The sequence below is a fragment of the Uloborus diversus genome, chromosome 6 (genome assembly GCF_026930045.1).
Source record: "Uloborus diversus isolate 005 chromosome 6, Udiv.v.3.1, whole genome shotgun sequence".
Taxonomy (NCBI): Eukaryota; Metazoa; Arthropoda; class Arachnida; order Araneae; family Uloboridae; genus Uloborus; species Uloborus diversus.
This window is the reverse complement of record NC_072736.1, coordinates 88,771,511-89,059,868: the sequence shown is the minus strand read 5'-3', so window position 1 is coordinate 89,059,868 and position 288,358 is coordinate 88,771,511. Positions and strand designations below refer to the sequence as shown.

Sequence of the window (288,358 nt, the reverse complement as noted above, 5' to 3'; positions counted from 1 at the left end):
GGGAGTGTCACTGAACACATGACAGTAATCAAAAGTACCATTTCAAAAACCAGTTGCCATTTTGTCAGTTTGGGATCGGCGCAAAAGCTGGGTGTCACACACTGCGTCGCGCGCTACCTGCGTGCGACAAATGCAGGTAGTTTTCGCTGCCTGAATTTTTTGTTTACAGTCTACTAATTAGGGTCTCAGTGGCCGAGTGGTCTAAGCGATTGCTTCTCCCACTTGAGGCGGTGGGTCAAGACACCTTTGCTCCGGATGTACTTTCCCCTCTTTCTGATGTGAATTCTTTCATGTGCTCTTTATATGTATTCTGTACTGCAATAAAAAATACATCATGCGTAACGAAGGCAAGACACCCAGATTGCAGTCCTCATCAAAATAAACCCATGCAATAAGCACGAAAAGAAAGAAAGTCTACTAATTCGATTTTCATCGCCCTAACATGTTGCATTTGTTTTTGCCTTGATTCAAGGGACTGAATTTCGCGACGTGTACTTTCTTGAGAGGCTTTTTTAGTTTTGAGAGAAACATTTGACTGACGGACGTTTCCGATTTCGCGTCATCATGAGTTATACAGGCTGTTTATATAGCTGTGCTGTGTTGACTTAAGTTCACTTATTTTTGCCGAAGGTCGCGCACATGTAGCTTTAAGCCGAGTTACGTCCCTAGAGGGACTAATGATCAGTAGTTTAGACCACCGCAAGTTATTTAATAAACCTGCGAAATGTACCGTCTTATAACCATAATAACAAAGTCTATGAAAATTAACTGAAAAGTGTAAAATAAAAAATTATTAAATAAAAACAAAAAACCCTACTGCGTAAAAACCAAAAAAACTAAGAGGAAAAATATATAATCCCAGTAGTTTAGAATGTATTAAGTACTACTGAATAACTACACCGTTGAAATAGTTTTATAACCGTACACAGATAAGACAAATCATATATTCAAAAGCAGAATAGAAGGATCAACAGTCGGGGCCCATTCCTTTCTAACTCGAGAAACCCCGTAAAACTTGAATGGGCCCCGACTGTTGATCCTTCTATTCTGCTTTTGAATTTATGAATTGTCTTACCTGTGTGCGGTTATAAAACTATTTCAAAGGAGTATTTATTCAGTAGTACTTAATACATTCTAAACTACTGGGCTTATACATTTTCCTTTTTAGTTTTTTTGGTTTTTACGCAGTCGGGTTTTTTGTTTTTATTGTAGAACTTTAATTACCGGAGATATTAATTAAAAAACCGATTTAAAACGTTTTTTACAATTATAGTATTGAAAATTTACCCGTGAGTTAACAATGTTGGCCCTAATTGAAAGAACGATGTTTTCCGCGTTTGATATTTATTTGAAACTTCCAACTTATATACAGTAGGAGCTATAATCTTGTTAAGTAAATTTTAAATGCAATTCTAAGCCTCTATACGAGTGATTGGTAGCGATTTCATAGTCGGAAGATAAGGAGAAAAGCTCAATGATTTAAAATTTTTACCTGCTGTCAGTTCATATTTGTTAACAAATGCGTGTTCTGACCCACGAAATTCATCTTAATATGAGGTCGACTCTCTGTGACATGTTTTGTTTCTTTAATTTTTAATTTAATACTAGCAAAAATACCCAGCGTTGCCTGAGTTAGCAATAATTATCAGAAAAAATCGTTACTTGCATTTGTTTTCTGTTTTAAGTGAAAGAACTTAAAACACACCTTTTTGACCTGACTTAAAATCTAGCTTCTTCCTTACTCATAAAACTAAAGTAGCAGTAAGTAAAAAGAGCAAAATAGTATTCATTTAGAAACGAAAACACGAAATTTAAGCGTATACAAATTGGAAGAATTTCCGAAATATGAAATTAAACTTCACATGTTTAAAAAGATTTATCAGTTAATACTTATTTATTTATTTTTTTTTTTTTTACATTGAGTCTTACCTTCTCTGTATGTCTATTGAAGACGAACTGTTTAAAAAAATGTAGCCGCGCGCCCGTGATCCCCTTAAACTTGCTTTAGTTATTTTGGAAAATCTCAATTATTGTGGGTTCTAGGTGCAATTTAAAATATTACCGTATTTGCGGGAATCGTTTTGGGTTACCTTGGATAATGCTCCCCCTCCTTACTTTGTAAAAGAGGTATGTTACTAATTTTTGTTGAAGAGATAGTGTCGCCATATGCTAAGATACTTTTGGTCACCATACAATTGCGCTAAACAATTTTATCCGTAATGTTTCCAAAATAAGTAGTAAACTTTGGCGATGGTTTGAACTTGTGCACAAAGTCACATTAATGGAAGTTTTTGTGCTGTTTATGGATTTGCCTAATTTAGTTGCTGGATTATTTTACAGTAAAAAACATTTTTAAAGATTCTTTGATTGACGATATTTTGTTTACATGGTGAAAGCTGACAAACATTATTACGTAGTCTTTGATTTCAAAAACCGTGACAGTTGAAAAAAATTGCCAAATGCATCCGCTACTGCAGTGTTTTTCAACCTGTGGGTCGCGACCCCCCAGGGGGTCGCGAAGCCTTTGTAGGGGGGTCGCGAGAACTCAGTAAAAAATCAATAAATTTTAAAAAGGTAGATATATTAAGAAAAAAGTCGCGAGAACTCAGTAAAAAATCAATAAATTTTAAAAAGGTAGATATATTAAGAAAAAAGTTTACAAAATGATACTCGTTATGTTATTTATACACATTACACATTAACATACTACACATATCACACATTACCAAAAAATAAAATCTTCGAGTACTCGTTCATTTTAATGTGAAGGTTGCGCTTGATTTTGTTCAATCAATTTCTCCCATCGTGGATCCGTTTTTGCAACATTAAGTATTAAATCGTTTTCCAAATTTAAGCGATTCCTTAGTTTACTTTTTATTTGGGCCATTGATGAAAATGTCAACTCGCACAAGTACGAGGTAGCAAATGGAATCAAACACTTCAAAGCCTCGTTTGTTAATTCTGGGTATTCTGTTTTTCTTTTTAACCAAAAGGTATCCAAATTTTCAGACTTGAATTCCAATTGTAACATCCCATCGGCAGATAATTCTAGCAGATTCTCTTTGAGCTTAGTTGCTAAATTCGCCTCATTTATAGCTGCATTTAAAAACGGATTTAAGATCCATCTTTGCCCAGTGCTATCCGATATCTCTTGCACTGAGAAGTAATGACATAATTCTTTCTTCAAATTATCTAACACCATTTTCATACCAGATATATATGAATTGATGTTTATCTCGCTTCCGACTTCTTCAATGAAAGACTGTGTCGACGAAAATGAATCAAAGTTGTTTTGATTTATAGATGATGACCAGAATTCAATTTTTTTGATAAAGGCATGGAGTTTGTCTTTTGCTGTAATGACATTTTCATCCCGCCCTTGAAGACTTTTATTCAAGTTATTTAAATGCTCAAATAAGTCCGAAAGAAAAGCCAGTTTCAAAAGGAATTCCGGGTCAGAAATGAATTCAGAGTAATGTGACTTGGCTTGCTGTAAATATACTAATAGTTCAGCGCGAAGTTCCATAACTCTGGTCAGTACTTTGCCTTTCGATAACCACCTAACCTCTGTATGGTAAAGCAAATTTCGGTGGAGAGCCCCCATATCATCACAAATGAGTCGAAACAATCGAGTCTGCAACGCTTTTCCTTTAATAGAATTTACAATACTAATAATAATATGTAGAACTTGACTGTATTCTTGTGGCAAGGTTTTGGCTGCAAGAGCTTGGCGATGGAGAAAGCAGTGCATCCAACAAGCGTTTGGCATCTGTTCTTTCAGTCTAGCAATAAATCCACTCTTCGCACCAGTCATGGCTTTTGCTCCGTCACTACAAATAGCAATGCATTTTTGTGCCCAATCGATATTCATATCTTGCGTAGCTTCAATGAATATGTCATGCAAGCATTGACCTGTAGTATTTGTGGGAAGTGTCTTGCAAAATAGTATTTCTTCAATTAATTTTTCATTGGATTCAAAACGCACAAAAGCTACAAACTGCGCACAACCCGCAATATCCGTTGATTCATCAAATTGCAAGGACACAAAAGAACTTTTCTTTATTTTTTCTATGACTTGATCACGAACATCAGTCGCCATATTGCTTATCCGGCGTTGAATAGTATTGTCAGAGAGAGGTATACTTTTGAGCTTTTCGATCTCTTGCTTGCCAAACATAATCTCTGCTATATCTAAAGCCGCTGGTAAAATCAAATTTTCGGCGATAGTGTGAGGTTTTCCTGCTTTAGCCACACGAAAAGCTACTCGATAACTAGCAAGCAACGCTTTCTCATTTAGGTTGGACATTTGTCCTATAGCAGTTTTTTGATGTTCAAGAGCTTTTAATTTTCGCTCAAAAAATTCCACGGGTTTATTTTTTTCATTAGGATGTTTTGTGTTTAGGTGGCGTACCAACTTCGATGGCTTCATGCTTTCTCTTGACAAAATTTCAAAGCAAATTACGCACTGCGGTTTATTGTCAATCACAGTAAACCCAAATTTCAAATAATTCTCGTCATAAAGACGTTTTTTCTTTATTCCACTACTCCCGCTAGACGTTGATAGTTCTGATGATCTTTTCAGAAATTTATCCATTTTCAATGAAAACAAACAACACAAATAAATACGTAAAACAAGTGTTTGATATCTTACACACAGTCCGTATAACACCGTAGTTTCACTTCCGAATCGTTTTCACGTATCGCGGTCTTGCTTCCGATTTCACTTGCTTTGCGCTCATGCACTCAACTGCAACTGAGACAAGACAAGACAAGACATTGAATTTTCACAGGCCTGGGTGAATACCCATTTACCTGAAATCGATTAGGGTCAGTGGAGTAGACAAAAATTGTGCGAAGCACTCAATGTATGAAACATAAAAAAGGGGGGGGGAGATGGCAAGGAGGGGGGGGGAAGGGGAAAGAGCGAAAATAATTAAAAAAGGACGTCGTCAGGGCCACACTTGTGAAAAAAAAGAAAAATAAATGAATTGAAAAAAAAATTGAAAATTTTGAAAAATTTAATTCAATTTTGGAAAACTTGAGAAAAGTTCATGGAAAAGGTTGACTGTTTTTTGTCAGTTTATGAGAAGATATTTTTCTATGTTTTTTGTCATTTTGTAAAATTATATAATTTTTTTTTTTTTTTTTTTTTTTTTTTTTTTTTTTTCCCCTAGGGAAACATTAGAAGAATAAACAGCACCAAAAGCAAAAGGCCCACTTAAGGGGGAAAGAGATCATCATAATCAGCTTGTGGGTTTGGGAGAGGGTTGTTTTTTGTGCTTAAGGAGTCGTAATCAAGGAGCCTGCAGTGGGCGGGGTACCTGTGCTTAGGATTTCTAATTTCGTTGAAAATGGCTTGCTCTCTGATGAGCGGATTTGGGTGAGAGTGGAGACTTCCATAGAAATTTCTGGCCTCCCGGATGATTTGATGTGAAATGGATTTAATATTGGCATCTCTGTGAATGTCCCTGCCTTTAATAAACCAGGGAGAATTGCTGATAGTTCTGAGGATATTGTTTTGAGTGGTTTGTAATTTTTTGACAATTTTCTTTGCAGTGAAACCCCAGATGAAGATGGCGTACATAAGGACTGGCCGTAAGACAGTTATGTAAAGGAGTCTCTTACTAGTAAAGGGAAGGTGACTGTACTTGTTGAGAAGGGCCCTCATTTGGTGTTTTCTAAAATTAGTTTTATCAGTTTGGATTTTTTTATGCTTCGCAAAAGTAGCCGACCGCCCCTTTTATAGGCCTGCGCATTCTAGCGAGAATCATCTCGAAGCGTAACGAAACGTCTCGAAACCTGTGGACCTTTCGCGCGGGGGACTACCAGTGCCATCTGTCGGTAGCACTCGGAACCTGTACTGTTTTACGTACTTAATTATATATTTATATTCGAATCCTAATAACGCAAACGCCTAAAACTTTTGTATGGATTAAATATTTTTAACATACATAAAATAAAAAAGGTCGGGGGGGGGTCGCGAAATATTTTTTGATACTAGGGGGGTCGTGTCATGAAAAAGGTTGAAAAACACTGCGCTACTGAAATCTTTCTGCATAAATTTTGGCGAGGTTTCTGCTGTTAGGTTGGATAATGATTAAAAAATCCAATCAGCACAAATAATTAAAAAAAAACCATTAATGACACTAAAGTTCCGTTTAAATAGAGAACAATCAACCAAATCTATAGTTATTATTAGCCAATCTTGGGAAAAAAACGTTACTTTAAGATTTGACTTAAGAAAAGCCTCAAACAGTCAGACGAAACACAAAAACATTCAACAATTCTAACTATGAACTGGGAGTTGAGATGATACACTAAATAATGAATTGGGTTGAGCAAAGCCTTCGAACATGGAACAAAAAAAGCCCATAACTCGTTTTTCATACAGCTTAGAACTTTCTAACAGATGCCATCTTCAACAGAAAAATAAGCGCTTTCGATGGACACATAATTTTAATATGTGCACGTATTTTTTAACTGTCATATTGGGGCATTTATGCGAAAATTTGGACAAATTAGAATAAAAAAGGAACTATCAATCGGATTTTTATCGAACTGGTCTACAAACCTTCCCAGTACCAAAAAGGACAAACGGTGAAAGTTTCAGTCAAATCTGCCGGGTAGTTTCTGAGCAGTGTTGCCAGATTGGGGGAAATTTCCCCATTTGGGGGAAATCTGGTGCTCTCTGGGGAAGCTTTGGGGAAATGGATTTTGAGGGGAATTCTTTGGGGAAAAATTTTTTTCTTGGGGAAAACCTGAGGGGAAAAAAATCATGATTAAATTTGTGTCTTGACATCTAGTAGTTACATTCAAACAGCGTTGGTTTAGCTTTGCTCAACTTTATGGAATTCGCATTTCGTATTATGTGGAATATTATGCTACGGAATTTGCATTAATAGTCTTGCGTGAGTTACTAGTTGATACGTGAAACAGGCACAAAATAAGTATACGAAGAATGTTCTTGGATAAATATATACAAAAATCATAGTTTAAAATTCACATACAGAAGTAGAGTAGTAAATGCGAGTAGAAAAAAAAAATGGCTATTTCTTATCTCTCGGACAGGCGCTTGTATTTGACTAGTGGCACCCGCACGGCTTTGCCCGTAATAGAAAAGTAAAAGGTATTTTGGTTCCCCTGTATATTTACAAATAATGCATGATGAATTTCTCGCCAATTAGCTAGCTCACGTTACGGTTCCACATTATGATAACTTGGTAGTTTAGTCGTCCATCTTATGATAATTTTGCTCGAGAAAATGTTCTTAAAATTGGAATAGAAAAAGAACAAAATCGAATTTTTGAAAAATCGCTTAAAGGTGCATACCTCCATGCTACAAACTGATTCTTTGCCAAATTTCATGAAAATCAGTCGAACTGTCTAGGTGCTATGCGCGTCACAGAGATCCTGACAGAGAGAGACTTTCAGCTTTATTATTAGTAAAGAAGGTAAAAAAAGATAAAGTCAAAAAAAAAACGAAAATGGGAAGAAAAAAAAGTTGGGAAATTTTATAAGAAAATTTGGCTATTTGGGGGGGAAAAAATTTTTAAGAGACAAAAATATCAGAGAAAGTCGATTCATTTTATAAAAATATTAGTGGAAAAATAATTTTTGTCTTTGGGGGAATTTTGATAGAAAACATCGCTTTTTGTGGAAAAGTTGGGAGGGAATTGGGGAAATCTGGATTTGACCATCTGGCAACACTGTTTCTGAGATCTTAGGGAACAAATTTACCAAAGTCCATTTTTATATATATAGATTACTTTTTGTTATTGATTTGGGGTTTCTGTTATTCTTCATTTTTGTTTTTCTCGGCATCCTTTAAAAAAAGTGAGACTAAATTCTCTATTTACTGTTTGTAAAGGTGTTTCCTGCTCTGTATTTCGTCGATCGGAGAAGTTCGTTGGAATGGGTCAGCGCTGCATTTATGCTGAAATAAAATGGGAAAAATCATTTCTAGTCTGCCCAGTAGCAGCTTTACACTTTTGCTCCTGTATCCTACATCTACCGAGTAGGCTAAAAATAATTTTTCACATTCCATCTAAGCATTAGTGCAGCGCTGACTCATTCCTTCCAACTCTCCGTCAATTTAAACGGAGATTTTTAGAATAAATCATAGTCTTGATTATATTTCTGCCGCAGTTGACATTTTTTGAAGAAACTGCCATTATTCTGACGGGAATACCTTCCGTAACAAATTCTACACTTGGATAGTTGAATTGGGTAAAAAAAATTTCGATCCGTATCCGCGGATCTTGACACTAATGATCCGGATCCGTATCTGCGGATCAACTTTTTCAACGATCCGGCACATCACTAATCACTAGTACAAAATATAAAATATTAACTTCTACGGCTCTACTGAAGTTTCACCTTGAAGAAAGTAAAAAGAACTCTAGATGAAAAATACCTCACGCAATAAGTAGTAATTTCAACACTCTTGATGCAATGAACTATTCTTCTTCTTTTGTTTCTTTTCTTTTCATTTCCTTGAGCGAATATGAACGTTAGATATATTCAAATGACTTTGATTCAACTATTTCTTTCTACTATTTAGGACGTAAATATTATTCTGGCTCGGGCTATCTATGCCGCACTGTGCACTGTAACAAATTTCGGAAACGTTTCTGGATATATCGGAAACGTTTCCGAAATAGTAGGAATCCTTCATCCAATAGCGAACTCCTCAATATTCAGAAAGCTTTTTGTTATTTCAAGATATCTAGAAGCGGAAATGATGACGCAACGCTTCGAAACCTATTTCATCCTTCCAACACAGGCGCCAATGAGTCGGAAGTAACGAGAACTTCTTTTTTTCTTATCTATGGTTGCTGCAGTCAGCAGCTGTTTAGCATTGGATTGCTTGTTATTTCATGTCTAGAGAGTAGTAAAATGTGTCGAAACTAATTTTACGCCTTTGCATTTTGGACTGCCCTTGATTTTTTAGACGGTGTACGCAGCTATTAAGTTAGTTAATAACCATTTGCTTCTTTACAATTTCCAATGCGACCATAATTAGATATATATTGTGTGTTCAAGCGTGAATAGTTTCAACACCCGCGTTTATACGTGATGAAACGAAATCCTTTGGATTACTTATTCAGTTGTAATGGAGGTACTTAGATTTTCTTCCGCTCATGTTCACTTGTAAGTATTAATGAATATTTTAAAACATGTTGTTATATACATTTATATTTTTGTTGATTTGCATTTGATGAGGCTCCAATTGTAACTGTTTTTGGGTTTATCGAATTAATTTAAAGTTATCCTACATATACCTATGTGCGCGGTGTACTATTTGTTGTAACCAACTGAAACTGATTAATTACGCAAAAGAAGTAAGATTTATATTTGAGAAGCAATCACAGAAAAGTTATTTCGAAATACTTGGATGTACATACATTTTGGTTCAAAAAGAAAAAAAAATCAATTGTTTAATTCATTAGAAATATGGTAATGCAAATATTTTCTAGTATTGTAATATGCTTCACAAAAAATGTGCCGGTATAATTTATCTTTTTTTATTATAATTCATTCATTCATTTAAAAATATTTATACCATTAGAAAATGACCATGTTATCTATTAGTAAGAACATAGTTATGAAATTAATTCATCTGCTTATTCATTTTGTTAAATGTGGTTAACAATAAAAAAATTTCTTGACATTAGTTCCGAAAATAACATTTCCTTCGTGGATATACTAGTTTAATGTAGGACAGTCAGGAGGAATGAGTCAGTGGCAAAAATGGAACAGCTGCATTTACATGCTGAAATAAAAAGTAATATTATTTCATGTCATCGTTTTAAAAGTGATCAGTTTTTAAATACTATGTTATTAATATGCAATGCACATATGGTGAGAGACTGTGCCATTGACATTTTCAAGGGGTTGCTTTTTTTAAGGTGGGGGGTGCTTTATATCATTTTATGGGTGCACCATCACTCTTATGGTCTGGGGGGGAGGGGACTCTCGTATATATGAAATGGAATAATCATGTAATAGAGTTCAATGTTTTAATAAATAAAATATATAATGCATTTTGCGCACACTCTAAAAATAAAATCAGTAACCTATTTTTATTAAGTATCTATATTTGTGATAAACTGGAAAAGGGCAAGAACAGAAGAATAAACCCGAATGGTTCCAGCAGGGGGACTTTGGTGTCATATTTAAATTCATCAATTTCTCTGTTGGTACTTTTCGATACACTTTGTTCGTCAAAGAAATTGACTTGACGTGAACGAATTTCGGAACGCAAAGTGTAGGTAAGTTCTGTCAAATTTTATCCGAAAATAAAAGCTATCAAGTTTGATACAAGATATGTTTTTAAGTTCTGTATTAAAAATACAATATGTTGATAATTTTGTCTTGAAAATATTGAGAGAAAAACTGAAGTTTAATATTGTTTAACAAACAATCCCACTTTTGAGAAAGTACTCCCCTTCCCTCCCCCGACGATTTTGTGATTATGAATGAAACTACTATATTATTTTATAAATTTTCAAAAATTTATAACTGTGCATATGTTATGCTGTTAACCATGCTATTTGTCATTAGAAATTCAGAAAAAAAAAAAAAATCCACGAATGATTCTAAAATTGCTTGTTTCATTGCTCTTAGATATGAAAGAATTGAAACTGATATGGCACGCAATACTATAGTAAAGAATTATTTTTTAGAAAAAATCACGGAAAAAGGATTCCGAAATTCTCAGAAACGTTTTGAAAATTGTTTGGAGAATTCCAAAATACTCGGAAACGTTTTCGAAACTTTCATGAACCACAGCTGCACAGAATACTCAGAAACATTTCTGGAAATTACGGAAAGAGGATTCCGAAATACTCAGAAACGTTTCTGAAAATTACAGAAAGAGGATTCCAAAATACTCAGAAACATTTCTGGAAATTATAGAAAGAGGATTCCGAAATACTCAGACACGTTTCTGGACATTACAGAAAGAGGATTCCGAAATACTCAGACACGTTTCCGGACATTACAGAAAGAGAATTCCGAAATACTCAGAAACGTTTTTGAAAATTTCATGAACCGCAGCTGCACGATATACTCAGAAACGTTTCCGAATTTTTTTTTACAGTGTGGAATATGGTAAAATGTCTGTAATAATGTTTACAAAAAATTAAGAAAACTTATGTTATATTTCAACTAATCGCAGAAGCAACTCATTTACGAATATGGTTTTCAGTAAATTTCCTAAAAAAATATGGATAATGATGCAACAAATCTTGAAAAGAAGTGATGCATAAACGGGTTATCAGCTGTTTAAGAATGAAAAGCAAAGAAATGCTTTCTTTTCCAGACAATGAAATAAAAGTAAAAAGATATTCACTCATTTTAAATTGAAGTACGCTTATTTTCTAACGACTTCTTCTTTCAAAGAATAAAATAATCTCGAATGAATAAAAGAAGCTTAAAACCGTTTGGTAAATCACAAAATGAAAACCAGACCCCAAAGTAAGATAAAACTAAATTTCTGGCGTTTAAGCTATTTGTTTTCTCATCACAGCAGAAAATAAGGCAATGAAATTATACCCGAAATCGCACACTGAGACGCAAAATGATTAAATTGAAAAAACCATTATGTAAATGTCTTATTGGTTGTAAGGAAAAGGTACTATTTTATTATGGTAATTTGTAAAGCTCGAGACTAAGTTTTAACACTTTTCGGATAACTAACCCTGAATAAGATAAATAAATACATTTGTGCTGAACAGTAAAGTAAGAAATAACAACGTCAAAAAAGCACAAATTGCGGATTACTGCAGACACGTGTTTCGGCGCTATAGCGAACGCCTTTTTCAATGCAAAAAGTAATGAGTTCATGAATGAAAAGACATCCGACAAAAGCTCATCCATAAGCTCTTTACTTTTTGCATTGAAAAAGGTGTTCCCGGTAATTCCGAAACACGTGTCTGCAGTAATCTGCAATTTGTGCTTTTTTGACGTTTTTATTTTTTACTTTAACCCTGAATAATTTATTGTTTAATTTTGTCAAGTATGGAAAAAAAGATGGTCCGTTGAATTTATTGCCACATTCATTTCATCTCTGTTCGCTTTTTATTTGTACAATTCAATATTCAAAGAGCAAGTCCTAAGGGACCATTCATTAATCACGTAAGGATCCCCAGAGAGAGGGGGCGGGAAAATTTCCTTTGGGAGGGGAGAAGGTCAAACCCATTCGTGCGTAATATTTTCCAAGTCGATTATTTTATATTAAAAATCTCGCGATTACGTGGTTTGGAATGGATCATATTCCATTTGCGTCTAGAAAGTCAAAACCGTATTAGGATGAGCTGTTTTTTACTTTTTTTTACAAAAAATGAATAGTGTAAAATACACTCTGTCGCAAAAACATATATTCACCCAGAAGAAATTGAGCTGCAATCACGAAACTTGGCAGGCATGTGGTGTATAAGGAGATAAGAAGATGATTAAAAATTCAGAATAAAAGATAATTTTATTAAGCAGTTACAGCATGCAAAAGGTTACAAATCAGTAAGTAGTAAAGTCACCTCTGGCAGCTATACAAGCTGAAACACGAAGCACAGTGGTTCAAAACGACAAAAAAGCGGAAAAAATTCAATAACTTTGAATGTTCTCAAAAAATGCTTTGGAAAACTGTTAAAATTGTTCCATGGTAATATTTATCTTCATGCTTGCTGATCGTATTCACTGCGAAACCCCGATTTTACATCCCTCCACTCTACGTTTTCCTAACATTTTACGTTTTTTATCATCAGGTCCCAGTTTTTCCGTACACTAATAATATTAATTTAACCCGGATGAAAAGTTTGTTATTTATGAATTTCCCGCATTTTACGTTTTCCCTTGGCGTGAGAGAAAAAATGTTTGAAAATTAAGAAAAGTGTTTCCTCTGTGCATTTTTAAACATAATCCACTCAGTTGAAAGTTAATCCATGAAAACAGAAACGCTTCTGCTCCATCCGTAGCTGACCTTATGGACTTTCCCGCCGCCAATGAAGATGAACAAGAAGAAGAAGAAACACAACTCGTCTCTTCTTTCAATACTGCATTTAAGAGCTTAATAATAGTGAAAGACTATTTTCTTTATCATAAAGACCAGGAAAAATCTTTGCAAAGTGTTCCAATCCTGGATGATGCTGTATTTACTTTGGATTCAATAACTCATTATTATAGTACAGTAAAATTAGCCCATAAAATGGCCAAACCCAAACATCCAAAAAAAAAGTTGAAACCAGCTGCGAATTCTGGTACTTCTTACCCTTCTGGAAAGAAGGGGTAAAAAGTCCCAGCACTTTGCGCGTCGGGTTTTGGGGGAAAGGGAGGGAGCGAAAAAATCCTCTTCTTAAATAAAAATTATTTTTTCTACTTAAAAAAAAACACTCAAAAGTCTCGGAAATCACACTCAATAAAAGTAAAATAATAAACTGTAATAGAAAAAAAAATCTAATTAACGGGGGTGCACAGGCAGGGGGGGGGTCCATGGCGCAGATTGCGTCATTGGAATTTTTAAGGCAGTTTTTCAAGGGGTATTACTTTCTTTTTAGAGGTTTTTCATTCTGGAAGGGAACTCCGTCACGCTCGAAGGGTGCGCCATCATTTGGGGGGGAGGGGGGAACCTGAATTTGCAATTTAGGGGTTGAGCTATAGAACGTTTTTTGTCGTCAATTGTGACTGCCGTATCTTAAGAAATAATGAACGAAATCAAACAAAAATTTGTCGACAGGTAGTTCTTAGAGGTTATAAAAGCTGATTCTAATTTAGCGTCAACAGCTGAAAAGGGGGTGGCGCAATCGAACGTTCTTTTTTTTTTTTCATTGTGAGTGCCATATCTCAAGAAGTAGTGCTACATTCTGGATGAAATATGAAATAAATATGAATCCATATATAAAGAGACTTTGGTTCAATTTTGGCACCAATCGCTCCATAAGGGTTTTTTTTTTTTTTTTTTGAGCAATCACATTGCTTATTGTTCTCATTTGACTGTCTTGAATTCCTATGATTTTATTTTTTATTTTCCTCCCGCCTCCCTTTGGAGCAGCACCGTCGACCGGCCCCTCCCGATGCTGCTCCTCTAGCGAAAACTGTCTCCAGGTTGGGTCCATATCCTACACACACACGCATACATACACACTCCTACACACACTCACACAGCTACACACACATACACATATACCCACACACTCATGCCTGCGCAGAGACACAAACACACATGCCTACTCAAGTGAAAGACACACACGTGATTACAAAAAACATAATTTGAATTCAAGGTGTCAAAATTCATTTTTTTTCTTTCTTTTTTTGCTTTTTTATGAATGAAAATAGTTTTACAACTGCAACAATAAGAAAGAAAAATTGTAATAGACTGTCGTCTGCGTATTTCGCGTGATTTTAATGGGGTCGTTTCCAAAATTTTAAAAGTATTTTTTTCTGAAAGAGCATGCTTAAAAACATGGGATCTGACCATTTTTTAAATAGTTTATTTAAGTTTAATATTTTTAAAAAAATGACTTAAATTAGTGCGCTTTCATTGTTTACACTTCTGTCGTGTGACATCACAAATGATGAAAGGCCATTCAATGTTGCCATTCACAGAACAAAATATTTAATTCGCATCTTTACTCACGTGTATTGGCAACGATAGGGTTGATAGTAAGCGTAGAGCGCAATTTTAATTCGCTGCTTGATTACCATAACGTGGAAACGTGGTAGAAAGATGCGCCAAATTCCATCATTTGTGACGTCATAAAGACCACGCCTTGTTTGAAAAATCGGACATTTTAAAAAATTAATGGAAAGAAAACTGTTAGGAAAATAAAAGTATTTTCTGGGTCCATGTAGTTGGGTTTTTTTTGAGCAATCACGATTGCTTATTGTTCTCATTTGATTGTTTTGACGTCCTTTGATTTTATTTTCCCACCGCCATCCTCTGCAGCATCACCGTCGACCGGGTCCTCACGATGCTGCTCCTATAGCGAAGGCCGTCTCCAGGTTACATCCATGTACTACACACACGCGCATACATACACAACTACACACACACACACAAACACACGCACACACACACACACAACTCCCACACATTCATGCCTGCACACAGACACGAACACATATGCCTACACACACATACACATACCCCCCCCCCCACACACACACACATTTATATACACAACTACCCACATACTTATGCCAGCACGCAGACACAAACACACATGCCTACACACACATTCACATACCCCCTACACACAAACACATACCCCCCACACACAAACATACACGCCTACATACACACACTCGTGATTGTGAAAAACATAATTTGAATTAAAGATGTCAAAATTCAAATTATTATTTTATTTTTTTTGCTCATTCTATCCATTTTAATGACTAAAAGTAGTACTTTTGACTGAAGGAAATCCCCCTCCCCTCCCCATTGCTGCAAAATGGCCAGAAAATAGCGATAATTTAAACTTTTTAACTGTTGACATCTTGTGTTTGTTAACAAATAAATGTTTGTAATTATTTTCAGCAAGGCGTTAAAAATAATTTTCAATGGGGTCGTTTCCAAAATTTTGAAAGTACTTTTTTCTGAAAAAGTGCTTAAAAACATAGAATCTGACTAATTTTTAAATAATTTGTTGAAGTTTAATATTTTTTAAAAATTACTTAAATCGGTGCGTTTTCATTCTTTACACTTCTGCCGATGACATCGCAAATGATGAGATTCCATTCACTGTTGCCATTCACAGAGCAAAATATTTAATTCGAATCTCTACTCAAGTGTATTGGCAACGATATGGTTGATAGCAAGCGTAGAACGCAGCAGGGTAGTTTCCAGAAATTAAAAAGTATTTTTTTTCTGAAAGAGCATGTTTAAAAACGTAGGATCTGACCATTTTCAAATTATTTGCTTAAGTTTAATATTTAAAAAAAAATACTTAAATCGGTGTGCTTTCATTGTTTACATTTCTGCCGATGACATCACAAATGATGAAATGCCATTCAGTGTGGCCATTCACAGAGCAAAATATTTAATTCGCATCTTTACTCACGTGTATTGGTAACGATATGGTTCGTAGCAAGCGTAGAGCGCAATGTTTAATTCGCTTCTTGATTATCATAACGTAGAAACTCTGTAGAAAGATGTGCCAAAATGCATCATTTGTGACGTCATCAAGACCACGTCTTGTTTGAAAAATCGAACATTTTTAAAAATCAATTGAAAAATAACTGTTGGGAAAATGAAAGTATTTTCTGGGCCCATGTTATTATTTTTGCTTATTCTATCAATCTCAGTGACTAAAAGTACTACTTTTGACTGAAAGACAACCCCATTGTCATTCTTTGCTTTGCTTTTGAAGACAAATCGGGAATAGGGATGGTCGTGAAGCTTTGGCGTGTGTAATTTTGTTTTTGTTGGGAATATTGCTTCCTCGTCAAGCATGGGGAGGGATCAAAATTATAAGAAAGATATAGAAGAAACTTTCGTGATAGCCACAACATACTAGTTACTTCTCCTTTGAGACCATTTACATATTTAAATCTGTTTTTGAAGCTCAAGATTTTTCATTCGTCCGTACATTTATTTCTGTAAAAAAGTAAGTTTAAGTAACACATATTTAGTTTGTTTTGTTCAATTTATCTTCAGACTAAAGAGAATAAAAAAGAAAAGTTCGTTGCGTAGAACATAAACCATATCCACCAAACAGAAGTTCCTACTCAGAATTCGAATAGAAAAGGAAATAAAACGCAACGGCTAATTTCACAAAACTTATATTTTATTCTTTTCACTGCTATCAACATTCTTAAGATGTCTCCGGTGATTGCAAATATCCTATTAAGAACATAAAGGCTCGATTTTTATTGTTTCTTAGGAAAGAGCTCTCTTCTAAACGACCTAACATTACCGGTTCTAAAAGAAAAATGACTTTTCTCTCAATGCTTGCATCTATTATTTTTGCTTCTTTGATTATATTGTGAGAAATAACAGTTTTCATGTTATCAATAAATGTAACACCTCCAATTGAATATCGGAAAGAATTCGTTTCTAAATTTATCTGGCAATCGAGATTTCAGAATGAAACGTTTTTTCCCGCTACTTTTGAAATGCCTTTTTAAGAGCAAACAAAATTCAATATGTACCAAATAAATTGGCAAAAAAAAGTTAAAGTTAATATAACTGTTTTATATTAAACTTAGTAAATTATTGTTTTAATATCGTGCGTGCGTCAAATAGGGCCATGTAGACCAAAAAGGCAAACCCTCCATTTTTTGATGTAGGATAGCAAAAATTCGCTAGATCATGATTTTATCTTCACAAGAAAGTCTAAATAGCGTTATCAACAAGCAAATTGATATCAACAAGCAAAAGTATAGCAAGTTATTACGAGAGTCTTGTCAAAATTGCCTGATCTTTTTTTTTTTTTTTTTCAGTAAATTTTGTTTCTTCGAGGTTCTCTGTAGTTTAACCTTATAAAAAATATTGTTAATTGTTCTAGAAAGCCTCGTTTATGTAGTTGACGAATTCAGAAAGAAAAATGTCGTTGTGTATTGTAATTTTTTTCTTGTTATTTAATAACCCTAGAAAAGTATATTTTACCCAATAAGTCCATGATTGGCTTTACTAGGACTCCATATTAAAACATCGAGTGAGCGATATGATCCTGTGCGCAACATGTGCTGCAAATATCGTTGCCTCAGAGCAACATTAGGATATCTTATTTCTGGGATTAGATGTCGAAGTGTTGCTCTGAGGCGACGATATATGCAGGAACTGCGTGCAGGAATGACAAAAAAAAAAAAAAAAAAAATTGCTACTTATCAGTGCTTCAGATGTAACGATTGATCTTTTTCCTTTCCATTCAAATAAATATGGGAATTTTTGGAAATGTTTTAGAGTTTATAAAATGTGATTTAACATGTTTTTTGTATTGGCCATAAAGAGCTTTTCATTTTTTTTTTTTTTACTTTGATTGTACTTTTTCGTGGTTTTTTTTTCCCTGGGTTAGCCTTACTGGCGACCAGTATTTCTAAAGAGGCCAAATTGCCTTCCGTTGTTGAAATTGCTGTAAACATAACTGAAACTTAAATTTCAAGATGAGGTTTTTTTATCGAATTTATGAATTATGTGGTGAATGTGCAAAATTTGGAGCCAATTCGATCATAAATGAGCGAGGTACTAGGCCATGAACCTTAGAGTGACCTTATTAGGCGCACTTAGCATATTAAAACTATAATTTCCTATATACGATATCTTTCGCTCTTTTAAACTTTTTAAAATTTATTTAATCACGATAATTTCAACTTCTTGTATTTAAAACAAACCTTTTAATCTTTGACAAAAACGAAAATTAAATGCAGGAACAATAAAGTTACTTGTTCAAGTTAACGAATTAATTTCAATGCTAAACTGATTCATAAGTCTATGTATAATAGACTTATGAAACTTTACAACCTTCGAAAATAATCCAGCTATCAAGTTTTAAGAAAAATTCTGCTCTCACTCGCTGTAACATGTCACGATTAAGAATCGTGACATTATTAAGAATCGTGACATGTCACGACTAATAATCATTCCTTTTCCAACAAGATGGGGCATCCGCCCTTTTCTGACAGACGTTCCCCATTTTCTCAATAACAAGACTCCTTATTGTTGAATTTAACGAGGTTCTGATGACGACAATCACCATCTTCTGTGCCCACCGTGCTCTCCGGACCTAACTCCAAGCAATTTTCTTTTCCCACCAAGCGATTTTAGTATTACATCAAAAATCATGAGCTCGAGTCACATGGGCCACGAGATTTGCAAGATTTATGGCAAGAAATCGCAACCACATTTTCTTAGATTGATCGTTTCATGTTACAGCGAGTGAAACAAGAATTACACTTTAGGTTGGATATCTGCAGCAATACGAAAGGTCCATAAATCGAACATTTCTGAAACAAAACTTTTACAGTTTCATTCTCAAGTAGAGTCAGAACTGTTGCGGTATTGGTAATATATTTGTTTCAATAAGACTTTCAAACCCGGAAGGAATTTTGATATGCGCATATGTTTATAATAGAGATAGACTAGGGTCGCGTGAAAAAAATTTAGTTCTTTAAAGGGTGCCAGGGGCGGCAAATGGGGGAGGGGTCAAAAGGGGCGGTCGCACCCCCAAATTTTTTGAGAGGAATGATAAAAAATGAGCAAATTCAATTTACGTAAATCGCCAAACAATGTTCATGAAAAAAGAATCTTGCTGGTTCTCCGTAATGATTGAGAAACTTGATACATTTCCAAACATGAGCGAGTGTTTTCCGTTTTTTGAATGATTTATTAGAAATTCATCAATTTATTTCATACCGTCCTTTTCAGAACAGAGAAAACTGATGAAAAATCATGGTTAATTTTAACTAAAGACGTAATTTCCTCCTATTGGCTAAATATTTCATTCTTGTGTGCTCTGTGTTACTATTTTTATGAGGCCTGTGCACCACGCAGTGATGTGGCTGCATGATTTTCACAAGAAAACGCCTTGGAATTTTACATTCATTGTTACGCTCACATTTTAAGTGTGTCTAATTAATGAATGTTCACCAATATTTTCTTTTTCCAGAAACACATTTCAGCTACTCAATGAATAGTATGATTTCATGCATACTTGTTAAAAATACATTCTTTTTTTTTGAAAAAATATCTCGCATCAACAACTATTTTTCCTGGGGGGTTCATTAGCTATGCACTCTCGAAGTGACACAAGAAGGTCTTCAAGAGACAACACAAGATGGTCTTTTAAACCATAAAGATCCTTCTCGATAATTCCAAAACAGTGATTTTGGAAAACAACTCTTTCAATAATGAAGAAACTAATAACATGTCTTCGTTTGAATGCTTATTCGGTTTGTTTGTATTGTGGAGAATTTTTGAACAATGCTTTACTCTGTCAAAACATCTTCAGTTAACCTCATTTTTTGGACTCTTCAAGCTTCAGTTCAAGCTACAGTTGAAACTATTAATCAATTTCACGTAGATGTATATTTCAACCAAGCGTGGATCATTTCAAAAAAATTCTTACTCCAAGATAATTTTAAAAAAAGCGCAAAAAATATTCATATGACTTTAGAAGAGGTGACCAAAATGCACATGATGATGTAAAGTCAAACATTGATTTAACGTATTGTATAAATAATACACTCTATAACAAACAAAAAATCGACGCACCAAGAAGCAATCATCCGATTGCTTTGAAATTTCGTATGAATGAGTGTTTTGACCAGATATGCAAATGATTAAAATTTAGTGTCCAATGAATGAATAGTTTGATCTCCAGCGCATTGGAACTGCGCATCCAACAGCAGATGTATATAAGGAGCAGTTCTTCAACAGTTGTTAAAACTTTCGGTTTGATTGCGATTCAGATTACCTTTCAACAACTTAAAAATGCCTCACCGCATGGTTCGTGCTCATTAGGAGCAACTTTCAGAGTTTGAGAGAGGTCGTATCATTGGATTGAAAGAGGCTGGTTGGACAATTGGAAAATCGCTTGTCATTTGAGTAGAGGCAATGCGGCTCTTCGAAGATGCAGTCAAGGATGGGTGGAAAATGGCAGAATTCAGGATCGTAGCGGCTGACGTAGGGTCACAACAGATCGTGAGGACAGTGATTGTCCGATCAGCTGTCACAGCGCCTTCTTCATCTTTATCAACCATCAGACGGTCAACCCAAACACCAGTGTCGATCATGACCATTTACAGATGGTTGAGACAGAGAAGAATACGCTCGCACAGGCCGTTACATCACCTGCCATTGACACCTGCACACTGCCGAGCCAGATCACAGTTGTGCATGGCTCGATCAGGTTGGAATGATGCCGACTGGGGACGTATACTGCCGTGTGCAGGTAAAGGGCAGTAACTGCAAATTTTTCTTTTTTTGCCATCTATTGTACGGTATCTTTATTGTACAAGCTCACTTATTTGGTTTCCGCTGAAAAAAAAAGCGCGAAAAAAACGTTTTAATTCCAACATTTCCCTAATCTACCACACATTTCTTCAAATATCTTGAAAACTCATTTCTGCAGATACTGCCGTTTACCTGCACAAGGCAGTATAGTCTTTAGCGACGAATCCTGTTTCCAAATGTGTCCTGACGGTCATCGAAGACGCTTTTGGAGACACCCAGGGAAGAGGGGGAATTCTGCTTCCCCATTTGCATGCCTCGCCGGCCCTCAACAAGGCTCTATGATCTGGGATGCCATTTCCTTTGATAGCTGGACCCCCTTTGGTCGTAAGTAGAGGTACACTTACTGCACAGCGGTATGTCGACGACATCCTAAGACCTGTTTTGCTACCGTTCCTTTTGCAGTACCCTCATCTGGTTTTTCAGCAAGACAATGCCAGACCACATAAGGCACGTGTTGCAATGAACTGTCTACAAGCTTGTCAAACACTTCCTTGGCCAGTCAGATGGCCAGATCTCTCTCTCATCGAGCATGTCTGGGATATGATGGAAAGGCCAAGTGCATCAACATTCCGTGCATCTGGCACGGAATGTTGATAACCTCGTTCGACAATTGGAGCGAATTAGGCAGGAAATACCGCAGGACACCATCCGGGAACTTTGTCGGTCTATGCCAGGCCGTGCTTCATCTTGTTACCAGGCTAGAGGCGGGTCAACACATGGGCGGATTTATGGGGGGGAAGAGGGGGGCAATGCCCCCCCCCCCAGTTTTTTGAGGACTTTATGTAATAACAACACATCTTCCAAAAATTAAAATATATATATATTATTTTTTCTTTTTTGAATAGTTCAGAAGGGCATGGGTGGATTTATAGGGGGGATAGGGGGCAATGCCCCCCATTTTTTGGAGGGCTTTATATAGTAACAACACATCTTCCAAAATCTTGAAACAAAAAAATCATGACTTTTTCTTTTTTGAATAGTTTAATGAAAATGAAGAGAAAAGCGAATGTCCTTTTCTGATGGGAGAAAATGGGGGGGGGAAACGAACATTAAATACAAATAGTACAGTTGTCACTGGGGTGCTGAAAATGTGTCTAAATTCATTATTTCGGACTGAAAACCATTTGGGCAAGTATATGAATGAAAATATTGGCTAAATGAGCTATACATTAAGCTGCAACACTTATAATAATTGACGATTATTTTAACAAATTAGAACCTAAAGCAAAGGGGAAAAACTCCCCGCTCCCCCATTCGCGCTAACAGAACAATCTACTCGTTATGATTTGTGTCCATATTTCAAGTATATTCGTGCATATTATTTATGTTCTTAGTAGATTAATTGGCCTTTTGAGAAATTCTAAAAAACAGTTTTTTTTTTCCTTCTCTCTCTCTCTTTTTAAGAGAGAAAGAGAGAATAGATACTATCGCAAACTGAATAAATTTCAGTTATCTGAGTTTTCCGATTAAATGAATCTTTTTACTTAGAGGGAGAGTACAATTTTACTTACTTTATAAATACTGTTTAAAAAGTAAGGTAAGACATAATCATCTAAGTCTAAGTGAGTTAGTCCTTGTCATTATTGAAAACTAAACAATTGAGTCATCAAAAATTTTGGAAAAATTTGCTGAAATTTTATAAAAATCTATAAAAACCTAACAAAGATTTGTAAAATCGTAAAAATCCTTTAATTGTAAAAACTGACGAATTTTCGTAAAAATTACAAAAAATCAAGAAAAATTCTGCAGGTAAAAGTGAATCACAAACAGGGCCGAATTTTCCTATAAGATAAACAAACTATTGCTTAGGGCCCTTTCTTTGAAATGGGTCCCTAACTCCCAAAAAAAATTCATGATTCGTTCCTTAAAAAATGGAAATTGCTTGAAAAAACTAATTTCATTTTTAAGTGCTTGAAAACCTTCGATATTTGGAAACGTGTGGCTACAAACCTTAAATTTTAAATTTTCTAACAAATGGTAGAGGGGGAGGAATGCCAAAATATGTCAAATTCAGCTCTTTGCCACATCCTGTATTAAAAATGTAAAAATCATGGTTCTCACGTTTGTAACATATTATTTGAAATAAATTTTTGTGACTCACATGTTTCATATTTTGCTATTTATTCGATCCCGAATGTAGTATTTTGGAAAATTTTTTGTATTGGTTGCTTTAATCTTACTTCTTCTGCATATTGCCTATCTGTTTAGCACGGAAAAAAATACACACTACTTCTATTTCTTTTAGTTTTTTGCCCCACTTGCAACTGAAGAAAAGTTGTTGTCATGAGAAATCTATGGTTTCTTTTTTCTTTTAAATTTAAAATAGCTATTTCTTTCAAAGTTAGAACAGGACTGTAAAAATTTACATTCAAGTACTAAAATATCAGACTGGAAAGTACAAATGAAGTGCGTTAAATAATTTTATTTATTCTAGAATCCTTGAAAATAAAAGCAAAGTTGGCTCCAATTTACATCTACACCATATTGTTAATCCGTTTAGCCAGGAAAAAAAATTATACACTACCTCTATTCCTTTTCATTTTCTGCACTGCTTATAATTAAAAAAAGGTTGTTGTAATGAGAAATCTATAGTTTACTTTTTCTTTCAAACTTAAAATGACTGTTTCTTACCAAGTTTGAACAATACTGTACAACTGTATAATCTTGTTATTAATTTCTATGTCTATCCAATTAACCTCTATAAGGCTTCAAAATGCAGAATTTTGTATCCATTTTACAAAATTTCCTTCGGGGGAGAAACCCTCGGCCCCCTAAAATTGGAGATATTCTATTTCCCACTTAAAAGGGAGCCCTGTGTCACTCTCGATACCAGCTCCCTCTCTTAAGGTCAATTCAAAAAGGACAGAATGAAAACACACATTAATAAAAACGACACACAAAAAAGTAAAGCATGGATTTATGCATCACAGGAAACAGACAAAAACGTGGGAGTAGGGGGGGCAATAAAAATGTTGCTAAAAAAATCCTGCCCCCCCCCCCCCCCCAGGAACTCAGTCCTAAATCCGCCTATGGGTCAACATCCTATTGAACTTGCTACTGTAACTCGGACATAAATTATTCAGTTGTTCTGAGAATTTAATCATTTACTATCCTGTACATTGTCTTCTTACGCAACAATTTTCGTCTCAATCGGACCACTCCTTCTCGGTGTGTCGATTTTTTTGTTATAGAGTGTAGAATCAGTATCTAATGAAATTAGCACACGATTTGATGATAAATATTTTCCTGTATTGTTGGCTCTCTATTATCTGGATTGGATATTGAAAACAAAAATTTAAATGTTTCAATTATGAGCAAAATTTATAGCATGAGGCAAGAAGAATTGTTTAGACACTAGACTAGACTAGACTGTTCAATGATCAAAAATGAAGACCATAACAATTTTTAAAGTTACCAGGGTGATTTTGACGACCAAGATGTGGAAAAGGTGTTTTCATACGTAACTTTGTTACTTCAATTATTTTTCAACTATTCCAATCAGTTCAGCTAGTAGAGAAAAATCATTTTTGTGTCTCAGGAAAATAGCGAATTACTTTCGAAGCACAATGGGGACAAAAAAAAAAAAAAAAAAAAAAAAACCTTACTGAGAAAGGAGCATGACACTGGGAATTGCTGGATTAGTAACCAGATTTCCTGTTCTTCCGCATTTTAAAGATCAAGCATCAAAACTTTATTAAAATATGAAAATTGTAGTATCAAGATACTTTGTATGATAACATATTATAAAATAATTACAAATTTTGTCATAAAAATGTAAATTGTTTTTGAACACTATTTTTTATTAATTCTAAATCCATATCATGATTACTTGCTGTTAGCCAATGTGTGTTTTGTTCCATACTGAGTTAATTCATATCTAAGAAACTCGATCCCCCAAATGAAATGCCGCCCCTGAAGGGTGCCGTAAGTCGGAAAAGTTTTAGAACCCCTGATATAGGCAGAAGCATAGCAAAAAATGCACCACACACTGATTCTTTCTCACCAGATGCAATGATGAAAGGCTCCTTTCCGAAATCCCATAAAAACAACATCCTCAGATTCTCTAAATAGTCTTTCAGGAGTCACCCCTGGGAAGCTAAACGTCCGTCGAATACATTAAGCTTGAGATTCATGGTGGCCATTTCCGTGGATTTCGCCTGACTATGAAAGAGCGGTTCCTGTTTTGGTTGTGATTTTATGTGACCTTACATTACTTCGTTTCCGTTTTTATTCCCAGTTGTTTAGCTTTGGGAACATTTATAAGTCATGTGGCAAAGCTAGGGGAAAGGATTTTTGCATCAAGCGAGGAATCGGTAGTAAATCTAACAGTAAATCTAAACTAATTCCTTAGGGTGGTTCAAAAAAATTGCTTTTCAACTAGAGTCCAGGGCACTCTCTTAGCATTACGCTGTGAAAGTTTTAGCTTCTTACTCAATTTTTAAGACGGTGCTCACTGACCCCTTAATTTAACATTAGCCGTAGCATAGAAAATGCCACAAATTTAGAAACATTTAATTTCCACAGCTGTTTTTTTTTTTTTTTTTTGTAAATAATTATTTTATTGCAATGTATATGGATATTACTAGTGTATATTATAATATGTAGCATTGTTTGTTTCAGTTCGGTGTATTTTCAACCCCCCTCTCCATACTTATCAAGTTTGGGGGACGGTGTTGAGCTCTCTCTTTCAGTCGGAATAGGAAGCTAATATTCTTCCAGTATATTACTATCCACAAGTCTAAAAATATTGAGGGGTGTCCTGTGATCTAAGAGAAACTTTTTTTTTTCTCGAATGTAAATTTCTTTTATTTTAACAAAGCTTGAGGTAAGCAGACGCTGTTCGAGGTTGTTTGTGTCTGTTGTGTGCATGGACTTATATACTGCCTGTTTTTCATAGCTGAAACCTCTCGTGAATTTGCTCATGCGTCAGGTCTGCTCTTATTTTATCAAAATAGTTGTTGAAATCCGAAAGTAAAAGGATGCAAATTGGAAATGCGAAATAACGTTTACTTATCGTCCCTTTTTAAAAATGGCAATCCATAGTGCTACCTTTAGTTTTAAGAACTATGCACACGTATGTACGAATGTGTGCATAGACTTAGTCACAGCTCAGTTTCAAGCTAAATAAATAAATTACGCTTTTGTAGTGTGCTTTGTGTTTTATGTCAAACTAAAAGTTGAATATTCTGAACTGCAGAATGACTTCATAAGTGTTAAAATTACTACCATTCTACTTTTTATGCATGCAGTTTTTTTTTTTTTTAATTAAAAAACGATTTTTCGCTTTTAATGTTGTCGTTCATAAAAATTAATGTTACGCAGCCATCGTAAGGATCGGAGAGATTCTAAGTACAAAATAATCTTTGAAAATTCTGTTACCATTTTAAAGCTACGAGGGATTCTAAACAAACGAGTTCATTGAGAGTTTATAAAAATTACTTAAGCAATTGACTCATTGGAAAATTAAAAACCATTTAAGAACTTTTAGAGAAGCCAAAATGAAAAATAATTAGTTATAAGATATGGTAGACTTAACGATCGGAAATTTTATAACTATTTCAAAGTGAAATAACGCATTAGAATTTATGTTACCATCATGAAGTATACTAGGAATCAAAGTATACTTTATTAGAAGTTTTATAACTATCGTAAGGTTATAATAGGGTCAAAGCAAAATAAATAAGTATAAAGCTTGGTAACAACTGCTTACAAACAATTCTTCAGGAATCTCTTTTTTTTATCCATAAAGTCTTCGCGTTGCTTTTATTATACTGTAATAAAATATTAATAACGTTTCAAACCTTGATCTAATAAGTTATAAAAGCGAAAGCAGGACAGAAAAATATCCCATTTCTCTCATCGAAATTGGCAACCTAAAATCGTTAGCTAAATAATTTTCCGGAAAATATTAAAGTCATATTCTATCTCCTAAATAAGATTTTCATCTCCCCTCGCGCAGCAAAATATTCCTTATTCAACCCAATTTTATTAAAAGCAATATTCATGTAAGTAAACGTAATTTTTCTACCACATAGAACCTATATAAGAACGTATTTGTGTGTTTTATACAAAAAATTTCTTGTTTTATGAATCTTATTTTCTTAAATGATAAAAGTATTGTATATACATAAATGCTTTATGTTATGTTACTGATATTTTATAAGAATACCACAAATGAATTCTTCGTTTCATACGATTAAAAGATGCTGAAGAAATAAAATACAGCAGGGAAAAGTCAGGACGAATGGGACAGGGCTGCATTTATGCCGAAATGAATTATGCCAGTATAGAAAATTATTTCTAGCGTGTACAGTAGATGTAGTAGCAAGAGGGATTAAACTATTATAGTCACCGGACGTAGGGGTGCTCACAGGGGGCGCAAGTTGTGCCATCAAAATTTTTTGATGGGATTTTTAAAATTTATTAATTCGTTTAAATTTATTTATTGAGCAATCACGATTGCTTATTGTTCTCACTTGACTGTTTTTGGCGTCTTTTGATTTTTCCCACCGCCACCCTCCGCACCATCACCGTCGTCGGGTTCCTCACGATGCTGCTCCTCTAGGGAAAGTCGTCTCCAGGTTGCATCTATGTCCTACACACACGCGCATACATACACAACTACACACACATACACCTACACACACATACACAAATACATACACACACGCATATATACAGACACCTACACATACACACAAAAAACATACACACACACACAACTACCCACACATTCATGCCTGCACACAGGCACAAACACATATGCCTACACACACATACACATACCCCACACACACACATTCATACACACAACTATCCACACACTTATGCCAGCACACAGACACAAACACACATGCCTACATACACATACCCCCTACACACAAACACACATACCCCCCCCACACACACAAACACACACGCCTACATACACACACTCGTGATTGCGAAAAACATAATTTGAATTCAAAACGTCAAAATTCAAATTAATTTTTTTATTTTTAATTTAAATTATTTTATTTTATTTTCTTAATGTTTTATTTCATTTATTTATTTAGGGTGTGTGTGTGTGTGTGCGTCATTGGCATAGCACAGAACATTTCTGATAAAATAGTAATAATAATTAAAATAAGTAAATAAATAAAAAATATTTTTAAAAATAAATAAAATAAAACTGAGAAATAGAAAATTAAAAAAGGGGAAAGAAGGTTGAGAAACATTTGGGGAGGGGCATAGGCCCACCTGACAGGACAAGCTAGAAATAATTTTCCACCTTTTATTCCGGCATAAAGGCAGTGAGTGCTCTCTCATTTCTGAAATTAAAAATAATGCACCCAAAGTAACAGGAGTTTCCTGTTACTTTGGATGTATTATATCTTTAATTTCAAAAAATGTCTTCTTGGTTTGTTAACTTTGATGTAGAGTACAACGTATTATAAGAAACTATGAGAAGAATACCAGTGCAGTTTTCCAACTGATTACGAACTGTGCAATGTACTGTGTGTGAGTAGAACTACAGGCATTGTTCCCAGTGTCGCAGCCAGAAAATTTTTCTGGGAGGGGTTTTCAAAATCGAAAATTGTTGCTTTCCTTCCTATTCATTTACAATGTGTGATTATTCAATATCAAAGAATTTCTATAGATTAATGATTATTCATTAAAAGTACTTGCTTAAAAACAATTAATATTTCATGCAGATATCACTATGAAACGAAGAAGTGGGAAAAAACACAGAATATTAATTATTAGTTTTACTTTAGTCTTATCTTCATTGTTTGTGTTTTTTTCGAGATCATTTAAAACCTCCTCCTCAAAAACATTCAGGTCTTTACGAATGTCAAATGCTAGCCAATGACGATTTCCATCTTTCGATGATAATTGGTAAAGAGCCTCAGAAAATCTGGTGCGGTAGGGTAGTGCGCGGGTAGTGTCTCTCTCTCTCTCTCTCTCTGTATGCTTCCTCTCTCTAGATTTCCCTAAAAAGGATTTGTGCAGTGATGGAAGTGCTGAGAGACCATGATACCCTGAAGAGCTTTATTGACACCATTTTAGCTATCTTATACCAGGGGGGACGTGGGTTGCTCATCATGAAATACAACTTTTATATTTAAGAGTTGAAAAGTAATTTCTGACTGCTTCCCGATCATTCAAAGCAATAAGATATTTTGTTGAAACCTATTCCTCTTGGAAAAGCTCCAATACTCTGCTTTTCTCCCTTGGTTTTAACATAGGAAAGGAATGTGCTTATGTTCTGGGAGGGGTTTTAACCCCAAAACCCCTCCCGTGGCTGCGCCCTGAGTACCTCAGTAACATTTTGTCAGTTAATGAAGTTCGATGTTAGATTCTTTAAATGGAAATTATCCTCTTGTGTTTAAAAGATATTTTTGATCATCTAATCAATTTTTTGTCCGTCACTGTGTATGCAAAGTTAAAATCAAATTCTGACTGCTTCTATTTCATTTTCAAGATCAGAATTTGCTATTTTTAGCCTAGACACACTTTGAGAAATTTCTTGATAATACGCCTCTACTGCGTCTTGAGCATCAGTCGGAAAAGACTGCCACACACAACTATTTTTTCTCCTAAGTATAATGTACAGTTTATCTGCTCTCGGGATACTTTCACATTCTGCTTCATAGTTCAATTTTCAGTATAAGATCGAAATTTCAGAATTGATTGAAGTGCTAGCGTCAGGGTGACGTCGCTGAAAATTGACGTTTTAATTTATATCTCCACTAATTTAAGTTGTAGGAGAACGAAACATACACAAACATGATGCCAGAAAAATTACGAATCTATCGATACCTGGTTTGATCGTCAATTCTCTGGCTTTCGGAAGAAGTTAGAGGACATACATAGATACACTCGCTTTTTAATATGTAAGATACCTGAGCTGTGTTGCCAACTTATTTTGCAAATATTTAAAAAAAAAATTCTTAAAAAACCAGAAAACTAATATTATAACCTTGTCAGCAGTGTGGTGCAGCATTGGCTCTTCTACATTTTCTTTTGAAGTCAAATATACTGTTGAAAAACATGAAGTGGAGCAAAATCAACCCACGTGGTGCAAAGTCAATTTGTGCTTTTTGACGTTGTTACTTCTTGCTTTACTTTTCAGCACAAAAGTATTTATTTACCTTATTACTGTATTAGAAATGCAGTCTAAATAAAATTAAAGCAACAAAACATAAATTTGTAAAAAAACAAAATATTTAAAACATACCATCGATTTCATAGAATAGAACCAGATAGATTAAAGAGCAAAACACAAAAAAAAATGCAGTTATACGAGCTATATATTTGAAAGGAAGAATCACAGTTCTGTTTTGAAAATCCAACGCCGTCTGGGAAACTGCCTCATGAATCTTGTTCTTAATGCTTTCTATCGACATTTAAAATCCCAGGGTGGATCTGCTATTCCAAACGGCTCGTTCGAGGGATTTGGAACCCGTGGTTTTATGGTTCGATACAGACAACAACCTTTCGTCACTGAATCAAATAAAAGAGAGCACAAAACTATGTTTTATTTTTTGCAGACAATGATTCTTGTCATAGACGAAAAAAGAAACATATTTTACGATGGTAGTAAACAGAGGATGTATAAAATGTTTTTCTCAAAGCAATAACTTTTTGACATTTTTGCAGTGAGCTTGGTACTAATATTTTGAAATTGTTTAAAAAACTAGTATGTTGGAACTATCTCAGAACTTGTATCTATATATTTTATATAAACATTTCCCATTTTGAAGTCTCTCTAAAATAACCAAAGAACGTGTCTTACTCCTTTTGGGGCAATGGGGTTGTTTCCTTTAGTCAAAAGTAGTACTTTTAGTCACTGAAATTGATAAAATAAGCAAAAGAAATAATATGGACCCAGAAAATTCTTTCATTTTCCCAAAAGTTTTTTAAATTAATTTTTTTAAATGTCCGATTTTTCAAACAAGGCGTGGTCTAGATGACGTCACAAATGATGCTTTTTGGTCGCATCTTTGTACCGCGTTTCCACGTTATGATAATCAAGAAGCGAAATAAAATTACGCTCTACGTTTGCTATCAACCATTTCGTTGCCAATGCAAGTGAGTAAAGATGCAAATTAAATATTTTGCTCTGTGAATGGCAACACAGAATGGCATTTCATCATTTGTGATGTCATCGGCAAGAAATGTAAGCAATTAAAAATCACCGATTCAAGTAATTTTCAAAAAATATTAAACTTAAATAAATTATTTAAAAAATGGTTAGATCCTATGTTTTTAAGCATGTTCTTTCAGAAAAAAATACTTTTAAAATATTGGAAACTACCCCATTGGCTATTTAAATCACCATTAGTCCTTTCCCGAGAGCCATCTGGACGCCAACTTTCATTTGAATCTTTCATTACTTGTTCAAGCCTACAAATTGCATTAAAATTCGAAAACACGTTCGGTGCATGCCGTTAGGAATTTTTTTTTTTTAAATCAATCCTTTTTTTTTAAAGTACGTCAGAAACAAAATTCAACGCTCCGCTCACTTTATTTTTAAAAAGGAATTAAATTTTCGATCAAATAACCTTTGGTGCACGAATTTATTTTTGTTTCTTTTCCAAATTAGCAGATTGTCGAACGATTTACAGATAAAAATATTTTGGACCGCGCTGGTTTTTAGCCTACTTTCCCTGTAAAAGTCAGAGAAAGAAGAAAAAAGCGTGAAAAAAGGCTTAATGCATCTTTAAAATTTCGCGAAAAACAAAAAAAAAGTCAAAAATAAATAAAATAGTTAAATAAATATCGACAAATTAAAAATAGGAAAGGTAGGGTATTGAGATGAGGAAAAATGTCTGTCGGTCTGTCTGTCGGTCAGTCTGTCTGCCCCCCCCCCCCCCCCAAACGCTTTTGAGTGAATAGTCCGATTCGAACAATTTTTTTTTTTTTTTTTCGAAAGATCTCGGCAAGGACACCTCCAGCTTATATTGCACTATTTGATGAAAGCAATTTTTCGTTCAATTTTGAACAGTTCAAACAAACTTAACATTAGCGCCTACAGGGAAATTCAAGGCAATCCCGAACTTAGAGGCAAATTGCTCCAAAACACTTTGAGAGAAAATGCTTTTGACGAAGAACGTGAATAGAAAATATCTTTTTGATTTGAATAATTTCCCGTTCAGTTTTGAACTGTTCAAATCCCTTAACATTAGTGCATACGGGAAAACTGGAAGTCAATATAGATTCCGAACTTAAAAGCGGATTTACTTCAAACAACTTTGTTGGAAATAGCTCTTGACGAACAACTCCCGACTCCGAGTGTTTTATGTCATTTGACTCCGACTCCAGTGCCCGAAAGTTAGGCGGGAACCGATTCCCCAACTTCGACTCTTACTTCGTAGCTTTGGCAAAAATTTATACACAGAGGAAAAAATACTGACTCCAATTCTTGGAAATTCGACTCCTACTCCTTTATCCAAAAATAAGTTCGACTCCGACTCCCGAAACATTGGCAGTCGGAATTGCGGACTTTAAAGGAAAATGACCGATGCCAACTCCGATCAAGGGCGGATACAAGGGAGGGGCGATGGCGGCGATCGCCCCCTCCTTAAGCCGAAAAACTAGTACTTTCTTCAAGTATATTTTCGATATTAAAATTTCAAAAACGCAATTTTACATAATCTTCGATGGTGTTAGAAGAAAGGGAGCTATTCCCCGGAATTCTTCCGGAATCGAAGTTTTGGAAACGCAATCGTAGCCCATCTCTTATTAATCTGGGGATAGGGACTAGAACTTTCAATAGGATTTTTTTTGAAATTGAAGCTATAAAATCTCCATTTTAGACGATCTTAGATGGTAACTATATTAGGTATAGGTTCAAAGGCTCACCCTGGACATGTTTTGAAAGAAACACAACTATAGGATGCCTTTGTTTACATAAGGGTAAGCGATGGGGTTCAGTACACTCTTTCGAAAGTTTAAAGAGATTAAAGTTCCAAAAAGTGAACAGTAAAAAAAAATCGCCCCCTCCTTGAACATTTTCTGGATCCGCCCTTGACTCCGATTCTTTGAATTAAAAACCTTTGGCTCCCGAATCTTTTGACTCTTTTGTCCCAAAATGAGATCGACTCCGACTCCGCAGCCATGGTTTTTACTGGAAAACAACTGTCCCTTATATGATTTGTCTTTCACCTCAATATTACGCCATATTAAATCAAAAATGTGACTTGACTAGGATACTAACTATGATAATGTTGATGTTACACGTGTGATTTTACGATGCCGTGAAGTAGAAACATGGATTGAGCTGGCTTAATTACTCGTCGCATCAATTACAGAATAACTCAGAACAGCGTTTCTCTCTTTTTTTTTTCTTTTGCAAAAAAAAAAAAAAAAAAAACCATCTTGAATCGAGGAACGTTAAACACTCATGAAAAACATTTATGAAGGATGGAGGTTCCCCCCCCCCCACCCATTTTTACAAAACATAATAATAATAATAAATGAATTAATAGAACTTAACTTGATGTTAAATAACTGTTACAAAAAATATTTAAACGGAAAAAATAAGACAAGTAATTATTGTAACAACTATACAGAAGTAATAAACATTTCTGAAGCTTTTTATTTTTATTTATTTATTTATTTATTTATTTTTTAATGAAGGAACACTTTTTAAGGCGGAAGAGCAAAAATCTCTAGGGAGGGGTCAAATTTTTCTGCGGACCGGTGCCGGACCACCGGTTGAGAATCGCTAGCTATAAGGACGAATGTTTCTGCGGCTTCATGTATTCCGTTCTTCCTTCGCATATCGCTGGTGCCATAACGTGAAAAAACGAACAAATTACCTTTTCAGATCCTACATTTAAATACATTTTTTGTACAAAAATATTCCAACCAGTTCAAAATTGTATTTAAAAAATATATATATCTAAATTAACCAAGAAATCACTTAGGAACTCTATTTCCTCACTTGACTAGAGACAGGGGTGTGCAAATCCCCCGGGGGAGCAAGGGCTCCTCTTCCCCCCCCCCCCAAATACCACAAATATCCCCCTTAAATTGGGAGCCACTCCCCTCGCCCCAAATAGAGAAAAGACCCCGCAGTCTGCGCCATGACCACGGAGTAGACCTTCTGCCTGACCCATTCTAAAGCCCTGGATTCGTCTCTTAAGTGGCGACACACTTTGATCCATGCACTGCGCGCCGCTTTCGACTGCGATTGGAGGCGGGCAGTCACGTGGGTTCAGTCCGCCATTTTGTGTCGTTGCCTGTGTGATTTCACTGTGCGGAATACTAGATATTTTCTCTTTGCTATTCGTATTTTTCATCAAACGCTATCTTTAATGTGAAGATGCCTTGGTGTAGTGCATCAAGATGTTCTAACAGTTCAAAATTATTATAGTGAAGTACATTAAAAGATTATTTATGTATTTTAAATGTTTTCATCAATACTACTGCGCAATTTCAGATACTTTATGAAACTCTTGTTGAAATTGTAATATTTTTTACTTTTCATGAAACTGTCTGATGGTTTGTTAATTTTCATGGGATAATAAGGACATTCACTAAAATCATCATAAATAGTTCCTTCAAATATTGCAAAGCTCAACTATGTAACGGCACCTAATAAATTGCTAGCAGTAGTAAAATATTTGCCCTGTTTTCAAAACTGATTTTTCTGAGTTTAAGATAACAAAACCGTCAAAATTTAAATATACTAATTATTTTATTTATTTTTAATGTAAATTTTCTATTATTTAGTTAGTTTCAAAATGTCTCAATAACTGTAGCAAAATTACTTTAAGAACACGTCGTTTTGCTTTTAATTGTGTCATAGCCATGAGTTTCAGTGTGTTGCCAAGTTAATTATTTATCTATTTTGCGCATAAAAATTAAGATATTAAAAGTATGAAATTATTCATTAAAAAAAAATAAGCTTCTTTGAGATTATAGTAACACGTAACTCAAGCCAAGTTATATAATTACGTGAAGATTTTTTTTTTTTTTTTTTTTGCCCGGAAAAATCTGTTTTCGTTTAATTTTTTTTTTGATAAAAAACATGGAAGAGTCCTGCTGAAAATAAAACCTTATTAGTTAAAACAAAAAGAAATTTTGCAATTTTTTAGAAGTGAATAATTTTTCATAAGAAAACTACACACATTAGTAATATAAATGATACTGCTTGCCATGAATAAGTTCAAACTGTTTCCCACAAATAATTTATTACATAATTAATTTAGCTCACTATTGTTCTACTCAGTAGTGGATTTAAGGGGGGGGGCAGGAGGCCCGTGCCCCCCCCCCAAAGGATGAATTTATTTAACTATTTTATTCAGTATTTTTTAATTGACTGCTCCATAGCATTTTTTTTATATAGTTAATTAAACAGAACGCAAAACACACATAGAGCATATTTTGAATAATAGCATTTTTATTTGCTAAAGAAGTCATATTGAAGTCCTAGAGTGGCAGAATACATTTATACATATAACTCGGTGGTTTTGAATTCGAGGGAACGTAGTATCGCGATTCGTCCATTAATTTTTCTTTGATGGAATCAATATCTAACATTCTTTAAAAAATGTGCAGGCGTGCCTAAAAGAATTATTTTTATCCAGGAAGCTACTTGCGAAATAATAGCTTTTTCTTTTCCAGCTTATAAAAAATGCATAATGAAAGAAATCATATCGTAGTTTCTTGAGAAAACATGATATTAATGGAGGCGGTATGTAATATGAATATGTTATCTCAACTGTATCATGGCTTTAAGAACAATCAGCAACTGTTTCGAAATCCACACAGAAATTGTCCTGAATTTTTCAGAAAAACTTATATGTTTAATAACTATGATTTTCTTAATTAAATAATATTTTATAGGTAAAATACTATAAAATAATATTAAAACCTCAAATGAGGTATGAGTATATTTTTTTATTGAATAACCTCGCCCTCATGTTATAATCATTACGACATTGTTCCTAAAATTAAAACCGCTAATTGTATAGCATTTCGGTAACATTATTATGGTTTAGTATTTAATTGGCTTGAAACGTTAAAAATGTTTTACGTCCACATTCAAAGTATATTGGTACATAATATATATGTTCTTAGAAGTGGATATTAGCTTAAGGGATCCTAAAAAAATTTAAAAAAAGACATTTTAAAATAAAGTAATGAAAACTTTGTTATGAAACACCGTATGTGGCAGGGGTTAGGAGGAATTCAATTTCTCGGGTCCCCTCCGAGAGATTTTTCTGTATCCGCCCCTGGTTCTACTACACCAAATTTCTAATAATAAGACGCATATTTAAAACACTTCAAGTAGTTTTTAACTCAGAAGGTCAATGGGGGAAAAAAGAAATTACTCTTAAACATAGTCGAAAATTTCTTCAAAACACCTTTTTACTAATTTTCGGTTTAATAATAAAAAAATATTTTACTAAGGTATAATTCAACATTTTTGTATGTATATTATCAGTTACATAAGTTACGATTAAAAATCTTTAAACATTCGTTGATAAAAAGATACTTTTCAATGAGCGAAACTCTGCATTTTTCAACTGTTGAGATAGGGAGAAAGTTGCCGAACGACACAAAATGGCGGACGCTGGAGTGTGTCGCCACTTAAGAGACGGATCGAGGGCTTTAACCCATTCTACCTCCCTGGCCATGACCCTTCCTAGGAGGGCACCCCTGCTAGAGAGCCTTCACAAACATTAACTACATAACATAACAAAGAGCTGTTTAGGCGTATTTTCAATGTTGAAACTTTATGTTTGAACTAGAAACACCAATGATCTAAACAGGGGCGGATCTAGAGGGAGGGCCATGGGGGCCATGGCCCCTCCCAAAGCCTTGTGATTGTAGGAATATTTTTAAGGAAAAAAAAGAAAAAAAATATTATGAGAAGATAACAAAATTTAACACATGTATTTTACTGAAAAAGAAATATACGCCTTAATTGGGAGATAAATTATATCCCTATCCTCAAAACAAAACTTTTATTTCCAAAAATTTTCTCCATCTTTTACATCATTTCTTGATTCCAACTACAGACACTTGGACGATCTCTAAATGTTGCGGTTCTCAGAATATACCTATTGTTCACAAGACCAAAGAGAGCCTAAACTTTCGTTTTTATGGCTTTAATTTCGAAATTAGGATGAAAACCCCCTTTTCCCATACCCTTTCACAAATGCCTTAATATGTAGCAAAAAATTACATTTTAAGTCCTTTATTTCGAAAAAATGTCAACGGAAACTTGATTATCCAGCCCTTATTACTTAACTTGCTTAAAATCAACTTAAATGAAAATTTTTGGGACTTCAATTACAAACGAGTTTTGATAGGACCCCCTTCCTCCCCAGTTCATATCGTGATTATAACTTTAAAAGGAGGTTTTTTGGAGGAGCTCACGAATCTTCCATCCCTTTCTAAAATATGCATAAATATAGTTAAAAATCGAATTTTTAGAGCCTCAAAGGCAAAATATTTCCAGGAAGGAAGGATTCTAAGCACCTTCACACTTCCTTTAATGTAAGCAAACATTACCAAAAGGTGCATTTCTAGGCTGGACAGCTGAAGAGCTAGAAGAGCACCCCTCCTCTTCTAACTTCTCAATATATATTGACAGAATATTTTGGTTTCTAAGCTTTATTTCCAAAAAGTATTTTGGGGCCAGTGCCCGAAACCTGACCTTTCTCCGTATCTCATCAAAAATAGACAAAATGCGTTTTTAGTTTCCTAATTTTCAAAAATTACTCGGAAATTTAAATTTTGAAACATTTTCGAGGGAGATTCCTAAATCCACCCCCTCACCTAATGTCTCGATACCCCGAAAATTGAGTTTTTAAAACTTCATTTTAATAAAATTTCTGGGGAGTTATCAGGGCCCAATTTCCCAGTAGGCAGAGTAGGCAGCTGTCTAAGGCGGCAAACTTTTCAGGGGCGGCAAATTTGCTATTATAATACACATTTTCTGAATTAAATTGTTATTCATGAAAATAAAATATTAGCATTCTTTCATTTTCCATAGACAACCTTGTCTTACTACTATTATATATGCGGAAGTTTGTCTGTATGGATATATGGATGTTTGTTACTCTTTCACGCAAAAACTACTGAATGGATATTGATGAAACTTTACAATAATATAGTTTATGCATTAGAATAACACATAGGGTAGTTTTCATCCCGTTATGGGGGGCAAAAACCCTCTAGGGGGCGATAAAACCCAATTTTCGTATAAATTCTCTAATATGAGGATGAAAAAATGCTTGCACATATTAACATTATATGTCCATCGAAAGCTCTGATTTTTCTGCTGACGATGGCACCTGTTCCAAATTTCGAAGTAGAATAAAAAACGAGTTATGAGCTTTTTAGTTCCATGTTCGAAGGCTTTCCTCAACACAATATGGTATTTAGGGTATCATCTCAACTCCCTGTCGAAAGCGACAATTGTTGTATTGTTGACTATTTTTTCCTTTTCGTCTGACTGATCAAGGCTTTTCTCGAGTTAAATTTTAAAGTAAGATTTTTTGCACAAGATGGGCAAATAATACATGGATTTGGCTGATTATTTTCCAGTTTTACGTAACTTTGAGGCAATTAATGGGGCTTTTTTAAAATTTATTTGTATTGACTGGGTGCTTGATCGACCAGCAGGAATCTCGCCAAACTTTTTTTGCGGAATCATTTCAATAGCTAAGGCAAGTGGCAATTTTTTCAATTGTCGCTTTTTTTTTGAAGCTAAAACTATGCGAATACTGTTTCTCGGTTTTCCCCACGTAACCAAAATATCAACATTTCTTTAATGTTTCTTTCTTTATATCATTTGTTAACATGTAAAATGATCCGTCAACTAAATTAATCAAATCCATAAACAGCGCAAGTTTGCGCACAATTTCAAACACAATTGCCAAACTTTACTACTTATTTTGGAAACATTTCGGATAGCATTATTTCATGGTCACCAGAAGTATCTCAGTATTTGGCGATACTATCTCTTTGATAAAATTAGTAACACACAGTTTTACAAAGTAGGGAGGGGGGACTTATCCAAGGTATCCCAAAACGATTACTGCAACTTTCGTAACATTTTAAATCGCAGTAAAAGGGATTCCGTGTGGCTACATTTTTTAAAAGTTTGTACTTCATTAGCAATATAGAGACGATTTTAGAATATGTTCAAAAAAAAAGGTAAATCGTTTTAAACAAGCAAATTATTTCTCCCGGTAAGGAGCTATACAATAACTTAGATAGCAGGTGTAGCGCTGAACACCATTTGACGGGGATGGGGATTATAAGGGAAATGGTTGACTTTATTTAAGAATTGTTGACCTCACTCGAATTGGAATTTTTGAGAATTACTCAAAATAACTTCTTTACAATTCCTGAAAGTTTTCCTGATTTATGTTGTGTGATTTTTTGAGTGTCTTCCCAGTTTCGCAGACATTTCATTCCGCCCCCCCCCCTCCGTTGATTTTCAGTGTGCATCATATCTTTTGATATATTAAAGGGGGGGAAGCCATTTTAAATGTCGGCGAAACTGGGGAGAAACCATTTTTTGGTAACTATTTGACCTCTCCCTGTGTTGACCATTAACTTGAATCGATTGAAAAAAAAACTACATCAACGTGAGCGAAGCCGCGGGTAAAAGCTAGTAATTTAATAATGATTACTTTCACACAATTTATGAAAGTCAAATGTTTTTCAATCATGGTATTTGCCGAATCGTCAGCAAAATTTGTCGAATAAAAAAAATTTGGGGAGATCACTGTGATCATTTCATCGGGGCGCTTCAGAATGTAAAACGCCATCATTTCTTCATAAGTTTGACAGCTTGAATCTGGGGAACACTTTTTTTTTTTTTTTGAGTCAATGATATTTTGCTTCTTTAAGGGGGGAGGGGGCGGCATGGAACTAAATTCGGCCCTGGGGAGTTTGTTCAACAATTTCGGATGGCCCCTCCCAAAACAATCGGCTGGATCTGCCACTGGATTTAAAAACCACAACACACAAACAGTCTCGAACAAAATTCGCTCTTCGACTTCCAAAAAGCGGAATGTGAGTTCAAATGCATTTCATGTCTTCGTAAAATACAGCACTACCTTGCTTTCCACGTTAATTGAACGAAACTATCACAAATCACTGCCATTGCTTCATACTTTGTATGTAGGCTTGTTTTTATGACTCTCCAAGGCATTAATAAAGAGCTTTGTGAATCATCGTGGAATGTAATAAAAATATATCTTTGTTGACTTTAATACAAGGGGAAATAATTTTTCCCAGGCGGGCAAGAATTTTGGGAAATTACGCCGGTTGTATAAAACTTTCTTTACTAGTTCTAATATGTGAACAAATTTGCCGTTATTTTCTGAAAACTGAGCGAAACTATTAGCATCCGTAAAAATCAATCACCAGATAAAGATTCGATATCAAAAAAATACAGAACGAGGTTGTTTCCTTCAGTCAAAAGTAGTACTTTTAGTCACTGAAATTGATAGAAGAAGCAAAAAAAAAAATAACATGGACCCAAAAAATTCTTTCATTTTCACAACAGTTATTTTTTAATTATTTTTTTTAAATGTCCGATTTTTCAAACAAGGCGTAGTCTAGATGACGGCATAAATGATGCTTTCTGGCGCATCTTTGTACCGCGTTTCCACGTTATGATAATCAAGAAGCGAATTAAACACTGCACTCTACGCTTGCTATCAACCATATTGTTGCCAGTACACGTGAGTAAAGATGTGAATTAAATATTTTGCTATGAGAATGGCAACACAGAATGGCATTTCATCATTTGTGATGTCATAGGCAAGAAATGTGAACAATGAAAGATCACCGATTTAAGTAATTTTTTTTAAATATTAAACTTAAAACAAATTATTTAAAAAATGGTTAGATCCTATGTTTTTAAGCATGTTCTTTCAGAAAAAAAAATACTTTTAAAATATTGGAAACGACCCCATTGGTGACAGGGCCGATCCTATGGAAGGCGGCCGCTCGCGTTCAAAGACGTAATGTGCCGCTCCTCTGGAGAATAATTCATACTTTGACTAATACCTAACGTTGATTTTATAAACTTATTGTATAAGAGTAAAAAGTAAAACAAATAAAATTTGAAGAGCAAAACTCCACCAGTTAATCGTTATATATATGAAGAGGTTTTTCGCCCCTTCTTCTTTGTCATATTTTTCATGTATCACTTTTAGAAGGGAGAGAATTGAAGAGACTACGTTCATTCACAACACACAAACTAATTTATTTTCTATATACGGAAACATTATACATGATGGGCAGCCAATTTGCCCTTTATCCCGAATAGCGGTCAAGAGATATCCATAAATTTATCCCGCTATTCGGTCAGGAGATTTTTCTTTGCAGTTATGCCTTCATAGCTGCCTATAGCCATATGAACTCAGGCGCTCTCATGCATCTGCGCAGAAGTCAATCGCGTAAAGCCCCATTGCGCAATTATGGAGATCCCGAGTTATTAATCTTGGGATCCCTGTCAAGTTTTACGCAATGTTACCACGTGGAGCATATAATTTCTTACACACTCCCCCCGGATGAACAATGGTTCATCATTATTTTCTTGAGAGCACATGAGTTCATAGTCAAGAATCTTATTTTTTTTTTTTTTTTTACAAATTCAGAGATAAATTTAAATACCATACATTTTCATAAATCATATTCATAAATTCTATCCACGTTCCAAACATTATAATTTGTATGAAATACAGAATAACATTTTCATTCATCATGTTTCAAAACCAGTAAATATTTTTTCAATAGCTAAAGAATGGACCATAAAGATAATTATCAAATTGCCATAAAAATTGTCAGATGCAGAATTTCTCCTACCTGAACTCCAAGATTTTTTTTTTTCCATTCTTTAATTTTTCTGAATACAATTCAGCCATGATTTTAATTAAACCATATTTTATGTAACTAATTACTTACCATATTCATAAATTTTCATAATCATAGATTTTTCACATTCATAAGTTATTCATTTTCCTTATTCATAAATTGAGCAAATTTTAATTAACATTAAATTTGAACTAGAAAAGAAAAAATATGTATCAATAATCTATACAAAAATCTAACAGTTTGAAGAATAAGATAAATATACAATATTTACAAATACAATAACGAAAACATAACTTTAACAAATACTTCTTATTTACAATATATACATGATTGAAATTTGAACCAAAATAAAAAACAGTTAATATTTAAACCAATAATTTAGAACACTTTTACGCAAATATAATAAATTTTAACTGTACAACAAATACTTTTTAAAAATACGTTGAAAAATATCTAGTAATAATCTTGCAGTTCCATATTATACAGTAATTGCACTGGTCTTTTAAGAATTGTCGTGCCTGTTTTTACTTCACAACTTCTTATTTTCCCGTCCCTACCAGGGAAGGTTGCAATAATTCTTCCTAGCTTCCAAAAATTTCTTGGTAAAAAATCATCTCGAATCAAAACTATATCATCTACCTTAAATTCCTTTACTTTTCCCTTGTTTAGAGAAAAATGTGCTGAATTTAAATCTAACAAATATTCCTTTAACCATCTTTTCCAAAATGATTCCATAAGTTTCTCTCGATAGTTAAATTGTTTAATTAGCAACCTCCTAGTAGAGAATTGGGACTTGCAAAGTAATTTTACTGATGGTAAACTTAGAAGTCTCTTTCCTACTAATAAATGAGCTGGTGTTAACGGGTATGGTTCATTCTGTTCGTTGTACAAATAAGTCAACGGTCTGGAGTTGATAACACTTTCTATTTCTACAATTGTCGTTTCAAGTTGATCCGTAGTGAGGGAGGATTTACCTAAAAATTTTCCGTAGAGAAGTTTTTACGTTTCTCACTAGTCTCTCATAAAAACCTCCCCACCAAGGGGCCTTCTCCACATTAAATACCCATTTAATGTTCTTCCCAGCAAAGTAACGTTCAACTTCTGGGTGTTTTATTAGTGAAAAAATTGTCTTCAAGTCCAAATTTGATCGTTTGAAAGTTTTGGCATTGTCTGAATAAATTACAGAAGGTATTCCTCTTCGAGACACAAACTTTCTAAATGCCAACAAAAAGGTCTCTGCAGTTAAATCATTCACGAGTTCCAAGTGCACTGCACGTGTGGTGGCACAGGTTATAAGCAAAATGTAATGTTTGTCCTCCTTATCCATGACGTAAAGGGGGCCAGCGTAATCAATGCCTATAACATGAAAAGGACATGACTGTTCAATCCTCGATAATGGAAGTGGCGCGACTACCTGTTTTCCAGGTAGAGCATTAAATCTTTTGCAGACAATACACCTGCTCAAAGCGGACTTGATGGCCTGGCGACCCTTGATTATCCAAAACTTTTCTCGTACTTGCACTAGAGTGTCCGACACTCCCGAATGGAACACGTTTTCATGAGCATCATAAATGATCATCTGCACAAGGATATGATTGGATGGTAACACAATTGGATGCTTGAGAGTTGAAGAGAAATTTGCGTTTTGCAGTCTTCCACCTAGTAGAAGCAGTTCACTTTCCGAAAGAAACGGATTCAACTTCAGTAATTTTGACTGAGCAAAAAGCTTGTTATTTGCTCTGAGAGCGTGGATTTCTTCCGGATAACATTCTTCTTGAACGTACTTAATCCAATAAATTTCTGCTTCTTCCATCTCTTCTGCTTTCAGTTCTCCTAAATCGCGATCTTCCTTCCCTTTTCTGATATTTCTGCAAAATCTCTGGATCCATGCCGTTAATCGCTTTAATTTCTTCCAGGAGTTATAATTTTCAAGTTTTAACAAAGGTTCCTTTTGGCTCTCATCCTTTCTGATTGCACAATGTAAGGAAAATTCAATTTTCGTTCTTCTTTCATTTTTAATTTCTTCAAACTTCGAAGATGGCATTTTCCCTACTGGCCAATTTTCTTCAGGTAACTTAAGGAACGCAGGACCATGAACCCATTTTTCTGAATGCAGTAGACTTCAGCATGGCTTCCTTTTGTAATTATATCTGAAGGATTTAATTTGCTCTCACAATGTTTCCAGTCCAGCGGATCAGTATGGCTCTGAATTTCTGTTACTCGATTCGCTACAAAAGGCTTCCAGTTTCGAGCTGATCCTTTAATCAAATGCAGAACAATGGTAGAGTCAGACCAAAGGAAAACTGTTTTGATCTTCGGGAAAAGTTGTTTAATGTAATTCGCTAGTCTTGATGCAATAAGAGCTGCCATTAGTTCTAACCGAGGGAGAGTCAATGGTTTCAAAGGTGCGACTCTAGATTTGGACATAATAAATGAGGTGTTTGGTTCTTGTGCGTTACTCTGGAACCTAAAATAGGCTACAGCTCCATAGCAAGCCTGGTTTGCATCTCCAAACACATGAAGTTGAACACATTCCAAATCTAGTTCCTTGTTTGAAAAGTAATGCCTAGGGATCTTAAAATCAGATAATATTGGAATTTCTTTGCACCACTGCAACCATTTTTGCTGCACTTCATTTGGTAGTTCTTCATCCCATCCAACCCCTTTAATCCATAGTTGTTGCAAAAGGCACTTAATGCGTATAACAAAGGGTGAAATAAATCCAATGGGATCAAAAACTTGAGCTGCTGTCTTAAGAACTGATCGTTTAGTACAAGGAGGATTCCCGTCTATGTAGGAAAGTAATGATTTTAATTCAATTCCGAAATTGTCCTCAACATTGAACCATTTTAGTCCAAGAACCTTTAACGCAGCAGCGGGGTATGCATTCTCCCCGAAAATGTCTTTATTGGTTTCCCAATTTTCTTTAAGTTCGAGGGAATTCGTTTCAAATTTCCTTAAATTTAACCCGCCTTCTTTCATAATTGTTACAGCCTCTGCTGTTAGTTCATATGCTTCAGAGACAGAGTCAGATCCATAAAATAAGTCATCAACATAGAATGACGTATTCAACATCTCAAATGTCGAGGGATTTGTCTCGCTATATTTGGCTACATGATGCTTTATTACAAAATTTAAAATAAATGGCGAACATGTTAGACCGAAGGCCAGACAATTTATTTGGTAGGAAATCACATTCTTTTCAAAATCACAATCTTTATAATACAAGAACCTCAGATAATCTCTGTCACATTCATGAATTTTTATCTGTAAAAATGCTTTTTCACAGTCCGCGGAGAAGGCAATTTTATGTCTACAAAACTTAAGGATTAAATCTGTGATGGAAGGTAATAGTGACGGTCCTTGACATAAGCACTCATTGAGCGAAAGACAGTTTTTTCCCTTCAAAGAAGCATTGTAAACAATCCGAACTTTAGTCTTTACATTGTCCTCTTTTATTACCGGTCTGTGCGGTATGTAATATGAATTTTCTAAAATAGACTGATCCTGGCACTCTTCTATAACCTTATCACGCAATTGTTCCCGCAAAATTTGATTATAACTTTCAAGTAAAAATTTATCGTTCATTAATTGTTTTGACAGACGATTGAAACTTTTCTTAGCGACTTCATAATTGTTACTCAGTTGAGTTTTCGGTAACTTCCACAATAATTTTGTTTCATATCTGCCATTATCAAACGTTAAGTTATTTTCAAATTCTTTAAGAAACTCTAAATCATGTACGGATTCTTTTTCTGTATCACATCCGATCGCTTCTATTTCCCATAATGCTTTTAATTGCTGATTCAAATCATCTTCAACGGAAACGCTAAAGCAAGCCGATGAGTTATTGAAGGTTGTTGGTATCTTACCCGAAATAATATCTCCAAATACACTCTTCTGAGCGAATAGATGTTCAGATAATTTTATGGGGGCTCCCTTTACAATGTCGAAAATGTAATCCATTCCTATTAGTAGCTGGATTTTCCCTCGTGAGCATTCCGCGAGGTCAAGGTTATGTAATTTCACGATTTCTTTTATTTTAAGGGATGGAATATTTTTATTTTCTAAACTTGCCCCTGAAATGTGATTAGTAACTAAAGCTTCTATCTGGAAGGTCATATCTGGGTTTCGTAAGCTTTTAACATTCAATTTAACGAGATCAAACTCTGAAGGTTCGGAAATTCTTTTTCCAAATGAATAAATTAGTAATTTTTCTCTTCTTAATGGCTTCAAATCAAGTGCTTCAGCTACTTCTCGTAGCAAAAAACTTCTTTGTGATGCTGTGTCAAAAAGAATATTTATGTCTACTATTTTATCTTCAGACGAAGCTTGAGCGCTACAAGTTTGTAATAAAACTGATGTATGTTCTGAGTGAGACGTACTTACAACAGTTTCAATTTCAGTTGGATCCGCCCTTGATTCGGTTTCTTTTTCTTTCTTGCAAAATAATCGGATATGTGACTGACTATTACAAATATCGCATTTAAGTTTAATCTTACAGTCTTTTGATAAATGACGCCTGAAACATTTATAGCATCTGCCTTCTTTCTTCAACTTAGCGCGTTTATTATCATCCGATAAATTCTTACATTGCGATTCGTAATGTTGATTACTGCGGCAGAATATACAGAATTTATTTGACGCGGAACTTATGTTTAAAGCAGCAGCGGACGGAGTGTTATACCTCTTAGGATTGAATTTATCGTTTGAGCTGCTCTGTTTCCTGTCAACGGACACCTCTCTCAGGCCTCTTCCAAACACATTCAATGCGCTTTCTCTGCACTCAACTTCTCTCTTTATGAATGCTATTAACTCAGATACATCACCTTTAGAAGGATCTTTCTTTCTGTGAAATTCAAGAACTAAATCTGACGGTAATAGTTTAAGCAAGATCGGAATTAAAAGGTGACCATAAGAACCCGAAGTTACTCCTAATGAATTTAAATTTCTTATACTAATTTCACAAGAATCATACAATTTTCTTAGAGCTTTCACATTTGTAGAATATTTTACAGCTTCAATATTTAACAGTTTATTCATATGACATGCAATTACAGTTTCTTCTTTGCCATAACGATCCTTTAATAAATTCAAACATTCATCATAATTCTTCTCAGATAAAGAAAAACCGGATACAATATTATATGCTTTCCCTGACAACAAAGATTTCAAATATATAAATTTCTCAATTTTTGACATAGCTTCATTTTCGTGAATTGCGCTATTGAAACTGTTAAAAAACTCATAAAAGAGACTAGAAGCACCATAAAAAGGTTTAATTGACAGTTTGGGAAGTTTCAAACTGAACGTTGGTATAGGTTTGATTTCTTGATTTACATTATGTTGAGAATTGCCGGAAATAGTAGATGCACATTCATCATTATTTACTTTTTCAAACCGACGTTTTAATTTCACTTTAATGCTTGTTATTTTATCAGAATATTCTTCGCTTACATTTATTTCATTTTCAAAGAGTTTTGGATCGGTTATAGCATCTTCGATTTTGGAATTCAGGATGTTTAGTTCTGACTCTTTTTTATTTATTTGTTCTAGTAGTTCAGTTAACTCGTCAGAGTTAGTATCTTCAACTTTAGATTCTAATATTCATTCAGATTTTTTAATTAACTTTGTAATACTTCCTCTCAACGAGGTTCTTTTAACTTTAGCTTTTTCCGTAGCATCCATTTTGATTCCGAAATCGATTGAATAAATTCATGCAAAAAAGGGTTCAAATCTTTACCTTTGTTTCCATGAGTAGAAATTTAATCCGAAGTCTCTCCTTCTATTCCAAGGCTCCCTCCCGGGTTTCTGGGCACCAAAATATATGAAGAGGTTTTTCGCCCCTTCTTCTTTGTCATATTTTTCATGTATCACTTTTAGAAGGGAGAGAATTGAAGAGACTACGTTCATTCACAACACACAAACTAATTTATTTTCTATATACGGAAACATTATACATGATGGGCAGCCAATTTGCCCTTTATCCCGAATAGCGGTCAAGAGATATCCATAAATTTATCCCGCTATTCGGTCAGGAGATTTTTCTTTGCAGTTATGCCTTCATAGCTGCCTATAGCCATATGAACTCAGGCGCTCTCATGCATCTGCGCAGAAGTCAATCGCGTAAAGCCCCATTGCGCAATTATGGAGATCCCGAGTTATTAATCTTGGGATCCCTGTCAAGTTTTACGCAATGTTACCACGTGGAGCATATAATTTCTTACAATATATAACAGCTAATTATCGAGTAACCCGCGAGTTTCAACAATGAAACTCGCGCCACGGCATGATAACTTGATAATATGTTTTGGTAATGTTTGACATGCAGGGAAATGCTTTATTGTGACAAGGCTGAACTCGATCCGGTAACTTAACTGTTTAGCTGGTAAGACTATGTCATTTCAGGGAAATGAAGAAACGAAAAAATGGTCAACAAATAACGCTACCTACTGGAGTGTAGGATTCATCCACTGGAGTTAGGGTTACAATTTCAACTATCAAAATATCACCAAATAGGCAATTTTCACCCATCATACCTTGACGGGCGATTTTCTAATAGATTAGAAGAGCGACAAAATGCTTTTAAAAATAATAAAGAAAAAATATTACAATTGAATTAAAAATAAACATTTTATTATAAGAAATGCAAAGCAACAGAATTTACTCAGAAAATATAATTTAATGGGAAAAAAGAACTAAAGCGTGTATATATATCTCATGAAACTAAATATATATATAAATCAGTCCTTCTACAAGACCACCAAATAGATAAATAACTTTCCTGGCTTTCTGGGAATGAAATTTGTCAATAATTTCGAAGAAATCAATTTTTTAAATTTATTTATTCATATATTTTTATTTATTTATTTATTCTTTCATTTTAGAGATTTTGGATTCAATAAAGATGATCCAAATCTGACAGAGGCTTTATTGTGTCAGATAATTTCTCAAGCGATTTTTAAGAATTTTTAATTCACTGAAACTCCTTTAACCTGAAGCAACATAAACAGGTAAGGTAATTTAGCATGATTTTTAATAAGAGATTGTAAACAAATTTTATAGCTGGAAAATCGCTTGTCAAGGTACGAAGGGTGAGAATTGCTTCTACATTTGAACGAAGCCTTTGCCTGTTTGGTGATAGTTTGATAGCTGAAATTTTAACCATAACCCCAGTGGATTAACCTTAAACTCCAGTAGGTAGCGTTCATTGGTGACCATTTTTTCGTTTCTTCATTCCCCTGAAATGAAAGTCTAAGCAGTAAAACAGTTAAGTTATCGGATCCAGTTCAGCCTTGTCACGATAAAGCCCTTCCCTGCATGTTGAACATTATCAAAACATATAATCAAATTATCATGCTGTGGCGCGAGTTTCATTGTTGAAACACGCGCGTTACTCGATCATCGGCTATTATATATATGAGGATTTCGTAAAACAACTTCCGCAAAAATCATTTCTGAAATGTCTTTGTTACATATAAAACATATTTCACGGCCACTAAAATTAACCATAGTGCACCGCCAGTGCCGCTGATGAGCAAAAAAATAAAATAAAATAATACCTTTTCTATTGCGGTATTATTGCCTGCTCTGCCACAAATTTTGCTCTCAAATGCAGAAACCACAACTGAGCTAGGACTTGCCTAATGTGTCAGTAGAGAAGAAAAAAAACCTCAGCTTTTGAGACCTCCCAGAAAGCTAATGAAATTCGCGGCTGAATGCTTTTCTTAAACTTCTCAAACTGAAAGAGAAAAGAAATAATAGTAATGCATTTTCGGTTCAAAAAACTAGTTCTTCCGAAGATTTCTAATGTGAAAGAGAAAATTTGATTAAATGTTAAAACAGTAGTGTATTCATTTTAACCTTGAAGCAAACTGGTTCACATGTAGTTTTCTGCTGTAGACAGTATCTTGCCTAAGGGGCCATTCATTAATTACGTAAGCATGATTTTGGCAATTTTCGACCCCCATTTAAGGAAACGTAAGATTTTTTAAACACCTCCCCCTATTATTTTTTTTTCCGTGCTATTATCTATTTATTTCGTTTTCCAAAACAATAAAATAACGTATATTACATCACTGGAATCGTTTACGAAATTCACTATTATTTAATTATTTTTAAATACTTTTTTGTGTAAAGAAATATTTGCTAAAAAGTTTGAATCCAAACTAGACGTGTTTTTTTTGAGCAATCACGATTGCTTATTGCTTTCATTTGACTGTTTTGGCGTGCTATCATTTTATTTTCCCACCGCCACCCTCCGCACCAACACCGTCGACCGGCTCCTCACGATGCTGCTCCTATAGCGAAAGCTGTCTCCAGGTTGCATCCATGTCCTACACACACGTGCATACATACACAACTACACGCACACATACACAAACACACACATACACAAACACACACATACACAAACACACACACATACATACAGACACCTACAGATACACACACAAAAACATACACACAATTACCCACACATTCATGCCGGCACACAGACACAAACACATATGCCTACACACACATACACACCCCCCCCCCTCCCACACACTTATGCCAGCACACAGACATAAACACACATGCCTACACACACATATACATACCCCCTACACACAAACACATACCCCCCCACACAAACACACACGCCTACATCTACATACACACACTCGTGATTGCGAAAAACATAATTTGAATTCAAGATGTCAAAATTCAAATTAATTTTTTATCTTTTTTTTTTTAAATATGATGCGCGATTTCTAATATAATATATCGACTTGGAAAATATTACGTAAGATTATGTGTGACTCCCCCCCCCCTCCCGAAAGTAAGGGCATATAGAGATTTTTCCATCCCCCCCCCCTCGAAACCCTTACGTAATTATCTATATTTTTATTTATTTTTCTCAAAATGGAACATTTGCCAATTTTTGACATCCGCACCTTGTGTATTAAAAAAACGAAGCTTTTTTTTTGCATAGTTTACGACCGACAAAAGCAGAAATGAACACTAGAATATCAATCCTTGTTGACTTAATACCTTGTTAACTTGTTGACTGAACATAAATCCTTGCAGCTTTCCTGATACCTCAGCCTTGTTCACTTTTTCCAGCTGATCCTGCAACTGAACTCCTTGTAGTAATAAAAAGAGCTAGAGAGTAGTAAAATAGCGAAAAAACTGAGGCGTTGACAATGAAAAGGAGTCCAGTGACCACAACACAATTTTGCAGGAGAAAGACAAAACAATAAGGATTTATTACAACAATTGCTAAAGCAACAGTAATGAATCATTTAATCTTCAAAACGGGCTTTTTACTAGTTGCAACGGGGTTCATTAAAATGGTTTTATTGCAGCTTATTAAATCATTTTCGTCGGTTATTTTTTTCGTTTCGATTATAACACGCGCCGACATTGAAAAATATCGGTTTGAGCCTTTATTAAAAACTAGCAGTACCCGCACAGCGATGCCTGTGCTGAAAATTTTAAAAAATCGGTTGAATTAAAGAAAAACAAATTACATCAAAATTACATTTACAATAGCTTTCAAATGTAAAAAACTCCATAATTCATCACCAAATTCGCCAAGCGTCCTTCTAATTAAAAAGAAAATCAATTAACATACGCACAATGAATTTAAAATAAAGTAATAACAGTAAAATATTCATAAGCAACAAAGGCAACTTCCTCAAAAATGTTTAAAAGGAAAGTAATTGAAAAATTGTCTGGAAAATGTACCTAGTGTTACAGTTGAATATTGTCTGGAAAGTGAATTAGTGTTATAGCAATTTCTCGAAAGAAAAGCCTTGAAAATTGGCTCAATTAGAATCGCTTATATCTCCTGTTCTAATTAATTGAGTAAAATGGAGCAAACATCATCTTGTTTGGAAAAGAAAACCCTTTCCAACGATATTTAATGTTTGGGGGTGGGGGGATTTCCCTCCCTAATTATCCAAAATTTAGCTTAATTAGTTAATCAGAGAAAAACTAATTCGAAATTTAGAATTTCGGCTTCGAGGTGCACGGCCCGGGGTACGTTCGAAGTTTTGTGCCAAGTTTTAGGGCTGTAGGTGCTATGGGGTCCTATGACCATCAGGTACAAACAAAGAAACGCCGTCACCTTTATATTAAAAATAAAGTTATTAAATATAAAGTAACCGCTAACTTAAAAGCGCTTCTAAATTGTTTTCCAGTTCAATCATGTTCCTCGAGCTTCGTCACAACAGTCAAACGTCTACTGAGGTATTTTTCACGGGACTTTCAAAAGACGCCTAGTTAAAAACGATAATTCCTTTGTGAAGAAAGAGCAATTTTGAGCCTTATTTAATTTAAAACTGAAATTTAAAAAAAGAATCAGTTCGAATTAATAGGAAAACACTTCGAGGTGCATCAAAATCTGATCCAAGGTACCTCTAACTACAATTTCTTGGTTCTTCCACTGAATACCTTTTTCTTATTAGACAGAAAAAAAAATCTTCATAGTTATTATCAAAAGTCTTTATTTTAAAAAAATGTATAAAAAAAATCGTGAATTTTTCGAAAATACCAAATAAAAAACAATTTTAAAATTTTATAAGTCTGACTTTTTATTTATTTTTATTTAAATCGAATTGCTTAGAAAGTCATAAGAAACTTCAGTTTTTACTAATTTATATTTATAAATGTAATTAAACTTAAAATCGATACTTTAACAAATTATAAAACTTCAGCATTACTTCAACTTAAGGAATCAAACATTCGTTTGTAATTTGTTTAGCAATAAAATGTTCACCATTACCCTTTTCAATTATTATTTTTAATGAAATATATGAGGCGTCAGGTGCGGGACAAAATTACCGTTTTCCGTCGAATGGCCCTACATTACATTTCAGAGCTATAGTGCAGTCAGAATTTACTTTTGGGGGGAGTGGGGGGGCACTTTTTACATATTTTACACTTTCGTAACTAGATGCTAAAAAATTTGACAAAGAAAAAATACTTGAAATCATTTTGAATTCCTTACGTAACTGGAATTTCTTAAGATCGCATTTCCGCACATTTCTTGGCATTTTCTTTCTTATAAACAAGTTAACAGAATTTCCCAGAAAGTTTAAAGTTTCTTCATCTTCATGGGATACGTAAACAATTTTATGAAGCATAATAGTTTCCTGTTTATGTTTAAGGTCACTTACCTCAAATAGTTCATCCAACAAAATGACGCACAATGTGCCGTATTGACAGGGTACATTGTCTTCATTTGAACTTCAGAGTTATTATTCCCAGGAGAAAAGTTCATGTTGATTGATTGCCTACACTCATTAAAAAAAAGCAATGACCTGAGACTCGGTGTAAACGAATTTCTCTGAAATGGATTGGTTTCTAAACTTTTCGTAAGCTTTACATATAAGTAGGGGAGATTGGGGATACTTGATCCCTGGGGATACATGATCGCACAGCCAAAAATGTACCAAAATCATTAAGTAGGGATTTGAAACCTGACAATTATGTTAAAGTTATACTTGTACATAAAAACGGGCAACACTTTGCTTTTTTCAGCCATTTTGTTTTAGTTCAAGAAATGATTGTCTGAATGTGTCAAGGGAAACTTATTTTTAGGAAAGCATTCTGAAGTTTACATTATCCATTATATACAACTAAAAAAAAAATATCGAAATGTACTGTTAAAGTATATACAGTCTTCAATAATTGTGACATTTTTAGTAAATTGCCACTGATTGTTAATAATAGAACAAGTATGTTTGTAAAAAATCGCATATTTGGGATACTTGATCCCTTCGTTTAGAGAGATAAATCCCAGATTTCAAGTATCCATACGACGATATAAACACAATGAAAGCAATATAACTGTTGTTTACTTATTTGACATTAACTCTAAACATCCAAAGCCATGTTCTTATGATAAAATTTATCATAGTATGAGTGTTAGATTTAAACAATCACTGCAGTAAATATGCTAAACAATTAAAATATCATTTCGCACTTGAAACCCACATAACACAACAAACACCTAAACATTTTTCTTCCCTCTTTTTTAAAATGAATTCAAATGATAAAACTTGTAATTTCATTATTGCAAGACAAGAAGCATATGGGTCTGTGGGTCTGTCCACGGTGAATGACGTCACAATTTGACCCTTTTTTTAACTTATAAATTCAGCACTGTCTTAAAATTAAATTTTGTTTCTCCTGAAATTGATTTAAAATATCATGATATGGACATCACTGCACCCCCCCCCCACGCTTATTTTTAGACTCGAGGAAATTGTTTTTGTGTAAAATTAAGGAGAATAAAAAAAACATGACTGATGGTACGCAGAAGAGACATTGAGAAAAGTGACTTATATACAATTTGAAATTCTCTCCAAAGTAATAACTTAAAATATAAACAGATTTCTTCTCCTTAAAATAGAGATTTTAGACTTGATGAAAACAATTTGTTCCATTGAAAAAACTTAAAAACTGAAAGTATAAAAATTATTTTACACCCCTGACTGATGATACAAAGATTTTGTGACTGATGTTACATTTGCAATAAATTGCGGCAATTATAAATTATTTTTCCTTGAAAACAAAATCAGCTTATGTTTTATTTTAAACTGTAAAATTGTATTAACATTACAAGAAAAGTACATTTATAAAGTTTCAAAAGTTATATTTTTGATGTACTTCATAAAATAAAAAGTTCTCTTGCATTTACTACATCTAGTGCCCTATACATTTTATTCCTTTCTAATGAGAATAATAAATTTATATATATATATATATTCATATATCGTTAAGAACCCGTTCTCCAGTTGCAGCCAACAATTTTGGAACATGTACTGCTGGTAGTTATTCCCTTCTTTACTGTAAAAAAAAGTTTTTTTGCTAAACACCTGCTGCAGCTTCTGAATTTAAAAAAAAAAAAAAAAAAAGTATTACTCAAATATAATTCTTTATCACAAGACTGCAAGTGGGATGGTGATAGCTCTGAAATTTGCATGAAGCTGTGACATTTAGAAATACTTCTGTATCGATGACGTAGCACTTTTATTCAAGTGTTATACATGAAAAACTAGGAGTATCTGTTAGTCAAATTTAATGTTGGAAATTTTTTTTTTACCACAGTTTTATTTTGTGAAGATATAACAAAGAGCGCTTTGAATGTCTAATAGATTTTACCAAGATTTCATTACTTTAAAGAGGGGTAATGCAGCTGCTAATTTAAATCTGGGGTTTCAATCATTTAGATTTGTTCTACTCTTATTCTACTTCTTCTCCTACTTTCTCTTTTTAGTTTTATTCAGAACTAACTTTGGCAATTATGCTATGTTTTTTAAATTATTTTATTTACTTTTTATCATTCGCTCTTTCTTTCTATTTTGTTTTACTTTTTGTTATTTTCATGTTTTCTTTTATTTTTTAATTTATCTAGCCTCTTTTATTGCTTTCCTGCAGCAGTCAATGTCATTTGTGCAATTTGTTTGAGGTTTATTCACGAAAAGAGAAATGTGACTCACGTTACATGGGCGCCCATATGCAAAACTGTAACGGGGGCTCAGAAGTTTCAACCATGGTTTAGCAGGATATTTTCCCCATGGAGGCAGATTTCAGGACAGATTAGTCATTAAAATTTGACATTATTAATTATTTATTCATTAATGGCTGGGGAAGAAATATTTTTACATTTTTGCAAAGAAAAAAGTACTAAAAGCAAGAAAGTTCTAATTTCCAAGGGGGGGGGGGCTCGAGCAACCCCTCTTGCCCCCCTATTTGGCGCCCTTGATGTTACATATTTTAAATAAGTTTTAAATAACTAAATTCAACTATTTCTAAATATTTAAGGCATTAATATGAAAGATATTATCATAAATGAAGAGGATATGACTTTTTATGAACTTGGGTTTGTTTTTGTTAAGCAATACAAACTTTTATACAATTTTGTGACTGATGTTACATTAGAGAGAGAGAGAGAGAGTATGAGACCTAGTTTTTTAAAAAAATGTTACGAGACAATTATAACAGTTTCAAGTTTCTTTGTTGGTCAAATCTCTTCCCATGTAAACTAAATTTCAATTAAAAAAAAAAAATAAGATTGCAGACTTAACACTTAATTTCCTACGTGAAAAAAAAAGATTAACTTTCAGAACCGCTTAAACGACACATCGTCACCTCTGAGCAACAGTAAGATATCTTACTGTTGCTCTGAGGCGACAACATGGGCACTGAATAGTTTTGTCAAAATTGACGTATAAAACTTACGAAAAATTTGGTTATAACTTTTTTCGCATAGTTTTATGAAAATACTGTTTTTTTTAACCCCATATGAAAAAAAAAATTACTGATACAATGAAGTTTTTTTTTTTTTTTTTAACTGTGATGTCCCTAGTTTCATGGACTTGCCCATATAAGTTGGTTTTTGTGCTTGTCATCCTATTTTTTTTTTTTTAATTTGTTGTAATTTTAGCCTCATTATGCTACTTTAAAAAAAAATGTTAGTTTTATTTATAAAATACACTGTTCACAACTGTACTGGGGAATAAGTAACCCGATCAAAAGCATCATAAGTTCATAAAAGTTGTGTACATTTTTTTTACAAATGTCCTAGTGGAATTTAAAACAATGTTATTTTGTGTTCACGTTTTCATAATCTAATAAAAAAAGCTAGAAGAAAAGCAAATTACTTTATTTCTCGAGAGTGTTATCTTTATAAAACATTCTGTAATTTCTTTTCGACAAATAAATAACCTAACAAAACTTGATTAATCTATCTGAAATAATCAGTAATAAGTCGAAATTGTACAAATATTTATTTATTAAGAAATTTTAAGTATTTACAACTTTTTCTCATAGGTGTTACTATGTTTTCTAAAAAAAGGGTGAAATTTACAATAAAAATATATTAAACATTAAAAGTTTTCATTGCAATTACAGGGTGGCGACAGGAACTGTGAAAAAAAGTTCCCTGACTTTTCCCTGATTTCCCTGATTAAGTTCACCAAATTTCCCTGATTTACGTTACCAATGATAATGGTTTTCTTTCTTTGCTCTACTTGAAATTCATTGTATATTTGTATGAAATGCAGTATTTTTAACGTTTTAAGTTGTGTAAAGTTGTTGAACTAAAGATATATTTTCAAAAACTGTTACTTTTTTAATAAAATGGTTAAAAAAATGTATCAAGTCAATTTGGGGGGGGGGGGACCTACAAAACAGTGTATTAAATTCTTCTAAAATGGAAAGATTATAGAAAATTTAAAAAAAAAATTGCTTCACTTATAGAAACTACTTAGCAAAAGAATTTTAAGAAACTATTAAAATTACTCTTAAAAACATATGTGTATTTAAGAACTAAAAAGTAATTAAAATTATTTTGAACTAAGTTTTCAAACAGTATAATAATTGTTGTAAGAATCACAAGTAATAGTGAAACAATAGAAGTAATGTAGTTATTCTTATATAACTGATTGACATATTTATGCAAAACAGATGAAACCATTTGACATCCATTCATAGGGAGCTTTTCTCTAATCAGGAACATCGGTTTTAATGAATGAATACAGCATTTTAACAAAAAAAAAAAATATTTACTTAAGTACACAAGTTAACTCTATTTAAAATTATTTCAGTATGTAATGAAAAAAAATCTTAGATTGCTTTTGTAACAAACAACTTTGAAATGCAAGAAAAAAAAAGCAATTAGTTAATTTCAAAACATATAAAAGAATACAACTTGGTTATAAAATTAAAGAATCACTTAAGTCTGAAGAAAAGAAAACCTTTATATTCTGCGGTGACAACAAATAGTATGATGGCAAAAAACAAAGTTTTTTTAATTCAAAGTTCAATTTTAGCAATTAAATTGAAAATGCAAAGAAGTGATAACTTTTAAGCTTTTATAGTATTAATTGAAAAACCAAAGATTTCTTCTTGAGATCGTGATTACAGTACGCAATATGAAAGTCAATAAACAGGATTTAAAAAAACTAAAACTTTCCCAGAAATTTCTAGAAAGCTGGTGAAAACATCTTTAAGTCGAGCAAAAATCCAAATTAAATAAAACATAAAAACAACTGAAATTAAGAAAATATTTAAAATGTAAAAATGAATGTACAAAAGTTCAAAAATAAAACAGCAAATTGCAACAATGTCAAATTTGCAAAAAATACGGAAAGACAGTTAAACAGATTTCATAGAATGTGGAAGACTTCCAGAAAATCGAGATCTGAAGATTAGAACTACAGTAGACCCTCGTTTTACGCTGGGGTTACTTCCACGGAAATGCCGCGTAAATTGAGACACAATACTAGTGCTAAAATAGGGGTTTGGTTCCGCAGTTAAAAAAATACTTCATTCTAATGATGTCTAATTGCATAATAAGTTTAATGTGTACTGCTTGTATCGACTTTTATGCACAACATGCATTTAAAAAACATAAATTAATTTCGTGTTATGTTTATAAAGAAGAGCTGGCTATGATAGTCTTTTGGCAGTCATCAAGAATTCTTCTTTGTAATTCTTGGCACAGCATTAATGCATCCATGATCACTTGTGTCATTACCATGATAGCATCTTCCTTCACCAACAAATCACAAAGATCATTTCTACTGTCTAGAAATGGCTCAAAATTTTCAATGTGAGCATTTTTGGTTGTGCGTCACCAACGTCAGTATCCTCGTTGGTTTTGGTCTCCTTTGTCACTCTTAAAAGCTCTTCTTCCAGTGAGTTCTGAACTGTGAGAGTATAAAAACTTTACTTCTGGAAACAGCTCTGGAACCAATCCCATAAAATGTCTCTGCAGTGGCCCAAACTCAATTATTAGCACGCCAAAATTCAGTTTATTACGTGTAATCTGCAATCTTTGGGAGTTTGGATTTTGAGAGAGGGGAAAATTTTATCTGTTTGCATTGCCGCATCCGCGTAAGACCGAAATTCATCCGCATAAAATAAAATAAAGGTGTCAAATCTTAAACCACGTATAATCGAAACCGACGTAAAACGAGGGTCTACTGCATTCAGGTTTGAGGTCAAATCTAATATTGCACGATTTTTTTTTTTTAATTTCAGAGTTTGCATTGAATCTTTGAAAAAACTCCACTTTTTAGCGCCCTCTAACAAAGCCAAGTCACAGCTATGAACCTATGCTCACTAGTACAGTTTTTTAAAGCCATGTGAAAGTTGGACACTTATCTTACTAAAAGAATATTAAAAGTGATGATAATAATTAAATGGTCCACGTTTTATAAACTCATGAGAGATAGACTAATGAAATAATTCATTGCACGTGAAAGTACTGGTAAATGGTGAAGAACAAGAAAGGCAAGATTGTTGATTTATTTCCCATCTAAAAATTCTGATTATGCGATTTTCACATCATTCATTCTCAGCAAAATCTACTATTCATTTCATTAATTCTTCTGCTACTTGTCAATTTATTGATTTACTTATTTATTTTAGGGTAGGAGTGACTGATATCTTCTGCTAGTCTGTCAGAAAGTTAAGCATCACAATAACAGCAAATTTCACAAAGAATAGGTTTGTTATGGAAAAACTATAGATTTGTAAACCTAAATAAGCTCAGGTTAGAAATACAATTTCAAAAGTTATTACTGTCATAGGTAACTCATAACTCAGTTTCCAAGTTCGGATCAAAAATTAGTTTGACTTGAACTCAAATGGAGGTTTTTCCAACTAGGTAAAATGACTGCAAGGTTCAACTTAATCTCGTAAGAAAACTTGCATGCAATGAAAAAGATAGCTGCCAGAAATTACTACCTTGGAAAAAATATTGAGACTGAATTCCTAGATTATAGCCAATCAAGTAAAATCTCAAATATCAGTTTTTTTTTTAAATTAAAATAATTTTACTGCACAGCATGATAGTTCAGCGTATCTTGAAGTATTGAACAAAGGAATGATTTCAAATATGAATACAAAATGGCCCCAAATAAATATTTTAGATAATTTATTTGTTAATAAAAAATTTTACATTACAAGGCACAACGTTTAAGGCACTAGAGCTGCAATAAGTAATTTTACAAACACTGTTGATCACAAAGACTCATACAACAAAAAACAGTATTTTAAAGGACATTCACAAAACCAGTTACAATTACCTACATAAACCATAACTCATATACCATATAACACCAACATAAAATTCATAATGCAAAACGTACAATTAACTACCATAACGATGTAAAATCACAAGCATAGTTATATATTTCAGAAGAAAATTTTATTCATAATTATTTATGGCTGAAGAAAATACGAATGAAATTCTATCAAAAATGTATGTTGAAGAATCAGATTTAAAGAATAAGCAAATAAATGGGATACATCTTAAGGTTGTCATCTTACGAGAGAGCCGAACAATTGGGTAAAAATGAAAAAAAAAATAAATGTGTAGCAATTAAAAGATCATAGTGAAGAATTTATTTATTTATTGACGTATAAATATAGTGCCTAGAAAGAGGAGTGTGCCGATCGACGAGGAATAAGTGAGGTCAGATCTGAGGAAAACCCAGATGGCGCTGCGCTCGAGGAGTACGTTATGCTCCTCAATCAGACTCGTTTTAAATCAGCGATTGCATGCTGATTTTGTAAGTTTAAAAGCCCCGTTTTTCGGATTGAACTTATTTCTGCGCAAAAGACAAATTCTGTAATAAGTGCTAATTGTTACATGGGTGTTCGTTTATTTTTTGAAGCATATAAAATTACCTTATGCTAATTTATCTTCAATGAAAATAGTAGGCTATAAGGGGCCATTCATTAAATACATAAGGGGGGAGGGGGGTTGGAAAAGCCTCTACGTATCCTTACTTGGGGGGGGGGGGGTCAAACTCATTCTTACGTAATATTTTCCAAGTCGGTATTTCACATTAGAAATTGCGCAGTCAAGTGATTTGGCGGAGATTATGTTCCATTTGCGTCTGGAAGGTAAGAAACGTGTTAGGATAAGATGTTTTTTTATTTGTTTCACAAAGAATTTATAGTGTAAAATATAATAAGAATCGCATTGTGTTTGGCATGTTTTATTTGTAATTAATATTACATAAAAAAAGAATGTCGAAAAACATTCAGTCTAGATTCTAACTTTTCAGTAACTATTTCTTTACGCAAAAGGTTTAATTTAATAATGTGAATTTAATAACAATTCCAGTGATGTAACGATTCCAAGATTTATTTTATCATTTTGAAAAACGAAATGGAATCTTACGTAAGAATAGGGGAGGGGGTTGAAAAATCTTACGTACCCTTACATGGGGCGAGGGGGATCAAAAATTGCCAAAATCATCCTAACGTAATTAATGAATGGCCCATAAGTGTTCAATAACTGCGCGTCTTATTTCTCTACTAATAATAAAGCTGAAAGTCTCTCTGTCTGGATCTCTGTGACGCAGACAGCACCTAGACCGTTCGGTCGATTTTCATGAAATTTGATAAAGTTAGTTTGTAGCACGGGGGTTGCACCTCGAAGCGATTTTTCTAAAATTTGATTTTTTTTCTTTTATTTCAATTTTAAGAACAGTTTCCGGAGCAAAATTATCATAAGATGGACGAGTTAATTACGAAATTATCATGACGTGGAACCGTAACATGGGAAGAGCGAATGAACATAGCCAATTGGCGAGAAATTCATCATCCATTATTTGTAAATATACAAGCAAATCATTTCTCCTCCAGGCAAAGTCCTGCGGGTACCGCTAGTTTCAAAATAAAACTGCTTCTAAATTCTTAAGCTAATTAAAATTATCAGGTTTTCTCAGTCTGAGTCGAAGAGTCGGAGTCGCTTGAAAAACCTACCGACTCCGACCTGTTTTTTTTTTTTTAATTTTCAAGGACTTTCCTTACATTAAAAAAAAGGGCCACTTGCTCCGATCACATATATAACTACATACTAATTTGCAAATAACTGCAATTGGCAAACAGCTGGCTTGATTATTTGTTGAATTTTCGGTAATACTTATCAACGTCAAACTGCTAGTTTGCTTATTTTTATAACGTTCTTTAGAACCTGTCAGCAAACGGTTTCGTTGTCGATAATTATCGAAATAGAAGTGTTTTTGAATCTGACGTTATCATTGTCAAAAAAAAAGTATTTATGTATTTTTATCTTTTATCTCATATGTAAAATAGCGAAAGAAATGCATCTTTAAAAATTAAAAACAAATGGAGAATCTCCTAGTCCCTCTCGTTTGTCTAAAATTGCTTATGATAGCTTTAAAATGTTCTTTTAAAAGGAAGCGCAGCTTCTGAATCTCCCTACCCTTAATCAGGAAACAACATGACAGTTACAATTAAAAAATCTAAATAAGTAGCGATCAAAAGAACATTGCGATACATGTCTTTGGACGCAAAAAATATTTTCCCCTTGTCTTTATTTCTTCCAATGTTCAACTTTGATGCCCCCTTAAAAGCTGTTTCATGAAATATTCACGAAATAAAGGTAAAAAAGAGAAACGCGGAACTAAATTGTAACAAGATACCGCGTCTAGGAATGTAAACACCGCGAAATTGAACGTGCACCTCGACTGCACTGCCATCTAGCGGTTTCATACAATTCGTCTTCAAGAATCGCAGGGAAAAAAGCGCCGGTCGGCACACTACTCTTTCTAGGCACTATAGTATAAGCTATTTGCTCTTATCTCCTTTTCATCAATAGATCCTAAAGTCTGCTGAAATTTTTAAGAATAACCAAACTTAAAGAAATAAAAGGTATCATGCAACTTCATCCATTGAATGTGGCAAAGATCCATCTGCAAACTTGTTAAAGATATTTACCATTTCTCACCAAACTTTTTTTTAATTTGGCGACTTTTCTTAAAATTTTGGCCGACTGTAAGACCTTATATTTTGATAACGGGGACGCAGGGCAAACAATTTATGCATCCAAAACCATGTTTTATTATAATCTTTCAATTGTTATTTCTTAGATTTTTTCATTATCACAATATTGTACGGTTTTCTGGTTGGTACTAAAAGGTAAAAACTATAATAGGGATGAGACTGTTCAAAAGAACTGAAACAACTGAGAAGGGAAAAACAACTGAAAATCTCACACATGAAACATTTTAAGTAAAATTGAAATGTTCAAAATAGTTAGCAAAAAGAATTTGACTTCTACAGGCTATTACTTTTTGTAAGCTGAAATTTTCTTTTTAGTTCTTTCAACATACTGATGATTGTAGATTAAATAATTTAGGTTGGCTTGTTTCTCAACAACTGACAAAACATACTTTAAAAAAAGGAAACACAGAACTGCTCCATGTATAATACGAGGCGTATCCGGAAAGTAAGTATCGTTTCGTTCTAATGCCGCTGCAGCGCTGCTGTCGGCGCTCAGTGCATGCGTACTTGTTTCCTCTGTTCATCGGCTACAAACTCGCGCCATTACGGTTGATTTGTCTTGTGTTTTGCGTTTACTGTGGCCATATATAATGTTTAAAAAAAATCGATGATTCCGCCGACTGTGAAATTCGTTCTGTGATCCGGTTTTTGAATGCAAGGAACGTTAAGCCATCCGAAATCCATCGTCAGATTACAGAGATTTACGGTGAAAGTGCAATGACTGATGGAATGGTGCAGAAGTGGGTAAGACAATTCAATGAAGGACGGACAAATGTCCACGACGCAACACGAAGTGGGCGGCCTTCGCTTGCGACTAATGATTTGGTTAACAGAGTGGATGAGAAAATTAAAGCGAACAGACGAGTCACAATGACAATGCTTGCAGATGAATCCCCCGTACAGCCCAGACTTGGCACCGTCTGATTTCCACTTGTTCCTGCACATGAAACGAGAACTTGGAGGTAGGCGCTTTGCTTGTGATGACAACGCAAAAAACGCTGTAAATTTATGGCTCTCTTCATTGGCGGCAAGTTTCTTTGAGGTAGGTACAAATAAGCTAGTGAGCCGCTACGACAAGTGCCTCAACAATGGTGGAAACTATGTTGAAAAATAATTTAAGGTATGATCTTTCATGTAAACATTAAATAATCTTAAAAAAATAAAATTTATAGCTTTTTTTCCAAAATGGTACTTATTTTCCGGATACGCCTCGTACTTTTCCCTGTGTGCTGAAGAATAAGTGATATAAATACTTTTTTCTTCCCATAATAAGAAGCATTTTTCTAAAGGCACAACACGGATAGATTAAATGTAATATATTTTAGAAAATCACCAAAAGAATCAAGTTTTCACTCCTGGACTTGAGGATTCCACATTGGTAGCAAAAGCTTCAAGAACACTTTATAAAAATAATTTGGCTGGGCTTGCAGGATTCTATGAGGAAAATCTTTGCTATCTGTGTTAGGACTGGAACTACTGATGCAGAATTCCCATGTACAGTATCAACAGAGCATCAGGAAGATTTTGATAGAGCATTTTTAGTCAGTGTTTTGTCAAGAAGGTCACCACAATACAATAGGACACAGGACATGTTTCAGTGCCTTTTAGTATTTTTATACTTTTACATAACATATGAGACAGTGAGAAGCAAAGGGATGTAAGTGGCAAAATTAGGAGATAACCAGTACAAATAGTCAAGGAACCTCTCCTCTGTCTTAGGGCAAGAGATAATACTGTAGGTATAGTAGGTGCTGCTGTACAGCATGATTTAGAAAAAAAAATCAATGAAAGTCTACCTAGGATGTTATCTTTAAACGCATTTTACTCGAAACTTGAAAATGTCCATTTACATTCCTTTACTTCTCACTGCCTCATTTATGTTTACCATACATATTTGTCTAAATATTCAAATATATAAGATGTGATTAACTGAGCATAATTGTTTGATCTTTTAATCTGATGAAAATAATGTTTTTAGATGAATTAGAGATACAACAAAAATCTTACCCAAATCCTAAACTTGACAAATTAAACAGCATAATGATAAAACTAACACTTCAAATAATATTTAAATTTTAGAATACTTTATGAAAGACATATACATAATGAATTCAGTATCATTTATTCATGCAAGCAAAACGTATATAAGCACTAGGGTGGTCCTTATTTTTGAAGTTGCAGATATTTTACGCGACGCCCCCTCAATTTGTTCCATTGTATAAATAAATGATCCTTGCAAAATTTAAAGTCCATCCATGAGTATTAACACGTGCCCCTAGGGCCCCTTCTTTGAGTTTCGAAGAAAAAATTGCGGATTTTCTCATTTTTATGTAAAGATATTCGAACGTTTTATATTTAAAGTAATTTGAACCTTAATAGGTGCTGCTACTTGCAGACCAACCATTCTCTCACTTTCATTCTGTAAAATTTAACATGTTACAGAGAATAAAATGTACACCAATGGCCTTGGGCAAGTGTACCGCTCTTCTGCGCTTGTTCCAACCAAGCGGCAGGGGAATGTTTCTTCCCATCAAGATGGACACAAGGGATTCTATTGGCCATTAATGAATGGCCTAGGCAATTAATGAATGACCTTTGACAACAACAAATTGCCTCTTCCAAGCTTTGGGGGTGTTGATTTACAAAATTCCCTGTGTATGTAATAGGTGTGTCAAATAGAGTCGCAGGGTGTCAATGCTATAAATATAAGTAATTGCAATTATATTTTAATTCGCTTCTTTAGTTATAAGCATACCTAAATGCTTATGTAATTTTTAATTTTTAAAATGTAAATTTCGAAAAATCCTTGATTACTCCTAACATAAAAATACACTGTATTTTCCGTAACTAAAATATAAATTTAAAAAAAATATCCAGATTGGAACGATGTAGAAATTTATACTTTAAATTAATTTTCTTCTATTTCAACACATAGTCCTTTATTATCATCAAATTCTTGCGATTCAAAAGATTTAGAAACCGAAATGGGTATCTATCCGAACCTGTTGAACTTTTGTTTTCTACAGCTGGTCTACCACAATGCAAAAAAGCTTGACAACTATTGATATCTGCTCGCCTTTCATCACTGTTAGACAAATGCCATATTAGAGATAAAGATGTTGTTCATTTATTTACAGTCTATGTAGATGCAGTAAATTTAAATCCAAATGATCTAGTGATCAATCGTACATTCCTTAAGAGAGCAAAAAAAATCTTCGAGAAATAAAATTAAATTTCATGAATTTAAATTTAATTTTGTAGTTATTCACTGGGATACAAAGCTACATCTAGATGTAACTGGAAAAAGGACGCCGACAGGATTACCGTGATAGCTTCAGGTCCTAATATTGAACAGCTACTCGGAATTCCCTAGATATTTCTTCAGTTGTATATGATATCTTAGATGATAGCTCTTTATTGCTAACTGTTCTAGCTGTAATACTTAATACAACGATTTGCAATACCAACCGTATAAATTGTGCATGCAGTTTTTTAGAGCAAAAACTGAACGGTGATATATTACATTTGGATTGCCATCACCATGCACTTAAAATCGTACTGCAGAGTGTGTCCTTAAAGAAGTTCTTGCCTTTCTTAGTTCTAGATCAGATATTCAATAATTTAAGTGCTTCAAAATTTTGTAGAAAGATCTCCACCATTCAGAACTTATAACATTTCAATCAAGTACACATACCACTTAAATTCTAAAAGACGAAGTTGATGACATATTATTGTTCGTAAAAAGCGGAATTGAGAAAGATTACTGAGAATTCTCATAACTTGTAATAATATTTCTTGGTGAATTTCCTCCTACAGGGATATGTTTTCGACAACCTGGAGCTTACCCATGAGCCACATAGGTGGCAAAAGGAATTTCTGTTTGAAAATTTTTATATTTAGGAAACAATTTAAACTGACCTTCTTACATGAAAAGAAAGACCTTCAATGCTGTTTTACAAAGCTGTTTTACAATTAAATGCTGTATGAAGGTATGGTTTTTCGCAGCAACCCAATCGAGGCTCCTTTGAATAATATAATATGTCTGAAAAACTAGCAGCGTACAAAATGACGACAAACATGCAGCAGAAGCACCGATTGGAAAATTCATAAATCACTTATGGTATTTAGGGGATAAACTAGTTGCTTTGTTCGTTTTAGATAAAGAAATTAACTTTGCAAGATAGGAAAGGACTAGTTCAAAAAATGCTTGTGGTAAGAAAGACGTGTTTGACGAATGTTTAACAAATTTCAGATAACAGTAGATGATTTGGAATAATTTCTTAGTAAAAATCTTCCTCCTTATAGAATCAATTACGAGTCAATAAAACTGTTTGATAAGTTACAAATACTAAAAGATTTTTCCTATTTGATCCTGATTCACGGCAAAATGAAGGAAGCTATTTAAAGGGAAGAGAGATCGTTAAAATACTGAAAATTGTGCATGATACAACTGAAAGAGGAGCACAATTAATCGAAGAATTTCACAACTAATTTACAAAACATGAGGCACAAAGCAATTTATTTTACAGATCGTCCAAGACTATTGGAAAAAAATACACTATTGAGATACATTGATGTTCTGGGTCTGAAGTAAAAACTGGAATATTTGTGGGAAAATTATCAAAAGTGTTAAAGTTCAACGGCCTAGGGGCACGTGTTATTATTGATCGATCGAGTTCAAATTTTGCATACGTTACTTTTTATTATAGTGTCACAAAACTAGGGGGCATCACTTGTTGAATTCCAAAAGAAAAATTTCCCATATAAATAAGGGCCACCCTAACAAGAACTAGATTGTACATTATAACACAGTTTTTTTTTTTCGTAAAATACCGTCTGACCACGGATTGTATGGAAAGACAAACATCCGTTTTACAGCCGGAAATGGACGAATCTATTATTTTTTACTGATGTCAGCTTTTGCAGAAGCAGAGTCTCATTCAAATAAGCAGAATATGCCCATCAAATTTTTTATTTTTCCCCCTTATTCACATACATTTGTCTTATCTGGACATTTGAAAATTACATGCAATCCATGGTTGGACAGTACTCTGACTTATTACTCTAAACGTAAGTTTGAATCTTCTGCTTCCATACATAGACAGTTATTTTTCATCAATTGTATCAATTTGTAAGATTTGCTGCTCTCATAATTTAATATACAGTAAACTCCCGATTATCCACGGAAAAGGGTGGCATGGTAACCGCGGATGATTCACAAATTAGATAAAACCAATCCTAGTATATGCAAATAGAGCTTTAAAAGATCAATAACAATTGCATGTATTTTAATTATAGCTAAAACAATAGCAGTATATTGTCACCTCAGAGCAACAGTAAGATATCTAATCCCAGAAATAACACTAAGATATCTTACTGTTGCTCTAAGGCGACGATATGCTAAAGCTAGAAAATGATAACTCATTATTGCAAACGGATTACACACATACTCGAACAAATCGCGAAAGCAGATTAACTGCAAGAGATTAATCTAGGTAACCCCAAACATGCAAAGGGAGGGCAGAGGAATTTTTCCAGACTGGTCTGATTACTCGTTAAAATATGTAAGTAATGTAAATCCAAAAATCAGTAAGTAGGGAAGGTTTAAAAATCAGTAAGTAGTGAAGATGTAAAGCAGGAGGTTGTGTCAATGTGTGTAAGTTGTGTCAATCTAAAAATAAGGGTTAACCTTGTCAGGTTTCAGTGACGTTAAAAGGTTTAATGTTATTGGAAGGGAGAGGGGAGAATACAATAGGAACGTTTAAAAATAGATTTTGCACTTGTTTAAGTTAAAAATGTGTGCATTTATCTATATTGAGTTAATTGTTATCAAATTTTATTTTGTTTATGTATTTATTTTTAATTTTGAAAGCGTGAAAGGCCACTGATAATCCACCCGTGGATAATTGGGTGTTTTCTGTAATTTCTTAAAAATGATTTTAAGCACAAAAATCTAGTCAAAGCAACAGTGACATTAAAAAATTCAAGTTTTTGAAAATAAGTGTTCATTTAACAAACAAAAGTTCAATACTTAATCATATTTTTAAAAAGTGACAAATAATTGAAATACATGCCAAAATGTTTGAATTTAAAGTTTTGTATACTGTCTATCCTATTTCCAGGTTTTGATGTTGACAGCTGGTCCTACACAACAAGCTCATTAAGCAACAACCATTGTGCATAAATTTTATAAAATGATATGTACTTTACATTACAGCTTTACATATGAACTAAGGAAGGTTTCCTTGTGGAAAAAAACTACTATTCTTGTTTAACAATCAATATTATAAATGAAATAACTCATCAAACACAGACAACAAGTAGATAACAACTATTGGCTAGTACTTCACGATCAAAACAAAGTAAAACAAGTTGATTGGAAAAACAAGAGAGAAATAAAAGACACATTAATAGTAAAATACATAACTCAATTTGCATCAAATTGAAAATAACTGCACGTGTAAGTATAAAAATACACAATTAGTTCATCACAGTTCATTAATTTACAATATTAATCAATTCTCAATAATGTTATGTTTCAAGAAAGAAATTCTTAAGTCATCAACTATAAACAACACGGACGTCAACAAAAAATATGGTAAAAATAAATTTAAAAAAAAATTAAAAGGGAATAACAATACATACCACGATTGTTTAAGAAACTATGTAAAAAGCTACTTATATTTTTAAAAATAATGAAATTTTCAAAAACAATAGCAAAAGAATTAAGTTTTGTTCCAAAGTAGGAGATGACCTTTTTATTATTGCAGTATTTCAGAGTGTAATGATGCAAAATAAAAAGTATTGATGAAAAAAGAAAAATGAAAAAGATACAGTAGAGTACCAATTATCCGGGAAGTTCGGGACCATAGCTATCCCGGATATCTGAATTTCCCGGTTTTCTGGATTGCTAAAAAGAGCTTTGGGCCGATTGTTTATAAAACTTAAATTACTATAATAAATAGTAATATGTACCAAAATAAGAAGAAAACAGTTCAGAAATGCTTATCAATATCGAAACATTAAAAACTACTAGTGAGAGAATAATGTTTAATAAGACCTGAGACCCTCACACTCATTTTGAAAAGGAGAGAAAAACACCAATTTTCGATGTTTTAAAATGAAAGAGAATGAAGGGAAGAGCAAGAAACTAGTTTTTGAACTTAAATGTGCGATTCTTCTACGCTAGTGTATGAGAGAATTTGTTTTCATGAAAGCGTTTTTTTTTTTTTTTTCACTTTATTGTAAAGGTTTGGCGTCAGCGATTATTGATAACTATTGCTTTTGCATTAAGTTAATACCAATTGAAATTTAATTTGTGAGTTCCTGCAGTCTTTTTACAGTCTTGCGTTTAACGATTTCTAGATTCCACCATCAACTATCTGGAAAATTCCAGAATCGCGGCGTTTCACGCGCTTTTGCGACGTCACTTCCGCTCTAAACAGTTTTAATTAAAGGCCACTCAATAAAATATTGCATTATAATGTGACAATATTCATTTCTTTAGTTTTCAGTTGGAATAAAACACAAAAATTTCAGACTTACGTGTGTACTTTTTAGTTCAAGAAAATATTCCGGAAATTTTCCCCTGCGTTAAAGACAACCCTTTGAAGTTCATTTTTGTAAACATTTTCCCGAGTTATAGATGTGTCATATGGTATTTATTAAAAAACTGCTCATTTTCTTTTAGATATTTCGAAAAAAAATGCTTAGTTTTTCAAAAATTGCCGAAAATGCGTTTTTTTTTTAAATGGTGCGAAAATCGGCAAAAGGTTGCCGGTTTTCTGGTTTCCCGGTTTTTTGGTTCCCGGATAAAAGGTTCTGTACTGTACTATCAAAAAAATTAAATGTTTATTGGTTTTCATAAAGCATAAAGAAAATCATATTTCTTTTAAAATGAAGCTCTATTTTGTTTATCAGTTTTGTCACACTAAACGAGCCAATGAAAGACCTGGAACAATCCAAAATCGGTTAAATAAAATTTTATTTCTGAAAACAATTAGCTTCCTTGTTTTTACATGATACTTTTACTTCATTTGATATAAAAATAGTATAAAGTTTGATTCCATTTAAAAATAACTTGTTTGACAAAAACAAAAAATTATTTAAATCTTTTTATTGCTGGATATGCATTCTGTGTTCTTAAATTAGGATTGCAGGGTTTTAAAAACATTTCATTCCCTAATACAAAATAAAAGACTCCTAAATAGAGTGCGTGTCCAAGAAATGTCTTAATAATGTTAATGTGATTTTCCCGAGTAGAAAAATACTTCCTCATCAGAGGAGTGAATAAAGCAAAATCCTTACGATGCAACATGACAGATAAAATTGTAATTCCCTTTTTTTTAACCTTTTCTTTGGCAGTTTTCCATATGCATATCTTTCTACTGCAGCACAAACACCAGTAACAATATTTGGTACCACATGCAAACAGTAGAGCTAGTAGTTTCAATAGTTAAATACCATTTGTACTTTCTACACTGTACAACGGAAAACAGCTTTAGCCAATATCCTGACCTAATGTACCATTCTCCAACCTATGATGTCCACTACTCCTTAGTTTTTTTGTCAAGGGAAATAATGCAATCAAATTGAAGTTTTAATCAGAAAGAATTATGGAAACATCAGACAGATAAAACTAATAAAAATATTAATGCACCATAATAATACATGAGCATTTTGAAGGTACAAGAACTATAGAGACATTAGAATGTGATGCATTGTTTGCAAGGCATTAAAAAATGTATAGAAAACAACTGTTGGGGAAATTTAACTGTCATAAGGAAAGAAATTGTGATACAATTTGCTATGAAAAAAATGAGGCAGAAACACACAGAACAGTTGGAAAACATCAACATAATGAATATACAGTTGGCTCTCTGTTTAACGACGCTCTATTTAACGACTTTCTCTATTTAACGACGGCTTTTCATGGCCCCTGATGGTCCACTATAGTGTTAAAAGCATTCTATTTAAGGACGCTTTCTGCTTAAGGACGATTTTTTGTGGTCCCTTGAAAGTCGTTAAACAGAGAGTCAACTGTATATTTTTACCATTTTCATTTGTGCCCTCTCATAAAAAATACCAAGAAATTAGACAGTTATTTGGATGCTTCACTTGCCAAATCGATTAACTCCGTAAAAAAAAACGTCGAGAAAAGTGATGAAGAAGACGGTGTTATCCATAGGAGTGAATGGGCCCTCGTCTTACATTTTCTGCCATCTCAGAATCAGAAATGTACTGAACCAAAACTTTAATATCCATTCACGTACTAAGCATTGATAAAGCACTATTAAAGCAGAAATGAGGATTTTTTTAAAAGTGGAGTTAATCGATTTGGCAACTGATGCATACATTTAATATCAGAAAACTACTAGGTAAAAATAAATAACTACAAATCACGCACCAACACTGAGCTGAATTCATGAAGTTTCAGCAATTTTCACACCAAAGTGCAGGAACTACAAACTGATCGTGAAGAAATGGAGCAAAACAAAAGGATAAAATATAGATTGAAGTCATGCTATTCCTCCCTTTGTTTTCAATAACTTTTGTTTCTTAAAAGGACTTTTCTCATGATTTGCACAAAAACATCTATTGATAGATTTGTGCAAAGTATACTTGCCAGAAGTTGTTCAAGACAAGAGAGAAACTAACCTGGACCCAACGTCCTGAAAAATGCTACATGCACAGAGTGAGAGACAGAACAGATGAATGCTCAAAAGAGGTCTTAAAAAACTGTTGCTTCAGACCCCTTTTTATTTGTTATTCATATGCTGCAACTTAAAGAGGAAAAAACACTTTTCCTGAAAAATAAGCACAACTGGTAGGGAATACTTAATAATAATTCATTTTTTGCCCATTATTGAAAATATTAACCTATATCTTTAGCAAAAGCCATCTTATTCCATTAACAAACTATTGAAAATTATTTAAAACTTTATATCAGAAATATTTTTTTTCTTTTGTTAATCAGTGCCCTCTTGCTCACAATTTTTTGTTTTTTCAAACATGAGCTTGTTTACTTTCGCTTCGCGAAACTCGCCATTTTTACTTGCTGACTTTGAAATCACCTGTTCACTGTGAAGTAAACAGATTTTGCTTATTACTCATAAAAAAAAAATTGTTATTGCAATTATTGAGTTTTATTCATTTGACTCAACATGCATATCTTTATTCACTTCAAAACTTTAGAATTTTGGATCTTCAGCTAAAAAACACGCATTCATAGTTGGCCCTGGAAAAGTTTTCTCCCTGCTATGTACAACTCCGGAAATATTAGTTAATGTGCAACACAAAAGACAAATAAAAAGGACTATTCTGATTCCCTAACAGGAGCAGATCAAGAATGTTTCTACTAGACTTATTCACAACACAAACAAAGAGGTCTAAATAATAAAGTTTCCCATGGATCATAATGGTTTTTAAAATATTGATTTGCATGAGATCCCTACTCAAACTACTGTTTTCATTGACAATGTACAAAGGGAAAAAGCTTTGTGGAGATTGATGAGAAAAATATGAGAAATAAGCTAGCTTAAAGCCTTCATTTAATTTTATTCCAAATATGAAGATCAATGAATGTAACACGGAGTCTGTCACATTAAAATTCACAAAGCAAGGAATTTAAAATCAAATTTCTGTCATTGCCACGATGATAAATCTCTTTTAAACATAGCAAAAAGACGAGTCAAACAAATCTTACACCAAAGTTATTTAAGCGCAAATGCAATGGATTTTAGTGTCAGTTTCAGATCAAATATTTCATGAGATATTTACAGAAAAGTCATTTTTAGGCACCGTTTTCAGAAAATTTGTACTTTACTTGAGAGACTACCCAGTAGCACAAACTTTCTAGCCAGTCTGCGACACTATTTTGGGCAGTTGAAAATAATCCGCAGCATTATTATCAGTTTTATTTTGAGTTTTCATAAAATACACAAGTAAAGGTCAAGACTCGGAAAATTTCCAACTGGCTAGTGGCCGTTAGTCCTGAAAAACTTAGTGGTCACTTACTGTTGCCGAAAATATAAAAAAAGGAGGGATGGGCAGTTTTCACTACTTTCATAAAAATAAATAGAACTCTGCGCACTATGAAAAGCAAGTATTCAATACATATTTATTTAAGTATGTATTGAACAATTGCTTTTGGAAAATTTAAGATGAAATAGGTTTTTGAAATTTTTTTCAAAAAATTAATAAATAAATTAGTAAATGAGAAGTTGGCAGGAAACTGCATACTGCATTTTAGATGAATGTTTTAGTTTATAGCAAAGCTTCCAAAGCAAATACAATTGCGCAGGTAATAATTCTCATTTTTTATGAAAATCATTTGAAAAGAAACATGATTCACTGTACATTTTGTGTAATCTTCAATAGTTTGTATTGAGGTAAACGTAAAATTCTGTTTTTGGAGACTTAGGCAAGTAATAGTCTCGTCTATTTCCATCTTGTAAATGTCCAAACATGGCGTCTACGCGAAAAATGCATGATTCTAAAGAGATTTTTGAATTTGTTACATAAAAGTAGAAAAAAATTCAAAATCCTTAAAAACTACAATTTAGATGAAATCTTCAGGTTTTAACACATTAGCCTCTATGAAGATAAGATATCATTCTAAAATAAAAATTTTGCATTTTTCAAGACAATAATTAAGAATTATCCGAAAAAAAATGGCTCATTTTGCATAATATTCAACAGTTTGCATTGCAATAAACATCCAATTCCGTTTATGAAAACGTAGGCACTAAAAGAGTCTTGCATACCAATATCTTGGGAATAACCAAACATGGCGACTACGCCGAAAATTAAGATATAAATTTTTGAATTTGTTGCAAAAAATAATTTAAAAATAAAAATCCTCATGAGATTACACTTTAGTTGAAAAGTTTTTAGCACTTTGGCATCCAAAGCAATGAGAATAAGGTGAAATTTTAAATATAAAACTTTTCATTTCTCAAGAAAATTACTTTAAAAAGTAAAAAAAAAAAAGATTTGCTGCACATTTTAAGTTATTTTCATTAGTTTGCAGTTAACTAAAACATTCAATTCTGCTTTGTTTTTGAAAACTTAGGCACTTAAGCATCTTATCTACTTCCATCTTGTGAATGACCAAATATGGTGACTGTTTCTTGTTGAAATGCTGAAACCGCCCATCGCCTTTCCGGTCAAAAAACGGTCTCTAAGCGATCTTTACCAAGTTGTATTTCTTTTATTTATTTATTTATTTTCTTTCTTTTTGTTCTTTTGTAAAATTGTCTGCAGGCCGCTGAAAAACCTGCGACGCTCGTCTCGCAGTTTCTGCTACTGGGAGAAACTAAATGAGACTGAAGATGCATATAGACTAAGAATTACATACTGTGGCTCTGATATATTGTGATGTCTAAAGAATGAAATGAAACACCTAGATTAGCAGAGATCTCACACAGGGATTTTTTAACCATAAAAATGGGAAATATTATAATATATTTGCAAATGTAACTTTTTTAACAAAATCACAACCATCCTCATAAGGATATTAAATACATAAAACACTCAAAAAAGTTACATGTCATTGCAATAACTCATTCCTTAGTGAAACTTAATAACAGTTTATTTTGTTAATTCATTTCAAACTAAGTTTTGAATCATGAACTTGTTTACAGTATAAACATTCAATTAGAAAGATTCATTTCAATTACAGTAGACCCTTGTTTTACGCGGGTTCATTTTACGTGGTTTCGATTTTACGCGGTTTAAGATTTGACACCTTTATTTTATTTTATGTGGATGAGTTTCGGTTTTACGCGGATGCGGCAATGCAAACAGATAAAATTTTCCCCTCTTTTTAAATCCAAACCCCTAAAGACTGCAGATTACAGGTAATAAACTGCATTTTAGCATGCTAATGATCGAGCTTGGGCTACTGGTGATATTTTAAGCTATTATTTCCAAAGCTCTTTATAGAAGGAAAGTATTAAACTCACACAGTTTAGAACTCACTGAAAGAAGAGCTTTCAGGAGTGACAAAGGCCGCAAAAGCCAACGAGGATACCGACATCGGTGACCCACAACCAAAAACATTCACATTGAAAATTTTGAGTCACTCCTAGACAATAGAAATAATCTTTCTGATTTGTTAGTGAAGGGAGAATCTATCATCTAAATGACGCAAGTGGTCATGGATGCGTTAATGCTCTGAAAAGAATTAAGAGAAAAATTCCTAATGACTGCCAAAAGACTATCATTGCCAACTCCTTTTTATAAACAGAACACAAAATGAATTTATGTTTCCTTTACGCATGTTGTGAATAAAAATCAAGATCAGTACACATTAAACTTATTATACAATTAGTCATCACTGGAGTGAAGTAGTTTATCTATGGAACCTAACTCCTATTTTAACACTACTATTATGTCTCAATATATGTGTCTTTGATTTATGCGGCATTTTCCTGGAAAGTAACCCCCTCATAAAACGAGCGTCTACTGTATATTATTACTGTAAAGAATAAAACATGGTTTTCTCAAAAAAAAAAAAAAAAAAACGAACACAAATAATGATTGAGCTTGATTTGTATGCTCTCACATATCAAAAGCGTTCTTCGTGATTTTTTGTTATCGTAAAAACAACATCCGGGATTTTCTGAAGAGTCAAGACCAAAATATTTCCTCATTAATAATTTGTTAATACTTTTCAACATTTTTTAAGACTTACAACATTTTAGGGAAATATCTTATAATTCTAGTAACATTATTCCAGGAGAAAAAAAAAGGTTTTTTTTTTTTTAAAGATGAATTTTAGGATAAGTATGCTTGTAGTTTTATACATAAAAATTCTTAAAAAACCATTTAAATTAATTTCATAGAAAATGACTGCTTTTTAAATTTATGTTTAGAAAATAAGCATGACACTTCTTATCTGCCATTTTTCTTCACTTTTCATGAGGTAACAATTTTCTCTTGATAAGTTGTTTATAATTCATAAAAATAAAATTGTAATTTAAGACTTTATAATTTCAATTGAAAAAAAAATCCCCAAGAATTTGTGTAATATCAACTTATAATATGGGACAATGAAGCTTATAGTACTGTTACTCACCATTACAGCAAATCATCAATGAAACAAAAGAAAAAATTAAATAGAAAAACTTAGCTATATTAGAAATAACCACATAATCTTGCACACATATCTCATGATTTGTGCAGAGTTTTTTCTTTTTTTTTTCTATTTCTTTTGCCAAAACCAAATCATTACATAAAAATAATCTAATATCCTACCAGAAGTAAGCAATAAACTGTTGATCTAAATAATGAATTGTATTACTAAACATGATGTAGTCAGAACGAGGTACATACATATCAAAAATACAATGCCTTGCCTGCACAAATAGTAACACAATGTTCACAAGCTAAACAATACAAAAAATTATACTTCTTTAGCTCTGGGACAAAATGGTTGATGATTATACACTTCATCACCAGTTGGAAAGACAGCAAGACATAGCCAACACATGTGAGTTTTGCACTTCCAGCAAGTCATGTGATTGCAACCCTCATTTTTTTCAATAGGCGCAGAGCAAGATGGACATATCTTACGATTGTTTGGATCTTCCTTCATCCAAGCCTACAATGAAATTTGACAATATGATTTTACATCAAAAGTAGAATGTATAAATATTTTTTCAAATTGCAAACTTTAAGATACATGAACCAGAAAAAAGTGGAAAATTAGTATAAAAAGTTTGTTTTGCTTTCCATGAAGCTTCTGACTGATTCAGAAGTGCAATTTATTTTATCCAAAGATAATAGACAGATAGATCACAGACCAGACGAGTGACGGAACTATTGCTTCGGTCACTCGTCTGTGCTAATTCTGCATTAGCTACCAGTTTGTTTCGCACTCTTGGCTTCCTTAAGAGGTTTTCCATTTACAGCTCGGTCATTTTCCTATGCCGGGCTGATGAGTGCTAATAAGCACGAAACAGCAGCCCTCGGCTGGAAATGACTGAGCTGGTGGTGTTTTTCATGTATTTCAGCTTTAGCCCTGGCTAATGGGCCGGTAATTTACTGAATATACCATGCCTTGCCTTCAATCTCCGAGTTGAACCGAACCATTGCTTCGGTCACTCGTCTGGTCTGTGCTAATTCTGCATTAGCTACCAGTTTGTTTGGCACTCTTGGCTTCCTTTTTCCATCTCCAGCTCAGTCACTTTCCTATGCCGGGCTGATGAGTGCTAATAAGCACGAAACTGCATTCCTCGGCTGGAAATGACTGAGCTGGCGGTGTTTATCATGCAAAAGATAATAGTCCTAAAACAACTGATAAAAACCAGCATGCCCAAAAAGGATTTAAAAAAAAGAGAAGTAAAGATTGCAAAAATACTGATGAAAATATCTGTTTTAAAACTTTATCCTTTGAGGCAGGATGGTTTGTGTGTGTGTGGTTTAAGGCCGCCAATTTTGTAATCCAGGTGACCTTAAGGGTTGGCTGATTTTTTTTTATTGATTTTTTTTCTTTATCTTTTTTATTATCTATTTATTTATTATGTTTTTCAATGGTGGCCTCACAGGAAGCAAATATGCCTCAAAGAGTTACATCAAAACAGACACCTTTAAATACACATTTCAAAAACCACTTCGAAAACAATTCTGAGACCATTTTACTTTTGTCCCTAAGTACAATGGGGCTGTTCCCAAAATTTTAAAAGTATTTTTTTCTGAAAGAGCATGCTTAAAAACATAGGATCTGACCATTTTTTGATAAATTTGTTTACGTTTAATATTTTTAAAAAATTACTTAAATCCGAGCACTTTCATTGTTTAGGGCTTCTGCCGATGACATCACAAATGATGAAATGCCATCCAGTGTTGCCATTCACAGTGCAAAATATTTAATTGGCATCTTGACTCACGTGTATTGGCAACAATATAGTTGATAGCAAGTGCTGAGCGCAATATTTAATTCGTTGCTTGATTATCATAACATGGAAACGTAGTAGAAAGATACAGCAAAGTGCATCATTTGTGACGTCATCAAGAGCACGCCTTGTTTGAAAAATCAGACATTTTAAAAAATAACTGTTGGGAAAAGGAAAGTATTTTCTGGGTCCATGTTATTTTTTCGCTCATTCTATCTATTTCAATGACCAAAAGTAGTACTTTTGACTGAAAGAAACCACCCCATTGTTTTAGCATCAATAACAATTTTCCCCCATATCTAAAATGAAGCTGAACCACAGAAAAGAAATTTTTCACTTTTACATAAGACAGATTTGTAAGAGACATCTGATAGAGGATGTAGCAAGGAATTGAAATTGGTGCATTCTTGCACAGCTTTTTTTAAACTCTAGAGACAAATAAGACAATGTTTAATAGTGTTTAAACAACAATGTTTAATGGTGTTAAGACAATGTTTAATTATCAAAAAAAAAACTTTTTTTCAAAATTTAATTTGTCAAGTTAATAAAAAGTTGCCTCTACCAACCCACATATTACATAAAAAATTTCATTCAAATCAATATTCAGCTGTCCCACAAAAGGCCTAAAAAATTTAAAATATCTTCAAAAAATCTTTTCTTTTTTTTTTCGAATAACAAAAAAAATTTTAACATTTTCTCTAGTTGAAAAATGTTTATAGTCAAGTCAGAGGAAAAAGAGAGGGGAAAAAAAACTATCATAAACAATATATAGGTTTCTCGCATTTATTCTAAACTTATGTGATTTTCACCAGGGGTGATTGTGACTCCATGCAAAAATACCTGAACTTTTTTCCAAGAAGAAAAAGTGTTTTGATAGGCATACATATACACATTAGGTTTATGCACACATTATTTATATACATAATTATTTGTTGGGGCTAAAACTCAAAGTTTTAATTGGACTTAATATGTCCATGTGTATGAAGAGAATTAAATTCTTTTAATTTTTCTCATTTCTAAAAATTTTTCAAAGAATGTTTTATTTTCCTCCATTGTATCTGAATCCTTAACCAGTTATTACATTCATTTTCTAAAAGTGCATAAATATTTCAGAATTAAATAAGTTTGGGGCAAAAGGGGCAGAATATATTATGATTACTGTGCAATAGGGCTAGGCGATATCCGAATTTTAATGCCACGATATATTGCTCTCCAAATATCGATATTTTCGATATATAAGTCGTTAAATTCAACATTTAATGGGGGGGGGGACTGTAAACCCTATTACATAAGCATCTAAAACATAGAAAAGCCATAGGCCATCTTGGTGAATAAATATTTCAGCAATTTAATCTAATAATATAGTTATAGCAAGGATTTTCATGTGTTTGTATCCGGAGGGGAGGGGGGGGGGGGTCATGAAGCAGATTATACCACAGAAACTTTTGGAGAAATTAATTTAGAAGAATTTAAGTCTTTTTATTAGTTGGTGGCAATTCTTGAGGGAAAAGGGGGCTTGGTAAAATTGAGGGGTGCCATCGCAGTCGGGGGGAATGGGCAACCCTAGTTACATCATCTGCATATTAAGATATGCAACAGAGAAACGATATTAGACATCTTGAAAAGAAAATATTAAGGGGGAAAATATCAAGTAACGCTCCTTTCTCTTCTTATCTAGCCTTTATTCCATCTCTCACCCCAGCTGTTCTTCAATAATTACCATAGAGATTGCAAAACATGACGGTAGCTTACGCTTTATACCAAACGAAACGTCTTCAATTTGGACTTTCGGCTTTTCATTAAACATCGACCTAAATTTCACAAAAGTGGGTTTTTCTGAAAATATAGGATGGTTCCGGTATTTTCGAAGATGAAGATACCGGAAATCAAGATGTAAATACCAGAAATCCGGTAAAATACCGGAACACAATCACCCCTGTTTCACAAAAAAGAGCATTTAACAAGGCCATGTGGCTAGGTTAAAAATAGGGTTTCCAATCCCAAAATACCGATCCTAAATCCTGCGGAATCCCCATGCTATTTTGCAGGATTAATCTCAGTGGATTGAGAGCAAAATGCCGTAAGATTTAAAATCCTGCAAAGATTTTCTATGCAAACGTTTTCCAAGTTTTCCAACTTTTGCCGCTCCCAAAACGAATATTTTCACAAGCATCATTTGAAGTTTCTTTAACCTTCTTCGTACTTCTGCAAGGAGAGTAAAAAAAATTTGTGTTGCATATGATAAACAATGAAAATAAATTTCTATCCTCATTTGAGGTTTCAGTTTCATACGTTCACAGCAATTGAGAAAATGCGTAGAAAACGTTTTCAAAAAGCATCACTAAAATTCACACAGAAATTTGCACTTTAGAAAAAAACTGAGAAATTGCAGTTCAGATTGCAAAACCTGCTGGAATAGTCAGAATACAATGTTGGAATGTTTCAGTAAGCTTAAAGAAAACACTCAAAACCATTAACTTACTAAAGATGCACAATCTTTTTCTCAGAAAAAGAAAGCAATGAAAAACCTATCATTATTTATGCTCTCTAACCTGTAGAAAATGCCTGCAGAAGTCTTTGTCATCGTGAAGCTGATACTATTAATATGGGTGGTCCCTTTGAAAATTATGTTGGATGAATTAGCTGACAAATCTGCAATATTCCGCAAAGAGGCGACAGAAATTTGGATGAAAAACAGCATGACTAGTAGTACGTTAAGCGGTTCAAGTTTTTGAATGTCTCTTTAAAGTGAGAGGTAAAATTAGCAAAGTTATATAAAAACTTTTACTGAGATTGACTTGGTGAAATCAATTAGCGTTCACTGTAGTGAATCAAACACACTGATACAATGACCAATGATAATGTAGTTAAATTGTCTACAGCAGTACACAAATCAAAGACATTGTATTTGTCTGAAATTTGCAGTTCTTGAGCAAAAGGAAAGCATTACTCCCATAAGAAAAGAAAAATTATTAGAAGGTCATGAGGTTAGTAGATATCTTTTGCTAAATGTCCACAATTGTATAAACTCTGTAAAACTAACTGCTATGGAGCCATAGCCTGCATTTTCATCAATTGCATTAGTTTTGGGGAAAAAAATTCCTTCCCATCCCATACAAAGCAAAAGGCACACTTCTGTGTACCAAACGATAATTGCTTCTTACTATATGACTTTGTAATGCTCTACAAATGGTGTACCGAAAAAGCCTCCAACAAAACTCAAGCATCCTTTCAGAGTTGTTGAAAAACATTAGTATGGAAAAAGCTTGATATAATAGGATAATACACATAATATTCTGCATATGTTTTGGTGTTTAGTTTTTTATACTTAATAATATACTTCTATGTTAATAAAATGAAAACGATGTTTGCAAGATTATTTTATAACCTTTTTTTTTTTAAATTCAAATAATTTTTATCTATAAAACGTAAATAAATGTATCAAGAATAATTTGTTAGCAAAAAAAATTTTAAACCAACATTTGCAAAAAAAAAAAAAAAAAATAAGAGCTAATACATTTATATTGAACATTCTGACTTCAATTTTTAAAAAATCTTTATTTTTTGCATACTATTCGGGAACCTAAATCCCGCATGAGAATAAAACCTTTTATTTGACTATAATTCCAGGCATAGTTAATCACAATTTTCAACTTAAAAAATTTTGAAATTTTTTTGTTATTCAAAATAAATTAGAAAAAAATGATTTTTTGAAGAAAATTGTATGAACTTTAGACTTTGTGTTAGACAGCTAAATATTTTTTGATTTGGACAAAATTTTTTAGGTAAATTGTGGGTTGGTAGGGGCAACTTTTTATCAACTTGACAAATTGAATTTCAAAAAAAAGTTTTTTCGATACACCCTTAATGTTTAACATAGGACACATTTTAGGTGAGAAATCAAGAAATACCTTTAAGCTAAACAGTAAGTATAAAGCCAACAGCATTATAAATGCAAATTCTCAAATAACTGCAGGCACAATGTTTCAATCTTACAAGAAATTTCTTTCAAAACAAAATGATGTTAGCTTAGCAAAGACATCTGACAAAAGCAATGAAGTGGAATCATAAACAGTAATAAATAGTAAAAATATGGGATTAACATAACAACCAATGAGAAAGTTAGAAACCAAGCCAATAAAAATGCAAGCCATATTCAAACGTTTTCTCATATGTAGGAAATGATAAGACAAAAGAACTGGTTGTCGGGAAGACAAAGTTGATAAATTTAAAACAAAGTTTTGGTTTTGATAACTGTGAACAAACAGAGTAAAAATTAAATCACAGAATGAAGGGAAACTTTTGAAAATTTTTATTTTCAAACTCTTATTCATGTATTTAATATACTAAAAAAACTTTTTTTTGAACTAAAAAACCTACACTCAAGTTTTATAATTTGGAAAAAAAAGGAGGGGGGGGGGATTTAACACATCTGAGGATTGTCACTGAAACTTAGTTAATAGAAATAACTAACCAGAAGTCCCTAAAGTGTTAATTTAAAACAAAGTGTTTAAATTGAATTTATAAAATGTTTTATGTACAGAAAGCATTTATTAAGAATTCTCAAAGTTTGAAAATATCATAATAAATGTCACACTAGTTCTAAAAATTTAAAGATTGAAAAAAAAAATTAGCTTGATCAAAAGATTGGAATTACTGCATTGTATCTCTATTTAAAACAAATGCACTGCATGTCTTAGTCTGAACGTTTAAACAAATGAATTCAAAATTTAAGTAAAAATACTGAAGCAGTGAAACAAACACTTTAAAGAAAACAACGGCAGTCATTTGATTTTTTTTTCTTTTGGGGGAGAGAGAGAGAAATCCTGTGTGTGACTAAGGGCCCTGTTGACTTTTTGTTCAGGGGCTCAAAATTTACAGCTCCTTGCATGGCTGATCCCGTATCTTTATTATTTAACTTGTTTCTTATTCCACTGATTTGAAAAGTAAAAACTTCATGAACGAGAGATTGCTTTCTTTTAGGCCCATTAAATAATTGTGCGAGCATATTAGATGTTATACTTCTCAAGTTCACATTATAGTTTTTTTTTTATCATTTGTTGTTGAATAAATTATAACACTTTTCTGCACCTATAAAATAAAGTAAATGTATATAATGGCACTTTCAAACTCAATAAAATTTGTTGGTTTAGTTAGGTGCCACATTAAAATACAGTATAAAAGTTTCTCAAGAGTAAGTGAGAAGAGGAACATTTTAAAAATTTACAACTCTTAGTTTGTTATGAGCCTATGCACAAAAGAGTTATACAGAATCACAATATAAATAAATATCCACAGTTTTGTTAATTCTGTTTTATGTTGAAATTTTACAGCCGTGGCATCAAAAGAAATTTAACTTCAAAAGTTGCTACACTAAAACTGTAAATTGAAATCTTTCCTAATTATAAAACTTTTGGTTTGCCAGAAAAAAAAAAGGGTAAAGCGTTCTTCCTAAACATCTGACTGAAAGCAAAAAAGGAATTGCACAAGTAGATGCTACACCTGTTTTGCATACAAAATTCCAATCTTCTAAAGCTAACTGTTCTTGATTAATGTGAGCTACTTTCATATTCAAAACAAGCATCAAGACAAAACTTTTTTTTAAATAAACTTAAGAATGGTTAAAATGGATATTTTGATTTAACACCAATATTAAAAGAAGGAGAAAAAGTATTGTCCATATACTAACTTTTAATGAATAGTCATCATCTATCTTACAGCCTTGGTATAAACTACAACTCATTCCAAAATGAAACAATGCTTCACAACTGCAAAAAAGATAAGTATATAGCGTTTTTCTTTTCCTTTTTTTTGAAACAGATACAATGTCTTTTAGAAAATATTGAAATTAAAATTCAAAACAAGATAAAACTATACATTGAAAATCAGAAAAGGATTAGAAAAGGTTTTTGACATAAAAGATAAAGAAAAACACAAACTATTTGAGTTTAACGCAGAATCCCGAAAGTACCCCCCCCCCCCCCCCTTTTTCACCAAAAGTGAAATTTTCAATAATCCTGAATATACCCCTAGCCCCCTGTCTTTATTTTAAAGAACCCACTGCAGCCCGCTCAAATCAAACTCGCTCCAAGGAGAACAAAAGATTGCAGTTTCTTCCAAACCTGTATTGGATCTTCAATGTCAGTGCCGCTGCATTTCATTCATGTCACGTGACAAAGAATGTCAATCACATCTCGCACTCTTCCAACCCAACCTCTCATCCACTAAAGTTCGAATTAAGATTCTTCTCTCTTCTTGCTCCGGTTTGCACGGTTCTACTGTTCAAAAATGTCTCAGTGAAGTTTCATCATTAAAAAGAGGTTGGGAGTTTTACGGTGGTATGAGGCAAATGGGTCCTCTCTTCACTAAACAGCTGCCGAATACTAACTCGATCGCAAATGCTTGCAAGACTGGTTGGAAAAAAGAAATGAATGAATTCAGGAAAAGTAAAAGAGTTTGCAAGATTGGCAGCGGTCCCAAACCGCTATCTGAAGAGATTCAAGAAGAATTATACGCATTTTTACTGAAAGAAAGAGAAGCCGGGCGAGCGGTCAGCATAAGCTGCTTTCCAAAGAAGCTGTAAAATTGACCAAAAACACATCTTTACTGAGTTTAAAGCAACAGCTTAGTAAGTACATCACCAATTTTAAAAAAAACGTTGAACATTTCATTGAGAATCAGCATTACGGATTCCCAAAAGACACCCGAAGAGCTGAAAGAAGCAATTTCCCGTTTCTTCAACTGTGTGAAACGTTTGATTACACTCACTACAACATCGGAAATATGGATTAAACTATGTGTTGATTCGGCATGCCAACCAACAGCACAGATAATATGAAAGGAGAATCGATCATTCGCATCACAAATACTGGGTGCAAGAAGCAGGGTTTTACAGTTGCTTTGTGTCCCCATGCTTCCGGTCACAAGATGCCTCTGCATCTTAAAAGAGGCTTCGGGCAAAATTCTAAGCAAAGCTTGGTCGAAGCTTGTTATTCCCAAAAACATGAGCATAACAGTCACAAAAAACAGCTGGATGCACAGGGAAATATTTAAGCTTTGGTGGTGAAAAGTGTGGGGTTATTGATGAAGATGACGTCACATGTCTGCTCATTTTAGATTGTGCCCCCATTCACAAGGAAGCGGAAGCCCCATCAGCTCTTGCAGAGGTTAACACAAACTTAATACTTATTCCTCCTGGCTGGACTAGCCTATTGCAGCCTGCACATGTGTGCTGGAACAGGCCATTTAAAGCAAAACTGCAAGAGCTGCGGGGGATTACCTCCGTAAGGAAGAAAGAACAGCAAAAGGAAACTTGAAACAGCCGTCCCGCCAAGATGTGCTGCAATGGGTGTCCATTGCATGAGCAGCAGTTCCCGAAGAGCTGATAATCAAATCATTTAAGTGCTGAGGTTTTTTCCCTCAGCTTAGATGGTTTGTAAAATGGCAAACTGCATTCCAATCTTGTGCCCACTTTTTGTCCTCCTGCTGATGAACTTCATCCAGAACTTTTGGATTTGGCTTTGATGGAGGATGACGCAGAAACTGACTTTGGGGGATTTTCTGACAAAGGAGTCTAAATTTGTAAGATTTTCTTTTTGTAATCTTTTTTCATATATCCAGGTTTATACAAATTAAAAAATATTAATTTTGCTTTCGTTAATGAAAAGTTATTTAATTTCTGGTTCTACTAATTCCTGTTCCTGAATTAAAATGTAATAATAATGATGTTTTTCAGTGTTTACTAAAGTTTTTGATCTGTATAAAGTCAAATGATAGGGATTTTACTAAATTAAATTTAGCATCATTTTTTCGGTAAAAGATGGCGCCACCATTCAATTTGTTAAAACTGTTGTAAAGACGACAGCAACAGGTTTTTATTTATTGAAGTTAAACGATATTTTTGTGAAAAACTTCCACAAAAATCTTGATTATAACACTCCCGCCCCCCTCCCCCAAGATGTATCTATTCAGTTTTTTGATAAGGGGGCTGGGTTACTTTCGGGCTTTTACAGTATTACATAATCATTATATTAACTAATACTGAAATCATTATGCCACATATAACTTTAAAGGCGAACCAAAAAAGTGCACAAATACCAAGTTCTTTTCTTAGGAAGAGTTCTGTTAGATTTCCGAAAACAATATTATTATATGTTTTGGTGAAATCAAGAAAAAAAATGTCAAAGGGACCTGATGATATGTCCATTTGCACAAAAATATTCATTTCTTTAAAAACAACACTTACAATGTTCAAAACACTAATATCTTTAATTGACATAACATTCTCAAAAATACATTAACAATAAAATTTAATTACACCCAGGCTGTCAATAAATTCAATATCATAGAAACAGCAATTTACAATAGTTTCATGTGTAAGCAATTCATAGTTATGCAATAGAAACAAGCCTGCCAGACACATGGCCAGTGAACTGAGAGATTTTCCATTTTTCAACTTTATTTCCATTTTTTAAAACTGTCAAAAATTGTCTCTCAAAAATGCAAGTCTTTTTTGAAAAAAATTAAATTGACTATTTTCCTTCTTTCATTTCTGTCTTGAAATCAGCAACTAAAATAATAAATGATAAGTTTTCATTCTAACTGTCTTGCTGTTGCCAAAGTGTCCTTTTAAAGTATTCTGTCCTACATTCAATCTTTCTTCCCTGTTACAAATTAAGTTGTTTGAAGGGTCAGAATCTAACTTGTCAACGGGCCCTCTGAAATTCTATCCCTCCTTAGTCATTGAATGGGTGCCAATTCTTTTTTTCCCAAAACCTCAAGACCTCTCAAGGCTTTCTCATAATTTAATAAAAATACAGTTAAATTCAACAACAGGTTAAAATTTTATAATTTCGAAGAAAAAAAACTCAACTTCAACAACATAATAACACAATTACTGTAAACATAACTAAGACAAAAGTAATACCTTGTTTTTATCACTTACTTGGTGCATATAGAATTTCCACAACATGGACAATTAAATATGTTTTCTGCATTTTTTGTAGCTCTATAAATCATGGAACAATTCGGACTTGGACAATATTTCATGTCAGTTTGAGTAAGAATAAAAGCATCCAAAGACTTTTTATAAATTTCATATTGAAGAGATTTTTCTTCCTTAATAGCCCAAGATATATCAACCAGTACAATAGGAGACTCACATACCTGAAACGTAACAAAATAACACTTGATATAGCAATAATATTCAGTGAATCATATATAAAACTAATAAATATGTCCTGCATCAACTGAACTTCAAGACAGGCAAGTCACACTTCATTAGTAATCAAAATTGTTGCTATCATCATCATCATGAATTTCCTTCTCCTCAGGGTTTAAAACTATGCACTACAGTTAACATTTCATTATTTTTCAGTTTTAAGAAACAATGCAGAAGTTGAAAATTATTTTTAATTTTTCAATAGTACATCAATTTTAAGTCAATGGAAGTCACAATGGACTAACAATTTAAATCTTAATTTGACACGATGCATATAACATATCGTTGGCGTTCTGGCTGAAGTTTTACAAAAAAAAATTTGATGAATCACTGCAATGAATTGGACAGACTGTACAGTTCTTCATCAGATATTTTATCATGTAAACCAATCACAGTATAACCTCGATTTAACGATTGTCAAGGGACAGGAAAAGTTATCCATAAATTAAGGATCATAGACAGTTAATACAGTCAAATCCAGACAGTGAACTGTATCATTAAATTGAGGAAATCGTTAAATCAGGTATCGTTAAATTGAAGTTTTCAGCATACAATTTAAAAGTTACATAAATAAACTTACTACAAGATTTAGGAGGTTCTTTTTAAATGGTTTTTGCTATTTTTCATAATGGTTTAAAAGTTAAAGTTTCAAAACTGGAGTTTTGGATTTGGCGACTTTTGTCTGAATGTTGAAAATCTATAGTAAGGGGTCCAAACAATATATTCTTATCATAATGCAAATAAAACGCAATTCTGAAGCATTTGAAAGTAGTACAATAGTTTAATTACGATACATGCAAATTTTTACTAAATAGTTTGGTGTTTGTTATGGGAAATCTATCAGTACTGAGTGGTCAGATGGTACCATTGATTTTATGTATTCAATTTCAAATACACTGATTTCATTTTGACCATCTAAGAACTTTCTAACTACCGAGTAGTAGTAACTAAGACGTTTACTATGCGATAACAAAAACCTTTTTTTTGTTTTTTCAGTTACTCATTCATTTCTATTTTTTTCAATGAATGTGTATAACTTTTGATTAAAAATGAACTTTTAAAAAAAAAACACTTAAAAAATGTTTTAAACTTTTTTTTTTAATTTAATGAAAAAAACTAGTTATCTACATTGTGATATCAAAGTGATATGAACTAACAAGCAAGATACCTAAAAACTCTACAAATATAAGATAAATATTGGATAACTAGAGGACGTGACAGATGTTGTTCTGTTCAAACTTTGTAAATTGAAAAATTAAAAAATTTCAATAAACAATCAAGTGTTTGAACCATTTTGTTGAATAAGTAAAAAGAAAGTGTTTTAAGCTGCTTGGTGTCAGAATGCGTATATTTATTACAACTTGATTTATCTAATGCCCAATGAGCAGTTGTTTTATTAACAGGGATGAAAACAGCCCGAAGTCAAAAAAGAGGAAAAATTGCGAAACTTAAAATTTGAGTATGTGCATATTTTTTACAGTATGCAAAATTATATTGATACCGTACTGTTTTTTAAATATTAATAGATAAATGTTTTTTTTTACTAGTAGAAATGCTAACAAATGAATAAATAGAGTAAGCTTGCATTTATTTAAGATTTTAACAAATATATCAATTCCATTTACCACTTTCAATTTCCCATAGCCCACAAATCAGGTGAACTTAAAACTTTAAAATTTGACATCTAATGCTATAAAACTTCCATATAATTAAACACTTAATACAAGCTGAATCTCTGGACACCATAATTACAAAATGACATTATCAGTGTGGCTAACCTTGGAGAAACAATTTGAGGAGCATTTTGAAATTTTGTGGAGCAGCTGGGTATATTCTATAAAAATCATTAAAATACTAAACCCAATCTAAATCTTTTTTGAGCTTTGATGGTCATTTTAGGCACTAGAATAAAAATGATTATTTTTAAATTGATAAAAAAGTTTGAAACACTATGTCATGATTTGGGAACATAAGCCATCTTAAACTTCCTATATTTACATGTCTGTCATAATAAAATAGCACAGTACAATTAAAATAAATTTGACTTTCTTAAGATCTTCAAGAGCTATATCTTTGGTAAGCCTGATAAGCATTAAAACTAGATTTGAAGAATGATTTTGGCTTAAATTAACTCGGATGGAATAGGATAAACATTTTTGAATGGGCATGGCAGTCTTCATAAAAAAAAATAAATAAATAAAGTATAAGAAGGGTTGAAAATATTAGTCTACAAAAAGGTATTAATGTCTAAGCAGTAGAATGGCATAGCAGATACAAATGAGAGAGTGTTACAGAAGTGGATGCAATCGGATTTCAAAAAGCTACATCTAACAATTGCACCCAACACCGCTACTCTCCATCATTTCCCCTTTCACTCCTTTCACTCTCTTCACCAACAGCAAAAAGTACTTCTTTCTACTTAAGAAAGAACATGTGCCTCAGCAAGAATCCTGTTGGGAAGGTCAGGGCAGAAGGGAGGTGAGGGGGATTTGCGCGATCGCTAGAAAGTAGCTGTGAAATAGACGTGGCAAAACAATGAGCGTACAAGTCTTCAGTAAAAAATAAAATACATACAAGAAGGGTTGAAAATAGTAGTCTACACAAAGTTATAAAGGTTTAAGTGATAGGATGGCATAGTAGACAAAAATGAGCGAGTGTTATGGAAGCGGATGCAATTGGATTTCGAAATGCATAAACGCTGACGCTTTCTACATCACGAAACGAAGTTCCTTTCTTCTTTCTACCTTAGAAAGAACACGTGAGTCAGCAAAAATCCTGACGGGAAGAACGCGATAGCGATCAATCGCTTGAAAATGCTCGGCAGCCGGGAAATAAAAAAAATACAAAAAGCGGAAAATCGCAGATCCGCGGAAGATTTTCATCCCTGTATTAACTATTTTTTCTCCCGAACTTGATGGTTTGTTCCTTCAGCCATACTCAACGGATAAAAAGGGTCCTCAGATATTAAGTGTAAAACACTAGCTACCCATCTAGAACAAACGGGAAATACCGCTGCAACATCCCCCATATGAAAAAGAATAAAACAATCGAAAGGATATCGTTTAAAAAACAAATGATAAAGGTAAAAACAGTTCTCTGAATAAGCGAAAATCACTGATCCCCCCCCCTCCCGATGTAAGATAAACACATTCTTCAACTAAAACGACTAAAAACTCTGTAAAAATGAAAAACAATTCTTTGCAATTTGAAATATTTCACCAAATAAACAAAAAATACAATAAATTACTTTAACAGAAGCTTTAAAATGTAAACAAATGATCAAGCAACTCTATTGTTTGTACCCAAAGTCGCCAAGCCACCACGTTACTGTAATCCAGCCGATCAGTAAGCGAAGCTAACTTCAACCGATTAGCGGTTCGATCCTAATTTGCTCTTTTCACTAAAGATAAAGATCTCCCACCAGGGTTGGCAAGTTTCTGCCGAGGCGGTTAAAACCACTGGTAGAAACCGGTTAAAACCAGCATGGCAAAAACCACTTTCTGCCACATTTGCGGCAAAAACTGGCAAAAACTCACAAAATGAAAAAAAAAATTAAATTATTAACATGCAATAGGAAGTGCATGGAAAAAATAATTATTAACCAAAGCACAATTTAATTACGATATTACCACAGTTTAAAATCAAATGTAACATTGTTTGGACCCTGCAGTTGCTTCTTAAAAAAGGTGGTTTCTCAATCTAATATGTACAAATGAGAAACTTTAGAATATTCCTGCAACAGAAGAGCTAGCAGGCAATGCATGAAGGAACAAGCAATGTTTGTGAAACTTTCATCTGTTGTATATATTTTTTAAACTGGTCCACCATGTAGTAACTGGGGTAGTGGGAGAAATTCGACTGGAAAAATAAGTTTCGAGAAATAGGGCCAATTTGTTTTGCAAAGCTGTGATATTAGGTATAAAATCTATGTTAATATTGGCAAGTAAAATTTTGGCACTTTCTTCTTGAAGCACGTGATAATTTCAATCACAAACAATTTAGTTGAAGCATATAAGTGAGCAAATTAAAATCAGAAATGCCATTCAATTCTGTATGTCACTCCTCTTTCCTGAGCATGTATATGATTTTTCTTCCTTTGTTAAATTAATCTAAACATTACGAGCATCTGCAATTGAAAAGTTCCCTTTTCAAACTAAATCAAGGGCATTAGCATAGGATTTTATTTTTTTAAATGGTGAAATGAAGTTTAATTTTTTAGTTTACTTAAACGAATATCATTTAGCAATCACTTAAGTAATTACAGATGCTTTTAAGTTTTTGCCGGTTATAACCAGTTTCTGCCACTGGCACGGCAAAAATTAGTTTCTGCCGGCAGAAAGCCAACTCTGTCTCCCACTGCATTGATCTTTTGTGTACAGAACTACCCTGTTGTAATTTATGGTGACAAAAATAAAATTTGCTTGGTCTTTAAATTCCATCATATTTTCCTTTATAATGTACTGATTAGTTTGATAATCCTTAAAGTATTCTTGACATTGGTGCCAAAACTCAGATGGATTTGAGCCGAGAAACAAATGTTGCTAGGTACAGTACTTTCTGATCATTTGGTTAGAAAAACCTAAAGCACCGATCCGGTCTTATAGTTCAACTACGACGACTGAACACACGTTTTGCGTGAACCTTCCAGTACTTTACTTTAAAATATATCTCGGGACCTAAAATCGTTGCTTTCAAGAAATGAAGGCTTCACTCTCTCTCTCTCGTTTCAATTGACATATCACAGTAGGAAATTTCATTATAAAAAGCAGAGCTGGCTTTCTTACTGTCCTTTGCAACAGATTAAATATTTATTTCAGTTCTCGCTCAACAATAGGTTAAAATAAATATTAATCATTTGGGAGATAAAGGGTCCATTATGAAAGTAATGAGCATTTACTGGCAAAATATATTTATTGATCATAATTTGTACAAATGTTCAATATTCTTCAAAATACATTCCTCCTGCATCAATACACTTGCAGAGACGTGTTTGCTACGCCTGAAAGGCACCCTGAAACTCTTCCAAGGGAATGCCTCTCAGGAATGTTGTAACATGGTGTTGGATGTTTCCCAAGGTTCCCCAATGTTTTCCTTTCTTCTCTCTCTCTCTCGAGTCGCGGAAACAAAAAGAAGTCACATGAAGCTAAGTAGGGACTGTAAGGTGGTGAGGGATCACTGGGGGGGGGGGACATCCATAACAGGGTTCGTCGGTGACCTCCTCCTGGCTCTCTTTGAATGCCTTATGCCACTTCCCAGACTGTGATCTTGAAATGCAATTGTCCTTGAAGGCTTCTTGCAGCATCTGGAATGTTTCGGTTGCATTTTTTCCAAACCTCACGCAAAACTTTATGGCGCATCATTGTTCAAGCGAATGCTCCATTGCGTTATGTTACAAAAGTTGAAAACATACTTCAAGCGGAGGCACTTATCTCCGCTCACACTGCTCGAGAGCAACTGACGACTGGATGCATTGAAAGGGCATATCCCGCACCACATTTCCCAGCCGGTTTTACCGCTGCCATCTATCGTCGCGTCACAATAACATTATGCTCATTACTTTCATAATGGACCCTGTATAACCATTCAATGTTTAAATTAATTAACAAAAACGTTTTCGATTTGTTCCATTGCGCTTCTAAATCATGCTTGCCACAACTTAATTACACACAAAAAAATTGATCAAAATCTGTCAGGCCGTTTAAAAGCCTTATGGTGAGAAATGTTCAAACAGATTTTTATATATTAAGACAAGAAAATCTAAACACTACAAGAAGAAATATGCAATCATTCTTACCAGACACCTTAAAGGAAATGAATCTGAATTTTGAAACAAATGCAATAAGCACTCTTTACAATAGGCATGCCCACAATATTCTAAACGATGTCTTTGTTCTGCTACTTCCATTTGACAAATGCCACAGACTTCGCTAGAATTTTCAAGGACTGAAGTTTCTGGCAGGTGTTTCTTAATATCTTGCACAATTTTTTCACACTGTAAAAAAAAATAAATAAATGAAAAAAAATAAAAAAATCAGCTTAAAAATTAAGAGACAATTAAAAAACATTAAAATCACAAAAATTTGCATTACATTTCGAAACAAAATCTACAAGCCCAGCATATGTAACGAAAAATTTCCTTTTCAGGGAATAGATAAGATTTTTTCAGCCAGTAAAAATATTTAATTTTATGCTAGAACATAAATGGGAAAACTAAAGCTATATTAGGTAATAATATTAAAACCGTATAGTTATGAAAATTGAATTGAAATACAACCAAGCTTTAATGAGTCCAAATCGCGGGAAATAAGAAAAAAATTTGAGTTTTCGAAAATTTGGCTTATTAAAAACAAAAACAAAACTATAGAATAAAATAAAATACCACCATTGACTCAAGATAATATTGTCGCCTGAAAGCAACAGTAGGTTACTTTCCAACCACAGATTGTATGGAATTTTCAAACGTCCAGATAAGATGAATCTATCTGAATGAAGGGGAAAAGTAAAAATTTGATGCGCGTATTCCGCTCATTTGAATGAGAGACTGCTTCTGCAAAAGCTGGTATCGCTAAAAAGTAATAGATTCGTCCATTTCCAGCTGTAAAACGGATGTTTGTCTTTCCATACAATCCGTGGTCAGACAGTATCTTGCTGTTATTTCTGAGACTACATGCCACACTGTTGCTCTGAGGTGATGATATATACTTGACATAATGTGTCACTTATGTGTATATGATTCTATAAATTCAAGAGTTTGTACAAGTTGGAACACAAACTAATAATTTTAGGTAGGATCAGGGTTGCCACAAATGTTCAAGAATAAAATTTCCTGACATCTCCAGGTTTTCCAGTTGATTTTTAAAAAAATTCCAGAATAATAAACGTCAACTTACATTATAATTTAATATCGATACAATATAATTTTGACTGTAAATAAACCTACTTTGTTAACCATAAAATGCTTTAAAACATTATCAATAATTGTTATCAAAATTTGGGTAAGGATAAGACAAACTCAAAATTTCATTACAAATGCTTTAAAAGACCAAATACTTCCAACTAATACTTTTATTTTTGACTCTCTGCAATTGCGTTGTGCAAATGTTTGTTTCCCTTTCAATGATTACATTTTATTTTGCTGAAAACTTTTTGTTAGCACTTTTATTTAACACTTTTTTCTTACTTTACAACTTTTTCCTATTACAAGATGATATGTGCTAGGGACCATTCCAGCATAAGTGAGCATAATGTAAGAAACATCATTTGATTTAAGTCACCCTTCCTCCTTGCAGCAAGAATAACAGCATTCCGTCAGTCCATAATGCTACAAGACTATTCTTTCAAATTTTTGACCAACATGCTCTTGTTGATACTACACTCTCAACAAGTGGTGTGACATCTTTTTAAAAAACATTGATGTTTAAAAAAAAGATGTTAAAAATTAAAACACCAATGTTTTAACAAAATCCATAATGGATGTTTCCAAAACATCGACATCACCACTATTCTCAACTGTAGCATAAACATGTGAAAAAATATTAGCATTGTGATAAAGGGATAAAATCGTAACATCTTTCTTTGGCAAGCAAAGCTTCATAAAAATCATAGTTCATTCTGTTTCAAAAATAAAAATGTATGCTTAATATTCTCTGCAATGATGATCCAATTTGAAATTTATATTCTTAAAACATAAGAACATAGAAAATTATTACACTACTCTAAAGATTTATTACAAATTCTCAGCTTTAAAAGCAAATGAAGAACTAAAAAATTTAATGCTCATTTTTTTTTACAATTTAGTATTTTTACAAAAAATATGTAATTGCTAATTAACTCGATACAGTTAAAGTTTGCAAAAATAAATAAAGTCATTCTAATCCAGAATTAATTAAAATAACTTCCAACCATTGAAATAATGTGAAAGTTTGAAGACTGCATAAGGACTGAAATCTTAAACATACTAAGCAAGTTTCGGTCACTTTCAATGTTGGCATGTTTCCTAAAGAAATTTTGTTATTAAATTGTCTTCGGATACTTTTAAAGCATCAAAGAGGGAGTCCGGGACATTTGAGCAGGATTCTAAAAAAACAGACGATGTTGCTTTTCTTGATTTTTTTTTTTTTTTGCCCCGCAAATCAAAACATTTTTTTCTATTTTTTTTAAATTGTTGAAAGCTTGGAAGCACATCAAATTTTAATTCAATGTCCTTCTTCTTTGCTCCGCCACAATCGAAGCAGCTTACCTTTTCTTGGTAGCTTAAAATTTTAAACATTCTCTTAACCTACTTGTAATGATGCAGTGAAGGGTGACGTCAGAGACAGGGTCCTCCTCATTTTTCTTTATTGTGACTTAATACTATAATTGTTTAATTCCAATAATTGTAATTTTTCCTCTTTTCTCCCCAAAGGTTCAGGAAAAAATGAAACGTCACCACAAACATTTAGCATTGCCTAACAACAAAAGAAAAAAGCCAGTTTTGGAAAGACCAGCAGCTTTGCAGAATACTGCTATGAAAACTATGAAAAATAGAAAAATACTGAATGGCTTTGAAGTAGGTATCTTAGAATACAGAGTTTTTCTCCCCCCCCCCTTTTTTTTTTTTTTTTTTTGAATGAGCGTAGCTATGCATAACTGAAATTGCATCATCTATTCCACGCACATCATATTTGGAGCAACAAGATTTATGTAAGTGGACTGCAAAAGCATATGTAACTAATGATGGCTCCTGAATCGAAACTTTGGGGGCATTATAAACTTAAAATATGCTAAAATTTTTTATTCATAATTAAAAGTTTGTATACATTCAGTGTATTTTTGGTTGTAACATAAAAACATTAAAACTAAAATTATGTTAAAATATAATATATTCAGATGCAATAAATTATGTAAAAAAAGTACAAAAATAAATTTTTCAATATTTAAAAAAAAAGAGAAACATGTCTTCATATTTTTTAAATTTTTTTGGTTAAAAGGTGACCCAAATGGTCTCTCTCCAAGTCTAGTTAGCTTTCTCTAAAACTCAACAAAACAGGACATTACTTTCATATCGAAACAACCAATCTTGTTTTGAATAAAGGTCTTTTAGAAATTTTCATTGGCAGCAATCCTTTGTCCCGTCAAAGAGCAAACAATGCTTAAATTTGATCAGGACAACTTGTACATTTTATTTTTCTAACAATAATAACTGCGAAAATTTAAATTATGATTTAAGTTAATAGGCTTAAAAAATATCATTGATTTCAATCTCTTTAAAAAAAAACCTAGAAATATTTGCACAAATTCCAATTTTTACTATTACATCCTTAGTTACGGGATTGTTTAGGGCAAAGGAAGGTATTTTGGACCTATGGGACTTATTGCTGAAAACTTAAACACTGATTTTTAAAAAAAAGAAATAAAAACTTGAAAAATTATGTGCAAGTAATCGGTTTCAGAGATTTATTTGATCCACTTTGTCTAGACGCTTTTTGATTCAAGCAAAAAAAAAACATGACTGTGGCTTACAGAGTCACATAGTCACATTAGCAATGAAACTTTGACATTAACAAGTAAATTTTGACGACAGTCATGAAATAAAATTCAACTTATAAAATATTTTGACTCAACAAAATTTGGCTCATTGAAAATAAATAACATTAATCTTCCATTCAGTTAGACAGGAACACAGTACATGAAAATAAATCTAATGAAATCAAAATACAAATCTATACAATATACGAGGAAGGACCCAAAAGAAACCGGACTAATGGTGTGATGCCAATCCTAGATGTAGTAGAGTGTTCTCCAGCTAGATGGCTCAAGTAGAGACCTTCACAAAACAGCTGTGCAAGTAGTGTCAGTGTAGTTGATAACATCTGATCATAGTGTTGGTTTTCTCAGGTGTTGTTGTTTCCTGCTATCGAACTCTTTATGGCAGATTTAAAAGAACAAACTGTAAGCTTGAAATTTTGCTTCCTGCTTGAAAAGTTAACAACGGAATAGCTTACCAAATGCTTCAACAAGCTTTCAAGAACGATGCTATGAGCCGTACACAAGTTTTCAAGTGGTTGGGCGTTTTAAACGAAGTAGCATGAGAGTTGAAGATCATAATCGTTCTGAGCTCCCTTCAACGCCTCAAAATGATGAAAACGTTGAAAAAACACACCAAAAAAATCAACAAGAATCGTCCTTTTACGATTGACGAACCTTTAGAAGAAACAAGAGTGAGTTGAAGCTCTTGCGGGCGATCCGAAGAATGGTTCCTTTACCATATCTCTGCCATACACTCAGCCTTCATTATTAGCAGCTACTTGGCCTCTCAGGGGTGGCTAGTTGTTCCTTGACCCCCCTATTCGCCAGCCCTAACCCCCTGTGATATTTTCCTGTTCCCAAGGATGAAAAAATTCTGAAAGTGAAGCATTTTGATCATGTAGAGGCTGTAAAAACTGCTTCTCAACGGGCACTGGACATGGTCAACGTTAAAGAGTTCCAGGGGAGCTTCTAACAGTGGAAAAAAAGAATTAACAAGTGTATTGCATCTAAGGGTGAACACTTACAAGGAGACTAAAGAAATTTTGTGAATAAACTAATGTATAAATATTTTAGAACAAAAATCCGGTTATTTTTGGGTTCCCCTTGTAAACATTAATTGATGTGAAAAATATCTGCATATATTTACCTTTGAAATTGATTCTGGTGAGCCTTTGACTACCAACACATATTTACGTGAGTTCACTTCAATATTCGAAGCATCACAGTGTTCTTTTAACTTTCTTAAATCAAATCCATATGTTTTCAATAATTCTCTTAAAATACCAGCATGACCTTTAGACATTAGATTAATTTCTTTCAGATTTTCACTTTCTAATTGAATTAAAAAGTTATTTATCTCCATCATGACTTTATTACATGCAGAAACATTTCCAAACAAAGTTACTATCTTCTCTCTGCTGTTCAAATCAATAAAACATTTTGAATTTTCACTACATAATTTCTTCAATCGACTTAAACCAAATTTCGTGAAAAGGTTTTCCAAAGTGCTATTTCCCCGGCATTTTATTTGATCACCAAGCACAAAGTTTGAAATACACTTTTGTGCGTCTACAACATCTGAAATATTATTTGCAGAGATTCGAATTTCCACATTAGAATTTGACTTAGGAATAGCTTTAATATCTAATGATTTACTACTATCAGAGTTGCTTGTATAAAATTTTAAGGCTTCATCTATTTCGTCTTTTATTACAGAAAACACTTCTCGTCTACACCAAATAGATGCTTCCATGATGGGGTTAAACTGACAAAATAAATTAGCTTTTTGAACAATGCGTGCTGCTGATTCACCTTCATGAGAATTTTTAAAACTAACAGTAGCATTCCAAAACACACTGTTGGAAGAAGCTTTTCTTAATTCAATAGATAAGTCGTCTTTACACACATATTTTGAAAATGCATCAGTTATTTTTTGCTTAATACTTTCTTCAATTAATTTTGTATTTTCAAATGATTTCTCTCGTACGATTACAAGTTTTGCTATTTTTATATCAGAGGGTAGTTTTGATACAAGCAACTTTTCTAACTCAGCTTTGTTAACGGTAGGTGCCAAACCTGTGATACGTATATCGCCAGTATTTCTTGCAACTTTGAAGGATAAATGTTGATAAGAAAGACTTAGCAATGTCATAACATGACTTGAAAATGAACTTTGATCAAGAGTCAAGAAAGCACAGCCAGTACAAGGACGACGTACAAAAGACAAAAAAATTCTATAATATCTGCTGTCATGGTAGGTAGCATTATTTCTGACAATGCTTTGTAAAGAGAATGACTGCTCATTACCAAATACGACTACAGATTTTTTAGCTGCAGATACTGTGCTAAAAGTTATCTTGAAATAATTTTTCCATTCTCGACAATCAATGATATCTCCACATAATTGCAGTTTTCCAATTACATCTGAAATAGAAATGTCACCTTTTAGAACAATTTTAACTTCCCTGAAATCATCAGGAAATATGACCTCCTTTATTTGTGCACCACTTCCAATTACAGCAGACACAGTGCTACACTTTTCTATGACAAATACTTCTTTTTCATCGGACAATAGTTTCTGTTTAGCTTCATTTATGGTAGATATGACAATCTGGGACATCTCATTCAAACCATGATTTGTAAACAATTTAATGTCACCTCTTGCAACATTTACATCTAAAGCAAATTGATTGCTACCAACTATTTCTTGAAATTTTTTTTCCATGGTCTTTTTCTTTTCTCCTCCTTTGCCAATGAAATATCGAAGCAGAATAATTTCACCCAAAGGAGAAAAACATTCATTCTTCATCCTCAGACGATTCAGAATTTCTAAAGAGATATTTATTTTACCTTCATAAGTAGCTTTCAAAATTTGAAATTCAGATACTGGACTTATATTTATCAAAAATGTTTCGCTAGTTTTCAAAATGCTATCATAAATAATAAAATCTGGTCTGTACTTTCCAAATGTACATAAAGATGAAGATGGATGAATCACGAGAGAACCTGCTAGATTAGGTGATTTGTAACCAAATTTGTTGTGGCCAGAAAAAACACAAAGATTTTCAGAAAAACTGCAGAATATCAATTCAAGCAGCATGTCAGGTGTTACTTCATCATTGAACTTCACAGACATTTTTAAATCAAGTTCCTTCTGAAGAATGTGAGTTAATTCACTAATCAAATCATGAGCTGATCTCATGGATCGTGCATTAATGCAGTTGAGAACACACCACTTATTCTTAGAACTTTTTGGCACTGTTACCCATTCCTTGTAGACATTAAAATATGTGATAAAATCGCTTTCACTCTGACAAAACTTTAACTTCTTTACATCAGCTTCATTTCTGTTTTCATTGTTGCGAAAAAATATATTCCTCGACACAGTAATTAAGGCAGATAATATCAAGGCTTCATATCCGGCATTCATCTCTATTCCCTTTAATATTAGGTGACTTAAGCGTGGCTCAAGTGGTAAGCAAGCCATTTGAAAACCAACTTTGGACAATGATAAATCATTATTAACGGCTTTTAAATTTTTCAACTGCTGCAAAGCAGAATTTAAAGATTCTTTGGGAGGTGACTCAACAAAATCAAACTGCAGAGGATCTTTAACTCCCATTTTCATGATTTTCAGCAAAACATTCCCAAGATTAGTACTCAGGATTTCAGGAATGGAATATTTATCCATTCTGTCATAATTAGCTTTACTGTATAAATGAAAACATTTCCCATCTCGAGTCCTACCTGCTCGTCCACGTCGCTGATTGGAAGAGCTCTGACTCACGAAATTGACAGACATAACGTTCATGTTTTTGTTTGCGTCATATTTCACTTCTTTTACCATGCCACAATCAATAACATATCTAATACCTGCAATTGTTACAGAAGTCTCAGCACAATTAGTCGCAAAAACAACTTTCCTAATTCCAGAAGGCAAATTTTCAAAAACTTTTTGCTGATCTTGTACATCTACCTTGCCATGCAAAAAATAAACCCTGATGTTGTTGTGACATGCTTCATTTATCAAGCGATTGCTTAAAGCTTCAGCAGCTTTCTCAGTTTCAAGCGGAGTTGTTAAAAATGCTAATATGTGCCCAGCATCTTCACTCAGCATGCCATAAGCAACATCTAAAGTTTTACTGAAATAGTCCCAGCTCAAATGAACATCATTTTCCAGCCATATGTCTTCAATTGGAAATGTCTGACCAGGTACTTCCAGAACAGCATCAGTTGACAACTGAAAATAATTACGGAAAATCGAAATGTCAATTGTTGCAGATGTCACAACAACTTTCAGATCACGCCTTGAAGGAAGGAGCTTTTTAATCATTCCAAGTAAAAGGTCAGTGTACACAGTCCTTTCATGCGCTTCATCAATAACAATGCATGCTATATTCTTTAAGCCTTCATTGATAATCCTCTTCAGCATCGAGAAATCTGTTGTATACAGTATAGCTGTGTTCGCGGATGTTTTGCAAGACATACCCACTTCATAACCAACAACATCCCCAAGTGAACAACCTACTTGGGAGCTCACATACTTGGCAAGGGACACAGCTGCAATTTTCCTGGGCTGAGTGCAAACAATTAGACCATTCTGACATAAATTTGATTCTCTCCAAATATACTGACACAGCTGAGTACTCTTCCCAGAACCGGTCTCCGCACGAATTATTGTCACTTGATTACTTTTAATTTTTTTCAATATAAGGTTTTTCTTAGCATAAATAGGCAAACCTACAGAAATGCAGTTGCATTCTCGTAAATATTCATGCAAAATCAAATTTTTGGAATCTTCAAAAGTTTCTGAGAGTGGATTTAAATTTTGTACTTTAGTTTTCAAATTTGATGTGAAATTTAGGAAGGTAATCTTCTGTTCATTCAGTTCATTTAATTTATCCAAAACAGTCTCCTTTGAACCAAGAATCTGGGCAGAAATTCCCATTTTAACATTGATAACATTTTTTTCATGAATCTTTAAAGAAGCTTCTTTTTTCATTACAATAAAATGTAAACATTCTTCAATTTTTTTCCTATTTAATTCTAAAACATCAACTCCAGTGTCAATATTTGAACCAGTTAGATCAGCATCATGTTTGATTAATTTTAAAAATTTAGGGCTATTTTTATTACCTTTTTCAACATTCATTAAAAGTTTACGAGCTTTTTGAGCTTTACTAAGGCTTTTAAACTTTATCATCATATTACCCAACGTATTTACCCCCAATATTTGAAGTTGAAAATCATTCATACCGAACATTTTTTCAAAATTCTTTTCCCAATACTTCACATCATTTGCATTTTCTATGACATGAACCAATACCGAAGCAGCTTTTCCCTCACAGCTGCTATCATCTCGAGTATCTTTGTCAGGAATAGGTTTTCCAACCATTGCATCAGAAGTTTTTCCTTCATTGTTATCAATATTTTCTTTTGTACTGAAGAAAAAAAATTTCTCAGGGCTATGATGCAAAGTTTTTTCCTTTATGCTATCAAAAATGTTTTGATCATTAGAAAAAGAACTTTTATGAACATTGTGATGCAAAGTTTCCATTGGTGTATTCTGCGAAGCTTTATGAACTTTCTTTTTACTGCACGAGACTGAACTATCATCCATGTCTTCACTCAAAGTAAATTCAATTTTGCGGTCCTTGATCAAAAAATTTTCAAGTAACGGTAAAGATTTGTCACGAGCAGCACGAGATGGATAAACTATTCTTGCTGAAACTTTATCGATCATGTTTATTCGACAATTTTTGTTACCAATTTTATTTAATATGGAACTTTTAATGTTTTTAGACTTCATGTTCGTAGGAAGATTTGAAACAATAACAGTATATTGTACATCAGCATTTTGCTTCCTTTCTGGTAATTTCTTAATCAGATCTTCAAAATAAACACTTTTGTGCGCAGCTTCAAACAAACTATGTCTGGAATCTCGCTTGCAAACAAGATTGATAAAAATATGGTGCTTGTACCGCATATCATTTAAAAATGAAGCAAAATCAGAATCACCAGATATTAAAACAACAGCTGACTTTTCATTCCTGTGTTCGATTTGAAAATTTTGAAGAAATGTCAACAGTTTCTTATCAGCAGCATTTTTACTTGTCGAGCTGATGTGTACAACAATAACGGATGCTTCATCCAATTCTCTCAAAATAGACTGGTTCACAGACGAAACATCACAAGCCACAAAAAAATCAACCTCAGTTCTTCCTTCATAAAACGTATTTCTTATGAATTTTACAAAATCAACAGCCGATATTTTACTGGGTAAAGGACAATTTTCAATGTCCCAAAATGTAGACACAAAGCCTTCACTAGCTTTTAAAATAGGATAGCTAGAACTTGAGGAAGCCATTTCTTTTGCTTTAATGGACGTTAAAGAAAATTCGCTACTAATTTCACTAAGCTCAGAATCTGACAATTCACTGCTTTCAGAGTCTGAAGGATTACTGCCTGTATCCGCTATGCTTGAGTTAGTTTCTTCATCTGAATCATCATATTTGACACTTTTTACTGTTGCCTGAGGAGCTCGATGAAACGACCATAATGGTAACGCATTTTCTGCTTCTTTGTTTTGCTCCAAATTTTTCCCCTTTCTTCTCATCCTAGTTCTGTGCCTAGGTTTTCCTGTAAATGGATAATTAGGCTTGGTATGTTTTTGGTGGAATTTTTTCTTGTTACGGTCTTGTGATTCAGGACTTTTTATGCTAGCATCAATATTCTGCATACATCGTTGTTCATGCTGTTGAAATACTTCATGGCCATGACTTTGAGGTACAGCAACATTGTTCACAAATTTTGTTAAAAATGGATTTAGATCATTCTGCATGCGTATTGAAACAGGATTAGGAACCGAGTTCGATGGATTATAGTACTGAGATGGAAAGGATTGCGGTGAGCGATTAGGAACTGATGTAGATGCATTATAATACTGAGGAGTGCTGAGGAGCGACTGTTTTGGACTATTGAGAAGGCTAGTACCATTCTTGTTAATTTGATCAGGATATTTCATTTTGGTATTAAAAGAATTACTTTCATGCGGAACAGAATTCATTTTCCCTGTGATATTGGCATCATTGAACAAGTTTGGGTGGTATGTTCTATTTTGTCCAGAATTAAAACTTTTGCAATTAGTACCAACAGAAAAATTCTTTCCCGCTCCAACATAATTTGGCTGATTTACATTATTCAGAACTTTAAAATTCACAGATGACTTGGCATTATTAACAGCACTTTGATGTGGTTTTGGTGGTCCATGATTTTGCATTTTATTAGAATTACTTTTCTGGCTCATGGTAACTCGATTATCATTCTTGTCTACTTGTTTAAAGGAATGTGGTGAAATGTCAGAAGGTGGCACACTCATTTTTGCAAACTGAGAAGAACCTGCTGATTTATTAGCAACATTTTGAGCTTTTCTATCAGGCTCGAAACGACAACCAGTTGTTGGAACCTGCAAAATAGAGGGGCTACTTTTAAAGTGAGGTTGATTTCCATGATACTTTTTTCCTTGCCTTTTCTCTTGTCTGTGTGCACCAGTTTGCAAATTATTATTTCTGGCAGAATATACTAATATTTCGGTTTCCTTATCATCAGAAGCTTTCCCTTGAGAAGAAGAAGCACCCCCTCCTTGTTTTTTGGGATTAGTGGGTTTTTTGGGCCCTTTTTGAGGATTTTTTCTATTTCCTTCGTTGGAAGACATATCTAAAAAATATCAAATACATAACAATGAATATTTTTTCAACATATTTTGCAATTTGAAAGTTTTTACAAGTACATAGAACCTTTTTACACAACTACATAAGAACAAGGGAATAAAGTACTACATGTTAATCATTTTTTTTTCAGTCAAAAAAAAAAATGTAGAAACAAATCACTCTTTAACTTCCCACATTAAGGGTGCTACAGGTGGGGGGGGGGGGGTGATGCGAATGGTAATCTTTGCACTTACCCAAAAAAAAAGTACAAAATAACTCGTAGATTTTTTAATTGAGGGTAAAATGTTTAAATTATTAACTTTAGAATTTTTAGAAAAATAATATAGCATATAATTTTGGAAGAAGAAATTTCAGTTTTTACTTTTGAAAATAATCTAAGAAAAAAATCAGTGATTCAAACTTGAAAAATGCCTAACATTAAGTTAGGAAATCAAAACAAACTTGACGTTAAACACAAAAAACTTGCATTAGCATTTTCCATATGTTGAAATGGGTTGTAGCGCAATTTCGTGGTAATCCATTTTGTTACTTATTCAAACATTTATTAAATCACTTATACATTTGTAAATTGATTTATTTACATTCGTTCAGTTTAAAATCCATTAATTTATTCATTCATTTACTTATTTTCTCAATTATTCACTCAGTTAATTTTTCTTATATGTTATTAATTTATTTGTATATTGTTTCTGTATATTTATTCATTATTTCATTTATTTAAACATTTACTTGAACAAAACTTTTTCCAATAATCAAATAGAAAATATTTTATTTTCCACTTTGCCCTGTGAAAAAAGAATGAAATTTTTCAATTTACTGGCAAAAATAAAAAATAAGGTTTAAAAGCAAATCTTTTTATAAAATACACTGTTCTTTTTTATGAACTGTAATTTTCAAAACAAATTTCAAATTTGTTCATTTTGGAAAAGGTAAATAATCCTAACTATTTCACTTTGTCTGCATTCCCCTGTATAAGTTGCAGGAGTAGTTTTCAATATTTTTAGTACGAACATCCAAAAATTTTAATATATTAACTACTAAAGGCATACAATTAGACAAGTATTAAATACCAATTTGCAACTGTAATCAACTCCAACACATTGCAAAATAAAATAGAAAAAAATCAGCAGGAGAGTTATTATATTTTCTAAACCATAACACACAAAAGTTTAAATGCTTTCAACTTTTGGGGTGCTCATTATACTTCATCTCTCCACAAATAAAATGATAAACTTTGTTAAAGTTGCTTATAACTGATTTTTCAAGAAAGTGACAGATGATTTCTAACCATTTAATATACTTGAGTGAAATTGGCTTTGCACTCAAAACAGTACATTTTTAGCAGAGTAATTTTTCCTAATTTTCAAGTTAAATTGAGATTTGAATAGCTTAAAACAATGACCCCTCATCCTGCTTTCCGTGCAAAAATTTAAGCCGTTAACATTTATTATTTTGATAAATTTAAACAACTGAATTATATCTCCTCCGACTCTCCTTTGCTCCAGGCTATACATTAGGGTGGTTCAAAAAAAGAAAATTTTCAGAATAGTATTATGCTGTAAAAGTTTTAGCTTCTTGCTCAAATTTTAAGAGGGTGCTCAATGACCCCTTTATTTAACATTAGTCATAGCATAGAAAATGTGACAAATTAAGAAACATTTAATTTCCCCAGCTGTGTTTTTTTTTTTTTTTTGTAAATGATTATTTTATTAGAATGGATATGCATATTATTAATGTATATTAAAAATGTAGCATTGTTTTTTCAGTTCAATGTATTTTTTAACCCTCCTCTCCATACTTAGGAAGTTTGAAAGAAGGGGTTGAGCACTCTCTTTCAATTGAAATAGGAAACTAAAATTCTTCCAGTACATTACTAGCCACAAGTCTAAAAATATTAAAGGATGTCCTGCTATCTAGAAAAAACTTTTTTTCTTTACATGTATTTTTGAACCACCCTACCATACATATTAAGCCTATTAAGTCTGTTATCATAGTCTAAATCTGAAAGTCCCCTTACTAGTCTAGTAACCCTTCTTTGAACCCTTTCCAATACAGAAATCTTTCCTGTAGTTTACAAAAATAATTCCATACAGTAGACTCTCGTTTTACGTAGGTTTATTTTATGCGGTTTAAGATTTGACACTTTTATTTTATGCAAATGAGCTTCGGTCATACGCGGATGTGGCAATGTAAACAGATAAAATTTTCCCCTCTTTCAAAATCCAAACTCCTAAAGATTGCAACTGCATTTTGGCTTGCTAATAATCAAGCTTTGGCCACTGGAGACATTTTATGCGATTGGTTCCAGAGCTCTTTCCAGAAGTAAAGTTATTAAACTCACACAGTTCAGAACTCACTGGAAGAAGAGCTTTTAGCAGTGACAAAGGAGGCCAAAACCAACGAGGATACCAACGTTGGTGACCCATAACCAAAAACGTTCACATTGAAAATTTTGTGCCATTCCCATAGAGATGATCTTTTTGATTTGTTAGTGAAGGAAGATTCTATCATGAAAATGATGCAAGTGATCATGGATGGGTTAATGCTCTGCAAATTACAGAGAAAAATTCTTAATGACTGCCAAAAGACTATCATAGCCAGCTCCTCTTTATAAACAGGACACAAAATTAATTTAGGTTTTCTTTATGCATGTTGTACATAAAAGTCAATATAAGCACACATTAAACTTATTATACAGTTAGTCATCACTAGAATGAAATATTTTGTTATCTAGAGAACCAAACCCCTATTTTAACCCGAATATTAGGTCTCAATTTAAGTGGTTTTGATTTATGCGGCATTTCCGTGGAACGTAACCTCCACATAAAACAAGATCTACTGTATTTGGAAATTTTGTCCAAAACCTGAGCACTTATGAAAACTTTATTTTTATTTTTTATTTTTTTTTTTTTAATATTTTGACTTTTTAATAAGTGTTATGGCTTTCTAATGCCACAACAATTATTGTATAAAGTATTACCTTTCATGAATCAAAGTGTGATGGGAAAGATAAAAAGAACTCCTTATCTCGAAATTTTTTATTGGAGCTGATCATAATTTATGCAAATTACCTAAATATTACAGGTACTAACTATTGTTATCATCCGTCACAGCACGAAGAAAATTCCTGTTTAGTAGTAAAATTTAAATTCATCATTAATATCATGTATTATTTTTCATTTGAAGGTCTTTTAATAGAAAAAAAATGCTATAGTCATGAAACAATAAAATATTCACAGGAATTTCTAGGAATATGAGTGCAGGTGAAAACTCATGTCTCGCAAATGTCACACCCGTCACAAGATTTTAAAAATTTCTTTAAAAGAACTGAAAAGTCCTGCAGTTTTGTTGCAACTCAATTATTCAAGCAAATACATAAGTTAAACATGATTAAAATACTTCGTTAGTATTTGTTAATTAATTTAGTGCTCAAAATATTGGTTTAATCAGTAAAAATAGTATTTGAATGTCATACCCGTCACAATGGAATTGCCCTTTGGCCCTAAAACAGATCCCTGAGGAACCCCCTAAAAACATCACTACATTTAGAATAATTTCCCCTCACAACTACTTTTTGTTTCTTTCTAGTCAGCCAATTCCTAACCCAAAGTAAAGTTTTTCCTCCTATTCCTATATCAGCTAGTTTGCTGAGAAGAGCAACATGCAGTACCTTATCAAAAGCTTTTTGAAAATCAATATAAAAAAAAACATCTACACACTTTTTGTTATCTAAAGCCAAGGTAAACGTGTCATAGAAATGCAATAAATTAGTACCACACGATTTACCTTTCCTGAAACCATACAGCAAGCTCGTAAACAATAATTTAGTTAGCCAAAATTAGTTAAAAGTTTATTCACCTAGTTTGAAAATAGTGTAAGGATCAGTTTTTCAATAAACCTGAATATATGGATAAACTTTATATATAACTTAGTAAGAGTTGAATAAATTTACATAACTACTCTTTAATATGATTACCTTCATTTGATGTGACCAGGCCAGGTTTTTCAAACTAAAAATCAGTATACATCATTTATGGGGGAATTTCAATCCGTTTTTGTCTTCATAGGATTGGTGCAATGTGTCATCACACAGAAAAAGTTTCAGTTTCACGTCAATACCTTTGACAATGGGCCCTAGAAAGATAAACTTACTAAGAAACTGTGCACACAACTCAAAAATATTTAAACTCATGACAGTCTATGATAAGAGAATAGAGGAAATTACCAAAAATTTTAAACTTTTTTCAGAGGGGGAAAATAAACAATTTCCTCAGGATTACAGAGGAAGTTTTATGTCAAGTTATTGAGCGCCGCATTCTTAAAACTCGGTCATGTGGCGCAACTGCTCTGTATGCATATAGGCAATAACAGGTTTTACTATCATAATAGATTGAATAAATAATATTAAGTAAAACAAATTGGTAACAGAGAGAAAACTTAAGCAATTTTATCACGTGATGGACATTTTTTACATCTTAAATATAGCTGTGAAAAGCAAGTTTAAGCACTGCATGGGATAAGAATGTATAATCCAGAAATCTAGAACACTTAATAAAACCATTACAAAGCACAACTTCTTTTATCCAGAGTAACTGGGACCAAAAGCAATCCAAACAGTCGAAAATCCAGGTAGTATGGACAATAAATAAGCGTAGCAAATCCTTAAATAAACAGACTTGTCACTCATTTTCGCAAAATATCATATTTTGTAGCAAAACTACATAGAATTGTTTGAAAGGCATAAAAAAATATCAAAACAATTTTTCACATTACTTCTTAACAAAGAATAATTCCACTGTCTTCTTGTTTAAACATATGTGCTGCTTGAATAATGCATGATCAATCTAACGCTTTATCATTAAGCACAGCTGGAGCAATGTTTGTTAGATTACCAAAATGTATCATACAACCTATGAAGGAGCTGTACATTTAATGAAAAAAAAAAAAAGCAAAATGATCAGAGAACTAATAGTTTGGCTCTTGCTATTATATTTTAAAAACATCTATATGTGAACATAAACTTTTTTTTAAGGTACAAGTTTCATCCGGATAGTCTGGAGATCTAGATAAACGAGGTTCTTTATTGTTTTAAAATTTCTAAGTAACAGCATAATAAATGAGTTTTATTTAATTATATTAAAAAAGAACTTAAAAATTGAAAAAACCTCAATGGCCTTAATTACAGAATTTTACAACGCACAACAATTTTATTTTATTTATTTATTTATTGTTATATACATTTAACAGAATAAAAAGCTAAATTCGATATCTTTTTGAAGCATTCAACTTTGCTTTTCAGTCATGTTTTTTGACAATGAATAAGAGCAAAATTGTTAAAAAAATCGGGTTTAACTTCTTGTTTGGTGGAATGTTAACAGCAAAGTGAGAGTTAAAAGGAAAGGCATTATATTTCAGCAGGCAGTAGGACATAAAAAGGGATTGTCCTGCTAAAAAAGGGACACAGGGTGACTGGGTCACTTTACTTTCTAAATTATTTGATATGGAACAGTACTTATGGGTACAAACGCCATCAATAAAAAAATATTATTCTAACAAATACTTCTGATAATTATTGATTAGCAAAATAAATAATTTGGGAGCACTGATTTTTCACACTAAATTCCAATCTTGACTTTTCGAGAAAACCGTTGAACAAGTGAAATGTATAAAGCAAAGGCACAATTAGTAACACTAGAAGAGTTCTAAAAAAAAGTAAAGATAAACAATGTTACAAAATTTATACAAAAATAGATTTTTTTTTTTTTTCTAAAATACAAAATGCTTAAGACGAAATCAGTTAATTCACAAAATATGCAAAGCTAGCAGAAAAGTTATTCATATTTTACAATGCTCCTAGAATCTTTATCAAAAAAAAAAAAATACGGATTGATATCTCTATTTGAGGAAATAAAGGAAAACTTCTAAAAATAATCGCTTTCTCAGTTTCATAAAACTACTAAAAAACCAATGAAAATCTTTGCCAAGCTACTTGAATAAGTGCAGCAATGTTTCTCTAAGTAAAAATTCCACAGCAGTCATAATGAAAACAAGTGTTAGAATAAATACATATGGATAACTTATGCACGTGACTACACTTTTTCGAAAATTTGCATCGAACACCTACCTAAAAATAATTTTTTCAATAATTACTTCAATTAATGTTTAAATCTTCTTAATCATTTCACAGGAACTTTGAATTTAGTGACTTTGTTTGTGTAAATCTCTTTGTAATCAAGTTATCAACATTTTAAGTTTCGTTTTCAAATGCCTCCACTGACAGCGCATGCGCAGACTATTTATCTCTTTCAATGAGGTTACAGTGAATGTACCGTATCATTAAAAAGTATTCGCAACTTCAATAAACTAAAGGAGGCGCTGTGGCCACTGTTTAATGGCGGATGAAAAAGGTAAAACAAACAAATGCCCTAACTTATAACTTGCTTTGACGCTTAGTGAATGACAGTAATTTTTCATCATTTTTGTGAGAAGCTTTCTTTTCTGTTCGCAACTCCAGAGCTCGAATAACGCTACCTTGCGTAAATTAACACTACTGCCGAAAAAGGTAAAACATTCCGTTCCACGTGTTTTCTTTAACGTAAATTAGAGACTTCAGACAGTTTGTGGTGTAAAGTAATTTCAGAAGAATAGAAAAAGAAACTTCCCACAAACACGATACTAAAGCGTACGGCATTCGTTTGTTTTAGTTTTTTCATCCCCCATTAGAGAGTAGCTCACATCCCCTATAGTTTATCGGAGTTGCGAATTATTCGGAAATTACATTGCAACAAATCACATTTGTTTTACGAGACGTTAGATGGCTTACTAAAAAATCATAACTTCTGATTTGCTAAATAAAACCAAACATATAGAAATCTTTCCTTTTATCACTTGACATAGTCGTATGCTGGATGTGATAACTTTTAAAAGGTTGAACATAGTCGACAGAAGAAAAAAAAATAATTTGAATTTTTGACATTTTGAATTCAAATTATGGTTCTCGCAATGTATATACGTATGTACATGTGCTCGTGTGTGTGGTAGGCGTACGTGCGTGTGTCTGTGTATGTACGCCTGTGTGTGTATGTAGGCGTTCATGTGTGTAGGCGTGCGTATGTTTATGTAGGCGTGTGTGTATGTATGTACGCGTGTGTGTAGGATATCTAGACTTCGCTCGCTAGAGGAGTAGCATCGGGAGGGGCTGGTGAACGGTGGTGCAGCAGAGAAAGGCGGGGGTAAAATCAAAAGACATCATATTCAACAGTCAAATGAAAGCAATTTGTAATTGCTCAAAAATTAATTTGAATTTTAACATATCTGGAATTCAAATTATATTTTTCGCAATCGCGAGAGTGTGTGTGCAGGCTCAAAAGTGTGTGTGTAGGTAGTAGTGTATGTATGCTGGTGTACGTAGGATATGGACGCAACGTGGGGACGATGTTCGCTAGAGGGGCAGCATCGGGAAGGGGCCGGCCGACGGTGGTGCTGCGGGAGGAAAATAAAATCATAGCAATTCAAAACAGTCAAAAGAGAACAATAAGCAATGTGATTACTCAAAAAAAAAAAGTATATACAATAATACTTTATTTGAATTTTGACATCTTGAACTCAAATTATGTTTTTCGCAATCACGATGTGATTGCTCAAAAATTGACTTTTTTTTTTTTTTTTTTGTGCTAATGTGTGCGTGATGAACTTGTTTTTAACCCTTTCTGGATTATATTTCTTGAAAATATATTGAGATTTCAGTTTTTATATATTTTTCAGAAAACTCTTAAATACATTTTAGTTAAGAAGAGGAATTGTTTTGCGCAGAGTTAGATTTAAGTTAGAGTTAACCTGGCTTTATGCTGTGCTATGTAATTATTCTTCATTCCCTTTTTAATACGGGACCCTCCAAACTACTCCTCTTGTTAATATTACCAAAGCTCGTCTACAAATCGCGTTTAAAAAAGTAAGTAAAAGTTTCCAAGGTAGAGGGTTCCCTACCTTTCCTTTTCGCCAACATCATTCAAGATCGGCCTAATAAATTTCGTTTTAAGCGCCTGAATTTCAAAATGTTTCCGAGGGAGAACTCCTCCCTCCCTTACGTCATTGAAAGTTTTCAAGAATTACGTTTTTGGAGCTTCAGTTTCGGAAAATTGCTGGTCCTCTAAGAGTTACTGATAAATCATTGATTGCCTACATTTCTAATTTAAAGAGTTCAATTTTGAAAAAAATTTGGGAGTGACCTCAGAATCTCTTCAATCCCTAACTTTACCAAAGATAAGGGATAGAGCTCAGGGACTGCCTCTAATCGATTAAGAAAAAATAGATCGAAATCAATTACTCCTTCCACCTTCCCAATTTTCGAAACTGAAGTTTCAAAAACGCAATTTTAGTCTTTCTTTGCTGATGTTAACATCAGCATAAAGGGGCAAAAGGTGGCAGGGGTCTCAGAGGAAAGTTGTTGCCTTAAAAACGCGATTATAGACCATATTTATTAACGTTAGGGTAAGGGATAGAGCCCAGGGACTGCCTTTAATCGAGTTTTTTTTTTTTTTTTAATACATCAAAATCAATTACTCCTCCCACCTTTCCAATTTCCGAAACTGAAGAGAGGAGGAGGAAGGTGGTTCAGGGACCATTGCTCGAATAATTTCTGAAATTCAAGTCTTAAAAACGCAATTATTAAGACCATATTTTGTAACATTAGGGAAAGTAATTTTTCGAAATTAAAGTTCCAAAAACGCAGTTTTAAGCGATTTTCGATGGTTTTAGGTGTTAGGAGGCTTTCCCCTCGCACTTTGGTAAAATTGCAGATCTTCAAAAACGGAATTTCAGATGCTTGCTCTTCTCTCCATAATGATTTCGGTGTGTGTGTGGGGGGGGAGGGGGGCTTCAGAGAAGTGGCAATTTTAAAACTTAAAAAGAGAAGATAAGAACGAAATAAGATGGGAGGGGGGCAATAAGAACAGTAAGCTATTCACCAAATTCCAAGCCACGCTTCCTCTTTTGAACACTAGGTGGCAGGGCTGCACGGGGTCACTCAAAACTTCCGGCGGAAGTCTTATTTGTATTGCTTCTTACGACGAATTGCTCTGTTTACGTATCTGTAATTTGATTGAATTTTTAAAATTAATCATGAATTTCAAAGGCGCAAAATTTTCGTAAAAAGAGGGGATGTTGTTCTGCTTTCGGGTACAGCATGAGGACAGGAGCAAATAAGATGTCAGAAATAAAGATGTTCAAATTTCTAAAGGTCCTGATCGTCGAATCAAAGCCAATGCTTTAAAGCGAAAGGATTGAATCTTAATGAATATTATGTAGTAAACACACTTTGTGCGAGGTATTTACGAGCTGGAAACATTCACCTTAATTTCATCAGCTTTGTATTTTTACTGTAATGTGTGAAGATCTATATTGATCTATATTAAATTGATTATTATAAAAACTCAACCTGAACAATTTTTTATTTGCTTCCTGCAAAGCTGAAAGTTTCCAGTGTTTTGACGGGTTTCAAACAGTTTGATTTGTGTGATTAAAATAAAGAATCACTATTCATTACCTCATGAGAAAAAACTTCCCATAGCTCGAACTATCAATAACTCGACCAATTTAGCCCGTCTCTTGGGATTTCGAGTTATTGACGGTACTTTAATATCAGGCGCTCTAATTGTAAACAAATTTAGATATTCGACAATCGGTAAACAAACACATTATTTAAAGTTATAGTATAGTATCATAGTACAGCTATTGGTATTACATTCAAAGCAATTTTAACGCAGGAGAAAGCACTCTGAGATTAAATTTAAATTTTGTTATCTTTCAATTTTTTTTATGCATATCAATCTTGCTACAGAAGCAAGTTGATTAAACAAAAAAAAAAAAAAAGTGATGAAGAAATATGTAATAAAATATATTAAATATCAAACCTGAAAATTAGGTAGCAACTGTAATAAGTGTGTGTGAACTGAAAAGCTACAACAGGAGAATTGATTGAATATGACACCAAAACTCCCTGTCATAGCCATTCTGTGTGAACACAGTGCAAAAAAGCTTTCATCTTTGAAAAAATAGCTTCAACTTAAGAATAGGAATTACAATTCACAACGTACTTGCAATCCAGTAGATTTGTGATTCTTGAAAGCAGACTTTGTATCAACTTTATTTCTGTTTAGGAGGTATTCATAAATGCTTATCATAGAAATCGCGGTAATGATCGACAAACGAAGACTCTTTTTTTTTTCTTATTTCTGTATTTAAAGGATCAGGAAAATCAGATCCGTTGATCGACAATTTTTGAGAATAGCAAAGCCTATTATACTCATTTCATGCATTAAAATACGCAAAAGACATGATTCTACCTAGAACTGAAAGAAAACAAAATTGCCTGAACACTGTAAACATCAATCGTTAGCAATAGATTCGCCATTCATCTACTAAAGGATTGGTAAGGTCACAGCCATTGAAAGATAATTTTTAACAATAACTAAGTTTGTCTTTCTTATTTAATGCATTGAAATACGCAGAAGACATTATTCTGCTTTTTAAAGAAGCACAACAAAATCGCTTTCGCTATGAACACCTATCTCTAGCAATGGAGATTGGCGCTTAACCGGAAATAAGACTCGCTACTTCCGGTCTACGTCAGTGGTTTGTTTGTTTATTTAGGATATTTGGTGAATACTGTTGAATTATTTTTAATTCAAAGATTTCTTTTAAAGAGAAATTTTAAAAAAATCCTATCATTATTATTATTTTTTTTTTAACAATCACTGTGTTTTCCCAAGACGTGTTTTTTTCTTTGCTTCAATAATAAAGAATAGTTTTAAAAAAATTTCAACTCAGCAATCTGAGGGGGAGGCTGTGATCGCACTCCCCCCTCTGGTTGCGCCACTGTTGTAATTACGAATAAATATCAAAAATTGGTAGTTTAAAATTGAAGTACGCACTCCTTAATATTTTACGTCATTGAAAAGAACTTTTCTTCCGTAGAAGATGAAGTCTGTTACAATTTGCTCAATTAATATTAGACAGATACAAGCGTTTCTAATTTTGCACACATATCATAGTCTAAATTAAAGCTGAGCTAGAGAATGAAATTTAACTTTAGACTGAATTTGATAAATAACTTCTGAAACGTTACGTAACGGTTATTTTGATATACCTACTGTCCAATCACGGATTGCATGGATTAGCAATTACATTTATTACATTATTTCATTATCACATTATTTTAGCCCCTTAGCAATTACAGTCTTGATTTATTTTCAACGGGAAGGGGAATGTTAATATATTTATACCTTTAGGATATCAAATAAAGATTTTAATGCGATCCTTCGTGATGATTATCAGTCATTATTCCAAAAATTTCCAAACTCTATTAAATATTTTTTACTGTTTTAAAAAAATGCATTGCTATTGCTGGTTATCTTCTCGGTCGTTTTAAAGGCTTTTTTTATTTTATGAATTTCTTTTTCTTACTCTCCAAATAATAAAGCATATATTTTGTTTAAATTAAGACGCCTAGCATTTTTTCTTACCTAATTTTCAATCTTTTGCAAATAAATTTGTGAAAGTGGTTTTTAACTTTATCTTACTTAGGAATTAGTAAATTGTATCAAAATGGCATGAAAATAGTTTTGCGTGTAAATACAAAAAATAAGCTTCTAGTATATTCAAATGAACTTTTCAACATTGTTTATTAATGAATGGCTTTGCAAGGAGCAATAGAGGGGGAAATGGTAAATATTGCCATTTTCTAAATGGCAAAAAAAAAAAAAAAAACTTTCTAATATAACAAAATTTAAAAATTGATTCCTTCAAAATCGCTGTCAAAAAGTAGTGAAAGAGCAACTTGAAATTGTCAGAATATCAAATGTCTGATCAGCCCAAAAAAGATCGTTTTAGTATCTGGCTGCCTGGCGTGTCCAGATGACCAGCGATTGCTGAAAGACTGAAGGAAAGAAATCTGAGGGAGGGGGAGCTGCTTAAAACAATGTATTACGTAGAACATGCTAACGAGAATCAGTAATATACAATAATTATGTCAATTTCTCTAGACTAGTGGTCAAATAGCAGTAATTAGTGTGGTACCGAGTACTCGATACGTAATTGGTACTCTGTCCCCTTATCTCATCATTTAAGACTGATAAGAAATTAAAATACATAACGCTATACGCTACAAAAAATCTTCATGATAAGTATACTTACTGGTAGATATTGGCTATAAATTCTTCATTTGCATTACCGCATCCTAATCACCATTTCTTCTTTGTGGATATGCCTCGTATTACCAATTCTAGAAAATCACCACTCATAATATGACGAGTGCAAATTCCTTGACCATTTCCACTCCTTTTTATTTTTAAAAACAAGAAACCCAACGAGTAGGGTCTTATTGCAATTCCTGATTTCAAAAAACATAATTTGGATTCAAGACGTCGAAATTCAAATGTAACTTATGGATGCTCTTTTTTTGGGGGGAGGGGGGGGTTAATTCTAAGCATTTCTGGAAAAAGAAAATAACCCTTAAAATGGCGAGTAAGTATTACTCAGTAATAACTTGATCTGAGCATGATGTATCGATTTGACAAAAACATCGCCCTTATGCTAACTCAGAAACATGGGGAAAACATTTGCGAATACAAGAAACTTCTGTTAGGAAAAATCGTGCCTTCTATTCAAGAAACACAAATCTTGGTTTGATATGATATAATTAGTTAAGCATCCTACGCGAGACGCGACGATTGAAAGCAAACTATAAAAATTTATTTTTGCGGGAAAAAAAGAAAAAAAAAACTTTTTTTACAGATAATTTGGAAATTAAAAAAGACAGCTGTCGAATAGTCACAACTCGGTAGCAGGAAAGGAAAAATTCAGCATGGTAAAAAAAAAAAAGATATGTAGGAGCTTTGCGTCAAAAAGAAGTAGGGGAATGTGGGGTAAGGTGAAATAGCGGGGCAAAATGTAGTGGTGAAACATTTACTCCGCTTTTAGCGCCACCTATCTGGTAATATTTTAACTGTATGGTAATACATGAATTCTATTTCAGAACAAATCAAGTTAGCTCTGAAAATCAAAGAATATGATAATAAAGCAAAGTTCAAAAATTGATACTCATATTGTAATATTTTGCTGCAAGTCAAAAATTATTTTTGTTATTACTAGATGATAAAGTTCCTGTTATTAACGTTTTAAATATTAATTGAGATTAACTAATATTCGGCGAAGTATTTATTTGTTTAATATTAAGCTTATTTGTTGTTTCAAATAATTTGTACAGTTATTCAAGTGCATGCTGGGCAAAGTGAAATAGCTCATTTCATTTACTTGTTTAATACTTTATAAAATCACTTGTGCATTTTTTTATTAATTATTTCTCTCATTTACATTCTTTCATTTAACAATTCCTTTTTTATTGATTCATTCATTTATTTTCATATTCATTCACTATTTTATTCACTCGTATCCTCATCCTTTAATTTTTCTCGTATATTAATTGATTAACTTATTTTTTATTTGTTTATTTTTTCCTTTTCTTTTTATTTATTCATTCATTCTTTTATTTACTCATTCATTTGATCAACGATATCTTTTAATAAAATAAAAAATATTTCATTCGAAAAAAATTTCTTTTTTTTTTCATATGGTGCAAACCCATAGAAAAAGAAAGTGAAAATTTTCCTTGTTCTTTGGATGTACAAAGTTATAGCCAAAAACTAAAAATAATGTTTAAGCGTTTTTTTTTTTATATATTTTTTTAATATATTGCTCCTACTTTATGAGCCGTATATTTTAGAACAAAATTCCAATTTGTTTATATTGGAAAAAAGTAAGTGATCTTAACCATTTTTTTCACTTTGCCCCACATTTCCCTTCTTTTTCGACTCTTTTGAGAGACAATTTCGTTTTTAAACTTACGACTAAAAAGTAAGTTAAGGCATTAGAGAAAAAGTTTCATTGCTCACCTAAATTCGAGGAATGTATTATTAGTTAGAAGGTATTTTTTCTTTCATTAAACTAGCAAGATTCTGACCACTGTTGCAAGACAAGATAACATTGCACTACTGAATTGAATTGGAATGTACAGGGCAGAAGAACGGTGCTCCCGGTCATTTTCCCAAGGTCAACTCCCCTGTTTGTGATTCCATTTAGCGTGGAACTTGAGCCATAGTAATGCCTTTCCTTTTGTCACTTCTTATCTAACACGCCACTTTCTCTAGGGGACACACGACCTTGAACAAAAAAGCGGGAACTCTCCGATCTCAGAAAAAGTGATGGCTATGGTGGAACACGAAATCTGCTGCTTGTTTTGATGAAGCATTCCGGAGGAAAGAAACAAATATATTTTGAAATTTGCACATTGTACGTACAAAAAAACATACTTTTTTTTCTAATGTCCCAATTTTCTCTTCTGGAAAAAATCCAAAAAAAAAAGGCACCTGAAGCATCGGGCCCCTTTAGACGCAGGGGGGCCCTATTTGGAGCAGTCAGCCCGCGTCTAAAATCCATGACAAAGAACTGTCGATTCCATGACTTTTGAGCATTTTCCACTCAAAATTATGACTCTATTGCGAATCCTCTAAAAAAACATTTTTTTTTCTCCTGGAAAGATCCAAATAAACGCACTTGAAGCCTGGGGCCCCTATTGGGAGCAGTCAGCCCGCGCCTAAAATCCATGATTAACTGGGCGATTCCATGAGTTTTGAGTATTTCCCACTCAAAACTATGACTTTCTGTTGCAAATTCTCTAAACAAACATTTTTTTCTCCTGGAAAAAATCCGAACAAAGGCACCTAAAGCCAGGGCCCCCATAGACACGGCCCTATTGGGAGCAATCAGCCCGCGCCTAAAACCCATGACTAACTGTCAATTTCCATGAGTTTTGAGCATTTTGTACAAAAAAACTATGACTTTCTATGGCAAATCCTAAAACAAAAAAAATTTTTGGCTTTGAGTATGTGACACATCGCGGCTCGGAGGCCCCCTGCTTAGCTGGAGGCCCCTGCTAGCGCCTCATGCGCCTATGCGGTGATCCGCCACTGGAAAACCATTGGGCCAGTCATTCCCGAGAATGTTGGAGGAACCGAACATCTCTGATCAGAGGTTTCAGCTCCTTTCCCTGCACAAACTGCTAATTCTTAGAGTCCCCATATGAAAACGTAGTTTAATCCTAAGACAGTGAGGAGAAGTCCCCCACAGTCCTATGCTCAAGCAGTTAGTATGTTTAAGATGACTGTTGGGGAAACTTTCCTTTGAGGTTATCTCACGAAGACATTGAATGCATTCAACTGGAATTCCTAAGGAGGACAAATCTGATTCCCTCTGAGGATCACATGCTGAAAATTCAAGTGCTAGTACTCTAATCTTGTGGTGATGCAGAAACCACTGACTGGCGATAGACTTCTTAATGGCAACATGTTGAGATTGTTGGTGGCACTGCACTCAAAGTTGAAGAAGCTAGTGACCTACCAAAACCCATCAAAGCATTCAAAACAAAGATTGTTTACACCAAAGATGCTGTTATTGCTTAGGTGGATCAACCAGCTAAACCCTCAATTGAAGTCTGAGGAATTGCGGTTCATTCAAAGTGGAGGAATAACAACACCATAGGATGGGTTTTTGAAGTTGACAGGGAGGCTGCCGAAGCAATTAAAAATGCTGACTTTGGTGCTTATACTAGCCTTGATCATGGTACATTCAAAGTCCTGAGTGATCCCATCATCAGAACCAAGAAAGTCAAAGTGGAGCAAGCAAATGAGCAGTGTTCCTCTTTACAGAAGGAAACCTTTCTGGTAAGTGATTCGGAAAAAGATAGTGATGTACTTTCTTTTGGTGGGTTAAAAATTGAGTTTGGCTCTGATTGCTACTTCACTTCTGTTGCAGAAGCTTGGGGAGTCGGAGTCAGAAGAGGTGGTGGCTGGTGGCTTTTTTACTTAGATTTTGAAGGGCTATAGCTCTTTCTTTTTTGTCCTCTTTTATGGTCGTGAAAAATTGCGCTAATCAATCTTCATCATAGCCGTGCTGCTTCAGCTCTTTCGAATATGGAGATGCCTAGAGATGACTTTGATATTGCATTAATTCAGGAGCCTTGGATCAGACAGGGTAAAATTTTATTCTTAGATATCCTTCCTGTTGATAACACTAAGTTATTTTGTTTTACACAATGTCAAAAAATGGGGGTGTGGCCTAAAAAGTCTACGTCGCTTAATTTGGTGCACCCAACTTGCAATACATTTTCAGAGCTAAATGTAGCAAACTTCATTTTCAAGCCTTTTCTAACTTTATTTTAGTTGAAAGAACTGGACAGTGATGGTATTTTTGTCAAAAACGATGGAGGAATTAAAATCATTGTTCCTTCTTTAAAAAATAAGGCAAAAAATGTTAGAACAAAAGCTATATGTAACAAAAACATTACCGAAGCATTTTAAAATCAGAGAAAAACATTGAAAAGAATCAAGAACAAAATCGATTAAATTTTTTTTTCTTTCATTTATTCTCTTCAAAGTTGATATCATCTAAAATAAAGTGGATTTCATTTATAAGTTTCTTTCACTTTATTACCATATTTAGTCGTTCACTTGTGACAGTGAATTAAGTGATAGCTAATTGCACTAATAAATGAACATCACTTGAAATTGATAATTAATTTTTTTAAAACGTAAACCCTGTTATGGAATTTAATTTTAACAATTTCATTGGATATGGGTCTGAAAAATTTGCAATTAACTCACATAAGATTGCAAAGCATTACCAAATAAAAGTCTTGAAGACTTTTATTCATGCACTTATCTTTTCTTTTTTTAGTTCTAAAATCCAATTCCTATAAAAGGCACTGCATTTGCTTGTTATTTATATTGTCCGTATTTACTCATAAATTGTACCCATTGCTTAGCATAGTATCAGTTTTTAACTTGCATAATTCTGTACCATAAAGCTATAAATCTCATTCTTTAGGAATAGTAGGGTGGCACAGTAACTGTTGATAGGTAAATTTCGCAAATAATTCTCAAAATAAGTAAAAAACGATACTAGTGGATGCAATTGCTCAAAAAAAAAGAAGAAAAAAAATCAATAATCTTATATACATTTTATCTGAAACTAAAAACGATAACATTGTACGTAAAAGCTAAAAAGGATTGTTCATTATTGCAAATGGATTATACATGTACATGTGAGCAAATCTTGAAAACAAATTAACTGAAACATATCAAGCTAAAATACAACCCAAAAGTGAAGGGGAGGGGAAATTTTCAAACAAAACTGGTGTGGTCACTTGCTTATGCACGTTAGTGTAGATTGAAAAAATAGTAATTAACGTAGATCTAAAGCAGTGTGCAGAGTAAATCTAAAAGTCAGGTTTCCGTGATCTTGGGAGGTTTGATCTCATTGGAAGGGAGGAAGAAGAAAGAAACAAGAATGTAAAAAATAGATTTTGCACTAATCATCTGCATTTTTTTTTTTTTAAGTGAAAGACAGCAGATTTTCTTTAAAGCATGCTAAATTAGAACTCAGTAAAAGTTACAGAAAGAGGTCTTATGTTTCTGGCTCAAAGACAAACAATCATTCGAAAAATAAAATGCGAGTTGACTAAAAAAACATTTCCATAATAGAATATGGTCTCAATTTATACTTTATCATTCCAATGTTTGACTATGTCAAGTGCAAAATGGTTCTTTCTTAACCGGACAAGGCCTGATATGACTCTCAAGTAGAGGAATGTAGGGCAAAGTGAAATGGTTAAGATACCAAGTTTTTTCAAAATGAACCAAATCAGAAATTTGTTTTGAAAATTACAGTACGAAAAGAAAGAACATTGCATTTCATAATAAAACTTGCATTGAAACAGTATTTTTTATTTTTGGCAGTAAATTTGAGTCTTCAAAAAAAAAAAGTGGAAAATGTTCACTTTTTCTTTTATAGGGCAAAGTGAAAAATAAAATATTTTTCTAATGAAAATATTTTCTATTTTATTATAAAACATATTTTTGATCAAAAGAAATAGTAAATAAAAGGTTGAATGTATAATCGAAAAGATGATGAAACAATAAATGAATTATTAAATGAATAAATCAATTAATATATGAAGAAAAATAAATAAGAGGGGTAAAAGAATGAATGAATAAGAAAATAAGTGAATGAATGAATAAATAGTTGAATTACTAAATGAAGGAATGAAAATGAATTAATTAATAAGTGAAAATGCAGGGTTCGCCGATATATATCACAATATATATCCAATATTTATTTTGAAAATATCATGATATTTTGATATTTTTGATATTTATTTTTTCAACCACAGTATTTTCAATATAAAAATTATATTAATCATAGTAATATTTTACATTTATTTTTGAAAATAACCAAAAAGTTATGTACTATATTTTTAAGATATATTAATACATCATTAACATAACAAAGTAATACAGTATTCACTTTTTATTTTATATTCATAAAATTATTAGTAATGTAACAATTTTAATTCAGATTAAAAGTACTTAATTTAATATTAAACATTGGTCAGAAAAAAAAAAAGAAAATGTCCTATGGTTGTGCACCAACTAATGCATATTTTTTATTCCTCATTCATATTACAACTGTAAAACTAGCTAACAGAAGAAAAATGAGTAAAAAAGCTAATGCTAAATTAATTCCATTAAAACTGATTAAAATGTCAAATGAAATGCTATATATATATATATATATATATATATATATATATATATATATATATATAATAAAAGAAACCTAAATTTTAAGTCTTCATATTGTAATAACAATATAAGAAAATAAAGAGTGTTTTGAATATGCATTTACTATTTTGAAGACTTGAGTTTGGGTTGATTGAAAATATTGGAAATATATCAAAACATCGGATATTTTCGATATTTTCCAAAATATCATGATATTTTCGAACTCTGTGAAAACGTAAGTCATTTAAATAAATGCCTAACTGCATTGCCCGGCTTTGCACGGTTTACCTCTAAAATAAAAGTCAAGTAACAGTGTGTTCAACAATTAGGCTTCAATTAGAAGAAAAAACAAAAATAATGTACAATTTCCCGTCAAAATAATCATTCTTAAAGAAAGAAAATGGTAAATTAAAAATCCCTGAATAAATTAAATGCAACCTTCCTAATTATCTTCTGCTGGCAGTACAAGAAAAAAAAGAAAGAAGATGAATCGACAAATAATAATCAAATGGAGTTGCCTCAAAGCAAAAACATAATTTTATTTGGTCACAGTCAAGAAAAAAAATGATAACCTTCTGAATAGTTTCATTCTCGCTAATTTAAAATGAGTTTGCACAAATGACAAATTTTTAACATAAAATTACTGTTGCATTAGGCTTAAAAATGCTTTTAAATATTTTCCCGGTGATTTTACAGCCTCAGTTTTTTTTTTTGAAATTCGAAGAACGTAAATCAACTTTAGGAGATTTTTCGTGGGCTTTCAAGAGGCACAAAAATTGAACAGGTCGAATAATTATTTCGGGCAGAAAGAGCAATTTAATGTCATTTTCGGACCTTAAAATTAAAATTTGAGCATTCGGTACTTTTTTGGCGTGGCGTTTGAAAACCCACCTACGTTCCTCCTCGGGTGCCCAAGTACCTCTTTGCAAAATTTGGTTGAGATCCGATGTAAACTGGATTTGTATAGGAAACATACATGCATATATATATACACATATATTCTTTCTTTTATTTATATAGACTGAGTGAGTAGATGAAACAAACTATTACACTTTGCCCCGTATGTACTTGACTAATTGTATAATTTATTTAAAATACAAATAAGCTTAATGATTAATATTAACTAAATTAATACTGCATTGAATATCAGGAGGTCTCAATAAATATTCAAAATGTTAACAAGAACTTTATAGTTTTATAGTAGTTTGCAATGATCAACTACAGCTGAATGCTACAGCTATGGTTTTTCTCTGCTCTTGCTACTTCATTAGTCCAGTTTTAAAATTCATTTGCTTCAGATTCCTTTCTATTGCCCCTCATGTCTAAGTCTAAAATTTGGCGCTTTCAGAACTTACATAAACGCAACCCCTTTTCTTCAGGTTGCATGCATGGGCTATAATAACACAGGTCTTTTATCGCTTCTCAGAAATTCCTACAATAAACTTTTCCAGATGTTTTCATTATTTTAATGAAAATATTTCAACTGTAAACAAATATTTGATCCTGTCTAAGCAGCCCAAAGTCTGCCTCATGGCCGGATCCAGGGAGGGGGCCATGGCCTCCTCCGAGAAAATTTCAAGAATAGTTAAAATTCCATTTTTTCTAGCAAAAATGCAAAAAATTTCCCTCATAATGCATACAAAGTATAACAATAAGGTAAACAATGAGAGGGGGGCCATGTTCACCCTGAGAAAGTTTCAAAAATAGTTAAAAACATTTTTTAAAGCTATTAAAAAAATCCTAATGGTTCCTTGAAGTCTAACATGAATATAAAAACAATGCCAAGGAGTCATAAACCTAACCCACACTGAGTAAGTTTAAAGTAGATTTTTAAAATCCTCTTTTCTAGCTTAAATTGAAAAAAATCGAAGTAATTTTTTTTTCGTTCTAAGTGGACCTCCGAAACTCTTCAAAACCTAACCTTACCAAACCCTTACTGCATTTTAAAGTCTATAAATTCGAAAAAATTCCTGCATTGGGCCTTTTAATCTCCCCCCCCCCCCTTAACTTGTAAAAATCGTCCAAAACAGCCTTTTTTAAGCTTTAATTTCTTACATTTGGGGGGGGGGGTGCTCCAACGCTACAACCCTCTTCTCCCCTATCATTACCAAAGATAATTAGATTGCATCTTTAAGACTGTAATTGTAAATTAGAAACATTTCTTGGTGTGATGGGCCCTCGAATCTCTCCTCCGCGTATCATCACGAAAAAATTGCATTAAACTCTTTTGTTTCCTCTAAAATTGCAAAAAAAAATCTGCCAGAGAACCCTTAAACCTTTTTCTTCTTAACATTATTGGAGGTAATGTTTGCGTTTCTAAAGTTTCAATTTCGAAAAATGGGCGGGGGGGGGGTGTAGTCGCACCCGAACCCTTAATATTGCGAAAGACAGTCAAAATGAATTTCTAAGATTACAAATCCAAAAAATTTCCTTCGATGGGCCCTCAAATCTCTCCTCCCTCTAACATCATCAAAGATCGTCTAAAAGTGCATTCTTCGAGCTACAATTTCGAAAAATAGACAGGGGAGCGCCACCAAATCTCTTCTCCCCTAACATTACCAAAGATCGTCTAAGATTTGTTTTTAAGACTACAAATTCCAAAGTTTTCTGTTGGAGAAAATCCCCGGGCCCCCTTTACTTCGGAGTTAATATTATACAGTGAAATGTCGTTATAACGAATACCAACACAATAAAATTTCCGTTTCAACGAACTATATTTTCAGTCCCTATATATAACTGCCATTACATTATTTGAATTCCATTACAAGAAAATTCCCGCTACAACGAACAAAATTACGGTCCCTTGAACAGTGGCGCCGACTCCATGGGGCTTGAGGGGGCCCGAGCCCCCTCAAAAATATTTTTGAGGGGACAGAGCCCCCCCCAATAAATCAAGAAAATTATAAGTTACTTTATGCTTTCTAAACTCATAAATTTATCTTTTATTTTCCTTGTTTGAAGATAGTTTACCTTGTAAAATATATTCAGTAATGAGCTAAAACAAATAATTATTACGGTTGTGTAAGCAGGTTAACTGAAAACGAGTGGTGCGAATGATGATAGTGTTACAGTGCTGCGAGTACTGTAAAAAATTTTCCCAGTGCGCGAACTTACGGGTCAAGTCTGTTGCCGGTGGGCAGCGCTGCAACACGCTCACCTAAGTGCTGCTGATCTGGAAAAATATATATGAGAGTTTGATTTGTATATAAAATGGGAGGCGTGATAGTTTTGAATACTTTTGGGAATCGTGTTTAAAAGAAAACCTTCACAAAATGATGATCCTTCCCTTCCTCGGAATCGACGTGTACCAAAGAAGTATGAAAACAATGAAGGCAGCTCACCGCACACTTTCAACATCCCAAAGGAAAACATTTGACTCGCGCTACTTATGCGAAATAGCTATAACACGATTTTTTCTCCAGTATTCAGAGCTAACGCGAATTCCTCACCGCAACACGAAAATTCTCGGAAGGGAATCGTGGTGTGTTCGTATCAGCTTTGTTATTGGTACTAAAAAAATTTTTTTTATGAATGTATCTTTATCCTTTTACCATCGCTGAGAGTAGAAGTTCCCTTTTCATTTTAAATGCGAAAGTTAATGAAATATAATGACACCTAAGAGCGCTGTTTCATCTAAAGTTTGTGAAGATAAAAAGAGAAAGTTTCATGACAATTAAAGAAAAGCTAGAGCTTCTTGAAAAGCTGATGGTCAACTAAAAAATGCGTTGAAGGTAGGACGAGAATTAGGTATGAGTGATTCTTCCGTACATACAATTACAAGTCAAGAAAAGGAAATCCGTAAAAAATCACCGAGTAGTGTCTTGCAAAAATTTATGAAAATGGAAACTGCTCATGTATTGTGTACGAATATCATTAATTGATCGACTGTACAGTACAACTACAGATGCATTTGCTTTTCTTACTATATACTGTGTCTACCGTATACCGGTTTATTTTTTCTTTCTTTCCCATTAATCATTGATTTTGTACATCGTAGCAGTATTTTATGTTGAATAAAACGTTTTTTTTTTAAATACAAGTAAACATTCAGTTCTTTATGTAAGAGACAGTAATGTACAGTTAGTTAAGAGATGGTTTTTAACAGTTTGAGGGGGTGTTTACAAGTGTCTAAAATAATTGGGTACGTTTATAAAAAATTTTACACATACCCTTTTCCACAACGCGAAAATTCGACCTACGCGAGAGGTCTTGGAATGCATCCCTCGCGTAAGACGGGAGTTGACTGTACTACAAGGCAGTATACATTGAGGTTTGTAAAATGGTGCAATTTTGCATTATTGGGCGATTTACATCAACTGGACGCACACAGGTCATTGCAGTTGAACAAGAGTGCTTGCTTTTATTAAACAGAGGTGAAAGAGAAGAGAACATTTTGAAAAATCAACTGAGTTTTTCAAAAATGACCTAGACATTGAGAGACTGCGTTTACACTTGAATATGTTAGCCGATGTCACTAGTGTAAAAACAACTGGTCTTAAAAAGCATGCGTAAATTAAATTTCCTTTTTACAAAAATACTGTGTGTGTTTGTATTTATTTCTTCCGTTTTTCGAAGCCAAAAAATATGTGTCGGGCTTGTCGAGTTTTCGAGGTTCTAATGTTGATTATATGATTTTAAAAAAACTTTAAAACTCACTATTTTTCATCTCAAATTTAGAAAATTTCCTGCGGCATGCCCCCTTTCCCCCGATATTTTTTTAAGTCGGCGTCTCTGGCAGTGCCCTTCAATGCAAGTCAAGCGCCCTACCTTTTCCATGCCTAGCTACGGCACTGCATGACTCCCCATAAAATAGAACAAAAAAATGTCTCTTACTAAGACAAGTGACATGATCTAGTTGAACCAGAAAAATTTGTATACCTATTTTTGGATTGTTTTACTTTGAAAACGCCATGCCACTTGTTTTTTAAATTATACACACCAGAAAATATGTAAATTGGCATTTTCAAGGCACAACAATCGACCTTTATTTGGGGGGGGGGGAACCTCCATGGGATTACATAACCCCTAAACCTCCCGTGATGACTGGGCCAGCCCCCCCAATGATTTTTGCAAGTCGGCGCCCCTGCCCTTGAAGTTCGTTGTAATGGGATTTCACCGTACTTACGGTTGGTTCATATCACCTTTCTCCTAAATCAGAAATCTTATACAGTCGCCTCAGAAGAAACAGTACTCATTACAGGAATACCACTTTGAGGCGACGATGTATGCAAACGTTTGTTAAGAAAAGAGGAAAATTATTGTGACAGTTACAGCTTTTATGTTAAACTCGTGTCGCCTAGTGAAAATTCCTTAAAAAATGCTCTGATTAAAGGTGGGCTATATTGATATTTGTAATATTCAAAAATTTCCAAAGCATCATATGTTTCCAAATGGCCCCCTCCGAGAATTCTGTCTGGATCCGCCCCTGGTCTGCTTCCCCCCCCCCCCCCCCCGTCTGGCAGCATAAGTTTCACAATAAAACGCTCGTGAAATCCAGAGCCACTTAACATTAAAATTATATGCGATAAGTTTGGGAATTTGAATTTGAATAAGTGTTATGGTATTCGGAGTGTCGTGAAATTTGGGTGTCACAATAATGAGGTTTCAGTGTGCATATTAAATCAACAGAAATACTGCATATGAATAATCTTTATCATAAGTTTGCATTACATAATATTTAAGTTTAAAATACATTTCAATCTGTCTTTTGCTTTCCTTTATAATTTTTATAAAATTTCCAAAGTCGAAAAACAGAAGATGCCACTGGTATGCTAATTGGCAGGAACAATGGAATGTAAATGGCATACCTACAACATTTGAAGAAAGTCAGCAACAAACTAATTGAAAAAAGAAAAAATTAAAATTAAAAAAATACTATTGTTTCTTACTTTTGGTCTTCAGGAAAATACAAGAGAGCAAGTAGAGAAGGATCAAAAAATGCTTCATCTACAAAAAATAAAGCTGATTAACAAACATAATGCCGTGGAAATGAATGTTTAACACATAAATGAATGTTTTAACCAATTTGCATTAAGAAGTCTTGGAAAAAAAAAAAACTACTCAGCTTTTACTACCTAATTGAATTCAAAAGAAATACAAGAAAAGTGTTTCAGTATCAGGAGTGCATAGTCACTTTTATCAGTGATCAATTACAGTGAAATACGTTTAACACGAAAGTGCTCACGTAAAAAGTTGGTTCACACAAAATAGTATTGAACAGTGTTTCTCAAATTGTGTTCTACAGAACCCCAGGGTTCCATGGAGATCAGTCAAGGGGTTCCGAGAAACTTTAATTCTTTCTTTTAGTTAAAACCAGTCGTTTAAAAGTCTATGAAAATTTGGTTTAAATGAAGGTTTTAACTGGTATTTTACAAACAAACAGTACAGAAAATACTAAAATGAATTGTGGATTAAAAATTCATTTATGTTCATTGTGCGACCTTTCATTGTGTCTGTACAAAGAACATGAAACTTTTGTTGACATAACATCTCATCCATTCTAGCAATATAATTTAGTTAGATAACTATTTGGTTTATTGTAAGTGTTCAAACTGGGTTCTCAATTTATGTGTCAACAGTAAAAGCTACAACAGACTTGATGCTGAACCCGTCATGAGATATCAACTTCCATTCAGGAAGCCTAATATGAAAATATATCTGCAATGATAAAATAAGTACTTCTCATAAGCTTCTCAATAAAATTTAAACATTTCGGTTGAACGAGATGTTTAAAGGTGTTTTAAGAAATTTTCTATAGATTTTTAAAGCTACTTTTAGAAGACAATAAATATGCTTTGGAATAATTTTCATTTTTGTTGCAGGTATGGGCATAGCCAGAAGAGGCAAAGAGAGGCAGTTGTCCCTCCCCTGAAGAAAAACTCTGATCACCACATTTCTCCCAATGTCATCAAAGTTAATTTAAAATTGCATTTTTTGGGACTTCAATTTCGAAAAATTTATATGGAGACTCGCGAAACTGCCCTGTTCCCCTTACCTGAAAAACATAGGATAAAATGCTTTGTGGGGGACTTTTCAAGCAACCTCTGCACTTGGTTTCTTTGCTCTTCTCAATCTTCCCTTATGTACTCTTTAGATAGATTTTTAACATTCAAGAACCCCCAATCTCCAACCTTTTCCCTTAAAACTACCACAGATAGCTCAAAATTTTAGTGCCTCATCAATGTTCAAATTTCCAGGGAAAGCTCTTATGCGGTCTGTTATACTGCACTTTATTCAATACTATAAATTCAAAAGATAAGATGTAAAAAGCAAATTTTTTTGCCACAGAAATACAAATAATAATGATAAAATAATAATAAGTATTTTACTTTCTTCTCTTGCCAAAATATTGTACCATTCATTTTGCAAACATTTATACAAACATTTACGAGGTGTGATTGGAAAGTTTTATGAATGGACTTGCTACTGCTTATTGGTTTGGCAGGTAGGTGCACCGGGAGTGGGGAGTCAATCATTGCCTTGTCCTTGTACGCTCTCTGAAAGGAAAGTGCATTTCTCTTCTTCAGTTTGTTGTGGCAGAAGGTTGAGGGAGGGTCTGTTAGGTCTTTTTGCCAGATTCTGTCGGCGTGAAAATGGACATTAAAAACAGAGCGACAAGTTTGTGCGAAATTTTGTTTTAAAACCGAGAAATCAGCTTCTGAGAGTTATGAAATATTGAAAAGAGCTTTTGGAGATAAGTGCAGTGGAAGGTTCCACGTTCCCCACGACCGCAAAAAGCGCGGAAAAAATGCTCGAATGTGAAGACAAGTTGGCGTTGTATTTTTTTCGATTCTATTGGTATTGTGCATCATGAATTTACCCCTAAAGGACACAATCAACAAGAAATATTAAAAATGTGTCCTTCGGCATTTGCGTGAAAAGGTGAGGAAGAAAAGGCTTCATTATGGAAAGATTGAGAGGGATGCTCTACCATGTCAATGCTCCAGCTCATCGTTCCTTCTCAATCGTTGATATTTAGACCAAATTTAACATTTCCTTGCTTCCACAACCAACCTATTCCTCTGATATAGCCAGGGGCGTGCACATAAATTTAGGGGCTCATCACAAATGACTTTTCCAGCCCCCCTCCATTGTTTATCCCTATATTTCACCCTTAGTTTTAAAATTTTTGGGCCCCTTCGAGCCCGGGTCAATAGGCGTCCCTTCTCCCCTCCTGTGCACGCCCCTGTGAACTTTGAGCTGTTTCCTAAATTAAAATTTTTATTGAAATGGAAGCGATATGATTTGATTGAAGATATCAAGTCAAATTTGGCGAGCATCCTTAACACACTTGAAAGAAAAAAAATTCCAGGAATGTTTCTGAAAGGGGAAACACCATTGGAGGTAGTGTGTTCAGCCAGAAGGGGACTATTTCGAAGGCCCCAGTGGCATGAAAGTACCGTCATTGTGAAATTTCAAGCCCATTCTTAAAACTTTCTAATCACATCTCATATATTCTTCAAATGTGAAGCTTGAAGGTGAGCTCTTTAAAATTTCAAATTTTAGCCTCTATTAGTTATTAATTGATTGAAATGACTTTAAGCAATGTAATTAGCCTCAGATTATATCAGAAGATCTGTCACTTCAAGTAAAATTCAACTTAGCACAAGTATGAATTGGGAAAAGAGTTCGCCTTATTCGTATGCTGTTAAATACAGTAGTAGAGCTATGCTTACCCAAATTCTGGTGTTTTATCTGAAAATGAGCATCCCTGTACAGAGAAATAAAACACAATAATGTTTTCACACTGCATACCTGATGATATGAATGCGGTTTTAGCTTTCAAAAATCCCTCTTTCAAAAAACCTTCAGATAGGTAATTAAAACTGTCTTTACTGGATGCCAAAGCAAAATATATCTAAGGGGGAAAGAATTTATAAATTAATCACATTATCAAAGATAATTTTAGCATTTTGCTTTTTTTTCTTCAAATTTTTGAAATTCAGTTAGGATGAACTGCTTAACAGTACTACTACTAAAAAATGTACTTGAATTAAAAGTACAACACAGTAATACACATTTTTTTTCTAAGACTTTGTAAAACGACCACAATTTCAAGAATTTATTGCTTTGACAATTGAAATAAATTTAAAAGAATCCTCAGTCGTAGTGATTGTTGACATAGACTGATGAACTCCACTTTTTGTCCAAGAATGCTCAGAAATTATTTAAGAAAAAATACTAAGATCATCAGATCTAGCCTATTTGTTTCTGATCCTTTAAAAAATGGATCTCAAAAAAGTTTTTTCAGTTTCACCCGCTTATGCATTGATTCTTAATCTTGACATTAAAAATTTTATTTCGGAAAATCGTCACATTGAAAAAATACTGAAATAGAATTTAACTACTCTCTCACTTTATTGCAGCTCTGGCTTTAATTTTTCCCTTGCTATTTTTCATTTTTATATGCGGAATATTATTCTGCACAAGGGCGCCCATATGGGGGGGGGGCAAGTGGAGGAGCCCTCCTTTAAACTTAGAACTTCCTTACTTTTAGTACTTTTTTCTTTGCAAAAATGTAAAAACATTTCTTCTCTTGCAAATAATGAATAAGTTAATAAAAATGTCAAATTTTAATAACTGTAATCTGTACTAAAATTGGTTTCTATGAGGAAAATATTCTGCTAAACCACGGGGGAAATATCTGAGCTTCCCCCACCCCCTTAAAATTTTGCATATGGGCGCCTTTGATTAGCAAGAAGTAATTTAACAACTGCTCCTGTTAGGAATTATTTACAACTGCTCCTCTCAAATAGGCTATCAGTGGAGCAAAGTACATTTTTTAAGAAAGGGGGGGGGGAGAGAGAGAGAATAGAAATTTTGTTTTCATTTGAGAGGGAATATTTTCCTGCATACATAATTTATTTTGCTCCAGGAAGTAAAAATAGATTTACCATCAGATGGAGAGGTTTTGTATAATTTTAGTAAAAAGGGGCACCATATTAAAGAAACAATCTGCTGATAGAGCCTCTGAAGCATTTTATATTCAACAATTTGAAGAAGCAGAATAAATAACCAGAGCCTGATTAAGGCAAAGACCTACTAGGCCTGGGCCTGGGGCCCCATCTTCCTAAGGGCTCCAAATTTTAAAAAAGCATATGCATAGCATTACAAAATCATGTATTTTTGGGAAAAATAATAAAAAATCATCTTTTAGTAAATGTTATACATTATTTTGCGTTGACTTTAAGCGATAGAATACAGAAGGGGGCCTCCAAAGCATTGGGGGCCTTGGGCCTCACTTTTAGTTAGTCGGGCCTTGTAAACAACACTGAGATTGTTCATTCAAAAAAGTATGCTATTAGTGCTAATAAATAATTTTTAAATACTTTTGTATCTCATCTAATCAGGTTTTAAAAGAAAGTACTTTTAAGATATACAAATGTTTTAGAGTTCAAAAACAACAAAACAAATCAAATGAAAACAAAATTGCTGAAAAACAAAATTTTAAACAGATTACAGAAATGCGTTTCAGAGATACAAAGATCACCTTTATCAATGTATGAGCTTTGGGATGACAATTAGAAGATTCTCATCCCAAAGCCCATAGCTGAAATACAAAAATCATCACATATTCGATCTGACAAAAATACTAAAATAAATAAATAATAATAATAACAATTTCATCAAACATATCAAAGAAGAATTTGTTTGTAAGTAAAACTTGACAATATTATCAAAAACAAAGTCAAACCTTTTCTCCAACTTCATCTTTTATAACAATGTTTCCAATTGTCTGCAATAATTTACTCAGAGAAGAAAGCGACAATGCTGCAGCTGTCAAATGCTCTTGGGTATTCTTGCGCAGCAGAAAGTCTATCTCCTAAAGCAAAAAATACATAAATTGATATTTTGATAATTTCCCTTTTTAAAACCAGAAGCTATAACTGCACCTGGAATCATTTACAATAAATAACTTTATAAACTAAAAGTAGAACCAGCTAGATGCATTACATCCTGATATAAACTGCAGTTCTCATAATAGGGTTACTCATAAACTAGTTTACTCACTGTTTTTTTAAAATTGTTTTAACTATTTCTTTATGAATTGATTTAACTGAATACTTACCCATTTACGAAACGTCAAACTAGGCAACATTTGGCATGTATCATCCACTAAATCACTCTAAAAATTAGAAAAATTGTACTTTTTAAATTCAATTTTGATTTTGCTTCAATCAAAAAAAAAAAAGAAGCGTTACATGTTGAAAAAAGGATGGTTTTAAAAGTAAAAACATTATCAAAAACAAATACAGTAAAATCTCATTAGTGATGAAACAACCCAATACAATGGTTTAAATATTAAGCTCCGTTTTAATTACCATAACACTGCATGAACTCCATTACGAGAAATTTTCTGTAACAATGAACAAAATTTGTGGTTCTTTGAAGTGTCTTTTAACGGGACTTAAATGTACTGATGCCATAAAATAATACTAAATTTAATCGTAATTAAAGCTTGCTTCTACTGGTGACATTGAAATCATTCAATTGGCCAGGTAATAACTTAGTCAATAAAAAATAAAACTACTTCTTACAATTTAGCCTTGTGATTGAATTAAGCAGTTAAATTCCAAGCTAAAGAGTTTATTTAATCAAACGTGATGAAATTATACCTAAAACTTAAGCGAATTGTTTTGCTTTTTTCATATACAGTCGAACCTCAATATCATGACACCCGGATTTCCCGACACTCCGGATGTCGTGTCACTTTTTCAACGTCCCAAACTTACGTCATATAATTTTAATGTTAAGTGCCTCCAGATCTTATGACAGTTATTTTTGTGCGACTCCAGCTATGACGACACTTTAAGCTGTGCAGACTGGATCGAATTTTTCTTTGCAATTGAAATATTTTCAGTAAAATAATGAAAACATCTGGAAAACTTTATTGTAGAAATTTCTTATTCTGATAAAAGACTTGCCCATGCATGACACCTCAAGAATGGTGGGGAGCGAGTAGATAAGTTCTGAAAGCTACAGGTTTCAGACTTTGACAAGAGGGACAATAGATAGGAAATTAAAGCAGGCGGATTTTAATACTGGACTAGGAAAGTAGCAGGAGAAGAGAAAGATCATAGATACCATAAGCTATAGGTGGTCACTACTATCTTCTCTCATGAGAGAGAAAGAGATAAGAGTCCGTCATTAGATTGATAAGGAACACACAACTTTGAAGTAGGTAAAAGAATTAGAAAGTGTTTTTCCACTTTCAAAAGGTAAAGCTTAGCCATCACAATTTAATCAAATTGTGGATAAAAGTGAAAGAGTCCTTAACTGTTCAGTAAGATACAGCCCTATAGTTAGGGCTAAGGCAGAAATACATGACATACACTGCCAGCTCAGTCAATTCCAGCCGAGGATTGCAGTTTCATGCTTATTAACACTCATCAGCCTGGTGTATTTCATGTAGTCCTTAATTGGTTTCTTTCTTGCTGATAATTACATGAACTCTTTTTTTTTATTCAGTTAATAATCAACTTCATGGAAAGTTGAGTGTTAAAATTTTAATTCAAAAGTGAAGCAAACTCTTATTGGAAAGTATTTTACACGTGAAAAAAAAGTAAATGAAGGATATTTTCTTATAATTTTAGTTTTATCCACCAATATTTCAAATTTACACTAATAAAATTTAACTAAAAACATCAAAACTATTAATTTTCTTCATCAAACCTATAATTTTATTTTAGACTAATGTTTATTTATGGGTTTTCAAACTATTCCGGTTATGACGTCGCTCCAGCAATAACGACACATTGTTGACAGTCCCAAAGGTGACAACGAGGTTCCACTGTAATAGTCAGGGCTGGATTTGAAAGTGTGGAGGCCCCAGGGCAACAAAGGAGTGGAAGCCTCTTATCAGGGTTCAAAAAGATCATCATACTTTCAAAAATATCCGATATTTTGATATATATCGGAATATTTTGATATATATGTATATACCCAATATTTTCAACCCGTGAAAGTTAGGATATTTTGTAAAAATTTTATTGTGGGCGCCCGTTTGCTGTGGAGGTCCCAGGGCAGTAGCCCCGCCAGCCCTCCCCTAAACCCGCCCCTGGTAATAGTAATATAAAAGAAGAGTTTACAAGGAAACTTACAATATCAGGTAAACCCAGTAGTAAACGAAACTGGGCAAGGAAAACTTCCATGAAAGCTTTCTGGTTGAGATGCACTTCATATGGCAGTGATGTATTTTCAGGCACTAAACAGTTATAAATGAGAAATCCACCCCACTGGGGCAATAAGAAAGCATTGGATTTCAATGGTTTCCCTGGAAGACAAAAATATATGCATTAGAGGAGTGACATTGATCAAAAAACGTATATGCTTAAAAACATCAGTATTAGAAATTAAAAAATTTAAGGGTATTGATACAATCAGAAACCATCAATGTTTTCAAACATTTCAATCATGTATGTCTTAAAACATTGACCTTTTAAAATATATGTATAACACATTTTTAAAAAAATTTCAGACTTACATATATCTTACCTCTGACAAATGTTTCTGAATGGGTATTTGAATTCATTTGGCAGTGCCTCTATGCATTAAATTGTAACTAAGGTTTCAGAAATGTCAAAGCAAAGCCAGTAATAATAATAATAGGAAGAAGAATAAATGATCACAAGGTGGATTTGAATTAGAAGTGGCCATGATTTTTAATTTAAAATCTAGACTATGTATTTAAAATAAAATGCTCAAATACCAATAAGAGTAGTGATGTGTCGGATCGTTAAAAAAGTAGATCCACGGATACGGATCATTAGTGTCAAGATCCGCGGATACGGATACGGATCTCAAATTTTTTCTTTACCAAATTCTTATATCCAAGTGTAAAATTTGTTACGGAAGGTATTCCTGTCAGAATAATGGCAGTTTCTTCAAAAAATGTCAACTGTGGCAAAAATATAATCAAGACTATCATTTACTCTTTAGAGAAATCGCCGTTAAAATTGAGGGAGAGTTGGAAGGAATGGGTCAGCGCTACATTAATGCTTAGATGAAATGTGAAAAATTATTTCTAGCTTACTCCGTAGATGTAGGATATAGGAGCAAGAGTGTAAAGCTGCTACTGGACAGGCTAGAAATAATTTTTCCCATTTTATTTCAGCATAAATGCAGCGCTGACCCATTCCACCGAACTTCTCCGACCGACGAAATACAGAACTGGGAACACCTTTACAGACAGTAAACAGAGAATTTAGTCTCACTTTTTTTTAAAGGATGCCGAGAAAATAAAAATGAAGAATAACAGAAACCCCAAATCAATAACAAAAACTAATATTAAATTAAAAATTAAAAAAAAACAAAACATGTCCCAGAGATCCGACCTCATATTAAGATGAATTTCGCGAGTCAGAACACACATTTGTTAACAAATATGAACTGACAGCAGGTAAAAATTTTAAACCATTGAGCTTTTTCTGCTTTTCTTCCAACTATGAAATCGTTACCAATCATGCGTATAAAGGCTTAGAATTACATTTAAAATTTACTTGACAAGATTATAGCTCCTACTGTATATAAGTTGGAAGTTTCAAATAAATATCAAACGCAGAAAACTTCCTTCTTTCAATTAGGGCCATCATTTTTAACGTACAGGTAAATTTTTACTACCATAACTGTGAAAAACAGTAAATCGGTTTTGAATTAATGTCTCCAGTAATTAAAGTTCTACAAAAACAAGGCCAAGCTAAGAACACTTTCAATAAAGTCACCTTTTGAACGAAAAATGAACTATCGAAATCGGTTCATCTGTTTAGGAGCTACGGTGCCACAAAAAGACACACTGATACACACTTTTAAAACTTATTTTCGCTTCCTTTTTGCAAGAGAGGGGGGGGGGTACGAATCGGCTTCTGAAATACCTCATAATTTAAATAGGGAATAAAACCTAATTTAAACGGAATTTAAGAGTCTTTTATTCAAGTATTTAAAATTTTTTAGAATAGAAATGATTCGTTTAAGATCCGTCAAAAAAGTAACGGATACGATACAGATCTTTATTTTCCCTCGGATATCCACGGATACGGATGCGGATATCCGGAACATCACTAAATAAGAGTAATAAAATCAATGAAAAATGATTCAGTAAGTTTTGTAGTAAAATAAGTTTGAAATAAAAAAATAACATAAATGAAGCCTAAATTAACAAGAAACTACAGCATATGGCTATTCTAAGGCTGCAAAGGAGCCTCTATATGCTGTATTTTCTTGATAATTTGTACTTTATTTATGTTGGTCTTTCATTTCATTTAAAAAATAATATTTTAGTAATATCTTTTATTTTTCAAGTGAATAATACACAGTTAAATTAATACTCAAATAGTAGATAAGTATTATTCGACAACTATGCAAAAGTTCCTACCTTTTTCAATTCTTCAAACGAATAATGCACATATTAGAAATGCAGTTATAATAGTTTTAAATGTATTCCTCTTACAGTAAGGAACAGTAAAAATGATAACCTATTACTAAAGTATGTTTCATATACAGTGGCTCCCAAAAGTGTTCGTATACTTTGAAATTTTTTAGTCAAACCAAAATAACTCGGAACTGAATTCGAATATGAAGTCCAATATTTTTTCACATCATTCCCATGTCATTCTAAATATATCACAATGGGTTTTTCAAAATATTGACGGATCTTCTTTTTGAAATGGGTCAGAAAACGAAGAGACAGAGAAATAACACGCAACAAAAGTCATCGTACACTCAAATATTTTCGAATAAATTCATGATTAAAATTATCATATGCTATTTTATTAATATTTTTGCATTGTGTTGACCCTTATAAGTCATTTGGCTTTAATTTTTTGTTTATTTATTCCTTAATATTGTGCTTATTACTGTAAAGTGGCTGGTATTCGTAAAAAACCGCAAACACCATTCAAAATTTGAATTTTTTCCCATCATTAGGGGTAAATTGGTTTGAAATGTCTCTAAATTAGTTAATTTATTTGTTTGTATAGTAAAGTGCTTGATAAAATGCTTTAAAGAAAGGAATCGGACCGAAAACAAGGTAAGAAAAGGTCAACCGGCAAAGTTGACAAAACGTAATCGGAGATTTAAAGTTAAAAACGTTATGAAAAATACACATTTGAGTGCTGTAAAAGTTTCTGCAGAGTTAAATGAAACATTTTACATTTAATTTTCACCTAAAATTGTTCGCCAAGTTCTCTGATTAGCTGGATTAAATAGGACCTATTCCCGTAGAAATTTTCTTGGTCGTGCGAAAAACAGAAAGCTTATGCTTTTCGTCTGAAAATCAATGATAAATAAGCTAAAAAGTTTTCGAATCACGTCTTACTTACAGATAAAAATAAATTCAACATTTTTGGTTAAATTGCTGTATAACTGTAAGTAGAAGAAAAAATTAGGAACTTAATCTTAAGAACTTATTTGGATCAGTTAATCAGGACGGTGGAGGTATTCTAGTGTGAGAGTGCATATCAGCATCAGGACTTGGTAGTTTGTAATTTTTTGATGAAATAATGAATCATGCTGTTCCTTTAAATATTTTAAAAACCAATTTTGAACTCTTAGCTAAAAATTTAGTTATTGGAAACAACTTTTTTTAAATCAAGATAACGATAAGAAGCATACGGTTTTCAACGTTTGCGTCTAGTGCCTTGAAAATCGTCCTAAAGTTTAGAAAATACCCCCTCAATCTCCAGATTTTAACTTAATGTAACGTATTTAGAGATATCTGGAGGCTAGATTACAAAAATAGGGCTTTAAAATGAAAATAGAGCTTGACACAGTAAGACTCGAAGTGTGGTTGAACACTTACTCAGAAATTACGCAAAAAAAAAAGGAAAAAGAATGAAATCTATTCCCAGAGGTTTAAAAGGTGTTATGAATGCTCTATGATATTCTACTAATTAATAACTTAATCAAAAGTTAGATTATTCAATAATATATAGACATTTTATAAAGTGTACGAAGACTTTTGTGAGATAAAATATCCGGCACTTTTTGGTTTTTGATTATTGAAAAATCAAGTTTTAGTATTTTTTTAAAATCTTTGCATGTAGTTTTGTTGAAAATTAATCATAGATCTTATAATTAAATACCTATTCTGAAATATTAATTCTAACCAATGGATTGGGGCCTATTTCGTTGAAAGTCGTAGGTGAACGAAGAACTTTTGGGAGCCACTGTACTTAATAGGGAAAACTATTCTAATTATTTTAAGTTCTAATATTTCATACGCCAAAAAAATATTGTTAGCTTTTTTCCTCTAGTAAAGTCTACTTATCAGATAATTAACTATACAAAATGTTTTCAAATAAAATGTATAATGCGACCACTAAAACTTTAATTTACAAAAGCAAGGATCTGTACTTGATACATTGATGTTTTACAAATGCACATTTTACAAATGCAATAGTGCTATGAGGAAAGAATACAATTTTCCTACTTGAGTATGTAATGTCTCTTTACTTTCTTCTACTGTAGGATAGGGTTGAGGTTTTGAAGCTCAGAGAGGAATAAAAATTGAACTTAAGTCTAATCACTGAAGACCGATCAAATTAAAAATGTCTAGATCGCTTTTAAATACCTCTATCCTTTACTCTTCGTTTAGCATGAAAGTTTAAAATGGGAGTAGAAAAGATTGAACTTCTAATCAGTGGGAATAGAAAAAATTAAACTTCTAATCAGTGAAAAAAATCAATGTATAAAATATTTTTAAATTTTAGACAAAATAAAAAGTTCTTATGCAAGAAAAACCAGGAAAAATAGCTTCTTAAACTTACGGCGAAAGAAAGAACTTCTTATATAATATAGTGGAATGTATGTTCCTCTATATATATATTACTAAAATTATAGAAAATAGTAAGTGTTTCATGAAAAGTACCTCACCATTAGGATCATAAATTTGAAGAGGCATTTGTTTTTCTGTTGGTATGTATATCACAAAATTCAAGTTTGAATGTACTGATGTTTCAGTGCCTACAAAATAGTAAAGTCATGCATATTAGTATGAAACTTAAAATCTCAAACTATTTTACATTTAATATACAAATACAAAAGAAAAACAATTTACCATCAAGCAACTTGCTTTTTTTGGTTGCGAATTTGTCAATCAGTCACAAATTAGCCAGCATACATAAAGTACATGACTAGTTATGGGCATGGTTAGTAGGGTTTTTTTTAATTTGTGTACAAATATTGCAGTTCTAGTTTAAGGGAAAAAACTAATTTGAATGGTGTTGCACTTCTATACCTGTGATACTTTCATTAATTTTGAACTATGATTTACATACATCTTTCGAAATAAATTGGAATACACTGGTTCAAACTACGCTGATATTTAGTTATGGTCATAGTGAGAACTAGTAATGGTCATGCTAGCTGAATTCAATTATTTTTAGAAAATACACAAAAAATATATTCAACAATATTGATACCATTTATTTTTCTTTTGATATAATCAAATTTAAAGTACCTTTTGGTTATCTATTTGAGCAACATTGAAAACTGGATAAGTGACAGACTTTTGAAAAGTTTGTCTGTACAATAACAACAAAAACAAACAGAACTATTTGACTGTTGGAGTTTTTATTTACCAATTCGCCAATTTAGCTTATGTTTGATCAGTATTTTTTTTTTTTTTTTTTTTTTAACAAACATAATGGAGAAAAATTGGTTCCATTTTTTTCTTTTTAGAACATGGATACGAAAACATATAAGGTTTTTAAAAGTTTGATGTGTTTAATTCCAAAAAAAAAATCTATTTAATTGAATTAAAGTTCATTATTAATCCAAAGCATACTTTGAGCAAGAATGGCCAAAAATTTATTATGATCATATGTAGGAGAAAAGAGAGCTCATATGAACATGGGGCACATGTAAACATGGCATGTTTTACTAAGATCACTTCAAGCAAAAAATCTGGGAAATTTTTCAAATAAGGATAGCAACAGTTTTACCTCTTGGACAAACATTTAGAGCAATGAGCCATTTTATGTTTCTGTGATGGCAACTTCTTTCTTCTTGTTTTAGCAGGAGTTGAAAAAATTTTATCACTGTCTTCTTCATGTGAAAACATTTTTAAAACTATCTGCTAAGCAAAACCTAAATAAGCCGAACCATTGTATGAACAGTCAAGTAAATTTATGACATGGTTTAAATTCTGTTATAAAATTAAAAATTCTTTATTTTTGCAACTTAGCTCTAAAGTAGACAACGGGGCACTTGTGAACACAACATCTAGGGGCACAAGTGAACAGTTCCCATAACCGCTCTCCGTAATATTATTATTAGTGTAGGATATTGTAAGTGTTAAAATATGAGTAAATATTTATAAATATTATTTTCTTATGATCAGTTTGTAAATTTATGGTCAATTGGTATTAATATTATTGAATATTTATTTATGTTTATCATTTTTATTTTTTAAATTTTTTTTGTTACTAAATAGTTGATCCATAATTAAGTGTTATATAATATTTACAGGGAATAAAAAGACAAAATATTTTCATTTAATTAAAAACTGAAGTTCAAAATCATTTTAAAATGCATTACCAAACAATGTATGAAGCTTAAAAGCAAAATATAAATAGAATAACCCTTACATAATAAAAAATTGTATTATGTAGCCATATAGGTTTTTTTCTAGTCTATTCATTGATCAGAACAGGCTATGAGAGTTTAGAATTTGACAGTGAGCAGCTATATTCAGGAAAAAATATTTTCTTAGTGGAAGAATTATTGTACAATTGAAATTGATGCAGTATAGGTTAAAAACCCTTCAACCTATTTGTTAGTTAGATATATGTTTCATATTGGAGAATTTTTCTGGAAAATATGATGCTTCTCCTGCATTTTTTACCTGTGTTCATATGTGCCCCAGGCCTGTTCTCATGTACCCCCCCTTAGGGTGGTTCAAAAATGCATGAAAGAAAAAAAAAGTTTCTCCTAGATACCAGGACATCCCTCAACATTATTACACTTGTGGATAATAATATACTGGAAGAATTTTAGCTTCCTATTTCAACTGATAGAGGGTGCTCAACCCCCTCCCCCAAACTTTCAACGTATGGGGAGGGAGGTTAAAAAAAGCATTGAACTGAAAAAACAATGCTACATATTATAATACACATTAATAATATGCTTGTACATTGCAATAAAATAATCATTTACAAAAAACAGCTGGGGAAACGAAGGTTTCTGAATTTTTTGCATTTTCTATGCTATGGCTAATGTTAAATTAAGTTGTCATTGAGCACTCTCTTAAAATTTGAGTAAGAAGCTAAAAGCCCTGGGCTCTAGCTGAAAGAAAAAATTTTTTTTGAACCACCCTAACTCCTCTATATGGGCACATGTGAACAACTGAAGATGTTTCTTAAAAATATCACAAAGTAAAGAAATAATTTTTTTAAAAATCCTCAAAAAATCCATGACACAAAAAAAAGTTTATTCAATCATGGGGACACTTTTGCATTGAGAAATTGATAATATTTTTAATTGATAATATTCTTCTTGGGAAAAAAATGAGTTGAGGGTATTTTTGGAAAAATCAATTTTTTTGAATCCACAGATGTTGTTCCTAGAGCATTGACTACAACCATGATATTGACAATACAAGACATCTGCACATTGGCAGACCATAACTAGTCATTTACCCTATATCCATATAAAAGACACATATAATGCATGGGTGAGCATGTATGTGCACAACAATGAAAAATTGTACTAGGTTTTAAAAATATACCTAATCTTGCTTCAATTGGATTAATAATGGATGGTAAAAGGTCTGAATTCAAAATAAACTCTTTTCCGTCGTCACTCATGGGTAACTGAGTGGGCAGAGGCAATGATGTCATGTACAAAATCTATGCGGGGGAAAATACTCATGAGTAAAGAACATATAAAACTTCCTTCACAAAAATACTTTTAAATTTACAGCAGCTTTACTATATAAGTGTACTTAAAACATTGGGGCAGGATTTCAACATGGGCACCCATATGCAAAATTTTAAGGGGAGGGGGGGTCTCAGATATTTTCCCCATATATGGTTTATCAGAATATTTTCCCCATGGGAACCAATTTCAGGAAAGATTAGAGTTATTAAAATTTGACGTTTTTAATAACTTATTCATTAATGGCTGGAGAAGAAATGATTTTACATTTTTGCAAAGAAAAAAGTGCTAAAAGCAAGGAAATTCTAACTTCTGGGGGGGGGGGGTTAAACCCTCACTCAGTGATGCACCCAGACGCTCCTAATGGGAGGGGCGATTGAGTAATGCATTATAAGGGTGGGGGGACTAATGAAAATAAAATTTTTAAAAAGTTTAAGAAATGAAGCATGATGTTTTTTCTTTTTTTTTTTAATAATGAAAATTGTTCAAAGAGTTTGAATGAAAGTTATAAGTGTTTCGAGTACCCCCCCCCCCAGAATAAAAAATAGAAAAAAGAAAAAAAAAAGAATTTCTACTAATATTCCGGATCCATTATCCAAATTAAACTTTTCAACTTTTGATTCATTTGAGGATTCGTGAACTATTTTCAGTAGACATTTAGGTCCTCGACTGTATTCTGTTCTTATAAAAGAAATGTTGCAGTATCAAGATATTAATTTAACAATCTCTCTCTAACTATTGAACAACAAGATAAAGGGACCGCCCAAAGTCTCAGAACTGATTTTATATTCGAAGAAGATTTAGACTATTTGGAGGTTAAAAAGAAAAATGGAGGCTTGGACGTCTCTCTTCGGAAAATTTTTGAAATTTAAAGGTTTATTTTTGAAAAAACAATTGCTTGCTATCTTTGGTTTCTTGAACAGAAAAAATGAGATTCAAGTCGTTTTTTTTATAGAGCTTTAAAAACGCAATTTTTTTTCTTTAATAATGCTAAAAATCAGGGTTTTGGGGGCTCTCCCCAGAAAAAATGTCGGAATTGAAGTCCTAAAAACACAATTGTAGGCCACCTTTGATGACATAGCAGAAGACATGGGGTTCAGAACTTTTCCCTAGAAACTTTTTGATGTAGGAGATCCAAAAACGCTCTTTTAGACGATCTTTGAATGATGTTGAAAGATGAGGAAAGAAGGACATGGGGCTCCTCAACAAAAAATTTTAAAAATTGAAGTCCTGAAAACGCAGTTTTAAGCCATCTGTTATGACGTAAGGAGTTTGGAACTTCCCATCGGAAATTGTTTGACATTGAACCCTTGAAATGCGATGGTTGGCCAAAGGCCAACTTCAGAGGCATAGCATGACCATTTTGGGGGGGGGGGGGAGGTACCAGGGCTTTTGCCAAGAAAGGTGTTTCTCCCCCTTCCCCAGTTTTTAATAAATCGGGCTTCCAATTCGTGATTGAAGAGAAAAAAAAAAGAAATTTTCGCGATCTTAAAAAATGGAATAATTTAAGGCCATTTAATATAGGCTTAAATTTCATTTAAGGGCTTGAATTTCGAATAGTTACAGGGGTAAAGCTTCCGAAAACTCCCCCTAACATCATTGAAAATAGAAAAAAAAAAACTGTTTCTGAATTTCCAATTTCGAAAAATCGGCAGTTCTCATGACAATATCAAAGATGGCCCTTAATTGCATATTAAAGATTGTTTGTTTTCGAAAAACTTCTGGGAGCGGGCCCCCGGTTCTTTCCTCCCCTGAACATCTTCTAAGATCGTATAAAAGTGCATTGGAACAACAACTTTGAAAAATTTTCGGGAAAAGCTCCTTAATGTAATTAGAGAAAAAATATAACAATTGTGTTTTTTAAGTTTCAATCTAGGGACGGCAAATTTCGCTTCAATCTCACTTTTTAAATTATTATTCTGGAAAATAAAACATCAATTCTTTTCCAATTTTCCCCAAAACAGCAACATAATTAAACTAACTTGTCAGTAGACTTGACCGTAACTGTCGAAACCACAGAAAATGCAGTGTGACAGACTTCCGGTAATAGGTAATCAGTTTCAGTTTTAGCTTGCGGCAGGAGCGGAGTAGTTCTATAGAAAAAATGCACCTTGATCTATACCTTCCAAGAATTTCTTTCCATTAACTCAAAGACGCTCCTTCCGAAGCGCATTAAGAAGAGAGCCTCAGGTAAAACACAGGTAACATCTGGTTTCTCTAAAAAAAAGACCATGTGCAGCACTGGAAGGGCTGAGTGACCATTATCTCCTGCGTTTAAAAAGAGCATTTTATTCCTTAATACTTTTAGGAGTGTTCATCACGAAACATTACTTGAATGTTTAAAGAATTGGAAAGTAATTTGGGATTATTTCTTCCGCTCAGTAGATTACTTAAAACCTACTCCTTTCGGAAACTGTTTTGTCCATTTATTTGTAGAAACCACTTATTTGTGGAAGGAATCAAAATATTTTTTAAATTTTTATATATATTGTTTATTTACAAAAGACGATCCTTAAAACGCCACAATTTGATAGTTTTAATATATATATTTGAATATTGAAAAAAAAAGTAAGTGAACCGAATAATTTTGAAATTACGGTGTTTTTATTGTTCAGTTAATTTTGTGCGGTTACTTTGTAAATGAAAAAATGAACTAAATTCTGTTTTTGTCAATTTAAATGCCGTTGTCACTGTCTTATGAAAGTGTTTAAAATCGAATGCAAAATTTCAGACACACAAATACTAAAATGCAAAATATAATTGTAATAAACAGTTTTTGAAATCATCATGCTTTTGAAACAAACTAAAAAGAATTTTCAAAAACTCTCTAAGCCTTGTGTATATTTATTGCCCCATAGAGATTCAACATGCATCACAGATTGCCTGAAAAGTTTGTGATTGCGAATTTTAATAGCAATCAAAATACTAGCAATATTTAAAAGGAAAAACATGGGGTGCATGCACTACATGACTATAAGAAGTATAAAAAGTACATACACACAATATATATTTTCAAGAAAACTAGAGGACCCGACAGACGTTGTTCTGTTGAAACTTTGTAAATTGAAAAGTTAAAAAATGTCAATGAACTATCAAATGTTTGAACCGTTTTGTTGAAAAAAATAAGTAAAAAGAAAATGTTTTAAGCTGCTTGGTGTCAGAATGCGTACATTTATTAATCATATATATTGATTTATCTAATGCCCACTGAGCAGTTGTTTTAATGACTGTTTTTTCTCTCGTACTTGATGGTTTGTTCCTTCAGCCATACTCAAAGGATAAAATGAGTCCTCAGATATTAAGTGTAAAAAACTAACTACCCATCTAGAACAAACAGAAAATCCCGCTGCAACATCCCTCATATGCGAAAGAATAAAACAATCGAAAGGATATCGTTTAAAGAAATGATAAAGGTAAAAACAGTTTCTGAATAAGCGAAAATCACTCGTCCCTCCCCCCCCCTCCCGATGTAAAATAAACATTCTTCAACTAAAATGACTACAAAAAATCTTTAAAAACGAAGAACAATTCTTTGCAATTTGAAATATTTCGCCAAATAAACAAAAAATACAATAAATTACATTAAAAGTAGCTTTAAAATGTAAACAAATAACCACGCAACTCTATTGTTTATAGCCAAAGTCGCCAACACACCTTGTTACTGTAATCCTGCCGATCAGTGAGCAAAGCCAACTTCGACCGATTAGCAGTCCGATCTTTTGAATGGAAACTTTTTTAATTTCATATATGGCCTAATTTGTTCTTCCCACCAAAGATCAAGATTTTCAACTGCACTGATCTTTTGTGTACAGAACTACCCTGTTGTAATTTATCTGGAGGAAAATAAAATTTGTTTCGCCTATAAATTCCATCATCTTTTCCTTTAATAATGCGTTGATTAGTTAGATAATCCTTAAAGTATTCTTGACATTAGTGCCAAAACTCAGATGGATTTCAGCTGAGAAACAAATGTTGCTAGGTACGGTACTTTCTGACCTCGGTTAGGAAAACCTAAAGCACCAATCCGGTCACATGGTTCAACTACGACGACAGAACACACGTTTTGCATGAACCTTCCAGTACTTTATTGTAAAATATATCATTGGACCTCAAATCGTTGCTTTCAAAAAATGAAGGCTTCACTCTCTCTCTACGTTTTATCTATTCTCAATTGACATATCACAGTAGGAAATTTCATTACAAAAAGCAGAGCTGGCTTTCTTATTGTCCTTTGGCAACGGGTTAAATATTTATTTCAATTCTCGCTCAACAATAGGTTAAAATAAATATTAATTATTTGGGAGATATAACCATCCAATGTTTAAATTAATTAATTAATTGAGAAAAACGTTTCCGATTCGATCTATCGCGTTTCGAAACCATGCTTGCCACAACTTCATTACACACAAAAAATTTGAACAAAATCGGTCCAGCCGTTTAAAAGCCTTATGGTGACAAAGGTCCGCACAGAAGATTTTTATATATTAAGATAAAGCTATCGGTGATTTCACCTTTTGAATATGTTGTGAATTTACTATTAACAGAATCAAAATTTGATTATAATATATAAAATTGAAATATTTCGCGAGTCTCAAATTTTCTCAATTACGACGAGCTTGTGAGTCGTGAAAATTAAAGCCTCGTGAAAATAAGTGCTGTTAAGTATTTAAATTGACCTCGGATAAATCACTTAAGTGGAAAGGGGCGGCAGATTTCAAATCTGCCCAGTGACGGCATGAAGATAAATTCGGGCCTGCAAAGATCGTCTAAATGCATTTTTAAGGTCATACATTTAGAAAAAATAGATACTCTTTTTTATTTTTGTGCTAATATCTTTATAGTTCTGGGGCCAAAGGTTAAGTGTCCAGAAAGTTGGGGTGTCACGTGCCCCCCTTTCCCGATGCTATGTCTCTGGCCAGTTTTGGTAGCGTTAAGGGAAAGATGGGGTCAGAAGCTATCCCTCAACTTTTGAGTATTGAAGCTTCAAAAATGTGATGTGAGTGGATTTTCCTTGACGTTAGGGGAAGGGCTCGGGATTGGGGGTTCATCCCCTGGAATTTTTTCAGAATTGAAGTTCTAAAAACGTAATTGAAGGCCCACACTAACAACATTTTCAAAAAAGTTTTTGATTCCACCCAGATTTTTGAAATTAAAGTTCTAAAAATTCAAAATTTTGACGATCTTCAATGACATTAGAGAGGGGGTTGAGGGGAAAATTTTTGGAATTAAAAGTGGTAAAAATACAGTTGTAGGTGATTTTTTTGTAATGTGTTGGGAGAGGAAAAGAATCATTAGGATTTATGAAATGATTAGGATTTTATTTTAGAATTATTAGGTGATTTTTTGTAATGTGCAAAGGTGAGACAGTATCAAGGTAACTAGAGGCAGCCACCCTCTACTGCAGACACCTAATAGTCCTTGGATTGCTTTCCCGTCAATTTATTTTCCTAACCCATTTGTAATTTTTTGAAACACAAAAATAATTCTAGGTTTTAAAATGATGTTAAATTCAAAATTGATCAAATCTGAAAATAAAGCACTGAGTGTTTTATTAAATAATAGTTTCAACTCTGCAAGTGCAGCTGAAATTAATGAAGAAATAATACAATTAACTAAATTATTAATAAATCAATAATTATTTGAATTTACTTTGCTAAATCGAAACACTTTTTGGGAATTTTTGATTTACCGAAGAAAGCCCTTACATTGAACAAGGTTCTACTATACATATAACTTCAGTTTAACAATATTACTTTTATTAATCTTTACGGAAATGTAAACATGGCGTACAAAATTTTAAGAAATAAAACTAATTAATTCAATTATGAACAAAATAAGCATTATTATTGAAAATGTATCAAAAATAAAACACTTGTTCAATGTGGATAAAAAAAAGGTAAATTTTTGTTCAAATCAAACCTGATGTATATCATTTACTAGTAGCAATCTCAAACAAAACATACAAAATTGATTTAGTTAACAAAAGGGCAGTTACAAGTACTAAATTTAACAGAAAATTATGGTCTGCAATGACAACTTATGGATTATCTCTGCAGTCCTTTTTTTTTTTTTTTTTTTTTTTTTTCAAGTTTGTTTAAAATAGAGAGAATTCTCAATTGTATTTTGCTAAACATTGTTCTTTCTTTATCTGCTCTCTTGACTTCTGAAATAATTAATTTTTTCTGTCAAATATTTTTTATTCCCTGTGCTTGAGTAATTGATATGTTCCTCTTACAGTAAAATATTAAAAACAACTGGATTTCAAGAAATTTTAGCAGCAAAACTGCTTGATGCAAGTTTAGACAGTGTCCAAATTTTATACCCCTCAATCCTATCCACAATAAGAATACTAAAGAATTCATATAAATAAGGGTTAAAAATAAATCCCATGTTTCAAATAATAAAGGCTGACCCTACCTTCAATGACCTCAAAGTTAACTGTAAATATATATGAGTCATTCTCCAGAAAACGTAACTTTTGAACGCAAATATTTTTCAATTTCGAAACCTTTTGTTTTCTTTTTTTCATTCTTACATGAAAGTGTTACCTACTAGAAGTAACCATAAACAATGGCCCAGCTAAGTTCCAATTATTTTATTCACAAATAAAAAATTAAAAATGCCTTGTTCACAGAAATTTAAAAAAAAAAGAAAAAACTTTTAATTAAAAAAAAAAACGAGACCAATTTAATATCAAAGTAGTAATTTTGTTAATTGTGCAAACAATCAGCTATTTTAATGATTAGTGGGAACATAATATTAAGATCTCTTAATTAAAGTACAGCTTAATTAGTAGTTTCAAATGTTGGTTAAAAAATAGTATTTAGTAAATTTGAAGATATACTGGCACTATATAATTGTGGTAGAATGCCTAAGATTGACGTATTCAACCTCTATCATTTGTTTATACCTCACAAATAATGACATTGATATGGTCTGTCACGGAGGTGATGATCTTTCCATTAATGGATACATTTTTCAGGGAAATATGTTTTTTCTTTGCTGCTACAATCTGCACATGTCAAGCATATGAAAACATGTTCACTTCTTTTTTTACATTAATTTACATCCCTGAAATTTGAGTTCACGGAGGTGAGAAGTCAGAATAACCACACTAAGTTTTTACAGCACAATCTATATATATCTCCTTGTGTTTCGCAAAAATCTAACAACGTCAACTATGGTTGAAAATAAACAAGGGGGTTCCCTTGTATCATGGAAAATAAAATTTGATGTCATTACTGCCACGTGTTAATGACGAATGGCATTTTAAGTTTAGATAACGGAGGTGAGCATTTTTTGTGTGACATGACTACTTATCCTAAAAAAAAAGTACTAAAATACAATATTAAAAAACTAAATATACTTAAACAATTAGTATTTGAGACACTTGTGAAAGGAATAATAAATAAATAAATCTATACTTTTAATTAAACAAGTTAATAAGCAACATAACTAGTCACACCAGGTATGTGACATGTCACGGAGGTGAGACTTCACATGTGTACCAAAAATATACTAAAATAAAAATTATTATTAAAATTTAGTTGGCAGGTTTAAATAGATATATTTTGGATGAAATTAAAAAGCATTGTTAAATGAATAGATCCTTAAAGTTTTTTCTGTAAAAGGTGCGTGACAGAAAAGTTACACTTTTTGAAGAATGACCCATATATATTTTTTGTCTTGATCAACAGATATGGTTAAGACATAACTGCCGCATAATTAGCAGTTGATAAGATGATATAGTGAATTTACACAAAGAATTAAAAATCACCTTTTAGGCTACCATTTATTTACAGTCAAATTGCAACATCTTAACTAATGGGAGCTCAGATTGATTCTGACATACAAAACTGTGGATGATTAGAGATGGCATTTAATAATGATCCAGGAATTAAGAAACAAAAATACTTATAAACAAACCTTTTACTCTATATAAAATTTAATATGATAAGTATAAGGCACAATACTAGACTGAAAATGACAGCAAAAAGAAACAACAAATTAAAGTATGCACAAGTTTATTGTAATAATAATGAATTCTAACTTTCCATTCCTTTTCATTGTTCAATATTTTCATTTTAACTTAATAATTCAGTTTAGATAAATTAGAATTTAGGTGATTGTGTTTTAAAAATAAAGCTTTCAAAATATGAAATAAACATGGTTCTAAATATAATACTGTAAATCATTACACATACCTGACTTTTGATGTTGATTTTTAACATAATTTTCAGCTCTTCTAGATACTGCTTCATATATGCTTTAAAAATATCAATTGAGAATTACAAAAAAGCATATTTTCCACAAACAGCAATGCCAACCTGGCAGATTTTTTAGCAGTTTTCTTCAAACAGTCACACAATTTATCAAAAAAAAAAAAAAAAAAAAAAAAACGTAAAATACACTCTACAATGAATTAAAATGTAAAACACTTCCATTTAGTTATTGAATTAATTTATTTTAGCTAAGAAAAACTTATTTTTCTCTTTATTCCCAATAAGCAAAAATTAAATCTTTTTGATGAGCACTTTTAATCTTTAATTTTTTTTCCCCAACTTTTTTTTTTTTTTTTTCAACTTATCTTCCAGAACTCGTGCCATGAGAAAAATACTGACACCAAGAAGAAATTAAACTCATCAAATACTATTATTTTGAAAAAAGCCTTTGTGTTTTGAATCAATAGTAAATGAAATACTTTGAACGGGAAAATATTCTTAAATAGGAAAATGTGTGGTGTGAGAAAATGGATATGTGGTGTGGAGTTCTTAGGTTACTCATTTTGCCACAAGTTCTAGAGGTAAGCACATTTTAAATAAGCAGTCTTATGAGCACACTTAAAATTACTCAGAAGAGAAATGGAATGAGAATGTAGAGCTCTGTTCATTCCTAAACTTCATTATGAACAATAATTCCATTGAATAATATTTTGTTCTCTCAGTTTTAAAATTTTGAGGGCAGACCAGTACCGCAGTGAAGGGGGGAGATGCACCCATATCTATAAAGAATCCATATTGTATGATTTTTTCAAGACATAAAAATTTGAGTTTTTGTTCTTGTAAATAGTGCTGTTTGCGAAACAATATTAAAGAACTTCTCCTTCACAGAAAATCAGGGTTGGCAAGGTTTTGGACACTATGGTAAAAACCCTGGTTTTCACCGTCCTGTCCAAAATCCTTGTGTTCAAAACTATATTTTTAGAAAAATTGTATTTAGTGAGAAAACAACAAAAAGCAGAATAAAAAGTATTAATGTTTTGTATTAAACATTTATTCAATGTGAACAATCAACCTATTTGCGCAGCTGATTTTAAACTAGTTGTTATGTTACTAAGAAGTTGAGTTCTTGATTAAAATTTCAATTTGTACACATGAGTTTATTTTATTTTTTTTTTATATTAGTAACCAAATTTCCCCATGTTTGTGCATATGTGCAAATGAAATCAGGGTTGGCAAGGTTTTTCCCATCCTGTTCAAAGCCCTTGTGTCCAAAACTGTTCGAAAGGGTCAAAAACTTTTTGGAAAAAGGGCAATTTAATGATAAGGTCAACCAGATGATCAAATTTTCAAAATTAAAATTTGTAAACAAATTAGGTGTCATTTTAAAGGTAAAGAGTTGTATATTTTGAAATGCCTGTCTAAAATTTGATCACTTCAGTTATAAATAAGTTACAGCAGGTTAAACCAAGGTCAACATCTTGAGCATTTTCAAACCATATTTGGAGACTCTCCAAGAAATTCTGTTTTTTCCAAAAAATACATGCTAATATTATGAATTGAGATGAATAACCATTTAAAGATAAAGAGTGTTGCTGGTGATGTTGCAAAAATGTGTCAAAATACAATTCATTTTGATTTGTAAAAGAATTCCTCTGGGGTACATTAAGTGTTTTACGTCCGACACCAAAATGGGCAGTTAATTATGCTGAGCCAATAATTTTAAAGCTACATACATGTATTTTTGGGTACAAAGTAAGAATTTCAATCTTTTTGATGTAACCTATTTTCATTTTGTAACAAGTGAATATTTTTTACTAAAATCTTGGTGTCGGACGTAAATTTTTTTTTTACGTCCGACACCATTTACGTCCCACACCGTTACATTCCTTTAAATTACATATGTTTTCAACTGTGTTTCTGCTTTTTTTGCCTTTAATTTCAAAGTTAAAGTGAAACATGCATAAAAAAACAACTTAGTGAATTTATTGTATATACATTTAGGGTTGATAGGGGTAAGTAGGACCCCTTTTGAGAAAAGTTGTGTTGAATGAACGTAATACAGTTGATTAAGATCAAATTTGCCAAAACTATAAGTGTAAAAAGAAATTAGAAACACTAAATGACTGCATCTATGTAAAGTTGGCTAAGGAAGATCCATTATCAGCATTCAACCCATATAAATCTTGATGGTTTTCTTTCATGTAAGTTTCACAAATAACTAATCACCAGCTTTTGTAGCTGAACTATCAATTCCTACTAAGTCATCACAGTTGTCTTGTATTTCACTAATACAAATATTTCATCAAAGTTGCTTTTGATTTTCAAATCCTCACTGTTGGGGGGGGGGACTACTTACCCCATAGTGTGGGGACGTCTTATAGCAAAATTTTATGGGGTAAGTGGGGCCCCTCCTCTAAAACAGTTTTTAATAATATTTTACCCAAAAATTCTGACTGCAGTATGCACTTTAAGTTAAACTGTACATGAATGTTTAATGATCATAAAAAAATAAATGCTAACCGGGAAACACTTCTTTGAAAAATGCTGCTTAAACTCGCCAAAAAATATTGTTCAGATTTTTTTTTTTTTTTTTGACTAAGTTCTCTGACCTAGAAAAAAATTCCACTTAACCCAAATATATGCAGAACTAATCACTATGATGAACCATGACATGATCAATGCAAAAAAGTATAAGAACCATATGGATATTTCAGTTTTTGGGGGGTGACTTACCCTAGTGTCCCACTTCCCCCAATCAACCCTACATTTGAATTTATTTGGTAAATTTTGTTTCAGTATATGTAACCTATAATTTACATATTTATAACTGTAATCATTGTTATGTAAATACATTTACATGCAACGATTTACGTCCGACACCGAAAATTTACGTCCGACACCAAGCTAAAAATATTTTTTTAAATAATTTTATTCCTTATAATATCATTTGAAAACTGTGATATATGCTTCAATCATAAGTGTACTCTAGAATTATGATGTTTTTAAAATTAAAATGTAAGCCAATTCACAGACTTTTAATAATTTTTAAGTGAACCATCAATTTTACTATTTGTGTGTTTACATCCGACACCAACTCTTTAATTTTTTTTAATTTATACTTTAGGGATCTATTTTGAAAAACTAACATGATTTTTTATTCAGTGGGATGTAGTAAGTATCTTGTAAATAAATTTGATCATTTTGGAACAGTTTATATTTGGTAAATAGAATTAAAACTGAGAAATTTTTCTTCATTTTTTACGTCCGACACCATGGAATTGCCCAAAACTAGATTTTGTGAGAAAATATCAAAAACAGAACAAAATGTGTCAGATTTATGTATTTTTTAACTATTTAATGTATTTATTCAATGTGAATATTCATGTATAAATACATATGTAAGTTATTTATACAGCTGATTTTAATCTAATTATGAAGAAATTAAATTCTTCATTAAAAATTTCAATCTGTATACATGAGTTTTTTTTCCACAAACCAAATTTTTCGACATTTATACATCTTTAAGCAATGATTTTTAAAATAATTTTTGTTAAAACATCATGTGAAAATTATTTGCAAAAACCATTAAAAAAATTAAGCTTTTTTCTTTTTTTGCACCTAAATATTGCACATTTAATAACATTCCTTTGAGTTATAATTGGAACTGAAATTAGTTGTCTTGCTAGTGTTGTGATTTTCCTTTCATAACTCTATGAACTGCTACATAATTTTTATGTAATAGAGTTATTAGCAATTTTTTTTAATAAAATATTTTTAAACACATTTTAAGAGAAAAATATTATTAAATACTCATTAATCAAATCTCACACTAATATCTATATTTATACATTATGAATATTGCAGTGTAAATACGAATTGGTTAGATTACCCCTTTAGCTTTTCCATACTTTTGGACAATTTAAGACAGTTTTAGACAGTTTAGGACGGTAAAAACCACCTGTCCTGTCCTAAACCAGTTTTGGACAGTCCAAAACCCAATCCTGCAAAAAATGTGTCCAAAGATTTTATATTTTGTCATCAACTATGTAATTTAAGCAAAGGTTACAAAACATCCAAGTTTCAACAGCTACATTTGATCCTCAGCAACATTTATCTCAAGTAATAGTAAACTTTAAAACTAATTTAAATGCAAAAATATTAATTTAACAACAGGTTCATACCATCGATTGCGTTTTGAATATTCCAGTGTACATCTAGAATTTGAGGCTCAGGCACAATCAAGCTAAATGTGATGTCAAATGAAACGGATGATTTTAGTGATCTCATACGGTCTTTGTCTGGCTGCAAAAAATATTTAAATTTGAAAAGAATATTAAACACTTAATTTAGAAATAATATGTTTCATGAAATAAAAACAAAGGTTAGAACAAGTCTATGCAGTACCTTCATGTCTTGACTGTTGGATGAAGGCGGGGTATAAAGCTTTCTTAATCTTTCGACTTGAGTCATTTTCTTAACAAGAGATAGAATGTTGTGGACAAGATGTTCTACTTCTGAATCTAGACATGAGAGAGGAAAATATTAAAAAACTCAAGGAACAAACCTATATTTCAAAGTCAGACTAATGAAAGTGACATTATCACCACCTTTCAGGAGGGTGTAAAAACATTTGTCTGGTGCATGTAAAGATTAAGACTCGCGTTCTTATAACACTGGTACAAAATATGAAAGATTTTTTTTCTATAGAATTACATTGTTATGACTCAGTGCGGAATAAGATTCTACCTACATTACATTAACAACTTGAAAATTGCCATTTTTGAACTTGCGCCAGTTGGCACTCAGGTACAGAAATATCACAAAATATTAGTCAACCCTTCTACAGCAAACCTGAGATGTGATGATCCTCAGGTTGTAGCAAACCTAATAAATGGTCCCAAATTATACCTTATGTTGTTATTGTATTTTGGAAAACTTATGCTAAAAAATGGGCTGTAAGGATTTAAAAAAATGCTCTTTATCAATTTTTTCATGGGTAAACACCATCTTTTGTAACAGCTACCATTTTTTTCATCAGATTACTCTGGTCCATACCACATACCTCACATCCTGTTTCTCTGATAGTATTGACCATTGTCAAATTACGCAAGTGAAAAGCTTTTTCAGTAAGGGATGTAGTTAAATTCATTCTGAAATTGGAAAGAAGCAAAAGCAATATGCAGGGAATTTTCCCTTTCTAAATCTACTGTAGCCACTATCAGGCCCAATTGTAATTCTAAGGCAGTTCAAAAACTTTTTTTTCCCTTTATTTATGGGGGAGAAATGAAGGTGTTGGAGTTCTGGGAGGGTTTTTAAACCCAAAATTACTCCCGTGACTGCGCCACTGTCACCCTGCATTTTATTAAATTTTTTATCATGAGTAAAATATATTTTTTTTAACTAAAAAAAAACTAAATGACGTTCGTCTTTTGAGCTATTTAGAAGAAATAAAAACAATATTTTACCTGTATTCAAAACATATCCATATCTCTCAACTCCTAGGCAGAATTTAGGTCCTTTTGAATAATTCTGAGGCAGAACAAGAATTTTTAATTCATCATAAGATCTTAAAAGATTATTTGATCCATCATCTTCTTCAAGACGGTTTAATACAGCATCTAAATCTATATTAAGTAAAAGGAAATCAGTTAAATAAATATTTTTCACAAAAATGCAATAAAAATACTTAATGAATTTAAAACATAGCATTAGATCAGTGGTTCCCAATCAAGAGACGATTGCCCCCAACCAATTTCACTCTTCAAAGGGGGGCAATAAATTTATGAGGGGCAACAGGGGGGCAATGGGTATTTAAATAATGTTTTCCCCTACATTAAAGTTGGTTTGAATGTGATAATATTAGCAAGTAAACATTTTAATATTGTACTATGGCATTTTACTATAATTTTCATTCATTTCATATGAAAAAAATACGTTTGTTTACCAATTGTTGAATATTTAAATTTGTTTACTATTCTGTGGATGAATATTTATAAAGTATTCCGCCGAACTGAACATTTAGTTTGTTTCCCGAACATCAACCGAAGATTTGTATCTCTCTATATAGATGTTCACCAGCAGTTGTGGTTTTTTTTTTCTTTCAAGGAAGAAGGGGGTGATAGGAGTCTGTCAAATTCTAGAGGGGGGGGGGCGATGGGTTCAAAAAGGTTAGGACACTGGCATTAGACCTACAAAGTTTAACACGGGGAGAAATGAAGGAATGCTTTACTTCATACACAAAGTGGGCATTTTTCCTGTAGGAGGTTTGATAAACTTAATTTCTTAAAATGAATACACAGTTAAAAAAAAAAAAAACTAAACTATATGTATTGTGGAAAACTTAGTAAAAAGAAATACAATAAAAAGAAAATTAATAAGATGTTAAAGTATACAGTCATGGCAGGCTAGGACAGAAATAATCAAACTTAATTGCAATCTTGTGTATAAAAATAAATAAATGATAGTAACTTTACCAGAAATTTTAGTATACTGGTTAAGTAACTTTTTTTCTCCATTCGTAATAATGCTCATTGTCCAATGAAATTTTATAATTGGTTGATCAAATGCTTTTTCAAATTCTTTAGATGAATGTAAAAGTTCTTCCCATAAAACACCTTGTTGAATGTTTTGATCAGCAAGCATGAGCTTGACAGGTATTGTATGAATTATCTAAAAAGGAAAAAGAAGATTGATGTTCTTGAAAGAGACAATTATAATTATAAAAATACTAGAAACAAAATATTAAACTGCAAATTATTAATTTCATAGTTACCACACATTAGATTACACTATACAATACTTGTGTTATACTTAGATCAAAAGCCCAAAGCTATTAAGAATTGTAAAAACGTTCCAGTGACAAAGCTCCAAACCCCCCAAAAAAATTCTTTAGACAAACTGTAGCATTAATTGCACACAAAAAATTTACTTTATAAATTTTAACTAAATTAATTTCTACGAGGATAACATTTGTCTGTATGTATATTTTTGCTACACTTCATTTAATAATAATAAAAATTTCAAAACAGTTTAAAATTTAAAATGCAAGGGAAAATGTGTGTAATTAAAGGTCCCTTACTTTAATACTACAAAAACTCCAAAAGATGCTTCTAATCTTTTATTTAATTAAATAATAATGAAAAGGAAAGCAAAATGCATTATTGAAGTAATATTTCATAAAAATTTTAAAAATTCTTTATAAAAAAAAAAGATCATATCTAGAATTTTGAAGGAATATTTCTATTTTCATGAGAACTTTTATTTTTTTACATTACAAACATTATTGAATCACTTTGTCTTAAGTACTACATCATTTTAAAAATAGACACTCAATATTTTTAAGCAAAAATATCATTTGTTTATTTAAATTCAATTTTTGGATACCGGGACATAAATGACGATAAACTGAGAAAAGGCTTTAAAATTCCTTTTTCTGTGTTTTAAGCCCATTGTTTAAAAACTACATATCACCTTCAAATTTCAGATATATCTTGTTTATTTCACTTAAATTACCCTTATCTACAGTGTAGAAATGGAGAGAATTTGGCCTAGGTGGCATATTTATGTGACACATAGTTTTGTTTTCAAGAAAGCTGTGTTTTTCTTATGCACTTTAAATATATTTGGCATAAGATAAACACAATAAAACTATTTATAGTGTGGGGGGAAACTATTTATCCTGCATATTACCTCACACACTATGAACAGTTCCCCCCTTGAAAGTTGATGAACAATGTAATAAAAGATCTATGTTCTTGTACACTGCCTTACAACATCTAAAGGCATTAGAAAATGTATTTTTAAATACATTTTCTTCAATACAAGAAATTATTTACTACCGTAAAGATATAAGGACAGAGTATTTGTGACTCAATTCCAATGCATACCTGGATAACATTTTATATCAAATAACTGCAACCAACTGACCAACTTTTGTTCATTTCAAGGAGTTACAGCTTATTTCTTTCTTTTATTTTTAAGTGTAATTTTAGAAATTTTGATTTAATTATAAAATGTTAACAATCGATGGACTCAATGCACAATGCATACAAATTAAATTAGTTTCACAATAAACATTGATCAGACCTCCTAAGCCTAACACCGCTTTACAACAGCATTTTTTAAAATAAAGATGAAACAAAATCCAAATATGAAATTAAAAACTCATATTATGCATCTATTTTAAACCATAACTTAGTTAAAACAATTAAACAAAGATTCCAGATTATTCTAAGAATAAAAGAGGTTGTTGAACTTACAGTGAAAGAATTTCACAGCAATAAAAATGCTGTTTAGTTTTGAAAAATATTTTTTTTTTTACTGTTTTATTTTGCTGTATTCTGTAAATGAAAACTATTTTTAGACACTAATTATTTTAAACAACTTAAAAAATATTGATTAGAAAATTTCAATTTCACATTAAGAATAGTAGTTAATAGCTAAAAGTTTATTTTTATATGTTTTTAAAATGTATCATTTAACTAATAAAACAACTACATAGTACGATCCAAAAGTATTGAGCCTTCATTTAAAAAAGACAGATTTATTGAGCTGATCGGTACAACTAATAATTTTAAAAATAGGCACCTCATGCTACAATGTACTTCTGTAGGCGGCTTTTCCACGACTCAAAGGCATCCCTGAAGTCCTGTTCCGGGAATATTTGCAAGGGCTGCCATCACGTGTGCTTGGATGCCCTAGATGGAATCAAAACTTTTTCTTTTCAGCACTGATTTTAATAGTGGAAACAAGAATAAATCAGGCGGCCATGAGCCTGGACTGTAGGAAGGCTAGAGCACCAAGGTACGTTGACTCGGACCTTCTTCAGTCATAACTCTCGGCAGAAGTTTCGCCCAGACTTTCCGTATGTGCAACTTCTCTGTAACAATGCGTTGCACTGTTGTTTCTGATAAGTCCATGGCTTTTGCTACTTAGTAGAGACTCAAACACCAGTCCATGTTCAAAAATTCCGTCACTCGTTGCAAATTTACGCCAATACAGACTGAGGACGGGAGTCCAGACTAGGGTTCATCAGTCATCACTTCCCAGCCTTACTAAAGGCCTCCTGTGACTTTTCTACATGGGAATAGGACAGACACTCAGTCCCAAATGCCTGTTGAAGCATTGCTAACGCTTGGGAAGGAAACCAGAAGCAAAATTGGATTTTTTTGCGTTGCTCTGACGGGCTTTCCATATCACCGTGTTGCGCACCACCATATAGGGGTTACTGTTAAAGCTGATGGTACCACTCCGAAAGCTGGGAGGCAACTGACCTGCGTTGCCCTGTAAAGCCAACAACCCCCGCCACTGTTGTTGACAAGCGGAGTGAGCTGCACAATGTGCATGCATCAGTATAACGTGAGGATCATTACTTTTGGATTGTACTATGTAATAACTTTAGATGTAACTAAATATCTTTAAATCTTAAATATTACGATCAATATTCTTACATTATTACTATTTGAGATTCAAGAAAAGAATTGAAAAATGACATAACCAAATAAATCAAGAGCTCTAAAAGCTTTCTAAACCACTGGGGTAACTAGGTAAATTACTGTCACCTGAAATTCCCTATGAAGAGGAGACAGAGGCGACACAATAGTAGTTTTGGCAGAACAGGAGAAAAACTTTTTCATTATTTTAATTTAACTATTCATAGCTTCTAAATGTACATAATTACACTTTCGGCAAACCTTTTTTTTATATTTTCAATTTCTTAAAAGATATGTAGGGGGACAGTGACATTGAATAAATGGATTTTCCTAGATAAAATAAGGCTTACAAACACTCAAAGATGTATTACCTGGTTCAAGTTTTGTTTTTCTGCAGAGAAGAACGTTCCTTGTATTCTGGAAGTTAATTTTTAGACAACAAGCATCACCTATTGAACTTTATTACTCTCTTTTTCTACTTGGGGTAGTATTAACACAAAACCTGAGGACGCATACATAATGATGTGTTTTTTGAAATGTATAGAATAAATTGAAGAATATTGTTATGTCACATTCAAATATACAGTTATGCAATATCATAATGTATGTATTTATTTTTTGACCCTTTTATAACACAATAAATTTGTATAAAAGTTGACAAATGTGTATTGAGGACAAGGTACAGAAATTACATTTTGCCTGCATTTTACTTTTTAAAAAGGAAATTTAAGTACAAAATGTGACTGATCATTATTGTTAATACTCTTTGTGAATATTTTAAGTAAAATGTGTCATTAAATACTGAAAATAAATATTTAGTTGAAAGATATAGCATTAGGAAGCAAAAGTTAACAAATAGAGAAAATCACCCATAAACACATTTGGGGACACTTATCATGAAATCTACTTACTGGTTCATCCAGAAGTTGCTGGCATTCATGATGTGGAACATCACATCGATAGACTTCAGTTGTTTTCCACCAAAGTGGCACTCCGACTAGCAAAAATGTCAAAATGAACACACTGGTTGATACCGCTGAACTCAGAGCTAGAATAAACAATTAAAAATATGTCACACAACTGGGAAAAAGAAACATCCCTCTTGCACAGGGGAAGAGGGGATACCTGTTAGGCCAGGCCCGAGCCTGAAGGGAGGCAAGGGTTTTTTGAAATCGGGGTGAAATCTATGCAGGGACGTAGGGATAAACAATGTGGAGGGGGGCCTGTAAAAGTCATTTTTCTAATAGGCCCTCAAATTTCTGTGCATGCCCCTGCTCTAGCATATACAAATATTTAATGTAAATATAAATACAGATAGAAAAAAAAATCTTTAACTAAATTTGATCGACAAAAGTAAAATTTAAGTTAGCTTGGATGCAGAAAATAAAACACACTCGAGAAAAGCATTTAACACAAAAATTTGGGACCAAGAATAAGATGAGATCCAAAAATAATTTGTTTAATTTTTTTTTTCCTAGGCATACATCAAGTTTTAATACTATAGATTTCAATTTTATGCAGATATTTCATGTGCATACATTATAAATTAATTATTTATAATACGGGGTGCATCTATTGATAAGCATGACTAATTAAAAAAGATTTTTTTAGGAAATTAATTTCGCTATGTATATTTTTTCAACAAAAAATGTGGTTTACCCTCTTGAGTAAGGGTGCCCACGATGGAGCATGGTGGTCGATGACGCAGGCTGTGCCTTTGAAACTTTTAGGGATGTGCTTTAAGGGGTATTTTTTTCGTTTTAGGGGGGCTCTCATTTTGGATGGGGGGACTTTTCAGCATTTGAGGAGGGAGCGACATCGCTCTCAGGAGGGATGGCTCCCTGTCTTAAGTCAAGAACTCAAAGGCTCCGCGATGAATTTAGTATTTAGTATAAACTTGAAAGAAACGACCTATGCAACAGGACAGAATCTGAATACAACTACGCTAGCTATGAGTGCAACACGCAAAATAATCAGAAAAGTTGAAAAACGACTTACGTATAATTTGATTCTCCATTTTTAAATCATTCACGGCATTTTTTAAGTTACCAAAATGAATGCAAATTGAATTGCATTCCTTGTCAAACTTCGCCGGAATGTTTATGTTTTTTCATACGTTACAAATACAGTTAAGTTGGCAATTCAATATACTTAAAATGGACTTCTCTAATTTGGCACTTTCATCAAGTTTTATCGAAATTATGTACTTAAATATTTGTAATGAGAGAATTCAAAAAATTTTAAGCCTCAGTAAGACTTTAAGTACTTAGAATTTGAAATAGCATCTCAGGCAAGAAGCATTGCTTACAACTCAACCCTTTGTTTATTTTTCATTTGAAAGCGCCTGGGAGAAGAAAAAAACCAAACTATATTTCAATATTGAAGTGTATAGTGTGAGATAGTTCACTACTTTCATTCATACTCAATTATTTGCCAAGTTATTACTTTGTGAAATTCCTGACGACTTAGTTTTCCGCACATCAGTCCGGTTTATCTGATATGTCTTTGGATGAAATCGAAAAATCAGCCACAAAAGCGACTATGAAACAATTGCAAGACAGTTGGCATGAAATAAGGTATGATGAAATCCATAATAAACCGTACCTTATTGGAAAGAAAGACGAGGTCAGTAGCACAGAAGCAGTTAGTATACTTTGCAGTAAGAGAGTAATGAGTTTTGAAGAATTGAAAAATCGAGTGGAAGGACCTGGATATTCATCTGTTCTCTTGGGAATACGCGACAGTGATTCTACAGTTGTTTTCTACAAATCTCAGATGGGTTTGCATTCTCCCATAGAGGAGGGATTAAATGCTTCAGCCGAAAGTGACGGAAGTTCTGAAAATTAAAATTAATTGGATATAGGGGATTTTCTAGAAAAATCATCTGACTGTTTAATTTGTATATTAACTATTTCTACATTCTTCTTTTTGAACTAGAACGAAGATGTGTGTGTCTCCTGCCCCCTCGTGTGAATGATTTATTTAACATTAATTTGCATGTTTTCATAAAAACAGAAAGTTTGGTGATTTGATTAAAAGGAAAAATAAATTTTTATTTCAGTGTTCATATTATTGACTCTCAACACTATGAAACCTTTTTAGAAAATAATCAACCCAACAAAAAAAAAATTAATTTGAATTCTGAAATTTTGAATTTAAATGATGTTTTTCACAATCACGAACTGCGAAAGGACCCTACTCATTAGAGTTTCTAGAAACGGCTCCTGTCCTCTGAAGCCTGCCTCTCCTCCTGGGTGGTAACATGTGCATAGTTATGTGTGTAAGTGTGTAGGCTTGTGTGTGTGCGTAGACCTGCGTGTATGCACGTACGAGTGTGAAGTTGTGTGTGTGAGAGCGTGCGTGTGTCTAGGACATGGACGCCTCCGACCAGGAGAAGCGGATAGCTCAGGACCGGAGCAGCCGCACCGCCTGCAGAGGCCCCTGGGTCCAAGCTGAAAAAGGAACCACAATGCCAAGGACTGTCAAATGAGAACAATAAGCAATCGTGATTGCTCAAAAAAAAAATTCTGTTGAAATGGCACGGATCTTTTATCACTTTACATTACATCCATTTTAAGTTTCTTGAGGATATTGGTAATTTTTTTATGGTCCTCAGTATTTTGGAGAAATTTTTAGTTGTAAGACCCAAGATAGTGGAGTTAAAACTAACTTCATCAGAATCCTACTTGATCTAATGCTGGTTGAACAAATTTTTCAAAATAATGAACTTTTTTAAGCGTCTTTAAATATTTTCTCTCCTTTTAAAACTGAGCTTGTTAATTTGAATTTGTTGATTTCAGAAAAGGACAAGTTATGTCTATTGTCTACATGTGAAAAAGGCACACTATATTTAACTTCAAAAACAAGAGAATGTGTTGAGTCCCCCTTTCCAAAGAATGAGGCGAATACAAATTACAGTGAAACCTCTGAGCAGCCACCCCTCCGTTTTGAAAAATTTCGGCCGTTCAAGGGGAGTGGCGGTTTTAAACGGTTTTATTACAGTTGCAATATAACTACTTTAATACATAATCTAGGCAAGTATAACACATAAAAAGAAGTTTGAGACATTTCTAAAGGGAAAATAGTATTTTATTTATTATTTACATTTTTTGAAGAAAGGATACAATTTGTGACTAAGTTTCTACTTTTCTCCAACAATTGTATTCAAATTTGTTTCTCAGTTAAAAACTTAAATCTCTAGCCAATTTATTTGTCATTGCATTCCAATTTCCGATGGTGATCTATTTTCCCCAAAATAACTTCAGTTGAAAGTTTAGCTAGCTGACAATTACAAAACGTATTATTAAATTGATTGTCTAAGGCTGAATTAGTACCTAAAAGGCACAAAAATTTATTTCTTGTAAAAATTAATAATGCTCACAGCACACTGATTAGCAAAATTAAATCAATCTCAAAATTGAAAAACGTAATTCTTGTTACCCAGAACACGTTCCTCTCTATTGGCAATTTAATAATTAAAGCACTCCTGCTGTTTTGTACTGGAAAAATTCGAAATCTTACTCTATTAATTTTCTCGCCGGTTTTCTGTACTCATGTTAATATGCTTAACGAGGTTCATGAAAATGATCTTTGGCAGTGTGTAGTTTACAACGAAGATCACACACACACACGTTGACCAACTAATAAAATAAGCGTAAGTGCCATTTTTACTCAAAAATTTCTCTTTTTACTGAAAGGCTGTCAATTAAAAATGGGATATGAATATATCTTCCTGAAATATGGGACAGACATCCACCCGGTGGCCGTTCAGAAGGGTTGGGTGCCTGTTGCTAGGGGATGTTTTTAACATTAAGTCTATGAGCTAAGAAATCTGCCGAAAAAAATTGGTCTTTAAGAGGGTTGGCCACTTAAAGCGGTTTTACTGTATACTAATATTTGCACTGTGGCCAATGCTAAAGTGACATATGATAATGACACATTTTATAGGTTAATGCAGGGCTATCCAACTGCAAAGAGACCACGGGCCAGAATTCCGGTCACTGATCACCTGACAGGCCGCAGTTTGAAAAATTTGAACAATAAGTTCTTACCTCTTATACAGGTAGTTATCAAAATAATGGAAACACCGAGACAAATGTGGTGTTGGGAATCACTACTCTGCAGTAAATGTTCTGTTAATAAAGGTGCCTTCTGACTGTAATCACTCAAGCTGGTGAACCCAGATGGTGATTTAGTACTGTGGTCACTTTTGCTGCCATTGCTCGTTTTTTAGACATTACAATCCGCTTCAATACCCGTCGGTTCTTTTACTGAGCTTTTTTTTTCCATCTATTATTTTGCTTTGCCGAGCTTGTCTTACGTGCTGTGTGTATGCTGTCATGACTTTACGCACTGTACCTCTAGAAACGCCGAAAAGTTGAGATGTTTCAGTTATACTTGCTCCAGCTAGACGTGCTCCAACAATATGGCCTCTTTTAAAATTTAAGAGGTCCAACATTTCACGTGCTTGAAAAAAATTCAAGACTTCCCAGAGCTTCAATTAAACTACCATATACTACCTGAGTGTGTACATTGCTACTCATAAAAAAAAACAGACATCTAGTTTTATTCTTTATTACTTATGAAGTAGTCAAAAATGTCACTTTTGTTCACAGGTGTTTCCATTATTTTGATAACTACCTGTACAATAATAATTAATGTATAAGAGGTAATTAATTATAAAACAATGAAACAGGAGGATTATAAAACAATTTGCTTAAATTTTAATGTGAAAATTGAGACAGATCCGCCTTCTTTACAAGGCGATAATACATCGAGGTTGGCAGGAATGCCAACCTCGATGCTTTTTGTTGCCAGCAGAAGAAGGTCTATCGATGAACTGTCGGAGAGAGAGCTCCTGTGACGATTCTTGATAAAGTTCATTGTCGAAGAAGCACTTTGGCATAAATATATGCTCCCAAACACGGAAGCGATGAGAGCAAATTCTCAAATTTTTTTCGAAATCAACAAAGGCCGTAGAATCAGTGAGGGGGTCTTTATTTTTAACCAATTGCAGGCAGGTTTTGCATATCTGAAATGTTTCTCTCTTCCCTCCCTGTCTACCTCCGCCAATGCGAGGCAATACTATTTCTAGGAATTCGTTTGAACACCAGCGTGCAGGGTAGGACTGCTTGACCTTGACCAGTAGATGCAAGGCCGATCCTAGAGTGTCGGCCTGCTTGCGTGCAAAGACTTAATGTGTCGCCCCTCAAGAGCAATTTGCATGTTTTGACTAAAACTTAACGTCTATATAAATCTTTCTTCAAATTTCTGGATTAAGTTCTAATTAAAAAAAAAAAAAAAACAGAAAAGGATGAATTTATGTAAAAAGGAAGAAAAGTTTTATAGTTAGAAACTCCTTAGGCACAATTTACATCTTTGAAGAAAGTAATAGATAATAAAATTTACTAGTCGTTAAAATGCATTTTATAGTCTATCTTTGGTGACATCAGAGGAAGGACTGAGGAGGGAAAAACGGGGAGGGGGGAACTCCCCCCACCCATTTTCAAAATTGGCGTATGAAAAATAGCTGTAATGAATCTTTGGTTGTGTTTGGTTGCAAGGAAAAAAGTGTCGGGAACATTCAAGGTCCATGGAGAAATTTTCACACGATATTGACATCAAAAATCGCAATTTTAGGAAATTTTACACGACTTGAGGGGAAAGTAATGTTGGAGTTCTTTCCTAAAATTCTTGTCAATTTGCAGCTTTTTTTTCTGACCTTAGCTTAGGAAGGATTGGCGCTCTTCCCAAAATTTTTCTGAAACTGAAATTTCTAACATGCAATTTTTGGTTATCTTTGTTGACAATGCTGGAGGGAGGGAGGTTCGGTCGTCTAATATCCCAAATTTTCGAAATTGAAGTTTAAAACTCAAATAAGCTGTCTTTCGTGATGGTAAGGGGTCTGGCATCTTTCTATTGTTTCAAAAACACATTTTTGGCTATATTTGTACACGATAGGGGAAACGGGAAAATATTCTGAACTGAAATATTTTTCGGAACTAAAATCAAATTAAGGCTATTTTTGTGAAGGAAGGGTTTTAGAGTCCCCAAGCGGATATTTCTAAAAGCGCAATTTCGTACTATCTTTTGTGACGTTCAAGGAACTGGGAAGCTTCGGCGGATCTTTCTGAATATTTTTTGATATAAATATCTGAAAAACACAACTAAAGACTTTTCTCCACCTCACCTCAGCGATTGATGAGGGATGCCGGATGTATTAGCACCGTGAAAATTTACATACGCCATCCAGAATTTTTTAGAAGTTGAAGTCCCAAAATCGTATTTTAGGCATTGTTTGATAACGATGGGACAAAGAACGGGCAGGGGTTCAGTGTGCCCTCACGAACTGTTTTTTGAAACAACTTCTATTTCAGGCTAGTTTAGACAGGAAGGGGTTGGTGGCTCCACGGAACCGTCTAAAAACGAAATTTTGAGCTGTAATGATTACGTTGGAGAAAAGGGGGATCCGGGGTATTTCTCTGAAAGTTCTTTGAAACTGACGATTGCTAGACAATTTTAGTTTATTTTTGAATACGTTAAGTGAGAGGGTGTGGGATTAGGAGGCCTCTTTAGAGACACTAATTGTGACTATCTTTGATAGTAATGTTAGGGAATGGATTCCAGGGCCCTTCCACAAAAATTTCGAAAAAGCTATTGAGCAATTTTTGATGACGTTAGGAAGTCCCCAGAAAGAACATTTTGGATTTTGAAGCAATCATTTTTAGGGAGGCAAGGGTCCTGTACTCCTATTTGATCTGAAAACGGGCAGTCGTGATTTTAATCAGAAAAAAATGCCGTAAAGGGGAAAAATTAAAAATTTTAGTTCGTTGATCATATATTTTTGACTCTCGGTGGAGTCGCAATTTTCCATTGCCTCTCCAGTCTGCACGAATGCTGAACACAGAATTTGTTGTTTGAAATACTTGTGAGAGTACCTAATCAGTATAATTTGTTTTATATAAAATATGTCTTCGTTGTTTAGGGTCAATAAAAGCGCTTGGGGAGGGGGCTGGGGGGTAAGCACTGGTGGTGGTTAGAAGGCACCCTTTTATGCTTCGGGCGGGGGGATTTCCGTCATTGCCCCTCCCCTGTATCCATGTCTAATTACCGGTTCTGTCACAAATTTTGTAACCAAATGTAGCATGTATGTAAAGAGTTGATATTAATTGATAATGGATCAACACCATGTGCTCTAACATTCCATTTTCTTAATATGCTATGCAGTTGGAAAATCGGCACTTTGATAATTGAACATTTAAAATTCAGCATATTTATTCGACTTATTATAAGTTATATTGTGAGAAATTCTTCAGGAATTTTTCTTGATTAAAAGAACTATATGATGCCGCCTGCGGCCGTTTGCTTTGGCCGCCCTTGTGCGTGCACACCTGCTAGGATCGGCTCTGTGTAGATGCCCTGTACCTTTTTCTCTCAAAACAATAAAAAGAGTATAAAAGGGCAATCAAGAGGAAATTTCGGGGACCCCGGCTTAACCAAGAAGGGTAGTCTCGGATGCTTCTTGATACCAATAAATGTCGAAAAAAGAAATATGCTGAATAAGAAGTTGGTGGGCCGCCAGTTGGACTGCCCTGGGTTAATGGTTCAAACAAAAAATGACCATCTTTTCATGGTAAAGTGTTAGGTACTTAAAAAAATAATTGGGATAATAAAATTCGACTATGTTGTATAGTACTGAAAAAATCATGAATCATCTCCTAATTTAGTCAATTTAAATTTAACTATTGAGTTTGACTGTTATTCTGACCATTTATTAACCCGTTCGAGAATAATGACGCATTTTTGAGTCAATGCTAGATGCCCTTTAGAGACGAAAGACGCTTCCTTGCATTACAGCGAATACTAAGCAGCCATCGGAGCTAGTTTGAGTTGTGGTTTCAGAACGAAATGCTTACTATCAGATGGTGTTCATTATCCAAGCTCTGTTCAAATGAATGGTCTCGAACATTAGTTCGTTGTAGTTCTTTGTCTAAAGTCAGACTGGGGTCCGTCAAATGTCTGATTTATTGGATTTCGTGAAAGAAAATATAAACAAACATGCTAGCAAGTGAGAAGGGAAAAATATACTCATTTTGAAGTGGCTGTTTCTAGTTTCGATTCCATTCATAATGTGATTTAATGGGAGACATTCTAGCAAGGGGTTTTATTTTTAGATTCATTTGCTTAGCCATGGTGAACACATTATCTTTCAGAGGAGGAAATATCTTAATTTACGACTGATCCATTTATAGATCTTTCGAGCAATATTGAAACAACTATAAATATTTTTTATTGGACTTTTTCATACAGTAGTTTCTTTCTAACATCATAAGCTGAAAAAGGAGACAAAGAACTTGGACGGAGATGTGTAGTTTGCTCAAAGCAGGGTTCATGATTTTTTTTGAAAAAACCGCAAAAGTTGGATTTTTTAAAATTTAAATCTGATTTTTTTTATTTAAATCAGATTTAAAAAAAAAAAAAAAACAAATTTTTTTACATGTTCAAAAATTTTTGGGTATTAATTACTTTACATTTATTAACGTAGTATCTATATACATAAAAATGGAGTTTGGTAAATTTGTTCCCTAAGATCTTAGAAACTACCCGGCAGATTTGGCTGAAACTTTCACCGTTTGTTCAGTTTGGTACTGGGAAGGTATATAGACCAGTTCGAAAAAAATCCCACTGATAGTTCCCTTTTTATTCCAATTTTAGTCCCAATTTTATCATAAATGCCCCAATATGGGGGTGGAAAAAAAATGTGCACATATTAACATTATATGTCCATCGAAAGCGCCAATTTTTCTGCTGAAGATAGCATCTGTTCGAAGTTTCTAAGTTGTATAAAAAACGAGTTATGAGCTTTTTTGTTCCATGTTCGAAGGCTCTCATCAACTCAATTCATTATTTAGTGTATCATCTCAACTCTCAGTTGATAGCTAGAATTGTTGTACGGTTCAATATTTTTGCGTTTCGTGTGACTGTTTGAGGCTTTTCTCAAGTCAAATCTTAAAGTAACGTTTTCCTACAAGATTGGCAAATAACTGGATTTGGCAGATTATTTTCCATTTAAACCATACAGTAAAGAAATTTACATAGAGAGGCCCGGTCTATGGTTAAAAGGAGATGAAGTTAAAACCGGAATTATGGCATACAGTGGTGCAATAATGGGCGGGGTTATGATAACATGACCGCTTCGCGAGGATAGTTTTCACCAATCTCGCAAAGAGACCGAATAAAGTAGCTGGCGGAGTGGTTTGTATTTTAATTCAGGTTTTAATGCAGTTTCTAAAACGTGCTTCATAAACTTGAAACAATATCTAAGTTTAAATTAATAACCAATTGAGTTTTCAGTAATGGAATGTTTTGAATCAAAATGTATCTCAAGATGTTTAGCAGGAAGCTAAGGATATTAGGATACAGCGGTACATTCCGGATTCAATTTCTTAGTATAGCGGGGCCTCTCAGTGTAATTTCTTTACTCTACGATTTAAACTGAACTTTAACGCAATTAATTGGTTTTTTAAATTATTTGTGCTGATTGGACACTTAATCATTATATAATCTACCAGCAAAAACCTCACCGAAAATTTCTGCAGAAAGATTTCAGTAGCTGATGCATTTGGCAGTTTTTTCAACTGTTGCTGTTTTTGAAGTCAAAGACTACGTAATAATGTTTCTCAGCTTTCATAATGTACACAAACTAAATATCGCCATTAAAAGAATCTTTCAAACTTTTTTTAATACGCATAGTAATCCGCCAACTACGAGTAAATTAGGCAAATCCATAAACAACTCAAAAACTTCCTTCCATTTTTCTTTTTGAACAATTTCAAACAATCGCCAAATTTCCCTACTTATTTTGGAAGCATTTCGGGTGAAACTGTTTTGCGCCATTTTGTGGTGACCAAAAGTATCTCAACATCTGGCGAAAATGTATCTTTAACGAAAATTAGTAACATACCGCTTTACAAAGTAAGGAGAGGAAACATTATCGAAGGTATCCCATAACGATTGCCGCAAATTTGGTAACATTTTACATCGTACCAAGAAACCACACTAATTAAAATTTCCCAAAATAATTAAAGCAAGTATAAGGGGATTACGGACGGGTACGTTTTTTTTTAAACAGTTTGCACTTTAATAGCTATAAAAAGAAAGTTTTAGACTTAATGTTAAAAAGAAAAAGAAAAGAAAGAAAAAGTATTAACAGATAAATCCTTTTAAACACGTGAAGTTGAATTTCATATTTTTGGAATTCTTCAAATTAGTATATACTTAACTGCCGTGCTTTCGTATCTAAATGAATACTATTTTGTTCTTTATACTTATTGCTATTTTAGTTTTATGAGTAAGAAAGAAGCTAGATTTTTAATAACATCAAAAATGTGTGTTTTTAATTCTTCCACTTAAAACAGAAAACAAATGCAAGTAACAATTGTTTCTCATAATTATTACTGACCCAGGCAACGCCGGGTATTTTTGCTAGTATTTTATAAAATAGATGAAAAAGCAACATTTTAGCTATTTTCATTTCATGTCAGTAACTATTTTTTAATAATAGTTTAAGTAGACCAGTTTCAACACAAATGCATGATCCGAATTAAATTTAATGTTTACTCCCCTTCCCCCCCCCCAGCTAAAACCACCAATCCTTCAACTATAATTCTAGGAAACAGTAGTACCATTATTTCCAAGAATTATAATTTTCATACTTTTTAGAAAAAAAAAGATTCTTAAAATTTGGCAGTTTTCTATGTTTATCGGCTTAGAGTCAACAAAGTTCTGAAATTAATTCAGTTGTTCAATTGGAATAAAGAAGGCAAAATAAAACTTGATAATAAAGCAATCTGAACTAATGAATCCATTCAGCTTACTTTTAAAAATAGGAAAAGTACTTTAAATATTCAATAGTAAAAAAAAATCAATGTGTTTTAACGTTTAGATAAAACTAGCAAAAATACCCGGCGTTGCCTGGGTTAGCAATAATGATCAGAAACAATCGTTACTTGCATTTGTTTTGTTTTAAGTGAAAGAACTTAAAACACACCTTTTTGACGTGACTTAAAATCTAGCTTCTTCCCTACTCATAAAACTAAAGTAGCAGTAAGTAAAAAGAGCAAAATAGTATTCATTTAGAAACGAAAACACGAAATTTAAGCGTATACAAATTTGAAGAATTTCCGAAATATGAAATTAAACTTCACATGTGTAAAAAGATTTCAGTTAATACTTATTTTTACCTTCTCTGTATGTCTATTGAAGAACGAACTGTTTAAAAAAATGTAGCCACGCACCTGTGATCCCCTTAAACTTGCTTTAGTTATTTTGGAAATTCTCAATTATTGTGGGTTCTAGGTGCGATTTAAAATATTACCAAATTTGCGGGAATCGTTTTGGGATGCCTTGGATAATGCTCCACCTCCTAACTTTGTAAAACGGTATGTTACTAATTTTTGTTAAAGAGATATTGTCGCCATATGCTAAGATACTTTTGGTCACCATAAAATAGCGCTAAACATTGTCATCCGTAATGTTTCCAAAATAAATAGTAAAATTTGGCGATAGTTTGAATTTGTGCACCAAGTCACCTTAATGTAAGTTTTTGTGCTGTTTATGGATTTGCCTAATTTAGTTGCTGGATTATTTTGCAGTAAAAAAAGAAAGATTCTTTGATTGACGATATTTTGTTTACATGGTGAAAGCTGACAAACATTATTACGTAGTCTTTGACTTCAAAAACCGTGACAGTTGAAAAAACTGCCAAGTGCATCCGCTACTGAAATCTTTCTGCATAAATTTTGGCGAGGTTTCTGCTATTAGATTGGATAATGATTAAAAAATCCAATCAGCACAAATAATAAAAAAACCCATTAATTACACTAAAGTTCCGTTTAAATGGAAAATAATCAACCAAATCTATAGTTATTATTAGCCAATCTTGGGGGAAAAACGTTACTTTAAGATTTGACTTGAGAAAAGCCTCAAACAGTCAGACGAAACACAAAAACATTCAACAATGATAGTTCAATCAATAGATTTAAATCAGGAGAAATTGCCAATTTTTTTTCAAGTGGGAGAAATTGTCCCGGCCTGTATGCACAGTTCGCGTGTAACAGCTGCCATCCTGAGGGAGCGCTATCTTCTGCGGGCTGCTGTTCCAAATGGGTTAAAGTTCTAGACTAGGAATTTTGCATAGTAGCCACTGATTAAAAGAGTAATGAAAAATGGTAGACGTTTCTGACTTTTGTTCGCAATTTTAAAAAATATATATATTTACTGCGAAAAAATAACCTTGTGAGAATTTGCTCCAAGATCACATTTTTTCATTCTCTGCCTGTTTTAAGGAAAGGACTTGCTTTCCCAAATAAGTAACAAGGGTCATTTGTTCGTGATTGGACTATACCTTACGTCATTAGTATAATTAGATAAATTTACGTGATGAAAAAATTTCTTTCTAAATGTAACATGAAACAAATTACTGCTGAGCTATTGAATTTACACTAATGTAAATAAATGTTTGTTTGGTAAAGCTTTCTGTGGATTAAACAATTCTTTTTTCGTTTTCACTTGCAACCAAGTATGAGACTGTTAACTGAATAGTATTAAAAAATCATAAAAGATTTATTAGTTTTTCTTTTCAAAACTACAATTTATTATGTTATAGTTATCCTAAATAAGGTATTTCTTGTAATTAATGCAATGATATCTGAAACTTTTAAATACAATATTCTTATTTTTTTGTAGATAAAACTCATTTTATTAAAAATAAAAATATATAGTTAAAACTCTGAATTGTTACAAAAATATCAAAAATGTCTAGTACATATCAACTAGATGATTTACGAAAACATCCAGATGCATATCTTATAACATCACCCCAAAGTGTAGCAACATTACACTTAGGACAAGAGCCATCGATAGGAATAAGAAACTTATTGCCTGATGAACTAACAAATTTCCGTCCCAAGCATACAACATGAAATGCTTCTAAACACTCGGTATTGAAGCAGATAAACATATTTTCTTTTGTTGCAACTTTATTACAAAGGAAGCAGAAGTGCAAAGCTGCTTTATCATCATCACCATCTTCAGATTTTTTAACTTTCAAAGGTTGAATAGGTCCTATGCAGATAGGAATATGCAATGGAGGTAACTTTGACACCTGGAAAATAAGGAAAAATTTATTAAAATTTAAATGCTGGACTTTTGTACAGAGACTTGTATACATTTAAAATAAATATGATTAGCTAAATATACAAATTGGAAGGGGAAAAAGGGAAAGGTATGAACTTTGTTAAAATGTATACCCTTACATGCTCTATTTCAATCACATATATCTCAAACACTAGAAAGTTAAAAATTTGATCCCCACTATTTGATTCTATGCCTTCAAAATATAGACCCTTACACATACTTGCCAACTTTTACGGATTATCCGTAAAATTTACGGATATTCTCAGAATTTTACTGATTACGGATTGATATGATGTTTTTACGGAAATCTAATCTCAAATGCGCAATCAAAGAAGGGGGGGGGGAATTCTGTCGCTTATCTCCAACGGCGACGATCTGCATCGTGTGTGTCATGCGCTGCATCCCGACATCACGGAATAGGCGTGGCTAACGGCTGGCAGCAGCTTGTGATTGGTTTGAATTGAAGACCGTAAGGCCGGTTCCCTATACAGGCAAGACAAGAAATGTTTTCTCCCATTGGGAAAAAAAACTACTTCTACTTCTGACTTTCCGACCGCGTATTGGTTCGTTGTGTGTTGTTTGTTATTTTTGACCTTTTGCTAATATATGGAAAATTCTACTTAATTTGTTATTATCAAGAACATGAGTGCTAAATCGGATAAAAGTTACCATCAGACTTTTAAGGAAGAGTATAGTAAAGAATTTCTGTCGATTAAAAAATCAAAGAAAGATGAAAAATTTGCCTTTTGCCATGTATGCAGAAGCGATTTCAACATTGCACATGGAGGAAGAAACAGTTTGTAAACAATTAAATCCCTGTTTTCCCCATGCATAATTGGTGTCTTTTAATAACTCTTACTTTCAAAGAACTTCATAAAAAATAAATAAGTAACTAAAATAATCATAAAAATAACTAAAAAATATATAAAATTGAAAGAGGATATTTAAAACAATCTAGAAGAAAAACATGTTTAAAAGGTTTTTGCATTCTGCAGAAAGTGCACTGCACATAAATGAAAGGTATGTCAATTGAAAAAAGAATCATTCGACATCAAAATAAAAATTTTTGGTAAGTATTACAAAAAGCTATTCTAGTTATCCATTTATTACCACTTATTTAACATGTGTTAAGTTGGACAATGAAACTTTTTTGGTATTGCATTTTTCATTTTTTATCACTTAACTCTTTGCATGATTTTTTTTTTCCTATTAAAATTCATGCTGTAGATTAAAGGGAAAATATTTTAAGAAAATTCTTGTATAAACATATAATGCAGGATAGTGTTGGACATTTCCACTATCATACAAAGGTAAAACTTATGTATTTAACACAGATTAAAATTGCGTCATTATTGTTTCGAGGAGGTATGTTGTTCACGGAAAAGTTTTACTGATGCCCATTTTCAAAAGTTGGCAAGTATGCTTACATATAAGAAACAAGTTTCAAACATGTTTCTGGAAAAATAGGTTCATACTATGCCCTCATAAGCAGAAATGAGCATAAATTTTGAAAGTTTGATTTGTTATGATTTTTGCCGTTTTAAAATTAATTCATGACACAATGATTTTTTATGAACTTGTTCCAACACACTTGTGAATGAGACAATAACAAGTCATGAAAGAGTGAAAAGGTATTGATTTAAGAAATAGAATGATAAGTTCACATTTTAGAAAAAGTAGAAAAAAAGCAGTTACTATTGTTGGTGTTTTTTACCTGAACAAAGACTGCTTTCCTGCTTCAAAAGAATATATAGTTTAAATATTAAAAAAATTGTTAACATCTTGACATAAGTTTTCGTATCATCTATGCTGTAGTCAAAAAAAAAAAAAAAAAAGAAAAGAAAAGAAAAGAAGAAAACTATTTGCAACACTAGAACAGGGACTATAACAATATAGCTATGGGGGGGGGGGGAGCAGGTCGCTGTGACTTCCTAAAAAATTCTCTAGTTAGCAAATTTTTTCTGATAATGTTGGAGCCATGCAGTATTGCTTTCCTTTTTCTTTCTAATCATTCCTAATGTCTTTTTTCATTAAGGACAGGTATGTGATCATGCTTGTATATACCAGTCAGTAAAATTCAAAATTTCATTCAGTAAATGGAGAATTCTACCTTTAAAATTTGGTGCCCTTGAATGTAAGCTGACATGGTACATTTCATATTGAATTTTGTGTTTTGAAATTCAATTTCTAGTTTTTATATGAAGTTCTAGTTGGCTATGTCAAAAATTGAATGAATTTAGCTGTGCCATTATCTATATATCTGTGCCGTTATCTAGTTTTACTTAACTACAAATTTTGCAATTTATTTTATTTTTTAAAAACAAGATTCGATTAAGTTCAGTTTTTGAAACTTCATCCACGTTGTGTTAGTTGGTGTTTTTCTGTAATAGCACGAATCATTTTTTTCTCGGTACTTGTTTTAAATTTTGAACAGAGTCGGCATGTTTGGCTCAAAGAAATAAAAATTAGTTGTCTAGCAATGAAATATGTTATTTTGTCTTTTTAATAAATTTTAAACCAAGAAAACAGAAATAGAAGAAACATTAAACAAGACTAAAAGTTCCATTGAAATGAAAAATAATATACCAAATAATAAAATTGATCCATCAAATTATTTGCTAAATTTAAAAAAAAAAAGCATTAAATAAGTTGAAAAATTACATTAAAACAATTCACAAACTAAATAAAACAGCATTTAAAGCTCCATTAAATCTGCAAAACAAATAAATCACGTAAATAATAAAAATTAAGCATCATTAAAATGTAAAAAAGAACAAACATGAAGTTGACATTACTATTATTTAACTGCTTTTGCCAGGGCAGAGTATGCACGTCGCCAAGTCAAATACAGTTTATGGAAAAACGAGAGTTTGTAACAGTATTTAGACCAAGGTTTAAAAATAAACAACTCTATAAACTAACACTTGAAACATTTTCAGGTATACCTTAATTAATCAAACAATAACTCACTTCAAAATCTATTTTATAAGCAACATTTAACCACTGGACAGTAAGAGGAAGTCGATTCCATGGTCCAACTTGCAACATCTCACTCATAACCCGAAATCTATATTTCAGAGCACTTTCTCTTGGAATTTTCTTTGGCACATGGCGTAGTCTCCTGGACTTCAGAGGATTTTGCCATGCCCATTCAAACTACAAAAAAAAAAAAAAATGCGTAAGTCACAATTTATTGGATAGTTTAAAGCAAATACTACAATTTTCAATATTAAAATAGCTGGCAATAATATCTTGTTTATTGCTGTAAAGCTGCTCTTTGGAGCAATTGTGTTATCTCTTCATATCCAGGAAGTTTAGACAAGTTAACAAAAAGTTACGACATATTTAAGCTACCCTAGATTAAGCGGAGCTCGGATTAACAGAACTAGACAGGGTTTGCAAAAACCGGGGTTTTTTAAAATAAAATTCAACCAAAGCTGGGTTTCTATTTAAAAAATGTGGGTTTTTTTTTTTAAGGGAAAAAGTTGTGCACTTGTAGCACATGAGTGTAAGCATATGCACAAAGTGTAGAAATTGTCTTAGGGTGGAAAAATCAGGAAAACTAGTTGAAATTCAGCGTCTTCTGAAGAAAAGAAAAAAAGACGAAGAAACCCAAGAATGGTGAAGTTTCAGATTTTATAGTTTCTACTAGAGGACCAGACAGACGTTGTTCTGTTCAAACTTTATAAATTGAAAAGTTAAAAAATTTCAATGAACTATCAAGTGTTTGAACCTTTTTGCTAAAAAAAATCAGTAAAAAGAAAATGATTTAAGCTGCTTGGTGTCAGAATATGTATATTTATTACAACTTGATTTATCTAATGCCCACTGAGCAGTTGTTTTATTAACTATTTTTTCTCCCGTACTTGATGGCTTGTTCCTTCAGCCATACTCAAAGGATAAAAAGCGTCCTTAGATATTAAGGGTAAAAAACTAACTACCCATCTAAAACAAACGGGAAATCCCGCTGCAACATCCCCATATGAAAAAGAATAAAACAATCGAAAGGATATCGTCTTAAAAAATGATAAAGCTAAAGACAGTTCTCTGAATAAGCAAAAATCACTCATGCGCCCCCCCCCCCCCTCCTGATGTAAAATAAACACATTCTTCAACTTAAATGACTAAACACTCTTTAAAAACGAAAAAAAGTTCTTTGTAATTTGAAATATTTCGCCAAAAAAACAAAAAATACAATAAATTACATTAACAGTAGCTTTAAAATGTAACCAAATGGTCACGCAACTCGATTGTTTATAGCCAAAGTCACCGAACCACCTCGTTATTGTAATCCAGCCGATCAGTGAGCAAAGCCAACTCCGACGATTAGCAGTCCGATCTTTTGAACAAAACTTTTAAAACTTCATATATTGCCTAATTTGTTCTTTCCACCAAAGATAAAGATCTTCCACTGATCTTTTGTGTAAAGAACTACCCTGCTGTAATTTATCGGGACGAAAATAAAATTTGTTTCGTCTTTAACTTATATCCTCTTTTCCTTTAATAATGTACTGATTAGTTAGATAATCCTTAAAGTATTCATGACATTGGTGCCAAAACTCAGATGGATTGCAGCCGAGAAACAAATGTTGCTAGGTACGGTACTTTCTGATCATTTGGATAGGAAAACCTAAAATCGTTGCTTTCAAGAAATGAAGGCTTCACTCTCTCTCTCTAACGTTTTATCTTTTCTCAATTGACATATCACAGTAGGAAATTTCATTACAAAAAGGAGAGCTGGCTTTCTTATTGTCCTTTGGCAACGGGTTAAATATTCATTTCAGTTCTCGCTCAACAATAAGTTAAAATAAATATAAATCATTTGGGAGATATAACCATCCAATGTTTAAATTAATTAATAAACAAAAACGTTTCCGATTCGATCCATCGCGCTTCGAAACCATGCTTGCCACAACTTAAGTACACACAAAAAACTTGATCAAAATCGGTTCAGTCGTTTAAAAGCCTTATGGTGACAAACGTCCGCACAGAAGATTTTTATATATTAAGATGATTACCAACAGTTTAGGCCAAGTTACTTCATACCGTGATAAAATCTATTATTCTGTTTTAATTACTACGTTTTTTTTTTTTGCATTTTATTTCATTGTATTTTATTATTATGCAAAGCTACAGTAGAATCTCTTATTTTCTAAATCAGTTTTTACTAAATTTCAGCTTAATCAAGACATTTTTTAAAATTTTATGATGTCTGTTTTTCTATTTCTTTGTACAGAGTAAGAAATATTGAACTTTTTTTGGTAAGATAATAAAAATGCTGTTCATCCTATTTTGTTTTCCGTCCGACCGTTTGTAAATCCAGTTAATTTCTAAAATGTATCTTGTTCATTTGTGACTTGTGTTGGTTTGCAGAAAATAATTCATATGAAAGCTTTTTGGCTAGTGTAGTTTTCTCGGTACAATCTACAAATCGTACTATGTTTGGATCAGCAGCTCTTGTTCTGAAAAACTGGATACTTTGAGAATCTAAAAAATATAACACTAGGCATTGCGGATGACCATCATCAGAGAACTTGTTTCGAGACGGATTACAACAACCAGTTCGAAGATGGACAATGAACATTTATAATTCCAGATTTCAATTCTGAAACTGAGAGACTACTATGAGCTCATCAATAAGCAGAACTGGTAAAACTCAGCAGCTCTTTCTTTTAAAAAGGGGACTTCCGATAAAACTTTGAAAGAAATTGCTTGATGGCGTACCTACTGAGTAGTATGGTTTTCAAAACCTCACATGTCATACTAAAGCAGCGAGACGATAGGTAAAATAAGAAAAAGAAGTGTCAGGTACTCAAAACCTCACATGTTATACTAAAACAGTGAGATGATAGGTAAAATAAGAAAAAGAAGTGTCAGGTACAGTTTGTTGTCTAACCAAAAGGGATGGATTTATTCGAGTAAGATAAGAATCTAGAAATATTAAGCCACAATACCATCAAGTCACAATTTCAATCAAGATTGAAAATTATGAGAAGTAAAATAGTTCAACTTGCACGCTAAACTTATTTTTTATTGTAATCAATGTGGTTACAGTTTGAGGGCTCAAAGCCCATTAAAATTTCTTTAGCAACGTATTTTGTTTCAAAGGGTGATTTATGTCGGCTGTTGCAAGCCACAGCTATATTTAAAAATTTTTATACTTAACCTTTGTTCTCTATCATAAGTAAATTTGACATTTTGAGCCAAAGTTATGGGCTAAGTGGAGAATTAACATTTTTTTTCTAGATAAGAAATGCTTTTATTACTTATTTTTTCCGTAACTATGTAAGAATTAATTAATATGAAAGCAAACTTTTACAAATCATAACTTCTAATATTTTTTCTTTAAGTACGGAGCAACACGATATTATTTAATTCTGACACTATATTGGTCAAATTCAAGATTCAATGCATGTGTGGAACTTTAAAATACAGTTTATTATGAAAATGATCTTATGCAATGTGTAATCTACACAAAAAGCCTACTCTTAAGAGCGATAACATCAAATGTATCAAATTTTGATATTTAATGAAATTATTGTAACTTTTTCCAGTTTTTACGCATTTATGGTCAATTTCAAGGGGCGAGTGACACCTCAAGATATTTTTTGCAGTCGAAATCCTTTTGCATAACCAAATATCTCTACCAAAGGCAATTTTTCCGGGCTATTAGCGTTTATCAGATTTTGATTTTTTTCAATCCACCCTAATGAATATGTCCAGTACTTCAAAAGTAAGTCCACCTCATACTAGAGCGGGATTAAGTGAATCTGAATCCAGCTTTTGTTGTAAAAACACTGCTTATTTTGTGGCGAGGAAGCAGATGAAGAGGCTGAGAAGAACAAAACGCAGAATTATCGCAAAAAATTCATCATTTTTCTACACTTGCATTCAAAGAATCCCTTTTAAAATTAGATCAAGATCCTTCTGAGGTGTGTCAAAAGCTGCCCTTGCAAGTTTTAATTTTGAGTATGATTTAGTCGCTGCTTTATGAATTTTTCTGCGATAATTCTGTGCTTTCTTCTTCTCAGCCTCCTCTTCCGCTTCACAGTCACAAAATATGCAGTGTTTTTTAAAACAAAAGCTGAGTTCAAATTCACTTCATCGCGCTACAGTACGAGGAGGACTTACTTTTGAAGTACTGGCCTGTTCATCCTCACGTTGCTCCCGGTAGCAGAAACTGCAAGACGTGCGTCGCAGATTTTTCAGCAGCCTGCAGATAATTTTACCGAAGAACAAAAAGAAACAAAGAAAAGATATATAATAAATAAAAGAAAAAAAAAAGAAATACAACTCTTCAAAGATCGTTTTTTGACCGGAAAGGCAATGGATGCGTAACAGCATTTCAGCTAGAAACATAGTCGCCATATTTGGTTGTTCACAAAATCGAAGTAGATAGATGTTTAAGTGCCAAAGTTTTCAAAACGGGAGCAGAATTGGATGTTTTATTTATAACTGCAAAACTAATGAAAATAACTTGAAAAGTGCAGCAAATCATTTTTACTTTTCTTTCTTAAAACATTTTCTTGGGAAATGAAAAATTTTATATTTAAACTTCACCTTATCCTCATTGCTTTGGACGCAAAAGTGCTAATAACTTTTCAACTTGTATAGTCTCATAAGGATTTTTATTTTAAAATTTGTTTTGCTACAAATTCAGAAATTTATATCTTAAATTTTGGCGTAGTCGCCATGTTTAGTCTTTCCGAAGATGTTGGCGTGCAAGGCTCTTTAAGTGCCTACGTTTTCATAAACAGAATAGAGGATGTTTATTGCAATGCAAACTGTTGAAAATTATGCAAAATGTGCCATTTTTTCGGATAATTCTTAATTATTGTCTTTAAAAATACAAAATTTTATCTTTAGAATATTATCTTCATTGTTTTAGATGCTAATGTGCTAAAAACTGACTATTTCATCTAAGTTGTAGTTTTTTAAGGATTTTGAATTTATTATTACTTTTATGCAACAAATTCAAAAATCTCTTTATAATCATGAATTTTTCGCGTAGACGCCATGTTTGGTCATTCGCATGATGGAAATAGACGAGATTATTACTTACCTAAGTTTCCAAAAACAGAATTAGATGTTTACCTCAAAACAAACTATTGAAGACAACATAAAATGTACAATAAATCATGTTTTTTTTTTAATGATTTTCATGTAAAATGAAAGTTATCTGCACAACTGTATTATATCCTCATTGATTTGGAAGTTTGCTATAAACTGAAACATTGATCTAAAATGCAGTTTCCTGCCTTTTCATTTACTAATTTATTTGTTTATTCATTTAAAAAAAAAATCAAAAACCTATTTACCACATTTAAATAAATATGTATTGAATAATTGTTTCTCATAGCACGCAGAGTTCTATTTATTTTTATGAAAGTAGGGAAAACTGCCCCCCCCCCCCCCCCCATGCTTTAAAACTCGGCCACAATAGCCGACACTAAGCTTTTCGGGTCAGTGGCCGCTGACCCGTTGGAAAATTTCCGAGTCTTAACCTTTACAAGGGACTTCTGTATTTTATGAAAACTTAAAAATAAAATTAATAATAATGCTGCAGATTATTTTCAACTGTCCAAAATAGTGTCGCAGACTGGCTAGAAAGATTCTGCTACTGGGACGTTGCTACAAAGATTGAACTTTTCCGGGTGTATGATTTTCTGCAATCCACGCGAATTGTAACGGACTTTTGACTTCCTAAATAATCAGCATTCTTATAACTTCTCCCGACACTTGCATCAATTAAAGTTGGCATTCCATAACTGCCCAGCACAACCGTTTCACCTTCAGTCAAAAGTGTATTGCAAATAAAGCAAAATTGTGACATTTTTCTTAAATATTGATCAGCACGAACAACAGTAGACGCTTGTAATAAATACATTTATTCACTCGAACTGCACGTTTAACTTCTAAAAGAAGCAGGTGCGTTAGGGGGGGGGGGCACCTAGGAGGGGTCATGGCCCAGACTGCTCCATCGAAATTTTTAGGGGATTGTTTTGAGGAGTATTTTTTTCATTTGGGGGGGAGGCTTGTTTTTGGGGGGATCCCCATGATAATGAGGGGGGTTCGCCTTTGCCCTTAGTGGGCTGGGCACCCCTGGGTATGTGAATGACGCCACACGGACTAGATTAGCCAGATGTTAGTCAAGACCATGCGAGTAGAGGGGATTCTGTAAATGACTGGCTGTCTTTTGAAAGTACGCAATATCTGGGAAATGATTTGGTCTTGGAGAAAAAAATTATAAGGACCATTTTTATGCAGAATTTTGAGATCTACAATTTTGGTCTGAAGTACTTTTCGATAAAACTTACCGTTTTTTTGAGAAAAATCCAAAAAACCTAAAATTTTGACCTTTGACCCTGAATAACTTTTTTAGCTCACATGGGATCGAAGGGGACTTTTGGCACTTTATTTGTAATGTTAAACCCAAGGTCTCTACAAAAATTAAGCTTTCCCAGAATTTTTGTTATTTCCATTGTCAAAATTGACCCGACTAAAACTTAGGTCTCGTTTTTTTTCTTGTATAGGTATAAAAAAGGACTGCTTGTTATAGAAACTTTAAGCTTGAAAAGCTTGTCCTTTATTTTTGGACAATTTTTTTAAAAAGGCAAAAATTGTATTTTGCCAAAATTTAAAGTGAAATATTTCAAAAGGGACAGAATGAAAAACTATGAAAAATTTCTATGAAATCTATGAAAAACAGATAACACCTTTTCATAATATGAACCTGTGGCAACACTTTGGTGACTGAGACTCAACTGATACCAGAGTCATAGTGCATCAAATTTGGTCAAACATTGCATTATACAAACATAAAAAAATAGCGTTAATTAATGGTAAAAAATCATAATTTAACTTTATGTTATTGGAGCTGAATGTGTGACAAAAATTTAATATGTGTACATTTTATGAGAAAGTATGATGAATTTATAATTTTCTCAAAGTATTGAAAATGTTGAAATTTTGGTTCGCAGTTTTTCTGTTATTTTGTGCATTCTGCCCCAAAACCGTTCTTAGTTCCTTAGGTGTTATCTTCCCATATAACTTTACTTATACTAATAGAAATTCACTTGTTGACATAAAACAATAAAAATATGAAAATGTGGATCGCTGAGGTGGAAGAATTTTACACGTGGGAAATGGACCACTGGCATGTTTCTGGATTGATCTCTTTGGATATGGATTTGTTTTTTACTTTTACGTTGATAACTGGTATGAATTCTGTCAAGTTGAACATCGGATTGGGTTTATTATAAATGGGTAAGGTAAGATGTCTCAAGGTAAGATAATTTTGTTATTGGCAGGTACTGTCCCGCGGATGGCTAATTATCGGAACTTGTTTTCCTAATTAGTAGAGGCGAAACCCCCTGCTTTTAATATTAGGTTTGAGCTCTTGTTTATTGTTTATAGTTTAACATGTGACATGTGGTGCATTTGCCAAATGTTACTCTATATTGCATGTACTGGAGCTTAAACATTCTCTTTTAGTTTATAGTTAAATTTTTTGGTCTTTTTACTTAACTGACCATATTTATTGAATCCTCCACGGCTGATGAGCTCTGGATTCATACTTTGTCTTTGCCTATTAAATAGCTGTTTGCGATTTTCCTTTTTATCATCATTATTTTTTATATAATTCTTTTAATATTTGGTATTTGGCTTGCATATTTTATACATACATACATATATATATATATACATATATATATATATATATATATATATATATATTGAAAATGTATTAAAGAGGAAAAAATTAGAGTACCATAAACCAGAAGCCCAATGATGCGCAAAGCAGCCAAACAAATAAGCCAGATAAATGTAAACATCAATAGAACAATAAACAGACAAGGTTACAACACAGATAAATGACAGAAATGAAGCCAGTACTCTTCAGCAGTGGAAACTTCATTACATGGTTGAAAGACCAAAAATTTAATACTAAAACTAAGAATAGGATGTCCAGTTCCGAAAAAGTCAACATTAAGGAATACATTGTGCAAAAACACCACATGTGAAAAATGAATGCAGATTTTTGGAACTAAAACCTAAAACTAAGCACTGGGGTTTCGTCTCAGACATTAGAAGTCAAGGCTATCAATAATGTCCCTCCACCATACAGCCAGCAAAAATACTTTACCTATGTGTCCGGGTGTAAAAGTAAAATCTGCGTCCATCGGGGTCTTAAAAATAAAAACAAAATCAAACCAATGAATATAAAAACTAACTAAATGTGTCATCCATAAAAACAGTTCCAGAGACATTCCAGGTCGACCAAAAAACTTAATTCACAAAAACATCATCAACTGGAGTCCAAACATTTGGTTTACTCTAGAAAAATCATACATGTGACAAGTAAGACGGTTACAGTGAAGCGAAGTGTTGGTTAAAGGCAATGCTAGAGAAAATATTATTTACAAGATTATTTGGGAAATGGTTTTCAAGTAGTTTATTTTTAAGTAGATTAATTTATTGGTTGAATGCTGTAACGGCGTGTGCACAGTAAGAAGAAAAACTTTGCAGACATTTAAATTTGAATTGAAATTCTTGTTATTTTATCACACACACATATATATATATATATATATATATATATATATATATATATATATATATATATATATATATATATATATATATATATATAAACATCAATAAAACAACAAGCAGACAAGGTTACAACAAAGATAAATGACAGAGATGAACCCAGTACACGTCAGCAGTGGAAACTTCATCCTATGGTCGAAAGACCAAAAAATTATACTAAAACTAAATGTAGGATGTCCTGTTCCGAGAAAGCTAGCATTCAGGATTACATTAGGCAAAAAGTACCACATGTGAAAAATGAATGAAGATGTTACACAACTAAGACCTAAACCTCAGCACCGGGTCTTCGTCTTGGACATTAGAAGCCAAAGCTATCAATAATGCCAGAGACGAAACCTTCCCTCCTTACATCACTAATTGTGTATATTAAAAATAGTTTGAATAAATTTTCATAATGATGTACCGGGAAGCAAATGCAAATGAGCAAGGCAACAGAAAATATTTTGATTTTCTTTTTTCCTTTTTGCATATTAATGTGGAAACTGTTTCTATATTTGCCACATTATCACTTAAACAAGCAATAAAATAAATAACATTGTAATCTTCAGTTTATTCTTTCAAACATCCCTCATGCTTCCTTTTTTTTTTCCATTTTGGATATGACTAACCTAGATTGTGATTTTGAAATCCTGAAGCTCATCATTGAATTGCTTATACTTCTTCAATTATGAAATTGGCAAGAAAGATTCTTTGGTTCACCATATGTTTCTTTCATAATTTCATCAAGTCTTTCAATAAAAAATATTATAAACTGCGTAATACATATGTAAGTATTAGTTTTACCAATTATTTCATATTTAGATTTTTTAAAATATCGCATTCACTTTTTGCATTTTTTGTAAAATACCCAGTTTTTGGGTATTTACCCAGGCCTTGGGTAAATACCCAAAAAATATTTACTTACCCAATGGGTATTTACCTGATCCACATCACTATTTGAAGTTAATTTTTTTTACATTTCCATTTTTTTATTCTTTGTATTTTTTTACATATTTAGTTGCTTTTAAGCTGAAATAGTAGCAGTTTTTTTTTTACAAAATAGTCGTTTTTGTCTTATTTTAGGCTAAAATAGTCGTCATAGTCTGCAACTCTTCAAAATAGTCACAATAGTCGCTTTTTTTGTCTGCAGTGGCAGCTCTGCCCCTATGACAATTCCTGATCATCAAAGAACCGCTGAGTCAAATTTGGCAAATATCCTACAAAAACTGGATTTGTATAAAGAAATCCCCTGTGGGAGGGAGGGTGGCCCCTGTTGCGAACGTAAACTACCCTTAAGTTAATTCTTGAGCATCAAAGGACCTGTCTGCAAAGTTTTTGCAAAAATCCAATATAAACTGGATTTGCATAAGGAAAACCTCCAAGGGGAGATCCCCCCCCCCCCTCATCGGTACGCGAAAAGCTCCCTATGAAAATTGCTAAGCATCAAAGAATCTCTGATCCAAATTTGGCAAAGATGCAATGAAAACTGGATTCGTAAAAGGAAACCCCCGCTGGGTGGGAGGTCTAATTGTGAACAAAAACTGCCCTATATGTAAATTCTTGAGTATCAAGGGACCTCTACGCAAAATTTTGCAAATATCTGATATAAACTGTGAATTTGCATTAATAAAATCGTTATTTGGTTAATTAAAATATATAACACATTAAAACTTTTGTTTTTTAACCATACACATATTTTAATATTGATTTTAAAAATGCAATGAATTTTTCTTCAGCAGATCTATTCCAAAATCCATATTATTAGGTAAATCAGTTATCTCATCAATGTTATTATTTCACAAGCAATTTAATCGAAAAACAAATATGAAAATTTCTTTACTTTTTAATTCCGGTGTTTGAGGATGACTCTTAAACTGAAGTTAAAAAAATACCAAACAAAAGAGCTGCAATGAACTACTGAAGTCACGTAAAACCATAAGTATGCTCGGATTCGCTTTGCTATTATAATTGTGATTTAAAATTTAAATGCATAGAACTTACATAAAAACCCTATTTTTGCGCTTGCATTCCAGAAGTTCGTCAACTGGTGTGTGCCGCTTGCCTGGCAAAATTAAGAAGTTTCAGTTTCGTTCTATTCGGGGCTGCCAGCGAAGCGAGATTTTGTCAGATTGTTTCAATGATGCCGTGTGTTATGAGGATGTTAATGTTTTTCCTCTTAATTTCGGAATTAAAGTTATATTCACTCAGAACTGAAAAAAGATGAGTTGCGCTCCCTCTAATGAGATAAATGTGCGACATAAGTGTTATTAGGATTTTTTCATTTTTCATTTTTTTTTAAATAAAAATAATTCTGTTCAGTATGTTTCTTAAACATTTTATTCAGCTCAATATCAATGGCTTAAGTTTAATTTTAACTATGAATCGTGTTGATATCTCCATTGTTTAATTTTTAATTGTTGCATTAAGATGCTTTCTTAACCAATACATGTTTATTTTTATGGTCATGTCAGCTTTGTCAGAAAGAGAGCCCCCTGCTCTCTTTTGTCCTTGGAAGGACCCCGCTCTGAATGGTAGTAGTATAAGTTTTGAAAACTTGATATAGGGGAGGGGATCCAGAGACCAAACTGACAAAGGGGCCCACATTTACCTTCCGCGGCCTTGTGAATTTTCCCCTTTTACTATAATTAAAAATTGAATAACTGTTGAAGAATGCAGAAAATATCTTGAAATTTCAAACACTCACCCATCACACAGAGCTATGAAAGATTATCTATTTTTGAGTCAATATTTTAATTTCTCCGTAATTAAGTCCCGTATTTTCTTTTCAAACGATATATTGGATGGATAGAAATCTAAATATTGTTATCGTGGTAGTAGATATATATTGATATATGACGGTATACCACAGTGATTCCCATCCTAGGGGCGATTGCCCCCAAAGGGGCGATCGAACTCTTCTAGGGGGCGATAGGGGGGCGACCGGTATTCGGATACCTGGTAGTGGGAAATTCTTGACCTTTCAAAAACTATATTTATTAAAACAAATCGGTACACAATTCAGAAATATCTTTCAGAATACCTATGTTGCGTCATTCCGAACCAAGCATATGGCACGCCAAATCAAAGAAAGTCGCTCCAAGAAAATAAGGCATGTATGATTTACAGCTCAATCAAATCTGTTCGGATAAAAAAAAACCCCAAAAGTGAAAAATAATATCTTTTACTTTATTGCCGTTTTCACGAGGAAGAAAAAAAATCTTGTAAGCACTGTATGACCATTGGTGCCAGCATATATTTAACGCCTGAAAAGTGGATGGATATGCGTAGGAATGGATTTTTGCATTTACTTATCAGTTGTCATTCAGAATCTTGTAATCAGCGCATAAACCTCCTTACGTAGTTTCTATTGTTTGATTTAATTTAGTGAATTGCTGTTTAATTGTGCATGTTTCGTAGTGTGGAAGCTTGATATGAATTCGAAAAAGAAGTGCCGGCAGTATTCAGCAGAGTATTTAACATTTGGTTTTGTCATGTGACCCACCACAAAATGTGCAGTTTCCGCATCGTCTTTTGTGCGATAAAACATTTTCTAGCAATGAAGCGATGAAGCCCTTGCGAATGAAAGAGCATTTGTCAAGAGTACATGGTGACAAAGTAAATAAGCCTCTGAGTTATTTTCAAGACCTCAAAACAAAAGCGGATAAACAGCCAAAGGTGGGTGAATTACATAGAAGACAAGCAACAGAATTTGACAAAGGGCTTCTTGCTTTTTACGAAGTGTCTCTTTTGATAGCAAAATGTGGTAAGCCTCATCGATTGGTGAATCTCTTATTCTACCGGCTGCCAAAAAAATAATTGAAATTTTGCTTGGTGAGGGCTCCAGTAAAAAGATAAGTCAATCTCTTCTCCTGAGTAACAACACAGTTTCCGGAGAATAGATGAAATGGCTGCTGACGTTGAGTGCAAACTCAGAAATGTTCTAAAACAAAGTGAATTTGCACTACAGATTGATTAATCAACTGTGACAGATAACAGAACTATTTTATTAGCTTACGTGAGGTTTATTAATGAGCTGAAAGAGATAACTGAGGAAAAGTTGTTCGCCAGAACTTTGATTACTGATACAAAGGGATCGTTGATTTTTAAAGTGGTGAAGGATTATTTTGAAGAAGAAATTCCACTGACAAATGTAAGTGCTTGCGCAGATGGTGCCCCTGCCATGGCGGGTCGTCATATTGGGTTTTTTGCACACCTTAAAAAAGAAGTGCCAGAAGTGATCACCATCCATTGTGTTATTCATCGTCAACACTTGACTGCAAAAAAAGAGTGATGTTTTACATGAAACCTAACAATTAGTCATTAGTGGTATTAACAAGATCAAAATTAATTCTCTCAATGATCGCCTGTTTCGAGAGCTTTGCCATGAAAGCGATGAAAAATTCGAACGCTTGCTTTTACATACGTCTGTGAGATGGCTTTCCAAAGGAAACTGTTTGCGCCGTTTCTTTGAATTATTCGACTCTGTAGCTGAGTTTCTCGACTTGCATGATCCTGCTTTAAGTGAAAATTTGAAACAGCGCAAATTGGAACTTTTGTATCTCAGATATTTTTGAAAAAATGAATGAAGTCAACATTAAGCTTCAAGGAAACAAGATGAGCCTCATCAACGCCAAAAGCATAATTTCAGCATTCATTGCCAAATTCGAAATCCACAAGGCAAATATTGGCTGTAAAGAACTTATCTTGTTTCCGACTCTAAAAAAAAGTTTAATCGTGGATGATGAACTTCCTGAAGAAAAATTTTTAATTTTTATTGATCACCTTGATCAGTTAAAAAAGAACATGGAATCAAGGTTTGCAGATTTGATCATCTTACAAAATCCTGACTGGATTTTAGACCCATTTAGTTTTGAAGATGTGGATGAACTGGAAAAATCTTTGCAGACAGAGTTTATGGATTTGAAATTTGATTGTGAATCAAAAATTACTTTCAAGCAATACGGTTACGAACTTGCTTGGGTGAAGCTTATGGGTAGTTACCCACAACTTTGGAAAAAAGTTGAACAGCTCCTCATCTCATTCCCCTCAACATATTTAGTAGAAAGAGGATTTAGCTCTGTAGCGCAGCTTTTCACGAAGTAGAGAAATAGATTGGACATCTGCCTCAAAAGGGACCTCAGATTAAATCTCACTAATATAAAGCCAGACATCAAAGCTTTAACGGAGTTCCATCAAGCACAAGGCAGCCATTAAAAAGGTAAAAAAGTACAAATCTTAACAGTTAAAATTTAATTTTTTCCGGATTTCAATTAAAAAAAAAAAAAACATGTTACTGAAAAATGTAGTATTTTTATTTTTGCTAAGTATGTAAATGACGTTGGTTAATTAAAGCACTTCAAATTACGTTTTTTCTTTTTTTTTTTTTTGGGGGGGGGGGGGGGAGGGGTTAAAAATTCAGTTTTAAGCTAATTATTGCTTTATCATGCACTTTTTGAAGCTTCAAACTAAAATTAGGCGTTCAGTAACATTAATTTTCACTAAAATCAGCGCCACTTAATTGGTGTTTTTAAGGGAGGAACGTGGGGGGGGGGGGGGGGGGGGGGGCGACAGGTGTAATTTAACTTCGGAAAGGGGCGATGGCCAAAAAAAGGTTGGGAACCACTGGTATACCAGTATATCGCCCAGTCCTAATTGTAATTGAATTACAATTAAGTATCCATGTACTGGTGTTACACTGACTTCAAAAATTATGCCAAATAGTCGTATTGATAATGTTCAAAGAATAAAATTATTTGCTTTCCAGCTCTGCAATTTTGATGAGGGTTCTTTTTTTTTCTTTGATATTTTTGTTTAATTTTTTTTTAGTATATTTAAATGTATATTAGAAAGTTTATGATGCACAATTAAGGAATAGCAGAAACTTCATCTTATTTTTTTCATATAAATGCTGATTACAAAAAAAAAAAAAAAAAACTGCAGTTTTTAGCTCATTATTTTTATTAGTTTTCATAGTTAAGTAAGAGATGGAATTCTGTTTTGTTCTTATAGATTTAGGCACTTAAGCATCTTGTCTGTTTCCATCTTGCGACCAAGTATGGAGATTGTATTTCATACTAAGCTGAAATGTTGAAGTATCTAAGAAGTTTTTCGGTTAAAAAAAAACATCTTCCCCAATAGACCCTATGTTAAGATGTATTTATTTTATGCTGCAAAATTTTGTGAATGAGCAGCTTTTGCAAGGTGGAATTTTGTGAAGGGGCCACTTTTACAATTTTTTGTGAAGGGGTTTGAATCGACCTCTGCTGTGGATGGTGCCCCCCCCCCCCCCCCCCCCCGAAAAAAAACCCCTGTTAAAAATCTCACAATTTTCAAAAAAAAAAAAAACCCTACTCAAAATTAATTGCTAAATGATGATTGTTCTTATTTGGATATTTTTTGGTGTTTGAACTTAGAAATCTACTGACAGTTAGAAAACAGAAATACTTTTTTAACAGTAAAAATTGTGCATATTTGTACAAGAAGAAAAAAAATCGTAACGGCAAATATTTTTTAATATTTAACTCTTCGGTTTTGACAGAAAATATGACTTTATACCTACATTTTTCTGGGTAAAAAATCATTTTTTCCATCTTTTCCAGAATTTTTTTTCCCCCAGAGCTTCAAAATTTCTGGAAATTTTGCATCTTTAGCAATAAGCCAGTGCCCCATGTGTCCTTAATCTGGCCCTGCAAGGAATTACATTTACAAACTTTGTTGAGACATTGTTTTCAAATGATTTTTGCAACCCTAAAATTCCACTGAATAAGTTACGTGCTCAATAATTTTAAGCAATATAGAACAAAAAAATATTTCTTACTCTTAAAGCAGACACATCATTAGGAAATCCATGGATAATAAGAACCATATCCCTATCAAAGAAAAAGCAAAAGAATTATTTAAATGCACTTTAAAAGCCAATTATAATGGCTCCTGCAGCAAAAAAGAGGAGTAAACAAGTTTTCCAAAAGATAAAAGGCAATAGATTTCACTTTGCTATAACGTGTTAAGAAAATTGTAATTACATAAATCATACCATGGTCCTTTATCATTCGTTTTCCACGCACCACCTGCTTTTAGTCCTTTATTATGTTGCTTTATACGGCGGTTAGGATCAACAGTAAACCCTATATAAGTACGACCTTTATATTTTTCATTCAAAGAATGTAATAAATAACAACCAAAGAAGTTTTCAACTTCCATGTTCTACAAATGCTGTAACAATTTAACATCATTGAAACAACGTGGGAAGGAGCGAGTTTAAGTGAATTTCTTTGGAGGTGTATAAACGCATTTCGATTAAATCATTAGACACTGATAATTTTGCACAGACACATTACTGGGGTTCAGTAACATCATTTTTAGATCTATTTCGGACGTTCGGTTAAAGACCGAAAGGTTTTGAAAGCGTCAGGGTGAAATAGTGCAATATTTTCACTTTTCTGTATGATTTTCTTATCGTTCATGCTGCCATCTAGTGGATAAATGTATGAATATCGATCAATAATTATTATAAAAATAAGGTTGCAAAGCCCTATTAATGGAGGTCCTCCTTTTTTCTTTTTTTTTAGTATTCATTTATTCTTTATAATTAGCAAAAATATAAATATTCGAATAATTAAAAAGGCTTATAATTTTGTTTGCGGTGGAAAAAAATGAAAAAATACTTTTTCATTTACATGCATGATTATTTACATTAGATGGTGAAATCTTATAAAGGAAAGAGAAGAAGAATGCATTATTTTTGGCTACTCTTGGTATAAATGGGTGAATAAATAAATTTTCAAATTCAGTAATATTTTAACATGATAAAATTCAAATCGTCTGCAATTGTTAGTAATAGTAAAATTATTCAAATAGACAAGAATAAGGTAGAGCATTATTAAAGGTTTTTTTTTTTTTTTTTCATTTGTGTTATTCTGAATAAGTAAGTATATTGCGCATTCACATGAAATAGACTTAATGTATGTAATAGCTACGATTCATGAAAACAGTAATTTAAAATTGGACGAAAAAACTGCAAACATTGAACGTTCTTGGGAATTGGTATTTGATATATTTGGAGGATGTAAAATTAATCTTCTGAACAAAAAAGTTCATATAACCTCAACTGATGAAAGTATTCAGTCAACTTCACTAAAAAGTATTTTAGAAATGAAAAAAAAAAAAAAGCATTAATAGAATTATTTTCTTTCTATTCATTTACTTTTTACAATTAGCATTCATATGAATTAATGACAGGTGAAAAATAACTTCTTACAATAGAAAAAAGTTATTAAATTAGTTTGTTGATAATCATATTTTTAAAAAATGAAAATGGTGCTGAAAAATGTCTGTTAATTAAAAGTGAACAAGGAAAATTTTTGAATGAAAAAAAAAATACAATTCAAATTCGTTTACAGCAAATTTAGTGATGAACATATCAGTTAAAAATATGAGTTTAAGTTTTACATCAACTACAGACAAAAGCACTCAAATATTTTACTGTGCAAGACTCTCATATGTGAAACCTATTTTCTATGTTGAAGTTCTATATGCAATTAGTTTGTGATAATGATAAAGGTTAGAAATGACTACTTAACATTAACATCAGGGATTGTGATTTTTTAACTTTTTGTAAATCAAAAAATTCGGATTTTTTTATTTAGATTTTTTTTTCAGTCTTGAAACATTTGTAGATATCAATTATCATTATTGATCTTTTAGTGCAAGTCCAGACGCATAGTTCATAGTAAATTTTTATCATAAAATGTTTGTACATTGTGCATAGCAATCTAGAATGTTTTCTAAGTCCCTTCTCTCCCCTTTTTCATGCAGTTTTCAAACAGCATTTTCTCTTTTTATAAAAAGAAAACTGTCACACATGATAATAGAAGTTTTACAATGACAATTAGAAATCCTTTCGTACAAATTTCGTTACTACTAGGTTTCAACTCTAGCTGATCTGCCCCCCCCCCCATCCCCTTCCCCAGCTACTACCACCAATCATTCATTTATACTTCTGGGAAACATTGGTGCTACTATATTTCCTAGAATCATAATTTTTATACTTTTTTCAAGATAAATTCTTAAAATTTGACAATTTTCTTATCAGCTCAGAGTCGACTAAAGTTCTGAAATAAATCCAATTGGGGTGAATAAGGCATTTGTTAGTTATTTAATGAAATAATACTTAAAATGATTGAATAAGTAAACGAATTGAACTATGTCACTTTGCCCAGCATGCACTTGACTAATTTAAGAAAACGTTAAAAAGAAAAAAGTTCTTGACTGACAACAAAATATTAAAATATGAGCACCATTTTTTATAATTCTAACTGTTATCATTTTTTAATTCTCAATGTGTTCACAATTTGGAACCGTACAACGCTTTCGATTTTGTTAATACTTATTGTTAACTGCTTGACAATCTTACTTAATGTTAAGCAGTGTTCGTTGATTTTAAGCAGCTTGATTTAAGTTATGATTAAAATCATGATTTAAATTAAGTAATTTATTAAAAAAAACCCGTTGATTTAAATCAAGAAATTGTTTTAACAAAAATCATTGATTAAAATCAGTTGATTTTATTTTTATTAATTAAATTTGAATTTTTAGAATGTATTGCTCTAAATTTAACTGCACTGCATTATACAATCTTAACTTCAACTGGCTAAACTACATAGATTATTCTTGCAATATTGCTTTTATTCCAAAATTACGATTCGGTGAAAAGTATATATAAAAAATTGCATTTTTTCTTATACACCATTACTTTAAGTAAAGTAATTAAGTAAATTTATTAAGTAAAGTAATTGTTTAACACATTATTTTACACTAAAAATGTACATGATGATGGAAACCTTATCATTTAGCCAGGGGTGCCCACCAAGGGAGGAGAAGGGGTCATGCCGCAGACTGATCCATTGAAATTTTTAGGGGGGTTGTTTTTAGGAGTATTTTTCTCAATTTTGTGGAGCTCTTGATAAGGGGGGGAAACACTTCGTGACATTTAGGGGGGGGGGGTGCTCTTTTCCTTTAGAAGGAGGGGCACCCCAGATTAAGCAAAGCGTCAAACAAAATCGCATCTTATCTAAACGTTATAACCTATTTATGAATCTTAAGAATTTATTGAATATTTAGAGAACTAATGCTAATTTTAAGAGTAAGCTAAAAGGTTCATCAGTTCAGGCTGGTTTATGATCAAGTTTTAACAATTGCCTTATTCACCCCAATTAAATCTATTTCAGAACTTTTGTAGACTCTAAAAGCTGATAAACATAGAAAACTGCCAAATTTTAAGATTTTTTCTTCTAAAAAATATGAAACATATAATAATAGGAAATAGGGATACCACTGTTTCCTAGAAATATATAGTTGATGGATTGGTGGTAGTAGCTGGGGGAAGGGGGGGGGGGCAGAGCAGCTAGATTTGAGACCTAGCGGTTGATAGTCAAAATTTGTTCTGAAGGATTTCTAATTGTCATTGTAAGACTTCTATCATCATGTATGACAGTTTTCAGTTTAAAAAAAAGAGAAAATTATTCTTGAAAACTGCTTGAAAAAAGGGGGAGAAGAGACTGGGGGAAAAATTGTAGATTACTATGCACAATGTACATGTACAGACATCTTATGATAAAAATTTATTATGGAGTATGCCTCTAGACCAAAAGTTCAAAATAAAAATTCTTATGAACCTTTTTTTAAATTTTAAACGTTAAATTTATTTTGAATCATACATTATTTGTGTTAAAACTGGTCTACTTATACCTATCATTCAAACATAGCTACTGCCATAAAATGAAAATAGCTAAAAAGTTACTGTTTCACCTATTGTGTAGGAAGTATATTATGATTTTAAATGTAAAGTAGAGTTGGTTGGGGTAAGTGGAACCCCTTTTGAGAATAGTTCGCTTTTGAAAACTTAGGCATAAGTTTTGAAGCAAAAATTTTAAACTTATTGTCTTATTTTATCTTATATATTATTAATAAACAAAAGTTCTTCATTATTTTCTAAAATGCTTTAAATATTCTTAACGATTATATTTTTTAAAAAATCGGATGGGGCTCTCACTTACCCCATAGTAAGGGCAGGGCCGGCTCTAGTAGTTCTGCCGCCCTAGGCGATATTGACTAGTGCCGCACCCCAATCACCCCCATTGAGTAATAATAATCATAATATAAAATAATAATATGGGTTTTGCATATCCAAGCTGTGGTACACACTTCAAGTTGTCTTTTTCATTAATAAAGTAGTGCATCTTATATCACTGAAACGGATGTTAATATTTTCAAAAGACTTTTAAACCAAGCAATTTGCCGCCTCTAAAATTAAATATATATATATATATATATATATATATATATATATATATATATATATATATATATATATATATATATATATATATATATATATATATATATATATGCTTTGCATGTCCAAGCACTGATACACACTCTAAATTATTTGTACTTTTAGCCTTGAAGCAGTAAATCTTATGACGCTGCAACAGATTTTCATACTTCCATATTTGGCGCCCCTAAAATCTGCCACCCTAGATGGCCGCCTACCCCAGGAGCCGGGCGTGAGTAAGGGGTAAATGGGTCACCCCCTTTAATTTAAATTTAAATGAAGCATATCTAAAAATGCGGTGCGGTACATTTTTAGTGTGAATTATATTTTTGTAAATGCATCATCCACTTATAAGATATTTACTGTCTTTTAAATCTGTATCAAGGAAAATTTTAAAACGAAAAACAAAGCAAGTTTATTTGTGAAATTTATTGAAAGTCTATAGGGACATATATTTTACTTTTACATATAAAGGTGTGTTTAATGGACGTTATACAGTTGATTAAGATCAATTTGAGTAAATTTGCCAAAATTATAAAATGAAAAAAATAATTGGAAACACTAAATGACTGCGTCTTTGTAAAAAAGAACCATTATCGTTTCATCCTCAGTAATTATCCCAACATCATCTGCACAATGCCAATAAAAAGTGTCACTATTTCTATTCGTTCTTGAAAATTCAACACTATTTTTAATTTGTATCATCAACTTCCAACATTAGACCTACTTAAATCGAACGTTTCACAAATACATAATCATTAGCTTTAGCAATTTTTAGCTCAACTATCAATTCCTATACTAAGTCGTCATAGTTGTCTTTTATTTCAAATACTTAACTTACTTCGTCAAATACTTAATCAGAGTTGCTCTTTATTTTGAGAACCCCATTATTATATAGGGGACCCAATTACTCGATAGTGAGGGGGTAGATATAATACCCACTTACTTAGTAGATGGGTATAATACCACTTACCACGCATAGCAAAAATGTACGGGGTAAGTGGGACCCCTCCTCTTAAACATTTATTAATAATATTTTATTCAAAAATTCTTGTTGCTGTATGAACTTTAAGTTATACTATAAGTGAAAAATTAACTATCATAAAAATAATAAAAACTAACCTTGAAACACTTCTTTGAAAAATGTTGCTTGAACTCGCAAAAAAAAAAAAAAAAATCAGAATTTTTTTTTTTTTTTTTGACTAAGTGCTATGACTTAGAAAAATTTCACGAATCCCAAATATGTGCTAAACCAATTACTGTGATGGAATTTAACATGATCTGTGCAAAAGAGTTTGAAAGAGTTGAAGAGAGTTTGAAGAGTTGTTTATCCATATTTCAGTTTTAGAGGGGTGACTCACTTACCGCAGTGATCCAGTACCCCAACCAACCCTAATCTACAAATGTTTCAAGATTTAAAAAAAAAAAAACTGAATAAAAAAATCCGAGTTTTTTGATTCAAATAGAAAATTAAAAAATCACAAACTCTGATGTTAAGTAGTCATTTCTAATAACCTTTATCATTATTACAATAAAAATATTTTCATGTAGAATTTTAAAATAGAAAATGTTTCACATATGAGCGTCTTGCAGACTAAAATGTTTGAGGGCTTTTTTTTTTTTTTGTATTTGATGTAAAACTGAAACTCATATTTTAAACTGATATGTTCATCATTAAATTTGTTGTAAACGAATTTGATTTTTTTTCCAATTAAAAATTTTTGTTGCTCACTTTTAATTAACTGACATTTTTCACCTTTTTCACTTTTTAAAGACATGATTATCAACAAACTAGTTTAATAACTTTTATTCTATTGTACATAGTTATTTTTCACCTGGCATTAATTAATAATGAATACTAAGTGTAAAAAGTAAATGAATAGGAAGAAAATAGTTCTATTAATACTTTTTTATTCATTTCTAAAATATTTTTTACCGAAGTTTATTGAGTACTTTCATTAGTTGAGGTTACATTATTTTTTTTTTTGTTCAGAGGATTAATTTTACATCCTCCAAATAAAACAAATACCAATTCCCAAGAACGTCCAATGTTTGTCGTCCAATTTTAAATTACTCTTTTTATGAATCGTAGCTATTAAATATCCTAAGTCTATTTCATGCAAATGCACAATGTATTTATTCGGAATAACCCAAATGAAAAAACCTTTAATAATGCTCTACCTTATTCTTGTCTATTTGAATAATTTTACTATTACTAACAATTGCAGACGATTTGAATTTTATCATGTTAAAATATTACTGAATTTGAAAATTTATTTATTCACCCATTTATACCAAGAGTAGCCAAAAATAATGCATTCTTCTTCTCTTTCCTTTATAAGATTGCACCATCTAATGTAAATAATCATGCATGTAAATGAAAAAGTCTATTTTTCATTTTTTGTCCGTTATAAACGCTAAATGTAACCTTTTTAATTCTTCAAATATTTATATTTTGGCTAATTATAAAGAATAAATGAATACGGAACAAAAAAGAAGACAACATTAAGGGCTTTCAACCTTATTTTATAATTAATATTGATTGATACTCATACATGTGTTCGCTAGATGGCAGCATGAACGATAAGAAAATCAAGTAGAAAAGCGAAGATATTGCACTATTTCACCCTGACGCTTTCAGAATCTTTCGGTCCCTAACCGAACGTTATTTCGGCTGCTTGTTGACAGTAAAAAAAAAAAGTTTCAATAACCATTGCCAAATTTTGGTCATAAATATACTTTATAGCGTTTACGCATGCTTTATGACGTCATATATATTTTTTGGCTCTTCAAGTATCAATTTTCAAGCTTAAGCGAGCCTAATTTTTCTCTTTTGCTTGCTGATAAGTAGCTTTTTAATTTAGGTTTAGAAAAATATGATTTTGTTCCCATTTGATATCATTTAATGCATTTACAACAAAAATTTCCTTTCCAAAATATTAATTGGCATCAGCATGGGACATGTTTGTGATTTCTGCAGCAGGAAAGGTTTGAAGATAGAAATCCATTACATCATCTTACGAAAATTTTGACTGCGAAAGGATTTTCGAGTAATGTTTTAATCTTTTCTTCTTCCTGATGGTTTTTTAATGCTTTTTGCATTCAAAAATGATGTAAATTTTGTCTACGTTAGACAACTCTGTGCATTTATTCGTGCAGAATTCTTGCGATCTTTAAGTGCAAGTTGCAAATTTCAGAACCTTACAACTGCTCTATTTAATAAATCGCTTCATATTTTCACGAAATATCTCAACGCATTTCTTCATATAATGAACTAACTACATTGTATTTCTCTAAAATTGAAAATAAAAACCATTTTTCAGTCATTTTTAGAGAGGATCAATTCTAGCTTCTTATAATGATTACTTTTGGTTGCAGTTCCAATAATTATCTGGCATAATTTCAAGGTTGCATTATGATTTTTTTTAGAAAAATGCATTTCCTATTTAGGTTACTAACTTATCAATCACTCAAAAATATATATAATATGTTTTATACATGCAAAGTGTTCGGGTGCCTAAGTTGGCTATTTTTATAAAAAAAATTACACAAAACTTGAAAAAATATTATTTTTCTTCAGAAATCTTAGAAATGTTGCTGCAAGAACCTCTATTATTTATTTATTTTTCTTATTTCGTATATTTGACTTCCTTAATGTTTATATGTTGTGTCCTTGACCCTATTTCAAATATGGCAATGTTTATTTTCATTCTATAAGCCATACTGTATGAAAATGTTTATATGTAAAAAACTATAACAAAGGAAAATCGGCTATTTATTTTAAAGTAATTTATATTATTACATCGTATGAAAAAAAATATTTATATATATTGAATGAGTAATAATAGTAGCATTTCCTGCTTAATATATCTTTTAAAACTATTTATAAAGTAATTTTATGCCTTCTGCAATCTTTTAAGTTGTAATTATTTCTGTTTATTCCACAAGGAAGACATATAAACTTTTTTTTTTAAATTATGTCATGTAATAAAAACAGATCCAAGATTAGGTTTTCAATGTCAAAAACCTGTTTTTGACATGACATGTCTAAAACTATCAAAAATGTCGAAATCTCAAAAACTTCTGAAAAGCTGTCAAATTTAGTCATTACAACATAAGATTTCCCCAGTCTGAAAGGGATTAACTATAATTTATAAATCATTTATATCAAGTTAATTGAAAACTGAATTAATTTAAGTTAATTTAAAATGAATTTCATAAATTTTTCCTTTAAATTAATTTTTATGCTGTAAAGATAGTTACAAATTTTAAAACTGTTAAAACTAGTTTATAAAGTAGCTCATTTTAAAATAGGAATTGTTTACAAGCAATCAAGGCCGTCGCCAAGTACATTTGTTTGGGGGGTTGTTGATACTGATTTTGCCGACTGACTCCTGACATTTTGCCGACAGATACATACACAAGTAATATACATATACAGGGTGGCCCACAAATAACTGACGGCAAAGTTCATTTGTGCATAATTTGCATTCAAGATTTTCTTTAGTGTTGGCAACAATGATTAGTTTTAGTTTAACTCTATGAGCAATAGCGCAGACGATTTTTTGAATTAAAATCTGTTTTATTCTTTGCATTATCAAGATGGGTGCTAAACAACGTTTAATTTTCGAATTGCATTTAAAAGGTAAGCGGAATGGTGAAAATTTTAAGAAATTGTTGAAGTATTTGAATGTGTCAAAAAGATTAATTGAAAAAACTTTAAAATAGTTTAAAGAAACAGGTAGTGTAGAAATACGGCATAGGTGGGAGAAGAAAACTCAGTGTACGAACAAAAAATAAAAAATAAATAAATAAAATGTGTTTGCGATAGAATTCAAAGAAATCCTGCACAATCTGCCAGAAGAATTTCATGAGACCTTAATTTTTTAAACAAATATGGCTGAAATCATCATAAAACAGGATTTAAAATTAAAAGCTTACAAGAAAATTACAGTCCATGGATTAACAAAGAAGAATAAAGTTGAAAGACTACGGAAGTGCAAAGAGCTGCTGAAAAGACATGCTGCTAATGAGAAAAAATTTTCGGCTCATGATAGGCAAAATAACAGGATTTATGCAACATCAATGCAGAATATCAGTTCAACTGAAAGAATTGTTCAGAGGTTCCAGAAACCATTTTCAGCAATGGTCTGGGGTACTATAGAGAGGAAAACTGCCCCTTCTTTTTATTGAAAAAGGTGTGAAAATGGACAAAAGTAATTTACAAAAAGTATTAAAATCTTACGTGATTAAAAAAGCCCAAAAATTATTTTAAAAGGATTCATTCACATTTCAGCAAGATTCGGCACCCGCCCATAAAGCAAAGATTGTTCAACAGTGGTGCAAAAAGAATTGTTTATTTCCGCACAGGGTTGGCTTTCTGCCAGCAGAAACTAGTTTTTGCCGTGCCAGTGGCAGAAACTGGTTAAAACCGGCAGAAACTGGCAAAAACTTAAAATTATCTTAAAAACTAAAGTAATTACTAAATGATATTTGTTTAAGTAAACTAAAATATTAAACTTCATTTCATCATTGTGACTTCAGGCTTTGTTGGATAATAAAAAAAGAGAGACTGCAGGCTCCTTCCCATTATTGTTTTTGCTGGAGACAATTTTGGACTTTATTATGGAAAGATTGGTTTTGGGAACTCTTCTGTAAAAATTTCTAGAGACAAAGATTTTATCCTATCGTTGTTGACGCGAAGAAAAGAAAGGGGGGGGGGTCTCTCCCGAAAGAGGGAAATTAAAGTTTTTAAAACACAGTTTTAGGCTACATTACAAGGATCTATAAGGAATTTTGAAAGATTCAATGAGGAAATTCGGAAAAAAAAACATATTTTATCCATCCAAAATTTTAAATTTACGCCATAAGAATATTTTCTGCATAAAAAAGTTTTCATACTATATGGTGAATTAATTATATTACATAAGTAAAGCATGCTTTTGGAAGAAAAATATCTCACTGTAGTGGTCCGTTTAGGTATCTCTGAATACCTTGATTCTAATCAAACATTTCCATAGCTCACTAATAAGGTTAAAAGCATACGAATTAGGAGACTTGCGTTGATGCAGATAGAGTTCGTAATGTGAGTCAGAGACCATGATAGTAATGAAAGGTTAGAAATAGCGGGGTTTGGGAGGTTCTCCCCTGAAAATTTTAGAAATTGTTATTCTGAAAATGAAATTTTAGACAACCTTTGACTATTTTAGGATGAGAACAGGCTTGATAAATTTTTCGAAACTGAAGGCTTTAAAATGCGATTTTAAACAATCTTTGGAACCATTAGGAGAAAGGATGGGGCTCAAGGGTGCTCCCGGTGCAATTTTTGTGAAATTAAAGTTCCATAAGCAGTCATAGACCACAGAGTCATATTAAAGAAAGAAGAGGTGAATGACATCTTTTTAGTATTGTGGGAAACAGTGGAGTTTAGAGACTCATCACAGAAATTTTCTGAGATTGAAGTTCGAAAAAGGTATTTTTTACACAATCTAGGATGATGTTCAGAGGCTGTCCCTCGGAAAACTTTAAGAGTTGAAGTCATAAAAAATACATTTTGTAAATAACTTTGATAGATTTGGGGCAGTTGCGTAGCCGGGGAAGGGAGGAGGGGGAGACGGAGAGCCCCCAGATGCGTGGACACTTCTAGTCTAGTGTCCGATCGTGGATCCAGAAGAGTGCATAACTTATTTCAGAGACTTAACAGAGCCTAAAACTTTGTTCTTTGTTCCTCAATTTCAGGAAGTTTGGGGGCAAATCCCTAATCCCCAAGCATTTCTTTTCCGTCTTCAAAATCAGGGTTTTTGAGTCTTAAATTTAGAAAAAAATTCGGAAACACCTTCTCCTCCTCTCCCTCATCTAACAAAGGCAAAGATAGTTTTACAATGTTTTTAGCAGGGACACAGCTCTCGGACACTTTATTCCTTCTCCAAACATCACCAAAGATACCTTGAAAAAAGTTCAATGTTGAAAGATTTCCGTCAAGAACCACGGTACCCGATCTCTTTCTTTAAAGTCATGGAACATAGTGTAAAAGTGTCTTTCAGGCCTTCCCATGTCTGCCTAGTCAGAAACTAGGGCTCGACTCTTTAGGGGGAATGGCTCGGAATCAGAGTCATAAGTTTTATCACTTTTATGGAGGGAAAGGGGCCCGGAAATCAAACCGACAAGGGACCAGCCTTGGAACCAATTTCAAACAATATCCTCATCCCCTTATGTCTCTACACTTAACCTAACTTCGCTACTGAAACTTCCCAACTAATTGCATTCTGCTCTTTTTACAAGCCATCTAGCATCTATGGCAGCAGTTGAAAATAAAAATTCAACATTTAACGAGTGAGGATCAATTTAAAGAACAGTGTTAATGGTCAAGAGCGTCAAAATTGTCTAACTCTGTCTGATGTACACAGTGACTTCCTATTTATAGACAACTGAAAAAAGAAAAAAGAGAGCTGTTTCAATTTTTAATGTTAAAAAAATTTTCTGAGCAAGTTTAAGTGAATTATTAACATCATTGTAAGTGAAAAAATTCCAGTATTTCTATCTCCTAGTTAAGTTTTAATCATATTGCTCATGCATAGATTTTGAGGCTATTTATATCTTTTTTAAAATACCCAGATTCAGAAATAGGAGTGTATAGGAATTTTAAATTAATTAATAATTAAAAGCTGTTATTAATTAGCATAATTTATATTGAAGCCTATTTAGTGATTCAATGAAAAATAATTGCTGTGATAATCTCTTTGAGGTAAGAATCGGTGTGTCCTCTGAAACAGAATCTTGGCTACGCCACTGGATTTGAGAAAGGGGAATCGAAAATTTTCCCCAGAAATTTTTCGAATTGTAATTCTAAACATCAAATGACAAACAACATTGATGTTCGGAGAACATGTTTATCAAGTGATATCTGTTGGAATTTTTTTCTAAACCGAGGTCTTAAAATGCGATTGTAGGCCATCTTTGGTTAACGAGGTTCATAGACTCTCTCTCTCAACAACTTTTTGAAATTCAATACCGAAAAACAAAGTTTCAGATGACTTTCGTTGATGTCATAGGGCCTTCCTGCAATCATTTTTTAGAAACACAACTTTAGGTTACATTTGATTACCAAGAGGTAAAAGGAAATGGTTAGGTTCTAAGATCCCCTCCGTCCCTCCCTTTTAAGCTACGTCCCTAATTCATTTTATTTATTTAAAAAAAAAGGAGTGATAAATCCTCCCCTGATTTTTTTTTTCAAAAACATTTAGCTGTTTTGGTTTTCCAAGGCAAAATTTTCTATTTTCACCCTAATGTTTTTAATTTAAGGTACAAAATTCTGCAGCCCTAAAAAAGAAAAAAAAAACATTTTAGACTGAGATAATTTAAAACTTTTATATTTTATATTGAGGTAGGGTCAACTTTTAACATTTTGGATAAGGTGGTATTATGCAGTGATAGCTGAGATACATTTTTGCTCTTTACTGCCTTTATCTAAAAATCAAGAATCCTGAATGGCTGAATCTCTCGATAACTTTTATTTAACTTTGTTACCGTTAGAGCTACTAGTGTGACTTTTCATTACAAAATTTTGAATATTTTCCTTTATTTGAAACATATTTTGGTGGTCTTTCCTCCACTTTATTCTGATTTTCGTGATGATATTGTGGTTTATAAAAAAGTAGAAGTATAAATGTGCAGATTGTCCTTTGAAAACTGTCATGTTTGTTTATTTATCCATTTTTTTAAACTGAAGCTTTAGTACGGTGCAAATAGACTGAAAAAAGGCCTAACCTCAACATCCAAAGTAAAAGTTTCCCGTCAACTCCAAATTGTTGTATACTGTCCACATATTATTTGGTAAAAAGTTACACCGTTTTCAGCATCGAGTTTTGGGGGGAGGGGGGGGGGAGAAGTTGGTAAATTAGTAGTTTTTATCAGTTTTTTCCGAAATATTTAGAAAACTATGGGGTTTAGCGCGAAAAGTGAAATATACAAAATAATCTACACTAAATTACGAACAAAATGGTCCTAAACATTATTTTGTAAAGTGAACGGTTGCAGAGTTACAATAGGAGAAAAATAGAAATATTTCGTACTTTTTTAGATTTTTCGGAAAAAAATTCATTATCACTCAGGAAACTAATTTTTTGTATGAGTGTTTTATAAAAGCAAATTGCGATTTATGGGGCTGGTGGTATGCTTGTGATTAGCCCTGGAAGGAGCGACAACCTCACCACCTACTCAAGGGGCTCTACTTTTAAGGGAAAAGAAGCATTCATGGACCGTGGTTATATAAATCTGCGGCAACTTTCAACTGCAAAACTTTCTCTAGACAATGCCGCAATAAGAATGAATATATTTTAAACATAGATGATTTTAAATTATAAAAATTCATAACAATTATGATTTATAGTTATATCATTTTTAATAATAATATTTTTATTATAAGTGCAGTTTTTGAAGTTTTTTTTTTCAGAAAATAGGCATATTTGCCTGTATATTACAACCATATTTTATCAAATTTTTTGACGTTCGTAAACAAGTTCAATACTATTTTTTAATAAAAATGTAGAACGTTGAATGTGACATATTGTGATGTAAAGTATTCACCAGGATTCAGTCCTCTTCAAGCATACCACCATCCTCTTCTAGATCTTCGTCTTTGATATTAGTGCCCCTGTTATTACTTCCTAGACCTGAGCAATTACTGCACATGCTTGAGCAGTTTAGACCACTACTTCGGCACTCGCAGTTATGGACGCATTCGGCTTTTTAAACGCGCTCGCGCACTATGACGGAAAGTAATTCCTAGGGACTTGCAGAAGGCATTGTTGTAATTGGTCTCAGATATTCACCAATCTTCTTCCACCCCCACTGAAGGTAAATTCTTTTCCTCATCCAGCCGCTGCTGAACTGGTGGTAGGTTCTATATGAATGCTGCGTGGTAGCTGTTGAAGTGAGGGTAAGCCAACTGGAACAATGAATGTATGGGCTGCTTTGCAATAGTCTGCAAGTTACATTGATAGCGACAGCTATCTAGATCTTCAGTATTCTTTGCTCCAAACATCGCAAGAAAGAAATACTTTCTTGCGTCAGCCACCGCACGGAGGTCAGCTTTGGAATCGTTAAAGACTTAGAAGCTTCGTACGAAGAGCGTTGTTGGCTTACACTTTCCTATACGGTGAACTGTATCCCTTTTTGTAGAAGGATGGTACAATGTCACATCCTGTGAAGGAGTATATTGCAAAGAGTACACCCTTCATATCTCCAATGTTTCGCTAAATGTCCGAAACAGTGCACACCTTCTCCTGCTGATTGTCTTTCTTTGGTACCACCATTTTCAATTTGTTTTCTGATGGTGTGTTAATATTCAACAAGACTAGTAAGTCCATGTCATCACCGATCACACAAGCTTCAACTCCATTCTTAGCTTTATCGATCGCTGTTAAAACTATAAATAAGTCATTGTTCACCCGATGCTTGATGAACTGTGCAACCGCCTCTTTGCAAGTACATTGTCAGGAGAGAAATTAGGCCCATTTTGTTCTTAGTGTTAGCTAGAAATTCACTTTGGTTGACAGTTACATCGATTGAGTCTTCAACTTTGACTTCAATGTTAGTCGTAGAACGTGATCTACATAATTGTTCTTCATCTTTTGTGTTTCCTTGCTCGTATTCATCAAAAACAAGTTGCTGGCCTATAATGAGCAATTACGTAATTTATGTATTGCTCACAAATCTGTCTGAAGGTAGCTGGGAAACATCAGAAAACACGATGAAGAAGGTGATCTTCATCAATGATGTAGGATGCTTTTTCTAAATAAGGGGTGATTCATTTGAATCTGGAATCAAAACAGACACCACTAGGAGATTTGCTCCCCTTCCTTATCAAGCCAGATTTGTCGACCAAGGTTGGCGGATATGCACGTAATTCGAATTAAAATACAGTCGAGCCCGCTTATTAGAGTATCGGTTAAAAGAATATCTCGCTTAATGTAATGCATTTTCAATGCACCAAACAAATGTAATGTGGTTGTTTTTATCTCGGTTTTTGGAATATCCCGCTTATTAGAATATTTTTTCGTGGCAAAATGGCTATTCACTTAAGCGGGTTCGACAGTATTTCTAAAAGTCTCTCATATTTTCTTACCGTGCACACTATCCGATGTAAAAGAGTATTAGGCAGGGGTGCGTGTGGATTCAAGTAAAATTTTTTGAAGGCAGTGTGAAATTTTCTGGAACTATGAGGAAGCTCGACCCTTCTCCCTCCTCAGTAAAAACTGTTCAAATATGCATACAAAAATCATTTAAATCATTGATGAAAATTTTTTTTTAAGTTTTTTTTTTTAAATAATTTTTCAGTTTTAGAATGTGTTGTCAACTGAAAAGTTTTGGAAATTTCTGAAATTTCGGATCACAAACACCCCTGTTATTAGGGTTCACACATACAGTGGTGTTGTTAATTATCATAGACTTGGTAATAGAGGCTAAAGACTGAACAGTTAACTTTCTTTTCAAGTGTATCTCTGAATGTTTTGTTCTCAATCTTTTTTGAAGCTAGTAGTCTAACTTCAAGTGCTTTATCGCAGTTCACGCAAATTGCAGAAAACCGGTATTTCTACGTTTCTAACTCCATGTGGTGCCTCTTAGTTACTTTTAGACTAGAATACGACTGTACAATAAGATAAATAAATACCTTTGTGCTGAACAGTAAAGTAAGACAAAACAAAGTATTAGCAACCCGAAGGCAATCTTAGATCAGTTCAAACTTGTTTACTTGTTATCGGTTCCACGCAGGAGAGATTCTTGTTTTTTCGTGCAATATATCTTATAGGAAAGCTTATTTTGCGTTAGTTTAAATTCAGTAGTTGTGTTTTGATGAATAAATATTAGAAAATGCCAGTTTCTTCTAACTTGAACGTTAATTAAATGTAAACTCCAACTTGGTGTGGTAAATCAAGATCCTATTCATTATTTTCTCCTGAGCAAAGTACCCAAAAGGTTAGATTTGTAACTTTTAAATATGAAAATGCTGATTTATTTTGAAAAATTCAGTCAGTAAAAGTTTTAAAAATCTGAAACATTGAAAATGACGACTTAAACTGATTTTGCCGACAGGATGGAATCTCTGGGAAGGTGAGACACTCCCTTCACCCCCCCCCCATAGCGATGGTCCTGCAAGTAATGTTATCAACCTAAAAATCGTAGTATATCAGAAGTTGCGCATCATGTCTTTTATCTTGTATTAATTCTCCTCAGTGATGAAATATAAATTATTTAAATATCTCTGATGATACTACTGTTTTTATTCTTTTATGATACACTTTTACTGCAAACAAATATAAATAATCTCTGTTTATAAATGAGCCAATATTTTCTTGAAATAGAATCAAATTTATTTATCTAATATAGTCCCATGTCACTTTGTGCTTCAACTATTGCGGCTTCACTCTCACTCCCCCCCCCTTCAAATTTATTCATTAGCTTTTATAATTGTCTCAGGTTAACTCTTTCCTTTAAAAAAGAAAGGGAAGTTCTTATCAGGGTTTTTTTCTTTTTTAAATCATTGATTTGAATCAAATGATTAAAAAAAAAAAAAAAGAAAAAACATTGATTTGAATCAAGTGATTTTTTTAACAAAATCATTAATCAAAATCAGCTATTTGAATAAATTAATTTAACATTTTCAGAATGTAGTGCCCTAAATTTAACTACAAAGCATTTATACTTAACTTCCACAGACAAAACTACATAGATCCCTCTTTCTGTGTGTGTAACAGATTTTTCACTCTTGCAATATATTGCTTTTCCTCCAAAATTAGTTTAGAAAAAAATAAAATTTGCAGTTTTTTGAAAAAAATCGTGACTAATATGGTTAAGAAAACTAATTGTTCAATATATTAATTTACACTAAAAACATACGTGATGATGGAAATTTTATCTTTAAGCAAAGCATAAAACAAAATTATATCTTATCTAAGCACTACAAAACTAAGTATTATCTAAGTATTGAAACATATTTTGGTGGTCTTTCTTCAACTTTACTCTGATTTTCGTGATGATATTGTGGTTTATAAAAAAGTAGAAGGATAAATGTGTAGGTTGTCCTTTGGAAACTGTCATGTTTGATTATTTATCCACTTTTTTAAACTGAAGTTGTCATGGATTTCTATAATGCACTGCGACTACTTTTTTTTCTACTTTATTGGTTAAAAAAGTGTTTGAAACATATTTCAGCTGCTTTAGTAATTTTAATGATGTACATTTTGGAATGTTTCTAAATGATATTTTAAGATTGCATTTTCTTCTGAAATTTTACAAAAAAAAAAACATTTTTTTTCACTGGCATTTCCTAATATTTATCCATCAAAAGACAACTACTGAATTTAAATTAACACAAAATAAGCTTTCCTGTAAGGTATATTGCACAAAAAACAAAAATCTCTCCTGCATGAAACCAATAACAAGTAAACAACTTTGAATAGATTTAAGATTGCCTTCGGGTTGCCAAACACAGGTTAGTTTTGGCAGGGATGCCATGCTTAAAAAATTATCGCCTCATTGGCAAGAAAAATATTTCAATTTCATGCAAAAAATTGGATGCCGCCAAATGGGGGAGAGGGATATATCACATCTGTAACCACTGTTTCTTATGAGAATATTTGGTTGAGGGGGAAGGGGTGGATTTATAAAAATGCCAAATATTGCTATCTGCTTTTAACCGTTGCATATTTACTGAGGAGCATAGGCGTACGCATGGAGGGTCACCAGGGATATTGTGGTACTCCCATTAGCACATAGAAATGAAAGTTAATACCAAAGTGGCTAAAATTTTACATTTTTAGGTTCATCAATTTCTTACCTCATACGCTTCAGAAATGCTTTTTCACTCACAATAGTTGAAAAATTTCCTTAAGCAAGCAAGTGTGGAAGCCTTTCCGAGCGTAATTTCAACCTCCTGGTACAGTGGTACCCCCATTTCTGAAGTTCTGCGCATGCCTATACTACTGAGAAATGTATATCTATATTATTGTGTTATATTAAAAGAAAATAAATATATTTGTAAATGGCCTTCAACTACTTGCTTTTTAACCGTCAATAGGGAAATAAGGCAGAACACAAGTGGGGGAAACAGTGTAACCCAATTGCACTTATTTCATCATCAAACAGGGTACGTTTTTTACAATTAGTGGTAGTGTGTAAGAATTGTGTGCATAGTTTAATGAAAAATATTAAAAATGAAGGTGATAATTACAATAACAGGGGTCTCGCCAGAGGATATTTGGGTCCGTTAACGGACCCTTCACAAAAATCCGATCAACCAAAACGGACCTTTCACAAAATCCTGATCAGCCAAAACGGACCCTTCACAAAATTCTGATAAACAAGAACGGATCTATCACATATTGTTTATTGAAAGAGCAAATCTGAAAGCAAAATAACGCATATTAAACCTAAACCGATAAGATTTGGAACCTTTTTTAAAGTCAAATCAGAGGGATCAGCTTATACAAAATCTACTAATTTTGCAAAGAAAAAAAATCGGCACTCTTGTGATGCTCCTGCAAGCGATAAATTGCTACTGCCAAATGAATATAATGCTTGTATGTTTATTGGAAAGAAATTAACAGCTGAAAATAAGTTTGGTTTTATCACAGCTAATTAGCAGCGGTGTTGTTGTAAACTTTTCTGAAAAGGCTTTGGTAAGCGCTTTTCTGCTTCCCCCCCCCCCGCTCATGATTTAATAAACAATAATAATAATATATATCAGCGAAATGAACTTAGAACTGCAAAAGGGATAGTAAAGGGTGGGGGAAAAAATATGATCGCTTCAGATAGTGTTACCAACTTCAAAATTATCACCATTTAGAGTCTGGCATTAAACCTTTATAATGACTTGATTAGAAAATATTATCATTTTACCAGCTTGTCAATATTTGCGTTTTTATGGTGCGGTGTGATGTTTAACTTATTTTTGGAGAAAATTATATAGGTTTGATTTTTCGATGCTAACAAGGATGATTAACTTTAAATAAACTCTTTTACTTGCCGTTTTTTCTCTTTAGATGTCTACATTTTTAAAAATACAATCTTTTTAATATCCGATATGAGAATCATATTTTGTTCTTTTTTCAAGCTAACTTCGCTTTATTAAGATGCAAATAAATGAAAAGGCTCTATTTTTGTTTGAACACTCATTTCAAGTTTTTAAAGCAAAATTCCATTTTCTTTTATGAGTCAATTAAAATGCTGAATCGATGGCCGTTTTTTTTCTTTGTTTTATTTTTTGCTTCCTGTGTCCACAGATATTAATGATATGTTTATCATAGCACTCTAAAATGCAATTTTAAAATAATTTTACCAAAAATATTTCTTTTACAAGCCGTTTTTATACTTTTGATGCCTTTACTTTGAGAATAGCGATCTCTTTGCATCTGCTATGGGAATCCGATTTTTTGAAGTTTAGAACGCTTTGTTAAATGGTAAACAAATAAAATATCTTTTTATTTTTGTTAAAATCACGAAATTTATAATTTTTAAACAAAATTCTGTGTTTCTTTAAGAGTGTCTTGGGTCAAAAAGTTAAATGCTGAACACTAGTCTGATTTTTTTATTTATTTATTGTTACAATTATTTTAAATGCTGTACAGAAATATTTTTAGTATAATTTAACATAATGTAGAATGGTAGATAAGTATTGCTACTTGAGAGAGCGATGCCCTTCCCCCCTCCCCCGCCAAATACTAGAAAAACACCCCAGAATGATATTCTCAACATAGAAGAAGAAAACACTGAACTTTAAATTTTAATGATGCAGTTTGTGCCCTCTCTAAATTCTAAAAATTCGTTTTAACATATTTTTTGGTGAGGGGGGGGGGGAATTATTCGATTTTTCACAAAATTATTTGATTTTTCACAAAAAACGGACCCGGTGAAAAATCCTGGACAGACCCCTGAATAACATCTTAAAGGATCTTTTTTTCACACATTTTGTTTAATATATTTGGAAAATATGAGTGTAATGTAGAAAGATTGTTATTTTATGCATAGAGGTTCTAATTAGTTTAACAAGCATGGTTAAAAGGTCATAATTAAGTTTTTTATACACTAACTAGGAAACCATTTGCTTTACATAAAGAAACCTATTTCAGGGAAATTTCACTTCTTGCGGTGGAGGCTGGAAAGTATTAACTGCAAAAAACAAGGGTTGACTCCAGCTTTGAAACTGAATCTACATCATACCCTCAGTTACAACTCAGTTCAGTGTGTCTCAGCAAAAGTAGAGTTGAAAGGTTTTAGAAAAACCAATATAGCCCAAGTAGTGCAGCATCAATTAAGACAGGATGGTGACAGAACCTGGAAATCAAGGAATCGTATTGACTTTGTAAAATTAAGTGCAGCCATTCCCCGTGCATTATCCGCCGATTATTTGTTTTTAAAGAAAAGTGTAAAATTAATGAGGTGCAAATTATATGCTGCCGCATATTATTAGTGCACCTTTTTCCTGTAATGTTCAAATGTTGAACCTTAACTTATTAACATACCCGGATTTACTTATGAAGACTGCATATGTGCTTGTAAGGCTAATTATTTTACGTAGCATGAATTTTTTTTCCATGGGTTTCATGCCACGCAAAATAAAAAACCTTACAGACAAAGAAGAAACCCTCATCCCTGCCTTAGAGTACTTGCTTGATTGTCTTAAAGTTATAAGCATACAGGTGTTTTTGCAAATTCATCAAAAAGAGATGCAACTTCCATGTAAGTTCAGGTCCTACAACAGGGTAGACAGATCCTGGGATAGACGACCTGTGCCTAGGGATGGCAAAAAAAGGAAAAAGAAATGAAAAGCGCAAATTTGTTCCTTAGGTTTTTTTTCCTTTGTAATTCAAATCTATAAATTTCTTATCAGACCTGTACTTACATACTCCTCAGAAACCTGGACGTTGACTCAAAACAATGAAAATGCCTTTGGTGTCTTTGAATGTCGCATTTTGAGGGCCATCTTTGGAGGAAAGAAGGTTGATGGCATTTGGCACAGGCGGTCTAATTTAGAACTTTATCCTGCTTTCAAAGAGCCTGATGTGGTCAAATTCATAAAAAATCAAAGATTCAAATGCGCTGTCCATGTCATAAGATTAAATAAAGAACAATCAATTCACAAATTTTTTTGGCTAAACCTACAGGAGTTAAAACAAGGCAATCAACCCACCTTTCTGCAACTATTGTTGCCAGAAAGGTATTTATCTTTTATTGTGGTTTATTTTACTATAATAACCTGGAGGTTTTTCTATGCTATTTTATTTTGTGTGAAATTATTCAGAAAACTATTTTAAATTTGTATTTTTAGATTTTATGTGTTTTTTTATTGTAAAATTTGTTGTTCGCAATATATTTTCTGATTGAATATTTTCTGCTTTCAGTCATGATATTAAAAGATGATAGAGGGTGGATAACAATTCAAATACACATTTCGTGTGACATTTGATTGTTTAACCCTGACTTCTTTTCATTATGGCCATGAGAGATTTGATTGATACCGATTGTGGACTGAGTAATCCTCTTATGAAGGTTGCCAGCCACTATACTCAAGAAAAGAGTCACCAGGTAAAATAATACTAGGACTTGATTCTTAAGAATATGGATATTTTTGTGTAATATTTTTATATGTTTCCATTTTTGAATTGATTTTGTGTCTTTAGTTTGAAATTTTTTTTTTCTAAATCAGAGTTTAACTATATGTATTTTATAGTTCTTTTGCTGGTAGATTCTTCAAATTAATCATTTTAAAATGCAATTATAACAATAGAATTTTGTCGTTTTTCATGCAAAATCATTTTGAATTTTTTGTTTTGTTTTTATTTTGAGACTTTTCAATATTATTCTCATGCATTTTAGGCTGGGCAACCTTCAAGTGCATCTGCTTCAGATCAAGTAAGTTATGTCAATTAATATTTATAATTCTTATAGAATAATTTTTAAAGATGCCTTAAAGATAAATTTTCTAATCATAAACAAATTAATGTGTAAAGAAAATCTTAGAATTTTACGAAACACACATAGTGTTATCAGCATAATAATTAGACCCTCCAACCCATGTGCATTTTGAGGAAGCTTTCGGAAGTTTAACACTATCTTCCTCCTTTCTGCATGGATGGACTTTAGAATGAGTGTAATACATAATTCCAGTACTTTCAAAAATATGGAGAGGCATGGACTCACAATTTACCTAATACTATTTATTTGAATGATAATTTACAGATATCTATTTACAGGTGCCTTTTGTGCTCATTCTTATCATCCTTATATACTGCAGTATCCCTTTTTTGCCTTTTCTACCGGCATTGCAGCACTGAAGGATCGAGTTCCACTGACTTGAGAATGTGCTGATTCATATTCAATTTCCCCTTGGTCTATATAGTCTTGAACATCTTAATTTTATATATAGTTTTTAAAAAAAATTCATTCATGGTCGATGAGTAGTTAGTTTTTGAAATTTCCTAAAAAGCAATTTGAAGCTCCCTGAAATCCCAAAACACATGTCTGCAATCAGTTACTTTGTGCATTATGAGCGTCATGCTTACTACTGTTACTAATCATTCTTTTTCATTTTGTACTATTACAATTCTCATTTTGAATTACTACTATATGTAAATGATGCAGTTTTAATAAAACTTATTGAAATAAGGTTAAATTGCAGTTGGTGAAGGAGTTCCTTTTAGATTCAAATGAAGTAGAAAGACAAGCTCCGGATACATTTAACATGGAAGGATTGCTTCACCAAATGTCTGAAATTGATGAACTTTATCACAGGTCACCAGGTAAATTACAATACTTGTAATTTTGTTTTAACAGAACTTCATTTCTCCTGTTAGGCACGTTAACTGTAATTAGAGCTTAAAGGAGAAGAAAAATGATGTCTAAAGTGAAACCTGTAAAATAACTCTTACTTGTTCCTTTAAGAGTAATTGCTTGATGCAGGTGCTGTCAGCCTCGCTTAATCAAATATTGTCAGTTCCAAGAAATATTATTCGACTGGAGGGAAAGGGGGGGGGGATTTGATAAAGAGGGGAAATTTTCTTTACCTTTTTAAATTGACAACATTTTTCTTAAAACGTAATAATAATAATAAATCAATAGCTATATAAAGGAAATAACTAATGTTATTTAGAAAAAGGTTTTGAAATAAGCTAAGTAAACAACAAAGTATGTTTAATAATTTATATATATATACAATAAAAACCTGTAAAGTTGACTACTTTTTTCAGGCACAGAATTAGTCCTATATCATATGAATCAACCTCTATAAGTTTACTCTAGTAGTTTTGCAACCCTAGGCAAGGTTGACAAGTGCTATTCAAATACAAATCTGCATGGCTGTATTTAAGGGAGGGAAGGCGGGGGCTACTGCCCCGATTCCTCCACAATAAAGGATCCCACAATAAAATTTTTACAAAATATTCTAACTTTCATGGTTCAGCAAATTTTACGTTTTTTCTCCCCTATAAATTATAATTATAAAAATATCAAAATAATAATAATAATAATAATAATAATAGCAGTAACTTCAGGATTATTTACTGTTAAAGTGCTGATCGAAAATATCAGATATATATAGCTATATCAAAATATTCGGATATATATCAAAGTATCAGATATTTTCGAAAATATGATGATCTTTTCGAACCCTGATTAGGGGCCTCCAGTCCTTCGTTGCCCCGGGGTCCCCACACTTCTGCAAATCTGTAATAAAAAGGAAATAAAATCCTGACTTATGTCCCATCCTTAACACTATTTTCCCAGTTCGAATATTCTAGATAGGGGCAGTTCTCAAAAGGTGGGAGCAAACACAGACTTCAACTTTGAAGCTTCAACACCAAACAACTTTCATTTTAATTAACTCTAAAATTTTTGAGGTAAATTATAATGCTGTATAAAGACAAGAATTTACATAAATTATGGAAAAAAGCTCTTCAAATGCCCTTAAAAAATATTTTCTTTGCTAAATGGCACAATTTTGGACATACCAAAATGTTAACTGAGCAAATGTACCATTAAAAAAAATTTTTTTTAATTATTTCCATACGTTTCAAAAAAAAAAAATTAAAGGCATGAATCTTACACTGAATATTTTTTTGTTAATATTTTACACAAATAACAAAAGTAAAGACAGATTATTTACTTCGTAAACGAGTTTAGAAAAAAGTAAGTTTGAAATTTGATGCATATCCAAAAGTTACGATCTTTACAATGCTATTATTTGAGAACTAAGTATATGATGTTTTCGTTTTAAAGGTATTTATCGATCCTCAGAATCAGTTTTTAATTGTTTAAAAGTGTTTTCATAAGCTTTTATGCAGTATCTTAGAAGAAAAATAATTTTTCTTAAACATACATGTGAGATGTCCAAATGGCGTTACGATCTTGACGCCGATAATTCTGTCCGTTTATTTATAATTTTTTTATAATCCACTGTCTTCTAACATCAATAAAAAAGGTTATTATGATGTTATCTTCTTTAATCCATTGGTATTTTGCATAATTAATACGTTACACATTGAACAATATATAAATTACAGTAGAAACATGGCTGGTTATGATCGAACGAAAGCCATTTTGCGGGAAAATCGCCAAGCAAACCTCCGTTGGCGACAACACGGTATACGATAAGCTAAAGGTTACCAGAGGGGGATTCCAGTGTGACAAATGTAGTTAATCGTCAGCTGCACCTGTTTTGGCCCCTTTATCACCTGCGCTAGCAATTTTTTTTTTCCCGCCGCTTTTATTATTTTAGAATTTTTTTTTTCTCTTCTTTCTTTTAAACATAATTTAACGATCTCCAAATAGAAATACGAATTTCTTTTTTCAATAATTTTTTTTTAGACATCGTTTTAATTCTTATGACATTAGAAAAAATATTCATTATTAAAACTGATGTCACTTTTTACATTCTTTCTTAAAGCATATTTTGTTTATTTTTCCTTTAAAAATATATATGTCGTATTTATTTGTCTCTATTTTTATTCCTTATTTGTCCCAATAAATCAAACTACAAGTTTGTATAATTATTTCCATGAAGCTTTTTTCTACCTTTCATCAACTTCTTCAAAATCATTCCAAAACTTTATTATATGTAACGAGCAGTATGTATAGCCATTCAAGTACTTCATTAATATCCTCTTTATCATTAAATTGCGAAATTCAAAAAGTAGTAAATAAAATTTTCATTGGAAAAGTTAAAAATCAGATTAACAGCTGTCAAAAATGGTGAAACTTACATTATGATGATGTCTAAAATCCGTTACCTACAGGACAACAATGTCCAAAATGTGTTACCTACAGACTGCTAATTTAATTTGCTAATTAACAATTTTTACAAATACCTGCTGTCTTTTCATGTTCATATATTGTGTTCTAGGTATGCATACTATAGAATAAAAGCAAAATTGATATCAAATTCGAAAATTTTTGAAATTGCTCAAAGTTAACTTTTTGTTCCCACCTTTTGAGAACTGCCCATAGACTGGTACAGTAAAAGTAATCCTTTAACTTTATGTTGCTTTTCCCTCATTTGTATTTTAAAACTAAATAAATAAAAACCTACCATTTTTTAAAACAATGACGGGACTTGTTTGGAATTTCTAAATAAGTAGCAATTGTTACAAACATCTTTGTTAGCTCAGCACCTAAAATTTGAGGTTGAGATCACAAAACACGATCTAAACCTGCAAGGGCTGCATTTTATAGTTGAGATTACGGGATGAAAATATTAAATCAATATAGTATTTTAAAAAAGGATGTGTATTTCTCATTCCTATTGACAGTGCACAAGTTTCAACTTGAGTGTCAAGTTGAATTCCGAATTATTTTCTGCATAGCAAAACACAAGAACATAATTTAAACAACCTTTTTTAGTATTACAGCAGCTAATCTTATTGCCACTGAAATATAAAGTAATATTTTAATCATAAAAATAAATAAATAAATAAAATTAAATGACTCTTTCCACCCGAAATAATTATCCGATTTTCTTGATTGAGGTCTCATTTGAAAGCCCCCGAAAAATACCCCTCAAGTTGACTTACTTCCTTCGAATTTAAAAAAAACTGTAAAATCATTGGGAAAAGAGGTATAAACATTTTTAAGCGTAATGAAACATCCAATATCAAATCGGAAATTTATCATTCGGCAACGAGCTCAGTTTAAAATATCATTTTTGATCTGCTGAATTTTTTTTTCTCGGCTGTGAACAAATAAAATTCTTGCTTTTGCTTCAAGGTAAAAATTTCCCCTTTTTGCATATTTTTTGCCCCCCCCCCCCTTTTTTTTTTGTACTGCTAGCAGAAGATAATCAAAGATTTTAGTTGCATTACTGGAGGGTTGTGTTTCAATTATTCAGGACTTAAATGTTTAAAAATTTTGGATACATTATTTTGCCGGGAAATTTTACAGTATTTTTTTTTCTATTATTTAAGCCCAATTGTTGAAAACGCGCCACTTGATGTAACTTTTATTTTCAAGGTAGACCGTGCAAAGCTGGGCAACATGGCTAGTAGATAAATAAATCAAGCAAATTGCCGCCTTTAAAATTAAAGTGAGTTTCTCGTTAAATTCCAAATTGGGTTTTGCATATCCAAACACTGATACACACTTTAAACTATCTTTTTTAACCTTAAAGTAGCGCGCGCATCTTGTGGCAGTGAAACATGTATTAATACTTTCAAAGACTTTTAAATCACGTTATTTGCCCCCCTCAAATGAAATTGAATTTCTAGTTGAACTCCAATCTATGTTTTAAATATTCAAGCACTGGTACAAACCCTAAATTATTATTATTTTTTTAACATTAAAGCTGTGTATCCTGTGGCACTGAAACAGATAGTAAAACTTAAAACAAAAAAGTTTCAATTTCGAAATTTGCCACCCCTAAAATCTGCCATCCTAGCCGGCTGCCTATGCTGCCTACCCCAGGAGCCGGGCCTGGCAAGTGGTCAACTTACACAGGTTTCAATGTACTTATAGTACACTAGCTGCATGGGTGCAAGACCTTCCGTCTCAGGACGGATTTCCGTCTTGACAAAATTTCCGAGACGGAGGTCGGGACGGAAAGAAATTCAATGACTTTCTTTTAATTTTTAATGAAAAAAGAAAAATTGAGTGTTTGAAAAATATGCTTTAATATTACTGGACTGTTCCATAACCACGAATTTACATCGACATTCTCTCGGTTTTCCGCCATGTGCTTGTTTTGTTTGCAACGTGCTTTTGGAGGAGTGGCTTTTCGGCTCGCGCCGTTTGACTTTTTTTAGGTATAGCTTTGTTATTTCCAACTCACTGCATTGCAGGCCGAGGAGTTGCTCGCTATTCTCCCTGATTTTTCGAAGCAATCGGCTCTAATTGAAAATTTAGTCTTTTCTCATGCTATTTTCGATCATCCTTTCGTTTTTTTCATTTGTGTTTTTTTTTTTTGGCAAACTTGACACGCATAAATGAAAATTATGTACGCTCTTAAAATGTCTTAAGAGTTGAATCTGCATCACCGTTTGAGAGTGATTGCTGACAAGATGAAATATTTTCGCCTCAGCAAAGGGCGTCCACATACCAGGTAAAACAGAAACTATCAAGGATTTTGAAGATTTTAATGAAAATGGGCATTTTGGAAATAATTGGGGGGGGGGGGATTTCAAGCTGGTTGGAAACACCGATGGGCAAACCGTTCCTGCATTTTTGACAAAGACTTGAGATATCACTAAATTCTAATGTCATTGAATCGAACACTCGCTAGAATGGAAATATGGGTGTGTGGGGGGGGGGAGAAAGGAAAGGAGAAAAATAACGGCAGCGCACGAGTTTGCGAAAAAACGCTGCTCTTGCAAAGAGGGTAATCTGTGCGCAAATTAACCCACGATACTGAGGTCTTAAAACATTGATATCTTGGACAATCTAAGGAGGGGGGGGGGTTAGTCACGGGTTACAGTATAAAATATCGAAAAACTGAATTGAAAATATTTTTGAAGCTAGGAGTGGTTCGATATTTCTCCACTGCAAACTATTAAAAATTTAAAAGTCAAAAAGTTTTAGGCTGTCTCTAATGATGTAAAAGTGGGTTTTAAAGAAGAATCGAAGACTGGAGTCTTAAAAACACTAATTTAGGCAATCTTTGGTGAATTTATGAGAGATGGTTTTGGTATTCTAACATTAAAATGTTTTGTAGCTGATGTATTAAAAACTATTTGAGGCTATACTTAAATGACTTAAGTTAAAGGGCATTTGCGACCCTCTCCCGAAAAGTGTTTGTAATTGAAGTCTTAAATCTTTTAGGCTGTCTTTGGCAATGTCAAGAGGGAGGGAGGGGGCTCTCTTTAGGCGAAATTCCGAAACTGGAGTCTTAAAAGCGCAACTTTGGACCGTTTTGGGGTTCGGGGTTCTCCTTTCCCAAAAAATATTCAAAGCTGAAGCATTCAGAACTCAGCTTTAGGTAATCTTTGGGAGACTTAAGAAGAGGGAATTCGAAAGCTTTCTCTCAATACGTTTTAGGATTTAGATTCTTAAATCTTCGGTGATGAAAAGGGGAAACCGCAAATTTAAGTAAGATTTAGTGAACTTAGAGGAAAGAGTTCGGGGGGGGGGGGGGGGTCCCTCTCCCTGAAGTATTGAAATGCTATTTTGGCTATTTTTGAGTCAGTTAAGAGTTAGGGAATTCAGGGGTCTTTCTCGAAACATTTTCGAAATTGAAATCTTAAAACTTTGGGTTGTCTTTGGCGATGTGTGGAAGGGAGGTGCTCTCTCAATAGAAAAATAAATCTTAAACAAAAACTTACACTGCATTTAGTAAACACAATGAAAGGGAGGCGGGGTATTCCTCACCCCCAGCCCGAAATATTTTAGTTTCTGAAATTTTAAGAGCTTTGTTTTGGGCTATCTTTGGATGACTTAAGGGGGAAGAGTGTAGGAAGATTTTTTCAAAAAGTTTCCAAAATTAAAGTATTAAAATTTTTAGGCTATCATAAGTCATGTTTATAGGTAAGAGGGGTACTATTCCTACAAAACAATTTAGAAACTGAAGCCTTAAAAATTGAAATTTTGGACATTTGTGGTGAACTCAGAGGAAGGGGTTCGGGAGTTCTCCGAAAATTCTTTGATGCTGAAATATTTAAAGCGCCACTTTTGGCTATATTTGAGTGCCTTAAGAGGGATGTGATTCGGGAACCCTGCCTGGAGTTAGGATTCAGTTCCCCTATTTCTTTTTTTAATTAATGAATGTTGGAAAGGTACCCTGTTTAAAAAATATATTTACTTCACTGAAGCGATTTTTTATTGCTAATTTCACCACCTGCTATCTTATAAAAGAATTCTTTTTCAAATGAAGACTGTGGGGGAATGGTGACAGTTTATTATCATTAGTCGGCCTTACCCTTCCCCACCTTTCCTTATTTTCTAGTTTGTTGGCGCTACCTTGGGTAGACTTTTGAATCAGAACTGATTTATGTTGCAAAAGTGAAAATCTTATGTCCTAAGCAATTTTATTGCTACAACGAAAATGTTTAGGATCAGCAAAAAACTAATGGTGGTGTGCTGCAAACGCTTTTACCCCTTACATTATCCAACATCGTCTAAAATTGCGTTTTTGAAACTTCAATTTCGAAATATTGCCGAAGGAGGGTTCCTGAACTCCATCCCTTCAATAGTGCATTCAAAAAGCGTATAAACGTTATGAAATTTAAATTACAATTTCGTTTTTAAATCTTCGATTTTGGGAAAGCCCATAGCGTCCCCCCCCCCCCTCTTTATATTTTTTGAAGGTTGCCCAATATTGTGATTTTGGGACTATCAGTTTGAAATAATTGATGTAAGAGTCCCTGAACTCCTCCTTTCCCTGAACTTTACCAAAATGGTCTACCACAGCGTTTTTTGGACTTCAATTTGAAAAAATTTCTGGGAGAGAGCTCCCAGACCCCCCCCCCCCCTTATTGCCGGATTTTAGATTTTTTGGACTTATGATGTCAAAACACTTAAATATTACAATTTTAAGGCTTAAAATTTAAATCAAACAGATTGCAAAACTGACATTGTTAAAATCTGCAACATTTATACATACAAATTTTTCCTTAAGTCCGCATGCGGGCGGTGGGGGGGGGGGGGGGGGCTGAAAATATTTTCTGTCTTGAACACATCACCAAACTTGCACCCATGACTAGCAGTACCCGCACAGAGATGCCCATGCTAAAAATTTAAGGGAAGTCCGTTGAATTTTTTTAAAAAATCAAATTTAATAACTTTACTTCTGGAAAGAGCTCTGGAACCAATCGCATAAAATTTTTCCAGTGGCACAAGCTCAATTATTAGTACTCCATAATGCAATCCATTACGCATAATCTGCAATCTTTACGAGTTTGGATTTTGAAAGAGAAGAAAATTTTATCTGTTTGCATTGCTGCATCTGCGTAAAACCGAAATTCATCCACGAAAAATAAACCCACGTAAAACGAGGGTCTACTGTAGATGCATTACTTTGAAGTTGAGCTGTTCCAAAAATTACAGTTTCCATTTTATGTTTGCTATGTTGATGACTGTTTTGTTCTTATGAACTATAATCATCTAGTGTTGATGAGTCTTTAGTTATTTTAAACTCTATAGCTCCTCATATTCAATTCTCGTCTGAACTAGAACAAATAACTACCTTTCCTTTCTTAATGTTCTCGGTTCTCGAACTGAGTTTGGTTTTGAAACTACTGTTTATTGCAAACCTTTTGCTGTTTCTTTACCTCCTCATAGACTATCGTCTCATCCACCTAATCAAAAATATTCTGATTTAATGCTGTTGTTAATTGTGCTTTTAAAAACTTGTTCTTCAGAAAAACTTCTTAATGCAGAACTTAACTATCTTGGAGCCGTGGCAATTGATAGAGACTATCCGCCCACTTTGATCGATTCCATTTATAAAAAGCTTTCTAAAAGATCCCAAAGTAATGTTGGAAAAAAAACTTTCATTACTAAGAATTTGGTCGTTTTACCATTCTTTCCTTCGGTTAGTTTTCAGGTCACTAAGATACCTAAACCTGTACAATTCCAGATTGTGTTTTCACCAATCAATAAACTTTCATTCTCATCTCTTAAGGATTCTATTGATCCTCTTAATGATTGTAGAATTTATAAAATTGACTGCAATTGTGGTCTTGCCAATATTGGACAGACCCGCTGTTCTTTGAAATTTCGTTTAAAAGAGCATAAAAATTATGAGAGAAAACAATTCAATAAGTCTAGTATTGCTCAACACTGCTGGCACTCAAATCATTCCTTTGATTTCAACTCATATAAAATTATCCAGAAATGCCCAAATTCATCAGATCTTGATTTTTAGGAGTTTTTCCACATTCTGGAGAATTGTTCTAATCTAGTTAAGAATCTTAAAGCCATTCCGTATTTTTCTGCAATTGGTAGTCTTTTTTCACCCTCTTTGATCTCATATTTTTTTCTGCGTTGTGTTGTAGCTGGTTATTGTAGTGTCTTTCTTTGGTACTTTTTTATGTTTTTACGTTTCCATTTCATGTTTTGTTTTGCACTTGTTTAACTTTTTGTTGTTTTGGAACTTTTTCTGTTTTCCTGAATTATGTTTATTCTTCTTTTAGCTAAATGTGACTGTAACAGTTGATTCATAGCAAATTTTTTTCAGACATAAATTGTTTATTAATAAGCGGTTTCATTTTGACTGCAAAATGTATTTTATGGATCTTTTTAGGGAAATTTATTGCTTAACGGTTTTCTCTGGAGGGAATCATGCAATAAATTTTGACTTTGAGTTCCATTTTTGTCTTGTTCTGCTTTTGCTAATTGCTCATTTTGATATTTAAGCTATCTGCTGTCCATTTTCATTGCTTTTACTGGGTGTATTTACATCTAGAAGCTCACACCTTTAAATTGAAAAAGGTGTTCCTTGAAACCACAAAACACATGTATTCTGCAATCTGTTTATTTGTGCTAAACAATGTTGGATATTTCTGTTATACTAAATACAATCCTTTGAAATTAAAATAGTTTACCAAATAAACAAAAATTACATCAAAATTACATTAACAGTAGCTTTCAAATACAAAATAGTTCCACAACTCCATTTTTCATTGCCAAATTCGCCAAGAGACTTTTAATTTAAAATGAAAATCTATAAACATAAGCATAATGAACTTAAAATAAAGTAATAACAGTAAAATATTCATAAGCAATATTGAAAACTTTCCCTAAACGTTTAAAAAACGAGTTGATGTGTGCATCACATGACTTCCTTTTACTTCATTTTAATGTCATTTTCTCATTATTGGCAGTTTTAATATGATTCAATAGTTTACTCTCTAAATATCCCCAACAGTGGCCAAATTGGAACTAGTTTAAAAAAAAAATAAATAAAATCACCCTTGACGCCAAGTTGGCAACAAAACTTGGCAACCAAAAGACTGGTGATATATCAGGGTTCGTACGCCCTTGAAAAACCTTGAAAAGTGCTTGAAAAAAGAAAGTTCATTTTCAAGTGCTTGAAAACCTTGAAAAAGTTTCTTAGTGCTTAAATTCTCTAAAAAATCAACGAATTGTGCTTAGAAGTTTTAAAAAAGTATTTCACCAATGCAATTTTCTGAACATGTGTTCAGTAAGCAACATCGTGAAAAAATTGCTTCCGTGTTTGGGATTTCAATCCTTTTGTATCTTGTAAATATTTTGATGTTTTTTTTACAACCGAAAGATATTTTGACATATGGTACTTTAGATTAGTTTATTTTTTGTTTAATTTCATTAATTAACAAAGAAATTAATTTCGAAACCATGACAACATTGAACTTACTCGGGTTTCGCGGAAAATTGCTCTTGTGTTTGAAATTTCAATCTTTTTGCATCCTGCAAATATTTAAATATTTTGGCTTATCAAATGTTAGTTTCACATATGCTACCTTAGATTAGTATATTTTTTGTTTAATTTTAATGAAAAACAAATAAATTTATTTCATGGGAAACATGCCACGTCGAACAAACTCAGACTTTGCAAAAAATTGCTTCTCGTGTTTGAAATTTCAATCTTTTTGCATCTTGCAAATATTTAAATATATTCACTAATCGGATGTTATTTTCATATTTGCTACCGTAGATTAGCATATTTTATGTTTAATTTCAGTAAAATATAAGTTTATTTTATGGGAAACATGACAACATTAAACTGAATTCGCGAAAATTTGCTTCCCTTGTTTGAGATTTCAATCCTTTTGCATTTTGTAAATATTTTTATATTTTTGGCAATTAGTAGTTATTTTGACACTGCTGCATCAGATTAGCTTATTTTATTTTTTTATTTTAATAACTAAAGAGTTAAAGAATTTATTACCTTGGTCTTGTTTAATTATTTGCTTATTTATTTTTGCAATTTTGAATGATTATCTTTACTTAATTTTTGGTCATAACAGATTTTTAAAAAAAAAATTTAAATTTCAGCAGTTGAGCACCTAACAAATTAACTTAAAGTTTGTATTTTAAATATAAAGTTGATTTATATAATTTTATTTATAAGTACATCATTTTTTTATGTATGCTAAAATAAATAAGGTGTATAACAGGGGTGGTTGTGTTATGATTATTCACTTGAAATCCAGTAGTGTTCGTTTTTATGCTTTTACCTCCTTATATCTCCAATTTTCCCCTTTTCCTCAAATGTTCAAAATTATTACTTTATTGAGGTTGTGGGTACTTGGAGCTTACTGAAAGAGGCTTTAATCAACAAAGGGGTAGATAGCTTAAGGAGGGTCTTTCATCTTCAATTGGATCTAATAAATTGACCAGTACCAGCCTAGCTAGGCCCAGTGCCTGTTGCTGGTTATCAACAGGCACTGGGCATGGTATTTCTATGCAGAATATTTTGATTTAATAAACTATTTTATGAATTGTATGCATAGCAAAAGTTATTGTTGTACATATGTATATTCAAGTAATAGGGGTCTTAGTTTTAAAAATTATCCCCCCCCCCCCCCCCCCCCCGCCCCATTTTGCTCTTTGAAACTTTCAGGTAATTTTTTTATGAACTCACAAATCACAATTACACCTGAATATTATTGCCTTTCTAAATTTAAATTCTAATTTCAACAATAACCCATTTTTTCCCAAAATAAAACTACTTTTGTCATAATACATGTCAACTTCTTTTGAATCTTTTCAATTTTGAAATATGGCTCTATAAATCTGAACTTGCACATTTATTGTCTATTGCAAGTTAATCAATGAAAGCTGAATAGGCTCAAGTTTGCATTCAGAGTATTTATCACTGCTTAAGCTGCTTTTGTATATTTTGAGGTGTAGAGACTGGACTGTGGACTTTCATAAACTTTTCTTACTTCACAATTTTTAAAATTACTCGAGGACAGTTGAAATGCCTTATTGGCTGAACAGCTAATAAATACATACGAATAATTGATTTGCATACTTATAAATGATTTGCAAACCTAATATTTTTAGAACTTAATAGTGCAAACTGAAATAACTTTCTGGGTAGTGCTTTTGTCCTAACCGCCCTTATATTGTAATAAACCACTGTATAGATATTGGAAATAAATGTTGGAACCGGTGGGGGGGGGGGGGGGGAGTGACTTCAAAAACTCCTCTCTGGCAATGCCATTGAACTTGGGTATTTTAGTTTCTTCCCATAAAAGTTAAAAGCACTTATGAAAGGGTTTTTTTTTAAGTATTAATTTGCTGATTCTAGAAAATATACAAACCTCTGACTGCTGCAACCTTTGAAAAACCTCAAAATTAAACCTCTTGGTATCTGCTTCTCTTTATGACCGAACTTTTCAAGCATTTTCAGAAAGACTTTCAACGCAGTAGATCTTTCATCAAAGCGTCTCTCGTTATAGAAAAAACAATTTTGTTTTCCTATACTTTTTTGTATTATTGCCTTATTTCTATGTGCTTGTAGTAAATGAAATCTGCATACAATATTTTTAGTACAAATTTATGATATTGCCTTGAAAACAAAATTTTTTACCTTGAAAAGTACTTGAAAAGTACTTGAATTTTTTTCTGCCTAAAGGGTATGAACCCTGTATATTGCCAAGTGTCCGACAAATTATAACACCACTTGAGTTTACATCGAAATCAACAATGATTTCCCACAAAAAAGGGACAAAAGATCCCCTTTGGAGCATCCGAATGCAACCAAAAAGGAAGGTGCACAACTAGCCCCCACTAGAAGTCTACATACTATATTTAAACTTTCTAGGACATTCCATTCTTGAGTTATGCGACATACATACACACATGCGCACGCACATACATACGTACATACAGACGTCACAATAAAGCTCATTGTAATTAACTCAGGGATCGTCAAAATGGTTATTTTGGGTGTCTGTATGTTCCTAGGCACATATCCACATGTGGTCGAGTTGAAAAAAAACCTCAACATTCATTTGAAGGTGAGAAAAATGGAAATTAAGGCCGATTTTTGGGTGAAAATTTTTTCGCGAATACAATACTTCTTTTTTTGTAAAAGGAAGTAAAAAGGAATTAAAAATTGTCTGGAAAATAGACCTAGTGTTTTATAGTTGAAAATTGTTTAGGAAACGGACTTAGTGTTATAGCTTTCTCTCGAAAGAAAAGCCTTGAAAAATTGGTTCAATTAGAATTGCTTATATCTCCTGTTTTAATTAATTGAGAGAAATTGGACAAGCATCATCTTGTTCGGGAAGCAAAACCCTTTCCAATATATAATTTTAGGGGTGAGGAGATTTTTTATCCCCTAACTAGGCAAAATTTAGCTTAATTAGTTAATTAGAAAAAAAACTAAATTGAAATTTAAAATTTCGACTTTGAGAACATGGGCCTGGGGTACGTTAAAATTTTGTGCCAAGGGTTTCAGGGCTATAGGTGCTATGGGGTCTTCTGACCATTGGGTAAAAACAAGCAAAGAAAAAAAGAAACACCGTCGCTCTAATATATATATATATATATAGATGTGAAAATTATAAAAAAAGTAGCTTACAACTTGAGTTATGAAATCTTCGTTTTGGCACATTATTTCAGTACATTATTTTTTTGAAAAGGTTCTGTGATAGTGAATTTCTTGATCTAATTCCTTTTCTTTCCTTCTCGTCTGCCGTGTTTTACATTTAATATTCATCAATTTAGTTTTGTCTAAAATGTATATTTCTTTGTGCATACTCACTAGAGCAGCAAGAAGAAGATTTCAACGCTGCAATGACCCAAATATACTCATTTACTATAGAAATATTTATAAAAAAATATTAGTAAAATATAAAAAAGGAAATCCGTCTTTCCAAAAGAAAATCTTGGCAAAATTTCTGCACAAACAGCAATAAATCTTTTGGGAAACCATACAAAATAGCTTTCGGCAAGTATTTTACTCCTGTTCAGATGCAAGAAAGATTCCCTCAATATGAGACAGAAAACTCTTTTCTTCAAGATCTTTTAAATCATTTTTATCCAGCCTCTCAAGATTTTTCATCTATCCCAATAAATAATCATAGAAATATTTCACATGGATTATCAACTCCCTTCACAATACAAGAAATTGATTATGCATTTAAAATTATTCCCAAAAAGAAAGCGCCGGGTAAAGATGGACTTGACGCAATTATTTAGACTACCTTTCATGAGACTTTTCCGTATTTTATTAGCAATTTATTCAACACCTGTTATACTCTAAGTCATTTTCCAACTTTATTCAGAGAAGGCATACTCATTTTGTTCCTTAAAGATGGGAAAGACCCAAGAGAATTCTCTCCTTTTCGCCCTATTATACTATTGCCCACTATCTCGAAGTCTTGGAGAAAGTCATGCTTTTTCGGCTCCAAAGCTATTTAACCCTTAACGGATATCATCATCCAGATCAGTATGGTTTTGCACCAAGTAGATCCTCCGAACATGCTTTAGCTAATTTTTATTCTAACATTCAAAATGGTATTCTTCCGGGGAATTAATGGTTGCAATATCAGTTGATATTGTATCAGCATTCGACAACACAACCTGTCCTGGACCAAAATTTTATTCTATCTGCTTCAAACTGTGAATCATCAATTTATAATCTTTTTTCCAGCTTTCTCTCAAATAGGTTCATTTTCATAAATTCCACAAATGGTTTTCTTAAAATTCCACAAACAAAAGGTTGTCCACAGGGTTCTTGTAGCGGTCCCAAGCTGTGGAATTTAGTGGCAGCCTTGCTGTTATCAGCTCCATGGCCGGAACACACTAAGGTGCAAGCCTTCGCTGATGACTTTCTCCTTTTAGTCTACGGACGCACTAGGGAACTTCTTCAAGCTAATGCCAATTTTTCTCTCAAAATCTTCCATAATTGGCTCCTAGAACATAATCTCAAAGCTTCAGAAAGCAAAACTATGGCTCTTCCTTTTAAAGTTCCTCGCAATCTGGTTCGTCCCTCCATTTTACGTCTGGGTGACAAGTTTATTAACTGAACAAAAGTTTTAAAGTATCTTGGCCTAAATTTTAATCAATATCTAACTTGGAATGCCCACATAGATTGGATTAAGCACAAAACTCTCTATAAGCAAAGCTGTCTGCAATGCCTAGCAGGTAGAAACTGGGGGATTCGAATGGCAGAAAGAAGACTGATTTACACTCAAATTTTTAAAAGTACAATACTTTATGTAGCAGGATTGTGGGGTAGATGTTTACCAGTTAAATTAGAAAAGCAATTACTAACTCTTCAACGCAGGGCACTTCTCACTATAACCGGAGCATGCAGAACTTGCTCGCACACCGCTTTGCAAACCTTGACTGGTATTCCTCCAATAGAACTAACAGTAAGGGGAAAAGTATGGATTTGGAAAATGGGAATAGAATCAGCAGAGATTATTCTAGATGGAACTACTTATTCACCTTCAGATTTTGAAACTCCTGCACCTAAATGGTTTTCCAATTCACATTTACAAATCAAAGAATATCCAATCTCAATGAATTCCAATTCTACAAATCTTTCCTTTCATCGCTGATACACAGATGGTTCTCGCACTTCCACCGGTACAGCATCAACATATGCTTATTTTGAGGGCGAAACTCTTTCATGGTCTTGGAGGATCCGACTTCATCCCGATAATAGTATTTTTCAAGCAGAATTATTTGCTATTCATCAAGCATTAAAATTCTCGAATTCACTTAATGCTGATTCCATTCAAATTTTTTTGGATAGTCAGTCTTCTCTCTTAGCAATAAAAAATCCTCTTCAAGGGAATAAATCAGTATCTGATATTCAACAGTCATTATTAGGTAATTCTTCTGTCTCAATTCATTGGGTAAAAGGGCATTCTGGGGACGTGGGCAACGATCTGGCTGATCGCTTAGCAAGAACTGCAGCTGAGGACCCGCAGTTTCCTTCTTCATCTATTCCTCTTCCAAAATCTTCACTAATTTCATACATTAAAAAACAAACATTAGATGACTCAATTTAGGTGGAATGAAGCGGATACTGGACGTTGAGTCTCCGAATTCTTCTCCACCGTTCGTTTTTCTCCCTGCATTAAAAGTAGGTTTGAGACCATTTTCCTTTCTGGCCATGAAGCATTCCCACAATATCTTCACAGATTCAATCTTTCTGATTCTGCTAATTGCTCTTGCGGGGAATTAGGTTCTCCGGAACATTATATTTATTTCTGTCCACTAACATCGCATTTGCATATCAGACGTAATCATAGTCTTTCACTCAATAAAAACATTTTAATTGCCTTTTCACAACATCATACTCGCATCAGACATAACTCAATTTTCAGTCTATTGGCTAATGAAGGCTTCATGTTTCAAGGCGTTGATTAATACACACATTTTTTCTTTCTTCAATAGTTAATACCGTTTAAATTCAGGGTTTTTTCTACACTTGAACACATTATCTTCTGTAATGCAACAACTCTCTAATGTCGTTTATGTTTAATTTATCATCAGAAGCTTTTATGCATTGGTTTTGTCTACTTTATTACATATATTAATGTTAAATTACCAAAATTTTTGTCAAAAGCAAATCAAAATTGTAACAGATAACAATGTATTTTTTTGTATTTTTATGTAGTTAAATAAAGTTCCTCAGAGACCCACTTGCTCAGATTTATCTGAGCATTTAAAACCGATAAACCAAGTAATTGGTAGGTGCGAGTGGTCTCTGAGGGTGTCAAGTGTTCTATTTATTGATTTTTCTTGTAATGGCAACAACAAAAAAAATTTAGATTGAACAGAGGAAATGTTTTAATGGAAAATTTAAGCTTTTTCTCACCCTTTGATTACGAAAAATATTGTTTTTTATTTTTATACAGTTGTTCTTACTTAATTTATTTCTAATTTATTAAAAAAATTCTCAACAAAAATATTTGAAAGCTGATCAATATTATTCGATTATCCAAGAAAATTATTCTATTCAGCGGGGATCTTTAACACTGCATTATGGGGGAAAATTCGGTTATGGGAGGTTTTATTCATTTATCTGTTACCCTATTAAGAGTGGATGACAGTACCATGAAAATGATCAACCTGCAAATTATTAATTAAAAAAAATGGAAATGTTTTTAATGAACTAAATTTTTATTCCACCCAACATTTCCTGTGACAGTGAGGTACCCTCTAACTACTGCGGGAATATATAAACGCATTGCTCAGCTAATGCGTTAACTGCCCTGGACTGATACATATGCCTTAATGTATATCCACTTCAATGTAATTCTAATCCAAAAAGTGATTTTCAAACTTTACATTAACATATAGAGTAATTCATGCTTTATCTAGTTCTATACTGAAATATATTGTAGTCCAGTTTGTTCATTCTAATTTCATTTAGCAGGACATATTATAATACAGAGTGCAAAACCTCGTGCAAAAATGTGTTTTTATCTCAAAACACTAGTTTTATAAATTTCTCAGTATTAAACTAGGGCAGCATTATATTAAATTTAATTGAATTTTTGAAATTTTACATTTAAGTTTTTGAAATTGAAATCAACGTTTTTAGAAAGATTTTCTTAAACATAATGTATCAATTATAATAATGGTTTCAGATTAATCTTATTGCGGAGGAAAAAATATATAAAACAAAACATTAAGAAGAACCAATATGCAGTAACTTGATGTTCCTGAAATTTTCAACACAAAAAGTTTTAAATAATAAAAATGGTTCACATTTGACATTTGGCTGTTGCATGTTGAAAACTTTGCACTTTTAGCTTTTTTTTTTTTTAGTGCTTCTATGATACCATGTTGTTTTTTGCATTAACATTAGTATTTTGCCATAGTTGTATGACAATCTTCTAGCATCATCTTTCAGCTTATGCTATTTCTTATTATTTTCTCCTTATTATCCTACACAAAGCATATTAAACAAAATTTAAAAAGATATTTTGCACTATGAATATGAACTTTATATTCAATTGCTTGTTAATAGTCTGTTAATTTATTCAAGAATCTGTTGTAGTCCTCGCACTGTTTCTGCTACCAGGAAATGAGACATATTTGAAATTGAAATATTCATACATACAAAAGTATGCGCTGTCATAGCCCCCCCCCCCCCCCCCCGTGGGTAAAAAATGTAAATAAATCCATTATTAAAGAATTAAGGCTTTTCTGCAATGAAAATAAGCGATACACGCTCTTTCTTTGCACTAATATACACTAAAACTTAATTATTAAAGTAATTGTATACTATAATTTTACTCTAACTATTTTAAGCATTAAATGAGGTGGTCTTTGAATTAAAAAAATTATACTTGTGCCAGTAGGTACAAAGAAAAAAAGTTTTTCAGGCACTAAATGAGTTAGTTGCTGAATCTGCAAAATTAGAATATTGACAAATGAGAAATATGTGCTATATCATTTTATCTGTTCTTCCACTAAATCATAATTAGCATTTCTTAGCATATCATAGTTAAATGACACTTTTTGAGGTCAGTGTATTTTTGGCCATACCACTGTCACGTACAGGACAAAAAGATGCTCAAGTTTCATCAACATTTAATCACATCTCTTAATTTTTAATTAAACAAGGGTATGTAATTTTTTTTCTTTACATTTGATACAAAGATACTTCTGACGCAGTTAAATTTTTATTAAGCTATTATTTGCTATTATTGTTGCATGTGTGGGACATCCAAAGTCAACCTTTTGTAACTTGCTTATGAATTAGTTAATATTTTTGCTCAATTAATATATTAATGTTAAAATAAATACTAGATTTTGAGAGCAAAGGTTCCAATGTAAAGGAAATGTATCTCATTTGTTTAGAAACAATAATTTAAGCCGTTGAAAATTTTTTTGTATTGGGTTAGAGAGAGAGAGAGAGATTCTACAAAAAAGTAGTCACGTTGTCCCGCATGTGATGATTCAAATGTTTCATTAAAAAGTAATTATTTAAAAAAATAATGACAAAATCTTTTTCTTAAGGAATCACACATTCATTTGTAATTTGTAAAGCAATAGACTTTTTATTATTACCCTTTTTAATTATTTTTTTCATGAAATATATGAGGCATTACATGCGAGGCAAAATTACCGTTTTTTGTGGAATGGCCCTTTTGCTTCTTTATAGTGCCTAATATCTGTTTTAACTTTTCTTTCTCTTGCTCTTATGTGATCTTTCGCATGTTTATGGCAGTCCGGTGTTACAAGATGATATTTAACCTCTTTACAACTGCATTTCAAAGGATAAGAAATATATGTTTGACTTAGAATGAAAAAAAAAAAAAAAAACAGACAATTTCAGAAATCCATTAAATTTCATTTGAAATGCATGTTCATAAATCTAATTCATGCCTAATGTTCTATAAGTATAATAGAGTTTTATTGGATTTTTTTTTTTTTTTTTTTTTTGGAAAGAAAAAAGGACAATCTTGAACTTCAGTTTTCCCCATCACTTTGTAACTTTCTTTTCCTACTTTTTGTTAATTTTTAGCATTTCTGTGATTCATTTTAAATTTGTTATATTCCCATGCAAATTTTGCTCTCATCTCTAATTGTGTTTATTTCAGCTCAAAATATTCAAGCCTTTTCGACTCCAAATGATTGGGTGCAAAATTATTTAGGATCGCATGACATCGCTTATGAAAATAATAGACTAAATACACTAAATCCTCTTGATAATACTTGGGCAGAAGAATATTTAATCACCTCTGAGCAAGATATACAGTAAGACTCATTTTTAAGAATAAATATTTTATGCTCATTTTTAAATTCAAGAAATGTCTTTTTTTTTTATTTGACTCTCAAAACTTTTTTTATATCAATTTCATTTAATTCTTTGAAATATAATTTTATTGTATTGTTTGTATGCATTTCTTTTGTATATATATCTATATATATATATATAAATACTAAGAAACATTAGCATAAACTATTTTTAACCTGGACAATTCAAACAAATTAAATTGAATCAAGCTTCACAACTCAGTTCAATAGGCGCCTTAGGCAGCACTTTGAAACTGGTAGACGAAAATTTATTAGCAATATAAAATTTGAACAAGTAGGAACGAAAATTTGAATCAAATCCTCAAAACAAACAATTCAGGGGGGGACTCCCCCCCCTGAATTGTTTGTTGCATAGGTTTTATACCTGTGAGAAAGCTTTTGCTCATTGTTTGCATTCCTGTTGGCTCTTTATAGGTTCATAATTTTCTCATTGGTGTTCAGTTAATCTGCTATTTTTACTTATTAAGCTGCTCGCTTTTCTGCCTTGTTGCTTTTGTTGGATGTCTTTTCATCCATAAACTCACTTCTTTTGCATTGAAAAAAGTGTTTCTTGCTACGCTAAAAGCCGTGCCTGCAGTAATCTGCAAATTTTGTGAAATAAAACATTCTTATTTTAATCTTTACTTTCCTGCACAGGTAAGGTATTTATTTATTCATAAGGTATTTATTTATTTTGTTGTCCTTTTTTTGTAAAAATTGTTTCAAAAAGGTGTCACCTGTAGCGTACATAGACTTCGGTGTGTCCCCATTCCCACTCTGCAGGATTTATATGTTCACCCCCATGAGAATTTTTTTAAACTTTAACTTAGTGTTAGTTTTTCTGAGCGTGCGCCCTCATACCTCTTGCTCCACCGGGGGTGTTACGTATGCCGCTGCATGTCTCTCACAGGCCCGTGCTGGCCCACCGGGACAAATCCCGGTGTGCCCCCTTTTACAGCGCCCAATACTCAATAAATGCAAAATGTTATCAAAACTAGTGGGGAAAAAATAGTTTTAAAAAATATATATGTATCGCACAAACCATTCATGTAGGATATAGCCAACGGGGGAAAACGATCTCTTCCGTAAAGTAAGGGTCCGCGTTAAGATACTGGCTTTCCAGTCTCAATAATAAGAGGACAGTAGACTACCCTCTATCATTTATTTCTGTTTACATTTGATGACCACCCACCCCCGCCCACCTCTCTCGGAACAGTTAAAGGAGATTGTTCTATCGAGTAAACAGATGGTTTCCATTTAAATGTTCTCAAGAGTTGATATGCAGTTTGAAGTGGATTAGCTGTAATAATGCCGGCTCCAGACATTGCCTGGGAGACTACAGCACCATGGTGCCATGGGGGGTGGGAGGGCGTTCGACACCAGAAGAGGCGGGCGATCAACCTGGGTTTCGAGATATATGAGAGGGTACCATAAACTAGGTTTTTGCTGTGTTAGAACTATTTTTTTTTTTAATTTTATTCTTTTTAAATTAATATTTTTTTTTTGAATACCAATATATTGCATTTAATTCCTGTCTTTTATGGCACACATAGAATTTTGATTATATGTTGAATTATCTAATAACAAGTGGTTTTCAGGATGCAAATATCTGTACCTCATAGCCAGTGTGACGTAAGTCCAAAAATAACGATTTTCCGTTTATTAGTGCATTGCGTGTAGAAGCCTATTCTACATCGAGCCATGTGAACGTAATTCTTTAAAAAAAAAAAAAATTTCAATTTTTACCTGGGTTGAACCTTGGGTCCCATCCTTTGGATGCACCAGAAAAAAGTTTTTCTACTTGCCTGCTAAGTTGCGATTAGGTGACTTATGGCCATCTGGCTATGAGGTAGATATATTAGTTTTACAGGGTTCGTACGGGTCATGGAAATCCTGGAAAGTCATGGGGAAAAAATAAGCGAATTTCAGACCTGGAAAAGTCATGGAAGATTGAAATTTTCATTGAAAGTCATGGAAATTTATTTCAAGTCATGGAAGAATGCCCTGGACAAAGAAAAAGTAACAGTAACTAAAGGAGCATTAGAAATCTTGAGTAATTTAACAGTATAGAACATAAAAGCTATTAAAAGCGGAAAATTGAACAATCCCAAAATCAAATCTGTATTTTGAAATCTCATTGCATCCACTTCTGTTGCAGCCGCTTGCCTTTTTTTGCGGTGTGATTTTACTGCTTGGACATCACTTATTTTGAATTTACTGTTATTTTCGACACTTCTTATGTTTCATATTCTGTAGTAGCGAAATTTCACGTTCTTAGTTTTGCCACGCCCACTCAAAAAAAAAAAAAACGCAATTCAATTGCATCCAAGTTCGATTTCATCACTCGTAAGAACTTTATCATTAAACTTATCAGAGTTTATCTTAATTTGTTGAAGGTTTTAGAAAATAAAGATCTTTAGTCAGGCAATAGAATACAGAAAAAGAGAAATTCTAATACTTTAAAACAGTAATGCCCAACATATGGCTCGCAAAACTAATCCATGTGACTCACTGCTACGTTCAATGTCAGGAATCAAACATGTTCTAAAATTTCTTCACCTATTAATTTATATGCATTTGAAAAAGTGCAAATAACTAAACAAAACAAGTATACTTTTGAATCAGAAGATTGATTCATTATTAAATGGTTTTTTCAAAAAAGATCTGATTTAGAAACATAAAAAACTAAACTATGTGGCTTTACTTTAAAGAATCAAAATACTGTCAAGTAACGTGGATGATTAAATGCACTGTTGACACTAAAAGGCAACTTTTGAAGCAAATTTATTGAAACTTAGTGATGACTCGTTCAACCTTTGTCCCATTCAATATCATTCTGCCTATTTATAAATAAAATATCAGACATTTAAGCATCATCATATTTGTTTTACTGCATTTTTACTTTACTTAAATTTATATGATGAAGACAATTAAGAATAGTTTAGTTTTTTAAGTGTGCACTTATTATTTTTCCCATTACGAGTAAGTGCTTCAATGCGGCTGTGGCATTCATGTAGACGTTTTGCTAATGCTCATTTCCAAAAATTATCAAGTTTTGAGATTAAATAGTGCTATTCTCTTCGAGTAACAAGGTCATGAAAATTTTCATTGAAGTCATGAAAAAGTCTTGGAAAAGTCATGGAATTTTTCCATTCAAATAGAGTATGAACCCTGGTTTTAATTTCTGTCTTTTATGGTACACATAGATTTGGGATAACATGTTCAATTATCTAATAATTAATATGAAAATGTTCGGTACTTTTCCCGCCATTCAGTATGTTAGGGGAAAGGACGGCAAAAAATATTCACCCAGGGTGCAGTCATTTCTTAGGACGAATCTGCCAGCAGGGTCAGGCAAAGAGCGGGGCAATCACCTCGGACGTGGTGGTATTACAAGACATCATTAACTAAAATTTTGCTGCATTACAATTAATTAATGTATTTTTTAATTATATTCATTAAAAAAAGGTTTTTAAAAAGCAAATATATTAGATTTAATTCCCTTCTTTTATGGTAAACATAGATTTCGGATTACATATTCAATTATCAGATAATTAATATAAAAATGTTCAGTACTTTTCCCACCTTTTTGTGTGAGGGGAGGAGGCAGAAAATATTCGCTCAGTGTGTCGTCATTTCTTAGGGACGGACCTGCAAGCAGAGCCACCCGAAGAGCGGGGCGATCACCCCGGTTGCTGAGATATGACATAAGTTTGACAGGGTGCTATAAACTAAGCTTTTGCTGCATTACAATTTGATTTAATTTTTAATTTCATTATTCTAAAAAGAGGTTTTAAGCATGCAAATATATTAAATTAATTCTTGTCTTTTATGGTATACATAGATTTAGTATTAAATGTTCTATTATCTAATAATCAATATATGAATATTTTCAGTACCTTTCCCACCGTCCTATGTGAAAGGGAGTGGGAGCGGAGAGGGAAGCAAACATTTTACAGGGTTCGTACGGGTCATGGAAATCCTGGAAAGTCATGGGGAAAAAATAAGCAAATTTCAGACCTGGAAAAGTCATGGGAAATTGAAATTTTCATTCAAAGTCATGGAAATTTATTTTAGGTCATGGAAAAATGTCCTGGATAAAGAGAAAGTAACAGTAACTAAAAGAGCATTAGAAGTGATTTAATAGTAGTATAGCACATAAAAGTTATTAAAAGTCAAAAATTGGACGATCCAAAAATCAAATCTGAATTTTGAAATCTCATTGCATCCACTTCTGTCGCAACCACTCGCCTTTTTTAGTGATGTGATTTTACTGCTTGGGCATCACTCATTTTGTATTAACTATTATTTTCAACATTTCTTATGTTTTATATTCTGTAGTAGCAAACTTGCAAGTTCTTGGTTTGGCCACGCCCGCTCTAAAAAAGCAATTCAATTGCATCCGAGTTGGTTTCCATCACTCGTAATAACTTGATTATAAAATTTATCAGAGTTTATCTTAATTTGTTGAAGGTTTTAGAAAATAAAGATCTTTAGTCAGGTGATAAAATACAGAAAAAGGGGAATTCTAATACTCTTAAACAGTAGTGCCCAACATACGGCCCGCAAAACTAATCCATGCAGCCAACTGCTACGTTCAATGTCGGGAATCACACATTATGTGTTGAAATTTCTGAACATGTTAATTTATATACACTTGAAAATGCGCAAATAAGTAAACAAAACAAGTACTTTTGAATCAGATTTATTCACTACTAAATGGTTTTTTTAATATAATCACCTTGATTAGAAACATAAAAAACTAAACTATGGGGCTTTACTTTAAAGAAACAAAATACTTTCTAGTTATGTGGATGATTAAATGCTTTGTTGGGACACTAAAAAGCAACTTATGAAGCAAATTTATTGAAACTAACTGATGACTCATTTATTTTTGTCCCATTTGTTATCATTTTATTAAAAAAAAGTATTAGACATTTAAGCATCATTATATTCCATTTACTCACTGTAATTTTACTTTACTTAACTTATATGATGAAGACAAATAAGAATAGTTTAGTTTTTTAAGTGTACACTGATATTTTTTCCCATTACGAGTAAGTGCTTCAATGAAGTAGTGGCATTCATGTGGAAGTTTTTGCTAATACTCATTTCTAAAAATTAGCAAGTTATATACTAAATAGTGCTATTCCTGTTAGATATTAAATAATGCTGTAACAAGGTCATGAAAATTTTTATTGAAGTCATGAAAAAGTCTTGGAATTTTTTCATCCAAATAGAGTATGAACCCTGATTTTAGGTGATAAACTGTATAGGTCAACCTTAATTAGTATACCAGATTCGAAGTCTCAATGTTTAAAAAGTTATTTTTCATTCAAATATGTTTTCAATTTGCAGGTACTTATTAGTTTGTGATTGTGATTAAGTTGCATATTACAGTACTGTCATACTAAGAATTAATACTTTTGTGAAATGGATTTGTAAAACCAGTGGAAATGAAACGTAACTTAAGCTTGATGCATAAACATTTTGGTTTTACTATTAATAGTGTTCTGAAAGAATGTATCGAGTTTGTTTCTCAAAGTTTAAAAGTAATTTTTGTAAATTACACAATATTTTACTTATGGTCATTATTTCTCAGTTTCTCGATTTTTTTTATAATTACATAATTCAATAATGTTATTATCTTTCTTAGTTTCTCTAATTAATTATTTCTATTTATTTATTTTGTTTATTTATTTAATTTTTTCATGTTTTTAATCCTATACCATACCCATGTTATTGTACAGTCCAGTTTTAATTGGCATTCCAGATTCGAAAGGTTTAGAAAGTTATTTATCAAATACGTTTTTAATTTGCAGTCATTTAATAGTTTGAGATTATGTTGCATATCATCATGTTTACAAAATGCTCAGTCATCAATACTGTTATACTAAGAATTAATAAAACTGTAGAATGACTTCATGAAAACAGGTCGGAAATCAATAGATTACTGCTGTTTAATTTTAATACATAAAAGTTTTGATTTCATTACTCTATGGTGTTTTGCCAGAAGTTAGGGGTTATTTTTATGAAACTTAAAGAAGTACTCTTCATATTGCAATACAGGGTTTTCAAAACTCGTGGTCAAAAATTAAAGGATGATAAAAGGTATTTAAACAAGTACGAATGATATCGAATCATACGGTCGCAAACGCGTTGCTGACGCGCTACTTGCACACAAAGCCAGAAACTGACAAATGCGAATCAGGTCACGAATTTATTGTACAGAGATCGTTATATAACAACATTAATTTTTAAAAAAGTTTTTACCGCATTAAACAGCTTGACAACATGCAGTAGAAGTAAGATAAAAGCAAACAACAAGAAAAGTATGTGCAAAATACTGCAACATCCCAAATCCCGAAAAATTGTATGATTTGTTCCTAAAAAAAGAGAAAACTTGAAAAAATATACTTGGTCTTCAAGTGCTTGCAAACCTTGAAAATTTGAAAAGTTTTGCTACAAACCTTGAAATTAAAAATTTATAACAAATGGAAGGGAATAGGGAAAGGAATACCAAAATTTGTCAAATCCAGTTCCTAAATACATCCCGCCTCAAAAATGTAAAAATCATGGTTTTCACGTTTCTCATGTCTTGCCATTTATTTTTATTACCAGTATTAGAGTTTCTATAGTTATTTTACTTCTACTGCATATTGTCAACCTATTTAGCACGGAAAAAAATAATATATTATCTCTATTGCTTTACGTTTTTCTGCACTACTTGTAATTGGAAGAAAGTTGTAATGAGACATCTATAGTTTATTTTTTCATTTAAACTTAAAATAGCCATTTTTTACTAAATTAGGAAAAACTGTAAAACTATACAATAAAATACTAAAATATCCGAGACTGGAAATGCAAATAAAGTACCTTAATTAGTTTTAATTATTCTAGAGTCTTTGAAAATAATCAGATAAGTACTTGAAACTCTTAGCAAAGTGTGCATAAATTTTATTTCTTATCAAATGTATACATTATTAATTGTCCAAATAAGCAGCATGATTCTCTTCTGTTACCTATTTTTTTTGTACACAATTTCTTTTAAAGCTTTTTTTACTGTAGATCATTTTGTATTTAATTCATTGTTGTATTTGTTGATGGGTTGTCAGAGTGTCCAAAAACTAATTGTACGTTTGAAGCCAGTCAACAAGTAACAATGCATTAAAAGTTTTGTTTGCCTATTTTTTTCCTGATATTTTTGGAGTTTCAATTACTACTTATTAGACTTCAAAAGGCAAAATTTTGCATCTATTTTTCAAAATTTAATCCTGGGGAACAAACCTCAGACCCGCTGAAATAGAGGATGTTCTTTACTCCACTAAAAAGAGAGCCCTATGCTACTTCCTTCATACAATTCCACCTCTTAAAGTCAGTTCAAAGAGGGCAGCAGTACACATTAAAAAGCCAACAAAACAGTAAAGCATGGCTTTGTGTATCAAAAGAAAAAGACAAAATATTAAGAAAAAAGGGAAAAAATTTATAACTGGCCTTTTTTTCTGTTTTCTTTGTCACTGACAGAAAAGTTGCCCGGACTATTAAAGACCCATACCCTAAAATAGCTTAAGCTTAGGGCCCCATTAAGTCTAAATCCGGCCCTGCATGAACACAAAGTTGTATGCTCCTATATGATTCTTATTTATTTCTCAGAGTTACTCCAGCTTTAAAGAGGGAACAAAATTATATTTTTTGAAGTTGAATAAAGAAAATTGAATAAAAAAATTTGAAAGAACTCCCCCAGAAGTGATGTCTGGAAGAATTGCGCCCCCCCCCCCCCCCCCCCCAATGTGTGCACATATACCTAAACAACAAATGGCGCCCTCCGACTAGTCTTTCCACCGCCCATTTTGGAGGCCCAGTACGGGCCTGATCACTTACATTCATGTTATTTTTGTCATTCTAAGTTGTGTGCTGCTAATGGTCGGTAGGATATGTCATAAGTGCACTTTATTTATTGCTTTTGTTCTTTAATACTCTGTACTGCACATATTGACACAGTGTCACTATTGCATAATGTTTTATGTACCAAAAGTCAAGTTTTTAAACACCTTAGCCCTGGCTATAGGGCGGTAACTTGCTGAAGAACAATTGTTATTTTAAATTCCTCCCTCACGTTTAACTACCTTAATTGGTTATTCATGATATTTACTATCTGCAGTACCCATGGCATCTAATTCTAAGGATAATTGGGTGTTTACTGTAGTTTATGAATTTAAATAGTATTTTTGTTTTTCTTAGATAATTTTTTTTTTTTTTTTAATTTTTATTATTTTGCAGAAATCAGCGTCCATTGGGAAATGCTTGGTCTCAAGATTTCAAAGCTCAAAGCTGTAGTGAAATTACAGAAATAGCAACTGGCTTGTCTGATTCTGTAACTGATCCAAAAATTTCAGAGTCAAAAGTATGTTTTTTTTTCTTTTTTATTTCAAGAACATGTGTAATATGATTGTTTTATTACAATTAACTTAAAAAGATAGTGTGTTAAAATTAGTCATAAAAAATGTCTTTGTACATTTTAATAATATTTGGCTCAGAAATGGTGAGTTAACCTGGATTGTAGTGATATCTAAGAGTTAAACTTCTGTTTCTACGAGGGCATTTCGAAAAGTAAAGATATACCATACACCAGAGGAAACGAAAAGTTTTGGTGAGCAAGTTGGCAACATGGGTATTAACCTTGAACCTTTAGCTTTCTCCTTGTGGTCGTTCGGCATTGCAATGTCATAATCATAAGTTAAAAAGAAAATAAATTGTGAAAAGACCCTCTAATAATCCGACCATTGATAATCAAGAGTTTACTGTATTTTGTCTTCTTGATTCAGCTCGGTTTAAGGGCAGGTATAGACTACCATTTTAGGGGGGGGAGGATCATGCTAAAGAATGCCCCCCCCCAACCCCTTTCCCCTAAGGAACCTAGGGTTTTGGGCATGAAAAATTTCTTAAAATGCATGGGTGTCCATAAAAAGCACAAAATCGGTCAGGAATAAGACCCCTAATAGGTATAAGTCATGGCTGCCACACTTCTGTCCAGGCGACAGAACTCCGTCTTTTCAAAGTTTCGGCCATCAGATTTTTTTTTGTTTAAAAACAAATCAGTTTTGAAAAATCTTTTCCATCTTTAAAAAGGAAAAACAACTGTTTTACCTCTCTTTATGCAGCTGCATTTTGAAGTCTCTCCATCATTAATTCCAGAATGGAGGCTTATACTTGCTAAAGCGTTGGAAGCGAGTGTCACTCCGCTTCTGGGCTTACTCGGATCAGCGGGTGTGAAGTGAAGTAAAGGGAAGTCTGAAAGAATGTTTATTTTCTCTCTAAAGTGAAACTTTCTCCGCTGAAAAAACGCGTTTCATGTTTGGCACGATGATTTTCACTGATGAAACATTGATTTGAACTAAAAGGCGAACTTTATATAAATAAATGTGCTATCTTTTTTCTTATTGTTTTTTTTTTCCATGTTCAAAATAGTTTTTATAGATGAAACAAATCTTTCACTTTTGAATCTCTCACTCTATGCCTCAAAGAGGTCTTATTCTTCTGAGGAAAAAAAAAACTGGCCCATCTGCTAAAGTTCAAAAGATAACCTGTTTTTTTTTTTTCAAAAAATAACTAAATAAGTTACTCAATTTGTTGATTTCAACCATTCTTATATTAATCTGGAAAATTTTGTTAAAGTTTTTATCACAATGCATCTTATAGCCAAGAATCTCATGCCTGAATTTTTTTTAATTACTATTTTTTTGTATGAAATATGAACTATTTATGTAACATGAACTATACAATCTGAAGCTTTTTTTTTCTGCAGTAGCAAATAGTAAGTTTTTTTATTGTATTTTATTATTAGGTTCTTTTTCTACTTTTACCTCCTAAAAATCTTAGACAATGATATGTTATTTTTCATTTAGGTTTTAATTTTCACTTAATCTTACAATTTGGTTTTACAGTAAAACCTGTAAAGTTGACCACCTTTGTAAGTTGACCACCTGTCTAAGTTGACCGCTTTTGTCAGGAACGGAATTAGTCCTATCTTATATAATGAAGGAAAACCTCTGTAACTTGACCACCTCTCTATCTTGACCACCTGTCTATCTTGACCACTAATATACACCAGCTTTGGTTTGGAGTATTGCAAAAAACCCTTTGTAAGTTGACCCCTTGTCAAAAGCATTAGATTGTACTAAAAGTTTAATCAGTTATGCATCAAATAAGCAACCAGACATTAAAAAAAATAATAAATAAATAGCCAAACTTCATTAAGGAGTTATTTCGTTGAAAAGTATATTACCATTGTTACAGATGTACAGGAAAAAATCAAATGAAGAATTTAAGTCACTTTTGACTCGTTATGAATTTTTAGAAATTGTTAATGTCAATTAAGTAGTTTTTCATGAGTAATGAGACTTTTTTTTTCTTCGATCGATTTACAGAGATTTTAAATTTGTATGATAATTTACGCATTATATTTATTCATTTAATTTATTATTCTGGTAAATAATCTCTAAAAATATTTAAAAGCATTTTTACTTATTGTTTTAAAGTAATGTTAAACAATGAAAGTGAGTCTAAAGTATTCCAATTAGTTGGAAAAATGAATGCATAGGGCAAGAAATGACAAAAAAAAAAAAAAAAATGTTTTCGTTACTATCCTCTATAAGTTGACCACCTGTTTAAGTTGACCACCAAAGCACTGCACCGCAAGTGGTCAACTTACACAGGTTTCACTGTACTATATAGTTACAACATCAAAAATTAGTTTTATATATATGTCTAAAACATCAAACAAACTAAGTGCTAACATTTTGGTATCGCGAAATGGAGCCACGCGCTTTTCAGTCCTGGCCAATTTTCAGAGTGGCACCCATGGTATGAGTGTTGCAAATTAATTTCATTAGTAATAAAAGAAGAAATTTCAAAAATTTACTTTCAAAAAGGATTAATAAATTGAAAAGACAACTGAAATTGTTTACATTTTATTCATAAAGTGTTTGAACACAATGTGGATGAATACTATTGTCGATGGTTTGGGGGTGGGGGGTCATGACCCCCATGACCCTCCTCTTGTATCCGCAACTGGTTCTGTTGTTAATATCACTTCTCGTATGGCAAAATTATTCTTGCTTAACCCTTTCTATGTTTAAAACATTTTTTAAAATTTTGAAAAAAATGCCTTAAAATAAGTCAGATGGCCTTATGTAATTGTATGTCAGGCTTGAAAAAAATTCTGCACTTTTTTTTTACGGTGGGAGGTGGGACACCGTATGTCTCACCATGCAACAAGCACATGTCAAACTATGCATTATTGAATTACAAAAAAAATGGGTTAGGTTTGTAATGTGTGTGTGAATAAATAGAATAAAATACGCATTCTCAAATATTGTTCAGAAACACATCCAGTATGTACTTAATGCATTCTCGATAATATATTTTTCTAACTAAGAAATATATAAATTATTGAAATAATAAGGAAATAAATTCTGTATTTTTAATTTTTTTATTTTAAGGTTCAAAATAGAAAAATCTGCATGAAATGCTAAATACAATTTAAAAATTGGCAACCTAATTTGAAAACATGTACAAAGAATTAAAAAGTCAAATGTTAAAGAGTTACTTTTCATGAAATTTTGAAAAACATGTAGGTTCATTCTTTTGTAAAGAAAGGGAACATTACAAGTTGCACTCATCCAAAATGTACGTTACTCTTCTTTGGACGTGCTGCAATATGTACATTGTCTTCCACTTGTTCTTCTTGGTGTATGGCTCACATTTTTAAATCTTTTTTGAGCAGGAACAAAAGGCTTTTTATTTTAGAGTATAGAATTTTTTTCAAGCCTGAAATACAATTGCATAAGGTCATCTGATTTATTCTAAGGCATTTTTTTTTTCAAATAAAAAAAAAAACATTTAAAACATGCATGACAGAAAGGGTTAAAGGCCCATGCCTGGTATTTGAAATGAAAACACACAGTATTTACAGCCATTCAGGAATGGAGAAGTACATAATGTGATCATGTGTAGCATGGGGACTCTATATTAGATTATGAATGGTTAAATAATTTAGCATGCACTAGGTTCTTCAAGGGAATCAAATGTTGTACGTAACTCATACAGATAAAATCATCTTGCAAGTAACATCTCATAACACTTATGATATTATCCGATTATATGAACAAACATTGCTTATTTACTTTTTCTGGACATAACTACAAGTTTAAATTATGTTTTATTGCAAAAAAAAAAAAAAAAGTTTCTTTACCAAGTGTACCTTTAGCTTTTGTTCCATTGTAATTAAGCAATAACTCTTTACTGAGAGCATGCAAAAATTTTTAGAATTAATATCGCTTTTTTGTTGCAGTTTATGCGTTTCATCCGTAAAGTTGGTGATGGGGAAGTTAATTTGGAGCAGATTGAGCAAGAAAAGAATGCTGCTTCTAAATCAGTTGCTGATATTTGGAGCGCAGATTTTGCTACTGCTTGGTGTCGTGTAAGTATTTTGAAAGCTTTTAGTTTTTTTTAGCATAGTCTAAAGTTTATTTGGTCTTCAAATGAAGCAGAAGAGTAATTTAAGTATAATTTTTACCTTTTTAAGTAACTTTATGTATGCCATGTATTGTACTTGTTATTTAAGGAGTTATTTTGTTAAATACTATTTTATTTTAAGAAATACCAGTTCATTTATGATTAAAGACCATGCATACTGGTTATATTACTGGTTATATTTTCATATAACCAGTTCATTTATTTCAAAAGATATCTAACAGTTTTATTAAAGAACAGGCTCCAAACTTATAATTTTCACCTTTTAAAGTAACTTTATGTATGCGATGTATTGTACTCGTTATTTAAAGAGTTATTTTGTTAAAATGCTATTTCATTTCAGGAAATACCATTTTATTTATGTCAGAAGATATCTAACAGTTTTATGAAAGAACAGGCTCCAAGCTTTAACTATAATATAGAAAATACTTATGCCACTTCTCAGAAATTGGTTTTAATCCATTTTTTGTATTGGTGTTTCTTTTTTTTTTTTTTTTTTGTCATAACTTAAAGCATTGGTTGTCACCCAAGCCTTGACTGGAAAAGTGTTTAAATAAGTGATTGAGCATTATACTTTGCTTGAACTAGTTGAGGTACTGAAATGTGTTGAAGGATTAACAAAGTTTTGTATATTTCACTGTATTAGTTTTGTATATATGTCATTGGATTTTCCAATTGATGCAGCATAATCCTCAATGTTAATGAGCTGCAAACGGGAGTTTAGTATATTATCTTTTGTATACTAATATTATAAAGAGAGAGAGAGAGAGTGCGGATTTTTGTATGTTGGTATGTTTGAGGTAATATCTAGAACCATTGCAACTGTTTGAAAAATTCTTTCACTATATGAAAGGTGTTCATTTGTACTGAGTGACATAGGCTATAAATTATGCATATACGTATTTATACTAATTTTTTAAACCAATAGTTTGTCTTCAATACCAGTTTATATTTCGTACGGTTTTGTTTTTATATCCGTAAAAACAAACATGGATTGTCCCGTATTTGCAAAGACAGAATGTGTGACGGTTCTCATCAAACTGAATGCTGAGGGATGGAGAAAAGTAAGCGAAAAAAAATTCGCAATGTCAGGATGAGAACCACTGAAGTCTTTTCATGTATTTGAGGCTGCAGAGGTTAGGGTATACAGCATTTTAATAGCCTTAGACATTACAAACCATTTAAGTGTCACAGATTGTTTATGCTTCAATTTTTTTTTTCTAAGTGAAACATAACAGAGATTTGCTTCGGGAGAATTAATAAATTCACTACTATCAAAAAATCAATCAACATGCTTTTGCGAAGATTTTTTTTCAGAACTGCCAAGACTTGACTTTGAGGCATAAAAACTGTACATTTCACATTTTAACTAGGTATATCTCCTCCAGAAAGGCTCCGTACGTTCACAACAAGAAAAAACAGGCAATTGGGAGAAATGCTTCAATAGGGTGTCTCAATGTAGCATGAATGTTCGATGAGCCATCATTTGGCTATAGAAGGCGTAGATCGAACCTTAAAAGGCCAAAATGATTCAGACAAAATTATGAGAGGTGTCAAATAACCTTCGTATTTAATGATTTTCATCAAACTCTTTCTGTGGTACCCTAGAGGAATGTGTGCAGATATACTTCAAGCCTCATAAAAACAAAAGAAAAATGTTGCTTACTATTAATTTTCAAATTAAAAAGCACCTTCATAATATTTATTTATGATGGACAGTTTTTTTAACCCGAACTAGGTCGAGGACGAGCTGCTAGTTTATGTTAATAAACAGTTTAACTTCACCAAATTATTAATTAACAATGCTGTTTTTATTATTCTGATAGAAAAATCTATTTAATTACAAATTATTTTAGAAAAAAGATTAAAACGAATAAAAACCAATTGTAGTCCTAAAATAAAAATACATAAAGAATTTATTTTACAACTACATAAAGAATTTGATATAAATATTCGATGAATGAAAAATTAACTTATCTCTCTAAAAGTAATTTAAAATAATTATTAAAAAAAACATTTGTTATATCACAATTACTGTGATTTCTTCTGAGTTGATTATTTTCTACTCTGTTGGTTTAGACTGGTATAAGACTAAACCAGCAAAACTCCATCAATTGTATGCTTCTTTGCTATTCACACAGTGTCACTTGGTGAAGTTGGCCAAAGACCACAGAAAAGAGCTGACAGTTGGAGAATTCCATAAACTGCATGGGGAGTAACAGTGGGTTCGTAATACTGCTTTGGACAACAGGAGCATAAGCTTGTTTAACAACAATGCTAGATAGGTTTTTAGACACAGAATCCTCAAAATTCTTCTAGTGCAAACAGACAGACAAAAGAAATAGTATCTGAAAGTTAAATGACCTATATTAATTACAAACACATAAATTTTTACCTCATTCTTGTTTAAATTTTTGTATTTCTGACTGAACAAAAATTTTTCATTCTTAAAAAAAAATCTTCTAAAAATTATTCCTCTACTTCACATCTTCTATATCGGTCCAAAATCTGATATTTTCATTACAACCATTATTAGCATTGGTTGTATTATTCACTGAAGTTCTTTATTGGACTAGATAAAGTACAGTAAACTACCAATTATCCGTGGACTAGGTTGGCACGGTAACCGCGGATAATCCGAATAATAGGTAAAAAAGGATACTAGTGTATATCATAGCTAAAAATATGAATAACATTCACACATACATGTTTAATTATAGCTCAAAACATTGCTACATTCCATCTTCTAACATCGTACAAAAGTACTTTTAAAATTTTGGAAACGACCCCATTGGGAGTTCACTGTATTTGGTGTGTTTCATAGTGTAACCATAATTGTTTGAGCCTGAACTATCTCAAATGATCGAAATTCAGTTGCATTTCTTTTCTCTTGATTTTCACATGTGTTTTCTGATGATTTTAGTTCATTTTACATTAACACAATTGTTTGAATTTTTATTGTTCCTTGTTATTTTTATTGACTTTTTAATTTTAATCTATGTATATCTTGAACTTCAGCCTGTAGAGGGATTAGATGAAGCTTGGGAAAGTTCTTTACAAAATGCTAAAGAATTTAAAACATTTACAAGAACAGAAGATGAGAAGCAAGAGGAGGCAAAAAATGATGCGGATTTTTGGGATAATCTCCAAAAAGAGTGGGAAAAGCTGGCTAAGTAATTGTTTTCTTTATTTACTTTAACATTTGAAAATTTAAAAGGTTTATTTGTGGGCTTTTATGTAATGAAGATTTTTCTTTTAAGCAATTTCATTCGAACATTATTTTTTACAGGGACGAAAATGTAGAACATCCTTGGTTGTCTGACTATGAAACTTTTGATCCATATAAGGTGAAAATAATCTTAATTATCTTTTCAATAAGGTTTAACATCATAAATTATTTTAAACTTTAAGTTTCTTTTCCAAGTTATGATTACTTAATGTGACTATCAGCCTTTTAGCAATTGAAATGAAGGATAAAAAAAAAGCAAAGCTTTCAAGTTTTTGTTGTATTTTTGTTGAAATTAGTTTTTATGAAAGGCAAAAATTTATCTTGTCATAAAAAATTGCATCAATTTAAATTTCCTGTCAGTTTGATGTGCTTTAAAAATTAAATAAATTAGTTTATTGCAGAAAGTTAAAAAAGAAACTGCCAAGTCAAAAATAAAGTTTTATATAGTTAAAAAAAAAACACACACACACACACACAAGTGCAGTGTCTTACTTATAAGCTGCATCAAAGACCTTCAGTGAAGATACTTTCGGCATAAGTTATATGTTTCTTGAAGGTATATTGGCAAATTTATAAAAATAAGACAAAGTAATGATAAGATAAATAAATACCTTTGTGCAGAACAGTAAAGTAAGAAATAATAACGTCAAAAAAGCACAAATTGCAGATTACTGCAGACACATAATGAGCTTATGTATGAAAAGACATCCAACAAAAGCCAAAGAGCAGATAAGCATGCAGCTTAAAAGATAAAAATAGCAAATTAGCCAAACAGCAATGAGAAAATTATAAACCGATAAGGAACCAATAGGAATGCAAACAAAGGCCAAGAGCTCTCTCCGAGGTTAGTAAATCTGAAAGAAAGAATTCAGTTGAAAAAAGATTAAGCCAAAGCTAAAACAAATAGAAAATGTCAATAACCGTGAACCACAAGAATGAAAAGCTGAATGGAAGAAAAAAAACTCAAGGAAATAAAATAAACAAAAACAAAAATTTTCAGAAAAAGGAAAAAATAAAGATAAATAGAAGAAAAAGGGAGGAGGGGGAATGTCAGCCATGACAAAAAAGTTAGAAATAAACAAAGCAAGATAGATAAAAATGAATGGAAAAATAAAAAAGTATGCAAAATAGAAAAAATGGATGGAGAAAGGACAGTGTTAAAGATATGGGAGCCAAACTTTGGAAAAATATAGAACTGCTTTAAGATCATTAACTAAGTTAGAACTGTTCCTCAAAATATGGAAAGATTCCCAAAAGTCAAGATCTGATGAATTGGGGCATTTTTGGATTATCTGATAAGAGTTAAAATCAAAAGAGTGATTCAAATCCCAACAATGTTGAGCAATACTAGACTTATTTAATTGTTGTTTTTTCACATAATTTTGATGCTCTTTCAAGCAAAATTTTAAAGCACGCCGATTCTGTCCAATATAGGCAAGTTTACAACTACAATTAATTCTATAAACTCCACAACAATTAAGAGGGTGAATAGGATTTTTAAGAGAAGAGAATGAAAGTTTGTTAATAGGAGAGAACACCACCTGGAATCGGAAACATTTTAGAATCTTAGCAACCTGATAGCTTACAGTTGGAAAGAATGGCAAAATAACCAAATTCTTTCTGATAAAGGTTCGGTTAAGAACATTAGTTTGGGATTTATTTGAAAGTTTTTTTATAAATGAAATCAATCAAAGTGTTGTCGAATAGTCTCTATCAATTGCCACAGCTTTAAGATAATTAAGTTCCACTTTAAGAAGTTCCGATGTAGGACAAATATTAATTGGGCGATAAACAAAAGAATTGAAAGCAGAATATTTTTGATTTGGGGGATGAGACGATAGTCTATGAGGAGGTACAGAAACAGCAAGCTTTTAAGCTGCATGCTTATCTGCTCTTGACTTTTGTCGGATGTCTTTTCATCCATAAGCTCATTACTTTTTGCATTGAAAAGGGCATTCCCTGTAATGCTGAAACATGTGTCTGCAGTAATCTGCAATTTGTGCTTTTTTGACATTATTTCTTACTTTGAAGTAATGATACTTCAAAAAAATATTTTCACATTTTATGAGCCTTCACAGTTGAAATTTTTGCAAGATAAACAAAAGCAAGGAACATTTCTTTTTGTCTTAATTATTTTCATCAAAATCCTCATCCGGGAATTCATGGGAGCAATCGCCAAAAGTTCTGCTATCATTGAATTCTTTCAATACAGAGACAGTACTGTTTTTGTAATACTATGCAATGATTTGCTAAGCCATTTTACTACTTCCAAGTAAATCACTTTTGCATTTTTATCTATCTTGGTATGAGAGTTAAGCCTATTAGTCATCTAGTGCTGCACGTTTTTACTGACTTTATTAGAAAACTAGGTCCTCTGCCCCTTGCTCGCTGACACTACCCCCTCTCTCTTTCCAAGCCCCCCCCCCCACATAGAGAGTAGAATTTATGTAAGAAGTTCATAATTAAAACACAATCCCGCTCCCACCCGAAGACAAAAACAAGTTGATAAAAATATGCTTAACCTAGATATTTAAAAAAAAGTGCTTAGAACAGCACCCCTTTCTTGGGTTCCAAACTAACTTGCAGAGCAGATTTGGAAGGGGCTAAGGCAGGGGCGGCAAATAGGGGGTTCAAGAGGGGGCGGTTGCACCCCCAAATTTTTCACTAAGAATAATTTTAAAAAAAGGGTAAATTTAATTTAGATAACTTAGAAAATCATTTGCCTGCATTTTCAGAACAGAAAAAACTGATGGAGAATAATGGTTTGCCTTAACTAAAGAAGTAATCTCTTCAAATGGGTTAAATATTTTAAAATTGTGTAATCTGTGTTATGATGGTGCATCTTGTATGAGATGCCTGTACCGTGTTGAGACCGTGCAAATTTTACACATGAACTCCATGTCATCTTACATGAATTTAATGCTCATCTTATAACTTAATGCTTAACTAGTAAGTGCTCATTGATTCCCTGTACTAGAAACACATTTTAGCAACTCATTATATGCTTTCATAGAAATTTTTTGTAAAGATATGCTATTTTTGAAAAACTTCCCACACCAAAAGATACTTTCATATCAACTAATATATCTTGAGGCTCTTTACTTGACAATATCTGAGTGACACAAATGATATTCAAGAACTAAACCTATAAAAGCTCCCTAGAAGAATTACTGGAAAGCAATCTTCCCAGTGATGGAAAATCAAATATTATTTTAATATGTATGACTTTGTTTGAATTTTTGTTTACTTTAATTCCTGCGGAGAGTTTTTTGAAGAATGCTACACTCTAGCATAAGAATTTCAATCTCAATTATTGGATTGACAATTGAAACTCTTAGTAATTTTTGCACTAATGCATACTTGAACCAAGTGTGGAACTTTGTGACAGAACTTTCTATAACAGTTTTTACTGTATGCCAATGTAGAAGAGGTGACAAAACTCACATGAAGTTGTAGTCAAAATATAAAATTAATATTTTGAATAAAAATATCAACTCAGTTTCTCAAGAAATTGAGGCAGGATTTGATGAGATACATTTATCATTAGTCTTAAGTTCAATCAGTGGTTGGAAAAACTACATTTTTTTTGTAGCGAACTACAACTACTTTGTTACAAATGTAGTTAACCTCTTAACTGCGTAGCCCGAGCTGAGCTCGGGGTGAGGTTTATGTGCCTTTAACTGTGTAGCCCGAGCCCCTTGAGTAGGGGCAGTGGACTTTCCTGCAGTACTCGAAGCAACTAACCGCGGGTGTCTTAAGATAAATTCCGAAAAAGGAGCAACCGCGAGTAGGTGGAGAGTCAGTTGTCGATCTAATTTATTTCCGCTCACTGGACAGGCGCACGTGTACGAGAGCTATGAGTAAGTTCATCCTAACGCTGCTTGAAATGGATGTGTACTCAGAAATGGTGTATTTTTAGATTACAATTTTAGATTATTTTAATTTGGTACTAAAAATAAATATTCTCGCAAAATGCTGAAAATGAAGTTTTCATTATAATTAATTATCAAATACAAAAAGATCTGGATTAGAAATTTTAGTCTGAAATAAATAAAAAAGTATAACTAGCGTGCCAGCATAAAATCTTAATTAATCTGTTCAATTATAAATAATCTGTCAATGATACTGTTTTAAAAATATCATAAATTTAATCTCTCTTATAAAATGAAAGTTCATGGCACTAGCGACTCTAAGGTGGGAACTCTAAGTGACACCATTGTCCGATGAAATATAAACTTAATCTAATAATGTGGGTTATGTCATGTATCTTATTTTTTGATGATTAATTCTTTTCGATTTTTTGCGCTATATCCAGAATTGAGAGGAAAATTTTCTTGTCACACAACACAGTTCCGTAAAATTAAATTTTAGTATTTGCAAAAACATGTGCAAAAAAAAAAGAACATGTTTACAAGCGATTTAAAATAATGAAATATAAGCACCATTTTGGTTTTAAAAAAATGCAAAGCCCCCCCCCCCCCCAAAAAAAAAAACAATGCCGACATCTGTTTTGGAGTTACAAGCCGCCCGTTTTTCAAAGCAAAAAAGGTACGAGCTTATTGGTATAAAATGCATACTTTTCCATTCATTAAATTATTTTTTATGAAGTATGTAATATCATCACGAAGACCTTTTGCTTTATCAACTCTTGAAAAGGAAGTATGAAGGGTTTTTAGAGCAAATTCAATGTGTTCAGAGTACTCCCCTAAACATTCGAGATGTCTACAACACTTATCACGTAAAATTAATCCTAAACTTGGACTGATATTTGCAATTCAAGTCTTCTGAAATATATTTATTTACGAACGACAAACCCCCTCAAGATAAAATTCTAACTTGCTATACGTATATCTGTTCTGCGCTTTTCTTTTCTCTACAGAATGCCTTTCCGTCAAGTTCTTAATAAATTTCCTATTATGAAATAAATAAATATCTTAATTAAAAAGTAAATGGGGGAAAAATCAACAACTTTGGAAGCAGCACAAGTTTACCAAAAACTTCAGTCACATGTTTCGGGAAAAGGGGAGGGGGCACGAAAGACCTTTTTCATAGCAAAATTTTTTTAAACTTAGGTATGAACTTTATTGGATGTCCTGATTAACTCATAATATCCAAAGCTCACATCTTCCTATATTACAAGTTTCTCATTGCACTCCTCCTCTTCACTGCAATCCCCTTATTTCTGCGACATTTTTCTGCAAATTAGTGCTGTTTTAAACTTATAAATCACCAAGTGCTTCAAGTTTTTATTTAAAAAAGAAAAATGTTACATATTGCACCTTTTATGCAAATGTTTTCAAAGGAAAATATTAATTATTTTAAGGTGAAATTGCGAAACGCTTCTCATACACCTAAGTAAAGCTCGACCGGAAAAAACTACACAGGAACATGATGAATTATAATATATTCAGGGTGTTTCAGTTGAATGTTTCAGAGCTCCTAGGAGGGGTAGGATGCATCCTGACGACTTGAAATTATATCGCATTGCGGGGTCGAAAATTCTTTCCCTATCCGAGAAATTCGACATATGCCAGAAGTATTGTGCGAGTTTTGTTGGCAAAAAAAGAGCAATAAATTTAGATTTAAAATAAATGTCTCGTACGTTTTTCTCTAATTTTGAGTTGTGTCACTTTCCTTGCAGGAGTGCGAGAGATAAAGATATAATTAGAGAGAACATAAGCAGCTGGTGCGCAAAAAAGTTGGAGATACGGGGGGGGGGGAGGTGGTGCCTCACAAGTGACCTTTTCTAAAATTTAATTTTAACGTCATTATTGACTAACTGACCTTATCTTAAAATGTCCGGGTCATATGGTACATCTTTCAATTCAATGCTACATTTTTTAATTTTTATAAAATAATAAGAACCTTTTCTTTTGAAAGAAAAGGGAGCAGTTGTCCCCCATACTAGTCGATTATAAAAATATTTAAACAGAGAGAGAATCTAGTAGGACGTTTTTATTTTATTACAAAGAGTCAGCTGAATCTAAACTTGTGCGGCTTTTTAGTTTGTGTAAACTAAACGTAGTGCAAAAAAAAAAAAAAAAATGTAAAATCGCGGCAAAACGTGAATTAATTAAATGTATCAATCTGCAATGATGTAGTTTAAGGGAAAGAGATGCTGCCACCCCTCGAAATATTTGGATTTCTATTGTAAAAATAATGCATATTGTAATGTAAACTCGTTCAAAACCACCTTTACTTATGCTGTTGCTTTTTGTGGTCCCAAAACCCAAGTTGAGGCTAGTAGTTTTCCTTCTAATCAATATGTTCTCTCTTCCTGTTTTTCCTTTAAAAGAAATAAGATTTAAAAAGTAAGTTATCACATCGCGTCACTTTTACTATTATAGAGTGACAAGGTAGAAAATACAACACGAGTGTGTGAGCTGTTTGCACCTTAAAAAGATATCTATTCAGAAAGGCTTAGAATGCGATGCGAATAAAAGACTTCAACCGATTTCAAGCAATTTAGTTTTTATCATGATCAAATTTTCACCGTCATTTGGGACGTTTAGCCATGAATATGAAAAATTAAGAAATAAGAACAAATTTCAATAGTTTGAAAGAAGAAAGGATAAGAATACTAAAATGTATGCTTTCCCCTCTTACTTATATATACACGTATATTATATATACATTAATTTAAACATATACAAACACAACCCAGAGCTTTTTCGAGTACTAATTCTAACCACAGAAACTAGATTCTAATTGCTCGTTCAAGCACAAATTCCCATGTTGATTCTTCTACAATAGATCAGGTTTTCTTTTGAAAGGGGATTAATTCTTTGCTCTTGATTTTCATGGGTGCAATGTCTGACTGATAAGGTGTATAATGGCTGAGCATGCGCACTTCACAGTAGCTACATTGATGTATCTACAACGAGAAGGACTTCATTCTTTGTTGAACATTCTCGATGAATTTAGAACATTTTCTTCTTAGAGAATACTTATATCCTTCATGATGTCAGACGCAGATTATTCGAGCAACGACAGCTCTGATTATAGTATTTATTCTGATGACGAAGAATCTTCTGATCTCCTGTAACTGTTTTTTTGTTTTTTCCAAAGCATTTTTTTACGTCAGGAATAATAGTTGAAATCTACAAGTCTGCAACCTGATAAATACTGCGAGCCCAATATGTTTCAGTACAGTAAACTCCGATTATTCGTGGGTGGATTATCTGCGGCCTTTCACAAATAAAAAAGAAAAGTTATTTTATTACATTTTTTTCTTTAGCGATGATTAACTGAATGAAGATAACTGAACACATTTGAACGGAACAAAAATCTATTTTTAGACATTCCAATTTCTTTCTCACTTGTGGAAACCCTCCACGGAACCCAGGTCAAAGTCCTCTGTCACAAATCAAGCACATTTATGTTCCCGGATTTGCTATTAATCATTATTTCCAAGCATTTTATTAACAGTTTAAAAATCGTATCATTGTAGTAAAGTTGCGTATCAAAAAACATGATAGTACGAAGAGAGATAGCAAGAGGGTTTAGAGTTAATGCCCAACGGGATTTCTCCTTTTTTTTTTGTAATAGGCTGTATCGCAATAGCAAAATACCCCCCCCCCCCCCATCTCCGCCGAAAGAATACGTACTACCACGATCCGACAACGATACTTGAGTCGCTAGTCACCATCTTTATTTGGGGACCCTCCCCTCTCCTGCTTATATTGTTTATAAGTTTAGAACAGCGATTCTCTCTTGGTGGTTGTGTAAACCGGTACCCTCCGAAGGAAAATTTGCCGGTCCTCAGGGGTTTTTGCTCGTCCTCGATTTAAAATCTATATAAATAAAACATTCAATATATATATATATATATATGTGTGTGTATGGCTCCCTATACAAATCCACAGTTTACGTCGGATCTCGAACAATTTGGCAGGGATTTAATTGAGCACCCACGAAAAAACGTAAGGGGGTTTTCGAACGCCAAAAAAAGAACCGAACCGTTTGAATTCAAATAATAAGATCCCAAAATGGCTTTTTTCTATAATATGAGGGCAAAATAATGCTCACCAAAATTAGAATAAAATATCCATGGAAACCTCTGATTTTTCTGCATCATTTGTTCCAATGTCTCAAGGTGATTAGAACGTGAGTCTACAACTGTTTTTAACTAATTTCAATCTTAAAATGTAGGCAAGCCTTCAATTTGAAATTCATTGCTGCTTACGGTCATTGTTGAACAATGATTTTATTAAAATTAGTAGCGTGAAGAAAATCATTGAGAAGAGGGATCTCTTGCCGTTTTTTTTTCTTGAATATGAACAAATAAAATTCTGCGTTTTGTTTTGTGGCTTTTTCAATAATTGGGAAATTTAAAAATTTTCTATTTTGGTTACTTTTCCTCGCTTCGTCACGAAATTTTGCAGATTTTTTATATTTTTTAGCCTGATCGTTTGACATTACTTTTATTTTCGAGGTAGACCGAGTGAAGCCCGGGCGACGCAGCTATGAAGTAAACAAATTAAAAATTCTTTATTCGAAAACAAATAAAGAAATAAATATAAAAGTCTAATAATATCCTATGTAACGGTTTTTGCATGAATTTGGTGATTAATTTTCAAAATTGTCTGATTTTTCTCAAATGTTCACTTACTTATGGATAGTTGTTACAACAATTAGCTATCTACAACCTTTGCTATGAAATGTTTTGCAACAAATCTTCAATATGTTGTAAAAAAACAAAAAAAAAAAAAAACTCAGCTGCCCACTAACTTTTTCCACAACAATCCGCAAGTCTAGTATTTACACTTTTTTTTGAGAGAAAAAAAACGAAAAATAAGAAGAAAAGATGGGGGAGGGAAGGGGGGGAGGATTCTCCGGTCCGAAAGTTTTTTTAGCAGATTTTTCAGGTTCTGCGAGTTAATTTCTTTTTTTTTTTCGTATTAAAAAAAATAAATAAATAAAGAAGAGAAGAAAAAAACTGACCGGTCCGGGAGTTCTTTTAAAAAGATGTTGCCGGCCCGCGGGTCAAAAAGGTTGAAAGAAAAATCAATTTGGTGCTTAGGTATTATAGTAGTTAGTCACTGGCGTAATCAGAATTACAATCTGGGGAACTGGGACGTAGCCTACGGCTCCTGCTTTTGAAATGCTCCCAAGTGGCTACGATTTTGATTTAGCCAATGGCGCACATGGCACCCCCGCAACCCCGCGGTGCAGTGGGGTATGAGGGAGTACGTTCAGAAAAATAAGCTCTATGGTGAAATTTTTAAAAAATCTTGCGGGGGGGGGGGAGAGCATCAAGGTCTATCTACGCCTCTCTCCCCATATTTTAGTCGGATCCTGCATATGATTTTGATTTTAGTTACAGTTGAGGTAAACCTAACCTGACAGCGTCGTGATGTTGTCATTAGGATCTGCTCAGCCTTCAAAATGCTGCCAGGTTAGGTTTGCCCCATCTACAGTTACATTTTGTAAACAAACTCTTCTTCAATTGTAAATTTGTTGTAGACGTCGGTTCCGAATGACAATATAACATATACGAAGCATTCAAGTTTATCGTTTAACAAAAATAAAATTTCTGTTGAATTTTTTACCGGCTTGAAATTATTAATATAGAACATGATAAATTATAAATGTTTCAGTCTGAATTTCATTGCTAGAAAACTTTGGTTTTAAGTTGGTTGGAGCCAAGGAAACACTAGCACACCCAAGTAAATGGGTTTGACTCAAGATATACGTAATGAAAGTTAATGCCCCAGCTTTTGGCTACCATATTAAAATTTATGCAGCAAAACTCTAAACCGTTAGTTTGTAAAAAAATAAAATAACATTGCTTATCATAGTATATAATCATGTAGCAAATACTAAGCTTCGCAGTTTTAATAAGCAATCTAATTGTCCATAGATTATAAAGAACTTCATGTTAAAGTTTGGGGTAAGGGAAAGTTATTTCAAATTGCATCAATTTTTGTTTCTTTTTTAAAATCTTATTTTTTTAATTTGTAAATTAAATTGATTTAATTGCGCTGTTTTAAAAGTTGAACAGCAAATTTCAATAACTAAACTAGTTGACTAGAATTTACAAAAAATATAACATCTGTCTGAACATAAGTAAATATTTCGAAATTTCGTAGTAAAATGCTTAGAAGCCTTTTGAAGCTAGGAGAATTTCAAAATAGTGTTCAGAACAAACCTAAGAAAAGAGAAAGCCAAATGAATACATTCCAACTGTCATCCTCAACCTACCCCTTGCACCTCAGGGACAGCGTCCCCTCCCACTCTTTAGAAACTATCGCACGCTGGATCCCCATAATGGCTTGATTGATCAAGCAGAAGCTCCTTTGTAAAACGAAAGAAGTAGCAACCCAGGATGTCCCGGAACCAAATGCATTGCTGGGAAGTGAACATTTCTCTTCAAAATGTTTACGCATAAAATGACCTTTTTTGGCGAAGAAGTTCCCACAGTAAAGAGGTTAACTTCAACTACAACTACTTTTTTCAAAATGTAGCTGCTACAAACTACTTTTGATATGTAGTCGCTACTTCGCTACTTTCCAAAAAATAAGTAAATAAAAAGCATACACTATAGGTTGTCCCTCAAAAAATGTAAGTCAATTTTTCAAGTCGCATACACTCATGTATTTTTCCTCTTGTGTCAAAACAATCGTGAGAAAAAGTTTCATATAATTTGCACAACGGCAACACGTGCCGACTTGCACCTGAAAGTGTAAAACTACTTGTATGCTAAGCCAAATCGGAAAAAAAAAACTTTTTTTAGAAGCTCGAAATTTCTGTTGATAAAATGTTGCCCCTGTACCCAATACCCCACATGTACCACAAGAACATTTATCAAATTAAAAAACATTTAGATATGCCACACTTGACCTAAAATTAATAATTTTATTTAAAAAATTCATTTTTTTCCAGTTCTCTTTCAAAAAATTACATATAAAATTAAATAGAATATCAAGTTTAAAAATTACTGGCGAACACATTTGCAGATCAACAAGTACAAACGAATAATTAAAAAAATATGTATTTTAAATGAAAATTAACTCAACCTGAAAAAAAAACCCGATCTTTGAGTACTATGTGGGAGACGTAAAAATTGCAGGAAAACAAAAATTTCTATTTAACGCTAATTAACTACTTTTCTATTTTACTGTTTATTTTTCAGCTTGTTCATTTCGTAAAATCATACATTTCTGAAAATATGTATCAAAAACTTAATTTTTTAAAGAAAATTATAAATGTTAGGCACGTGTGGGATACCTAAATGGTTTTTAATTTGAATAAATGTTTTTGTGGTGCATATGTGGGGTATAGGAGCAACGTTTTATCAACAGAAATTTTGAGTTTCTAAAAAAACATTTTACTTCAATTTGGCCTAGCATTACACAAGTGCTGATTCACACTTTCAGACATAATCGGTACTTGCTGCCGTTGTTCAAATTATATGATTTTTTTTTTTTTTTTGGATGTAAAAGGATAAAATATAAGAGAGTGTGCGACTTGAAAAATTAACTTTCGATTTTTTTTTTTTGGGGGGGGGGAGATCCTGATACACACACACACACACACACACACACACACACACACCGTAAGAGAATTGAACAAAAAAGATTGATAAATTAGCTCATCAGAAGACATTAAGAAAAATGTCCGTTATCATACTCTCGCACACTGTAAAGCTCGTATTTATTGTAAGTCTTCCAGAACAGTTCAATCTCATCCTTTTCTATAACATTTTAAGTAGCTTCTTTTTATTTGGTGAATACTGTCAAAAATTTAAGCCTCGCTAAAATATTTTTGTTTTTTAATCTTCGATCAGTTCATGTAAAATTCACCAAATTTTCAACTCCCGAAATCACCGATATCTTTATTTTCGCGAAAATAAGTGCTTTTTGCAATATGAATATTGGTGAAATATGAAAATTACAACGGTAAAAAGAATTAATGGCGTCAAACAGATAGAACGTGTGGCATCAAAATGAAATGCCTGAGGTCGGCTCGTATTTTTATGAGTCTTATTTCTCATTGCATCCGCTGATGTACTTGTGTAAAATTTGAGCCAATCAATTTCGTTTGAACCTTTTTTTTTTGTTTTCAGTTTATTTAAAAGTAGTTTCCAGAAATCGCTACAAACTACTATTTTTTCGTAGTTAACTACTCACTACACTACTTTTTTAAAAAAGTAGTGCGCTACGCTACAAACTACTCAAAAATGTAGCTACTACAGTAGCGTCGCTACTTGTAGCGCGCTACTTCCAAACACTGAGTTCAATATTATGTAGGTTGGTTATAGAAAACAAAAAAGAAAATATATTACACTTATACACTAGTGCAGCCAAAAATTCTTTCTGGAGGGATTTTTTTGATCAAAACAGCCCTTTCATATGCATAAAGTACTGCATTAGAATCTGCATTTCTGTTAAAACCAATGGCTTTGGGGGGGGGGGGGGTCACCTCCCCTTCAGAGCCACCCCTTCCTTGTGTTACTGCACTTATAAGAAAAATTTATAGTATGAGGGAAGAGGGATTGTTTTGTGAATTACGACTATACTTTTTAATGACGCAAAATAAATACTAAACCAATTTAATAAGCTTTCTTGGTTATTTTAAAGAGAGAAATCTGAAGGAAGTGTGTTTTTTAACATAACTTTTTCTTGCTTCCATTGTTTTTTGTCTGTTTCAATCTGGTTAGTCATTTTAAAGATGACTTGTGTGTCTCAGAAGATTAAAATTACCTTTGAAGAGCAATGTGGCAAGCAAGACCTTGATCTTTAACTGTACTGGAAAAAGTCAAGATAAATTTAAAGCTTTGGTCGCAAAAATTTTAATTGTTATTAACAAACCTACTTATTCTTAACATTAAAACCATTTTATTATTCCTTCCTGTTAACCAGTATTTACTTTGTACCGCACTGAGGAAATTCATGTTCAAGAAACTCGACCCCCCAAACAAAATGCTGAAATGCCGCCCCTGGGCTAAGGGGCTCCTGAGTATTGCAAAACGGCAGTTTTGTAAGTTTGAAAAGTCCTTTTCAAATTCGTAATCTCTTGTAATGTCTTCTGTTCTTTAGCTCCAGGCTTGAATTAGTTGAGTCTAGGACTTTTCACTGAAATAGAAACCCTTATATCTGCTTCCCCAGATGCAAACTCCTGAGGTCAGAAGTAATTTTGTACAAAATTTCAAGGCTGTAGGGACTGTAGGGATCTCTTAGATGCAGGCCCCTCACATACAGAATTTCACAATTTCTTAGCCACGACTTTTTTTTTTTAATATATAGAGATAAGAAGAGCTCTGTCATGGAAAATTTGAAAATCTCTTCTGGGGGGAAAAATATGAGTAGATGTTGGCTTTCAACTGCAGCTCAGCTAAATTGGGGAAAGAATCTTTCCTTCTAAATGTTCTAGAGGAGCAGATAACTGTCTTCCCCTCTGGCTGTTTCAGTGCACAAACTAGTTTATCTTACCTAATTTTGACCAACCGGCTGGTGATAATGTTTTTGAAACCAGCAGTATACGTTTTTTGTCTTCTCTTCTAGTAGCTCTTATCAGGATTTATTTATCACCAGAAAAATATGAAAAGAGGCGCTCATTTGATGTAATTAGTTAAATTTTCTGTGGGATTCCTAGTTTTACCTATATTGTCAGAAATTTCCATGTCATATTGGTTTCTCAAAATGAAAAATTTAAGAAAAAATTTAGTGTTTCATTTGCAGCATTGTATGTTCTACATTGAATATTACATTCTTTTTTCTGTGTGACCCACAGTTTATCTGGCAATTTTTACAATAACATTAAGTTTTAGACAATTATATGTAGATGTTGATATATTAAGATTTTTGAGTAAATTGGTTCGTTTGCCATGCATTTAAAAGCTGTCAGTTTTTTATATATAGCATTTACAGTAGGTTAAAATGTGATTTTTGATTTGTTACTGTTCACTATCAAAGAAATCTTGATAATATATTTCATTCGATATTTATTCTTATTAGTCATTATTCCTTTGAAAGATTTTGTAGATACATTTACTCAATTTTTTTTTCTATAGTTCATTGCTAAATCAACATCAATAATGTAAGCATTTCAATTTAAAATTATTTAGGAGTATACGTTTACGAATGAGAATCCATTTTCTGAATGCAATGAGCCTTTTGAGGAAGGTTTGAAAAAGTTAGCTAGTGGAGATTTACCTAGTGCTGTATTGTTATTTGAAGCTGCAGTGAAAAAAAATCCTGAACAAATTGAAGTATGTATCTTTTAAGTATTTGCTTTGCATTTAAGCTTTTCTTATGTGCTTTTCTTATGATTTTTTTGTGTTACTTTTTACTGTGTTAAATGTCCCAAATATTTAAGTTTTTTTCTTTTCAACTTAATGATAGATTTTGTCTTTTTTTTTCTAGCTTATGCACCTATTTTAGAAAGCTAATGTCTCTAATTATACCCTCTTTTAAGAGAAAAAATAAAAACAATAAAAATTATAAATTACAGTAACATTTTTTAAAAATAACTTTTTAGAAATCAAGGATCCATCAAAAAGTTTGTCACACTCTGTTAACTGACATCCAAAATACCGATTACTCCGAATGATGTTGATTTTAAAAGAAAGGGGAAAAGCAGTAGATTTTTTAGACTGTTTGAACACACACCTGTTTTATATCCATCTACACCTTGTCCTTGGCATTTTTTGTAAAGGAATTGTTCCCAATTCATACTCATTTTATATGTTTATGTACATTTCACTTTTGAAAATCAATACAGTGGAATTTTGACTTTCGGGAATGCATTCCAAGATCCCTCACATCAGGTTAAAATTTTGTGTTATGACAAAGACTGTATTATAGTGGCTAACATAGCACCCCAATGGCGGGGGGACACCAGAGGTATGAATTAATATATTAAAATTTTTCACTATGTTAAAATTTTAAAACAAAAATTCTTATGTTTGGGGGGGGGGGGAGGGCAGACGCACTTATACATCTTGAAGGGAGGGATGCACTAAAGTTTATTTACACTACTGGTGTACACTGCTCTTTGAAAGGTACACACTATAATTCTCAGCACTTGTAAACATCCCTCAAATCGTTTGTTTCTCTTAATGTCTTCACTGGCTTTAGTTCAAGCAGCAGGCTTAGATACCATTTTATTTACTTAACTTTCAAATTTAGAATGAAAAAATTGAGTGGAAAACACAGAGTCGTTATTTGTGCACATTAAAAAAGCAAAGTTTAGACTGGTATGGTGTGGGAACTTCTGCCTTCAATGATGTGAAGGTATAAAGTCCACTCATGAAACCAATATCACTGGGCGGCAAAAAAAAAAAAAAAAAAAAAAAATCAAAATGTTTCTGACACCATTCTTGCTGATTCTTATGTAAAAGGATCCCCTGAATCCAAACATAACCATCATGTTCCAATTTTTGGAAATGGTGCCACCCACTTTACTTTTTTTCTGTTTTTGACAGGTTCATAGCCATTATTATTATTTTATTTTAGGGACAGTGGGCATTATCTTAACCATTAACATTCTTAGGAGGGGCTGGTTCAAGAGCATGAACATTTAGAGCAAGTTAAGAGACTCATGGGGATATTCTTCTTCTAGCATCTTTTAAATCATCAAACCTGACATTTTTTTCCCAGAAGTTTATTTTACAATTTTTTTCCAGCGTAAAACCAGATTATCAAATTTATGAAAATAAACTTAAGTATGATTATAACATTAGTGTATATTCTTTTCTGGGAATGCACTACTTCATTGTTATATGAAGTAGTTATAAACAATAGGGGGTGTGGACCCCCAGAAATATTAATATTCATTAATGCTATATTATAAACATACTGAAGTTAATTTTTAATCTTCATTATATCTGTGAATGTAAGTTTAAAATGAGAAAGTTCTTTTCTGAAGATCTGCGATGCGATTCTCACTATGCAATATGCGATGCTTTCATTTTTTTTTACAATATGAAAATGTTTTCCGACATAGGACTCATAAGGCGTAGGTCCTATACTCTTTTTTTGCCAAAAAATAAGTGCAAAAATTGTAAAAAAAAACCTATAGCAATAAAAGGTTGGTTTTGAAGATTAAAAAAATATTTTTGGGGGAAATGCCCCATGAGTCTCCCTACTTGCTCCAAATGTTCATGCTTTTGAACTTTGCACCTCTCAAGCCTCAGAAGATTGTTAATAATTAATACAATACTCCTTTCCCCTCTAAATAAAAATAATGGCTATGAAGCTGTTGAAAACTGAAAAACATTTGGAGCACACCATTTCCAAAAAGTTGCACATTGTGTGTGTGGGGGGGGGGGGGCAGTTGTCACATTTGGATTCAGGTGGTCATTTTGAATAAGAACCAGCCAGAATGGTGTTAAAAGCATTTTTAAGGAGTTTTTGTTGCGCAGGGCATTTAGCAGCGAAAATAACAAGCCAATATGTACACTCTACGATTTGCTGCCGAAAAATAACATGTTGCAGGCGAGGAGTTAGTGTTAGCTTTGAGATGCGTTACTTGTGAAAAACTTTCGTAATATCCGTTTCAAATAAGTTAAATCACATTGTAGCAAGAGTCCACATTCCCCTCTCTCTACATTCTACCTAAATGTGAATTCTGAACTTATATTCATACCCTTTTTTTATCTTATAAAGTTAATCATAGTTTTTTCTGTGCATTTGCTGTTTGCTTAAAATTAAAATTTGTCAGTTATTTTTAATTTAAAATTAATGAAAAAAGTAGATTTTAAATTTTCTATATTCCTCTCACTCATTAGAGCTACTGGAAATCATTAGAGTTTCAAAAAGGTGTGGTCAATGGTGTTCTCTTTTCTTTCGCTTGGGGGAGACAAAAAATGCTCTTTTTTACAATGATGCTTCTTCCTTTCAAATTATCTTTAACGAAAATTATGCTTCCAAAGTTGAAAAAGTCTTTTTCATTAGAGTTACATTAAACTAGAAAATGATTTTAAAATTTAAACTCTAAATCAAATGTCAACATTGGAATCAATGGGAAATTGTGAAAAGTAAAATAGTTTGCTCTTTTAATGTCCTGGTATTATTTATAATATAGTTATCATGCTTTTATACTTTTTTAATTTTTCAAATTTGATTTCAGTTACACATTTTCATGACGAATTTTCTGTTTTAGGCATGGCAATATTTGGGTACTAGCCAAGCAAAAAACGAGCAGGATCCGGCTGCAATCGCAGCCTTTAAAAGGTATTCACTTACAATAATATTGCAAGTAATGACAATGCAAGAATGAATTGTAAATCATTTCAAGTTTGAGGGTCAATATTTTAAAAATAAATTATTAATATTAAGTTTGTGAAAAATAAATTAACTTTTCTAAAAATTAACTTATCAAAAATCAGTCCCTTGAATGCCACAAATGTAACAGAAAATGCTAAATGAGGCAGTGAGAAGCAAAGGGATGTAAGTGGCAAAATTGAAATTTTGGAGATAACCAGTACAAATAGTAGGGAAACCTCTCCTCTGTCTTTGAGCAAGAGATAATACTGGTAGCCCTAGTAGTTGCTGCTGTACAGCATGATTTAAAAAAAAAAATTCAATAAACCTTTAAACCTGTTTCACTCAAAACTTGAAAATGTCCACCTACATCCCTTTGCTTTTCACTGCCTCAAATGTCCATTGATATTCTGATGTTTCAAAATGATGATAAAAATAATAATATTAAAATGAATGTTTCTTGTTTGATTTGACATAGATTGATCCTTTTTCAAGTAAAGCATTTACTTAAGATCTACAATGTTCTCAAATTGATTCAACTCAGAATCATAAGCTGAGAATTTCAAGCTGTTCCAATACATTTGTCAAACACATGTGTTACATCAGATGTTTTTAAAAAAAATTATTAGAAATGAATGGACATTAGAAAAGGAGACATCCTACAAAATAATAAGAAAATGAGTAACTCTTTTCAGTTTGTCTAGATTTTAAAGCTAACTTCCCCTCAAAGTAGTGCTTCTTTTTAATTCATGATGTTTATGTGTTACTTCAGATGCTTGGAGTTGGATCCCGATAACTTAACCGCACTGATGGCCTTAGCTGTGAGTTATACAAATGAATCTATGCAAGCTCAAGCATGTGAAACCCTTATTAGGTGGCTTCACAAAAATCCAAAATACAGTCATTTAGTTGAATCTACGCATCTTGATGATACATCTTCTGTATCGTCTATTCTCTCTAGGTGAGTTTAACTACATGTATCTTCTTTTATCAATCCTAACTATAATTTCTTTTTAAAAATTTTATTTGGTTACTTACATGGTATACAAAATTACTAAGTGAAGGATTATTTTCAGTGAAAAACATAAAGCTGCCCGAGATATGTTCATAGCAGCAGCTCGAATAAACCCCACAAATCCAGATCCAGATATTCAGAATGGTTTAGGTGTTTTGTTTAACTTGTCTGGTGATTACGATAAAGCCATTGATTGTTTTAGAGCTGCTCTTCAAGTTAAACCAGATGTAAGTATCTCTTTTGGGTTCTAATTTAACAATAAATTTAAAGCTAATGAAGATTTTTTTTAAAAATTATTAATTAATAAAGTTGGAAGGTAAATATAACATATCTGTGTGTGTGTGTGTGTGTTTTTTTTTTATTTTTATCTGATCCCATATTGTCACTTCAGAGCAACAGTAAGACATCTAATCCCAGGAATAACACTAAATATCCTACTGTTGCTCTGAGGCGACGATTTTAGGTATTTCTTTGAAACAATGTTTTCACTAGCATGTTTTAAGAATTTTAGGGAATAAATATTTTAAGTGACTATGATTATAACATATTAGTAAAAACATTATGAGCATTTGAAATGTTAATTTGTATTACTAGTTTTGTATACGTTGTATGGTTATACAGTTAAATTTTAAAAAATGATTACGAAACATTTCCCGCAGTTCAAAAAAAAATAATTAATTTGAATTCATCGAAGGGATAGGATAAAGTAGGATACTTTATTCTATCCCTTCTACTACTAGGAAGTACTAGTAGGAAGAGGGGGATCAAATCTGTCGAAAACGAAGTGTGAGAAAATTTAAGGATAGCCCAAAAGTATTCCTGCAAAATCTCATTTTACTCTTTCAAAACTCCTTCATTTTATTTCTGAAATAGAGTACAAACCCTCATTCATTATTTTGCGAATTGCAGTACGTTTTTGCCTTCAATTTTTTCTCCCTTAAAAATCTGTAAGCAATTTGGATAATCACCTATTTGGATAATTGGAGTTATACTGCCGTGCTAAGCACAGATGTGGTATGTGCACATTTTATCAAAATTGAGTTGTCACCAGGTGGTCGTTAGTAATTTAATTTACCTAAATCTCAAGTTTTTTTTTTGTAAACGTGAAATGTTAAAAAAAAAGCTATAAGGAAAAAGTTGTAACTGCACATTTTGTGTAGTTTGCTAAGGCAATTTGAACCCAAGTGAAAAGTACTAAGCATTTAAAGTAGTATCTAGGCAGTTACTTCTTTTTCCCTTAGTAATTTGTTGATACGACTTTTATACTTTAGCAAAGCAGCATATTAATACTGTAGCAGTTTATTGTAACAGAGTACTAAAATTAGTTTACCGTTGAATAGTTGATATAGGTCGATAATAAAAACTAATACAACTGTTCATAAATGTTCAAGTAAATGTTCAGCATTTTCTATTTATTTTTTTTTTTTAAACTGCAAATTCTTATAAATGAAATGCATGTAAAATATTCATGTCTAATTCTTTCATGCAAAAAAAAAAAAAAAACTATTTCATTCCACGACCAATTATATTTTTATTTAAGTATCGTCTGCTGCCAAAATGATCTTATGCTAGGTAAAACCGAATCTAGAAAATAAAACATTATAAATGATAGTATATACACATTCTTTGAATGTAAAGAACAGAAAATTATACTGGCTTATACAGTTTTAAATGTCCGAAATTTTGAAAATGGTATTTTTCGGAAGGTAGATTTGTATGAACAAAATAAAGCAGAGTATTATTTAATGATACATTAAGCGCATTTTACTAAGCTATTTTTGTCATATCTGTGCAGATACCCCTAAGAATGCCTAATAATAGTCACTTAGGGTGAAATTAACCTAGTGCATGAAAAGGTTTTGAAGAGAAAATTTGTCGTAACTGCATTCATTAATTTTAAATTAAAATTTTTACAAAAATACATTCTTATGTAGGTTAGATAAGTTGTTTATGAAACAACTACTGCAAGTTAAACATCTAATTAAGTCACAAATCAAAGAAACAAATTGTAAAACTTTAATCATGAATTTCTCATTTTGAGCTCCACTTCAGATACTACTGTTACGCTTAGATAGGCATTATGAACTGTAGAAATAATAATTTATTGCTCTTTTATCTCATTTACTTTCTATTATCAAAGATATTTTACATTTCATAGGCATCTATTCACATTCCTTATACACTATCTGTTGCTTTTCACTTTCATATAAAAAAAATGTGCTTATTTTGTAATTAGTAATTACTAACATTTTGTAGCTTACTCTTAAATTCAATGCTGCTAATGACAAAGATAATTTTGTAAAATATATTCGTTTACAAAATGACAGTGAATATACTGTCATTTTTCAGTCTAACAAATATGATCTAATCAGTTCCATTAGCTACTAAATGCATTGGTGAAAAATGCACAAATATCTCAAAGTTGTGTTACGTTTCATTTGCGCACTACTCATACTGAGTAGTGCATCCCCCTCCCCCCATAATTATCCTGTTGCTTTAAATTAGCAATTAAAATTAAGCTTCTGCACTGTAAAATTATACCATAATATATATACTTATTAAATCCATTATAAATTGTTGCTTTTAGGATAGCTTACTTTGGAACAGAGTGGGAGCAACATTAGCAAATAGTAATAGGTCAGGCGAAGCAATTGAAGCTTACTACCGTGCTTTAGAGCTATATCCAGGATTCATCAGGTCTCGGTTCAATTTAGGCATCAGTTGTATTAATCTTGGTGCAGTTAAGTAAGTATTAGTTTTGAGTTCTATGAATATTTTTTCTTACACTATGACATTTTTTAAGGTCTGAGTTTATTTTTAAAAATAAGTATTCAAATAAAAAGGCCTTTTACTGACTAATTATTATGAATAGGGGGATTGGATACACATGATCCCCTTTTTTATTGGACACTACAACTTTTGTTTGATTCATTGGAACTAACGGATCTCACTCTAAGTATTTAGAACATTTCCCCCCCCCCCCCCCCGTCAGAATGCTCTGCTATTTGTAAAATTTATGTTTTAGAATAAAATATTTTTAAGAAAAATCAAAAGTTGGTAAAAGCATCAAGTCTCCTTTGTACAAGGAAACTTGCTACTGCGGGGAGTGAGGGAGGAGGGGTTAGTGACCTTATAAGTTTAAAATACAAGTCAAACATTTCTTATAGCGACATGTTTGTTATATACTCATTAATATATATATTTATATATATATATATATACACTGTCGCAAAAAAATATATGCACCTAGAAGAATTAGAGCCACAATCATGAAACTTGGCACAAATGCAGTTTGGTAGCCGATATGCAAATGATTAAAATTTCAGCGCCAATGGAACAAGGCTAAGCACGCTATGAGCATGTGAGTTGCACGGGTGGGAGAAATTAAAAGCATGAGTATTTGTGCCGTAGGGCTATTTAGTCGAAATTGTTGACTTCGGTAGACTGTATTGTGACTTAAGATGCCTATAAGACGTATCCGGCGGAAGTACGAACAGCTGACAGAGTTTGATAAGGGCCGTATAACAGGCCTCAGAGAAGCAGGTTGGTCAAACAGGAGTATCGGCCGCCATCTTGGTTGGAGTGATATGGTAGTTTCTCGGTGTTGGCAACAGTGGATCACGGAAGGGTCGTCTACCGTCGCAGAGGGTCAGGGCGTCCCAGGAACACAAATGAACATGAGGATCGCGCAATCAGAAGAGCGGCCACGCCGGTGTCGCCAGCATCGATTTAATGCCACTTGCCTCCTTCCAGGCATCTGGTGCAGGGTTGCCACGCACCGGGAAAACCTGGAATTGTCAGGAAAAATGAAAATGGCCAAAAATCAGGGAAAATGAAAAATTGCATATTTCCGATCGATCTTGATTGTTCTTAGCGCGGCCCGCGGTCTATGACGTCCAAAAAAAAAAAAACTTTCAACCTTGTTTTTTTCGCCGCCATTCCCATTCATCGTTTTGTCATTCCCCTCTTTCTTCGTCCCCTTGCAGTTCTTTTTACCAACTCTCTGCCATTGGCGCGTGCTCCATAGCAGTCGGCGGGCGGACATGCGCAGAAAGGTTCTTTTTTCTTCCTTGTTTGAGCGGGCTCTGTTTAATTAATTCTTGTTTACGTCAGCAGTTCTGAAGGTGTTATGATACACAGCACATTGTTTTGTCTGCGAGTGTGACTGAAGTTCTTAATGAGCTGCAATAATCTTTTCATATCTATATATATAAAACGCCTATGCGTGGCGCAAAACGAGCCATTATTTCTTTCTCTCCGTTGGCAACGATCCGCTTTGTTTACGATCGTTGTTTACAAGTGCTGCAGACTCGCTGCTAGCGTTAGATGTCTAGCGTTAGAATTTTGGTTTTTGAATGAGTGTTTTCGATCACTTGAATATAATTAAGAAAGAAAAGAGCAGTGTGCTTGGGAGTATTTAGATGAAAGATTTAAACACTGATCGGTAAGAAATGCTGCCGATAGGATTAGGCGGGCAAACGCACGCCGTGAACCGCGAATTGCAAATCCAGTGAGTTCTGTAAGTATTTTCAAACATATTTCCGGTATAATCATGCACTTTACTGGAGAAAAGTTGAAATGACAGTGATAGTATTGAAACTGGAGAAAAATATTATTTTATTTAAAAAAAATGCTAATAATAACACTGATACTTATCCTCGAATACTACTTATTTTATCCGATAGTAACATGCCTTTTAAATTCAAACGTGAACAAGTTCCTGTTAGATTAGCCTTCCTAATAACTATAAATAATACAGAGTCAAACTTTTGATAAAAATTTTTTAGATTTGACAAAACCACTTTTCAGTCACAGACGTGTCATATGTAAGGCATCATTCAAGAGTCATAGTATCTGAAAACCCAGAAATTTTCTATCATGTATGCAGAGAAGTATTATGAGTTTCTTCTTTTTTTTAAAAATACTTTGCAAAGTTAATGTTGATGTCGAAAGGTTTTTCCCTTAACCATAGTGCTTACAAAAAATAAAGTTCCCTACTTACGAGGGCTGCAGAGTCAGAGGAAAAATGTCCCACTCCGACTACAGGATTTTTAGAGACTACGACTCCTTTACACAAAAATAGTCTGACTCCGGCTGTGACTCCTGAAATATTGGGAGAGCTGCGAATTTTGAGAGAAAATTACTGACTCCGTCTCTTGAAATTTTAGACCTTCGACTCCTTTCCCATAAAACCTGTCAGACTCCACAGCCCTGCTACAGCTTACCACGAAAAGAAGGTGGATGACCTTAATGCAAAAACATCATTTATAATAGGTTGTTTGTTATTATTTTGGAATAGATAGGATTAGCGAGACCATGCCTCTTACTATTTGGTGCTTCCTGGAAGATTCTACCTATTACAAATGTTTCCCTTCAAGGTCATCCGCCTTCTTTTCGTGGTCAAGCTTAACTAACTGCAACCTGTAAATACTGAATTTTTTTTTTCCAACCACATTTTTTTATATACAGTGAAGCACTGCTTATACGTTTTTGAAGGGACTATGAATAAAGCGTACAAATGAAAAAATGTATCATTGGTAAAGAAAATATATATTAGACCCTCCAGGGACAATTTAAAAAATGAATAGAAGAGAAACATATAAACCGTGCTTCACTGTATTATGTTATTCCATAGACTAAATGAATTTATTGGACAATTCTCATTGCAAAACATGTCACTTAGTTTTGCAATGCATTGAAGTTAAGAACTGAACAACAATGACAAAGTAAAGCAACAAATTGAATTGTGAAGACCTGAAGAGCGAAACATTTCACATACTTTTGCAATGGCATTGATGTTAAGAACTGAGTCACAGTGGCAAAGTAAAGCAACAAATTGAATCGGGAAACCTGATTTTACTGTTAATATGTTTCACAAGATCATTTTGACCCTCTGCGTTATTTATAGTCATTAGGAAGGCTAATCTAACAGGAAATTGTTTACGTTTGAATTTAAAAGGCATATTGCTATCAAATGAAATAAACGGTATCCGAGGTATGACAAATATTAGTGTTATATAATAATCATTAAATTTTTTTTGTTGCTACAATAATATTTTTCTCCAGTTTTATAATTATTAGTCTTAGGCCAACCCTTTTTCTCCAGTAAAGTGCATGATTAGTCCGTAAATGTATTCGGAAACACTTGCAAAATTCTCCCGATTTGAAGACGGTGTAAATTTGTGCCCCTTAGCGTATCGGCAGCATTTCTGACCAATCTGCGTTCAGATCTTTCATCTAAAGACTCCGTAGCCCACTGCTCTCTTCTTCGTAAATTATATTCAAGTGCTCTGAAGCCCAGAGGCTCAGTGGTAGCCCTTATACACTGCAGGTCCGGGTTTAATCTCCGGGTTGGGCATGATTGATTCAGCTGTTCATTCCGCCAGTGGGTCAATAAAATAAGTACCAAGTATGATTGGGAACCCTGGGGGTTCCGCGTTAGGCTGACCTTAACTGGAACATCTGCCTAGCACCCCAGAGCCCTTGGTCAGAAGGAGTGAGATGGGTACAGTAAGCCTTGGGCCCTCATAAGCTGTTGTGCCACTGGATTTGGTTTCTTGACTCTTAAAACACTCATTCTAACATTTTTTTCACTAAATCTCTGCTTTCAGAGAATTTCAGAAGTTGCTTGCTCTTTGCAACTGTTAGACATTTTATAACCTATATATACACTTATTTTGACACTGAACATAGTATAATTAGTGACGTGTTAACATTGTAGGATTTTTTTTTCACTGCAATTTCTTTTGCATTCAGTAAATGTAGGAAAGAAAGATTATATTATGTTTGTAATTTTAGTACAAAAATTTTCCTTTGCATACTTTTCTCAAAAGATAATGGAATTGCAAACTTTTGCTTTATAATAATCCAATGCACGAGTTGCATGTCAAATTAATTGTTCCCTTTTAAATGCATGAAAATCATAAGTGTTATGATATTCATATTAAGAAAAGAAAAAACTACCTTTTTTTAATACAGATAAAGCTAGACCAATATTTGGTGACCGGTGAGCGAGCGTAGCGAGCTCGGATCGCGAAGCGATCCGAAGGAACTGTGTAAGCAGTTCCGGGGGTTGGCGAGCGTTAGCGAGCAGGGGGCGATAGCCCCCTAGTTTTATATTATTTCTTTAAATTGATTAATGAAATCATATTCTTCCAAACAATTTTGTTCTGTAAATTTAGTTCATTAGACAATTTTAAACTTAGAAAGTTTCTTTTTTACAGAAGTATCGCTAATCTTTTAGTATTTTAGTAGTGATCTTTAAAGACTTTCAATGCACTTCTTTCTTTCAAAATAAAAGAAATCCGATTAAAAAAAAATCTGCACATCAGAGAAGTTTCTGATCATTGCTCAAAATTTAATTTTATGACAGGGTGCCCACTGGAGTGATTATGGCGCAAGTTGCGCCATCAAAACTTTTTTTTTGGGGGGGGGGATTTTTTAATTATTTATTTTACTTTATTTTTATTCAAATTTACTCATATTATTTTACTTTATTATTTTCATCTGTGTGTATTTTATTGCAGAGGAGCGAGCACACTTTTCTTTCAAAACAATAATTATTAAAAATAAATAAATAGGTATTTTATAATTAATAGGTATTTTATAGGTATTAGGTCTGTGTGTATTTTATTGCAGAGGAGCGAGCACACTTTTCTTTCAAAACAATAATTATTAAAAATAAATAAATAGGTTAAAAAAAAAAGGGTTAAAAATATAAAAAAAAGTGCTAAGGCGTTCAGAAATATTGGGGGAGGGGGGTTGTGCCATCGAACTTGGAGGGGGGGAGCACCCCTATTTTATGAGCAACAAACAGGGGAAATATGTAAAGCTAAAAGATGCATGATTTTTTTACAGGCCAAAGTCTAAAAGTGCTGTGAATTCAATGGATTGGAGGGGTGGAAGGCAATAATTGAAAAAGTTTAGGTTTCATATTTTTTTAGTTCAGATTATTTTAGCAATTAACTTTATTTTTGAGATACAGATGTCACAATTGTAAATTTCGCAGTTCTTTCACTTGATGTAAGGCAGTGGCTCCTCGCTATTAAAAATCAGATATGCTACATTTACATTAATACTTTATTACAGTTATTTGCTTCACTTGTGTTAGTACATTAGGGTAGTTTAAAAATACACTTAAAAAAAAAAGGTTTTTCCTAGAAAACAGGACACCACTTAATGTTTTTAGACTTGTGGATAGTAAAATACTGGAAGAATTTTAACTTCCTATTCCAACTGAAAGCTGGTGCTCGACCCCCTCCCCAAACTTTATAAGTATGGGGAGGGGGTTAAAAAAATACATTGAACTGAAAAAACAATGTTACACACTATAATCTACACAAGTTATATGCATATTCATTGCAATAAAATAATTACTTACATAAAAAAAAAATAGCTGGGGAAATTAAATGTTTCTAAATTTGTGACTTTTTCTATTCTAGGGCTAATGTTAAATTAAGGGGTCATTGAGCAACCTCTTAAAATTTGAGTAAGAAGCTAAACCTTTTACAGCACAATACTATTAGTAAGTTTAAAAAAGATAAGGGGTGTCTTAGACTCGACCGGAGAGAAAAAAAAATTGAACCACCCTTAGTACATATTTTTGTTTATTTCAGCTTGAGTAAATTAAATTTGGTAACCATTGTTTGTAAAGTTTGAAAATGACGTAAGTTTTATCAAAATTTGAGATGTATACATTAATGTCGCAAAATGAAGGTGGAGATCGATAACCTGGAATTTTTCTCAAAACCACCTGGAAAACCTGGAAATGTCAGGGAATTTCATTCTTGAACTTCCGTGGCAACCCTGCTGGTGGTATCAAGGGAAACCATTAGGGCAGTGCTTCTCCACCTTTTTTACATTGCGGCACACTTGAGAAATTTCTAGATCAACGGGGCACACTAAACTTAATTTCGCAATGGTAATATAGAAATGTTTTTATCATTCACTGGTAAAAAGACGGGGGGGGGGGAGGCGAACTTTTTTCATACTCATTTTTAACCAGCATTCAAAATTCGTTCAGAAGCACCTCGCTCAACTTAAGTTTAAGAGTATGGTCGCTCTTGAGGTTCATAAATTCTTCTCATGCCTTCAAAGAAAACGGATGCATCCGCAGATGAAGAGAGTGGAACGCGAATCCAGTCATACTGTTCCATGTTAACATTCTTAAAAAGTGCTTAAACTTGTCCTGAAGTATGACTAAATGCCACCACATTCAGCAGCTTTTCTTCCATGCAATTTCCTTTACATACCATTTGAACATGTCCAACGAGCCACGATCTACTTCTCCTCTCAACAGCTGAATTTTTGATTTCAACCCGTTTAGCTTGTCCATACATGTAACCCAAATTCTCTTCTTGTCCCTGCATTTTCTGATTCAATTCGTCAAGGTGTTCGAAAATGTCAGCCATGTAAGCTAGTTTTGCCAGACAATATTTGTCTTGCAACAAACTGGCGTATTGCACTTTTGCGTTTTTTAAAATCAAAAAGTGTCGTACCTCTTCCCTCAATTCGAAAATTCTTGATGGTACCTTATCACATGAAAGCCAGCGAATCTCTGTATGGAGAAGTAGGGAGTGATGATCTACCCCTAGTTCTTCACAAAGTATACAGAGAAAAGGCGAGAGTTTTATGGAATTCACGACTTCAGCTCTTCTGATAAGTTCTTTGCCATGAGAGCTTCATGGTGGAGGAAACAGTGAATGGTTTTAATTTCTAGTTTACTAATTATCAGAACTGAGCTTTGAGAAACTACGATAAAATGAAATTAGTATCGGAACTGGAAAAGAGAAAAACAAAAGTTAAAGAAAGCTGAGGCTAAAATTCTGGGCGGGAGGATACGATCCCTGCCTGGGGGAGAGGGCGGTACTCCCGTTTGCGAAAAATTTAGAAAACATTCTGTACAATTAGTTTATTTCTTGGAAATTAGAATCCGTTTTCAAAAACTGAAAGCAATGGCATCACAAGAAGTTTAAAAGAGGTGGGGCAGCAAATCCCGCCTCTCCTCTTGTTGGGTATGTCTTATTGCTAGTGATGTAAAATACCCGGGTATTTATCTTTAGGGGTAAATACCCAGGGTATATACCCGGGTAAATACCCAAAATGGGTAAATTCCCGGGTATTTATTTCAAAAATTTATATTCATCTAAAATACTTTTCTGTATGTATTCCATTATGTATATATACAACCAACCATATACAAAACAATAAATTTTTGCCCAAAAATTGTATTTTGATCACATATTTAAAGAATTATTGTGTGAAACAGCTTAGCAATCTAATATGATATTCACATTAAATGTGTTGGATATGCCTAATCAATGTTGATAGCCAAATTTCAGATATAAAAAGCCATTCTACAAAAAGAAAAAAGCTTAACTGGTTACAAAAAAAAAGCAAACATCAATTTTTTAAGGTCCTAGTCTTTTATAACCCAGTAATATGTCCCTGCATGACATCAAAATGTAACGAAATGTTGCTCAATTTATTATTACAATTTATTTACCTATATCTTATGCAGAAATTTCCTCCAAACTTAGTTCAATTGTTCAGGTGTATTCTGTATCACACACACATATATATATATACACACACACATAATATACATAAACATTTAAAATTCATTTAAAATTTTTAATCTTTTATTTTAGGGTTTATGTTTAAAAAAGATAATAGTCACGTTTTAATACTACCTAAAATTTTTTTGCAAAATGCGCAATTACTAGGGGATTTACCCTGCCTTTGGATAAATACCCAAAAAAATATTTACCTTCCCACCCTACAGGGGAGCAAATGCAAATGAGCAAGGCAACAGAAAAGAAAATTTTGCTTCTTTTTTTGTTTATTAATGTGAAAACTGTTTCTATATTTTCCATGCAATCACTTAAATATCAATAAAATAAATAACACCATAGTTTCTTAATAACTTCTCAGTTTATTCTTCCAAACATCCCTCATGCTTCTTTTTTTTCATTTTGGATATGACTAACCTAGATTGTGATTTTGAAATCCTGAAGTTCATAATGAATTGCTTATACTTCTCCAATTTTGACATTGAAAAGAAAGGTTCTTCGGTTCACGATATGTTTCTTTCATGATTTCATCAAGTCTTCCAATAAAAAATATTATAAACTGTGTAATACATATGTATATATCAGTTTTGCCAATTATTTCATATTTAGATTTAAAAAAAAAAAATTCTCATTCGCTTTTTTGCATTTTTTATTAAATATCCAGTTTTTGGGTATTTACCCAGGCCTTGGGTAAATACTCGGGTAAATACCCAAAAAATATTTACCTACCCGCTGGGTATTTACCCAATCCACATCACTACTTATTGCACATGATCGGCAGGGTGAATTGAGAAGTTACAGAACGATATAAACGCTTTTCGGTCGTAACTTTTCAAAATAAAATATTTCAAGGCTCTTTCTTTTTATATAACTACGAAAATACCGCGGCACACCGGGTTCCTTGTCGCGGCGCACCAGTGTGCCGCGGCACACCGGTTGCGAAGCCCTGCATTAGGAGACGATTGGCCGAAATTGGCTTGGAGCCCACGTCCATTAAGACGCTTGCCACTGACCCCACATCACAGGCAGTGTCGACTGGATTTTTGCCGACCTCGGGCACCTTGGAGCGTAACAGACTGGATGCGTGTGATCTTCAGCGATGAATCTTGATTCAGTCTCAGTGCTGATAATCACCGTACACGTGTGTGGAGTCCAGCGCTCCTATTCGGCATTTGTTGTCGAGCGGCATACAGCTATTTGACAAGGTGTGAGACTGTGGGGAGCGATTTCTTGGGACACACGATCACCTCTAGTTGTTCTCCAAGGCACTTTGACAGCTCGCAGATATGTGGACAGCATTTTAACACCGATTGTTCTGCCCATGCTATCAAGTCACCCAGGTGCCATTCATCAGCACAATAATGCTCGTCCACATACTGCGGGAATCGCTCAAAATTGTCTTCAGGGCTATGACGTACTCCCATGGCATGCCAGTTCACCAGACCTTTCACAAACAGAGCATGTCTGAGACTTGCTGGGAAGGCAACTGCATCCATCCCGGGATACAGGAGAATTAATGACGCAGTTGCAAAGATTATGGCATAATCTTCCGCAGGGGGTCATAAGTGACCTAATTGATTCGATGCCACGTCGTGTTTCGGCTTGTATAGCTGCCAGAGGTGGCTTTACTACTTACTGATTTGTAATCTTTTGCATGCTGTAACTGCTTAATAAAATTGTCTTTTATTCTGAATTTTTAATCATCTTCTTATCTCCTTATACACTACATGCCTGCCAAGTTTCGTGAGTGTAGCGCAATTTCTTCTGGGTGCATATATTTTTTTGCGACAGAGTGTATATACGAGTGTATATCGTATATATAGATTGTGGTTTAAAATTTTCTTTCCTTTTCCTTGTTTTTCAATGTTATTTGGAAACAGTTTAAATTGATTTTTGTTGTGGCTCGCAAGATTCATGTTGATATGAGATGCTGCCCTCGGTTAGAAAAAAGGTTGTGCGCCACTGCAATAAGTCATTAAACTCTTCTTGAATATTTCACTACATGCCCAGATTTATATTTTGGGAACTAACAATGCTTATAAAGTACCTCCGGTGCTTTCGACCTTTTCTTTCTTTTTGAATTAAAAAAAAAAAAATATTTTCACTGAAAAAAAAACTAAATGTGTAACACAAATCAATCATTCTTAGAAAATATAGCTCAGCATAAAATTGGTATAAAAATGGTTTAGTTAGGAAATTTTGGAACAAAACAAAATTGTTTTTATTATAAAAAATGCTCAAACTTTGTGGAAAGAGGAGGGTCTGTTTTTGCATTCGAATTTGTAAACAATTCCGTTTTTTAGTGGGTGCCCAGGATAGGAATCTATGGCTACCGAAAATTTTAGGGGGAAGGGGTAATTTAAAAGGGTTTTGGATCTCATTTTGGGGGTGCATCATCGCCCATGAAGGGAGGACACTCCTGCTTTTTTATTGGGATTTTGATATGTCTCCTTTTCAATCAAATTTTGAAAAAGGCATCTCTATCTAAAACATTTCATTTGGCCATTTTTACTTGTTGAATGTTTACAGTTTATAAGTTAACCTCTTTTTTACATTTTGGATGTTATCGATTGAAAAAAGGGTTTCATTATTTATATTTTATTTTGCTTACAGAGAAGCTGCAGAGCATTTCCTGTTGGCTCTAAACTTGCAGAATGCCGGAAGAGGACCTCAAGGTCTTAGGTCCAAAGCAGCAATGTCCAGCAACATTTGGTCAATTCTACGTACAGTTATGACGCTGTTGAAGAGGCCGGATTTATATGAAGCAATCGATAGAAAAGATTTAGATTTGCTCAACAAAGAATTTGGAATGGAACCTTAATTACATTCAGCTATTTAAACCGTAGTCTATTCGTCTTAGACTATTTGAATCTCTTTTACTGAAAAATAAGTTATAAATGCCAATGTAACATATGCTACTCCAAAGCTAATTTTTTTCCAAAGACTTTGTGGATTAGAATTGTTTTCTTATCTTAACCCACTGCAAGAATTTCAAATTGTTTTTCAACTACTGTATTTAAGAGATCCAATTTAAGTAATAAATTTTCATTGTTTTATAACATTTTGTGCTGATCTCTTCCACAAAATCTATTTTTCAAGCAACTTATGAGATTGGCACATTGTACCAAAATTTATTTTTACTTTTATTTTAATATCAAATATGTACAGGGCTGTATGCAAGGGGGTGGTTTATAGGGTTCAAACCCCCTCCGAAATTTTTCATCCAAAAAAATACCTTCCATTATTTATATTTTGGTGACAAAAATAATATTGTTATTATTATTATTTTAATTTTATATGTGAAATGGAATTAGTATGACTGAAAAATTGCACAAACTCATTGTATGTTGATGGTAGTTTACGGTAGTTATTGAGAAATTCATTTGTTATGTAACAATATGGCATTTTGTAAGAATATCCTCCCTCCATTTAGATAATCTATTGTAACAGAAATCAATAGAATACACATGAAACCAAATTTGATAGACCATATAAATGTTTCAAAGAATGTGTTCCCTTTGAAACAAAAGTCTGAATATGTATCACATTTTTTGCTCTGTAAAAATGAATGTGGAAGCCATATAGAATACTTAATTGCAAGACTTGAAATTAACTGTAGTCCTTTGATCCGGGACCGCAAAAACATTTATAGTACCAGCAGAACATAAAATTAAGTTGTCCATGAGGACCAGTGAAGTTTTATTTCAGTTTTCAGTCTTTTTTCTTCGATAAAACAGCATTTTTTGTCTCATTAAAAATGCATGGTTTTTAAAGTCTTTGATCATGCTTTTTTATGCAAGCTTCTTCTTCATCTAAGGCTTCAGTGCTTCAAAAGTCAACAATTGGATGGCCTCTCAAAAGCAAAGAGGATAATCTAATCAGAAAGTGCCATCAAATCTGAGTTTGATCTCCTATCCAATAAAAGATTAACAGGGTGGCGACAGATCAGGGAAAAGTCAGGGAACTTTATCACTCAGGGAAATATCAGGGAATTTTGAAAAAATATCAAAAATTCAGGGAAAATTGATCAAATGAAGTAAAAAAAATCTTTTTCCTTGCGAAATGAAGTAATTTGATTCCCTACGATTTTTCCGCCAATTATTTGTTTTAAAAAAGTAAAATTAATGAGGTGCGATTCCACAGTGCCTCATATTTGTGCATCTTTTTTCCTCAAGGTCAAAGTATTCAATCTTAGGATGAGCTTCCTAAGATTGCTTCTGTGTCTGTAAAGTTGTTTATATTACCTTGCTTGAATTTTCCTTCCTAGCATTCCAAGTTACATAAAATAAACAACCCTGCAGGCAATGAGGAAGCCGTCATTAATGACTTTACTCCCTTGCCTTTACTCATTATATTGAAGCAATTTATCACGACTTCAAAAAACGATCTTTGTTTTTAAAATTAATGCTGAAAAAAGTTTAAAAGTTATCACTTGGTGTTTTTATTTAATTGCGAAAATTGAATTTTGACTGAAAATCTTTTTTTTTTTTTTTTACCATGGTATTATTCGCTGTCACTTCAGATTACAAAGGGTTTTTTTTTTTCAGACTTTAAAACTCTTTTATTTTAAAATCATATACATTTTGAAATTAATAATCGTTTTTGAATTTCAATGTTGTTTGTTACTAAAAAGTAATCTAAGGTTTTTTTCGACAACTAATGAAATCATTTAAAATTGAGTTGTGAACATAAGTAAATATTTTCATTATTTTTAATAGTTAAAATACTGTATTCATTCATTAAAACCTAAGTTCTTGATTAAAGAATAGCTCAATATGACTGGTTGTTGAAAAATTTCAATTTGTTTTACATGAATAAGTCTATTCTGCCGTGTGCAAGTAAAGGGCAGTAACTGCACATTTTTCTTTTTTTCCGGCATTTTTGTCATCTATTATACGTTATCTTAATTGTACATACTCGCTTATTTTGTTTCCGCTGAAAAAGAGCTCCCCCCCCCCCCCAAAAAAAGTCCAATTCCAACATTTTCCCATTGTTAGTATTGAGTTCACCACACATTTCTTCAAATATCTCTAAAGCTAATTTCTGGCAGATTTTGCGCTTTACCTGCACACGGCAGTATTATTTACGTAAGTAAAACTACATTACTTCTATACTTTAACTACCACTTGTTATTCTTGCAGCAACAATTATGCTGCTTGAAAATTTAGTTCAAGATTATTTTCATTTAAATGTTTTAGTTTTATCATGATTAGATATTTCTTTAAGGCTGGTTTTAGTAATTTCTTAGAATTCTTATGTTAACTGGTTCCTGGAAGTAAAGTATTTGCTTTAGATTTCCAACAATATTTCTCTGCCGATGATTTTTAATACACTATTTTTACCAAAAAAAAAAGGATCATCTTTTCAAAATATATTTTTAATGAACAGCTTAAACTGTTCTAAACACTGCATTTTATTTAATATGCAATGCTTTTCAATTAGGGCAAAGAAAGGAAACCATTATCATTGATAACATAAATCAGGGAAATTTGGTGAACTTAATCAAGGAAATCAGGGAAAAGTCAGGGAACTTTTTTTTCCAGTTCCTGTCGCCACCCTGATTAAGATTTACCTAGAACTTGAAAACTACACGTTGAATCCAACAGCGCTCATTTGTATTTTGTATGCAGTTTATTCTTTATTTAGTAACTAATTTGCCTGTGCCTTTTTCTTCGACATTTTTTATGACTAAAATAATTGGTTCTGACCAACGCATTTTGGTTTTCAAATTATGTTCAAACTATGCATTTAAAATTTAAATAAAAAGGTGGATAAAAAAGCCATTCCACCATCATGTGTGGGACAAAAGGAAGCTTAAATTTCATTAACATTTTGTCATATCTCTCAATATTTTAATTAAACAAAGATAAGCAAATTTTTTAGTCTTTACATTTGATACAAAGATACTCCTGATAGTTTTATTTTTATTACACAATTTTCTGTTTTAAAATTAAATTTATTTACATGCATCACATATATTACACCCATCCAAAGTCAACCTCTCTTAACTTGCTTATAAATTAGTTAATATTTTTGCTCTATTAATCTATTAATGTTAAAATAAATTGTAGATTCAGAGAGCAAAGTTTCCAATGTAAAGGAGACATATCTCACTTGTTGAGAAACAATAGTTTAAACCTTTGAAAAAAATTATGTATTAGGCCACAAAAAAGTAGTTACTACGTAATGGTTCATCTATTTCATTAAAAAGTAATGACGAAATTTTTTGCTTAAATAATCACACATTTGTTTGAAATTTGTTTAGCAATAGAATTTTTATCTTCTTTACCCTTTTAAATTATGTGAGGTGTCATGTGCGGGACAAAATTACCGTTTCCCTCA

General features: G+C 32.8%; 5 protein-coding genes across 5 annotated transcripts; 2 read left to right on the top strand and 3 right to left on the bottom strand.

Annotated features, from left to right (window-relative positions):
- Positions 1–76,832: 76,832 nt before the first annotated feature.
- On the bottom strand, positions 76,833–108,768 carry LOC129224860 (uncharacterized). Its single transcript, XM_054859407.1, has 7 exons — positions 108,754–108,768; positions 102,764–104,702; positions 98,385–102,595; positions 93,525–93,722; positions 87,455–87,675; positions 84,200–84,278; positions 76,833–77,216 (listed from the first exon to the last, which is right to left on the bottom strand). The coding sequence occupies exons 1-7, from the start codon at positions 108,766–108,768 to the stop codon at positions 77,019–77,021; spliced, it is 6,861 nt and encodes a 2,286-aa protein (XP_054715382.1). The 3' UTR covers positions 76,833–77,018.
- A 20,504-nt stretch (positions 108,769–129,272) lies between these two features.
- Positions 129,273–164,295, bottom strand: LOC129224148 (GPI transamidase component PIG-S-like). The gene is made up of 15 exons (XM_054858563.1): positions 164,164–164,295; positions 163,077–163,213; positions 159,208–159,403; positions 158,200–158,358; positions 157,139–157,254; positions 156,916–157,036; positions 152,717–152,778; positions 144,364–144,484; positions 141,510–141,599; positions 136,742–136,914; positions 134,710–134,766; positions 134,335–134,463; positions 132,396–132,498; positions 129,530–129,587; positions 129,273–129,448 (listed from the first exon to the last, which is right to left on the bottom strand). The coding sequence occupies exons 1-15, from the start codon at positions 164,180–164,182 to the stop codon at positions 129,337–129,339; spliced, it is 1,653 nt and encodes a 550-aa protein (XP_054714538.1). The 5' UTR covers positions 164,183–164,295; the 3' UTR covers positions 129,273–129,336.
- Positions 164,296–164,499: 204 nt separating this feature from the next.
- Positions 164,500–165,232, top strand: LOC129224713 (uncharacterized). Its single transcript, XM_054859260.1, has one exon. It carries the CDS (start codon positions 164,665–164,667, stop codon positions 165,010–165,012), a length of 348 nt encoding a protein of 115 aa, XP_054715235.1. The 5' UTR covers positions 164,500–164,664; the 3' UTR covers positions 165,013–165,232.
- Positions 165,233–175,910: 10,678 nt separating this feature from the next.
- On the bottom strand, positions 175,911–195,320 carry LOC129224470 (structure-specific endonuclease subunit slx1-like). The gene is made up of 4 exons (XM_054858922.1): positions 194,987–195,320; positions 194,771–194,822; positions 179,332–179,517; positions 175,911–176,329 (listed from the first exon to the last, which is right to left on the bottom strand). The coding sequence occupies exons 1-4, from the start codon at positions 195,151–195,153 to the stop codon at positions 175,994–175,996; spliced, it is 741 nt and encodes a 246-aa protein (XP_054714897.1). The 5' UTR covers positions 195,154–195,320; the 3' UTR covers positions 175,911–175,993.
- A 6,898-nt stretch (positions 195,321–202,218) lies between these two features.
- On the top strand, positions 202,219–285,497 carry LOC129225224 (peroxisomal targeting signal 1 receptor-like). Its single transcript, XM_054859797.1, has 15 exons — positions 202,219–202,335; positions 216,685–216,868; positions 217,160–217,195; positions 217,962–218,082; positions 237,265–237,421; positions 245,741–245,864; positions 249,813–249,941; positions 253,013–253,167; positions 253,284–253,341; positions 267,292–267,435; positions 270,330–270,400; positions 271,203–271,391; positions 271,507–271,672; positions 274,033–274,190; positions 284,630–285,497. Exons 2-15 carry the CDS (start codon positions 216,776–216,778, stop codon positions 284,835–284,837), a joined length of 1,809 nt encoding a protein of 602 aa, XP_054715772.1. The 5' UTR covers positions 202,219–202,335; positions 216,685–216,775; the 3' UTR covers positions 284,838–285,497.
- Positions 285,498–288,358: the final 2,861 nt, after the last annotated feature.

Excerpts from the sequence above, each read along its gene's own strand:
- LOC129224713 (XM_054859260.1), top strand. The coding sequence starts at position 164,665 with ATGTCTTTGGATGAAATCGAAAAATCAGCCACAAAAGCGACTATGAAA.
- LOC129224470 (XM_054858922.1), bottom strand. The coding sequence starts at position 195,153 with ATGGAAGTTGAAAACTTCTTTGGTTGTTATTTATTACATTCTTTGAAT. Across the intron at positions 194,823-194,986 it reads ACGAATGATAAAGGACCATG|GGATATGGTTCTTATTATCC; the intron begins GTATGATTTATG and ends TTTCTTTGATAG. Across the intron at positions 179,518-194,770 it reads ATGATGTGTCTGCTTTAAGA|TTTGAATGGGCATGGCAAAA; the intron begins GTAAGAAATATT and ends TTTTTTTTGTAG.
- LOC129224148 (XM_054858563.1), bottom strand. Across the intron at positions 157,037-157,138 it reads CCAACAGTCAAGACATGAAG|CCAGACAAAGACCGTATGAG; the intron begins GTACTGCATAGA and ends TATTTTTTGCAG. Across the intron at positions 144,485-152,716 it reads AAATCAACATCAAAAGTCAG|ATTTTGTACATGACATCATT; the intron begins GTATGTGTAATG and ends TCCCCCGCATAG.
- LOC129225224 (XM_054859797.1), top strand. The coding sequence starts at position 216,776 with ATGGCCATGAGAGATTTGATTGATACCGATTGTGGACTGAGTAATCCT. Across the intron at positions 253,168-253,283 it reads GAGTGGGAAAAGCTGGCTAA|GGACGAAAATGTAGAACATC; the intron begins GTAATTGTTTTC and ends TATTTTTTACAG. Across the intron at positions 274,191-284,629 it reads ATTAATCTTGGTGCAGTTAA|AGAAGCTGCAGAGCATTTCC; the intron begins GTAAGTATTAGT and ends TTTTGCTTACAG.
- LOC129224860 (XM_054859407.1), bottom strand. Across the intron at positions 102,596-102,763 it reads GCATCACAATGTTCATAAAA|ATGATAGCAGCTGTGAGGGA; the intron begins GTTCTTTTTCTA and ends AAGATACTCGAG. Across the intron at positions 77,217-84,199 it reads ATGATGACTATTCATTAAAA|GCTTGGATGAAGGAAGATCC; the intron begins GTTAGTATATGG and ends ATTTCATTGTAG.